Genomic DNA, 246834 nt, shown 5'->3' on the forward strand with positions numbered 1-246834 from the left:
ACACCACATAATTTGATTTTTATATTCTTTAGTTTTCTGAAGCTTCAACTCAATAAGTAAAGCATTTTTAATCTTTGATGCCTTAGTTTAATGTTCTTACAGAGCCCAAATCTTTACTGTCCGGCTGTTTTCACATAGGCATTGACTGAAGTTTTGATCACAAAAATAATCACCCTTGCACTAGTACAATTTGTGCAGGAAAAACAACCTCATCATCAAGTACCATTGAGAAAGCTTCACAGTTTTGTATTTCTTAACATGAGGTGTGTCAAATATTCAATAACGACAACGCCCATAATGTTATTTCAGGAAGGCCGGATTTGCAATACCTGGCTCACTGCGTACATATGTAACAATTACTTAAACACATATGGTTTTTACCATTAACACTTTGTCAACATCAACACGCAACACCTGACGAAACACAAATAAACACCCTGGACTCACGTAATAATTAGCGCATGCGCGAACGAGCATTGTCATGCTTACACAACGAGACAACGAAACGAACTCACAACAAACACATGTCTTACGTCGTCATTTGTGGTAATATGTCTTTTTTCACAACATTGTGATATTACGCGTAACACAACATGGCTTTTACTTCGAGTCTAGTACAACGCGGTTTCGGGCACCGGGAATCACTCGTGACCAATCGCGCAGCACTCAGTATCTCGCGACCAGTACGTCGCCATTCACCAAACCTCGACGTGCGAATCTCAAACTCGGGAACAAAGTGAGGTAGACGTCATCTGTATCCTCCCCAGAAGAATCTAAATTTATGTCTATTTGTGTCCATCCATCCGTAAGGTGTGCGGTGCCGCTGAAAATCAACTGGAACCATGGGAACAACACCTTACAATTGTCGTTTATTTTCACTGTCAGGTAAATGAACGTGGGGCCTAATTTAATTTCCACTACGTCATCTGATATCGACGTTATACGCCATTAAGGGTTCACTAAGGCTTGGGTTCACACGGCATGAACACCTAAGGTCCAGGAGCCATCACAGCTTTAATCTTAAGCCATACTTCGCTCGTACTAATAATTTCAAACACGGTTTTTTTTTTTATTTCCTCGGACAGTTGAACATTGCAACTTAATTCCTGGCATAACGCGGTCTCTTCCGTTACTCATTTTTAGCAGCTATCGATGCCACATGATGTTTTCTTGTGTTGTGGTCATTGTGTATCGCTTCAATTCATTAGTTACAGCGTCTAGCACATTGTTCGCGTTATATATGCGAACATGTTAGATTAATTTTTGTGTGTGTGTTGTGCTTTGTCGTTTTTTGTATCAATTTTTAACCCCACACTTGATATAGACCCAACAGGAGCTGTAGTAGGTATAAACAAATAAAAATAAATCACTGTTTTTTATGTTCTTCTGGTTGCACTTTTTCTGTCATCAGAAAGTACTTAATGATCTCACACTGCTTAGTGTTAGCATCCAGCACTGTCTGCTGGGTCGCAAAAAGTACTTCTAATAAATTTAATCATAGTGCCCTTTACAAGCATGAAGCCCATCTCAAAATTGGTCGCTGGCCTTTCAAAAAGGAACAAACGTCAGTATAGGCCGAGTTACTTTCCAAGCTTCGAAACGCCGCGTACGGGACGACTGGAGATGCGAGTGATTTCAGGAACCCAGAAACTGCGCACCGTACAACGTTTCAAGCACAAAAGCAAACATGCAAAAAACGTGTGGCACTATAGTAAGTTTCACAGACCGGTTAAAGCGTGTACACTGACACCACCAATACTGCTGAAACAGGCAATAGCAACAGAGCTCTATGAGAAGACTCCGAGTCATGGTCGACAACTGCAGGACTCCCACCACTCCGACTGTACACAACACCCAGCGCAGTTCTCTTGGGGCCGAGACGTCGACAGGGTCACACCAACGTCGCGTCAACGTGTGGTCCAGTTTTCGAAGTAGTATACGTGGGGAGTACGTCAATGTAGTTAACATTCCAAGTATGGAAGACGCATCTAAAGCACTGGTTCTGACCACGGTGATGTCACGAAACGTTGCTCTTGCGATCACGCACTATAACACGCCAGTTAACTCCCTCGGAGCTTTGATTTAGACAAAGAATAAAACCAGTAATTGGGATTTGTGCCAAGACGGGCAAGTATAACTGCACGATCAGTTACAGTCTGCAGCTAGAGAACCACGAAATCAGAATTGAGGCTAGAAAGATCTTTGAAGATAAACTTCGGTCTTTTCACTTGTAAAAAAAAGAGTTAAAAGACTCAACATACAGCTGTGGCAAAAGTTCCAAACTCTAGCTTGTGTTTTTTTTTTGCAACAGGATTCTTACGGAGCAGAGATGTTTTAGGCGACTATAACTCCGTGTACAATTATTCACGGCTATTTATAACACACGGTGGATTTAGATTATGTTTTCTACTGATCAGCCATACAACCGTGGCAACGTTTTGTGACATCAGCGTCAGTCTTCAGTGACCGGAGCCTGCATCTGTTGCCTCGGTACACACTAGCCTCTGGTTAGTACACGCGCAAGACGTGATGTCCGTCCTTGTTGGCACTCTCTACGAAGCAGAACAAACCGCTCGAGGGGCTGGTAAGTCTACCACACGCATGGCTACTCCATTCCTCCCTACTCTGAAATCGTCAGCATTGACCAAGGTGCGTCATGCGAAAAGTGATCCGGAAACGCCGTGGGTTCTGTCTCGTTTGAGAGCGAGAATGCAGCCTTTGTTGACGCTGGGGAGTTGCCCTTTCTCAAAACCTACGTCAGTTAGCCGTAGACTGTTTGTTCACCTCTCATTTTTGTTTTCTGCACGAAAGTCACAAAGTTTGTGACTTCATTTACAAGCTAATAATGTGTCAGCAACTGGAAAGACGGGCTTTACAGCAAAGCCTTAATTTGGCCGGTTGCAAGGTATTTTTTGAATTCCGCCAAAGCACACTAATGTTTTCACGTGAGTGGAAGTCAGATGATGTTTCTTGAATTTCATTGAAAGGTTTTTTTTTTAAATGTGCTTAAGTACAGTACTTAATTTTCGGAAATTTCCGTTATGATAACCGATCACTTTGTAGACAGGGCATACTCCGTGAGCCATTTTCAAAAGGCAGCATTCTCTGAGACCCTGGCTTGTTTGCAGTGCGTCGAGTGTATGCATCTTTTTTTCTGTGTGAAAGGTGTGAGGTCGTCGACTAACGTAGCGTGCTCAGACGCCCTACCACTGGCCGAACACACAGAGTGCGTGCTTCTTCGAGTGCAGGTCTCACAGCTCGGCAGTCCGGACCAAGCGTGTGGTCCGCTTAAGTGAAGCGGAAGCCAAAATCTCTTACAGCTACGAACGACAGCGAGATAGAGAGAGATAATGTCGTGGTCTTTAACGCCAAGAGCGCGACAAGGTTTGCACGTAAGGTGCTCTAACGTACCGTCTCTGCTTGTTAAGCCCTAATGAAGACACAACTCGATGATAATTGTTTTTTTGTTAGATATCTGAGGTGCTGCTCGAAAACCGCGTGGGAAGCATGTCACTTTACGTGTCTTCGCTAGAGAACAGCGACTCCGAAGAAAAATGCTTCGATGGCAGCGCGGTATCGGAGGAGGAGACAAAGAGGGGTGAGAAACAACGCTGGAGGGTAAAAGTGGTGTAGCGTGTGGGTGCTCCTACAATGACCCGGAACCACATTGGAACTAGCGACAGTGTTCTTCCGCGATTGTGACACCAGGTAGGGCTATCTTATTGCCCTTTGTAGCGATATGAACTGACTGTTGTAGGTACCATTTTTCTGCAGCATACCTCATATCTAAGGCTTTACGTATTCAAGTTTTGCAGTGAGGCATGGTTATGGACACCAGAGAGCGTTTTTTCGTGCTCCTAAGTAGAATTCGCAGTGAAAGCAGACAATTTTGTAAGCCTATTTATCATTCGATACGCAGTTAAAATTGGCGTTTTTCAAGATGTTATTTCCAGTACTGTGTCACTGGCAAAGAAGGTAGGCACGGTCGCTCGAAAACGTGATTCCGAGTCGTATAATCTAAACAAATCTGAGTGCTACCCTAATAATACTCCGAGAACGTTGATCAGTATGCTTGCGAAGGATTTGCTTGGATATTAAAAGGATATCTAGATAAAACTGGCGAAGATGTTTTCTAATACTGGCTTCTAGATTCAACACCGTCTCGAGGCGACGAAAGTGAGGTTTAGCATTTACCTGTTCCAAGGAAACTGCCATGAGTAGCACAGCAGGAAAAGCGAGAAACGCCCCTGATAATATCTGGGTAAGCTAACAAAGATCCTTAAGCAGTTAGAAGTTCTTTGCCGCCGTCTCTTGAACGAGGCCAGTTTACCTCTCTGAACTCTAGCTTGAAATTGCAACTGCACTGCCGCCTTGCTCACAACTCGAATATTACCACACCTCCTCGCTTGAACTTTTTTAATACTGTTCAAGATGGACAGCTTGACAGGTCTTAGGGCTCCTGATATTTTTCTTTCCACTCGTTTCACGAACGCTTTTTGAAAATGTTTAAAGTCTTTCTATGACAACTTAATCTGACCAAAATCTTATGCGTCACGAATTGTTGCTTACGGCAGTCTTTCACGAAGCATCCGCACGGTGGGATGGAGTCTCACGGTATAAAATTGTCTTTAACCTGTTCTGCTGACCCTCCAGAGACGGCTTTGAAGAACTTCTAAGAGTGCGCATTTAGCCTTGATGGCTCCAGTGAACGCAGTGTATGGAAGAACGATAGTCAAAGGATCCGACGGCGAACAGTTCACCACGTCTGTGGCCGCAAGTGCAGAATCAAGCTTTGGCGGAAACGTGGTTGTGTTGCACGAAGTGAAACAAGGAACAATCAAAACAGTGCGATACGACACGCTTGCATGGTGCCTGACACCATTCGGGGTGCTCTTCTAGTTACCTGTTCCGTACACTGACAACGAAGATCTACGTCCGGAAACATCGATTTTAAGCGCGGGCATGCAGTATCCTTCTAATATGAAGTAAGCCTAAAGAGAGTCCAAAAATCTAGAAGAGCGGATACGTGGGGCAGAGCCGATCCCGAGATAGGAATTCTACGCGAGGTTTCTCATGGTTCTACAAGTTGTAATTCGTACTTGGCGAGTAACAACTTTTTTTTTTACTTATGCACTAAACCTAAGTTTTGTAAGATTCCAAGATGCTGAACGGACAGAACTGCGCCATTGAATTGAGAGAGTGTGCTCCAGGGATTATGCCTCTTCGGGATATGGCATAACTGCGGCTACTAGAGGAACTGATCTATAAGTATAACAACTATTTTTTTATTTTCCGGCTGAACACTACATAAGGTTGGCTTACGCATCTATTCCACAATGACAAATACTTCACTAAAAATTTGGGTGTTGGAGGAAGACAAGTACGAAAGATAAAATAAAACTAAGGTCACTATTCGGCAGCCCTGGTGAAAGGAACTGTGCCGGGTTCTAAATATTAAAATTTTTGCTTTTCCTACTGGAAAATTTTTCAACACAAACAGTGGAAGATTTTGACCTCAATTATTCATGATCATTTGAGAACCAGATTTGGTTTGGGCGTGTTGCCTTCGCGGTAAGTTCTGACAAAAGCTAACTATACTCATCGTTAATCACAAGGTGAATTTTTTGTTTTAGGGAGCGAGATCAGAGACTGTGAGGCACCTGGAAGTCGCAGGATTCCTTCAATGTAAATGGCGCAGTACTGCCCGCGCAGCTGTGTTCAGCAAAAGAAAACCGGGTCCCTCTTAGTTGTTATCTTATCAGCAGCAAGCTGTCATTCTCCGTGCTGAGGCCTTTCAAGTCATGACCGCTTCGCGGACCGGCGCCTTGGCTTCACTCACCCGTAGAACTACTAAACCGAACGTAATCACAGAACGGAAGCCCAAAATGTTCACCCTCTCAGCAGGTCTTGAAATGCTCTCTCTTTGATATACACTGCGCCCACGTTTCTTTCGACGCCAGACCATTTACCCTCGTCTAATGTTGCGCTTTGCGGTTTTTCTTTTGCTGAACACGACTTTATTCCCATTTTTTTCCCCTTTGGTACCATGCAGGCCGTTCTAACCAAGAGTATTGCCATGCGCAGGAATAAGCTTCTTTGTAATTATTTTTTAGCTAAACTAACTTGCACCGCCAATAATTGTAGCATCGACTATCGTAGCAGCTTCGTTTCTGAGATCAGAAGAACACTTTGCTGATAACAGTAGCGCGTCATCCTATCAGACTTGCCACCCGCTAAATGTTTACCTGCTTAACAGAAAATGTGGTTTCGAACTATGTTATTGCACACAACACAGAATACACCGAAGGTGTACTGTGAACAAAAAAAAAAAACAATATTTCTATTATTACTTGTTCGAGCCAGAGCTGTTTGGAAAAAAAGGCTTAAGAGTTTTTGCCACCGCTATAAACATTCATACTGTCCCCGTCACTGGTAAGCTTGCCAGTTATTTCTACCTTCTTAATGGGTGGCCAGGAATTAGAGTGTGTTTTGAGATAGCTACTTCGATCTTTACTTTTGCTGATGATGGCCAGTGGTTATGCATGTCAGAGGAGGTATTGTGTTTTGTTGTTGCATATAGCTCTCAAGGCGTTTCTTAAGAAGCAAAAATAAATGCTGAAGATTATTTTCACTTTCCCACTGCTTTGGGAACACTGGCCTGGAGCTTTACTTCGGCGAACGTTATGAAAAGACGAACCATAGCATCCACTTCAGACATGTCATCGCGCGTGCTTCAGCAAAGTGTTAATCTGAACATGCAGCCCATTCCTGCTGCAATATATGCATGACGCCTCTTGGTTGTTACTTTGCCCGCAGGTTCAATGAAAATGAAAACCAGTGAAAACTAGACAAAAGGCATTGTCAAAAAGACGCGTTCCAAATTCGTGCGCACGTCGTTCGCAGCGTACGTTACATCAAGCTATACGCCAGTCTTAAGTCAAGACTGGGCGATCTAATTTTGTGCCATACTTTGATTGAAACGTCTTAGCGGTCAGACGGAAAGTTGACGCATAAATAAACTTTTTCGAGAACAAATTGTTCCGCTTACTCGCTTTCTTCTCCGAACAAGTCAAGTGCGTCATTCGGAAGCGCAGTTACGAGTACCAAATTTACGCTCCAAATAAAAATCGGTAATATAAATTTATCGGCATCTAAATTCTTCTTGCGAAAAGTGGCAAGCATTCTAAGCGAAATTTTTCGAACCATTTCATTCTTTTTGGTTCTTCCTTAGTTGTGATAGCTCAGTTTGCCATTTATGTTGACCAACTTTGTATTTGTCGCTTGCCAGGTAGCTACGAAAAAGATGCTTCCCGAAAACAAAACAGTAGAAAGCCTGCACTCGTCAACGAGGACCGCATTAACCGCTAAGACGCAGTTTGTTCTTCTAGCTACTGTAGACTTCAAAGAGATGTAAATGCATTCTTTCCGTTTGAGATCTACGTGCCTACTCAAAAAAACTTTTAGCATAAAAGGACAGCAGCAAATTCTTTAAATAGAGAGGATGAAGAAAGAGAGCAGTGTAACTTTCAGCGGTTGAAATTTAATGTGGCAGCTGGAACGAGGATACGAAAGTATTAAGGCAGTACTTTAAAGCTCAGGAATGTCAGATGACTCATTAATGCAATTAATGTATTTTACCACAAATGTTTCTACTTTTAGTTCAGCTAATCACATTTGCTTGTTCTTTGCCTCCATTATGAAGGTCTTGCTATTACTGATTGCGATTTAGGCCCTTAATTATTTTTCACCAACATTTTTACGAGTAATACCCTGAAAACCTCTGTGTTAGCTATTTTGAAGATTTTCTACACTATTAAAGCACTTGATTAGATTTCAGCACTAAGTTGTACTTTGAACTGCCTGACTGTGCGAATATACACCCATGTTCTTTTAGGAAACAACATCCTGCAGAAATGGTCACGCTTTAACCGGTTACAAGTTATGCTTCCGGAGAAACGTGGTTGAAAGGTTCTCTTCACACAGTCCACAGTTCAGGTGCAACTGCTTTGGCGTGAATTCTCTTCGAAATCGCTCGTGAAAAACGAACTCTAAACGAGCCTAAACTTGTATAAATTTAACACAGTTGCCTATTTGTAATGACACAAAGAATTACACAAAGTAAAACTAGCTTGAAGGTGAAATCTTTGGGAATTGGCCACACGAAACTCATCAAAGTTTTCTATTTAGCGCAAGCAAGGTTTCAAAGTAATGCTGGCATCTGTGCTTTGTTGGGACCTCATGCACCTAGGTAAAACTTGAGAATGAGAGCTTTTTCCAAAGATCGTGGAAACGCTTGCTTAACTGGTACGTGGGTGGCAGAGCCCGTGGGTTTGGCTGCTGTAACTGTTAATGCATGCTACGTTCTGTTAAAGCAAAGGTTTTTGATCCGCTGAAGCAGGGCCCGAAGGCGGCATGTTGTTTCTGACCAATGATAACTTTGCAAGCTTGATGATGCAAGGTCGGAATGCTCGACCCACTCAAGCAAAGAAAAACGCTCAAGTATTCTCTCTACCCAGCATAGCAGTTGTAAGCCTGAGTTTATACTGCGCGGAAGAAATGATTTATAAAGCTTGGTTCGGCTACAAGGGCAGGGAAAGCAGAATGAGATTGTTGTTGAGGATCGATTATTTAAACTTTGGGTGGTTGGGCGATGAAGTTGATAAGTTCCGAAAGAGACATCGAAAAAAGAAAAAGCTAGTGGGGTAGTCTACGCTATACCGCAGAGTGACACTTCTTACGGGCGATTCCCACAACGCCCTCAGCGTAGAGCATTGTTTTCAATTGAAGCTTTAGAAGTGTAGCTTTTCCTCATTCTTTTCACCCGTATTTAGTTACATTTTCTCGCCTTCGCGCAGGACTTTCACGAAAAGCGCGATAACGTGCCAACCTTGTGCATGAAGGCATGTGTTAGCAAAGTTGTCTTCCTGTTATCAAAGGCCTTTTACAATTTGCACTTTTTGAAGTTTTAAAAGAGTGCTCACTAGACCGAATTTAAGACGTTTTGTATTTTATGATTATCTGACTTTATTTTGGACATCGTGTTTCCGGCATAGTTTATGACAGCATTCGAATTACGACTGCTTGTTTAGTTTTCTTAGCAAGAGTACTTTATTTTTTTAGCATGAGAGTTAAAAATTTACTGCTGTAGCGTTTTGTGACCTTTCGGTTAGCGGAAATTATTAAACCAGACGCAGGTTTGGAATAGTTTCTAGACACGTGAAAATTCGATACTATGGCCGTCGAAGATAGCGTCCTTTCATCAACTATCAACCTTTCGCCGAAATCGGGCGGATGCACGGATGATTTCAGTTGGTGTTGTCACTTCACCGCCGGAAACACATTAAAGATGAATCGAATTTGCCTTTTTATTTTTTAGTGTCGTGTTGTACTCAGTGTATTACATGTCGGTTGCCAGCGATCCGCGACTTTAGAAACCAAGGTCGTCAGAAGTTCACCAGCTTTCAGACTTCTCAACCTTTACATCGTTGAAGTCCTGCAGTGCTCTGGTACATCCTGAATACGAATGCGAGGCGGTCTCACATACGTCGCTTACAATTAGAACATAAGGACAGCTCACGTACGCACTTGTTACTGACGCACACATGTATGTATAGAAAACGACTACACAAATTGTTAGGCTTATATGATGCTTACATTTAACACGAGCCCCGAACACAGCTTGCACCCATAATGAGCATAGCTAAGCGTGAGTTCGAGTTAAACGACGTATTTTCGAAATTGCTTTTTTTTGTCCGTTGACTACGATACAGTTTGTGACCCCTTCCTTTAGCATTACTTCACCGTGCCGCGTGGTAGGTTGTCGTTGGCCGTTCGTTTGTGGACCGAGAGTGGTTCGTGACGTTCGTAGTGCAATATCAGTAATAGTTGGTGTCGCAAGCGTTGCTGTATGTTTCTGCTTTTGCGTATTGGTGTAAGGTCGCTTTTTCGGGTGCGAGCCTTGGGCCTGCAATATTGAAGCGCGATGTATTATTGCCCATAGCAGCCATGAGAAGCCGGAACGGTCGCGACTACAGCCAACAGCACCTGAAATTTTTTTCAACCGAAGGAAACGCCGAAATGTTGAGACAGTTTTTAGACGTTGCCTCCCTAGCATTTAAAAAAGAATGTTTCACCTCTGGGAACGTTTGCGGGTCTACAACCTTTTTTCGCATTAACTATTTCGGCGCTATAATCTCTATATAATGAGCCGTGTATGATCGTATAATTCAGAACACGATTATATGTCGGATGTGCATTTAGGGTAAGCAGTTTCGTGCACAAGGCAGGTGTGCGTTCATATCGTTGTTTGAGATTGGTAAACGTGCGAAAGACACATTCATTTAAAGGAAGTTTATTGCCCTCTGGATAGGTGCATAATTTTGAGCGTTGCAGATGTTCTCCTTGTAATTGTTACCCTTTCAAGCATATCTTGTTCATCTTCAAATCTTTATAACAGTTACATTTATTAGCTTTTGTGATTTGTCTCTCGATTTACATTTGTCGTTAGAAAAGCAGGAAGGCTTCGATGCTTCAAACTTCCGGTTATTAGAGTACACTTCTGAGCAAGGCGGCTTACTGTTGGCTGCGTTCTACCTCACCCTTTTCTCAGTGACCGATTGGACCGGCAATGTAGAGTACTTCTCCAACTATGATTGTGCGCTGCCCAAAGGTTGCTCGGGATTTCATGGCTGCTACGGTCGCTTCTTGATTGTAACGAGTGATAAGGTGAGCGTGGAACTTGCCTTAGTTTGGTGTCTAGAAGCTCAAGCCTTTGAATAAGTCGTGAAATGTGAGTGTGCGTTTTGAGATGACTTAAAAGCACACATTTTCCATCAGTGCTGCGCTTGTGTGGAATGTCAGAAGTATAGCTGGTGCTTTATGCGACTTTTCTCCTGTTATAGAGCCCCATGGGGTGGACAACCGCAGACGTATTTAATGGCAATAAATACGAAAGTTTCCCTGCCGATTGGCGTGAATTTTTCATTTCAGCATACATTTCGCATAATTCTCCTGTTTTATGCTTGCTATCCGGAGAATGTTTCAGAGTATTAAGTGCTATGTAATCTAAAGGTTTAAATGAACTCATTATCCTCTAACTTAAAACTCTTAGTACCTTGGATAAAGCATTGGTATTTGTTACAAATGCCCTTTCCTCAAGCACTTTAACATTTGCTGAGTTTTGATGCTGACATAGGCGTTTTGAATTCTGCTTTTCGGACATAAAATCCAAGAACGGTATCGTAGAATTTTCATGTTCTCAAAGGAACGTGACCGTTAAATTACTTTAAATTATTGCTTTTCCTTTAGACATTCTAAAACTATGTTTACAAATTTTTTACCACTTACCAGATAGGTACTCTTTATAGCGTTTTATTATTATCTAAACAAGGGCAAAGCTGATTCCGAACGGCAACTTTAATACCTAATTTCGATTCCGAATGAATACAGCATATTAGAGTTATTATTGATAGATATGAGTATCCTTAATTTAGCAACATTCGCATCACTGGGGCATGAAACCGATCAATTGGCTTAATGATTTCTCTTCAAAGACATTAGTTCTGGAGCCAGGTAAATGTATCACACTTGCAACAGCACTTCACGAGATAGATTTAAATTTTTTGGTGCAGTTTTCCAAGGCAGTTAACAATTTACGACTCTGTGTGGCTTAGTATTAGCTGACGTTAATTCTCAAACATCACGAGTTGGTGCTGTGATGTTCTTTTAAGGTGTCTTCTACTCCTTGTAGATGTAGGGAGGAAATATCGGTGTAGCCGCAGCCTTGGTATCTTTGTCTGCCGACTTTAACGTACACCGCCCACTCTGCTGCGTCAATGCTTACGAACTGGAGACATACTGAATTCATGCCGCCTGCGATCGCATATCTCGTGCCACCCTTTCTTTTTTTTCTCTCTTTCTTTCCTCTAAACTGCAGTTGTCCTTGACGACTCGTGACGTATGACAAATGAGACACACACACGTTGTTATAGTTAGAGCAGTTGCGGTACAACCACACATGCTGCAGCGTATTGTACGGAAACCTTGCCCGGCGTAAACGCAAGTCATGGGCTCGCTCTCGTGACATCGTCAACGTGTAACAAATAAACGCTTATAACGAACTCACGGCGCCGAGGAAACAGCCCGTGCACTACGTGACACAACAACGGCTACAAGCAGCCGATTGAGGCACGTGCTCTGGACACGCGTGTCCCTGCTGTCGCGGGCGACAGCGCCACCCTGCGTCGCATGCCTGTCTCAAAACTGCTGATGGCAGCGAGAGCGTAAAGGAGCAAGCTTGACCTCCTCACCATCTAGGCTTCGAACACCGGTCCAACAAGAGCGCCACTGTACGGAACTACTGGTGACATATGAGGTACAGTCGTGAACAATATGAATGGGAACAAACATTTTGTACTAAACTGCGAATTTTCTTGTTATTTTTCAATGAATTTAAGAGCTAATTTTCTCTAATATGCGACAGGACTGAAGCTCGGTCGAAAAGAGAGTAAAAGAAACTGGGCTTGGCGTATACACGTATGGAGTAATCGATAAATTAATGCTCAAACTTTGTTTCCTTTTACATTGCTCACGACTGTACCTTTTTTTCTAGTGTTTTTTGCGGTTGCAGATGTATTTTTGCGTGTGTGACGAACGTTTCTTTGGCTTTCGTGACTTAGGTGACATTTGAGGTCGGCAGGTGTTTGATACGATCCAAAGTGCACATATTGAGGCACTTCGACGGTCCGCAACAACGACAAATCAGAATTTCTATTTACTCTCTCATTATCACTTTATATCACAAACAGAAAAATGAAAGGGAAAATAGAACAGAAATTTTGGTTCTAAGTGCTGGAATTTTGAACTGAAGCGCAAACAATTTGCAGGAAGGTTCTGAACAGCGGCAGCGCGATACTCAACGAACAATGCCTCCAAATTCTAAACTTGACTACGCCAGCCAAAAAGAGCTGACACTCACGAAGCTGCTCGAACGAAGTATTGCCGAGCATCCATGAGCTCGGAAACCTTTAGAGGCTTGTGTGTTCGTAGATCAAATGGCAGCCTGAAAACGCCTCAGCTCTGTTTTAACACGTGTTACAAAAAAGAAAACTTTGCCCAAGCCAATAATTTCCCGCTGAGCAGTAAAGGACAAAAAAGATTGCCTGAGTTAATAACGAATGCAAGAAGTCCTCCAGTAAGTTTCAGTGTCATCCTTGTTGGACCAGCGGGGAACTCGAAGACTGTGAGAGGCAAGTCTTATTGTGTGGACACTGCTTAGGGGTGCAGGGTGCGCAAGAGTCGAAATCTGCGGATTGGTGTCGTGTTCACTTGAATTTCTTTGTGAATGTCGTTTTCTTTTCACATAAAGCGGTCGGTATTCTGTCTCTCTCTCTCTCTCTCTCTCTATCTCTCTCGCACTTTGTGTCCATTTTTCCTTCTCTCTTCGTTTTCCGGGTGATATTTTACAAGACAATGCAGCTCTCCACAAATAATATAGCAGGTGTACAGGGTTTCAAAAGATGTAAGCGCAAATAAAGGAACACACAGTCTATTTCCCAGTATCGCCGCCAGGCGGCAGCACCATGTCTTTCAACGAACGTGTTTTTTCCGCGAGGACGTCTTCTCCGTTAAAATGATTTGTCTTTCCGAGAACACACGCAAAGCTAGTCGCCGTTTAAAGTGACATTCCAGGCTGGCACCCCTTAAAATCACAGTTATGGGGCGAAGTTCCAGCGCGAACTGAGGGGGTGGGAGACCAATGAAATGGGAACTTGCTTTCAATTCAGGCACCCGGCGACAGGCGGCGCTATCGACCTGTCCTAGTTTGAAATTCGAAGTCAGAGCCCTCTTGCCTTGTCACCACCCTCTCCGCTTCGCCTCGAAGGAAACGCCCGGGCTTTTTTAGGGCGTGGTGATGGTAGTCGTCCTCTGTTTTTCTTTTGTGTGTAACATTCGCTGCATTTATTCCCTCGAGGTTATTTTGTCTCTGCCGTGATGGCGGCGTGTCAGAGCTTTTGAATAGCGGTTTAAACCCTTCGCAAACGTTGGAGCGGCGGCGATATTGAAGATGGCGGGGTAGGACACCTCGACGAATACCTTAATGTTCAGGGCACACACTTGCAAAAAAGGAAGGGCGGTTTCTTCTTCAGATTTCTCTTTTCCTCTCACCTGAATCTATAACGTTATAACGCTGAAATGAAATGACAGTCAGGCTTCCTTGCAGCACTGGAATTATTTTTAGATTTTATTTGTCTAATGGACTGAGTGAAAGAAACAGGGAAAATAAGAAAATCAACTCACAGCCACCCGTCAACTACCACGAAAAAGGGCATTGCCTGACTTGCTTTATCGTGCCAGACGCGAACAAAAAAAAAAAAACAGACTGAGAAATAGAAAAAAAAATCTGGCGTTTCGGGTTGTCTTGACAGCCGACGTAAAAGCAGGCAAGGGCTTCGGAACGTGCGGAGTTCTCTCGTTAAGTTAGTTTTACCGTTCAACGCAGTAACTCAAAAGTTATTCGCAGAGTTCTCAAGCAACGGGATCTCTTGGGCCTGACCTTTGCTGTAAAATAGGCAGTCTTCCTCGCTGCTCTTGTTTTTATTTATTTCTAGTCGAATATTTATTGAATTGCAGCAACAAGCCAGCTTTCTGAGTAGCACATTGCAATACAAGGTGGCTACAACTTGCGTTCCCTAGAAACTCATTATTAATGTTATGGCGCAAATATTTGCTAGTTGTATTTTAATATTAATTTTGTGGGGTTATAAAATATTAATTGAAGAGCTTCTTTCTTTCTAGCCTGAACGTTCTTTTAGTATCTGCAAAACATAAACCGTTCACGTCTAAAAGCTCAGAAGAGGGTCCGAACAATCTAAAAAGGCTACAGCAGAATTCGTGCACTGAAATATATCACTCGCTAATGCATTCAAATTAAGTCGCAACCTCCAAATAGGCTATACGTTTCATGGAAATGCAGCCGCCATTATGCCGCTTGCTGCTTCGCGGAAACTCATCTTCCGATTTCACGCCATCGTTATGTCGAATGTGGTTAGCCTTGTAGTTAAGTTGGAGGTCGTGCTAAACTCAGTATTCGCGTCATTTTTGTGAAGGCCTAACGGGAGAAACCGATTGCTCTTCGCATGAAATTATCTCCTGCTTTGTTTCTACATCTAACTATGCCCGGAAAGAAACGCGATAAGTACCATTGTGCCTGCCTATTGTGCGCGTTCTTTTCAACGATGTGCCCTGTCGGTGATCTTGACAGCGCCTGATACTTTCCCACGGGCACAAAGAAAGCATTCATCCGGCTTATTCAAAAGGAGCCTACGTCTACAGCCTCTTGAAAGCCGTGAAAAGAATCTGCTGCAATTTTGACCGGTTTAACTGAGAGTTAAAAGTCTTTAGTCTTGTTTTTTCTTTTCGGTAAGAGACTAAACTGAAAACCTCTGTATAGGAAAAAAAATCCCGTGTTCAACCAATAGGAGTGTTCTGAAATGCATACTTTTTAAGAGTGGATGCTAAACTTCTCAATTTAACTAAAGCATGGGATAGACTAATGAAAAAAGAATTTCTGATAAATATAAAATTTATGCGACACTCTCACGTCGGCGGTTCACAAGAAATGATCGGGCTTTTTTCGTTAGGACTCGGGAAGAAAACACATTTTTATCGTGGCACAAATTATTCACTGCGAGGGTGTACCCTTTATAAAATTTAAACCCGATTGTTTATAATTTTAATTCGCATGTCTTGGTTATGTCGATGTCGTGTAGTTTACGTATAAGTCAACCATAATAAGTTAAAACTTAATTTCTTTCACTTTGTTCCCCCGCGCTACTAAACATTGAACGGCTAGCTGTTCATTAAGAAACATTTTGCCATCGCGATATTTTCACTGGTCCTTGAAGATTTTCTATGATAGGAGAAGAAAGTACAGCTAGATATCAAATTTAGCCTAGAAAATATGGAAACGTTACTAAAACCCTGCATCAAACTTTAGTGCTAGAAATTTTATGCTCTTTTCAGAAAGACAGCCGACCGTGAAAGGGCGCAAAAGCCGTTGTGATAACAATGTCGTCACGGATTTTTACGCCGTAGCAGGCTGCGATGGAGACGGCTTAAATGGTTTCGCCGTTTTACGACGCCGCTTCGAGAGCAGTTCTAATCCCGAAGTGCGAGAGCGACGATAGAGAACGAGCTTCTAGAGAGTGAGATTGGGCCTAGGAAAGCGATTCTTCCTATATAAAAAAACAGAAAGCACAACAAGCAACACACCCCCTTTTTTTTCCCCTTCGATGCATTCGAGCTTTAGTGTGTCTCTCGAGCGTAAAGAAGAAATAAAATGAGATAAGAATGAAGTACCGATTTTATTACGATAGCCTCAACACTTTCTTATGTTAAGTGTGGCAGTAAACACTGTTTATCGCTAAAATAATGTGAGCGGCAAGGCTCAGTAAAGTGGCGCCCATATTAAAAATCTCTGTTACTCCTTTTCGCTGAAACCTTCTTTCTCGTTTGAGAAACAAGACCTAGCGCTTGGCTTCATTGCAAGGGGAAATGAAATTTTTGGACGCACAGTTTCCCAGAACTTTCAATGCGTTAAACGAGAAGCCTTCACGTGTGAAACAAGAAGAGGACAAAAATGATGTAAGTACGAGAGAATGAAACCCCACTAGCGGTACTCAGAAGTATGAGGTAAAAGACAGCTAGCCCTTATTTTTGAGCATTTCAATAAATATTACAACACCATCCTTTTGAGGGAACAGTATTTTCTGGTATCTGAAGGAACTTTCGGGGGACGATTTTGAGCTTTATCTACTCCCGTGGACCCGAGAGTTAGGTGGCGCAGTTATGCGACTATGACGAGTGCATTGTTGTAGCATTATCCTTCGGAATAAACAAAGAATTCACGTCTGATTTTGAGTTGTTCGAGATTTATTACTCAAGTTCTTCCGTGAATCTATGGCGATTAATTTGCGAGTGTGCGTTTCGACGCCACTATTTTTCGCCGGGCAAAATTGCTGCAGTTTTGCCAAATGTTGTACTACTCCAGCTGAAGTCCTTAATGTTTAGCAGCGAAAGTAAATCTGTTCACTCAACGAACAGCAAGACGGAGTTCGAACAGAGCAACTCGAGATGCGAGGACTCTAAGAGCGAAAGCCCGGCTAGCCGCCCGATTCTCTACGTCGCGCTTTAAGCGAGGCGAATCATAACTGTACAGAAACGCAAAGAAAAACCCCAGTCCGTCTCCACGCACCACTTCTTGGCGGGGTTTTCCTCATTTTTGTTTGTCCGATCTCGTTCGACTGCGACGACAATTGAGAAACCATTTCGAGGATCCCCCCTCCCACGCCCTTCAGTCATCGCCGCAAGAGAGCGCAGCGCTCGCTTTCCGAGACGCTGGAAATGTTGTCCCTAATGGTCCTCGAAGCTCGCAAAATTATCGCTTCTTCCGCGAGCTGAAATCGCCCTTCCTCGTTTTCCTCTTTCCTTCCCCCTCCCCCTCTCCCTTTTCCCTGTTTGCTGTCACTTCTTTCCCGCGCTGGGGCTCCTCACAATATGCGTGCAGTGCTGCGGGAGCTAGAGCTGCCTAGCGTCAACCAATCAGAGGGTACAGTGCGGCAGTGCGCCAGCCAATCAGGATAGCGGGTGCTATAAGATTCGAGGTGCCGACCAATCACAAAGTGTTCTCAGCCGGCCAGCCCGCTGGAGCATTTCGCTCGATGGATAGCTAGTCCAGATGCACAGGTTCCGCAACGCTGCATGGTTTTCAGTGAAAAGGAGTACAGATGAAAGTACGAAATTTATCTTTTTTTATATGTGTTTATATACGTTTTACTTCATGGCTGTCATAGTACCTTTCATTTTGGAGCTTCTCTTTTCTGGAAACGACCGGAACTTCGACGTTAGCAAGGAGATAAGAGTTTTAATTTCGCAGGAGAGAGAGATTAGCCCGACAGTACTTGGGACGATACCGGTGTAATTACCCATGAAGAAATCGTACCACACAGCCCTTATCACCGTCAAACTGCTGCTTGTCGCCTACCGCCGCACTTTCTGCTCAGGAACTGACTGATTAAAATTTATAAAGTTGTTTATTAGAGCCGTGTCGACACGATGAGAAAGTCTGCCCTTTGGACTGCCTTGCAAAAAAAAAAAAATGAAAATTGTAGCGGTAATAGAACTAAAAAGTCACGGGTAAATTTAAAAGCCAATGTGAGGCTCCCATACAGTGGCCGCAGTTTTCGCTGCTTACAAAGAGTGCTTCTTTTTACAAACTTATGCATGTGCAGAGGCGAGAAGAGACCCAGTTGACACCTATGTTCAAAATTTGCTACGTAGAGACTAGTAACATTTTATTCCTGTACCGCTATGATCATTAACTGACAGGATGCATTGACACGGAGGCTTGGGCGCTCCTCTAACGAGATCGAGGTCGGGGTTCGATATCTGGCTGTGTCAGCTGCATTTCGCAGGAGGGCAAAAGGAATAGCAGCAACAGGCATCTCGTGCGAGGGGAAAGTAGAAGGCGGTGCGAATAAAATTGACCTCCAGCCTTCGTACTCCGCGAAGGTTTATTTTTCTCAAATAGAAAAGAGAAGAGAGAGAGAGAGACTGACATCGGTTTGTCGTGCGAGATCTTAAACTTTGCTTCGACGCTTGCGCACTCCGAGGTTTCCTTCTCAACGCTCCTTCTTTTAGGCAGGCCCATCACCTCGACGAAGGGCGAAATACTCTGCGGTTACAATTGCATTTTAAAATACCTAAAACCTTGCCGACAGACTAGAGTTCCGTGAGACGCCGTGTGTATAGCTTGCTTGGTTGCTCTGCGTGTGTTTGCGTGCGAGTATAAAATGGCGACGCCCGGAACTATCGGATCACCTCTGGCGCCGTCCTCTGCTGTGAGTGTGAGTGTGCTTGTCGCGAAATGCGGTCCTTTCGGTTTATGCTGAAGCAGCGAAACCTCGCCGTGCAAAGCAAATAAAATCAGAGATGCCTTCGTTAAAGCCGTCATTTCGTTATAAACGCAATAACGTTCTTAGTCGCGTCAAGCTTGAGAAACTTTGAATATTAAGCCCTCAGGAACTGTATGCCTAGTTTCAGTGCCATCATTAGTGTCAGTTAGAACACTATTGAATTCTAGTTGATTCTTCTTTTTTTTTTTTTTGGAAACAAGTAGACCTGTATAATAACGTTTTTTTTTTGGCTGGTTTTTTTTGCAGTAAGGTTTCGCTGCATCAGGAACTGACGCACCACTATAGACTAAAACAATGGCAAATGCTCATTCGGAAGCTTCATACTAGCTTCCAGCACAGGCAGCTGAGTAAAACTTGCAAAAATTTCAATAGGCAGTCCACAGAAGGTCTGAAGCCTGTCTATTGAACCTGAATAAGCGGAGGTATTCATGAGCGACAATAAAAAAAACTTAGTAAGTTTACTTTTCACTAAAGTGTAGCATACGGTGCAACCCCCGAGTGTCTGTCTCGAGTGTAACTATTATTCTCCTCAGAGAAACAATTATCGAGAAACAGTCACGAGCATAAGTAGATATCAAAACGACTTGCGTAAGATTTTCTGGGACTCGAAGTGAGTCCCAGGAAATCGACTGAATAGTTAAGCTCATTGAAGGCAACTGTGCGTTGGCCACATCGTAGGAGTCGTAGTAACGCGGGAATTAATTAGCGAGTAACTGTTATTTATTTTAAATTCGGCTGCTAGGGGTCGACAATTAACAGCGTCCATGTTTTGTTCACTTCCTTTTTCTAACCATTCTTCTTTAATATTACTCCAAGAATATGTAAACGCATGAACAATTTCCAAATGTCTATAAATCATCATTCTGCAGTTACGTATTCAATTTAAAAGCGCTTTTCCGTAATTTCAATGCATTTGCTTTTTTTTCGATCGTTCAAAGGCTAAAAGATATTTATGAGAAAAAGAAAACATTTTAACGTTTAAGAATTTGGACACAGCCAAAACAATTAAGATGGTTTGGTTCAATTTTTTTTTATATTCGCGACACGCAATAACTAACTAATAGTAACATTTTCGAGATCAAAAATACTAGATATATAATATGTTATGCTCAGAATAGGAAGCCTCCAGAAGCGTCAAAATTAGATGTTTCTTCAATTTCCGTTACACATACTGTAAGTCACATCACGACGATTACAAAACCTAGGGCAGCAAATCGGAAATTCCGAGTACGAGATGAACACAGGAGACGCGAATCATACAGCGCTGAATGATATTCGAGTAATCAAAAGCAGCGATTTCCACACACTGCGCATATCTCTCAGCGATCCTGTTCTAAACATTTCATATTTTTTTCGGCATTATTGCAATTTTATAAAGCTGTATTAACTTTCGCTCGAACTTTCATTAAATCAGAGAAGGGAATTATTCTTTAACTCTCGGAATGTCAGTCGCACCTTCTATTGGCATTGCTGGCACTGGCCTAACATATCATTTGCGTGCCGCCAATACATTACACGCGTATTGTTATTATTTTAGACTACCCTCATTTAAAACAGGCCGTATTGTAACTGCCAAACCTGTGGAAAGTAATACATACAAATGAGGTGCACATTCCTAGCCACTCCTTTCAGCGAGGCGGACGTCGGATGTATGCTTGTGTAGAGTAACGTCTACTTGTGTCATCGTACGAGGCGATTTAGCGGTTGCCAACATTATTTTCACTCCGGTTAATGTCCAAAACCGAGATACAAAAAAAAATTCACCGACAGTGACATATGTGACCTTGTGTGTTACCGTAGGACGGACGCAGTGATATCCGACAGTTCAACGGCCTATAATATAGGCACCCCTCCACCCCCGTCACAAGCTCTGATCATGGCCCCTGCATTATTAAAAACCACAAGCACTTCCCACTCCGTGCGTGTCTCCGTGATAACGTTTCTGCGGAGAGCCGGTCGTGAAGGAAGACCAATGGACAGGGATTCGCTCTATCGCCTTTTGGTGACTTTGCCGTTGATGTAGTCGCTGACGTCGTCGTCGTCTTCGCAGAAGACAATATGTCGTCCTCACGCGGACCATGCCGGTGTGGGGCGCCACGCTGTTGGCTGGCACCAGGCGGACCGATGACGTCACTTGGCAGCGGCCTCTCCGGTTGGACAACTGGAGGCCCGGCACGGCTGGTGAGCCAATCAGGGCGCCCGTTCCAATGGCCTCGCCCTGCGAGGTCGAGAGCATCACGTCACCATTAATAACTAGTGAATTACCACTTCGCGTGATTTCCACACTGCCCCTTTTATTGAGAATCATAGGCTATCAGACACAATGCGCTCTAGCAAACGATGTTCACGGGATCTCGAGAGTTTATGCAGGCTTCACAGAAGTCACAATTGGGAGGGGTTCGGGTTGATTACCCAGCGACTGTAAGCTCCCGGCTTGTTCCACAAAAGCAGTTTGTCGTTAGTTGGTGGCTTCAAGTAACGATGACGCCTTTGTAAAAACACTTCGCATAGGCCACAGGTTCATTTTCTAAATTTTAAATATTGGCAAATATATTTATAGCTGAGATTTCGGATTGGACTCACGACTTCAACTTCATCAACAACTTCAACTTCAAGCCATTCGTTCAACTTAGTATGCATAGTACCGGTCAGTAATTGGCCGGTGCCTTCGCTATCATATAATTGGCTACTGTGATTAGCCACTGGCCAGGACACGCCATGTACCCACGAGAACACGGAGCTTTGTGAATCAGCTCAGATGCCTAATGATCGATGCTTTTAGAACTCAGGACCGGTTTTTGATCAGTATCTTTACTGTCTTCTGAATCATCGCTGTATTTAAGAGGCAATATCAGAAGCAATGCAGAGCCCACCAATAAGAGGCTATACATAGAAAGTAAGTGCCTTGTGAGCCCAATCAACTTACGACCTCATGTGGGTTCCTATCTACACGGTTCCACAACGCTAACAATTCTGACCCTCCCAGCGCATAACACCGAAACAGCGAGGCCGAACGGCGCACACAACAACACGACGAAAATGAAATCAAATCATTTTATAACGTATCCTTTCTTCAAACTGTTCGAGTATTGCTCTCCAAAGACAGAGATATCCATGAAAACAACGCGCGTACAAGTCTATCGCGAAATAATCAGGGTACTGACCTCCGGACTAGCCATGCATCCCACAACGGCTCCTTGTTTCAACAGATATATGCGGCCGTCGCCACAATTTTGCCAGGGAAATGATTTCTTGCGTTTCCACCACCCGACAGAACCTTCTGCGCCGAGGCCTCGGTCGTAAACGAAGTTCACAGCATAAGGGATCGCAATTTAATAATGGACTCGGCCCTTGAACTTCATTGATGGTACCCATCTTTTCCCTAGCGCGATATTCACTCTCGGGCCACTGCACTAAGGCTCGTGTTTAGTCGAGGAGACTTACATAATAAAGGCAGTGTCTACGGCTTTCATCAGTTTCTTCGTAGAGTGTAAGCTATGCGAGTATGATAACCCCACGGCAGTTCAAGCCGCCCCGGCTTCATTCTTTACGATCGGAAAGCGTTGCCCAGTGCGGCCGTAATAACGCAAGTCTGAGCTCGGCAGTCTGAGGCCTCTCAAAGCAGCAGCGTACACGAGTTACACCCCATAGAAAGCATGACTTGTTCAAAACGATGTGTTTCAGGCATTTTTCAGTAAGGTCACTGCTTCGTTTATCGCGTTAGACGTAGCGTGTGAACCGCAGTATTCTTCATAATGGCGTAAAACTACCACAACAAAAGCCACTTCTGAAGGTGATTGCCCGACACACCCGATGAGGTTTAACAGAGCAGTATGCAATCATTCTTTTAATTTACAAAGAGGGTTGGGAAAGACGCTTGCTGTGAGGCGAAGAAGCGTTTGATGCCTCTACTGACGGATTTCACGACTGGTATACTCTGCCTCTAGCGGAGCGCTTAAGCAAACTTGGATACCTGACTTTTATTACCTGACATTGCAATGAGAAATTAAGCCGTTCTCAATGAGTTTTCTATGCAACCTGCTGGTTCAGGCTTATGTCGCGCAAGTCATCCTGCAGTATTGGAGACTGTGGAATAGATCTCCGTTCAACAACATTTACTTGTTAGCATCTACCTAAGCGCAGCCATACGGCTACGATGAAAGCAGTGTAAAGTTGCCGCTTCAATTCGTTGATGAATCTGACCACGCCTTGCCGCATATTGGTCGTCCTGGTCAGATGGGCGGAACAGCTAGTGCACTAGACACGCTTGGTCCTGGATTCTATCCCCGGACCAAATCTAATTTTTCTTCAACGAAGAGGTTCCTTAACTGCGTAATTTTCACGCGTAGCCATTCGGCTGCACGAGGATGAATGCTAATGAGAAGGTCATTCCAAATGGAACGCTATACTAAACGTTCATTGGTCGCTTGGATAAGCCAAAGCGATACTTTGTACCTCTCAGGCCCACGTGTACGACCTACCTGTGAGGCATTAGTGTTCAAACCTCGAACTCACACACCCCGCTGTCACGGACACGAGCGAAGCAGTCCAAACAACCAGCCTTGCTGCAACAGTGTGTACCCGATAATGCGAGAAGTGATTACCGGATAATTACGAGGGCGACGAACGGCCTTCCTCTCGGTGCAGTTACGAGTGTTTTAACAACACTGAAAATGCGCAGCGTTGTGAACTTCACGAAGAACGAGATGCGACTGTCTCTAAGTACCAGCTGCAGCAAACGCAACCTCGTGCCGCATTAAAAAAGTCCCAGCTTAGCGCTCGCAGCCAGTATGCGACTTGTTAGACGTAAGGTGGAATGCTGACTGTATGGGGCCCGCCATAGGTTGAGATTGTCTTTTTTCCAGCGTGTTTTGTCGAGATAACTTAACCTACAGAATATGTCCATGGTAGTCTTTCTTGCGCAAGACACGTTTGTTTGCTTGACTCGTTATTTATTTATTTAACAAATACTGCAGTCCCTAAGTGGGCCCTAACAGGAGGGCCGAAAAGAATACAGCATTGTGAATATGAGTTCATCACGCGAAACATATGTTAGCAAAATACAATGAGACATGTTCAACTCTTTAAAAAAAACAGACATAAATGCAAAACACGAATATGAGGTAGACGCCAACAATTTGTTTATAGAGTCAATAGACATGATGGCATTAGAAGACAGCTTGTTCCATTCCTCAATTGTACGTGGATAAAATGAATATTTAAAGGCATTAATTTTAGCTTGATATGAAGTTAAAGAATGGTCGTGATGATGTCTTGTGGGACGAGTTGTAAGCGGCGCAAGGTTAAGTTCGGAACTCATGGCGAGTTTGTTGTTTTTCAGTAGAAATAAAAATTTTAGTCTGTGGATTTTCCTACGTATATTCAGTTGCGTGATGGCATTTTCTTTCATTAAAATGGAATGAGAGTCAGGTGTGCGATATTTTGAAAAGGTGAAGCGCACGGCTTTCCGCTGTACAGCCTCTAATGCCTCAATATTCTTCCTGGTATAAGGGTCCCAGACTGTGCAAGCATACTCTAGTTTGGGTCTTATGAGGCTTTAGTATGCTAAGTAGTTTATCCGGGAAGGAACATTTTTAAGTTTGTAGCAAAGTCCAAGTATCTTGGGTTAGGGTGGTGCAGTGGAATCAGGGAGGAGGATAGTCTAGCAGAGGACAGCTAAGGGCCAGGTAGTTAGCTGAGGTTAAGGAGCTTGTGTAGATAAGCTTGCCACAGCTAGTGGAGGATTAAGTGAAGAGATATGGGAGCGGTTTTTGTTCGCAGTGGGCGCAAACGGACTGACTGATGGTGGTGCGTATAATGATAATTATGAAGATCAAATGTATAAAATTACCACGTTGTTTAGAGTCGCTCCTCTACAAGGCTATCTGACATGTGCGTTTAGAGTAAGCAGGACATGAGTGCCCTTAAACCTTTAGGGAAGACTACCCCTTTCGAGATAATTAACAGCCCTCTTGAAAACCTGTTCGGGCCTGTTTTATAAGAATAAGGATAACGGTGCCATGGCTTTAGCAGGGCTTGTAACGACAGACGAACGCTCTGTAATCCCGGAACTGTCTGCGATCACGGAGTCGGCTTCAAACGCCCGGTTTCAGGCTGACCCGCACTAATTTGGATGCAGCGCTAGTCAAACCTTCTCTAGTACCGTACAGCATAGGAGCAGTTACAGCTGAGATTATCTGAATCAGTGAATAAATTCGCATAGGAGTTCCCACGTGAGAATAATTGATACGTGGTTGGTAACTGCAAGTGGCCGTGCAATCGCTGGTGCGCTGTCATCTCGCAAAGCGTCAATTCAGCCACTCATTAGCTGGCGAAGGCTTTGGGAACGCTGCACGCTTTTACTGGGGCAAGACGGCTCCGCGGCTCGACCCGGGACCTCCACATTTCATGAGATGTCGCTGCCCACCGATGCATATTGCACGCGCTGTTTGCTTTGTCGAGAGCCTCGGGCTGATTGCCCCGCGCCGAATGGGCGGGTGTGTCAGACACGGCGACCAGTGCCACCAGCCGGTCATCCAGTGAGGTCTGATAGCAATGCTGCCTGCATATAGCATCGGCACCGGGGATCGAATGCAGCTTATGGGGTGTGGGTGAAAACGCGGCGCGTGGAAGACATCGATTTATCAAAGTATGTCAGATATATGCGCATAAGAAAGCAAAATCGGCAGCGTCCACTGTAAGTGTCTGGCGCAATCTGCTGACAGATTAAGCTGGAAGGTGGTGGAAGAATAGCAAATAGAAGCAGGGTGTGCATAGAATGCATAGAGGTGTAGACGCCATTTCCAGTCAGGTTGGTTGAGGCAGGCAGGCTGTGAGCGACATACGGCTAAGTCAAGCAATGCGTACGGCCTGGGAGGTATTTTTGCATACCCAAGAATTCTGGACAAAAGCATTTTTGATCGAGGAATAGTTTATGAACGCAATTTTTCCATATATTGTAAGATTTCCCTATAATGGTCAATATATCCACAGATCTCCCGTCGGCAGCTCGCATTTTTGAGCTATTAACATTTTTGCTGTCGTCAAAAGCGTTCACCATTAGTTTTCTATGGCAGACTTAACTACTCGATGAGAGTGATGGAAAAATTTTGAAAGGAAGATTTTGCTACATATCGAAAACAATGGATCATTATCTTCAATATTTCCATATCAGTACATCAGAGTTTTCTAATATTCACAATTTTTGTGCAAGAACGTTGGGCGTGCAGCAGCATTCAGCCCCGTGCATGATTTTGTCAACGCGAGATATGCTTACGAACCGCTAAAGACGCCCCTGGAGTACGAACGACGTGTGCTGTACCGGGTGTTCCACCTGAGTTCTTCTGCAATTTTTTTAAAATGGGGTTTTTGAGTTATAGAGCTCTTTTTTTTGGTATAGGATTTTCAGTGGTGTAGCGCTCCAGAACACAGCTGAAACGTGCTAACTAGAACTATTAGTGTTAGTTTTCTTAGTTACTGAGACGCGTTGCTTGTTAGTTACTATAGATATTTTAAACTTGAAAAGTGCAGTAACAGTCGGCGCTCTGTCCTAAGAAAATCTGTCTACATCGGGCCAAAAGACATGCGCTTTCGAAAAGCTTGCAGGCAAAGCAACCTTTTCAGTGCAGGTAACTCATCGAAGTGGCCAAAATTTGCCAAGCCTTAGCGCCGAGAGTAACCGAGTTTCCGAAATTATAAATACTGATATGTGCAGGGTGTTCAAAATTAGTCTTTATTTGTTAAAAAAAATGCCAAGAGAAGTACACAAAAGTTGGAATTATGAATGGGTTACGTGGCCAGGCGGACACCAACTGTAAGAAAATTTCCTCGTAACCCGAGTTTTGCCTAAAATTCGTTATTATTATTTTTGTATTCTCTGCAGTTAGCGTGCACTAATATATTAGAAACTTAGAGGCAGTGGCATTAAACGACTGTTCTACTTTGTACAATATTAGCAACGCGCCTGTGTCCTGATATATGCACGTCTGAAATTTTAGCCGATGCCGTGTAACATACGCAAGCATGCTCACGGCGCCAGCATGATGCTGCTCCATGATGTGACTCAGCTGTTGAGTATGGCGCTTCGTCTGACAAGGAAGTTGATTTACATGCGAAGGGATAAATTTTAGCTCTCGGCCAGCAGTGCTCTATAGCTGCGCTTGACAGCATGCGAACTCTAAAGCGACACCACCTCTTATCACCCACTCTCATAACAATCGCTTATAGGAGGGAGGCTTGCCCCACGCAGCCGGCACAGTGGTTCTCCAGTTTCGCTGGCTACGAACAAAAAGTTATTACCGTCGCCTGCAACTCCGCATTCTTCTGAGGCGTAATACACAACAGCAGCGTCGCATCAGGAAGGAACCGCATGCTGAGTGCGGTGGTCTCGCATACGTAATCAAACGGTTTGGTTGAAATTTTAGACGTGCATATCTCAGCACAGAGGCGCGTTCCTTAAATTGCACAAAATGGAATAGCATTTGAATGCCACTGCCTCTGTGTTTTCAATATAAACATTCGTGCTAACTGCAAGAAGAAAAGGTCAGTGAATAAATATTAGTAAATTACTCAGGTTTCGATGATGATTCTTCTCACTCTTTGCGTTTGCCTGACCGCATAACCCATTTACAATATTGACTTCTTGTGTACTGCTCTTGATATTTTTCTTAATTCGTTAAGCGTAATGTTGAACACCGTGTGTGATTACATGCGGCTGGCTCCATGCCTCTCAATACAAAAGGAGACTAACAGTAATAGTTAAAACGCTTAGTATTCAATATTAGTCAGCCAGCCTACCAGGTAGAACTTCTTAGCTGTATTCTAATTGTTGCACAGTAGACAATACTATGCCGAAAAAAAAGGGCTGTTGTAACTCAAGAAGGATATTTAAAAAAATTGTTGAACATTTTAGGTCAAACAGCCGGCACGAGAATTTGCGCTGTATTATGATCGGTTGCCGAAATTCTAGATTTGGTAGTGCCAAAAATGTCAAAGCATTATATCAATGCTGACATAAAGAGCAAAGGCGGAGACAATTCAAGGTATGCGTTGTTTGACTCCGCCTGAGACAGCCACAGCGTTCAGAAGCACAGATGCATGGCACCAAGGCGGACACAGCGCCATATGAATCTCGTCCTGGGAGATCCGTGCGGATTCAGCAGAACGGAAACGCTGATCTCTCGACATCTGCGCCCGTCGTTTGTACGCTCACAAAGCACCCGTCGCTGCCGGTTACTCTTCACCCTTCCCTCTGTGTTTGCTCTCCTCGAACGACTACGTTGAGATCGTTCTTAACACAACTCTCAACTCGTAGAGGTTCCCTCTGTACAGTGACATATGCCGACTAAAGCATGTAGGAGGTCCTGTAAAGTTTCTGTTGTACTTCGGCATTTTATAACGCATTAGCTATAGCCTCCGAAAGAGCCACATACCGATTATAGCCTGTAAAATGTCCTACGCACGGGTTACAATTGTAAAGGAGCTACTGCCTGTAAAATGACCACGTACAGGCTATCGCCTGCATCAAGCAAGTATTTGGGCTAGTTGGTACTTCGGAAATTTATAACGCATTAGCTATAGCCTCCGACAGAGCCACATACCGATTATAGCCTGTAAAATGCCGTACGCACGGGTTACAATTGTAAAGGGGCTACTGCAGGCTATAGCCTGTAAAATGACCACATACAGGCTGCTATCGCCTGCATCAAGCAAATATTTGGGCTAGTTGGTGGATATACATGGCGAAAAAAAAAACAGCGCAGTCTAGACAGGGCAAACTAGAGAAGGAAGACACCGCACAAACTTATTGTGAAAGAAAGAAATTAACTCTATCAGAGCAGATATTTGAGCTGCTTGGTGCGTATTCTTGGTGAATGTTCACCATCGCAGGGTTAACACCTCTTTTTGCGCTAGTTGGTGCATACTTGAATTGGAGAAAAAATAGCGCGAAACCATGCAAACCACAAGAAAGAACGAATACGAGACACATGCGTTAGCACACAGAGACACAAGACACACGAGACACATTGTAGCGCCTCTCGTATTCGTTCTTTCTTGTGGTTTGCATGATTTGGCGCTATTTTTTTCACCGATCACAGGGTAAATTGGAGGGATTGGGAGAGGCCTTTCTCTTCCAGCGGGCGTTGTCAGACTAATGATGATTATGACGATGATATTCACCATGAGCATATGATGAATATTCGATATTCACCAGAGCATATGGTGTCGTTTTTTTTTTTTGTGTTTCCCGTCCGGTTCGCGCTCTTTATTTTTTCTTCACCGTGAATATCGCCTGTAAGCGGGACCGTAGATGCTCTGTGCAGTTCTGCCCACAGTTCCGCGTCTGTTTTTTTGTTTTTTATCATCTCGGAGCCCCAATCGATTCCCATCGAGCACTTGCGCGCTGATGCCGGAAGCGCTGTGCCTTGAAAAGGGCGCGCCTGACGGATAGGCCGCAGCGGCATAAGTGATTGAATCGGAAATATGGAGAAGAAAAGAAAGGGCAGGCCGCTAGCACCGCATTCAACGCGCCCATTGGTCGATCTGGGACGGTGCAAGGGAGAACGCTGAATTACGGAACGCGCGCCCACTCTGTCACTCTTACGTCGGAGTTCTCGAGCATGTTTTATTCACCATAGAACGCTTACGCGATAGCCAGGGCCCCTCGTTTCACGCGTCCATCCGAGGATGTTTATGGCTTCCCAGAAAGTTCAGATCACTGGCTTTAGTCTTTTCAGTCTTTATAAGGTGAAGCCTCTTGGTTTAGTTGCTCGTCCGTTTTTCCTCGCGAGTCTTTGTCGGATAACGAAAACAGGGCGATGAATTGCGGATTTTCACATTGGAGAGAGTGATGCGGAGATGAAGGCACGAAGATTCCACCAGCTATGAATCCAGTTAAACGGAGAAACAGCGGAGCATAAATTCGAAAGGCAGCAGAGGGTTGATGTGTTGATATTCTGGGGAAAGGTTTTGGAGGGAGGTAGCACAGAAGTTTTGAAGGTGATCAATTTTATCAGCACGGTGATTTCTCTCTTCAGCTATTGCGGAGACTAAACAAGAAATGCTTTAATCTGGACTTTTGATGGTAAGGACAAATTACCGTCAACAAAGGCATGACTTGAAGGTTTAAGAACGTGTTTGTGCGTGTGGAGGAGTGAGACGGGGGGGGGGGGGGGGTCTATAGAATGAGAAAGAACCCACTACTTTTCATGAAACCGTGAGATGAGAGAAGGCGGACGCGGGGATAAACAAGTGAAAAAAAGGAGAAGTAATTGCTAAAAACGCTGACTTATGCTTTGCTGACACATTAAAAGATATTACCCTGTAATATTATGCACAGTCCTACTTGAGTCGCAACAACACGCGTTTCATGAGACAGTCGGCCTCTTCAGTGGAAGCGTATTTATGACTCAAAACGAAGTTGCGAATTTACACTGCACTGGAAGGGAGCATAAAAATTGGGTAAAATCTCCCTTTGAGAACAAACTGGTCGAAGTGCAACAGAAGCTATCAGCTGAAATTAGTACTATGAGAAATGGAGCTGGACTGACACCGTTTTTCGCATACGTCCTTGCATACCAGATCAGCTAGTGGCGAAATTCGCACGTAGCTCCCCCAATCGCGCTTTTATATAGGAGAGGGGGGGGGGGGGGGGGCGAATTATAACGAGGGAAAATGGCTTCTACTCGGGCTAATTGTTACCTCATGTTCAGCTAGAGGCGCTGCAAAGTTAGCCGGGGAGCATAAGATGCCCAAAGACACAGGATAAGCCTTTCAGACAAGCATTATGTTCTACTATCGAGAAAAACCTGAAACTTTTCTGTGCGTTTACTTGGGATCCCTTTTACCGCACCAATAACCATCAATAGCTCAACAACCACGAGTATTCACGCACGGAGCACAGTTCCATGCTAACGGACTTGCAACCCAATTAAAAAAAAAATACACATTTATGCCAAATTAATTATTTTCTTTAACATCCGAAGCTGTTTGCGCAACGAAAATCGAGCTGCAGCATGATTTACTAAAACATTTACTGAAACACACCACTGCATGAGAGAAGCATAACACTTTCTAGGAACCCCGTAGGCCTTCGTGACGTCCATCTTTGTTTCATGTTTTCGAAAAGTGGTCATTAGTTCTTGGCATGAAATGGCCCTGCCCTTCTGTCCATCACAGATTTAAATGGTATCCAGCATCACTAGCCTCATGAAAACAGCTTTAGACGCTTGGAAAAAAAGTTTGCAAAGTCGCATCCACAAATATGACGCGCGTTCCTCAAGGAAATGAACGTTGCGGCTTGTGTCCATCTGTCTCGGTGTTTTCCCGCAACATTGTAGCACCTGCTTCTGAACATCTCGACGCGTTCTCAGGTGCCAACCGCTTCTATCTCTCAAACTGCCACATTGCGCAAACCACTAGTGCAGTTGATGTTTTCTGTGCAAAAGCTGTTCGAGAGAATGGCTTCCTTCAAGTGTCCACGTGCCGAAGCACTCAAAACGCTGTGTCGATCTGCCCCTAGCGTGGACAAAGTTAATAAACAAGGCGCCCAGTCGACCAAACAGCGGTGGTCAAAAGTACAAGGTATTTTTTTTTTTGTGCTGGGCGCCGCTGCAGGACTTCAGATGACGCTGGTTATATTGCGAGACAACGGCGTTGGGAGAGCTGTGTAATACCTATTGCAAACCTGTGCTCTGCTCCTGCACAATATCCGGTGTGGCAACCCTGCATGGTTACGTAACTAGAGGACCACATCGACATTGTGACGCCATTGATATGTCACTCTCTTAAAAATCGATGAAAACGTTCCCATTTTAGCGCACACCACAAAATGCCCGTTTCCTGTTCTTTAACGCACATTAATGGCCATTGATATTCGAAATGTCGTCATCATAATCGTCACAGCATCTGAGTTGGGTCAATTGGCGGAAAAATGCCTTGCAAAGTGATTCAAAAGGGAGTCAGTAGTGTTTCTTTGAAAATGGCATGCAAAAAAAGAAAAAAGAACCTTATTGTGGAGTTCACAGTGATGCTGAATTGACTACACAAACGAGCATCTGACTATTATTTATTACTTGAATAACGCTATGCCACGGTTAACCAACATGACGTGGAGCATCCCGTAAACATACAATATAAAAGAGGGCCGTCCACTTGGTAGCATGCGCGAAAGATGGATACTGTGCGAATATTTGTTTTTGAGTAAACGATGGTGAACATCTATTAAAGTGTACCGATGAATGAAGAAGTATGCGGTTTTCTGTCTTTCATTTACAGCAGTTTAAAAGGTGCACAGAAATGTGAAAAGTGGAGTTGCGACATTAGTTGAAGATGCGCACGGAAGATGAGATGAGAAGAGCGGTACACAAGTCGCAGCAATAGCAGCAGGGTAAGTCTAATTAATTTTTTTTTCTCCAGAATCCAAGCAATACTGAGAACCCTCAAGGAACTTCGTTGGGGGTGCAGTGGAATGCGTTGAAAAAATGGTAATATAGCCTTCTCTTTCCCCCTTTTTTTTTGGAAATCAAAACATTTACGCAACTTCTTGATCGCTTGCTTCATAAAGTTCACCGTCATAATCGCCATACTTTTCGATTGCCGCTTGCAGATTTTTGCGCGTATTATTACTACCTTCAAACTCGTTGACGTGCGCTCGGAGTCAGCATATTTGCACCGGCACGCAGACTAGCCCCCCCGCCCAAAAAAAAGCCAAGTTCTCTGCAGGCACATCTGGAGCCGTAGCGATAAAACGAGTAGCACACCCTCCACGAATGTCTTCCCCGGTGTCTCCTTCGTTACGGCCGCTATATTACGCGCCGGTTTTCTTTTCATTTCACTTCTGGGAGCCGTACAGCAGCTCTCAAATGCAATCCTGCTCCTCCCTCAACCCAGTCATTCGATGCACACTCGCACTCGTTTACGGCATCCGTGAAGTACAGAACCGCACTCAGAAATGAAAATGCGGAGGTGGAATGAGCGGCATTAGCACGCGAATCGCCCCCAGCAGTGTAGTGAAGGGACTGCCATCTTGCCAGCTCCGGCACGCAGTTGCTCCTGCACTCAGTACGAACTCGAGCCACGGCCCGCTCGTTCTGACTCGGCTCTTTTCCAACCTCGCATTCCAAGAAATGTTAATAAGATCGTAACGTTGCCTCTTTCTGCCAAGAAGAGAAAATAAATCAGAAGGAAAGTCATAACTGCAAGATGAAAGCTATACCACGATGCGCCCAGCTAGGACTATCATGTTCTCTCTCTGTATTGGTAAAAAGAGTGCAGTGCGATGGAAGCTGCTTTTTCGTATAGCTTACCAGAAACCCACCAGCACAGATTTTCTCCTGCGCACAGCGCATATATACCGTACAAACCACACAGGGCGCTTGCGAAAGAGAAGCTTTCTAGGTTCTACCAAATAAAGAAATAGAAATCGCGAAATTAAACCTGACCGTGGTAGCTTAAGGGATACGGCTCGTACTGTTGCTGGGCTCCTCTAACTCGCGAGTTCGATTCCCGCCCGCGGCGCCGGTCGCGTTTCAACGCTGACGAAACCGATACACGGCTGTGCATGTGCTGAGATTTCAGTGAGCATTAGGGTCTCCGAACGGTTCGAGATTATGCCGGAGCCCATCACTGCGAAGAGTGCTTCAGAGCATGGGTTTAGGCTGAGCCCGCATAAATCTCATAGTTATTTTCATTTACATTTGCATTCAGTGTATTGTTCTACCGAAATATTGGTTCGTGAATGGCCGCAGCCATGGTGTGCCTTTGTTGACTCTTCCAGCTGTTTAATGAACGCGTGCCGCTTAGACATGAGTTCGGAGGATAGATAGCCAAGACACTAATCAGCCACTTCCTGGGACGTCATTTTCCAACGATTCATTTTTCTACTTCTCCGCTTGTCTCATCAGCTTTCGCAGCTATCGACTTTGACGTCGGGCTTGACACCCTGCCACCGGTGTCATTCCGTGTTCATTATGTAAGGCTGACCAATAAAAACAAGAAAAAAAAATGAGATACATTTTAGCGCGGTTAGGTCAAATGTGAATTTGGTGTGCTATCTCTTCGGCTTCGGTTCGAGGCTCGGTTTTCAAGGTTAAGCATGTATCAGAAAAACATCAGCGAAATTAGATTTAAGCTCCGCCTTAAGTGTATGACGCGGTAGAGTTAACGAGTTAATGCCCATATATGCGCAATTGGTCAATTTCAGGTCTATTTTACAATCATAGATTGTTCGGACTGATAGTACCACTCCTGGCACAGCGCTGCAGCGGTTAAGAGATGCGTCACTGCCCTGTGATGGGTAAGGTGGGTAAGGAGGGCCTTGTTACGGCCAGGTTGCTCTCCCTGAGCAACCTTTCGCAGCCAATCTTTCACTGAACTGCAACCTGCCACGGTGGGCACGGCGGGACCGGACAGGCTCACAACGGCAAAATCAGCGAGGAGGGGCTCTCGAACCTGGCCTGGTGACGTCACTGCTTGGTTCGTGATGTCACGTCCTTCCTGCCAATGAGAATTTTATGGTTTATGGTTTATGAGGGTTTAAAGTCCCAAAGCAACTCAGGCTATGAGGGACGCCGTAGTGAAGGGCTCCGGAAATTTCAACCCCCCGGGCTTTTTTAACGTGCACTGACATTGCACAGTATATACGGACCTCTAGAATTTCTGCCCCGTCGAAATTCGACCGGCGCGGCCGGGATCGAACCCGCGTCTTTCAGGTCAGCAGCCGAGCGCCATAACCACTGAGCCACCGCGGCGGCCCCAATGAAAATTTAAGCTTTGGTGACGTCTGTGATGACACCACTACCCACCACTCTAGTGAAGTTAGTGATGACGTCATTGTCTGGCAGAAAATCGTGATTTTTCTGGACGACGGGGGAAGGTGCCAGGGTTGTCGCCCCGGTGAGTGTCCTCTACAACGCATAAAAAGAACAGGCTTGGAATGGAAGCATTTCAAACCATGGTTCAAACCTTGCGTGGAACAGTTCTGCGAACCTAATGAATACAGAAGGAAGACACAGTTCCTAGGAATCATGAGTTCTGAGAAAATGGCCCCGGACTCCGTCTCACCAGCTTTAGTTACCACAAACGCTGCATGGGTTCAGCCAAGAACTGTATTCACTACGCAGTGATTCTAGCTAATGAACATCGAAAAAAAAACAAACAAAGAATCAAAGATATGCAGTTCACCGACTTCAAATGGATCTCAAAAACGAAGCTAGCAAATATAGCGCTGTTTTTATTTTTCGGTTGCCATAACGGCTGTAAAATTAACTTAGCCGTCGGAAAATCGCGCTTCCTCTTGAGCACGTGTAATGGTTTTTTTTTCTCACCATATTCTTTGTTTTTTTTTGTGTGTGTTTGCAAGAGTTGGCGATGCAGATTGCGAGTTTCCTAAACGGCACCTTTGAATGGGTCTCTCGCCGGAGGAGCTCGCCTAAGCATTTTTACAGTAACGGGTTTGCCTCGCTTGAAAGCATAGCTATGCATTCTTGCTCTCGTTCTCATTTAGTTCTTTGATTTTTTTCGTCCATTTAAGAGAGCTGCCCAGTTGAAGTTAGGCTACTGCTCACCACAGTAGGTATTAATTTTTGCTGGCTTCATGTCCCAAAGTTTGTTTTGTTTTTCCTGTATCAACGTGTTCCTCGTATGGCAGGGGATAACAGACACTGGTAACTTATCCAGCGTCCCGCTTATGCAGTTTCCCAACAAAACGTTTTCACCATGACTGAACAAACATTGCGCAGTTTGACTTGCTGTAATACGGACTTTTTAGTATCAACAGTAGAAGTCACTATCGAATTCTAACACCCGTAGCCATTATTAGTGACTGTTGCTTTAAATACAACGTTTGTATCCTTCGAGAGTTATGGTAAAGAAAAACACTTCACCTAACTCTGCTCATGACATTTTATATTGCGTTGAGTTTCTAGCGTACACTTCCGAAAAAATTCCGCATTATTGAATCCTGTTTGTGTTCATGTAGAATCGATCTATTATTGGCCAACTATGACCGACAACAAGGTGACATTGCACTTACTGCGCCCAGCGAGAAAGGCATAACACTGACACGAAGAGCCGTTACGTAACAAAAAGCAGTGTGAACTGAACTTTAAGTTTCGTAATGAATCGTGCTTAGAGAGTACCTTTTGCGATGAATGGCATGCCTCTCGACGGTATCTTTTCTTTGAAGTTTTATCTTTTTTTTTTGTTCCGAAGCGATAACTACTTTGACTAGAACCTATTTCTTGTTGTTTTTGTCGCCTGCGATTTGCTGCCATCAAATTAATTGGTTTGTCCCTTTTTGTTTCATTTCTGCGTTTGGTTTCTTTCACCTGACCACAAAAGTAACTGCCTACTCATCAAGCCTAAGTACAAAAATGCCAACGAAAATTAGAATGTTGAGCATTGGCGGAAAAAGTTTTTGAGGTTAAAATTCAGCAGTTCGCCAGAGCATATCCGAGGTAGAATAAAGCGGGAAAGCCCGTCGGTTTTATAAAGCAGGCTAAAAAAAGGTTATACAGTTCGGAGAACACTTCGTTGCTAGGCGCGGATAATTTAGCTCGGATGCAAGCAACCTTGCAAGAAGATAAACCGATTACACTAATCTGCATCGTTCATTTCAACGCGCGGCATTTTGATTAGCGCGGCGTCCCTGCTCGATCTGGAGAAAGGGTCGTGTATGAAGCGAAGCGCAGGAACCTCAGGAGCCTAGGAATAAAATTACGCGAAAAGAACAGGGCAACAACAACAACAAAAAAAATATATGCTGACGCAACCGGACGCGTTCTCGTATCGAGGCGAGTTATGCGGAAAGGGTTCCTTGTAACGAGATTAATCTTGCGCGTCGACAGGCAGCCTTTCGCTTGCCAGCCCGCGGGGATTACGGCCTTGCGACAACTGAATTTCTCCGGGAATAAATAGGATCACCCGAGCACGGGTCGGTCTGGGAAGATCCGGAGGCAGGCGTAACTGAAGAAATCCCTTTGCGTCCTGTCATCCGGAATTGCGTAAGGATGCGTGAAGAATCCGACGCTTTAGTTACACCTGAGTGAATCAAATCTATAAGTGAAGCACGAAATTATTGATCGATTGGTCGAATCATCGATTCATTGAGTGCTTGATTGATTTAATGATTGACGTATGGATTTACGGATTTATTAATTGATTCGTCGCCTGGTTGATTTATTTATTTATTCATTAATTAATTAATTCATTCATTCGGGGCCGCGGACCCTATCAAGCCCATATTGAGGCTCTTTGTCTGCGATCCCTCAACACCGTTGATGTTGAAAATAAACTGATTGATTGATTGATTGATTGACTGACTGATTGACCTGATTGGTTGATTGATTGATTGACTGACTGACTGACCGATTGATTGATTGATTGGTTGATTGATTGATTCGTTCATTCATTCATTGCAGTTGGAGTAATTTCTAAGGAAATCAGGATCAGAAATAATGAAGTCATATTGCGGCATGAGAATTCGTTACTCTTGAACGTTCTTGAACTTAACTGGCTGGCTTGTGCATGCGGTTTTTGGTGGATGCAGGCCTTCCAAAAAAGGGTGCAAAAAACAAGTGGATAAAACAAGTCAGCGGTTTCAAAAACCCATAGGCGAACAAAAGATAATAAACTCTCGCAGAGCGCACTTATAGCTGCATAGAAGAATATCATCTCGTTTGCTGAGACTTTGTATTTGACATTTTATTCATACCTCAGGCTTTCCTTACAGGCTTATGTGCTGATCTGGGGGGAGAAACGTTCCACTTTGGTAGACTTGATTTACTGCAAGACATCATGATAGGAATTCTTTCGTAATATCTATGCAAGTGAATACTAGCCAATTTCATGTACAGCCGACAGTACAGCCACACTAAGCTTTATGCTACAGCTTCAAGCTATCGGCGGAAACTGTCATGACTTCTTCAAAAAGCGATGTCAGCATCAGCGATGGCCAATAGAAAGTAGCGAAAATATTCCTTCGTTGTGACTGATACTCGCAATGCGACTGTTGCGACTGTAATCTGAATGTGTTCTTACGTAAAAAAAGTTATGTAATTCTCTATATTTAAGAAAGTCCCTGCTTGCGATATTGCCCTTGACAGAAACGCTTCGAGCAAGAAGGCTTTATGTAAGACAGGCATAAAAAGAAAATTTTCTGCTCTGGTGGTTATACTCCACGCTTTAAACAGCCCACAGTTTCTCCTTCATTTCGCGCGCATACTGAAAAATTGCCAGGCGTTACGCAACTGACTCTTCTATCTCGTTGCGGAGATTGAGCCTCTGTGGGCTATTTCTGAAACAGCGCTCCACTTTTTTCTTTTTATTTCGGCCTACAGCGGGAAGGGATTTGCAACGAAACTCGTCGCGACTTCTATCGACTAAAAAACAAAGATTGAAGTGGGCAGGAAAGCGGAATACCAATCAGATGTTAGGCCACAGAGAGAGATTGCTACTTGCGCAGTGGAGGTTTGCAACGCGTTTGCATAATAACGACTGCGCTTCGAAACGATCCTGTGCTTTATCTTAAGCTGTACTGCATGGTTTGGTTTAGCGTACGCAACAGGAATTAGTTACTGGCAATGTGAGCAAATAATCGTCTATAATCTCCCACAAGCCGTGGTGCTGAAGATAAGATGACAAGTGTGTTCCCTCTTCACCGCTACCTCCTCTCACTGCTTCTGCCTGTATTTACTGCAGAGGCTTGTAATACAGGGAACAAAGATTTTAAGACCTAAATTCAGCAGCGAGGGAATCCACCTCGAGCTGTGGGTATCGGATAGTCCTAATTTATGTACTGGAACCCGCTGCATGTGAAGTGATTCTGCAACTGACACTGTGACAAGGCTCAAAGGCAAAGCTTTTCGCTGAACAGAATGGTGATTCTAATTTGCATATCGGACCTTATTATGTCATGAGAATTTCAAAGAAAATATCTGACGTATGACTACAACTAGATTAGTGCACAAAAATATATTGCTTTTAACTCTTTAGAGAAAGCTACTTCACGAACATTCTGCTCATTGTGGTGTATTTCAGCGGCGGTCAAAGCACTCTTCCTCAGTCGGTTTATCAACTGCTAAATTAGATATGTTAAAACGCAGAATATTTTGCCATTGCTGTGTTGTAGAATTCTTCCTCGATACAAATCTTTTGAGACGACTATCCTAACTGAAACAGTCCCTGCGGATTTTGCTCTAACCAAAATACTTACCTATTCCTCCTCTTTCCGAAAGTGATCAAAAGCAGATATCCCGGACGAGTTAAATTTTTCAACGGGAAGTTGCTTATGCACTAAATTTTTCGCATATCATAATATTGCATCCTAACCATCTATATATGCACCGATCTTTCCTCCAGACGCTTAGAGTGTTTTGCTATTTATTGTCAAACACGCACGCATTTGGTTGTCTATATAAATCTTAAGCACTCTGAGCGGGGGACAAACTTCGAAAGCAAGATTTTTCCAGGCATCGGAAGGTTAGTCCATTCCAATAATTATGTTCGTGGCAATATCTCACAATATCTCACACCTGCATCACAATTATAATAACAAATGAACCACATTGGTCTTCTGTGGCAGTCTTAACTACAAGATGCGAACGCAGGGCCAACTTCAAAGCAAGATTTTGCTATGTATCAGAAGATTAGTGCATTCCTGTATCGACGTGTTCATAACAGTATCATACAATTCTCCGCAATCGCCTCACAATGAAAAGCGATGTCCAAGAAACATGGCCTTGGAGGAAAATTTGTTTTCTAAAGGCAAGTTAAAATTGAACGACGAAAAATACAAAGTAGAGCCTTTTCCTTCTAATTTTTAAACGGGTTGTCTACAAAGCCGAAGATAGTTGCGCGGGAAGAAAGGAAGGAAGGAAATTAGTGAAGAAAAAAAGTTAATAGGCTTTGTCGTCTTATATTGGAGGCCCGGGATTTGCAGTGCTGCACAATATACTACGACATGGTAAAACAGCGCGCAAAAAACACGAGAACCGAACAAACACGACAACACGAGCGCTGTGTTGTCGTATAACCAACTCGCCCACCTTTCTGTACTTCTAAATACTGCGACAGCCAACTGTAGTTTCTAGCCCACAAGTGGCGGTAAAGACCGAGTTAAACCTCCCGGAGCAAAAAAACAAAAACAAAATCATTACGTAAGATGTTCTCTTGCGGCCTCCTAATATCCGTTCGCTTTACCGGCGTTGTGTTTAAAAGTAACAAATTGGATTCCTTGGAAAGACGCGCGAAAGTGGGCATGTCAGGGATCGTATTATATAAGGATCCATTTGAAAGGAATATTCATTCTCTATTTCATTTGAATTGACGTCCGCGTGACGGCAGCATCAGACGAAAATAGCAAGTGGTCAATCGCGCTGAATCCTACGTCGACGATATCCTTCTCCACTCGTACCACGCACCTTCCCACCAAAACGAAAATGAAAGTTGGTTTTGAAGAAAGGAAATGGCGCAGTAACTGTCTCACATATCTGGGTGGACACCCGAACCGCGCCGTAAGGGAAGGGAGGAAGGTGGGAGTGAAAGAAGAAAGAGAGAAAGAGGTGCCGTAGTGGAGGTCTCCGGAATAATTTCGACCACCTGGGGATTTTTACGTGCACTGACATCGCACAGCACTCGGGCGCCTCTTGCGTTTCGCCTCCATCGAAACGCGGCCGCCGCGGTCGGGTTCGAAACTGAATGTAATATGCAGCCAATGAAGACATCTGGTCGCCAAAGAGCCAATGGTCTGGTTAATTCCCAAGGCCGCTTGAAAGACGCTGATACGTCACCGAACAACAGTGACAAATGCCAGAGGACCAAGTAGATCCGAACTGAAAAATGGATAAGGCATCCTTGTAGAATACGGGCTGTGGTTAGGAAACTTAACGGGGAAGGCGTACTGTGCAGTAGCCGCAAGGCTTCTTCTCTTAAGTAGCCAGCAATCCCCTCAGCCTCAACTGCAGGTAGCAGGGGTTCACTAGACACCTGTAACGACCGGCTTTTGTGCTTCTGATGAAGTAATGTGACAGATGATGATGACGTCAGTGATGCAGGAGATGATAATAAAATCAATTCGTGACCGGCTGGCTCCAGTGTGGTGGACAAACATTAAAGTTACACTTCAAGAAATAAGGCACTACAAACCACACCAGACGAGACAGAACGACGATACGGGTGCCGTGGCGTCTTGTGTGTTTTGTAGCGCCTTATTTCTTGCAGTGTAACATGCATACCCAACTAGCTCAGCAACAGACGTTACTGAACCATTATAGTTATTCGCACATAAAAAAACTGCAAACTGTTTTTGAACTAAGCCTATTCTTTCATACTCTACTAACCACCATCTTGAAAATTAGAGAGCCTACAAGAGGGAGCACGTCACATCATTAAAGATCTTGTTGATCAGTGTCGGACTGTTTGTTGTTTGTTATTGTATTGCATTCAGTTGTCAAGCTTATGTTTCGTACGCGCAGCGAAGCAGCCACCTTCTCAAATCACAAGTAGTTTTTAAGCTTCTCAGGATACACTTTATACTTAAACTAAAAGCAAGCACTTTTCCTCCTAAACATCCGGGCCTCAAGAAGGTCATTTATTTCATTTTCCAACGCAAAACATCGATAGTCAAGTTTTTACGGTCATGCACAAAAATTCGTGCAAAGTCTCCCATAAGTTGAAAACTAACATTGAAATGCCAAAAAAATCGTATAAACAGCCAGGAGAATGAGGAATCACTTTCTATTGCAAAGCCACAGGCGACTCTAACAATTCAGAAAGAAAAAGTTGACAGTATTGCGGCAGGCAAAATTTATGTGCGTGTAAACTGTCGTTGGGTGTGCTATCAACTCACTGTTTTGTGCATTATTATTGACTGTGGCTGCTAGTTAGCGTATAAAACCGACGTATATGTGGCCTGTAGGACACTAAATTCGCTCGAAATAAACTAATCACTGCTAGTTACAATACAGTACAAATACATATTTATTTTCCAGACAGAACTAGACGGTCTCTTGAGCTAAAAGCTACATAAAAAGCTTGACGAGGCGCAAGAGACCATTTACATGACCGCATCATAATGGAAGCAGTGGAAATCGCTCTTCTAAGCAATATTAAATACAAATACATGACAATAAACGTTAAAGATTAGAAATTTTGTTAATTCACATAATGTAACCAGTAATCAACTAAAAGAAGCTCTATGTAGAACAATGAAAATCGTATCAGATTCAAGAAGAAATGAGATACATACATCATAGATACATAAAATGAGAATGTAATTGCTTTTTGTTCATGCCATCTCTATATCCGCGTTTGTTTAGTGTTTTTGGTACGTTATGGGTTAGTGACTGGTATTTATGAAACGTACGGAAACGAGAAAGAGCCCAAGCATCAGTATATCTTCTTTCCAGGTTAATATTTTGTCGTTCTAAAGATGCCAAAGATGTTAACAGCTTTATAACTTCTCCGGACGAAAACAGACTGATTGTAATAAACGAAATTCGTACAGTTTTTCTACGCTTATTATACAGTAGCATCATGCTCCCAGAAAACGTAGCGTATTCGCTTTGTACACAGTTGAGTACAGTGCGTGTTAAAGGGTTCAGCACAATACAAGCAGCTTCGCACGTTTGATCCCCGATTTCTTCACGGCGTCCCTAGACTCCCCAACGCTGCACAGTATAGGCGAGGCGCAGTACAGGTCTAAGAACGCGAGTCAGCAGTGCGTCGCTCGCATGCTAACCTATAACGGCAGTCGGCCGCTAACTGCGGAGCGGCAGAGGTTTCGAGTTAGGGATGTGATACGGCGCGGTGCTCTGGCGCGGGCGATGAGGTGAAACGGGTCGAGCCCGGGGGCTACGCCCATGGGCTCCGGGGAGTTTGACCTCGTTCGCGAAAGGGACGATCGGTTCGCCGGAGAGTTGTTCGTGACTCGGAATGATCGAGCGGATGGCACGGAGAGACGACAGGCGTATTCCGCGATATGGGCTGCGCCGGCGGCAGTCGACAGAATGGCTGGAACGGCGATAAAGTGCCGACACATGTGTGATGGAGGTATAGCAAGGTAAAGGAAAAGATGGATAGAGAGAGAAAAGTTTTTCACTTAAATGAAGCGGGCTGGAGGTTATATGCGGAGAAATAGAATGATAGAATGAATGGGTTGCGCTGCGGTGGAGTCGCTGACCATCTTGGACGAAGATAAATGCGAGCCTTCTGGTGGTAATGTGTTGGTATTTTTTTGTGGAGCAAAGGAAGCTGCAGCCAAAAAGCCTCACAAACAATGGTTGCGGTCTGTACAAGTCTATAAAATGTGTAATGTGGTCAAATTATCTAACTGAAAAGGGCCGAAGTGTATAGGGCTTACGAAATGTCGAGTATGATACATGCAATGCTTCACGAGTGTTAACAGTGCTACATAAATTAAAGAAAAAAAACGAATGTTCTATGTACGAGCAACTGCACATTGAGTTGCGAAGGCTGAGCGGAGAATAAGCGATTCCACACTAGTCTAAAACGTGCACTGTCCCCTGATGACCACAATGAATTGAAATGGGTAGCATTGCAGCTGATTCGGTACTAGTCCTACAGTGAGTGCTTTCGCCAGTAGCGGCATGACACATACGCCACGTCTACGGCGTTCTTTGGTTCTTCCTCCGAGCTATGGTTCATGGCTTTCTTGATTTATAACTTGACCATTCGTTACTGAACGTGTGTTGGCAATGCTCTGGAGGAAAATGGGAGGAATATTTGAAAGCTGCTCCTAAATGCAGTTGGTTCTACTTACTTCTCTATTTTCCTTTAAAATGAAAACTGTAGTCCCATTGAAATTTAAAAAAGATTGATTAGGCTTAGTCACAGGTCTCGACAAAGCACAGCCGGTTCATTTCCGAGTGGAAACAGAGCTCGGTGTCATTAAAACGGAGTGCAGAGAGGCAAAAAAAAAAGGAGTTTGGTGCAGCACCGCTGTAGGAAATAAAAACTACAGACTAGAAGAAAAGAATGAAAAGAGCTGCTGATTCTAGTTTGAGACCGAAGAGAAAGGCTATTCAAACAGAGCGTCTAGGCGAGAGTGCAAATAATGACCAGGGTGGGAAATTGAAACTAGCGGTTTAGCCTCGAGTACTTCACCGTGCTGCTTTCGAATTTTGCGCTTCGGAGTTTCAGAGGAACCCAGATGCATGGTTTTAATTTCCGGTTTCCTTTAAGGCGAAATGAGATGCGACAGAAAATTAAAACGGACACACTAAACTATAACGAGATAAAGCAAATTGTACCAAACCGAGAAAATAAAATAAATAAACGAATTTTATTTCTTTCATCTGCGACAGCCTATCAGGGTAGCACTTGGCGGAGAAAAAAAAATAACCATAGTCACATGAACGTTAGATTAGGGGGGGGGGGGGGGACTTAGGTTTAGTTCTGAGAACTCATTTATTATCAGCCGTAAATACTCACACATCTCACATATGTGTCCATGCGTAAGAAGAACCTATTGGATCCCTATTAGCAGAAAGGAGTCGGGCAATGTTGAATCCAAGCTCTCAATTTGTGACGTGCTCAGTGGGATTCATCAAATTCTGTTTGCGCACGGAAATCGATAAGATTGTATTAATCTAATCAATTATTGCTGAATGCTAGCGCGTGTCCCGCCTTTTCTCTCTTTCTTTCTGTTCAGTATGCGCTTCCTCTCGTTTTCCTAATTCATTAAGCAACAAGCTCCCTAAAATCTTGTGATCTTGTAACACACTTTGTAGTAGTTTATGAAATTTGCCTGGAGAAGACCTGTTTAATATTTTTTTTTTTCGTTTCCTGCAAAGGTCATACAGAAAAGGTAGCCACAAAACTGCATTGGGAGTCATTCTGTGTGCCCACTTTCCTGTGAAACATAATACAAGATGCGAAAAATAATCTTCATAATATCGAATGACGTAATGGCCAATAAAAAAAAACCTGCTTCATTCCTCTGGATATCGTGTTTAGAATATGAATTCATTTTAAAATAAAAACACGCGAAACTAAAATCCGAACGAGTGCACTGAACTGAGTACTACTAAAAAACTACAAAATGTGTAGGAAAAAAGGTCCTTAGTCAAGAAACAAATCGAAATGGTTTACTCCGATTAATTGCTCTAACAGATAAGGCCCATGATAATGCTTGTAGATCAGCTACTACAAGCAAATATGTCGCACAGAAACTACAAGTGCTAAAACCAACGCCTGTTTAAAATAAATGCTGCCTGCATAATTTAGCACGGGGTTAAAAAACTCCTTACAAACAGGGAGCGATCAATACTTTTCGCCTTGAACGCCCAGAATTGAAAGAGTTAAGCATCGTTAACGTCAGACAAAGCGTGTTTCGCAAAAACACCCTCGGGCTTATTATCTTGAACGCTAGTTACCCAAGAACTTTCTCTTACCAACACTCGTTATGTAACAACCTGTTTAACAGTGCTTGCACAATATGGCCTTTAATTTATCGTGTCTCTCGTTCGCATCTGTAGTTCTTACTCTCTTCGCGGCAAAGGTAAACGTGCTTCTCATTCAAAACAAAGACGCCGACGTTATATTTATTTTTTACGCTACCATTACTACATGAATGCATGCTCTTAAGACTAAGCTCCATGTACGCGAAAAAGTAAGCGACGGGACGAGGCGGCGTGGTGACGACGGCTGGCTGTCGCTCCGTCGCCCACCGGCCAAGCTCCATGCGTTGCGACAACGCGAACGCGAAATGGAGAGGACGATCAGTGTTGCTGGCATAATACACCGCAACGCTGTTTGCGCCTATAACAAGAGTCACATTATTTGCAAGGATTAAAATTTTGGGCAGAAAAATGCCAACTAAAATGTGTTTACAGCTTTGTCATTGCATGTCATTACATTTTATTGTCATGGGCGCCGCCATGTTGCCTGAAAGTGGGGCGCACAGCTGTTTGAACCTCGCGCGCTTTCTGACGTCAAACGACGCATACTCGCTAAGCCTAGCAGCGCTGTAAACACAGAAGCAATCAGAAAATCTCGGGTGTTTTATCGCTAAAATTTTGTGGTTGAGGCAAGTTCAGACAAAGCGAAAGCTTCGTGCGCATTTAATTTGCCGTGAACGCGGGGCACAGCACAGCGACAACAACGAATCGGTGGTGAAGCAAGAGGCCCGGCCAGAGCCGGCAAGAGGCCCGGAAGTGACGTACGCTGCCGTATTAGCTGCTATTGGATAATCGCGTTAGCAACTTCCGGGTGACGAGCGAAATTTTCTGTGTGCGCAGATCCGAGCGCACGACAAGCGACACGAGCATTTCGCTTCGCGCGACGGCCCCGCTCGTCGCTTGCCGCCGTCGCGTTCGCGTGAGTTTTCGCGTACATGGAGTTCAGCCTTTTTGGGTTCAGACGAGCTGACCGGATCGCACACGATCAGCACGGACCCCCTTCCAAGTGACGCAAACTTCACTTGGAGAAGTTACTTTGCGTCACTTGGAAGGTGGTTCGCGCGGATCGTCCGCAAGCCGGTCCGCCCTTCTGAACCAGCTTAAGAAATATTTTTGCCTGACTTTTTTGCGCATCGCTTCGCATTGTTGCCGCGTCATTCCTTTCTTTCTGTGGTGAAAAATGCGCTGGGGGCAATAACTGCGTCAAATACACGAAAAATTGATTCACCTTCATTGCACTATTCATTCCTGATTTAAATACAAGTAAACTTTGAAAACTAATTCAGTAAAAAACTCCCAATATAACACGAATTGAGAGAGATTTGAGTTATTGATGTTTTCTTTTATTTTCCTTACCTTACCTTACTCACTTAAATTTAGGGCTAACACCACCTCTTTGTAAAAATCTGTCATCCCTAGAACAAGAAAGCAAGAGATGCCCGTACTCTATGTGCATTAACTTGGGCCATAATTACCACATCGTCCTCATATACGTACGTTCAATGTCACCGCCGACGATTCTCCGAGACAAATGCATTGTATTTCATTTTTTTCTGAATGCACTTAAACTCTTACGATAGGCAGGAAAAGAGAGTCATTTTATCCACCGCGTGCCCGCTTTTCAACAAATGTTACAAACTTTTATGGCTTTCCTCGGCTGTTTCGTGCTACATATGGTCCTCACGGTAGCCGCATTCTTGCACTTTGTAAAAAAAAAAGTTTTTTCCAACACCGCGCGCTCCTTGTACGCCTGTGTTCTTATTAAAGTAGAGAACCACTCTTGAAAGTAGCATTTGCCCCTGTTCACTCGCCAGTAATAATGTCTGACGCAGGTTTTCCCCCTTCTATTTATACAGAACCTTCCCTTTCCCTCCGTACAGGGTGTGACACTGGTAGCTTTTCCTGGTCAACCTTTTCCTGAAACGCAAAAAGGCGCTCGTTTGCTGTGCGAAGTCAGTGCACATTAAAGCTCCCCAGGTGGTCGACATTACTCCAGAGACCTCCATGCCGCACCTCTTTCTTCCTATCTTCTTTCGCTCCCTCCTTTATGCCTTCCTTAAAGGGCAACTCCGGCGATTTTTCAGCCATTTTAAGTTAATGGCTGTTTTGTGTTCCTAAGAACCTCCTGTAATGTGTACGATACAAGGTTTTCAACAGCAACCGTAAAATAATTTTTAAACAGCAAAAAACGCAAAACTCGAAACCGAAACCGCAAAACCGAAACCGGGGTGGTGCCTTCGTGCGGTATTGACTGTGACGTCACGAGCGGGTTCGCCGCGCTGCGAAGTCCCCGAAGATATCACAACTACCCTGAGCCGCGCTGCCAACATGACTGAAAGCGCGGAGGACAGCTTTTCCGAGACCAGCGAGTCTTTAGAAGACGACTCATTCGACGATTTTGGACTGGACGAGTCGCCTTTCAGGTATGATCCACAGCCGCGCGAGCCAGCCGAGTCGCACAACAGGCCGCGTCACCTGCAGCACGGAGACGGTCTGAACTCGGAGAAGTGATTACTTGAGTCATTTCTCGTGCATGCATTTGTGACAGAGTCGTCAGAACAAAAGTTAATGATATGCTCCCGCCGATAGCTGTTCGTGTGGCCAGTGCCGGCCGACCCAGCCTCTGCTGCCGGAACGTTGCGGCAGTGCACAACGTCCTTACAGGGACATGCATCACCAACAGTCCTCTCTGCGAAGCTTTATCTCGACGGCGAGCTTTTGGAAGTGAATTCACGCCAGCTACATTTCTACAATCCAACATACCGCTTCTTCTTTACGGCCGCGCTTCGTTCAGCTGGCCGCTGCGATAGACGGTTGTACTCGAATAACGTTGGCACAGAATATGCCTTCAAGCGCCAGTTGAACAAAGCCTTAGCGAGTCCAAAGCTCTCTTTGAAGTACACGCTGTCTTCATAGCAATCTGGCGCGAAATGTTCCGAGCACAAGCGGGAATGCTTCCTCGGAGACCAGTTTACACGGCGGACTGCTCCCACCAACTTGTCGCGAAGGTTCTTATCGCTAGGAAACCTACACTAGATCACGCCCGTTGTCACAGATCAAGAATTTGTGCACCCCACAGCACAACAGAAGTTGCCGTGACCTATCACTCTGGCGTACACATCACATGAGGCACGTTGAGATGGCGCGAAATTGCACATGCGGTCGAAATAATTCCCGAGAGCTCCACTACGGACCTCTTTCTTCTTTCACTCCACCCTTATGTCGCGGTTCGGGTGTCCATTACTGCGTCATTTACTTTCCTCAAAACCAATTTTCAGTTTTCCCCTGCACTGCCAGCGCCAGCGCGCGCCCAACCAGCTTGACACGCCGCCCCGCCAGTGACGTCACAGAACAGGGTGGCCTGTAGAAGTTGCTCGATCAGTGGGTGCCGCTCGCGTCGAGGAGCGCTTGTCTTTAAAATTCGCTTGCGGAAAAACGACGCCGGTTTCAGGTGCGAAATTTTACATGAGGCATCAGACTATCATAAAGAATACAGACTTAAAATTTCATTTCAATCCATGCACATCGAAAAATCGCCGGAGTTGCCCTTTAAGGCGTGGCTCGGGTGCCCACCGAGATACGTGAGAGAGCTAGTGCTCCGATTCCTCTCCTCAAAGCCGGTTTTTTTCCCCTTTTCCTTCTCTCCCTTTTCCTCTCTATTCCTTCTCTCTGAACGCTGCAGCTGAGACGCAGGAAATGCTGCGACGGCAAGATTTTATTATCGTTCTTTTCCCCTTTTGTAAATGCTAACTTGTCGCAGCATTGCTCTATTACGACGTCACCTCGACTGAGCAGTCGTTGCAGCGCGCATTAAGAATCAAGCACAATATAAGAAAAAAAAGTATTAGCGTTATACTGGCCATGAGTTTATCAAACTGAAAGTTGCATTCAGAAAGCTATTCGTAATTCCTTATCAGTCGCTGCTTGAGAGGTGACCCAGACTCACCAGCCAACGACGCGAGAGCCGAAGCTGAGGGCATTGATGAGGCCAACCACCTAGCGAGCAGCTCGGTGAACTATGGACCAGTCCACCCGATGGACAACGTTGAATGGCTTTGAAATCATCGCCATCATCGTCACCGCCAATGGCACCAATACGAATCATCATCATATCTATTAGCCTAGTTGAGACCACTCCAGGGCAAATCAAGTCCCTTCAATTGACTCTTTGTTTTTCCGGCTGCGGTCTCGTTATTGCAGCTGACATCTTAAGCTCATCACTTGATTAGGTCGTCCTTGCTTTTTCTTCGTACACACACTGAAACTGCAAAAGGACACATGCTGTCACTTCTGCGCATTACATATCCTATGCGAAGGTTTATTTTTTTTTTAAATTTCAGGCAATATATACTCATGTTTCATGCTGCTTTCTTCCTGTCTCTGAACGCCACACCTGCCATTTTTCTTTCCATTACATGCTGCGCTCTTAACATTTACAAAGTTCAACCGCGGCATTCCTATCTAGAGAGATATATATAGCCACCTCCTTTTTACACACTGACGTGGTGAGTGCCTCGGGAAGCGGAGCTGTCGTTCGCCAATGCGTAGGCGTGCTTCGGCCATGATGGCCGCGATCACGGCACAAAGCCGCCTCTCTGTCGCCCGTAGTCGCGCTGAATAGGGACGAACACTCCCCCTGGTGCAAGAAAGAGGCATCCGTTACCAGCGCCACGTTGCGAGACAAAAAAAAAAAAATGCTGCCAAAGAGGAGGACCACGCCCAGCTATTGAAGCGAGGCGCCTTTCTCACCCCGCACCACCTCTTGTCCTCGTCTTTACTCGGGTGGCGCTGTCTTCCTACGCAGCGTTTCTTTTAGCCTCCCTTCACCATCCTCGCAAACACTTCTGGCAGCCTTTAATAAAAGGAGCTCCCGGTGTGTCCAACGGAACGGGAATCCTTTTTTTGGCGTGGCTCTCGTAAGACGCCATTGGCTGGTGCTGACGTCACGTCCTTTTTTTTTTACCACGTACTCGCGAGTCTAAATTGAAACCGTCACCCGCGCATGGCATTGTGTACTAGTAGATGCGTATGTGAATTCCCCCACGCCCTAGTGTTTGCGCGGGGAGGTCGGTTGACTCCACGCGGCAGAGTTGACAGTCGAGATTAATGGCCGAGTCTATCGAGCTGAGAGGTTCCTAGCTCCCTCTGAGCGGTCGTGGAGGCTTCTTTGTTTGCACTACGAGCTTTTTAAACTGCCGAGCGCGGGGGCGAAGCGACAGTCAAGGTTTACTCCATGGAGGAGAAGGGACAGGAAAAACATGCCTGCGCGTACACTCTTCTGTGTGTGTGGGAGGGCATCAATAACAATAAAAAATTAAAAAAGCTGGGGTTACGTTACGCAATAGTGGGGAGGGCGACGGTGGCAAGATTCATAAAGGAGTGAAACTTCCCATCAAGTGTGTCCAAACAGAATCACGAAAGAACAATCGCATCTCAGCAGCTCTTGGACAGCCTCACACTACACAGTGGCCTCCCACACTCTACACCGCACGACTTTTATTCGTACAGCCTGAGTCTCGGCCCTTATAATATTACTACTCTTCATTGAGAACACCCAGGCGGCTCCAAATGCACCGCAAACGCTCTAAGAGTGCTCAGTAGGTAGGCAATAACTGCCAACTATGGCACGGCACCAAGGTGACTACTGCATAGAGAGGCGTTACGCGTCACAAATGTCAGCAGACGCAATGCACATCATACGGTCGCATTTTTTCTGTTTATACACACGAAACGCCTACGCGTTCAGGCACCTCCACCAAAGGGCTGGTATCGGCCAGTGACGTAAGATTTCTAGTACTACGTCATTCCTGGCAATCTTGTTGGCTTTCAATCTAAGACACAACTTACACCCTTATACGCCATTCTTTAAAAACGACTTGAACAGAGTTGCGTAAAGCGTTGTAGTAGTAGTAGTATCGGGAAGACATAGAACTTCTCCACATTCTAATGCCGAAAGCGTTTGCTTCAAAGCGCAAGATTTTTTTTGACGTTACTAAAAATTATGCATAGAAATAGCAATAAAATTTCAATCCAAGTTTGTTATTACTAAAGGTGATGAGCCACCCTCTCGGCAGTGTAACTATGACACGCTACTGGCCAGCGTCTTTCACATTAGGCGATGATTACTCGACAGCGTTTTTACAGTGGGTAATAAAGAAGCAGGGCCACATAATAAGCAAAAAGTGACATCTTGTGCGATCATTTGTATCAATACCGCCCCAGCCTCGTAACTATTGCTCACTTACAGGGGACACGAACCTTGCGAAATGTGTGGCATCTTCTACGTGCTATTGTGTGTATAAGAACACCGCAACACAAGAATGTTTTGCTTTTTCGTACTTCAACGACAGCTTTCTATTAGCCACGACTGTCGAAAGTATACGTATGGGCTTCATGGTGAGCTGTAAAAACACGCGTCTAACTCTCAAAGCATTAGAGGTTGCGAGCATAGCACAATGGAAGCTCTTGAGGAAAGACCTGCGAGGCAGTGAAAGAAGGGTGGCCGTTTCTTCGCAGTCTTTACAGCCACTCTTTCGACACTGCTGTAGACGTTTACTACCACGGCTCTTTCAAGAAAATTTACGACTCTATCAGCGCAACCATTAAACGGTTGCAGGCATTGTGCACTGTCCGAAGGTATCCTCTATATTTATGACGATCCCTGAGTCAAATCAAGCCGCGCATTTCAATACGCGCAAAGGGTCAAAGTGAGAAATGCTTAAAGCATGCAGGTTTGCCCCATGACAGCGCCCTTAGTAATGTACGATAAAACGCAAAATAACTACTTCATACGTGCAAATGCTCTTGCTATGCAGCATGACTTCCAGGAGAGCATGGTTTCTTAGCTTCACTTCGCTGAGATACTACGTCATAATCGTTTTTTTTTTAGAACTGAACTATTTCTCTCTGCATTGAAAAAATGGGTCAAAGTGTGTGATAGGTCCAGAAACTACGAGCATCATATTAGCGCATAAGATTATTCGCTTCGAAAGAAGACTACGGTAAGTTCACAAACATAAGCGTTTTCATTATGCCGAGTAGATTGTTAGATATTTTGGCGCTGAAGTTACAGCGAACTGGAATAGAAGAGACAAACACCATCTATTAGTTCTTTGTATGTTTCGCTATCTCTTTATTGTAACAAATTGCTCCAGTATTTAATGTTTTTTTATTTATTGACAATACTCGCGAGCTACATGAGTATGCAATTGAGCGAAGGGGCCGAAACAGTAGGCGGTAACGTGGAAACGGGCCAAGTATTGACTTAAAGCCCTACAATAGGGGCGTCAGTTCGGGCGTCAGGGTAAATGCATGAGAGCATAAATATCAATAATAACACATTTTATAAGCTTTTCAGTAATTCTAGGTAAAAATGGCATAAATTGCTCAAATAATACGGCAATAATTTTTGATATATGAATACGTTACCTCTTATAAAGCCTCTAAGAAAACTTTTTAAACGAATGAAAACAGCGGTACCTTTTATAGATCGTGAAAGGCGATTCCAAGCTTTTAAAATTTCAGGGGAAAAACTACGTCGTCAAGCTTGTTAGTGCTATACATTAAGGAATGCTGACCTTCAAGGGATTACTAGAACGAGTGGAGCCAAATCGCGCCCGGAGAATCCACATGAAATGTAACGGTTTATTATTATTGTATACCTTATGAAAGAGAGAAAGGTGTGTTAGTGCATATACCAGTAAAACGACTGCAGACAGTAAATCGACAATTTTTCTGGGCAACGCCCGTTGCGAGTTCGTAGAGACACGTGCAAACACCGAGGATTTTGGGCTCACATGCAAAAGATATATGTTTGCTTAGTTTGCTGCAAATCTATCACTCTACTGCGAGGGTATAAGATTCTTTGATTTTTTTTAGATTTAGTGTCGATGATGTCCATTTGCACTTCAATAGAATTTACCCCTGACGTTCCCATAAAGTTAACAGAAGTCTACACACTCTCCTCTCAAATGTGGTTTTAGTGTGGAGTCCGCTTGTTGGAAAGCTGTTAATTGGGGAGCAGCGGAGTGAAACAGAGCTCATGCTCGTGCAGAAGAGTTCCCGCTGGTGAAGCTGGGGGGGCCAGCGTTTCCAGACTAACGTGGATGGTAGGGCTATGGAACTATCCGACGCAAGGAGTGAAGTTAAGGCGTTGTTCAGTACATTCATATCCACATTTCCCGCATTATCTGCTGCACAGGTATGTGAATATTTCTATGCAATGCAAACTTTTTCCTCCTCCACTCGAAGGCCCTTCCGCCAAGAACAGGAGACACCTAATCATGCTTCTTCTTGTCCCTTCTAAGGAACATTTGTATCTACGCCTTTCAGTGGTACTTAGGAAAGGTATAAGTGAGACTGTGCACAGATGGCCTCTATACTGTGTACACTAGTGCTCAGTAGAGTGTGCAGTCGGTGCGCTCCGTGGTAAAAGATCATCCGTATATCGTATTCAAAAACTGAAGCAACGCTAAGCATTAAGAGATATTAATATACTAAGGAGACAATGCTAGCCAAATTATTATTGACCAAAAGAGGAAAACTCTAAACATCAATTCAGTTCACTGTCCATTTCAAGCTTAATTGACGCATTACGCCTACCTCTTGCAGGTAATTCCTGGAGCTAGACTAATTAGCATATCCGGCATGCTTACAACGCAGTGCTTTTCCTGAGCAGCAACACCACTACCTTTCAACACCGAAAGTAAGACATCTATAACCTTTCGTGCACCTTGCATGGCTCGCAGAGAATGGCCTCCATGATCGCATTCTGAGCCAGAGAAGAATAAAAGTGACAGCATTTCCAGAACCATTGGTTCCTAAACTATGAGCAGTTACTTCTCAGAGACATCCTCGGAAAGAAAATCGACTACAGTTACTCTCCCTCTCGACCTCGCCATTCGTCGTCGGGGTGAAGTTATAGAGTCAGGCCTGTATAAAACCTCCATTTTAGCGCTGTTGGACTTAAACTCACATGACGAGTGCACATTAAAGACGTAATCGCTGTTTGCGCAATCATGCTGGCGGTCTTAATCGACCGGGAGGTGTAAAATAAAGCTGTGGTAAGGCTATATTCTGCACTAAACATTTATAAGACGATTCAGGGATGTTTAGTCACGTGACACACACGCACCTGGCAAAAGCTGTTTAGAGTGTTCTCTGTTCGAGGCCCAACCAAGGAGCAATTCCATTCCTCCCTTCTTCGTTCTTCGGCACAGCCTGAAAGGGAAAATATGGCGCGTGACAGTAAAAAGACCGAGTGGGAGTGGACAAGATGATAACAGATTATACACGGCGAACTACGCACACGGTGCCCTTTATGCTGCACGCAGACAAAAACACACGCGTGCAAGCAACGAGACAGTGCGTGCCTGCTGTACAGCGTTTCCGCGCATGTCGCATGCGGGGCAAATTGTTTCGTGCTCGGCGACCGTCGGGCGGCATCTAAAAGGCAAAGAGCATACGCGCGTGGACAGCAGCAGCAGCAGCGCCACTACGGACCCCGGCAAGAACCGCGCCCTTTTCGGCCCCGATTCCGGGACTTCCGTGCGGGGTTCGTCGCTCCCTCTCTCTCCCTTTACAGCTTCTTCCCTAGACTCGTGTTATTTTTTCTTTTTTTCTCACTGGCAGCCAGCGCCTGTACGGCGCCCGACCGACGGTCCGCGCTTTTCTTCGTCCCTTTCGTTCATGCGCCCGGTCCCGTATTCACGACGTCCCGCCGTCGCCCTTGATCGACGAGCGGCAACGTCAGCGCCGCCGCCCTATTGCGGTGGGGAGCAATAGGGCACCCTACGTGGAATTGAGGCACCCTGTGAGGTGGGGCATAATAGGTAGCCCTATGCAGGATACAGCCGCCACATTTTTGTTGGAGGCAATAGGGCACCCTATGCGGAATTTAGGCACCCTGAGTGGTGGGGCATAATAGGCAGCCCTATGCAGGATACAGCCGCCCCATTTTTGTGGGAGGCAATAGGGAACCCTATGCGGGATTGAGGCACCCTGAGTGGTGGGGCATAATAGATAGCCCTATGCAGGATACAGCCGCCCCATTTTTGTGGGAGGCAATAGGGCACCCTATGCGGGATTGAGGCACCCTGAGTGGTGGGGCATAATAGATAGCCCTATGCAGGATACAGCCGCCCCATTTTTGTGGGAGGCAATAGGGAACCCTATGCGGGATTGAGGCACCCTGAGTGGTGGGGCATAATAGGTAGCCCTATGCAGACTACAGCCGCCCTTCTGCGGTGGGACCCAATTGGTACCCCAAGCGGAATAGGAGCTACACTATTGTGGTGGGGTGCAATAGGAGCCCCGATACGAAATAGGGCACCTTGTTGTGTTGGGGTATAATAGGTAACCCTTCGCAGAAAAGAGTCACCACATTGCAGTGGGGCGCAATAGGCTTGCGTATGCACAATATAGTCACCCTATTTTTTTGGAGAAATAAGGTGGCCGCGTCTGGCATAAGGCAGGATTGATTAGAGAGATATAAGAGAGGCCTTTGTCCTGTAGACGGGGTAGTCATACTGATGATGATGATGATTGCTTTAGGGCGCACAATGGGATCCTTCTGAATAATATAGCGCTGACAGTTTCGTACAGTTCGCTACATAGCATGGCAGATACTTAAAAAGGGGAAGGCTAATTAGCGGAAAGCCGCCGACGTATTGCGGTCGACCGCTGCTGCAGTCGACGCACCGTTGGAGACATGTCCGGTATGCATGGGGGCCGCGAACAGCAGCACCATAATCACCAGTTCCGGCCTCCCAGCCAGCCATTCGAAACGGCGAGCGATGCATAGAAAGCAGTTAGTTGCTCGTGCGGCCCGTGCCGATGACCCCCAGTGGCCACACCCAGCTTCCGAATATAGAACTGGCTTTGATTCCTGATAGAGCAACCTTTTGGTTAGGGATAAACTCGAGCTTATGGCATCCAGAAAATTCCGGACCCCAAAAACATTCTCAGTGTACTTTCGGGGCTCCATTTTAAATTAAACCTGGTGAATTTTGAAGAAAATTTGATATTGTTAATGTATAGATGCACACACTGTTTATTAAGAAGTGAAAACTGCCAAAGCTTGAACAATGCAAAACTTGTGATACAGACTTCATGCTTTTTAGCAGGCCCAAAACTAGTGTAATGTCATAAATGACATGTGTAAATTAGCAACTGATAGTAACTTTGAAATGAAAAAAGAAACGTGCGTATTGAATCGCACAGTTCCTCAGGTTATGACATTGGTGACGTAAACTGTGAAGGGGAGTTTCTAAAAGAAAAAGAAAGATACAACCCAGAATTAAATTTAAGCCGAATTCACACATAACCAAAAACTTTCTCTCAGGTACATCCAACACTCAAGACGTAAAATAAAAGAAAAAGAGCGTCATCGCAGTATATCGCAAGGCCCAAACCAAATCATGCTTACCGAAAAGAAAAGAAACATTCTATAAAAACATGTCGCTTTAAAAACAAGTGAGAGAGCCTTTCTGTATGTGCCATTCGGCGCCACTTTATTGGTCAAATGGCCTGTGAACTGCCTTACAGTTAAAATTATTTATTCTGATTTTACTACGAAAAAACCACTACATAGTAGTCAGGATAATGCACGCACAAAGATAACTCAAACGAAAGTATGCAACGCTGAAAACGTATGATGAAAAGGAAGACAGTATTCTTTGGGAGCCTAGCCACCAGGTATCGTATTACCTGTAACCCTGAAAACAAAAATAATCTCAGTGCTGCCAGGATATGCATACAATAAGCATTCTAAATAAGCAATTTCGATGCGAAGAAGGCTGTAGTTGGCGATTTTCTTTTCTTTTTGGCGGGAAGACAGAAAAATGCCCTTAGAGAACGATGACCTGGAAAAAGAAAACATAACTGCAACACGGTCGCTTTGAAAACGGCATTGTATAAATAGCCAGACATGGAAGTCCACTTTTTACTATATTTTCTCAACGCTGAAGACCTGGTGTCCTGCTTTCTCAGCAATGTTTGTGCGGCGATTGTTTTCCGTCCTGTAAATACTGACTTTTGGAGAGAATTTCTCTTTTTCATCTGTGATTTCCTTGTTGCACGCTTTAGCTTGTTTCCCTTTGGTTGGGTCCTTTCCTGAAGGACTCTTTTGAGCCTCTCCCTCGCTTCAGTTTCCTTTTGTTTCCTCCTCTCCTTTCTTCCTTCCTTCTTGACGCTGCCCTGAGGGAAGTTCCTTTTTGAGCGGAAGTGCATCCCGTTCGTTCAGACAGGGATGGCGCAACGCAGAGTTTAATTTTATTTCACGGCGAACATAATTATATTTAACCTGCGTAATAAGCCGCTTGCTTCCTGATGCGATAAAGAGCCGTCATTGTGTAGGAATAAATCAAACTAATAAAAATACAGGCGGATTACGTGAAGGCAGCGCGCATCTTCTCCTCAAAACGTAGTAAGTACTACGTCTAGTTAAAGAACGCTTTTTAAAAGGCCCCTAAATAGTTTTCTTATCTTATTCTTATATTTGTTTCTATACCCCTCCATCCTGAACAGCTTATCTTGCGTCACGACGGCATACTCTGCGACACGGTAGATTCTAATGCTGTCCAGGTCTCCTTGTACTTGAGACGGATAGGCTCGCGACAGTAGCTTTAAATCGAGGATAAAAAACTCGAAGGGCACTGACAAATGATGGGGTTAAGATGGCGGGCGTTGACCGTGCCTCTAAGCGGCTGTCCTTGAGGCATCCTTCACACTATGTAGCAATATTCTTTGAAGTGGGAAAGCTTCTGAGATGAAAAAAATAAATAAAATACAGCTTCAACAAAAAAGGTCTCCGGACCTGTTCCAAGTCTGAAGAAATGAAGTTACGAAAGACAGAAGAAAAAAGAAAAAACGTGGAGGCGACACATTCGTCTAAACGCTACGAACAATTGCTTTGCTCGCCTGTTAAAGCAGCAGTGCAATATCTGTTTCTATGCGAATATTGTGCGAACGCTTAGGGCGCCCTGTATCGCTGAAAAAACGCTATATAAATCACCCGAGGGTCGCGCTGCTATGTGTGGATGTCCTTTACACCTCTTTCTTGTGGCTCGTGAAGCATTTGCGATTGTGGTGTGTTCGTAGATGTAAGAATTTATCGTTGCCTAAAGGGAATAGAAAGACAGAGCGAAACTCGTGTACAGGCGGTAGTTTCAACGTAAGGCAATTTCGTCCCGCGTTCAAAGGTCGACAACCTACCTATTACTCTGTGGCACTGACTATAGAAACGTGCGAAACTGAGAAACAAGAACAGGTATCGGTTTCTCTTTAAAGAAAGCTCAGTGGTTGGTCGGCGCTGTCAAAACGCTGCAGCCAGTTATACGACTTCTTTTCCGCTGACTCCTCACGAGCGCAATATTGCGCGCGGCCAGCTTTGCACCTAAAGCCTTCATGAGCTGACGTCATATGCGGCTTTCCTTAATGGTGCACAGTTTAGCAAGGCAGAGCAAAGTAGTCCCCCTCCGCAGTTTTGTAGAATACACCGTGTAGACCCCGACCTCTGGTGGTAGCGTTCGCGTAACCGCCATACTAGGCGCTGAGCTTCGGATTTTCTTTCCGGTCTCTGTGTCCGCGTGTACCAAACAATAAAAAAAGAAGGAAAAATGAAAGAAAACTAGAACCGCAGACAAGCCAAGTGCAAATTTACACACACTGGCCCGCCCTTTATCGTTCCTTAGCCAGGCATATACACTCCGTCGTTTTCTTTGTGCTGTAGGGCAAGGGTAGATTTTACGGTCGCGGCTACGGCTCCATCAACCCGCGGACAGCTCCATCTATCCGCGGCGTAGCGCGACGCTGGCCGTTCCGCAGTAGCCCTTGTTTTACGCACATGAGCAAGGGAAGGAAAGAAAGAAATACAAAAGGGCAAAAGGCTGTAAAATAGCCGACGGGCTATATTCCCTGCCGAGGCAGCAGCCCTAATAACCCTGCCGGCTTTGCGACGCTTATAGGGAGGGACGCGACTCGCCTAATAATCGCAGAGGTAAAAAAAAAGGGGGGGGGGGGGGGGGAGGTGATGTCAAAGGCGACACGAAGCAGACAGAAAAGTAGCGCTGAGGTTCGGCAAAGGGGAGATGGGTTGACGGCGGTCATTACACCAGCGCTCGTGGAAAGAAAACCGCCGACATGTTACTTAGGGTAGAAGGGGCTGCTGCATATCGTGGTTGCGTAAACGCTTGGGCCCTGCTTTTTTTTTTTTTTTTTGGGGGGGGGGGGGGGGCATATATTTTCCATCAGCCCTTTACTTTATAGTGCTTGATTTCGGAGAACATTTTATAGCTTTCCCAGACGAAACTGTCGTCGCCCCAAATCGCTGCCGGAAATGCTGCGTTCGATAAAAAAGGTGTGATCAAAAAGAACACTTCTTTGTAGCTGAGTAATAACTCACTCACTCACTCACTCACTCACTCACTCACTCACTCACTCACTCACTCACTCACTCACTCACTCACTCACTCACTCACTCACTCACTCACTCACTCACTCACTCCATCACTCACTCACTCACTCACTCACTCACTCACTCACTCACTCACACACTCACTCACTCACTCACTCACTCACTCACTCACTCACTCACTCACTCACTCACTCACTCACTCACTCACTCACTCACTCAGTCACTCACTCAGTCACTCACTCACTCACTCACTCACTCACTCACTCACTCACTCACTCACTCACTCACTCACTCACTCACTCACTCACTCACTCACTCACTCACTCACTCACTCACTCACTCACTCACTCACTCGAAAATGCCAGTTTGTGCGGTCTAAACGCTACTTGCTTCAGACTCAAAACAGTTTAAAAGCCCCGTTCATAAAGGTTCATCCCTGGCCAAGACCAGGGCGTTGTCAAGGCCGACCAATAGAAGGTGGGTTTTGAGACGGTTTTGAGGCTGTTCAGATTGAGAGCGTTCAGCGATTCGACCACAGGACTCTTTCATCGCACGAGTTGCTGAAATCCCAGTAAGAGGTGGCGAAAAACTTTTATTTGTAGTGAGTGTGGCTATGAGACCAGTCACCCTCAGTCCACCCAGTCGGTCCAGGACTCTGACGATAGGTTATGATAGATAAATCCCGCTGGCCTGCGCTTTCAGCTGTTGATGATAGCGCGCGGGAGGGGGTGTGACGCTCCCACATGGAGTGCTGTAGCTTGGAGTGGACGCTGTTGCATGACAGGCCCATGTACAGAAATCGAGCAGACATTGGGACAAGATGCCGAGGTTTGCTAACTGTCGCGACGCCTGTTGACAGTAAATTAAACTGTACGCTCCAAGCTCAACCACACCGTCACCTGGCAACAAAATCGGGGAGACACATGCAGCAATAAGTATACACAGATTAACACCGCGATAAAAGCGGGTATATCAGGAAGCAGTACAAAGGGAGTGATATTTGCTCTTCTGAAGAAGCTTCTATTTCTTGCTTAAAGGTGGCCCTGCAATCTGCTAACCTCCGGACTATTCAATTTTCGGAAAAGAAATTACCCAACCGGTACATTTTTTAACTTCTTAGGACCGCACAAAGGCGCAGTTGGCATGATGAAAAGGGTCTGCACGCTACCCAGGTGACCTTGGAAGAAGATGAAGTGCTACATAGAAGAATCTTTACTTCCTCTTCTACTAGACTAGATGTACTAGATGTTCTAGTACTAGATCTATAAGAATGAATGGGTATGTGCCATGCTTACTGTGGGAAGAAGAAGAAGAAGAAGAAAACAGTCTGCGAAAAACTCATGGGCTTCTCATGGAGGGCAATAAGAAAAATTCGAACGCGCGATCACTCGGAATGCATTTCTGCAGCGGCTGCACTCTGCGCTTCGCAGGAATATCTGCAAATTGCTTAAAACACTTTGTGCGCAACGGCAGTGCCTCCGATCTCAGTTGATGCTCATTGGTGGATCTCTGTGCCGTGACCCACAAATGGTTGCCGATGGCCTCGCCTTTCTCGCGGTTCAGAAATCCAGGCCAGCCGCTCCATCAATCTGTTCGCGTCAGCGATAACCGTGTCGTTAAAGGGCTCGCCTTGGGCTACACAGACCGCCAATGGAATCCTGGCTCTGACACCCTTTGAATTTATTCAGTGCCGGATCCCTGCTGCATGCATTTGGAGACGAGGAAAACCATCAATCTGCTTTCGTCACTTTTGGCGGTGTCAGCAAAGTTCTTGCTTCACGGCACAAGGGCTTGGGATTGAATCGGGGCACAGGCTATGGCCTGCGTTGTGAAAGCGATGTTACAATGTACGAAGGAAGGTGTGACAGTGTTTTATGACCTATGCATACGAAAGAAATCGATGTTGCTTTTTAATTTTTATGGTAGTGATAATGATTACAAGATGAACCTACCCGCGTAACAACTTTAGATGTGAAGTAACTCAGGGAGGAAACGGAGAAAAGTCACAGACATGCCGCTGATAGTATCTGAACTTACGACCTGTGTTTTTTCTACCTTCGTAAGCATCTGTATTCTGTGTAGCCACACCTTCACAGCACTCAAATCTGGGTAGTGTTCCTTCTGGTACAATTTTTTAAATCCCACCATACACAGAAATTCTCGACAAGCGCAGTTTTTAACGAAAAAATAGTTTATGAAAGCAATTTTTTTCGTATGTCAAAGGATTTTACTATACCAATCACTAGATCAAAAGATCTCCTCTCGGCAGGCTTGCATTGTTTTGCTATTGACATTTTCGCTATCGTCAAAAACGTTATCAATTGATTTTCTATGGCAGTCTTAACTACTCGATGAGAGCCACTGACGAACTTTAACCGAAAGATTTTGCTACGCCTCGGAAGAACGGATCATTAGCTTCGATATTTCTATAACTGTACGTTACAGTATCCCACAGTTGCCTCACATAACAATCATAGACTAGTTTTTTGATATGGAGATTCGTACTTTATGCGTGGGCCTGCCCGTACACAAAATCTGTGCGTCGTAACTAAAGCAAAGCACAATTCGATAGCGGTAGACACCTTTGCGCGAAACTTTCAAAAACATGCGTGGTTACTCCAAGAGTGCATACTCTCTAAAACAGCTAGGCAAGCAAAAGCAAATAGTTGTTGGTCGTTCTTTTCCTGCCCCTTTTTTCTTTCCGACACTCCCAATGCATTCTTCTTGGCTCCACTGTGCGCGCACTGGTAAAGCACATTTCTCGCGCGCAGAGCAGAAAACATGTTCGCGCCATTCCACAGCGAAACGCGTTCCGTGTCTCGGCATGCACTCCACACCTGAAAGAGCTTGAAGAAGCAAGGTATGCGCGACTCCCCTGACGAGAGAGCACGTCTGTGCCACATTTCGCCGCCTCTCATTTCACGCATCATCGGAGACGGTGTTGAAAATAAAAAGAAAAGGAAAGAACTGCGCACGCACAAAATAGTAATAGTACTGCAAAAGGGTTTGGGGGGGGGGGGGGGGGGGCACAGCGAGGCGTTCGTTTACCGCGTACCCTATATTTCCTGTTTCATTCCTTGTCTCTTCAAAACCGTGCAGCGTTTGGCGAAGCTCGTTCCGACATTCCCTAATAGGGACCCAAATACGCCAAGCCTCTCGCGCTTGACACGGTTTCTGATAGGCTGGCGCCTAGGCATTTGACGTATGTGATTGGTTAGCGGGAAGGCGCCCCGGCAGACCACCCCTAACAATCCTCACACCTGCGAGTAGCGGCAGTACTTTTATCTTCCCCAGCGCTGCACTGTTTTAGGGAGACAGAGTGTTAGCCTTCGAGCACATCGTTACGGTTACCCGGCTCGCTTCATCCTCGGCGGAGACTGCTTCTGCGCGCATGATGGCATCGCTCCCCGACAGCCCCACCAGAATGCATGCGTCGTCAGCCGCTTCTATTCTTTTCTTGCCTTCTTTTGCTTACGCAGAATCCACATCTCCTTCCACCTCCTTATCCGTCCCTGTTTCCTCTTTTCTCCATGCACCTTCTGCTAGACGAGGAGCCTTCGTTTTTGCCGCTCTCGGCTTTTATCACGCTTTTTTTTCCCTTCCCGTAACTCCTCTTCGCGTTCCGTGTCCTAAACCTTTCTTCCTGATCCCTCTTTTCCCTATGCATCTCCGTCTGGGGAGAGGTATAGGAACGAAGGGAAACGCCAGACGAAACTTTGCCACGAAGACGCTAAATGGGCAGAGTCCACCGCTCCTGGCAGCTGCGCGGGGCCGTCGGCAGACAAGAGAGATTGATTTTTATGCATGCAACGCCAGCGTCGTCGTCGTCTCGCCCGCGCTCCCTTTTATGCCGAGCCCTTTCTTTCCCCAGCTTCCCGTCCATCCTTTACGGGGGATGACCGGCTCCGCGACGTTAATGTATACGCCGCTGCTGCCGTACCCGGCGCTGGTTCGGTGCAAGAGGGAAATAAAGGAAGGAAAGGAAGGCGAGAGAGGCAGGATCTGCCAGTGGTGCTCGATACGGTGTCGTCTAGCGTCGTCTTGTCGGCGTCGATAAGCGCTTCCGAGCGTAAAACCGGCGCAGCGCTCCTCCCTCTGTTGTGCACTGCGCGCTTGGGCGTCCCGATCTCCCCAACCTCTCACCCTGATTCTCCTCGCCCTTCCCCATTCTCTCCCGATTCTTTTCCCCCATTTCGTAGCTTGCCTTCCGCTCGATTCCCTGGCACGGCGAGGGAGCGAGGAATTCGAGAAGCGCTGCGCACGGGATGAGTGCTCGCACGCTTGCTTGGCTCCCGTGTGCGCGCATCGCTGGGTTTTGTCGATGAAGGTGCGCGTTTTCGGCCGATACGGAATGTAGTCTAGCGGTGCTTCCCGGAGTCATCTTACAGTTTGATTTCCTCATTTATGGCTCATGGCCACATTAAGGTTGAGAATTTTTGCTGCCGCATCTGTCGCTGTCTGAGATGACACAAAAAACTAATTGAGTTTAGTTCATCTTCTTAAATTACATGAATGTAGCGATACTTATCAGAATTCATGATGCCAGTTCTGAATAGCCGGCCTTTAATCACGATTGTGAAAGATAGCGCCCGAGTGTATTGTACTTGAAATATAAACGAAGCTTGATGCTCATCCACGGAGCCAGGCGTCTACATAGGATCATGGTAGGGGAGGCAGACGATGGAGTTCTCGTGTAAAGCCCATTAGGTCGGCAACAGTAACAATAGGAGCACAGATCTCAGTTGTAATCGTACGCAGTTTTTTACTCACAGATCTTTTGAAACCGGCCATGGTGGTGCCATATTCACAACACTTCCCTTGCGTAGGTGCAAAGAGTCCCCGTGGTGGCTCAGTGGTTATGGCGGTTGGCTGCTGACTCGAAAGATGCGTGTTCGATCCCTGCCACGACGGCCGAATTTCCATGGAAGTGAAATGCTAGAGGCCCATGTACTATGCGATGTCAGGGCACGTTAACTCCAGGTGGTTGAAATGAAACCTCCCTAGCCCTTCACTACGGCGTCCCCACAGCCTCAGTCACTTTGGGACGATGAACCCCCATAAACCAAACCAACATACAGTTTAAAAAAAGGAAAAAAAAATGCCAGTGCACAGAGTTTTCCTTGTGTATTGAAAAACCCCACTTCGTCGAAATTAATCCGGAGTCCTCTACTACGGCGTCTCTGACGTAGCTCGGAGAGTTTATTCGGCAAGCAGGAACTGGAGAAAATTCTAAGCCTACTATGCAATTTGTTTTCACTGCCACATTTTACAGCCTGACTCCAGTCGAATGTCAAGGTCGCATGGGTCATGACCTAATGACCCGTTGGCCATATGACTAATTTTTACTTTCCTATCTTCTTCCTTCCTTACTACTGCTGACGCGAACAATGCTCACGACACATAGGCTTAACCGCTTTGTGCCGATCCGATTCGTTGATGAGGAATTCCAGGCATAACGCCGCGTCCGGCGTCGATCGCGCTGATGACTGATGAGGAAACGAGTGCTACAACGTGCTCCGTTCCTCGCGTAACACTTACGCCGTCGGGACAAGAGCGGTATTCGCATACCACCCCTCGGCCTCCTCCTTGCCCCCTCTCTCTCGCGTAATAGCGTTTCCCTCGCCCAAGCAGTCTCCATCGCTCTGCCACTCTGGCGCAGTACGCGGAAACGATGCCATCAACACCGTGGCAAAACACAGCCAGTGGCCTCCTTTATCTCCAGGCTTCCGCCACCACCTCTACCCAATTACGAGGCCGCTAGTTACGGCGGGCCAATTAGGCATTTCGCTTCCGACAGCCGTTCCGGGCATGGTCCTGTTCTTCCTTCCTTTCCACGCTCTCTCTTTTATTCGCGCCGTTGGTCCCGCGTAAGCGAGATTGCGAAACCCTGTATTTTCGGGTTGCTCGGGCGTGTAGTGACTACGAGATTGTGAATCGATGTCGGCGTGTTGTTTGCACTTGCGTTCTCGTGAAAGCTGCTGGTCGCGAATGGAGCAACCATGCTTTCAGAATCTTACACGTGGAGGTGCGTTTTGCTGCCGCCGTGTCGAACTTTTAGTAGATGGCTTGCGTGAGTTTAACTGTCAGATAAAGTTTTCTTGACTGGCTTTATAGGAGGTGTTAAGTACGCTTGCTTGGCCGGAAAGATTTATAGGCGTCCTCTGCGGAGGCCTTTCAATGCTCCTAATTCCAAAAATTTTAAGTGAACGTTAAACAAACTGGTCTCTTCAAGGCTTAACCTAATGCTTCCTATTCATTCCGCATTTATAATTCATATCTAGATACTAGTAGTATGCGCAGAGTGTGGAATTTGATTCCCTAAAGCTCCAAATTGGTAATATGACGGACACCGTAGCAGAGCAGACATTTGGGCTAGTTGGTGTGAAGTCATGGTGGAACAACGGCGCAACTTAGAGAACACAGAACAAGAGGGAGACGCTTGTAGTGTCTCCCCTCTTGTTCTGTATTCTCTGTCTAAGTTGCGCTGTTGCTCCACCGTGAAAAGAAACCGTTGTGGTGGGTTCCGGATTAATTTTGACCAGCTGAGGTTATCTCGCGAGTACTGACATCGCACAGCACATGAGCGTTATTGATCTTCCCCTTCGGTGAAATGCGGTCGCCGTGGCCGGGGTTCCATCCCGCAAACTTGAGGTCTGCAACCGAACACCACAGCTACTTCCACCAAATTATCTTAACGATAACACTGAGCAACATAGGAGTTGTGCTTCAAAATGAACTTTTTAAACTTGGCTTGTATGTAGCACAACGAAAACAATTGGCTTTTTAAGTACTTTATGCTTTCAATGCCTTTATTGTGAGGATGCAGATCGCGGAAAAGCTTTGTTTTCCTGTGAAATCTATGAGCGCTATGCCAAAACTGTTTCCACCTTGAGCGCACGATAGTTTTTGTATTCACTAAACTAATTTCAGCGGCAGCCTTCTAGCTACTGCTAGGGAACAAGAAATGAAAGCTAAAATTAAGATAATCGTTTCATTTAGGAAGTAATGATTAAATATTATGAACCGAAACTGGTTTATAATATCTGCACGGCTGCCTAGTCGCTTCAGCACCCGATTCGTATGCGGAGATGCTGGGTTCGATCCCCAAGGGCGCCGGGTACCCACCGGCACAAGCTTTCCTTTTTCCTGCTGCTCAGCTAATCGAGGCAGAAATGATTAGAAAGTACAGCCCAGTTTTAATATACCACAGAACCGGTCTAAAAACGTGACAAAAAAATTTTCCGTCCTGGTGTTACGATAGATTTTTTCCTAGTATTGCGAAGAAGTCTGCTGTCACGACAGAACTGGCTCTGTCGTTACGACAACGGACTGCACAATATGAGAAAAATCCTGTTGTCACCACAAGAATTCATGTTGTCAGGTCCTAAAGTATTGTGACGAAGACGAAGCTGGCAGTGGCGCGGGACGGAGCGCCCGCGCTAGGCCAGCGGCCATTAAATCATCTCATAGCCATCGTTCACCACGCCTCATTCTTCGGCTGGCCGCCGCGTTACATTTGGTGTGAGGTGCTGGGGTCCCTTCATCGCCATCCTGGTCACGGAGCTTCGGCGTCCTGAGCCTGCCGTGGACGTCGGCCGTGAGTACCTGGTAAGCGCCGCACGGCCGTGCCCCAGCCCGCCCGACCTGAACCGACCTCGCCGCTCACCCCAGCCCGTCCCCCGCCCGGACCACACGCCACGACGACCCAAGACCCGACGGACCCAAGACCCCACCGACCCAAGACCCCACTGACCCAAGACCCCACTGACCCAAGACCCCACTGACCCAAGACCCCACTGACCGAAGACCCAAACGTGAAGACACCGCAACCCTGCCCCGCCGTTCGGTGCGTCCAGAGACCTCGGCCGTCAGCTCCTGACACCCTACGGCGCGGATGCTTTGTGGACCGGGACTCATTCTCTCATCTTTCTCATCGTGGCGGCCAGCACTGCACCATCGTCTACATATTGTTCGATCCTTCACTCAAGACCATCGCCATTTCGCCGTCTGTTCGTCACCGATTGGGACGATCGCTCGGAGGCCCCGGGTAGTGTGACGAAGACGAAGCTGGCAGTGGCGCGGGACGGAGCGCCCGCGCTAGGCCAGCGGCCATTAAATCATCTCATAGCCATCGTTCACCACGCCTCATTCTTCGGCTGGCCGCCGCGTTACAATACTGCAGGAAAATGTGTTGTGTTTTTCGATCGGGTAGGACTTCAACACCCCAATGAGCTCACCAGAATAACGTGCCATGGGGCTGTTTGACCAAAGCTGTCCATGCACCAATAAAAAACAAAACAAATCATCATCAAAATGGCTCGTTCTATGTAGCAAACGATATACGCAGGAACATGTATGAATGCAAAAGGAGAAACTTTTTATACATTTCACCAGTCGAACTCATTCTAAGAGCGTAATGCAAACAATCGGATCGATACGGAACGTCTGAAATCAGGAAAAGCAAAACAAAACGTTTGACACCGCGTGGGTATCACGCAACAATAAAAGATTACTAATAATTTTGGTTTTGTGCAAAAGATACGTAATCGCCATGTGGCATTGATAAACGCGACATTGTAGTGTGTCGTGCTGCAGCGTTAATAACTGCGCACTTTTAGTGAGGCTAAGGAGAAGAAGCAATGCCAGAAATGCGCGATTAACTGAAAAGAAAATTAAAGTGCGAGGGCTGCTGCTGCCTAATGCGAATTCTCGTTGCAGTTTTTGTTTCTTTTCTCTATCGGGCCTGTGTTGCTCATGGAGCACGCAGTTAATTAGTACATACGTAGCTAATGAATCACCAGCTGGCTCAGCAAAGCCCAGCCCCGCGTCACCTCTCTTGTTTTCTTTGCTCGTCTTTGCATTTCCTTAGAAAACAAATGCAAATGATACATCGGGTTGCCTTAGTGCCTCGGGTTTGTGTTCGAATGAATCATAACTTAAAGGAACTGTCAAGAAATTAATGCAGCCGTTTAAATCTTCATTTTCCCCGTCTGGGTTGGCTGTACTGAAAACTTGCGATCATTTGATATCAGGTAACACCGAACTTCTTGCCTTAGTTGCAATAATTTAAACTCCCCTCTCCCTTGGTCAGATGTTTAGGGGAATCCAGCTAGGGGGAGTAGGTTTGTAATAACGAAGTAATTACTGATCGGTATCCAAGCAAGCGCAGCATTAAGGGTACAAAGGCCAATAAATAATTGCTTCCTTATTTGCCCTCCCTACACCGCAAACAAAATCGCATGGGAGCCTAATTTCATTATATGTGGGCAATTCAAAAGCATTATCAGCTTTTGATGCCTTTACCTAAAGAGAAAGATCAAACTTTAATAATATAAAGTAATTACGTGGGTGGTTCTCCCATGTTCGGGAAACAATTGGCGAATACTGCCCTGCAGGCCTCACCGATCAGTTGACATTGAACGGGGAGCTCTGTGCAAGCCAGCATCGCCTCCCATTTCTCATGGCTGAGTCCCTGCAACAACGTCTTGTGCACTACAATCACTGCGGTCCTAACAAGATTATTACAAAGCTTGACCTGAGTTCTCTGCACTGCAGAGACTATCTCCGAGTGCATGAAAGGTGGTTGTAAGAAGTTATCCCCCTCAACTTAGACAACCACCTGAGAATAGCGTAGACAGCTGCCATTGCCCACGCCATACGCAACGCAGAGCAATTCCGCATTTCTCAGAGTGTTACAAGTGCGAGTGCGATATCGATGTGGCATTTTTTTGAGCCCCTAAACGCAAAACGAAAGGTACTGTTAGTCGTGAAAAGCAACCACCTGCTTCGCTTTTCCCAAAGTAAAATGGATCACCATTCACTTCGGCTCGGTATTTTCTACTCAGCACATGGTACTGAAAGACTGAAAGATCTTGCGGAGGGTGTTGCTACAGGAGAAGTGAACTTGGTTTAAGTGAAGATGTCACAAAATCTTGTAACTGTTGAAAAGTCTGCAGAGTTTTGTAACGTCTTGCAGAGCCTTGCCTCAATACTGTTTGGCAAAGGCAAACAAAAAGCATACAAAAATAAAACACAAAGGAAAACAGGATAGAAACACGCTGACCTATCCGTGGCTTGGTCGGCCTGTGCCGCATGAGTGGGCAGAAGGACGTCCGTGGCAAAACTATTTGATTACCTTTGGTGGGAAAAATTTTCAATATTATCTTCTTCTTCAGCTAATTGTAGGTATCACAAGGAGACCACTCTCGCGCTTAAAAGAAGCTGCCTGGGAGCAACATTTGCCTTAGATTCCGCTAAATACGCGCTGTACACCAACCAACTTGTGGACGAGAAAAACCGCTATCTCCCCACTCTGCAAACAGAATCTGCTCATTTGTAAATTCCGACAATCCTATACGTATCCTATACGTATCGTGAGCTAATTTTTTTTTCTAACCTCCTTTTTAATGTCGACCACAACTCCACTCGCGTTTTAGTGTCTGTGTTGCAGTAGTTCCTAGCAACTAAGTGTTGTTTTTAGAATCTGCCCTATAGGTCAACCAATTTAGCATCATTGCGTTAAGGTGCCTGTGCTGCAGCAGTAGCTAGCAACTAAAGGTTATTTTCTCATTTATCCCGCCTCCCTTAAAATATATTCTTTCATCTTTTCATGTATTCCCACCCTGCTAAAATCCCTCCACGGAATAGCAGTATGCATAAATAAATAAAAAAAACGTTCGAGGGCACTCCAGAAACCACACTGGAGTAATGCGAAAGCATTGACGCCTCTTCGGCACTCGTCGCCTCTCTGCACCTAATTCCCTCTCTTTGCTCATAATTTCCCCTCTTTGCTAATAAATACCTCTTTTAATATCACACACACAACTGTCCATTTAAGTGGCTTATCGATAACATATCGATCACATATCAGTTGCTTATCGATCAGTTATCAGTTACTTATCGATCATTTATCGGTTACTCACCGATCACTTATCCTTCGTTATTATCACTTATCGATTACTTATCGGTCAGTCATCGATCACTAATCAATCAAGTATCGATCACGTATCGATCTCTCATCGATTGCGTAATCATCTGACTGAGGGAATCTGTGCAATTCGTCCAGTTCCACCGCGCTTCATTCAAATTTCGCGCCGTGAGTTGGCTCCGCTCACGTTTCCGGTCACGTGGGCCAATCGCGTGGTGCGTCACGTGGTACCGCACTTCCGGCGATTCAAATCTTGCGCCACTGCCTGCCCGACGTACCACGCCCATTTTTGGCCACTTTTTTTGGCTCTAATTAATTAACTAATGATCCGATGGGCACCAAAATTTTTGCGCCACGTCCTCACATCATCCTCCTTTGATGGTAGCCACCTTTGAGACGATATCTGTTTATAGTTTCCCACAATCGCTGCGGACACGGTTTTGATAACAGAAAGCCGCCGACGTAGCCTAGTAATGCTTGCGCATTAATAAAAATAAATAATAATCATCTATACATGGTCAACCAATTTAAGCATCATTCACACTTCCACAAACCATCCTTCATGAACAGAGATGTCCTAATAAAACTCGCGACAACAAACTTACCATTAAGCACAACGGTAGACATTCGGGCTAGTTGGTGGGGGTTTACCTTACAAAAAAAAAAAAAAAAAAACAGCATTAACCCTTGACAAAGCGTGCCCACCTACGCTCGTCTGAGCCGGGCCGAGGAAATATTATACCGAGGCAGTGACAAATTTGCACCGCCAAAAAGCAACGCGGAAAATCTTATGCCCTGGAAGGTGTATTCCCGCAGAGATTCTTCATCTTCGCTGCGAAACAGTGACAGCCGAAGCGAGAAAAGAACCGTTCCGTTTTCGTCAGCACTGCCTGGTGTGCCTCTTCTCTTTTCACGGCATTTTGCCCAGCCTCCTCTTCATCCGTGGCCGGTATGGCGGCTGGCGTCTGTCTTTCTGCATTCCCTGTCAGCTGCGGCTAGCTGCCGTCGGCCGCAAGGGGGCAGGATCTCTCCGGGGTGCGCTTTATTTTGTTCCTCCGCCGGTGAGAGCCCACACCCGTCGTGAACTTCGTCCCTACAAAAGCGTGCAGCCTGGCAGAGAGTGTTGTATCACCGTAACCGGGAAACCGGAGAAGGTCTGGAAGCTATTCTTATTGCATTCCCGGGAAAGTCATTGGCGCTATAAGGCCGTTTGAATAAATTAATTTCCTTGAATGACGAAACCCCTGCGAGAGTACTTTACGGCGACAGCACTAAAGGTTATTAGGTTTTCCTTCTGCGTAGTTTATGGAGGAGGAAAGAGACTTTAATGCGTAGTTTATGGTGTCGCCATTTAGGGAATAGGGATCACAGAATTATAAGCTAGAGTCAATAATGATTTGCCATATTTTGTTATGTGATCCACCTCCGAGAGGGCCACTTCGCGAAAGCGTGTGGGAGAGGAGGGGAGGCCTTTGCGTGTTGTTTTAGCATTACAATGAGCTTTTAACATTAGATCAAAAGATAGTTTTAATAGCGGTTCTATTGAACGCCTCTTGTCTTTAGCATCTTTAAATGTAGTCCCGGGATGCGTCGAACGTAATAAAGTGTACGTGGCTGACTCTCTGCTTCAGCGCATTTCTGTTCTAGAAGTTGGGCTTCTGAAGCGAAACTACACCAGAGGTCGTATTTTGCTACCGTTTATTTCCCAGTTCATTACTTGTCCTTGTTGATGTCAGTAAAAGATCCAGATGGGGCAATGGGAGAGAGCAAAAATATTTAAGCCAGCAAAAAAAGCAGTACAAACTACGAGCCCATCATATATACTGTTTCGAAAGGGCGAGGTGCAGGCAATTGTAGTTTAGAGATTCTGCATTCGCCTCTTACGCAACTCGCTAAACTTATACTGGGCATTGGGCTTTCATAACGAAAAGATGGCGGGCATTCTGCGAATGAAAATAGTACACAGAACCTTGCCACGATCTCACTGACGTGATGAAAGCGCAGATGTCACAGTCTGGTAAATTCAGTTCAGCTTAAGTGCAAACAAACAGCAGCCAACTGATCAGAAGCTGATATAAGTAAGCTGGCAGTGAAAAAAAAAAAAAACGAATCCATCGTTTTATCCTTCCGGCACTGCGAATTTCAGCGGCAACTTTAGTGGTGCAAGATCTCAATGTCAACTGAAGTAATGTTTAGTGACTCCGTTCATTAAACTCTCACGGTCATGCATGGTTGCTTATCCGTCCATCTATGTCCGTCCATAACCATTCACAGTGACGTCACGAGCGATGCCATTGTGTTCGGACCAATCAGTGATCAGAATCCTCATCATTAGGCGGGGTGCGTTGTCGTTATGTTATGCGTTACGCCTCTCCATTCTGACCAATCAGCGAGATGCGTTGCCCCTGGTGTGTCACTCCAAGGGCACCTATGCCGCGTAAGCAGGACACGTGGCGTTAAACGCTGTCACTGTAAAACCCTTTGCAACGAACTGTCGTTATCGGATATGGTAGGAAACAAGGCACAAGTTAATCTTGAAACCTTCTCGTACTGCGGACTGCCTGGTGAATCTGGACCCTGGCTATCTGGACCCTGGCTATCTGGACCTTGGCTACCTGGGGCGCCGCTGGTACCTTCAACACCACTGCATGGTATTAGGGCGACAGAGGGTCTACGGTAGAGAAACGCTGCAGTAGCGAAGTGCTACGAAGGAAGGAATCGAAGGAAACGAACCAAGAGAATCGGCCTGGCTGGCAGTTTCGCTGACAAATGGATCATCGCTGACTTGCGAAGACGGAGCGCACAAGAGCGGAGGAAAAACTGCAGAAGAGAAGAAAAACGCTCCCAAGGAAAAAAAAACCGCTGTTCGCTCTCCTCTTTGATATTTACACTTTGTGTTAATCTTTTTTCTCGAGGCAGGAAAATACCAGAGATGTGAATGAAACTACAGGGCGCAAAAATGAAATGATTTGGAGGGCGTCTTTTTGATGTGCAAAACGAATCCGCGCAACGCGGGGGCGCAAATTTAGGAAAAGAAGCATGCGGCAAGCGAGGGGATGTGTACATTCACGAGGTACTTTTTTTACTCGAACAAAGGCGTACCGCTTAAAATATTTTTTAGATTCCGAAATAGGAGCTGTCACGTGTCTTTCCGGAAAATAAAACATGCGCTTGCGTAACGAGTATATTCATAGCCCCTATGGACTCAGCCAAAAAGAAAAAGATACCGAGAGGGACGTTCTTGGAAATGTAAAGAAAAACAAAGGAAGTATTTTTTCTATTCTTTGCTGATTTCATGCCGGCAAATCGATTGAACGCGATGAGAGATAGAGTAAAGGCGCCTATACAAAATCATACAAAGGCCTGCCCTCATTAGATAATAATAAATAAAGTTATGAATGAATAAATTTAGGGCCACCTGGCAATTTTACAAAATCTGTGATACTAAAGCAAAATACATGTGTTAATGCGGAGCACAGCCAGCGCACATACATTGATGAAATGTACGTAATAAAATGCCACCTAATACTCTTTAGTTGTCGGTTATCTGCATGCGTTATAGGCTAGAGTAGAGATGCCCTCGCCTAAAGCCAAATCAGCTATTTTATCCTATGAACATATGTGGCTGCACGACGAAGAATATCTCTTTGTATGAATTCCAAACACGCATATCACTGAGGCCACGGAGTCTACCCATGTGTAGGAGTTCCATGCGACATTTCGGCCGGCTGTATTATAAAAAAACACACATAGCTATCCTAACTAGAAAACCAAGTCAAATTGTGGCCGACGAGAAATCAATGCCTGGCGGTCATTCGTCACTCTAAAGTATGATGGCGATTTGGAGGTCACAAGATCAAAAAGCTCGTCACCTGGATCGGGAATCATGATTAAAAACAAAAATGCTCGAAAGTGAACCTTGATTGCATTCGGAACCAAGATCAGTCCGGTAACCTCAGGAAAAGACCAGTGAGCGGCGCAACTCGACGTCCATTTTTTCAGCCGCATTCTTTCATCCGTCATTGTCTCATTGGTAACTCGTTATCGCCTAAACGTTCAAAGTGTCATTTCTGCCTCCAGTACCAGCCGCGGGTCACAGTCTAAGAATGAACAAAGCACCTCTTAGCAGACTGTCTTGCGGGTGCAGCACCATTGTTTCGATATTACCGGATACGAAAGGACAAGCGCCCTTGCTTCGATAAAACTCGCTTCATGCGCCATTCGTCAAGGTCAAGCCGGAATTATTTCCTACGGGACAAAGAGCAGTGCTTCATCGATTGTTCCTTCTCGCTATCGAACTACTAAGTGTTCAGGGCTTTTTAAATGCAGGCAGTGAGCTCGATGTTGCAGTGCATGTTTTTGTACATGGACCTAATGGCTCTCTTGCATAAAAAGTGCAGCACGAATGCTCAAGATATATTAAGCGAAAAATAAACGAACGACAGGGAGATGTTTGGCAGCGAATACAGCTTAAAGTTGAACTAGACCCCATTATAACCTTTTCTCGCACAGAAACATTATTTTTAAATGCTACATTTTTGCACTTAGCTTTTGCAAAACAGGCACAGAGAAGCCTTTAAAAATGATCTAACAATGATTGTGTGCTTAACTTTCGTAACATCCGAAAGGACACAATAAAACGGAGTGAAAAGCGCGAGGTGCGAGGCTGTCATAAAACGGAAAACTTTAAAGAAGCCGAACACATCTAAAGAATTAGAACAGTAGCCCGAAAAACGTAAGAGACAACCGTTAAAATAAAAAAATGAAGCGTTTGTTATACATGACAACGGGAACGAGGGAGGCAGCCAACCATTATCAGCATCAGCGACGAGAAGAAGCGATACCTACACACCACCCTCAAACCCCACCACCCTTAGTCCCCGCAGCGGGTCATCATCTCCCAGATTAACTTTTTTCCTTTCTTTTTTCTATGCTACTTTTCTACGCCTTTAAATATGTACACATCCCCCGAAGTTTTCAGTCATTAGTACAACTTCGTGTTTGTGTTTTCATTTGCGAGTTATCCTGCCTTTCTGGCTGTCTGAAAAATTATTTAAAATGTACCAACTAGCTCAGTTTAAGCGCTTTGTTAACTGTTACCTTATTTTGGTTGGCAACTCACGCCTTTCGTGCACATCAGCCCCTGTCATTTCCTTCTAGACACTGAACATCTTTGCTAGACTGGTCATCATAAGAGATTCTGACATGTGACATCCGACACGGTTATCTGCACGCAATCACTATGGGGCAAAACGTTCATGGGAGAACTTGTACATACATTGTCTTTATCGCCGACTAGGGACGTTCTGAGGGCATTAAACACCGATAACAACCGCGGACATTGCACAGACTGCCACGTGTGATCCTACCCTATCGTTCCGCGCTGGAGGCGATAAAAAAAAGCAATGACAAATAAACATAACAAAAAAAGTTTGCCGTAATGTTAGGTACTAAAATTAGTAAGACACCAAGAAAAATACACGTTTCATCAGAAAGCACAAAATGAGCCAAGAAGTTGGATGCATTTCCGAGATTTTTATCTGTCCTATGCTAACTAAGGTTATGCTCGATCCCAGAGCTTTTTACGACGGAGATGGCGTTTACTGCACTCGGAAGGCTTGCTATAATTCTCTCACTCCATATTGCATAATATTAATTGACTTACGCTTCCGCTTCTTCAAACACGTGCTTTGATTCCCCATACACGGCCGCCAACCGCAACCAGTGCCGCGCTGAAAAATGCTTCTCCCGAGGGCATGTTCGAGAAGTGGCATATAATAAGAAAGGTATTAGAAAAAAAGACCTAAACGAATGGTGAAGCCACCCCTCAAAGGAACGAAACTTAAAGGAAACCCGCCGATGGGAGGAAGTCTGGGTATCCACGAATCATGTAGAGGCCCATACCTCCCGAAAGCTTTCCGATTCCTATTTCGCTTCGCGACGCGCAAAGCTCCGGGAAACTGAACAGTGCAAAAGGGAAAGGAGCTAAAAAGCTGGTAATGAAGAATCTACAAGTCACAGAAGAAAGAACCGGCGCAAAAAGTGAGCACTTGCAATCAGGGTGGACGGTCCAGGGATGAAAATTGTTTCAAGCAAATAGGGAGAAAGGAATGGCAGTTCCGGCTTGCAAGAAGTCAGCAAAAATGAGAAATGTGATATAGATTGATAAAAAAAACGTAGAAAACACCGAAGGGCTGCAACAGAGCGATGACAAGCTTGGCTGCCCGTCCAAAATCTGCGCGCCGTACGTGCTCAGCATGATACCGCGAGCAGATACGGAAAAATAAATAAAGAATGTCATCGACCTCTCCAGCTGTGTGGACGGCGGTTTCCGTTTTTAGTTCTTTCTCCCCGCACTCATCGAGCGGCGGCGCTGCAGCAGCTTGCGGCGTTCGTGTGGTATATGTCGATTTTAGTACACCTAGTAAGAGGCAAAACTTCAATATTTTGTACGATTTGCCTTGTTTGCACCTCAGAGAAGTATTTTCTTCCGTGTCGGAGTATATTTAAGACACTAATACGATTTTAGCTCGAGCACCCGTCGTTAGTATGGGATCCTGGCCACGCCAACCTAATCAATCCTCTAATTCCTGTTCAAATTATTTCGACTACCTTCATTCTTTTTAATTACAAAGTTCAGAGCGTGTATCAGCCGGGAAAAGTAGCCTTCCGTTTCCGGCATTATCACTTCGCCATAAAATTTATCTCTTAACTTCATTTATAAACTTTCCTTCATTATGCACTCCCCAGCGAACTAATTATTGAACCATTGTACCGTTTCCATCGCATTGATCACATTCGCAGAGCTGGTATCACTTGTTGTAACACAAAAACTTCCTTTCTGTCATTTGTTCCTCTTGAATCTCGTGAATGAAACCACCTTCCCGCTGAAACTGTGTCGATCGATGATAACCAAGTTTTTCGTAATTCTTTAACTAACGCTGTGTAACTAGGAGTGAATTGTGTGTATAATGTTTTGCTGTATTTCAATTCGCCTTGTTTCACATTGTGACTTCTTCCCTCTGTTATGCCTCCGGACCTGATGGTGAATGCATAAATATATCCGCTATGAACGAAGAAACAGGATCGTCCGGTTTCCTCAGGTCTTCGTCATGTAATATATTACTCCGAGCTTCTCTTGCTTCGAACGGTGCCAAGCCCATGTCTCCCTGAATTGTCTCGCTGTGTTTTTGCTGTGGGCACTCAGTGCAAGCCTTTCTACAGCTCTCGGATTTATTTCTAGCCTAGACTGAACTTCTGCCCTTAAGCACAAAACAACATGCCAAAAAGTAGGCCCTGACACCATTATTTCTTTCCAAACACCTGTCAGTACTGCATACTTGATGGACCCCCCTAATTCGCTATGTTTCATTATCCTGGCATCTTTTCGCCCTTTTGCCCGAGCAGACTCTTCGTGATATTCCGTGCATATCTGTAGTTCGTTTACCCACACCCTGAGAGGTTTGTGTTATGCCGTCTCGATATCTCATGACATTGTACTCTAAGCGCCCCATCAGTGGAATAGTTCAGTACCATGAGACCTAACTTAACTGCCCCAGAAGTGAAGCCTAGAGGGTCTCCTTCGTCGCCATAGCGCCACCGTATGAAACATGAGCTTACAAGAGGGAGCATGTGGTATTGCACTGCTGTCGATGTTCTTTGGACGGCAATTATTGTGAGGGCGGCCGCATACCACGCGTAGGCTGTGCGCACCTGCGGGAAGCTCCATCGGTCTGCCGCTGCCCAGTGTTTCAACAGTCCCCATTGTGATGGCGTGTGTCTCTTCTGCCTTTACAACTTCGTTACTGTAGTTCATAACTTAAACCTTGCTTCGTTCGCGCAGCTTAAATCGCCGATAATGTGAACTAATGCTGATAAGAAACAGGCAACTAGAATTTTTCAACGTCTTAAGCAGCACCTAGGGCATGCAGGTCCGAGAGGATGGCAGGGACAGACACAGGACGGGCGAAATTTGCGGAGAATCAGAGTTTAACATGCAGCCGTTAAATGCATTCCTGCATTCGAAACTTGATCAGAGCCCTTGTGAACGTTAGTGTAATCATTTTATTTACGTCAGCTAGGGAGTGAGCGTTTCTGTAAAGAGCGCGATACATTCACCGCAGCAGGAAATTGTTATACGTCTCCAGCTTTCTCAATCCATCATCACAAACTCCTATCACACAAGGCAAAACCTTTCCCTGCTCGCTCTTATGCGTATATTCTTTATGCATTCTACTGATTCCCTGTACAAACTGCACCTGCAAACGTAGCGTTCGATAATCCAACTGTACTGCAAACGAAAAGCTCGATAAACATTAATCGCGGGATGTAATAGAAAAAGTAACTGGCGGAAAGGGGCGATCGATAATTTGTATTCCCCAGCTGCACCTGACGACGACTGCTCCTCGCCCATGTATATAATGAGCTCCACACGAACTCGGGCAGCGAACGGAGCATGTGTTTCTAGAGAGAAATACAAAAAATGCAAACGCCTTCTATTTCAACTGTGTCTGCATTGTCAGTCTCTCTTTCGATTACTCGATAAGTAAACGCGGGATGCTCAAAAGAGTAACTGTGCAAACGTAGCAAATATTTCATTCGAAGCAGAAATCGCTCGCCCGCTGTCCACGTTTATTACGTATCGTTCAAACTGTTTTTTTTTATATTTCTTCTTTCTTGCTAGTCACAATCGAGAGCGAAGAACCCCTCGAAGCTCTTAGAAACTGTGTGAATGCAAATCGTGTATCTAAAATGCAAAGTGCAAATTGAACCGCGTCAGCGGTTCTTTTATCTAGGCTTTATCTGACTTTTTTTCTGAAGAATTCTCGAGAACCAGAGGGGCCAGCTGCGTCGGGTGAATTAAAAGAATCGCGAATCCAGCAAAAGAGCAGTGAAAAGAAATGCTGACATCTGGGCGTACGCATCTGTTTGTTCGTTCTTTATCTGATATGTATGTTTTGCGCTGAAAAAAAGGAAAGTGCTTAGCATTTTGCGATTTGATCGGCGTCAGAGTGAGATGAGGTAATCAGCGCCAGTGAACTGCTCAAGCGACTGCCCGCTCTTCACGGTTCCATTTCGTCTTTATTTCTTGGGCGTCGTTTTACTGAACAAGCTGAATTCTAGAATTTTAAGGTTGCCGCGTTTATGTTGATGGCGCTTTCCTAGCTTCTTTAGAATGCGTTTTTTTGTGACATTACGACATGCCATTATAACATCGTGCAAAGTGACTTTTTTTTGCGATCCTGCATTAACACCTGAAGCGGCTTAGATGTCCTAGTTTCACTTCTCGCACTGAGTCTTTAATATTACTTGTTCCTTCTAAGGAGTTGTAGTAGAAGGAGCAGCGGTAAACGTCGTGTACTCTAGACTTTATGCGTATTTACGAGGAGGAAAGAGATGCAATGTATACTCGCAAAAACTTTAAGCAAACCATCCTTTTTTTTCACACTCTAAGCGCGTAAAAGTAAAGGTATCCAATTTTTTAGGGCAATAGCGTATATAGTATACCGCCGTCTTCTAAGCTGTCGCAATCGTCTCAGATATCTTGCGTTTGTGGAAAACGTTTGGTTTGGTTTATGGGGTTTAACGTCCCAAAGTGACTCAGGCTGTGAGAGACGCCGTAGTGAAGGGCTCCGGAAATTTCGACCACCTGGGGTTTTTTACCGTGCACTGACATCGCACAGTACACGGGCCTCTAGAATTTCGCCTCCATCGAAATTCGACCGCCGCGGCCGGGATCGAACCCGCGTCTTTTGCGTCAGCAGCCGAGCACCATAACCACTGAGCCACCGTGGCGGACGTCTGTGGAAAACGTAACAGAATGCAGAGAATACAGTTGCAAACAGGGCGGGAGACGGCTGCCTAAGAGGACAGGCAGCAGGCTTATAAAAGATTACGAAAACAAATGTGGAAAGCAGGATTGCTTGAATTAGAGCTCGTTCGATGACGCGTTCTTGGGGCCAGCGTGACCAACTTAAACCCAGTCATGACAGTAGCGAAATGAAGGGAAAACGCAGGAAGAAAAATGCACCACACCGATGCCGTGTAAAGTGAAATCGTTTCAAGCTTGGAGCGCATGGTAGCACAACTGAGACTCTCAATGAAAGCAGCTGGCAACCAAGCCATGTTTTGCCAGTATTTTCGTCTTTATTTCGTTACTTTTCGTCACGAGAATACACAAGCTGGCAAGGTCCGACAACGTGGAGAAGATTAACAATGAGGAGGAGAGGAAAAGCGAAGGGATGATTTTGAAGTGTCTTGTTTACGCATCTCATTCGGTACGCGTGAGCGCAGGATTTGCATGAAATGGCAACTTCATTAAAACAAGCACAGTGACTGAGGCCTGTGGCTTTCAGAGACGAGACTTAGGTTAGAAAAGCCAATACAATGGAGCGGCGCGTAGCCGGAGAATTTATCTCATGCGAAATTAATGTCATGCGGTTCAAAATTTCACAACGCTGTAACATCATTTATTCAACACTTACTCATTGTTATACAATACATTTCTCGTTTCATAAGTGGGACACCGTATATGTTATATATGCTATGGAGCTTCTTTACCTTTGCAGTATTACTGTCAATCGTTCCTTTCAGATTATAGAGAAAGCTGCCACAATTAGAGGTTAGTGTTTATGTCTGCCTATAATGAATGCTTGATGTAGGTAGCCGAATACTATATGGCACTCAGAGGTCGCAACCACGAAGGTGCAGCGGATCTTTACCAGCGATTCCGGCTGGTCAATACCTCCTTGAGTAAGGACGCGTTTCTGCCAGTCACATATGCCGCTGATACTAGTATCTACATCCTCGTTCGCGGTAAATGGACCAATCAGTTTCGACCAACCAGTTTAGACCAATCGGACAAATCAGTTTGGCACAACAGTCATTTCGTACAACAGATTGGGCCTTTATTCCCTCTTGCACTCGTACACCGCTCTCTTCACTGGTAAGCCACGAAAACGTGTACAAAGCTACGCGTGCCCTCTGCTTCAGCCACAACACAACGCGAGTGGCAGCGGCATCTGAAATCATATGCAATTGCGAGAACGACTTTCGTTTGAACGCGTCGCGAACACAGGGAAACGACGCGTGGTAAATAAAAGGGCGACGTCGAATGGGGCGAAGAGAAAGGTGCGCGCAAAAAAAATATATATAAGAGCAGTGAAAGAAAGCGCCTCGAGTTTGGAGGCACGAGTATCCACTCTCGGCGCCTCCATCTCCAGAGCCACGCACGCGCGCGGTCCTTCGTTCCCCCAAGAGCAGCTCTCTCCGGCGACATGAAATATTACCGCCGGAAATTTTTGCGGCCGATAAGAAAAACGCCACGGGCGGAGGTCGGCGTCCCCACGCTTCGCCGTCTAAACAGTAGAGTGCAGCACTACCGAACGTAGAAATGGCACAAAGCAATCAAACAGCGGGGATCCGTTTTCACGATGCTAGATCCCCGAGCGATACGTCGATTCGGGACTGTCCAGTGATCGGCCAGTCAAGATAGCCAATCACGGGACAGTCGAGGTGTCGGCCAAACATCCAAGCTTCTTTCACCCAAAGTGTGCTACACAGCCAAATGAAGAACTGGCGCAAAGTACTGAAACAGCAGGAACCCGTTTCCACGATGTTTGATCAATGAGCGGTAAGTTGATTCGGGACTGTCCAGTAATCGGCCTGTCAAGATAGCCAATCACGTGACAGTCGAGGTGTCGGCCAAACACACACGGTTCCTTCGCCGTCTAGCCAATAATGTGCAGCACAGCAGAAGGTATAACTGGCGCAAACTAATCAAACAGCAGGATCCTGTTTTCGCGATGCACGATCCCCTAGCGATACGCCGATACGGGACTGGTCAGTGATTGGCCAGCTATGTGAGAGGTGCCCGCCAAACATCCAGGCTTCTTATGTATGAAAACCTAGAGATAAAGTTGCACTGGAAAGCTCGTTGCCTTCTAATGAACTTGTGAAAAACTTGGACGAAGCTTTAACTACCCTCAAGAATAGAATGTAATGAAACGGCACACATATCGCTTTCGGTTGTAGAATGCACATAGGCTGTGTTTAATAGCTGACGATAACTGGTGACCACAATTCACTAAGTGTTGCGTATTCTGCAGTATTCGGTGGTTGTACAAGGCATCTAAACTATCGCACTGAACGAACGCTCTTAGAGGTGCAGAGGTAGAGATGCCGATTCGCTACCTAAAGGGCAGCTGTTCCATTCCTGATCGACCACTCTATTTTCTTCGACGAAAGTTCTTACACAACGTCACAGCCCTCACGGCCAGTGGAAATTTGCTGACGACGCCGGGTTTCTTCGAAAACGGGACCTCTTACGCTATCGCAATAATATGCAGCTTTAAATGGCTATGGAGTGTGAGCGGTGACCGGCCAAAACGATACGGTGCGATATGATAGCCAAGGCTCTGCACGTTCTCTAACATTCACCACGCGCGTACAATTTTAGTTATTTAAATTATGACTGCCTGATGTCATCTCGCGCTTCCGTAACCGTGCACGGTTTTAGGGGAGCAGCAGTACACCAGACACGCGGAAAAGAGGCCACGTGGGAAGAGGGAAGAAGAGGGGAAAAGGGGAAAAACGGGGGGGGGGGGGGGGGCATGCGATGGGGAAAGAAAAGGAACGAAGGGAACAGCGGGAAAGAGGAAGGTGTGCAGAAAAGGGGACAAAAAGAAAGAACCATCGGAGTTTCCTGACTTCTGCCTCGAGATCAAAAGAGGCGGCGAGAGCTCTTGGCCTTCTTCTGGCGGCGCCGTTTTTGTCTTTCTTTGGGTGTTTGTTTTCTTGGCACGAGGGCTTTCGGAACCGGGTCGAAATCGTGGAGGGCAACTGAGAGAAATACGCGGCCGCCGGTCTGGGGGAGATAGGGAATCGCAGTTGCCCTCGCTGGACTGCTGCCGCCCACCGGAAACCGTGTGCCTTTCGCAGTGGGGCACGTGAAAGCGCATGCCCTCTTTCCGCGCAAGACGAAACGCCGGAAGCTTTTCGTTTCTGGCCTGCATTTGCTACGTGTGGCACAGGGGACGACAGACTAGGCAAGAAAAAATAAAAAAAAAAGCTGATGGAGTTGCGAAACTAATCTTTCAGAAAAATTTTGAAATGTTTCGGAAAAGGCTCATTTTCGTGCTTCTGACCACAGAAATTCTTTACAACATGAAAACCGAGTAATTACTGATTAGCATCTATCCAAGCGCCACCATACGGCTACTAAAAAAAATTCCAGACTTAGCTTGGTTAAGCCAAGAATGCATTGCATATTGCGCGGTCTTTTCGCGCGAGGTATTGCTTGGCGGCACTCGATTTTCTCAGCAGCTTTTCCTCCGTGACGTATGGATGGATGGATGGATGGATGGATGGATGGATGGATGGATAGGACCGCCCCTTTGAAACGGGGCGGTGGCAACCGCCACCATGCTCAGACGTCCTTTTCTTATTACTTTTTTTTGTTTCTTATTCATTTCTCCTTTTTTTATTTTCTTTTTTGTTTTTTTTGTCCTTCTTTTTTGTTTTTTTTTCAGGTGGTTTGGTGACGTCACGTCACGTGGTTTGGTGGCTGCCCGGCCGCGCCCAAGGGCTGAACTGAGTAATTGCAATATGCTACGCATAAAAAGTTACACAGCTTTCACAAGAACTGCGCAGTTAAGAGAACTTGTCCTGGGCCGGCAATCAAACCGGCGACCAGCGCCTGTCCGGGATAGGCAGTATACCAACCAAGCTCCCCAGGATGGCTAGCAGATAGTAGGGAGAGACCTAAATGATCAACAGCTCGGAACGGGGATTGTGTTACTCCAGGCAAGCACTACTAACATGAAACTGTTCGGGCCCTGTATGTGAAGCCTCTGACCGTGACTTCAATTTTCTGTTACTCTCCTTTCTCTTTCTTTTTTTTTTATCCCCTCACCCCCTTCCCCCCGTGTAGGGTAGCAAACCGATTATTATTTCGGTTAACCTCCCTGCCTTTCGTCTTCTATATCCTCCTCCTCCTCCTCCTCTGACCGTGAACTTAGTGATGTTTTAGTGTGTGTAGTTTGTTGCATGTGTACGTATGTCTACTAAGAACTAAGGAATTTCTTCTGTTTTCGGCGGGTCATTTGTTTTCCTCTCTATTCATTACGGCGTGCAGCACTGCATTAAGGCTTTAGCTGTTGGTGCGCACCTCAAAATATATAATTAAGTCCGGTGCAAGATATACAGCGCACAGCTATACATACGCCTGGAATGCAATGGTGATCTCAGGTTTTGTCTACATGAAAACGAAACTTGGCTCTTGCCTTAGGCACTCGGAACAAGATGACGTCGTCCAAATATTTCAAGAGGAAAGAAAGTCCTCGCGCAAAGATTGTGTCTCGTTCTGCAAAGCCGGGCCGCTCTTGCATTTGTGAGAATTGAAGAGAAAGTATGAAGTGAATAAGTTCCTGCGTGCACAAACTACACGTACGAGTGAAGCATATCTGAATGTGGCGTTTGTGGTCGCTATATTTTTTACTGCTACCTATTATTCGAGACTACGGGGCGGACTGGGGGAAAGGGCGGGGTGGGGGGGGGGGGGGGGGGGTCATTTTTGAGCTTAGAGGCGCGAAGCCTGCCTATCGACATCCTTCTCACACAGACGGAAAAACTGACGGTGCGATAAACTTCCGCGGTTCCGCACGCCTGGAATGTCGGCGAGCTGCGAGTGGTCTGTCGTTCAATGTTCCGCTTTTACGGAAGATTCCGTCGGTGACGGCGGTGTCCCGAATTCCTTCCTCGGCAGCAGCGTTCGGCGAAGCGAAAGCGGTCGATGTTGAGCCAAGCCGAATCTTTCACGTCTCCGGAAGAGTGAAAGACGGCAGAAGGATGGAAGATCGGAAGCTAAAAAAATGTTTTGCTACACGAAGAGAGAAGAAGGGGCTTCGAGCAGCGACCAGAAAAGGACGTCCCTATGGTCGGCTGGTATTTCGAGGATTCTTCCTGTCTGTTTCCCTCTTTCTGTCTCCCTCTCCTTCCTCCAACTCCGTTCCCCGTCTGGGTCAGGCCTACACCTTGTACCACTAAAACAGTGCAGTGCTGCGGATGTTGTAGCAACCAACAGCCAGTCCCCGACCGGGCTCACAAAACTGCTTTTCCTTCACAACGGTCCATGATTAGTTCTTCCCTTCGCAGTAGTATCTTCGATCATCGCGTTTGGCTAAGACACAAAGGCTACTGCATATTGTAAACAGTCCTTAACTACTAGCCGCTTTCTGAAGTCGTTCCAGTTAAGCGGCGGTCAGCTCTATCTTGCATTCAAAACGCTGAAGCGTACTATGGGTTCTGAGCATAGTGTGCACAGAGGACACGTTTTCATTCCTGACGTGGTAGGTAGTATGTAGCGTAAGCCTCCCTTTCTTCCCATTCGTTTTTTATTTTCTTTTTCTTTCTTTCCTCTATTCTTGCGCGATCTCAGTGAAGAATGCTCCCTGATACAGGCGCAGCGTTGGCTGCCAACTGCGATTTTGTACTTAGTGCTTTATCGTCGTCTTGCAGGCCCTCTTCGATTCGTCGAAGACGTCCTCTACCTGGCAATCTTTCCTGTTTTCCCTCGTTCTTTATTCTGCTCTGCGCTATTCGTTGTTTCCATATATGTCAATGCGGAAAATGGAGAAGAATTCAAGCCGCTGATGCGAATCGAAAGTAAGCAGGGAAGAATACATATCGCGGGATTCTTAATTCTCTCTCTTTTCCTATAAGTTGGCTTGCGTCGACATTTTACCTGTTTGTTTGCATCCCTACTCTGTCGGCGCGCTATACAGCATCCCTCTAAAGAGATGTTTATTTAGTCGGTCACAGTTCTTCTCGTGTCTTTTCTGACATTTTAGGTTATTAATTGTGTAGAGAGCTATAAAACATTCCAAGAACTCCGGTTTTGTGAATTCAATTGCTGTTTATTTTTTGCGTGCAAGCATGTTCTTTACCACTTCGTCAAGATAGGCATACTTATAGCTGCAAGGTGTTGCTGGATGAAGGAAACTTTGCAACGAGTAAACTTCCATGGCCGGCCCTTTTAGCGGCTTTAAAGCCCGTGACGCACGGCCGGCTAAACTAGTCACTTCAATATAGCATTAGTTTTAATTAAGTAGAGGCATGAAGATAATTATCAGTGGGGAAAATCCGGCAGGTGCACAGGAAGATATCTAAGCAGGGAGTGGCGACAGCAGATAAGAGCACGCGATCTTTAATCAATAGTTTCGAGCTTGAATACTAATGAGGAAGAACACTCGATGTTCGTCAGCCCCACGGGAACGTAACAGTGCAATGGTGTTTTTATCACTTCATACTGTCAAAATAAGCATAAAGATGCTTATTAGAACCCTTATATCCTTCAGAGACAAGCGCGAAACTCTCGCCAAATAAAGTGGACAGGACAAAATACGAACGAAAAAGCCACCGAATTCGCGCAATGTCACCGTCTCCTTATTCTTCCCTTGTCGGTTTTTTTCATGGCCTAGCTTCTGCGGCCTGAGCTTGTCGCTGTTGCCGGTCCGATCTCCCGCGTCTCCAGGTACCGAACGGCTCGGCGCCAGCGATAAGCCTAATGGGGTGTGCGCCGGTTGTTTCCCAACCCGTAATGCACATGGCCGGCTCGCAGCTTGGTGATTCGGACCGCCTTGCTCCTCCGCGGGTGATTCGACCATCCTTTTCGCCAGTATTGATTCCAGGGCTTAACGGTCGGTTGCCCTCGTCTCCTAATAGAAGAGTTAGTAGCTCCCGCCGCCTAACTTCCAGTAGATTGTAAGGTGCCGTACTCTGTGAAGGCATCCTCTATTTTCGGGCCACTCAGGAGTTTGGGTACACCTGGGACAGGGGGGGGGGGGGGGGGGGGGGGGAGGGGGATCGCGCTGCTGCTAACGCTGATAACGCGACAGGCTGGGGCTCTTATAGGAGCACTCCGGTGCAGGTCTGTAGGAGATCGGGTAATACGAAGTGACGGCTGAGGCAACTAGACCTTTAGCTCGCTGGTCGAAATTATATCGCTATATCATCAATTATGTGAAAGATATATGATGGAGATTAGTTTTGCATATCAAACAGAGGCTGTCGTACGCATTCATCTCTTTCTCCTGCTTTTTTGTTCACAAGTCGGTCAGATAATCTGCATGAAAGGTGTGACAAAAGAATTGAAGGATGAGCGATGAGAACATACAATGCAGATAGTGCGGACCGAGCAACTTGGTTTTAAGGTGTAATAACACTTTTCATCATTAAAAACAGGCCCAGGTGTAAAAAATTCAGTTACTGCAATAACCACAGTTATTACATTATACTGCAGAAGCCATTCAATGCATTTACGGCAACATTATTTAGGGTATTCTCTCAAAGTGAAGTAGAGGACAGTGGGGACCAGCTCTATATGGGATAAAATGTGACATTTTCGTACTTAGCGTCCTTAACTTCTAAACCTGCTAACAAATTTGCAAGAAATTTATCTGACGCTATCAGTCTGGTGTCCAGTACGACTCAGCTTAAGGCTGACGAAATTGTTTCTTTTTTCTTTCCAGGCAGAGCAAAAAAATTGCGAAGGAGGTCAAAAAGGCGCGAATGTTTCGAACTTCACCTTTCTCCAAGAGTTCTCTGGGACCTGTAGAGCAATGTTTCGAACATAATGATGCATTAAACAAATCACGGTATCACTCAGAGAAGTTAAATGGAAGTTTAGAAAAGTAATACGTGTCAAAATATTCTTTGTTGCATTCATGTCAAATAAAAAGGACGCGGAGGAGAATATAAATTGGCCTCTAGCAACCGATTACCGAATTCTATTTACAATGAGCCTACTTTAACTGAAAACGTAGCTCTTCTGCGATGGGAAAGAAAAAATGATAGGCAGTTGCAGCAACCAGCAGCCGTTTGTGCATGTGAGCTAGGGTGTCGTTGGAAGGTTTCATTTTTTTTTTTTTCCGGCACAGGTCTCCGAGGGCACGCTAAAGCGCCTCTGGCATTTAGACGTTGATCACGGAGTCCTTTTCGCTCCTAACTACGCGAGTTCGAATTATGTGGCGGGAAATAGAATGTTCCGTATGTGAATAAAATTTCATCAGCAATAAATACGTCTTTTAATGCCGGGCAAACATCAACTTAGCTAGAAAGAGCTATTCAATCGGTTTTTCTAAAACAACAAGACTTGTATAACATTGTGCCTAATGTTCCTTATATCGCCGGTTTGACAACAACGACCTCCCTCCCTGTCAATCAAAACGTAATGCTATAGCCGGTGAAGCGAAGGTTTAAATTTCTGCGGCTGCGTCCTGCCACAGTTAAGATCACATAATCTTGGTTTTGATTTTTCTCTATCGCAACTATTATACAAGAAAGAAGAAAACAAACAGAAGAAAAACAAGAGGGCTTTGCGAGTTCCAAGAAAGAAAAAAATAAACATATATTTTCGTTCAGAGACCCAAGGAACGAAGCCTCGAATGGGCGTTTCTGCAATCAGCCAGTTCTCCGAAATCAAACCTGCTTCCAGCGGTAACGTACCGGCGAGCACCCAAACTACGGAGTCATCTAACAAGAAGTTGTGCGGCAAAAAGTTTGCTGCTGGACAAAAGTGAAAGAGGAGACCAAAAAGAAAAAAGCGAGCGAATGAACAATACAAAGATGCAAAAAAAAAGTGTCACCTCAGGCGACAACAAAGCCAAGACGGAGCTAGAAGCGAGACTTTCTTCTCGCTAATTGAATCGATTTGCAAATTGGGCAGCGGTACAAAGGAGAAGGACGCGCAGCATGGGGTCTCTCTTGAGAGTCGGCATGAGTGTCGCAGAAGGGGCTCACACTGTCCCTAGAGGGCAGCACGGAACGGGATTATTCAGGCAAAGTTCCCAGCAGTCACCTCTTGCGACAAAGCTCGTCTTGTTCTCTTCGAGTTCTGCGAACCTACTTTACATTCGCGTCGTCTTTCACTGCCCCGGCTCTTGATGAAGTAAGTTGCAACACAAGATGAAATATGCTAAACTTACAACCCTCCGACCCCAGCCTACTCCTTTCGTTTCGAAGTCTTACTGGGCAGGTGCGATATTACAAAGGCGTTTGCTGTGCACACAGGACGTGTGGGGAGATTGACGACGTGACTTGTACACCACCCAAGCGCAGTCCTCGGTCTTCTAAGTGAACGACCGTACAAAGGCGCACTGAATGAGTCGGGCTGGTGTTGAAACGAAACTCGCCAGATTTTGAAGTGTTGCTGCAGTCGAAATGGCACTGCCCGTAAGGTTGAGCCCCGGCATCCTTTGACTTAGTCTCATGAAAGTTTATCGCCCTCTTCAGGTGAACGTTGCGCAATATCAAACACGAGTGTCAAACGAGTTAGGGGCGTATTTGTGGCAGCTGGAGAAAGAAAGTAATATGTGTGGAAGGAGCTACATGTGTTGGGCAGATGAAAGAGTCCATAGATCTCTCTATAGTCGGATACAAGTCAAGAAAACAGCTGATTTTCCTCGTCAAATGACCCTCTTATCATGCAAATGGCGTCGGCCGATTCTCATGAACCTGCTAGCATGAGTAGCGTGATAATGCAAGAACGTAACTATACCCGACAATGCAGGGAGGCGTCTGTTCCCTTCCATCTGCAACTCTTTGCATTGTTACGTTAGCAGGTTCATGGTGATTGGCCGACGCCATTGTCTGGGAGGGGTCCTTTGACGGTGAAAAGCCACCTTTTTCTCTTGACTTGTATTCGACTATAGAGATATCTATAGCCTCTTTTATGTGCCCAACCCATGTAACTCCTTCCACACAGATCGCTTTCTTTCTACAGCTCCCATAAATATGCCCCTAACTTGTTTCACACTCGTGCTTGTAACTGTGCAACGTTCGCACGAAGAGGGCGAGACACTTTAGTGAAACTAAGTCAAAGGATGCCAGGACTTAGCCTTAAGGGCAGTGCTGTTGCGGTTACAACAGCACTTCAAAATAGAGGGGTATTCGCTTTGTGTGATAGACACGGGTTTCATCTGTAGCTCTAATGCCGGTAGGGTTCTTCAAAGAGCTTAATGCGTTCAGCAGATGACATGATTCATTTGGTCATGTGACCGGTGACAAAAGATCACGTGGGGTCGCTAGATAACGACGTCATTTCATGCCGACGATGGTCGTACGATCTCCGGGACGGGGCCTAACTAGAGGAGCTGACACAGTCAGGAAATTAACCCATGCGTCCTAAACAAGCAGCAGCTGTCGCTTAGTTTTCCCAATCCCCGAGGTCACAGAAGCCTGTACGCTGGCTTCGAAACTTGAGCAACTCAGCGGATCCAACGCTGCCTGGAGTTTGGTGATGGACTTAAGCGCGAACGACAGCGCTGTCACTGGCAGTTAGTCATTCTTCTTGGAAGAAGGAAAAATGGCTCAAGGCGATGAAGAGGCCGCTGTCGAGCCGGCAGCTAAGTGCTCTTTTGCTTTTCATGTACGCACCCTAGCAGGAGACTTGCTCCGCGGCGCTTCGGGCTGGCGACACAAGCATCGATTGGACGCCGAAAATAAGCCAATCGGGAGAAGATGGCCGAGAAGATAAACAACGAATGAAACAACGCATGCATCGATTGTTTTCGAGGAAGGAAGAAACACGCAAGTGAACGCCACGGATGCTCGAAATGTGACGTTATATTCGAGCGAGGTAATTATTCGTCGTTAGTGTTTTGTTGATCTTAGTACTTCGTAACTGTCAGGATAGAGTACCGGTGGAGCTTTGCCGGTGACACTTGGCAGTGGTCCAAGGAAACTCAAGAAATGGTGCGGTGTTAGCTTGCCATACTGTTGTGACACTGGCGTGTCAAACATTCACTAGCTGTGCTTCGCTCGGAGGGCCACCACGCAAGAGCAATAAACGCTTGTCCCGTGTGCTATTGTAAGAGGCTATTCGCGTAATCGGCAGATGACTCAAAAAACTGCAATCGGAGGTTGCTACACTGTAACCTCGAACCCAGGATCAGCAGGTTAAATCCGCCCTTCAACTCCTTCCGTGTGGTCTTCCTTTCTCTACCCTTTTCACCACTTTAGGTCATCTGAGGAACAGCGACTCAGCCATCCACTCTGAGCAATACCGCTGTGCTACAGGCAGTCTTAGTCTTAATGTCCAGTGAGTCATTTAACGTCGAACTCAATGGGACTCGACCATCACGAACGACCGTTGGAATCTCAAGGGCCCTTAGGAACGACCTCGCAATCAGACGTTAAAAAAACATTATATATATACATATATATATATATATATATATATATATATATATATATATATATATATATACTATTTTATTGCTCCTCTGTGGCTGTCTGTGGATTGTGGTGAACAACGATTTATTTGAATAAGTCTTCAAGAGCAACTTTCTACTAAAGATAGGTCCTGTTTCAATGTTTCAATATTTGATTAATGGTTTGCAGCTCTATTTGGTATATATATATAGACTTGAAACAATTAAACAAAATAACTAATAACGTTGATTTAATATTCAGATTGCACAGAGCTACCGTGTTTCTAACTATCAACACAATCAAGACGGCTTGGACGGTCACTGATCGGTGGCAGTTTTGTGAGCGAAAACTGAACGCTTCTGAAAGGAAGTGCACGTCGCCGCCCATCGTTGCTCCTCTGTGGCTGTCTGTGGATTGTGGTGAACTACGATTTATTTGAATAGATCTTCAAGAGCAACTTTCTACTAAAGATAGGTCCTGTTTCAATATTTGATTAATAGTTTGCAGCTCTATTTGGTGTTTTTACTACTTAGAGAGATAGATACCATCGACGTACCCATTGAAATGGGGTCGTGGCAAGTGCCACTTTGCCTAATCAGTTAAAGCGGCTGTTTCATTTATTTTGTAATTTCCTACATGTTGCTGCACCTAGCGCCATATGTCGGACCACATGCTCACTAATCTAAGATAACTGAAATTTATCTAAATCGACCACGGATGGACCTCGAAAGTTTCGTTCACCATTCACTCCATGGCAGTTGAGATTTCTCCTGTAACAGGGTTCTGATACTCTTATCAGCGGCTATCGCTTATCGCGGCCTCTTTGCTCACATCATTTTCGCATTTCATTTTCCAAAGTGCACAGATGCAATGGAGTGAAGTTTGAGGCAGGGCACCATTTCTGGCTGTTCAGGTGGTGCGACTGTCGTCACGTCTAATTTTTCTTCATCTGTTTTTAAACTTCCTCTTAAGTAGGTTACTTCATATTCGCGAACCACTGTCATTTTTTCTCCTATAATTATTTCGTCAACAACTTTCGCTGTAACGTGTGTGCACTTTTCTCAACTTGTTAACATGTTAATATGCGCCGTTTTCAAATACCTTATTCTGCAATTTTCAGTTTCAGTTTAAATTTCAACATGAGAACAATGCACACAGCACCACCCTGCTTGCGGAAGCCAATAAAATTTTTAAAGTCTTTTAACCGGTTGAAGAGAAGACAGCAGGCAAAGAGTCGATGTGACATTATTTGATAAAGACCCAAAACAATAATGAATGTAAATTCAGTGATTAATTCACGGACTTATACTATAGATACTGTTTGCGTAAGGTGCAGCACGAAACCCAGTTGTGTAGAACAATGGACAGAATAGAGTCCGTATGCATTTCTACTAGTTTTCTCAAGAAGGCTTTGTTTTCATTAAATTCAAAATGGAGACACATCATATAGGTTGTTGTAGTTTGCAATCTCGCGTGTTCGATTATACGCGATCCTTGCCGTAAAACTTAGTCCTCTTGTTCACTCAATCCATCTTTATCACTTACGTACCTAACGTAGGTGCTATGTACATTTTGTAGCAGTTGAAAGAGGACCGGATTGCAGGCTAGTTGGTTCACAACAAAACAAGAAGTTTCTTTTTGCCTACCGTTGAAGAGTGGCGAGCGACATTTTGAAGTTGTAGCACCTGCTTGCCGGCACATTGGGGTTATAAACAAGACTCATCTTGGCTTTCCCACGACACAGCTACTAAAATTCCTCATTTACTTCTTTCCGTGTCCGTACGCAGCACTATGCCGTATTACCTTTCCCTAAGCGATAACATGGAACCCGGGTTGGTGGTATCAAAAATCTTCGTGCATCTTTCTTGGCTTCTCTTTTCCCTTTTGATTCAACTTGAACACGATCTTTCTCTTTTTCATTCGTCCGTCTCTCCCTTCTTTATGCTTCTTCGCTCTGGGTCGGGACCTTCAATTCAAGGAGCCGAGTGCTTCGACAGCGAGAGAGGGGATAAGGCAAGGGAAGACAAATTGCCCGCGAGCTGGGCTAAGTGTATCCAGGTCACCGAGAAAGAATGGCACAAAGAAGGGGAGAACTGGCGAACGAAACGGTGCAGAACGTCGACTTGTGGCCAAATGAGCCAGAGGAAAAGGGGGAGAAAGTAGAGAAACATGCCCGCCAATGCAGAAGAACAGAGAGTAAAGAAAGATGGGGGAGGGCAGTGGGTGGAGGGAGTGCTCAGCAGAGGCAGTGGGCGAAATTGAAGGAGTCTTGGCTTGTGGAGAAAGCAGGCATCGTACGTCCTTATGTGAGCGAAGTTGGACTCGAGGGCTCGGGGCAAAAACGACAACAACAGAGTGGACGAACGACGGTTGGGATGATCTGGCGGGTTGCTTTTGCCTTTACGTGGTCAATCTCTGACGACGCTTGGTCCCCTTTCCTTTTCGTGCGGAGTAAGCAAAAAAAAAAGCAATAAAATCTTCGTTGTCCTTTATAATAAGTGAACGGTCGGCGACGGGCGGTCGCCTCACGATCTCGGCGCAGGAATCATCGTCCCAGCCGCCACCGACGCCGCAGCTACGGTGAAGGGGGGCCAGGGAGGGTGGAAGGTCCTTATCTTTTTTCATCGGAAATGCCCCCTTTTTCTTTCGTATTTGTTAGCTGGGAAAACAAAGTTTCTTTTCCTTCAGCGTACGCTTAGGAGGACGACGCCCTGAATCAAAAAGCGGGCTCAATTTGCCGAGTGAAGTGCTCTACTCCCAAACATTACGGAGCGGCAGCCGGCAAGAAAAAGGGGAAAAGAGGGAATGGGAAAGAGCTGGACAGGGAATGCGAATCGTCCGTGAGCAGGATGCTCCCCTTTCAAGCTAGACGGCGCCTGTAGTAGTTGTTCCTTATTTACGTTTTGAGAAGGTTCTCGGCAGATTTATCAGTTTATACAGAGTCTGTGCCGGATAAAGAAGCCTGCACTTGAACTCGGAGCACTGGAGTCGAGTTCTTTTTCGGCGTTAAAAGCGGCCGTGATGAAGGTCAGAAGAGCGCAAGGAAGCCTTCTCATCTGCGGGAATACTTGGTCTTTTTTTTCTCTCTCTCCGGTCTTATAAAGTGGGAGAACAGGCGGGTTGTTGGGTGGAGTCAAGTCTGCTTTCACTGTCCGTACAGTAGAACGGTTTTTGATGGCTGTTGCTTTTAAAGGACGGCCAGGTCGGAGCATCGGGAAATGCAATTATCAGAGGTTGCAGCTCAGCCTTGTATTGCGCAGCTCATTAAAACATCAGACAAGAGCCCTGAGTTTCGAGCATTTCATTGTTACTGGGTGCTACATTTCTGTAATGTACAAATCTAGTACTTTAATTACCGAGAACATATATTCTGTAGAAATGAAATTAGCAAATTAGAGCACTAAGTCTCATAAAACATCCCTTCACGTACTCATGTAGAAAAACGACGATTGAAATTAATGTGCTTCCGTAGGCAGGCTTAGATTTTGGCTGGCAGCGTTCTTCCAACTCGCCTTTTTAACCGTGGCAGATGAAACAGTGGCTTTGTTTTCGTAAATATGTTGGAAAATATGGTCTGCGAAATACCCTGAGGATTTAGTAAAGTTTTGCCGATCGAAACGAAAAGTAATGGGATTCCTCATACCTGTACGTTACGTGTAACGACATGTATTGCAGTGTTAATGCTGAAGTACGACATTTGTTAAAGCTACCCGGAACACAGCAGTCTCTGCTTAGTCGTGCTTGCATGGAAAAATTACGACACCCTTACAGCTTTAAATCCTGGGATGGTGAGCCAACTCGTCTTCTTCAATCCAGCGGAGCTCTAAACCTTAACTGATGCTGAAGTATGTTACTGCTCAGCTGAGCAGCAGACCCTATGAGCTGAACAGTTTGAACAAAAAGTGGGCTTGGCACATGTATAGTGAGTAGAGCTTCATATTTTGCCGTAGGCTTTGATGTCCTTGCATCATTTCTCCGCCACCGCATCCGCCTCACAAGCAGGGAATGCGGTGTTCGATCCCCATTGCCACCGGGTACCTACCGGCGATAAAATGGGAACAAGCCTTTCCCTGAACTGGTACTCAGCTTCTTTAGGGTGAAATGCTTGGGAAATGGGTCGTTGACTTCACCTTGAGTAAACGAAAAACACCTTGTGCCATGCGCTCTTTGGCCGCAGATGCGATAAAAAAAAAATCAAATTCGGAATTTCAGAACGTGAAACAGCAACTGCATCAGTTCGCAGTATGCAAAGAGCTATAATGAGACTCTTTTTCTTGTTGCCATTTCATAAAGGGTGATTTTTTAAACATTTATACATTATTAAAAACTGTGAAAGATACGCCGGTGCGATCTCTGCAGGTGGGCTGTACAGCGAAGCAGACATTACGTGTCAATCATTCAACAATTTCTTAGCTACAGTGAACTAATCAACATTTTATTTCTGATTTTCCAGTACAAGATTATATCAAGAAATTGATGACAGCAAGCATCGAAGGTGAGCGCCGTTTTAAATTTTTTAAATCTGCAATGTGGTTCGAAACATCGACTGTCCAAAATACCTATTTCAAAGCTTGCTGAGTTGGCTTTCCTATGTCGCTCACATTATCATGCAAAAAATGTGAACGCCGTCTCTGCATTTGATGACGTAGGAGACGGTGACTTAATTTTGGTGACAATACCAAACACAGCGGCTTTATTTTATCAGTATGCAGTGCGGGAAAGATGTGTCTGCGAGCTTTCAAATGCGTATTTTTGACGTGAACTTTACCACATCACACAGGCGATTAAGAAAATTGAAAAATTGGGCTCTCCATTGGTGTTTCCGGACTTCAATTTCGCATTATATTATTGTTCGCTAACATATAAAGTAAAAAGGTGATTACTTAATTTTCCTTATTAATCGTCTAATCATTGAGCTCTGTCACATATATAACGTCCGTTTTGCTGTACAATCTACCTGCGCAGACTGCACCAACTTATCTCTCCCAGTTTTTAAAATAAAATCCGCAAACTTTAAAAAAATCACCCAGTACAGAGCCAAAATTAAATGAATGCGTACGTCTTTTGAAATGATAAAGGTCCTTCCTGGTCTTCTTGGGATCTACAAGGGGGATCTGCATTACTTTTTGCTGGGCTAGTTGGTCCATCCTGACATAAGTGAAACAGCGCGAAAGAAGAAGCCCGAAGGCGAAACTAAAAAGGGAGAAGAAAGAGCGCTGAAAGCTGTAGGGCCTGTAGGGCGCTCTTTCCTGGCCCTTCTTCTTTTTGCCTTCGGGATTCTTCTTTCGCGCTATTTTCCCTTATGTCGGGATTTACATTCACAAAAATTTGTTTCTTACAAAAATTCGCAGCTCATGGCGGCTAGAAGATCAAAATATATAATGAGGTAAAAGCGCTTCTAGCCCAATTTAGGAGGTAAATGTCTCTTCTGCGCAGCCTCTTATGTTCTATCGCATCCTGTTAAAGTTTGTCTCATTCCGCCTTATCTCTACAGTTTCCTCGTAATTTTTGGGTAGACTTTTCTCGGAGGAATTCTTATCTCAGATATTGTACATTTAATTGTATGCTCGATTGTATGGGGACCACAACAATGTTTAATTAAGTTGTGCCATGTTATTTCATTTTACCAGACCTCTCCTTGCTCAGAGCGACTGTAGGTTTGAACAGCTAGTGATTTCATTCGTAGTTTCTAATTAAAAAGAAACCACCAAAACTGTCATGCAAATTGCCTCGAATCTTTAGAGAAATAATATGCAAAAGAGGAGAACGGGCCAGTGATTGAGTTTCCTCGGAAGCAAACCAGTCTTACAGAGCAGGCACACTTGATTGTTTTGAACGGAACGCACAGAGGATCCTGAAAGCCTGCTAACGCGGCCGAACCAGCAACCATGACCCGCATTGCATTCAGGGAGCTGTCCTTTGGTCGCTTCGCATGTTTCGGAAGTCCATTAGCAAATACCGTTAAATACACCGAATGTCTGGTACCTTAAACGCACAGCGAGACAATGTGCCTACGCTCAGGAGCTTGATGAATCCATTGTTCTTGTTCCCGGAATATTGGTTCGGAATTTCTTGTTTAACTTTGTGCCTCTAAACGTAATACAATGAAGCAGGGTTCACTACTAATAAAAGTAAATTAAAACGTAGAAGTTGAGGAAGAAGAGAAAATGCCAGAAGTGAAGTGCTCGCTAATGGAACTTCAAAGTAACGGTTCCGGAGGCAGCGCCTAATGGAGTGCAGCCTCTCAAGGAATCACTTCAGCGTCGAAAGAACGCTGGACACACATCCCAGAGGCACGAATAGCTTCTTTCTCGACTGCTTCGAGTTATGACAGCGCTTCCTACGCATTCGATAGGCCCACTGCTGTAGACACGCAGCATAGATTCTGATACATCAGGTGCCCATTGGAAGAGCGAAGGTGTTGGTAACGTCTTTCATATCAAGCTGGTTGACATCCGTAATAAGAGATTCGGCACACAAGATAAACATGCGAAGAAAAGGTTATCATTTATTCACTTACAATTTTGGCATTCTAGGGACCTCAGCATTACCTGCATTACGTATTATATTATTATATTCTGCGCTAGAATTATATTTTGCCATTTCTTCCTTCTGGGAGATAAGAGTATGACAAAGGCTTTGAAACAGTGAGTGATATCACATGTAACATACAGGCACCATGTCTATTCAGTCGACTTTTATGGGTTTGCCAAAAGCTTTGCCTAAATCTCCTGTATAAGAGATCGTCCATTTTGACCATACACTGTAGTTCTCTGCAGTGGCGCTCTTGCTACTGGGAAAAGCATTCGGAGGCTTCTGTTTCCTGAAATATATCAGAGCACACCGACGACACCGACTGACTGGCGCACACGAAATGGGCGAAAAATTTGCCGCTCTTTATATTTGCAGAAACAGTCTTCTTGACGCCTTAGGAAGAAGATTATCGAACAATGGGACACACTAGCTTAGTACAGGGGGTGCAGAAACTAATGATCCGCTCCTACGGAGTGGTTGTTCGCATTTGCGCACGGATCGGTCGAAAGCAAGCAGCAGCTATCACAGCAAGTCATTTTCTTTAATGTCTGGCGCGTACTGGCAGCATATCTACTGCATTGATAAGCAGCACTTGCATGGAAATTTCTTTCGAAATGAATCATTTTCGGAATGCGGCCGAATAAAAATACTGGCCAGATGGAACATCTGAAGTTGGTTGGTTGGTTGGTTTATGGGGTTTAACGTCCCAAAACGACTAAGGCTATGAGAGACGCCGTAGTGGAGGGCTCCGGAAATTTCGACCACCTGGGGTTCTTTAACGTGCACTGGTGTTACGTGTTACTGGTGAGCCAATGATCGGGCTTTCGAGCTAGAAGCTGTGTGGAAGAGAAGATGGGTGCATGTGAAGTTTTTACTTCTTCAAACTTGGGGAGAGAGGAGGACCTCAATTTTCTTTTACCGTGTCAGCTCTTAAAGCAATGCTTTCAGAGATTACGTCATTCGCACACGATGACGTCATGATTACGTACCCAGCGCCGAAACTGCGACGGTGGTGGAGCCCTGTCGACCTTGACGCCCGCCAACCATTGTGAATTACAATCGCAATCGATAGAAAAACGGCGACTACCGTCCAGTTGGAACAATGCGCACGTCAAAAGATGTGGGCGCGGCTTGAACTTAATTTTTGATAGCAGGGATGAACTTAAGAGGCAGGCGCTGACTGCTGCAGACGAGACGAATACACCGTAATTAGAGCACAAAGAGCAGCCCAGACCGCCGACAGCGAAAGGGGGGAAGGGGGGGGGGGGGGTTACAGCGACACGCGTACTTTCTTCCCTCCTTTGTACAACATTCCTAGAGAACTTTTCTGTTTTGTATTTACTTTCCCACACTCATCGCCCCCTTTTGGAAGTCGGCGCCGGCAGCCGTTCTCCCTAATGAGGTTCCTTTTACCCGAAAACACAATGGCCAGGCCTAACCGGAAGTGGCTGGCGCAAAAAGCCCCTCCTATCCACCGCCGAGCCCTGAAAAGCCGCAATTACTTCTGCAAGCCCGCGATGTGAATGCCTGTGGACAGCGCAGACTAGGCGGTGGCAGCGCTGTGAAAACACGGCGGTGAGAGGGATGTCATTTCTAAGCTGACAGGCCGACTTAGTGATGCCCTTCCTTGTTGGCTAATTTTATTGGGTGGGACGCATTATACGTACAGTCAGGCCGGAATGAGACGCGAGCAGCGTCTCTTAAGAAAGAAAAATACTATATCCATGCACTTTCAGGTGCAGTGTAAACCTAGCCTGATTCATGTTACTGGTAAAAGTGTCTACCGAAGTGTGTGTTCATAAACCAATGGGAAAGAAGTATCGCGCTGCAAAGTAAAAAAGTTCCGCAGATGCGTGTTCATGTTTGATTAAGACCTGGCTGTACGTTAACTGAGGAAATGCCTGGCGAATACATTTTTCTGGCTGGCAGTCGGGATTCAGAAGTTGGCGTTTGTAGGCCGAATAACGGCTAAAAAAGCCAAAAGAAATAGAAAGAGGAAATGACCTTATACCAGCAGGGAGAAAAAAAAAAAGAAACAACGCGAACGCCAGAGCCTCCGCGCTTTAAGAGCAGAATGGAAGCCGGAAACGGTGCGAATAAAAATCGCAAGCAAGACCCGTGAAGGTGATGAGAAGCATGCAGAAATACTTTTTATTCACACGCATCGAAGCGAACCAAAGGCAAAGTATTTTCTGTTTTAACGATGTTCTGAAAAAATAGAATGTTTGCAATTACTGCGAATATTTTGCTGTCTTTACTGAGAGGCAGAGAAGAGCGACTGATTAACTTCGTTATTAGAGGAAACTAGCTGGATCTGTGGTAGCCTTGACTGTCTGGGCACAAGGTTGAAAGTCGATGGCTCATTACTGTGGCACTGCAAGCCGAAGTATTTCAGGTTACCCGTGTTTGTTCTTTTCTATGCTTTCGACGAACATGGTGCTCCAAAGATCATCAGCAAAACAGGGCTGCGGTAGGGCATTGTGGCTCAAGTTATCATGATTGCCTTTTCTTTGGAATCCAAAGAGACCATTGTTATCGGAGTCCCTTTCAATGCCTCCCCATTACGAAACTCAAGCTCGGCGAATCCACTATATTACAACAAAAAATATGCGCATCAGTGCCTTTAATTAGTTGAATAAGAGCGCGAATGTGCTGATTATAACATTTCAGCCCTACAGAACAGGGTTCCTGTTTCTCTTTCGTTTTCCTGCACTTGGTGTGTTGGATTTATTTCCCTAATACTATTACTAAACATTCTACTATTACTAAAGACGATTACTATTTTTATTACTAAGAAGTCAGCCGTAGTGCAGAGAAGGATTCAAAGAACACAGATTATCATACCGCATAGGGAATGGCGAGTCTTTCAATATCTTCTTTCGGTCTAGGTTCAGCGCTTTACTATAGGTTCGTCGCTCCTTCCTACAACTTGTTCCTAGTCTTACATCTACACTAGTCTTGTTCGTCAAGTTATGAGGTTGCACTTTTCCCCCGCTGTTCAATCTCGAGGCGCTGCGATCGCTCCCTGGTCCAGATCGATCCTGAAAGCGTACGCCGGAGTGCATCCTTATGCCAACCGCTTCTCTCTACGCAGGAACCTCTCTCCTCTTCCCCTCCCCCATCAGCCTCCCGCGTTTTACCCCGTACAGCTAAAACTGTTCAGTGTTGTGGAAGCCACTGCCGATACCAATTCAGGAAGACAAAGTCACTGAGCGACTCACAAAGAATTAGCGCTGGCCAGTCTTAACAGCCAACTCTGGCATAGCCAAAGAGTAGCCCGGACTGTCGTGAACATCTTTTATATGCGGACTAGTCGCATTCGGGGCCACCGGCTAGTTGATTCCAGCTCTAGTTCCCGCAACGCTGCGCAGCTCGTAGAAATCACTTGCCACAGTGCACTTCTATACTGTCCTCTTCCATTCAGACTGGACGAGCCTTCTATGAACGCCGCGTGGCAGTCGTCCAAACCTACCCGCAATTCTCTTCCACGCTGAAGCTCGCTATGTGCAAACCGAGGCGCCTCCTCTCCAGCTGTAGACTGCCCCCCTTTCAGACTCCGCTCTCACTCAGCCCATTCGAGAAGGTCCTGAGTGCACCCGTAATTGAGCCGTTTCCTCTGCACCCCTACTGCTGCTGGTCCCTATGGTCATGCTTGTATGTGTGTGTGTGTCTGTGCGCGCGCGAGTAAGCCTTAAAAGCGCCCTTCTTGAACGCATCTAAAACCACGAGTGCGTGCATTGCGTGTGGGAATGTGTGTTTGCGTATGAGGGCTTGATCCTCTAGGCGTGTGCCTGTGCATGAGGACTGCGGTCATTGTGAACGGAGCGCCGCTTTTAATTGGAACCGCCTTAGAGGTTCCCCCTCGTCGGCGTCGCCTCCCTTAGTTCTGAAGAGTAAAGCCGGATCAGTGGTTTGCGAGGGAAGGAGTGGTAAGCCCAACTGGGACAATTCCTTCCTCCCTTCACGCAATACACCCCAGCCTCCGTTTTTGTTAGCTCCATTTAGCGAATTAGGTGCAGTGCTACCAAAGTTATCGTGCAACAACACTGGTAATTATTAGTGCGACGAGGTGAACGCACCGTCAGAAAGCCTCATTGCGGTGACCTTTAAGATCTGTTCTAACTGAACGCGATGTAAGTGGAAAACGCATTCCCGCGAAACCACTGCTAGAAGGCAAATGTTTCTAGACTCACAAGAAAAAAAAAACATTGTTAAGAATTGAACCATTAAAAATGGCACTGCGAGTAAAGACTGCCTCTTTCAAGAGATATTGGACGAGCTATGCCTCAAGTGTTGGTAACGCTGCACGCAATTAAATCCCGGCGTGGTTTAACCACGGTGCTTCCATTAGCAAACTTTCTTCGCTCACGTCTACGGAGTGGGCCGTCGAGTTCCTTAGAAGCCGGACAAAGGGCCTTCTTGCTCAAAGGACCTCTCTTTTTCTTCATCGTTTCACTTATCCTTGCGGCTCTCGAATCCGAGCAAATTTTTGCCGTAGTCTCTGAGAGTTTTGGGAACTTACGTTAAATACTTCTGGGAATTTGGAATAAAAAACAAGACCTCGCAGAAATTAATAGGTGCAGCATCTTAACCGCCGCTTTTAGGCAAGCGGTATTGCGTCCGAAAGTTCCAGAAGTGAGGATGTCGCAATAGGTTGACAGTGCAGGCCTTCGGAGAAACTGCTTGAGAAAAAGATTGCTGGCCGTTATGGTCGTTAAAACGCTAGCCACAGAGTTATCTAAATAAATCTGAATGCAAGCTGCAGAACAACTGGCTTGTACAAAAATTTAGCAGAGCCTGTGAAAGCATGAAAAGAGGTCGCGATGATTGTCTGTTTGAAAGCTACCAGTGATGATTAATGAGCTTTTGTGTACTTGAACTGATCCGATATTGACCGGTTACTTATGTACCTTCTTGTTGGGCATCGTTAATGGCCAGTGTCAATCACCAAACAATCACGTGACAACAATGCGTATGCACTCATGCCAGCCTTTTTTTTTTTTAATCTGACCTCAGATGCCATTCTTGAATCCGTCTACCGCAAGGGAGCGTTCAACAAACTATCGTTGAAATCGAGAGGTTGGCTCGAACTCATAAACACAATGAATATATTGCGAATTTTTCGAATAAAAATTTTAATGGTGTTTCTCATTGGATCCGCGGTGGCGTCACGCAAAACCTAGGATATGCAGTTGCCATGGTAACACTCCGTGACTTTCGCTATAGATTGTTCTTCACTGACACCATTTGCCAGAGGCTGCTTACTTAAAACATTTGCCTGTTTCCAAACCTAAAAAGCCCCTTCCTAAATGGAAGGGGTTTTATGGCAACAATGATATAATCAGAGCAACGGAGGAGTTCTCTGGTTTCCAACCAGAATTGTGTTTTTGTCCACAGAAGTGAAAGAAATTCAATACAGCTAGAACAGATGTGCTCCCTGTGAGAATACTTCTTTTTAATCATATGGCATTCACAAAACCTGCACGACATCTGCTTTCTTTGTAAAGTCTTTGTAAGTCGTAACGCGCCTTTCAAAAAGGTACCCGTTCCATTAACGCCAAAGATGATAGAAGGCCGTGCATGCATACGTTGGAAGCACACTTATTTCTTCCCCTACGAGATGGAAAAAGGCTGTTTTTGGATAGAAAAGAACAGAGAATAATGGTACATTGCTGCGGTCCTGCATTGTGCCGAGGAAACGAATAGCCCGCGGCGAAATTCGCCTCCTATTCTTCAATGTCCGTGCAATGACGTCTCTGGATGGAATGTGGAATGACGTGCACAGCTCCGAAGGAATGTGGATAGTGGAAATAAACCTTTCGGTTTGCCTTCGTTTCACGGCTGGTGCTGAGATCTTCGAGGCGTAACTTCAGTTTTGCACCGTCAAATCCTGCGCCTTTTAGTGCTTGTTATTCCTTACAAAAGAAGTGGATTTTCAAAAAAGAAACGACGGATTGAAGTGTTTTCGTTCAAAAACTTTGTCTAGCAGAAAGTTTTTGCCTCTCACTTTGAAAAAGTAGAGAAAAAGTCAAGACCGTATTCTTGGCTTCAGTGCCTGTCAAGACGACCGCATGTTTGCGTACAAGCAATGAAAATTTGCTCACGTAGACAGACCTAGCTGTACGCTTCTAGAGACTGAAAAGTAAAATTTTATTCCCCCGAGTGGTTGAAATCACTTGACGCGTGTTAATGTGCCTCTTGAAAAAACAACTTTCTTAGTGCACAAACCGGCATAAAAGTTTTGTTTTTTAAATGTGTTTATTTTTATTATATGTCGGCTGGACAGCGAACGCTTCAAATTTTATTGATGTACTGTTTACAAAATTCAACAATGTGGGGAGTAAATGCGCGTCTGTGGCAACTGTCTTGGCCGGAGATTTTGCATGAAATCAATGATTATTAACTTCATACCATCTGAGCTTATTCATCAGACTTAAAATTTTCTTGGCTTCCTTGTCTTCTACGCATGAAACACGATCTTAACACACTAGACTTCCTGCCGTCCGTAGATTGGTTCTTTCACCCGTCATTGTTATTGTAACCTAGAATGCCCTACTGTTCCTTAAACTTTATTGTATGTAAAAGGGCAGAAAGTTGGGCAAGTTAGTTATACTTCATGGTTAAAAAAACTGCATAAAAGGACAAACGGAAGATGAAAGAACACAAGAACATGCAGTAGTACTCGTGTTCTTTTTTCGTCCATTAGTCTTTTTCCCTTCTTTTCAACCATGCATTATTGCACTGAGATATCCCCATTTCCCTTATCTACACTCCGCGGCCTCTTTAAAAGTCACCCACGGAATGCGGACCAGCCAAAACAGCACTAGTCGCACGCTTCCTAAGCCTGTTTTCATCCCAAGTTAGTACAACAGATTATCGGTCCTCTTTCTTTACTTGCGAGCCAGAATGGGGCGAAGCATTGAAGCAGAGTGTGTTCTAGTAAAGCACAGAAAGACATAATCCTTAATCGTGGAAAAGATGAAAAAAGGTTGATGTTAAGGGTGTTAAGCTTTCTTCATGTGCTTTCTTCACCGTACTGCAAGGTGGCGTGCAAAGCCCCGGCTAATCTGCGCGCGGTGTCGGAATCTGACGTGTGTTCGGACGGGCGCAAACAAGATTATCCGTTAGCGGCGACGCCTCATCTGTCCGCTAGCTCTGGCTACGGTTGGCCTTCAGATTATCGCCAGATTCCTCTAACGACATCTCGCTACAGCAGCCGTGGTTTCTTGCTCTAACGCTCGGAAATTCTTCCAGAGGAAGCGTATTGTACTCACGCGCAGACTTCGGTGTGCGAAGTGCAATGGAAGTAATAGATCCAAGAAATCGAATGTCATTAGTTCCAGATACCAGAACATAAGGAACCAGTTTCAGTTTCAGTATTATTTCCAGACAAAATTCTGGTGGGACACATGGGCCAAAAGCTGCTTTTGTCAGCTTGACGAGGCCCAGGCCGAGCGTATTACAAGGCAGGGCAAGTCATACAGATATTGAAAACAGCAAAATAAAGGAACATAAAAATATAAATACCTAAACACACAGCACAGATAGACGTGTAAAATGTGGTTACAAGTAGAACGTGTATAGAGTTTTGAAGTAATGTAAAACTGAAAAAAAAAAACATGCATATGAATGATTTAAACACATTCAAAATCAAAATAAATAACATCAGTCCAACACAAGAGAGAGAAAAACAGTGCACAAGAAAATAACAAACAGTTTATATAATGTGGTTACAATGGTTGTGTGATGAGGAAAAAATATAAAGAAAAATATTTGGGACAATGGAAAACAGTTAGTCACCAGAACATCTATACGGATACAAAGTACTGTCGCAACTGGTTAAGGCAGGGTTTGGTAAATTGCGAGTGTTTATTTAAAATTAACGGGAGGTTGTGCTTAAGGGACTGTAGTTTGTAACTGGTGCGGAAACCAAAGTTTGTTAGCACTACTTTGAGCATTTTTTTAAGCGTAAAAATGCTAGTAACTGTGGATTAACCTGCCAAAAAAACCAGAAGGTAAATACTCCTAAAAAGATTTAACTCAGACACACACCACGAGGAAGACAACACGTACTATGGGGAACGAAATTCTCCAGGTCGTGCGACCAGCGATTTTGGCTAATAGCTTGCATGTTTTACATCAAAATACGCCAGTTCGATTTTCACCTCGACGAAAATGGTCTCCAGACTGCGGCTACCACAGAGATAACAGCTTCAGATAAAAGTTCGTGATGACGCACTCTGGAAGCTTTTGTCCCCGGAAGTACACACAAGCGCTTGTGTGCGTGTCGTCTTCCTCAAGGTGTGTGTATGTTCGCGCTAAAACTTTTTGCAAGATCGATATGCATCAACTCGCCCAAAAAGAAGCTCTAATGAGGTAAATCTTTCCTCAAAACGACATAGAAATGACTTGCGTCACATTGCTAGTTGCGCAATAAGGAGGCTATCTTCTTTCCGGAGAAATATTTCGAATATTTTAATTATTGTTTTCATGTGCGCCGTTGAGCCATGAATGCCTGTTTAAGCTTAACTTTGTGAAAGAAGAGACCCAGGAGAACATTTTTTTGTAAGCAGTTCGTTTCGTCTTTTTTTTTTTTTAGCCAAAGACGACATTTGAATTTGTTATATATTTCAGGTTTTCTTCAACTATTCAGTGCGAAAGTTAATATTTAGCCCATACTGACAGTGTAATGGCCAACAAGCTATTTTTGAGTTAAAATGAAATTTTCTTTGCCTATCGCAACGTAAATCTCGGTTCCCATTACGGAGCGACTTGAGATTGCATATCGCTGCCTTAATTCATACTTTCAGTTGGATATATTTTCCGGGAAACTAACGAAAATGTTAAGAGACACCAATGCCCCCCGTGCCATGCGATTCTTTTCTGCGTGTTTGTCTTCGTTTGATGTAAATTATGTCGAACTACACGAACCGCCGGACGCCTTCGCTAAATTGCACAGACCCAATTAGGTCTGGCAGCGATGACCAGCCTGAGTTATCGCGCACCGCAATTATTCGATTCGAACTCCGTCGCAAACTTAACGTGCTCATGATATCTAACGCGTATCCGTTCGTAACATGGCGTTGATTTTGTATCCGAATGTAACGCAGAAGGCGTGTCAAAGTTCGATTTTCGTGAAAAAAAGTGTGCTTTAGAATCGGGTAAGCAAGGTAATTTAATCGCAACCCATGAACGCCACTTCATGCGTCCTAATTAGCTTAAGCTTACCAAGCCAGGACTCCTTTACACACCCCTTGTAACCGGCTAATGTGGCCATCTGGATTGTGCCGTGTCTGCTGAAGCAAGACAGAGAAAATTATTTGTGTTATTCCCAATTATTATTACCCTACGAATGCACTTGCGATGATTTCTCTGATGGTGTGCTTTCTTCCTCAAGTCTACAATCCTAACCTAAGCTCGTTACACTAACGCGTACAGCGCGAGGTATGGCTCATTTGACATCGGACAGAAAAAAAACACGAACGGCTACTAAGACATACTTAGGCATCATTTTAACAGCTTCACGGAGCTACACGCTAGAGTAACTAAACAATAATTAGACTGGGACCCTCAGCACAATAGACGACAAAAATTATGCCTAAATTTATTTCTTACTGTCTCCCACTCGTTGGTTCCGATAGAAAAAGATTACGTCACGCAGCTTTAAGATGTCTCAAAACGTGTGGGTCGTCATTGAGAATTGCGCGAAATTTCTTGTCATACCAAACAATTTAAGATTTCATTTTTTCCAAAATAATATTAGAGTGGAACCATTTGCCTCGCAATGTTTTTGCTGTTTTATCCAGTGATGCCTTATTTTCAAAGCTGAGTTACGTGTTTAATGTGGATCTCTGTGTGCTTTCTCTCTTTGTGTTGTTCATTGTTTTGATTACGAGTATTTTGTGTATAATGGGCATTTTATTGCCATGTCGCTGGAGTTCCTCCGTTTTAAACCCGTGATGTAAGCATTCCTTGTTATCCTCCTTCCTCCCAGTGCAATGTCTCCAAGCGCTGTGGGTTTTGAATAAATAAATAAATACAGATGCACAATCTTAAGCGGGCGAGTCCTAAAGAGCGCTGACTAAACAATCTTGTGTCCACTCATGGCTAATTTATTGGAACGTACTTTATTTTGAAAGTAGCATCATGGCACGTTAAAATGAGCCTAAGGGAACGCACTGTTTTTCTGGCGTCTAGCACCTCAATAAGCAAAGGCTGCCACCAATGGCAATTAAATTAAGAGGGAAAGAGTGATGCCCCATTTTGAAGCTTTTGCAAAACAAGAAAAAAAAAGCAAAACGCTGAGGCAGCGTTAGAGTATCGAGTGTTAGCTATCTCGAACGAATGTTGCGTCATTAGGTATCTTCGCTATATCAGGTACAAAGTTTTCGTTATATCCGGATATCTGCTTTTTTATGCCAACGTATACAACGCAAAAAGGCAAATCGTTTGACACCACTTCTAATGTCCTACGTCAATTGGTTTGGGCGCAATGGACGTTTGAAGTTTCAAGAAGTCACGGTTTGGGGAACAAAAGGTCGTCGGTGCGAATCCTTATAATACGCAAAACTTTAATTCGACCAGTAAGCTTATAGACAGTAGCACGCTGAATCGTGTGATACCACTGCGAACATTCTACGCCGAACTTTCTGCGCCAATTGTACCACTCACTGGTGCCACTGTAATCACCTTGTGTTTCGTACTAACGCGACCTTGAGTAATGCGAGTATTAGAGCTAAAGCTCTAAAACAAGATAAACTCTAAATATGCAAAGCGAACCTTTTTTTTTTTTTTTCAGAAGCGCATGAATCAAGCTCGCAAGTAATAAAGGAACAATGGCGTGGAATGTCAGAGACACTCCACTGAATGAAACGAAGCGTAAGATGTTCTGTTCAGCACGAGGAATTGCGATATGGTCGTGCCGAATGGAGTGAAGCGTAAGCAACAAGTGAATAAATGGCCTCAAGCGAACGGTAATAACGCGAAAGAAAACCAACAAATTCAGATAAATATCGGCCAGCGACGAAGAATTTTGCGCTCCACTAGGTTCAAGAAAGAAATGGCGGCTCGAGAAATTCGTGGAGCTCCTCATGAGTGCTGCGTGAAAAAAGAGAGGAAGTCAAATTTCTGGCCGGATATTCTAGCTTTGCGTACGCGAAAACTAGGTCACTTTCGAATGGACTCACCATTAGGGAAACTTAACCGATCGTTTATGTGTTGGGCTACGTCTCTTGCAGGTCCATTCTGTGGGGTTTTAAGGCGAGTTAACTTTAAACTAGTCTGTGGACTGCGATCGGTAAGTTCTTCGCGGAGCGCTCGAAATGAGACCACCTTCCGCGAGCGAGTCACTGCAAAAAAAAAAAGGCGTGGAGAGAAAACAGAAAGGTAATTAGCGAGCGAGTGAGTGAATGAGAGTTGAAAAGAATAGGCTAAGTTAATTAGCAAGTCAGTGAGTGAATGCGCGAGTGACGGATTGAGCGACTGAGGAAATGGTTAAATGAAAATGCCAAAGAGTAGGCTGAGTTAGCGAGTGGCTTACTGAGTGAATGTTAGCAAATGTGCGTATGAGTGAGGAGCCACTGATTGAAGGAATGATTGAATGAGGCACGAAGGTTGTAGGGAAACGAAACAGTTTGAGAGTTAGAAAAGGAGTGAGTGAGTGAGTGAGTGAGTGAGTGAGTGAGTGAGTGAGTGAGTGAGTGAGTGAGTGAGAGTGAGTGAGTGAGTGAGTGTACGCGAATAAGTGAGTTAGAGAGTGAGTGAGAGAGCAAAAGAGTGAATGAGTGAGAGAGAGATAGTGTGTGAGTTAGAGAGTGAGTGAGAAAGAGAGTGAGTGAGTGACGGAGAGTGAAAGAGTACGCGAACGAATGAGTAAGTGAGTGAGTGTAAGCGAGTGAGTGAGTGAGTATGAGTGAGTGAGGGAGTGAGTGAGTGAGTGAGTGAGTTAGTGTACGGGAATAAGTGAGTTAGAGAGTGAGTGAGTGAGAGAGAGATAGTGTGTGAGTTAGAGAGTGAGTGAGAAAGAGAGTGAGTGAGTGACGGAGAGTGAAAGAGTACGCGAACGAATGAGTAAGTGTGTGTGTGTAAGTGAGTGAGTGAGTGAGTGAGAGTGAGTGAGTGAGTGTACGCGAATAAGTGAGTTAGAGAGTGAGTGAGTGAGAGAGCAAAAGAGTGAATGAGTGAGAGAGAGATAGTGTGTGAGTTAGAGAGTGAGTGAGAAAGAGAGTGAGTGTGTGACGGAGAGTGAAAGAGTACGCGAACGAATGAGTAAGTGAGTGAGTGTAAGCGAGTGAGTGAGTGAGTGAGTATGAGTGAGTGAGTGAGTGAGTGTACGCGAATAAGTGAGTTAGAGAGTGAGTGAGTGAGAGAGATAGTGTGTGAGTTAGAGAGTGAGTGAGAAAGAGAGTGAGTGAGTGACGGAGAGTGAAAGAGTACGCGAACGAATGAGTAAGTGAGTGAGTGTAAGTGAGTGAGTGAGTGAGTGAGTGAGTGTACGCGAATAAGTGAGTTAGAGAGTGAGTGAGTGAGAGAGCAAAAGAGTGAATGAGTGAGAGAGAGATAGTGTGTGAGTTAGAGAGTGAGTGAGAAAGAGAGTGAGTGAGTGACGGAGAGTGAAAGAGTACGCGAAGGAATGAGTAAGTGAGTGAGTGTAAGCGAGTGAGTGCAGTGGCGAATGGGTTGTGTAAGTCAGTGACTTAGAGAGTGAGCGAGGGAGCAAGCTAACCAGTGAAAAAGTAAGAGAGCAAGATAACGAGTGAACGAGGAGAGCTGCCTGAATAAGTGAATGACTAAATGGGGCGAGCCAGCGAAACGACCTTGGGCAACTACACACTGACAGGGCAACATTTCCTGCCCTAGTTCCTGCGTAAACGAAAAATCACTACTGCAGCGTGTCGCCCTCGAATGCTAATCCTGGTAACAAGGAAAACAAAAAGTTGCGAAACTAACAAGCCGAGTTAGCTCGGTAAGCAAACTCCCGGGCGCCTTTCTCAGCTTATCTTTCTTGTCCCAGTTTCCTCGCGCGTGAACCAAGGGCTGAGATAGAGAGAGAAGGAGAAAGAAAGAAAGAGAAAAGAATAACAAGGGCCTCCTAGAGTGCAGCTCTACCTCACAGCTCGGGGGCCATGTTGTGTGCTCTTTGCTCTGCTTCCTTCAGTCCGTATATCTTTAAGAGCTAATAAAACCGGAGACGCGAGCAGCACAGGGAGCACCCGAGAAGAGGCCAAGGAAACAAACGGGGCGCAAAAGAAACAGGCAAATCCAAAGGCGAGACACACACAGTGGACGTGCGAGCCTCGGCAGAGGGGGCAGCGAGCGCGCCGGGTTTCACGGATCGCTTGGCCGCCGCGGATTGGTGGCAGGAAAGCTCGCGTTAAGTGAACCAGGCGCCCCGAGCTGGGCCCGGCCGATCAATGCTGGCCCCCGTGAAGCTGGGCTACGGGAAGGAGGAGAGTTGTCTTTCCCTCTCCCGCCTCTCCCACTCTCCTCCCAGTTTCGCGCCCCGTGTTTCGCCTCCTACGCTCTCTGGCGTGCCATGCGCCAGCGTACGCAAGAGTGGCTACAGCCAGAATGCAGAGGATATTACTTTTCTCACTAAATACCTGCTGGGTGCCTGCGTGCTTTTCATAGGACCTACCGTGTTGCCTGTGGGCGCGAATTGTATTTTCTTCTAAACCTCTCAGTAGCCTGATTACTAAGGCTCGAGTCATGGCAGTGTGTAGTTGCTGCATATTGAGTAAGAGATATTAATGAACTTTAAAAAAAAAAACTGTGTCAAAGAAATTTGTTATTTAGATATGGAACTAAAACTCTACCGAACGAAAGGAAAACTATTAAAGCAATTCAAGATGCGAGAAGTTTAAGTTGAACTTCTTCCTTTATCTATATCTCAGCAAGAATTCTTGTATACCTGTTCTCTTTGGTTAGTCTGGTTAGTCTGCGCTTTATTTCACGATGATACACATAAATGCACTTACTTTTATTCCTCATACACAGTAGTAGACTGAAGTTCTTTATTATAGGAACTGCCTGAAGCGTTCAGGTTATGCTGTAGGCTCTTTTTAGTGTTTTGACTCATTACGTTAAGTCGATACCTCTAATTTTATGCGCTTTGATATCATCTCTGATCGGACACTGAGCACGTAGTATCTTGTGACTAAATAAATAAAATCAGCGCACCGTTCCTCCTCAGGCACCGGTCTGGATTCACTTTAAAAGGAGCCTGCGTGTTACGACATTCGTAAGTTTCAAAGGAAAGACATAGGTATAGGTTACATGCGCAAAAAAAAAAGAAAGAACCTTTGACAGTATGCTCTAGTCTCGTTCAGTCCAAAACTCGGAGTGCTTATCAAGCTGAGCCATATGCCTTGCAACTTGTAATTACTGCTACGAGATCACGTCTACTGGTGTCAACAGTCAGGGCTAAGCAACACAAAATCGCGGAGGGAATTGGATGGAGATTTTTTCACACGACGACTGTATGTACAAAATCTTACTTTAGCGTTTGCACTACGCCATGAAAAGCTGACACGGAATTGCACTTTTGCAGGAATTTCAAGAAACGTCTTAAATATGTCATTTAGTTTATGAATAACATTTCGATATTAATGGAATAACATTCATGTGGCGGCAGGCCAATCGTGCATGCCATTCTACCATGTCGACCGGGATTAAACACGAAATTAGTGTTAAATCCCCCACAAGTACAGCCACACGTCCTAAAATTGTACAGGACAATAAAAAATAACTCACACTGATCAGCAACAATGTTTCAGACGCGTGATTTAGAAGATAAAGCGAATGCTTTTTATTCCACCAAACCAGAAAAGGTATGTCTGTTAACTATTTAAGAGGTATCTGGATAGCGACCCAAGCCAGAGCAGGCGATTCCAGTGGGCATTCAATAAGCCGTCGAAACGGATGACTTACGGAGCGGATGAGCCATTAGCCAAAACTTTTATACAATGGGAGACAGTCCCAACACTTTCAAAATCTGATGCAGTGACACGTATTTTTAAGGCTGATAATAAATCGATAATAAACACTCTGAATACCCTCAGTTCAAAATTGATTCTGGTGTTCTCTGTCTGCAGGATGATCTAAGATAGCATTACCAATAGTATCCGCTAAAATGGGAACAGTATTGTTGTTGTCTCTTTCTAAGCATTCCCAAACCGTTTCATCCTTTCTATATTTATAAATCCTAATGGTTTAGAGTAAATCACTTTTCGCTGTGCTTAAGCAGTATTTACGGATAGTTAATAAATTTGGAGAGCGATATCAACTGTTATAAGTTATCGCCTTCTATAGGTGCGTTTCTGCCATTGTTTTGGACGCCATGATTTAAATGCAGTACCAGTGCCACTTGCTGAAAATACCGGCGTCGTCTGTGTGAGGCCTCGGCTAGTGAAGCCTGCATTCTTCAAAAGCACTAGCGCCTTGATACTCCAACTCCACCCAACACAAGCCCTCCGCCCACTATACACATAGCAGCGCAACGAAGAAGTGACGGTGAAATCTGATTTAAAGACGTGATACGAAAACCGGCTGAACCATAGAAGCCTTACCCTCCAGCCATCCCAAGATAACTGGGTGCCCACCCACTCCACTTCCACCCATCTCCGCCCACCATCGCCCTCCAAAAAATTCACTCGCCTGTGTGAAGCCTGGGCTTAGAGTAAAAGCATTCATTTGGGAAAAACGTCAGAAGTAACTATCTGGGGCAAATCGAACTGCTACTGTAGTTTTCTCGCATCAGCTCTCAAGAACATCCTGTCAATTTTTTTTAACCACTCCCTGCTAGTTAGGGCCTAATACATCACGATATTCGCATTATGAAGGAGTATCACTTTCATAGTATGACCAAAGCTGTCGAAAGAAAATTACCTTTAAACAAACGCTTGGGCGGCTGCAGTCACTTACGCTGCAAACTCACCTGGCAACATCCTCAATGTAGTACGTTCTAGAAGTAGAGTAGGTTTACCAAGCTGAACAGCATTCCATCTCCACTCACCTGCAATGAAGGAAGAAACAGTGTGAGTAATGAAAGTGACGTAACACGACAGGAATATCACACAACCAAGGCCAGAAAACCCTGACGAGGACTTCTAATTTAAGGGGCTGTCACCTCGGGCTGCATAGCGCTTAAATCAAACATTACCTCGGCAAATTTGAATTTCTGGTACAGCCAATTGATTTCCTGCGGCCATGAAAACCAGTTGGCTCTGCATGTGCAGGAAGCCTTCTACAAGCAATCTGCAGCTCGAAAAGAGCGTAGGCCATCAATATCAACATCTCCGCTCGCTATCTCACAGCACATTGTAATTTTAATGCAATTACAAACTAAAATATTTCATTTAGTTATCCTACATTCGCTGCTGGCGACCGATAGATGGCGCTAACTGGTGATGTATATCATTATTACCAGGAAAGCTAGGCTTGGTAATGAAGTTTCAATAAGCTTCAGCTGAACTCTAATAAGTAGTCTGTGTATGGGAGCGAAGTTGTTTGTTAAAATAAAGTCTGTTTCTAAAAAATCCCCGAGACATGTTCGAGGCCTGTCTGATTTTCAAAGGTAGTGCTACCTTCAATTAAAAACAAGAGAAAAAAATTTGCCTGTCATCTGTAGAAGCACCTTCAGTACGCTTGCACAAAGACAAGAGGTTTTTTTCACAAGCATCACGCTGTAGTATGCAGCTGAAAACGGCAGCAACTAACTGAAAAAAAGATGTAAACAAATTTTCTTGTTTCGATAAAACTCAGATAAAAGCAGATCGCAGAAGAAGAGAGGAAAGAAAACGCAAGAAAAATTTGTATTTCCAACTACTACTAAAGATAGCGGCGTTACACAATTAGCGTCGTAGATTACCTACGCAAAAATATCGTTATCATCATGCAGACCGAGCTCACGACGCATTTCCTGATTTTACATAAGAGCTAATACCTTAGTACGTGCGCCCATCGAGTCGTCTCTATCGCCAGTCGCTATTCAATGGTGCGTATAAGCCGAGGTAGAATGAGACCAAGGCTAAAACGAAAAATATATATAATAAAGAGGAAATAAGTACACATTCAGTAACACGTACTAGAAAAACTCCTTTCCCTGTGGAACACTAAAAAAAGGAACGTGTTCCGAACGACTCAGTTTGTCACGGTAATCACATTCCGCACAGTTAGTTTTCGGAGCACTGTACACGAGACTCAGTTTTCTTTTAAAATACAGTCCGGTCCCTCTCCACTTATTACTACTTCCTATCGTTTGAAGCTCATGTGCGCACTCGCTCTAACTTTTCTTACTGCAGGCATAACGGTCGAGATTTGCAAGAATTCACTTACGTAAATGCGGTCAGTGAGGTCCAGAGCCTTTCTTGACGTTAATCAAGACTGGCAATCACTCCAGCATCGGCTGCTACCGTACATCCTAAACACGATTTAGCATGTATAGGAATAAAAAGAGAGCAAGCTGTCCCCTAGCGCACTTACTTCTACGAGCAGGGTATTCTGACCATGCAATGGGGTAGATTTCCGTGACTGGAAATACGAAACATTTTTCGTTGGCAAGAGAAACGCATTTCCTCTTCAAAACATGCGTAGTTCTAGCAGCTACGAACATGTTAATAGAGATTTCGACCTCCTCAATTTCCTACCTTCAAGCTCTCCGGTGCCGCGTTTAAAAATCTCCTGCAATTGCTAGCTACTTCAAGTTATTATGCTTTGTAGTGGAAACGTGCCTCCGCTGCCAAGAGTAAACATTCAGTATATTTAGTGATCGAAATCTACTCTGGGACGCAGAACTCTCACGAATGGATTTATTACAATGCCATCACTCTTCGAGTTCATTCGCCGTTGTGTGAATTCCCGTTGTACTTTTCATTACAGGTGTCAAGGGAAAGTTTCCCGGTTCTGTGGTGTCAGCATTGCCGTAACACCCGTGCACGCTAATTGTTTAGAATGAAAGGATGTCACGCATGACTTCACGCGCACTACACCGGAGAAGAAAGCAAATAATAATAAACAAACAGTTTTAGGTCCACCGTCACCAACAGCTGACTGTGAATATCGGGTTGCGCAGTGATGATCAACCTACGAGTTTTTCTTTCCATGGTAAGATCAATGCGCACGACTAATGCGACACAGTAAAAGGCGCAGACGACGGCGGTATGCATATCGGGTACCGTGATTAGAGTAAATAATGCTTCAAACGCCACTAACTATTTCGGGCCCAGTCCTGCTTCCTGCTGCATGATAAACTGCACTGCATTAAGCTCGTCTTAACTCTGACGTCAAATGCGCAGGGCCTCCGTGAAATCTGACTCGAGCGACTTTCCCCTAAGCCCAAGCGAATCGGGGAAATTTTGCAGGCGGGTTTAGAGTTTCAAGAAACTTCCAATCGAGCGCATGTGCTCTGGTGTGCAAGTGTGCGTAGGCGGGACAAGTTGAGATTCTAGGTTTTATATCCCTGCCAACACAAAGGACGCACTTGTTTTCTGAGCATGTCAGAATATAAAGCAACTTCATAGCGTTTGCAGAAGACAGGATTAATCGGAGAGATATGGGAGAGGCCTTAGTCCTGCAGTGAGCGTAGTTAGGTTGTTGATGATGATAGCGTTACGGGGGATTGTTTAATTTTCTGTTTTTTTCCACCTCTGTTTTTCGCATTATTTTGTTTTCCTTCATCTACAGGCGGGGACAAAAGTTTGTGGACTGCACTCTCCGTAAACGACGGCAATAGCTTTATTATTAGCCGCCTGCTGGCGACCACACTTGTGGAAGTGAAGGAACAGGATTTCGACAGGATTTCAAATAGAAGTATCGGCTTCGTTTGTCGAGCCCGTGGTCCAGAGACTTTTGCTCGCGACTGTATTTTCAACAATATGCGTAAACAATATGTATTGTCCCTCCTTCCCTGCCTTGTTTTGGGGTGGGCATGTCACTAATGAGTGAATGAATCAAATTTTCATTAAGTCCAGTGCAGTGAATAAATAAATGATCATTTATAGTAGCTCTTGAGCATATTGCTGTTCGACTGCTGACACGAACAAACGATTGCGGCACCTAGTCTGATAAGTATGCGATCGCGAACAGTGCGGCCCTAAGGGGTCGAAGTCCGCCTATAGTCGGATACAACTTAAGTCTGCAGTGAAGCTCCGCCCACATTCAGCCTCCGCGCACAGAATTCCTCCACGACAAAAACGTAGTCCGCTGCTTAAACGTTTCTTGTTACCTAAACAAGGAGCTTATCACGAGGAAAAAATTATCAGCTCTAGAATTTTGATACGTGGTTTGTGTGGTATAGTCAAACATTAAAAAGGTGATTTCGTTTACTGTTGCGATTGGCCAGCGGAGTAATACAGGACGCCGCGGACCGTGGCCCAGTGTTAGCAACTGCTGTTTTTTTTTTTTTTAGTTGTATTCTGCTGTAGACGCTGCTTCTTAGGACTTCGTGCCCAAGGACATCAGCTTGACACCTAACATTTCGACGCACCTTCTTAAGCCGCCAATTAGCCGTGACAGGCGCGAGTGAAAGTTGTACCCAGAGAAAAATGAAACACTACCTAATTTGACGTCATATCCCCTAATCTCGACAGCGATGCATCGGAGCGCCTTGCTAACCCGCTTTCGAGCCTCGGGTGTTAAAGACGTCACCCAAGATGAAGCCAGGGTTGGAGGCTAGCAACACTGGGCCTAATGGCAACTGTCACGAGAGCCCATTAGCCTCGCTTCCTTGCCGGCAAAACGTGGTGCTGTCTGACGCTACAGCGCTGCGATATGTCTAGAAACTTTGTCGTTCCCCTTCAGATTAATATTAATATAAAAAAAGAAAGAAAACGGGGGGGGGGGGGGGGGGGTACTTCTCACGCCTTGAAATGAAACGCCAAGCTGTGCCGTTTTAAAGTTTCTAGCGAATAACACGGGTCTGATACGCTTAATGTGTATGTTGAATGTGTGTACGTGTACGCGAGAGTCTTGTGCTTCCCGTCTTTTTTCACTCTTATCTAACACAGCTTGCCGGGTAGATAGCCAGAGGAAACTGAAAGAATGCCTTCTCCTTCCCTCATAAGAAGAAAAAGCCCAGGAGAAAGATACATTAATACCTCACCACTAGCAAAAGCAATCGTTGGGGACGAATCAGCGCGGCACTGTATAGGACCCGTTATTTCATGTGTATATCTGTGTTTTTTTTTTGTTTCTTTAAGCGAAAGCTTCACTACGGGACCTCGTGCTTCGATCGCCGGGTGCGTAGTTTTGACCTTCAGCTGAGTTAGAGGTCGAACTATAGAAAAGAAAACAAGCAATTGAATCAATATCCATGACTACGAGTTGAAACCGCGGCTGCGCGAACAGATCTCCTGTAAAAGCCGCTCAGAGAGCCCCCCCCCCCCTCCCCACACACACACACACACACACACACAAAGAGACCACTAGGCTATTGCCGTAGCCAACACGCCTCGCGTTAAACTGAACCACACTACCGCGCTGTGCATTGGAGAGCGTCGTCTTCATCACCTTCCATCTGCTCCGTCCCGCGGCACTGCCTGCTCACCGTCGTCTTCTACGTAGCACTAATCCGTGCTTTTGCTCCGATTCGAATGCAGTAAACATCCTCTCTAGTTTTTTACAGTTTTATTTTCATAAAATTGAAAGTCACACATGCAAGTGATGCCTTAAATCACGATGACCCGCCTTCTGCCTTGTATTGCTGAAGAGAAAGTAGTGTAGCGATACCTGATGAATTCGTTCCCCAGACAACTGCTTCCAAGGTTGCGAAAAACTCTGCTCCTTTTAAGTCCGCCCGTCACCTATTGGCTCCTTGATCTGCTCGCATCACGTCCTCGACCTTTAAACGAATCCGGAGCGCCAGAGCTCGCCCTGTGCAGCGAACGACAACAGAAGCCAAAAACAAAGAAAAAAGTGCGAAGCGAGATTACCATGAAAGAGAGTGGTGGTGGAATTCTATTAGCCTCTCATTTCCTAAAGCTTGCGTCACTCTATCGAACAATCTCTCCCCATGCTCCGTTTGCTCAGGGCTCCTGAAACTGCCTGTAGCTTTTCAGTGCCAGCGGTGTTTGTTTGCATGTGTGTGTGTGTGTGTATCTTTGTTTGTGTGTGTTCCAGATAAAAGGGACATTACAGCCGGGAAGAAAGTCTGTTTCAACGCCATGTGTCGAAACCAGGGTCAAACGCTTCGTTTTCTGCATTTTTTTGAACTTTTATCCTTTTCTTTCGCCTCTAGTTTTGGTTCCTTCCTGTCGAGAGCGGATAAGGCAGAACTGCAGCCCTGTAACTTAAACAGCCTCGGCAATTATAGAGCTTTTTTTCATTGAGTGTGCTGGTCAAAACCTGTTAGCTTGATTGAAGAGGTCTGAAGAGTGACGCTATTCACTTTTCCTTTCCCGCCGACCTCTTATCAGCGGGTCTTATCAGCGCGTTGGGAAAGGCTTTCTGCACTGGCTATCCCAAGAAAAATGGTGGTTGCTTCATCAATTTCATTCTCTCGCAGTATCGATGAGAGAGGTAACAGAACACTCTGTATCATTTAGCCTGACCTGCGCGCCCCAGTGTGGCGAACACTATCATGCGTCGATATGGTCTCTCCTATTTTTGTTTTGTTTTGTTTTATTTGCGCAGGTTTATGTGTCTGCCCAGTATTTGACCTCGTGCCCTAGACTTTTAGAGGAACTCACGTTATTGGGACACGTTTTCAACAAACCAGTCAAAACAATCATCATTCAATTGAACACAAGGAGATGGCTATAAAACAGAGATGTACTACCTACTGTTGTCTCTGCCATTTTTTTATCCTGACTTAAGTCTTCGCCACGTCGGGTGTTTCGGTCAGATGTGAATGATGGCATTGATTTCCCTTGATGTTGTATTTGTATTCGTCCTATTTCTGACATGTAGCTTTCAATCTGTTAAGCTTATGTGGTAGCGTGACCCCCAGGACCAGTAGTTCTTCAGCTTATTTAAACAGCAGCGAAGCCATGGCGCTCAAATAGATAGTAATTACATTTATACCCTAGTTCTAAGAAGCAGGCTATAATGGACGAGTTGGTTGATGTTCATTCCCTACGTCCAGCGCGAAATTGGACAGGGGACAGAAACAAAAGACAACACGTATGCTGACTAACAACTAAAAAATTATTGGAAAGGAAAGAGAATGTAGACAGAAAAACATAATCTGCAAGACAAAAAAAAAAGAACACATCATTGAACAAAGCTATCGGAGACACTCATCCAAACCCGATAAATCATTATCTATCAGGGTGACCGAAGGTTTCGTCACACGTTTGTCCTGACTGCTGGCGATGGCATAAGCTTCAAAAATTTACCTGGAAATTTTACTGTTCTTACTTTAAGTTATTGAGGTATTGCAAAGGTCTGCGAGGCAAGGGCGCTTGGTTCGCTTCTTGCAATCACGGCAGTGAAGTACGAGATTTGACTAAGTTTTTTTTTTTTCTCGTCCAAAGAATTAAGCTGCTCTTTAAGCCTCACATTTAAGCATTTTCTCTTCTGCCGACAGTAAAACCTTCCGCAACGAAGACATTGTATACTACGTCAAGTAAAGAAGCCGTGGCAGAATTCATTTTCAGTATGACACGAAAAAAAAAAAGGCAAACCAATGTCGGCTCCGCAGTAACGGTGTAACCCTGGGCAATAGGCATGGAGACACAGCTTGAGGACAAATCCTTTTTTTTTCCGGACGTGGAAATGATTGCAGCTGTTAAGGTTTCATCTGAAGGAGGTACCTACAGACATCTTCAGATTTAGTGTTGGTATAGTTTTAGTTTCATGGGGGTTTAACGTCCCAAAACGACTGAGGCTATGAGGGACGCCGTAGTGGAGGGCTCCGTAAATTTCGACCACCCGGGTTCCTTTAAGGAATACCGAAATCGTTCCAATTCCTTCGCAGGGATATGTGCAGGCAAACTCTTCGAAACCTGTTCCTTCCCACGAATCTCGAGATTCTCTATGCAAACCCGGCGCTTCATGGGTGGCAAAATATTTGAGGAACAAGCCTACGTCGTCGAGCGGCCCCGTGCAAGCATGCCTCATCTACAGGCTCAGCCAGCTCAGCAAACTAATACACGGATTCCGCGAACCGTGTCGTCCAAAGAGCTTAGAGGAGTATTCGAATATAGGAAAAAAAAATGTTGTTTTTCTAGCTCGGTGCCTTGTTGTGCAAGCTTCCAGAACCTTGTCTTCCGCAGCCGGTACCCCGTTATGTAAGGATTCCGGGTGTCGATTCCCTTCTTTCCTTTTCATTCTCCGATTTTTTTTTTTTTGCTAGAAGCTGGCAAGAAGCGAAAACGCGTAAGATAAAAGCACGTTTTATCCTTGGATCCTTGGCATTTGCATGCGCCCTCGTTTCTTCCGCTGAATAAAATTCTCTCGGTTTTTCTTTACGTCTATGGCGGTGGCCGCCCCGAATTTTAAGTAGCTTTCGTTCTCGGGGTTTGGAGCACGTTTCGATTCTGTTAGCGATGGTCCTCGCTGAACGCTTCCCTGTCGTGAACACAGCCGACAGGCGCGGGTGCGCAGGCCGTCCTCAACCTCATTTGTTGCGGCCCGTGTTTCGACGACCGGACAGGTCTAAGTGACGAGAACTGCTTTCGAGCGAAAACCCGATTGTTAAGACGATGGTCTCAGCAGCCATTTCAATAAAGCAGCCCTTACTCTGTGGCATTCAACGAAAGAACCCTCCCCCCCCCCCCCGCCCCTTTTTCTTTTTACTGTAAAACCCTTTGTGATTTGTGGCAGTTCCATGGTGGGAAGTTTTTTGACCAACGAAATCTTTTATGAACGCCAACGAAGCCACGGTAAAGCTGGTTCCGAATGAAAATTAGCGGGTCATTTAAGGAACTTCTCTTCGGGCAATGTGAAAGCATTGCATTTCTATTCTTGATCTATTCTACTTTTATTCTATTTATTTGTATTTGGGTCCATTGTAGTACCAGTACTGACTATTACTGGTGAACATTTCTTGATTTCGCCGCTTTTGATGACGTCATACCGTTTCGAAACAATCACGAGTTTTGTAACACCACCCTTTTTGCCGTCTAAAGGCTTTCGTGTCGATGAGTCACCTAATTCTTTCGCATTAATATGACTCCTTACTTAGTCACACCACAGAGTTGTCGCTGTGCTGTAGTCTACAAACGCAAGCCAACGGATTGCTTCCAGATTGCTTCCAGACAGCATACTTGTGGAATCCATCTCTTCATATTCGCCTAACTTCTTTAGCAGTGTCAACGCTCCCGTTTTGTTTGTCCCTGCTCCTTGTTATTTATGACGGATCTTTGGAACTTGTTTGTAATACTAACGTGACACTGTCGCAGTAGGGTTACTAAGCCTAGTTTTAAAGAGAAATTTCCTGTTTTCCTGCATATTTATGGGCAGCAGGTCTTAATGCTAGATTTTAATACCAAATCGGCTGTTGTGCCGAAGGTCGGGAACCGAATCCCAGCTCCTGCGGCCACTTTTTGATCGAGGCGAAATGCAAAAGGACCTTTTTGTTGCATTGAAAAATCCCCACATGAGTGAAATCATTTCAGAGCCGTATCCGCAGCATGCCTCGTTGAAAACATCGCTTTAGCACGAAAAACTTAATTATTGAAATAATCAATCGTTTGTATAAATGCATGTATCGATTTACCGATATTCAAGGCATCACAGGTGCGTTTAATGAAAGAACCACTCTGCGCCGGTAAGAACGATTGGGGCCAAGATGAGGGGACATACTAGTATTTTGCTCACAAGATTTGTCTACCCGTCTTGTTGAACCCAAAATCACAATTTATACCATGAAGACTTCAGTAAAATTCAAAATAAGCACAATATATATTTCGCGCCCCCGCAGAAGCCTTTCGGTATCGCACTTCAGTATTCAAAACAAGTAGGTCTCCTAAGCTGCGCAGACACCCAAGTAAATCGCTTCGCTATTCTACGACACAAAAAGTCGAGCAAGACAGGCTGTCGCCGCTTAACCCGAGAAGCAACAGTGCGCTTTCTCGTATTGAGTAAAGACGCAAAGAAACAAAAGCACAGCGCTATTTCAACCCAGGTAGCTCAGCCCGTGTAACTAGTAGGAAACCGAAAGTTTTCCACCCACGCACGCTGTCACAAGGCGACTGCGTTCTCCCGACATTCGTAGAACCCTTCTCAGGCCCGACGTCAGCCTTTCGCAAGAGGTGAACAAAGAAAGCCGAGAGCGATATCGAATCGGTGCGCAAAGCAGTCGAGCTCCTGACATCCAGGATTGCTCGCGCCCTTCGTTCGACCTCGGCTGACGCAACCACCTTCGAAAAAGAGAGCTCTGCCAATCCCCGCTGGGTTTGAAACACACCGATCGCCGACAACGCCGGGAGTCGATTACATTGAAGGAAAGAAAATTCCTCCGTCTTTCGTTCGTCTAGCAAGGGTCAATTTCTTTTCCACGTGCCTGTTTTACTGTCGAACTTTCTTTGTTTTTGTTTTGTGTGTGTATTTGTGTGAGCGAAGGTCCCCGAGGGAGACAGACCGAGAGGCACGTCTCGGTTTTCGCCACTTCCGACTGTTCTCTGACTACATCTGGAGATCTTTACGAAGCACATGCGCTCGATCGACGTTTAGTAAGGAGAACTTCCAGGAGCGCTGTTGCAGCTCGCGACATAAAACAGGTTCGGACGATTTCGACTGTTCGCACAGATGGTGCTTGTTTCCACGGGTCGAACACATAAGGGGGGGATGAGAAAGGCGGCGGCAATATTAGAAGCCAGGCCAGCAGGAAGGGAAGACAGTTGGTGCTGACGCACGGACTGCACAAGGATTTAGTTCAAGCGTGTTTGTCTGTTTGTTCAGAAAGAAATCTCTACGCGAAAATCTTTTCTTCGAAGGGCAACCTTAGGAGAATTGAGACACAGTTTGCCAATATCGACTCCAAAGCGACAAAAATAGAACACAGAGCTGTTCCGGGAGTTCGTTTTAAGTTTTGTTAAATATTTTCACAATTGAAAATATTGAGAGGTCTCAATGGATGCTGTGAGACATTGGTACTTTTGACTATGGCTCCATTTTTTTTAAAGGCATATATAAGTAATCCCGCGTGCTTCGTTAAAAATGCATATCCATATTCGCATTTATATCCATACCAATTGGTCATTCATTCTGCGTAGGCGTGTATTGAACACAAAATAATGAGATGAGGGAGACGAAAAACATTCAAAGCGGCTCTGCTTCAGCGCGTAAAAGATTACCGAGGGGGGGGGGGGGGGGGGGGGGGGGGCTTAATTGTCATCATGCGATGACAATGCGTTAGCATAGGCCTTCTCCTTGCTTGAAGAGTTAAGGTTGCCCGCTTGAGTATTAATCAGAGAAACCTGATTGGCACTGACTGGCCGTTCACCTTCCATGGTAACAACCGCACCAGGTTGTTTCCGTTGCAGCCACCCTCATGTTGCGCATTCCTCCGCGCGCGTCAAAACCTCGTCCTTCCATGATAGCCACCCTCTGTGTTCCTCACAATGCAGCCACCTTCCAGCCTCTTCCTCCTCTCTCCTATAAGTGAGCAGGGAGATTTTGGCGCCTTTCTTTCATTTTTGTTTCACCGCAATTACTTTACATTCTTTATATGTATAACGCTATGACTTGCCTGAAGGGTCCTCTTAAAATTTGTCACCTGTAAAGCGTGCTCTTTTGCACTAAACGTAACTATGCGGGTAAGATGCTTTTACAATGAATGGAAAATTAAATTTTATTGCATGAAGGAAGAAATAATCTGATAAAAAAAAAGAACAAGAATAACTGGGAGCGCCAGCAGACAACTAAGGAAAAAAGTTTGAAAGTGATGGTAGCAAAACTAAAAATGCAGCTTGATGACATCGGGAATCGCTGATATCGGGAAGTCGATACCAGAAGCACATGTATTTGCACCGAGTAATCCTTAATATTAAGTTTGTTTATCTTTGGCTCAATCTCAGAGCAGCGGTGTTGCCAGTCATTTGAATCAGCTCACAGCGCTATTGAACATCTGCCGCAATATCATATTCTGTTCCCGTGCAGTTGCTGCGAGGCATTCTTGTAATGCCTGAAGGCATTTGACGAATAGTAGGTTCGGTACTTGTACATGTAGGAGCGTTGCATGAAGAACTCGCGATTTCAGTGTTCCTGCAATATCGTATATCCTCAGTATGTAGTCTGTTTTATATATTGTTTTGAAATTACGCATAAGTCCCCACATGTTTCATTAGCTGTATTTAATTATGGGTTCCGAATAGAGACGCTGGTTCCTGAACCTCCTCATGTACGATGTGCTGCACAGAACAACTTCATATGTAACTGAAAATTGATTCTGATTCCGATTCTGAAAAGCCGAACGAAACTTCTAGCCAACTTTAGATCTTGATTCTACGTTCTATATTGCATGTGGGGGTGCAATATTTAGCTAATATGTTTAAGGCAAGAAGTTTTAATGACTGCGCGAACTGATTTATGGCGTTCAAAAAGTGTTGGAGGGCCCGTTTAAATAATATCCGCTTTTATCAAAATGATTATATCAGGCGTTTACATTTTCTCGTTGGCAACATGACTTTTTAGAGCTTCCTATAAAAATTAACACTTTGCTTTAGTAAGCGCTGCCGCTTGTCTCTTTTTGGTATGCTACCTTGCACTGCTTTTAAAATTTCAAACTGTTCGAGATATGGGCCGAACCTACTGAAAGAAGGCCTCCGTTAAGGTGCAGCAACTATTACGGGCCCAACTAAAAACGGTCGGAAAAGTTGAAGAGACGACGAAATGAAATTAATGTAAAAATAAAGCCCGACACAAAGTTTACGAAGCAAAGGGTACTTTAGAACTAGCAACTTCCAGGCTGCAACAGTTTCCTATACAACTATAGTTGCGAAGGAGGAAACCTTTCGAAAAATTCATTGAATCTACGCACGGTTAGTAATAACTCCTAACTTTCGAAATCACGGTTGCAATATCACATTCTTTGCAGGGAACGCAATTCTCCCTTTTGATTACCTTTACAGGGACGCGCTCGTGCCAATACATTTTCTACTGAACTGATAGCTCCCCGTAAAGAACGCTGCTTTGCAATTTCTGCATTAGAAAACAAAACCCGCGATGAAATAACGTGCACATCCAAGAAAAACAATCTAGCTGAATTTGAATCCGTAGTGTTTCTTGACGAATCGACTGCGCCACAGGTTCAATTGCAAGCGGGAAATTAAATAAATGCGCCTAGCCGTCACGTCTCCACTGCTACCAGATTACAATTCTAGGATCAACCGAACGACGCACAGGTAGGACCACGGCTTCAAAATAAAAGCTCAACCATGCAAAGAACAAAACTCGTATCTCACTATTCTCGACGCAGGAAAGAGAAAGAGAGCGCTTGCTGGAATTGCTAGAAAATTGGCATGGATGCGAAAACACTTTTATTTTTCGCTGATACAGAATATCAATCACGTTTTCAATTTCAACCCGCGGTTTCCAAAGGACCGCGCTAAGGGGCCCCCGCACACGCGTTTTATTCTCCGACGAGGTGAAACGGCGGTGTAGTGGAGACGACGACGACGCTATATACCACTTTTTGGGAAGTGTTTCCCCCGCCGAAATCACAATATATTCCGGGCGAGGTGTACGTACCCCATCAGAGTACGGCAGCCTAGTCTCACTTTATTCGCATACCCCGTATAAGCAAAGCGAAGTCGAGTAAGTGAGTGCTTTTACTGCTTTGTTTTTTTTTTTTCTCGATACCTCCGCTCACTTTCACATCACCGTCGCTCGGAGGAATATAAGCTTCTTTCCTATTTTAGCCCCGAGCTCACGCACGTTCTACGAGCCCGACGACGCCCATCTTTACGCCACAACTGCAGCGCCGCTTCAGAAACGAGCTGCCGAGGCAAAAATTGAGTTACCCTGAATCGTGTTCGGCCGGCATCCGTCTTGCGTTGGAAATGTATGCGAGCACTTCTCTCTCTCTCATCTCACTTTCTCTGCCCCGTTCTTTCCGCGTACGAAAGGTTGCGGAGACGTCTCTCCCTCTTTCACTGTTTTTCCTGATGTGCGGGCTTGTGGCTCGCGAAAGAAATATGCGAGCTCTATTCATTTTTCACGCTCGGCACCGCGTTGTTGGCGCCGTCTTCTAGTCGTTGCCTTGTTGTTATTGTGCCGTAGGTGGTGCGAAGGCCCGAGAGATGTGCCGAGTTTTTTGCTTCGCAACCCTACCGCCTCGTCGCCGGGTTTCCTCGAATCTCGGGGTTCTCGCATCATTTTCTCTAGCAGGCTTCTCCGCCTATGTTTTCCTTCGTGCACTGCGCCCCCCCACCCCCTCCACTTGCGCCGTTCGAGTCGAGCAAAGCACTTCACTTTCTAGCAATCAGTGTGCAGTGCATCGAATGGAGAAAATAGGGCAGAAAAAAAAAAAGGCCAGCAGGAGATGCGTTGAGGAAGAGATTACCTCCTTTTTGTTATTGGATATATATGGGATCTGTTTTGTTGGGTTCTAATCGGACGAAGCGGTGGCATAAAATGGTGGAAAAATATTTCGAATCAAGCACATATAAACAAGGAAGACTAAAGCCAGCACAAAGAGAGAAAATAGAAAGAAAGACCGGAAGGTTATTCAGATGAGCGTCCGGTGTGCTTCTTTATGCTGGAGTAACTGCAAGAGGTGAACCAAGAGAAAGGCATTATGGGTGCATTCGGCGCCGAAACAACTATTGCGATGGCGTTCGAAGAGGTAGAGGTTGTCTAGGAAGTGAAGGATTTGTGTCCTGCAGCCTTACAACGCTTCGGCAAGAGCCAGAAAGAAGTTCACAAAATAATCATAATTTATATTGTCACGTTGTAGTGACGGCAGTCCAGCGGTCAGGAAGACACCAGAAATACTTGCAAACGAAGCTATTTATTTGGGCTGAATTGCGCCCGCAAAAGAACTGAATCACTCGGCGGCGGCGTAAGCAACAGGCGTGCTCGGCGGTCGTCGAACTACGAATGTCCGCCGCTCGCGGCATCGCTCAATTTAAAGGCGGCAAGGAAACTTCCAGATAACAGGACAAGATCATCTACAGTAATCTAGAAAAACCTAGATGCAGCCTTTCATGGCTGCGAACAATCGAGATTAGTCTGGTCGCTTCTCGCGCCACGAACAAAAGTGATAACGACCCTTTCCTGCTGCCTTGAGCGTGAACGAACAAACGTTGCAATGATACGTGGCATTACCCCCCTTCCAAAGAAGCATCGTCTCGATGCTTTGAAATGAAAATAAACACGGAGAATGAAACTTCGAGTCCTTCAGCGTTCATAATATGGCTTCAGGCGTACGACATGTACGACTTCCGGGCGTGGGCGGCGTCGCTGAGATGCTGTCGTGCCGTCGGGGATGACTTCATAGTCGAGGTCACCGATGCGACGGAGAACCCTGTACGGGCCAAAGTAGCGTCGCAGCAACTTTTCGCTCAATCCGCGGCGGCGAACTGGCGTCCATATCCAAACCCGATCACCTGGCTTGTAATGCGTGTCTCGTCGGCGCAGATTGTAGCGTCGGGCGTCGGTGTGCTGCTGGTCTTGAATGCGAAGCCGTGCAAGTCTTCGGGCTTCCTCGGCGCGATGAAGGTAGGCGGCGACGTCGAGGTTGTCTTCGTCGGAAACGTGCGGGAGCATTGCGTCGAGTGTTGTTGTGGGCTTCCTGCCGTATACCAGCTGGAATGGAGTAAACCTGGTTGTCTCCTGGGTGGCAGTATTATAGGCGAAGATCACGTAGGGCAGAATAGAGTCCCACGTCTTGTGTTCGGCGTCGATGAACATGGAGAGCATGTCTGCGATGGTCTTGTTCAGACGCTCTGTGAGTCCGTTGGTTTGCGGATGATAGGCAGTTGTCCTCCGATGACTTGTCTGGCTGTACTTTAAAATGGCTTGCGTCAGTTCCGCTGTAAATGCTGTTCATCTGTCTGTGATGAGTACTTCGGGTGCGCCGTGTCGGAGGAGAATTTGTTCGACAAAAAATTTTGCAACTTCTGTTGCGGTACCACTAGGCAACGCTTTTGCTTCGGCGTAGCGGGTCATGTAGTCGGTGGCCACGATGATCCACTTGTTACCTGATGATGAAGTAGGAAAGGGGCCGAGTAGGTCCATGCCGATTTGCTGAAAGGGCTTAGCTGGCGGTGGTATGGGGTTCAGGAGTCCGGCTGGTCTAGTCGGAGGCGTTTTGCGTCGTTGACACTCACGGCACGTTTTCACGTAATGCGAAACGTCGGTAGCTAGCCGCGGCCAATAGTACTTCTCCTGGATGCGGTGCAACGTGCGAGCAATCCCGAGATGCCCTGCAGTCGGCTCATCATGACATGCCTGCATAATTTCTTGCCTGAGATTTTTGGGCACGACAAGAAGATGCACTGTCCTGTTGGGCGCCAAGTTCTTCTTCAGAAGGACATTATTGTGAAGGACGAAGGACGACAGTTGGCGCTTGAACCCTCGGGGAGGCGATGCGGTCTTGCCTTGCAGATAATCAACCAGGCTTTGCAGCTCAGGATCCGAGCGCTGCTGCTGCGCGAAACTGCTCGCGCTTACCGGTCCTAAGAAAGCGTCGTCGTCTTCCTCTTCCGGTGCTGTGTCGACGGGGGCTCGCGACAAGCAGTCTGCGTCGGAATGCTTGCGGCCAGATTTGTAGACTACAGTTATGTCGAATTCTTGAAGGCGCAGGCTCCAACGAGCAAGCCGGCCGGAGGGATCTTTCAAATTGGCTAGCCAGCACAGAGCATGGTGATCGCTCACAACCTTGAATGGTCGTCCGTATAGGTAGGGGCGAAATTTGGACGTGGCCCAAATAATGGCGAGAGATTCTTTCTCTGTCGTGGAATAGTTGGCTTCGGCTCTCGACAGTGAACGGCTAGCGTACGCGATAACTTTCTCCTGTCTGCCATTTTTCTGAACGAGGACCGCTCCTAAGCCCACCCCGCTTGCATCGGTATGAACTTCGGTTTCGGCGTTTTCATCAAAGTGCCCGAGCACAGGAGGGGACTGTAAGCGACGCTTCAGCTCGTTGAAAGCTTCCTCTTGCGGCCTTTCCCATTTAAAAGGCACGTCAGCCTTGGTAAGTTGAGTCAAAGGTTCAGCGATGCGCGAAAAGTTCTTGACGAATCGTCGGTAATAAGCGCACAATCCAAGGAATCTGCGTATAGCCTTCTTGTCATTAGGCTGTGGAAACTCTGCGATCGCAGCCGTCTTCTGGGGGTCTGGGCGAACTCCATCCTTGCTTACGACGTGACCAAGGAACAGCAGCTCCTCGTAGGCGAAGTGGCACTTCTCCGGTTTCAGTGTCAGGCCTGAAGACTTGATCGTTTCCAGCACTATCCGAAGCCTTCTGAGGTGGTCTTCAAAGCTTGAGGAGAAGACAACAACGTCATCTAAGTAGACTAGGCAAATCTGCCACTTCAAGCCTGCGAGCACCGTATCCATTACTCGCTGGAACGTCGCTGGGGCAGAGCAGAGGCCGAATGGCATCACCTTGAACTCGAAGAGTCCGTCTGGCGTGATGAACGCAGTCTTCTCGCGATCTCTTTCGTCGACTTCAATTTTCCAGTAGCCGCTCTTCAGGTCCATCGATGAGAAGTACTTAGCGTTGCACAGCCGGTCAAGTGTATCGTCGATGCGGGGGAGGGGGTAGACATCCTTCTTCGTAATGTTGTTCAGGCGGCGGTAATCGACGCAAAAGCGAAGGGTGCCGTCTTTCTTTTTCACTAGGACGACCGGTGCTTCCCAGGGGCTCCTCGATGGCTGTATGACGTCGTCACGAAGCATTTCCTCAACTTGCTTGCGGATAGCTTGGCGTTCTAGCGGCGATACGCGGTAGGGGCTCTGTCGGAGTGGTCGTGCGTGTTCGTCTGTGATAATGCGGTGCTTGGCAAGCCGGGTTCGTCGCACATTCGATGCTGATGAGAAGCAATCGGTGTACCTTTGAAGAAGACTGCGTATTTGGTCTTGTCTGCTCCGGGGTAATGCCGGGTTGATGTCGAACGTGGGTTGGTGGCCTTGGTCAGATGGTTCTGCTGGTTGGTCGGGTAGGGCAAATACGTCTCTGATGTCTGCCAACTCGTCGAGGAAAGCGATCGTCGTACCTTTGTTTAGATGCCGGTATTCTTCCGTGAAGTTGGTTAGCAACACCTGGGCTTGGCCATTTCGGATTTCGGCGACTCCCCTCGCGACGCCGCAGGACCTGAGTCCAGTCCACCGCGCAAGCCGACGCCTCCAAGGGGACGCACCTGAGTTCGGGACCCTGCCGGACCCTACCCGGAAGCGAAAGCAAGTACCAACGTCCATCATGATCTTGCCCCAGACGACCACTCCAATCATTCTGCAGCAGCCCCGGGTGCCACCAACCTTCGACGCTTCGCCTGTCGCCGACCCCGAGGAATGGCTGGAGCAGTTCGACCGTGTGGCTGTCTTCAACAACTGGGACGACGCCATGAAATTTAGGTACGTCTTCTTCGCCCTGGAGGGACCAGCAAGAGTCTGGTTCGAGAATGAGGAAGCCAGCCTTGCCAACTGGGAAATCTTCAAGGAACAGCTTCTGAAGACCTTCACAAACGTCGTGCGAAAGGAGAGAGCCCAGCAGCTGCTACAGTCTCGCATACAACACCCAAACGAGACCGTTGCAGTGTATACTGAGGAGATGAAGCGTCTCTTCCGGCGTGCTGACATGAACTTGAAGGAAGAAGAGAAGGTGAAGTTGCTTATGCGAGGAGTTAAAGAGCAACTATTTGCCGGCCTCGTTCGCAACCCACCGAAAACCGTCGCTGAATTCGTAGAAGAGGCATCCACAATGGAGAAAACTCTCGACGCCCGAGCCCGCCAGTATGACCGCCAGCAGCGCTTTTTGTCAGCAAGCTGCATGGACACCGCTAACAATGATAACCTGCGGGAGGTTATACGTGAAGTTGTGCGAGAGGAGCTCCGACAGTTGCTGCCAACGGGAACGCAGCCGCAACTTTCATCGCTCACTGACGTCATCCGGGACGAGGTTCAACAGGCCTTAGGTGTGACGCCGACACCCACGCAGCCTCTGCAGCCCCCAGCCATGACTTACGCCGCCCCCAGCCATGACTTACGCCATGACTTACGTCGCCGGGTTTCCACGAATCTGGGGGTTCTCGCATCATTTTCTCTAGCAGGCTTCTCCGCCTATGTTTTCCTTCGTGCACTGCGCCCCCCCCCCCCACCCCCTCCACTTGCGCCGTTCGAGTCGAGCAAAGCACTTCACTTTCTAGCAATCAGTGTGCAGTGCATCGAATGGAGAAAATAGGGCAGAAAAAAAAAAAAGGCCAGCAGGAGATGCGTTGAGGAAGAGATTACCTCCTTTTTGTTATTGGATATATATGGGATCTGTTTTGTTGGGTTCTAATCGGACGAAGCGGCGGCATAAAATGGTGGAAAAATATTTCGAATCAAGCACATATAAACAAGGAAGACTAAAGCCCGCACAAAGAGAGAAAATAGAAAGAAAGACCGGAAGGTTATTCAGATGAGCGTCCGGTGTGCTTCTTTATGCTGGAGTAACTGCACGAGGTGAACCAAGAGAAAGGCATTATGGGTGCATTCGGCGCCGAAACAACTATTGCGATGGTGTTCGAAGAGGTAGAGGTTGTCTAGGAAGTGAAGGATTTGTGTCCTGCAGCCTTACAACGCTTCGGCAAGAGCCAGAAAGAAGTTCACAAAATAATCATAATTTATATGATCCCTGCGAGTTCTTCAGCTGACGCGACCAGAAATGCTTCACATGTCTCTTTGCTTCGAAATGCAAAACTTGCGTAATTGCTAAAGGCTGCATCCTCGAGCAGTGGAACCGTCTAAAGTGTGCAAAGTACAGGGCAGATAATATAGCTCAATGTTTTGTCGTCCCTGATGATGTCACGTATCTTAGTGTGCACATTGTTCTGTGAGCATAGCGCAATCAATAACAACAAAAATGGGCGTTTTAATGGACAGTACAAAACTTTTATCCAACACTCGTTCGCTGAAAAAACACCTATACTTCTCTGTCAACCGTATTAACTTCCAAACTTATTTGAAGGAAGGAGTGTTCATCGTGCTGGATATTATCAAACGATACCAGCTACACGTCAGAGTAAACTCGGTGCTTGAAAATTTAGATTTGTCACCAACATTTTAACACACTGATGCCCACTTCCAGCTCGCTGAAACGAATTTATAGGCTTAGTATTAAGCTATTGCATTCACTTTATAGCCAAAGCCATCGCTCCCGATTACTAATTCAGTCTCTGAGCGCGCCTACGAGTGCACTGTCGATAATTTGTGTGACGTCAGAGCTTCATAACGCCGGGTAGTGCCCCTGGCCACACAACAGGTGTACGGTTTCGGCTCGCCCGCTTTGCTGCATTAAAAATCGTGTCATAATGCATTTTGAAACCTATATGTTGCGAAAGAGAGTGGGTCTGCAGGTAATATAAAGCAATCATCGATTCAAAATGTCAAGAAATTCTCAGCGTCGCCCTTAATATACACACTGTGAACAAATAGATGTCGACTTTTATAGACAGACTACGGAATTCTAATTCCAAGCCAACCACTCTCACTGAAAACAACTCTTACGTAAGCTTAAGAAGACCAAACAACGAAATACCTGTGTCGCTATCACTGGCCTAATTCGCCAGTGAAATGTGTGCGCTGACTTTTTTAACCGCGGATCTCTGAAGCTACACTCCACCGCCATTGGCTTCAAAGCAGTGGTACCCGTCACGTACTTTTTAGCAAGTATATCACAAGTTTCAATCAGCCAGCGAGAAGATTTTATTTCCAATTTTGTCGCCTTTGAAAGCGTCTTTTTCTGCTGTGCGAACGTCATCATAGCCAGAAAGATCCAGAGAATCAATTTGTACTGAGAGCCATAACTATAAGGAGTAGCCCTCAGTGTCGTTTTAATGCGCATCAAATGTTGCGCAATTCCTCACATAATATTCTGTTTTTTTTTGTGTGTGTCGTTTTTCTCTGTTTGTTTGGCAAAGAGTAACCAATGGCAACAAGTGACACCGAGCTCATCCCGTATATTCATGTCAATGAAAATATTGGACGGGGCACTTAAGGTCCGCCTTATAGGTATAACACGATAGCGTAATATATGCGGAATGGCTAATTCTCGACTTTACATTCATAGATCTCCCCGCAGGGAGGCGTCTGCAGCATGCAGACGTTGGTGAGTGGCGACACCACGGGGTTAACCCGAGCATCCGCAGGGACATCCCCGCAGGGGGATGATGGTGAACAATGCGTCACCACGGACCCGAGCATCCGCGCTTAGCCGTGCGTGGCATCGCCGTGTCCGGGGAAAAGGGGATCCTGGTGGTTGAGCCGATGCCGAGCGTTTGGACCCTTAAGGCCCCTCGGCGGAGGCAACACACCACTTTGGCCCCAGCTTCCTGTAGACGGCACCTCCGGCCTGACCCGACCGGGGGAAATCGGCAGTCGCCTTTTCCTGTTCTCCTCTCCATCTTTCACTTTCCTATCTCCTTTCTTACAACTCTCCTGTATCCTCCTCTTTTCTTCGTTTTTTCCTCTTTTTCCTGGCGGCGAGGGTTAACCGTGTGTGACCAACTACCCTGAGTTGAGTCATATTAGGTTATAGTTAAGGTGTACAGCTGGCGTGGGCAGGACTTTCTTTCAAGTTCCTGTCGCGTCCCCTTGTTGGGCTCCATGGTGGGTGGCTGGCACCATGACCGAAAAACATCAATTTTTTATGGCTCCCCCCCTTTCCAAACCTGATCGCTCTCTTAAAAGAGTGCGGAACGAAGCAGAGTACATTTTTTCCAAAAAGAAACCAACATTCGCCAAATTCCATGTCGTCCACAGTGAAGTGCAAGATAAACAGGCCAGAATTCTATCCCCCTTCATCGTATCGAAATGCTTAACAGAAGCTTTGGGCCCCGGCTACAAAGTATCAAAAATGGCCAGCGGCGATCTATTGCTGGAACTCCGAGATAATGTTCAAACTTCCAAACTCGCAAACATAGTGTGTATGGGGGAGACACCTGTCTCCATCACAGCACACCGATCCCTCAACACTGTCCGTGGCGTCATCTCCGAAAATGATTTTCTACATCTCACAGAAAAAGAAATGCTGGAAGGCCTTTCCGATCAAAACGTCATTGATGTGTACCGAATCAAAATCCGCAAGGACAATAAAGATGTAGATACCAAACACCTGGTCCTGACTTTCAACACATGCACATTGCCAGAAACCATCGACGTTGGATACCTCAAAGTAAATGTTAGACACTATATCCCTAACCCCCGAAGGTGCTTTAATTGTCAATGGTTTGGACACGGATCACAGAGTTGCCGAGGCCGCAAAACTTGCGCGAAATGCGCGTCAAAGGACCACCATTCTGAGGAATGTGACGCAGCTCTACGCTGCGCTAACTGTGAAGGCGACCATGCTGCGTACTCCAGGGCATGTCCGTCCTGGAAGAAGGAAAAGGAAATAATCACCATAAAAACAAAGGAGAATATATCATTTCGAGAAGCAAGAAAGCGATTCGCAGTCACGAACACTTTCTCTTTCACAGCGAAACCAAACTTCGCTGATGTGGTGCGCAGGGGCGTAGCACCACACAGCACTCCTGCACCTGCCGCGGCCACTTCCACCGCGCCTGTGGCAGTGCCACCCACGCCCCAGGCAGAGACAGCGAAAGCTGCTCTGCCAACCCCAAAGCAGGGAATGCCGGCCCATGGGCCAGCATCCCGCAGGACTTCCCCCCGTCGGGGGAGGCCTGAACCCCACACGCCCGCGGCTTCACCGCGGTCTTCCAGCACCTCTGACGAGGTGATGGATCTAACCCCCAGCCCGCCTGCTTTACAGCGGCGGAACAGCTCTCTTGAGCGGAAGAAGGACAGGGCCCTCATAACGGGCCCAGAAAATAAGTAAACACTTTATTGTCCCTACCCCAAACATAAACATGGCTTTTCTAGTTCAGTGGAACTGTAGAGGATTGTTGAGAAATTACGATGAGATAAAAAACATTTTAGGGTCAATGTCACCCGTAGCCTTATGTCTCCAGGAAACCAATCTAGGTCCACAACATATGAACATCCTGAAGCATTATAAAACTTTTAGACGAGATCGTGAGCAGGCAAATAGACTCTCGGGAGGCGTCGCGATTGTCGTACAAAGCGGCGTCCCTGCTCAATAGATCAGACTCACAACAAAACTGGAGGCAGTTGCGGTCAGCATTGTCAGCTACAAAACTATAACTATCTGTTCTGTATATCTTCCTCCACATATAACATTAACAGTCCGTGACCTACAGGAACTCATCAATGAACTGCCAGAACCATATCTAGTAGCCGGGGATTTTAACGCTCACTCCCCTTTTTGGGGAAGTGAGCGCTATGACTCTAGGGGTCAAATAATCGAAGATTTTATCCTCACAAATAGTGTATGCCTTTTAAATACAGAAAAAGCCACATACTGCTCCCCTGCCTCAGGTAAAATGACTTGTCTAGATTTGTCTTTTAGTTCACCTTCTGTTTTTAACGATTTTAGCTGGGACGTTATTGACAACCCTTATGGCAGTGATCACCTCCCTGTACTAATCACTTTAACATCCACACCGGAAATAATCCCCACAAGGCCACGGCGCTGGAAGCTTCACCTCGCCGACTGGTCGCTTTTTAGAGCAAATGCAAATTTAGAAAATATACTTTTAGATAATCTCTCCATCGACCAGATAAACGAAAGTTCACTAACTGTATCATAACTGCCGCACTCACAGCTATTCCTCAGTCGTCAGGAGTAGCGCGACAAAACCATAAAGTATGGTGGACAAAGGAATGTAAAGAAGCAAAAAAACAGCAAAATAGAGCGTGGGGTAAATTCCGCAGATATCCGACACATGAAAATCTCTTGAATTTTAAAAAGGCAAAAGCTAAAGCTCGGTACGTCCGTCGCAGTGCCGAGAAAGCTTCATGGCAAAATTATGTTTCATCTATCAACAGTCAGATCCCATCTAAAAAAATGTGGGAGCAGGTTCGAAAATTAAATGGCACCTTTTCACCATTCACAATTCCTTTTTTAACAACACCCGGCACACAAACAAGCATAGAGGAACAGGCAGATATATTAGGGGAACATTTTGCTGCAGTCTCAAGTTCATCGCACTATACACAGTCTTTCTTAAAATACAAAAACACAGCCGAAAAACAAAGACTTCCAACTAGTGGAGGGGCAAACCAAAAATATAACAGTGTGATTACCCTCCAAGAAATACAGTACTGTCTGCTGGAAAAAAAAACGCTCCAGGACCCGACCAAATCCACTACGAAATGCTGGCCCATCTCTCTCAACCTGCCGTAGAAGCACTTTTAAGCTTCTTTAACACAGTTTGGATATCGGGAAAAATACCTGAAGCCTGGAAAAAAGCTATTATTGTGCCGCTTCTTAAACCTAGTAAACCCCCAACCTCTCCTAGCAGTTATAGACCCATAGCCCTGACCAGTTGCCTCGCCAAATCCTTCGAAAGTGTTCTAAATATACGACTAACCTTTGTTCTTCAATCCTGTGAACTTCTTGATATCCACCAGTGTGGTTTTAAAAAGGGATGCTCAACTACAGATCACCTAGTCCGTCTCGAAAATACAGTCAGAGAAGCTTTTATACACAAACAACACTGTCTTGCAGTCTTTTTTTATTTAGAAAAAGCATATGATACAACCTGGAGGTTCGGGATCCTCCAGGACTTAGCTGAACTTGGCATCCGTGGCAGAATGCTGAACTCCATTAAAGACTTTTTATCTAACCGTTCATTTAATGTCCGTCTAGGCTCAACCCTTTCGAGGGATTTTATTCAGGAAAATGGAGTGCCTCAAGGATGTATTTTAAGCACAACTCTTTTTATTGTAAAAATGAATTCTCTTAACAAAATAACACCAAAGTCTGTTATGTATTCACTTTATGTGGACGACCTCCAGATAGCTTACACATCCTCCAACATATCAACATGTGAAAGACAAATACAGCTGACAATAAATAAACTGACAACATGGGCAGACAAAAACGGTTTCCGATTTTCACCACAGAAAACAGTGGCCATTCCGTTTTCACTCAAACGAGGCTTACAGGCAGACCCCACCCTACACCTGAACGAAATAGATTTACCCGTAAAAAATGAACATAAATTTCTAGGCATAACATTTGACAGAAAACTCACTTTCCTGCCTCATATTAACGCGTTAAAAAAGAAAACTTCCCGATCACTAAACATACTCAAAGTCCTTTCGCATAAACACTGGGGTTCTGACAGAGCAAGCCTTCTAAAAATTTATCGTTCCGTGGTACGATCCTCATTAGACTATGGTAGTATAATATATGGTTCAGCAAGACCCTCGTACTTGAAGCGACTTGACCCAGTGCACAATTTAGGTTTACGTCTTTCAACTGGTGCTTATAGGACGTCGCCTATAACCAGTCTTTATGTTGAATGTAATGAACCATCACTTACAGACAGACAAATCATGCTCACATGCTCATACATTCTAAAAATCCGTTCCCTACCGAAACATATCTGTTACGAAATAGTCACAAAGTGTCCATCCAGAACACTTTTTAATAACAAACCACAAACTACCAGGCCACTCCTCCTGCGTTTTGAAGAGATGTGCGAGAGTCTCGGGGTACTAAACACGTTGCCTAACATTGCGCTCAGAGGAGAGCCACTACCTCCATGGTACAACTTTCCTCCAATATGCGACTTCACTCTTACACAGTTTCACAAAACGCAAACCCCACAACAACATATAGTACAAGAATTTCTCGCACTCGAGGTAAAATACAATGGTTTTACGGACTTTTATACGGACGGTTCAAAAACAGATGCCTACGTAGGAAGTGCAGTAGTACGGGGTCATGAGAAAGAAATAATCAGACTTCCACAGTGTGCATCAATTTTCACAGCCGAATGTTATGCTGTAGGCTTAGCCGTAAAAAAAGTATTAAATGAAAACCTCAGAAACAGTATAATTTACACAGACTCTCTTAGTTTACTTACAGCTCTCCATTCTAGAAATGCAATTACTCCGATCCTCGGTGACATCATACACAACATAGCAAAAGCCATAGCTCAAGGAAAAAACATAAAACTTTGTTGGGTGCCGAGTCACGTCGGAATTAAAGGCAACGAGAGAGCAGACCTCTGCGCTGCGCAGGCTCGTAGTAAGCAAATAATGAAAGTAGATATTCCCTTTAAAGATTGCATGAACTCGGTACTTTGTGAAATAAAGAAAAAATGGCAGTCTGCCTGGGACAATGAAGCCAACAACAAACTACACTTCATAAAACCAGTTTTAAGAGAATGGAAATCCTGCACCCACCAAGAACGCTTCAAAGAAGTCATTCTTTGTCGTCTTCGCATAGGACACACTCACCTGACACACAATTTCCTACCGACACAAAAAGATCAACCTATTTGCGAGGAATGCGGAGTTGAAGTTACGATTAACCACATTTTATTCTCTTGTACGAAATTGGAAAAAATAAGGAAAAAGTACTTTACTCAATTTTATAACGAATACATCCCTTTTCACCCTAAACTGCTTTTAGGAGATAATGCAATTGTTGATATATCACATGTTTTTAGCTTTCTTAAAGAATCAGGATTTCTTAAGTGTCTCTAAATGTGTTTTACCCACTGGTCTGTTTTAATTCTAATCTACCTCGGCCACTTTCTCACTCCCGAGAAGACGGCTGAGGTCCCTATTCCATTGGTTGGGGACCTCGAGATCCTTGCACAGCCAAGGATGGCTGCTGAGGTGTCCAACCCTCTTTAAAGCTTTGACCATAAGTCACTACTAAACTTTTGTCTTGCGTTTATACTAGGTTGCATGAATTAACTTTTTAGGCCCTTTACACCACCGTTCATTTAGTCTTTTGTATAACATCCTATATAAAACAATTTTCTTTACCCCGAGCTTGGCGCATGATAGCCTTAGTTGCTTATGCGCCATTAAACACAACACAACACAACACAACACATTCGTAGATCCCTGGGATTCCTCATACCACTCCTGGCGCAGTGGTGCAGCGGTTAAGCGATGCGCCACGCCACCGCCCTGCGATGGTAGGTGCTGCCACCGGTGGGGCTTGTGCGATCCCGGTTGCTCTTCCCGAACAACCCCTCACGGCCAATCATTAATTTAACCACCACCTGCTACGGTGGGCAGTTTGCTCACTGTCCGATGGGCAGGTTGTGATGACGTCGCAAGGTCACGTGACCTAGGTGGCCTATCTAGGTTGTTTCTGCGGGGATTGCCGGGGAGGGGGGCACCTCTCTCTCTTCTTTCTCACGACTCCATATTCCATCTGCCTGCTCCGCCCGCTCCGGCTGCAAATCTTCCAAAGGCCGCCGACGCGGGACAATTTTTTTCCGGCATGGGGGTACTAACACGCTCGCGTTAAAATGTCTCCATAGTTTTATCATTGCATACACCAATAAGTTTAAAGTCGTCCGCAGACCTGTCTGTAGAGCGCTCGAACTCCGTGCCGTCTGCGCTCCGCAGCGAACAGAGCGACGTCTAGCGGCAGGTTCTGGTTCGAGATAGCGCATCTCTGATTATGGTCTGAGCATCAGACATGCTCTGTCTCGAACGAAACGCGACCGCTAGATGTCGCTTCGCGCTGTGGAGCGCAGACGGCGCGGAGTTCGAGCGCTCTATAGACAAGTCTGCGGACGACTGTACATACACGGGACGCGAAGGCTGTAAGATACCATTCACCAGAACGACGAGCTTCAGTGAAACTTGGCTAGATGAAAAAAAAAAAGCAGAAGTAATATCATGGTCAACCTATAACCACGAATACTTCGAACTTCAGATGTGAACCGCCAATGGCCTGAGTGCGTGCAGACACCATAAGTGCTTACGTGTTTGTCGGCACTCGTAGAACTCGTACCACAGCAAAAGCGGTGCAAACGCGAGACAGTCCGCTTCGAGCGGCGCGGTGAAAAATGGATGAATATGATCCCAGGGCACGCGAAGTCGTTCCCGAAGCCGCGCACGGGGTCTGTACCACCGCTCGATCAAATAAATAATGGGAACGTTGAGAGAAAAAGAGGTTAACAAGCGCGTTATCTCTCATGGCCAAATGCGCTTCCTTTGGAAGTTAGTGCTAGCAGAGTTTCAACAGCGGGTAATCGGTCGTACATTCTGCAGGGAACAAGGCGCGTCATATACAAGTGTCACTAAGCAGGACAGATTTAAAGAGATACAGAAAGGAAACTTTTTTTTTTACATGAACACGAAGGGAGAGGTCGGTGCCGCATAGCGACTCCGGCTACTCCTTTTCACCAATTTATAGAAACCAATTAGTCTGACGATATATAGTTCAACATAACAGAACAAACAAAAACAGTACAAACACACATAAAACAAATTACAAGCGTCAGGAGAAGTAACAGTAATGAGCGAACATACACGCTGTGAATGCTATCAGAACAGTACACAATACAATATACATAAAGAGATATGAATACACATGGACATAAAAACCAAAAACAAGCTTATTTGCAGTATACACGGAAAAATAAATAACGCTATTGGAGGACTCACTCAGAAAAAAAATAAGCCTGTTTTCAGCAAACACAGGAAAAGCAAACAACAAAGGCATTGAAACACTCATTCACAGAATGCTAAGAGCTCTAGCATGGACTAATTCAATTCCTTTAAACTAGTATATCCCAAGGAACTTGTCACTTTGCCCATATGTCTACCAGCACGAACCTTGTACTTACTGCTCTATGCAATCGCCACTGATTAGAGCCTTAGGCTTAGACTCTTAGGCTTAGAGGCTTAGGCCTAAAGCTTTTTGCGCTGGAATGCCAAATACAAGGTGGCGAATCCGTTTCAAGCCGCGGCGGTCGCATTTATTTATTTATTTATTTATTTATTTGTTTGTTTGTTTGTTTGTTTGTTTGTTTGTTTGTTTGTTTACTTCAAAATACTGCAGGCCAATAGATTGGCCCATGCAGGAGGGGCTATGCAAGGCATTTAAAATGACAAATACTAAGAAAATACATGGGGTTACGAACAATAAGCAGAAAAACGAAATACAACGCTCATTGACTCGAGAAAATGCTTCTCAAGAGCTTTACTAAAATTTGAGGAGTGGAAAATGGCCTCGGGAAGAGAGTTCCAGTCGTAAACAGTCCGTGGAAAAAAACTGTGCTTAAATGAGTCAGTCTTTGCAAAAATGGGTTCCAGCAAATGAATTCGTGAATGGTGTGTTCGGCGCGACAATTGTTTGAGAATAACAGGGCGGGGTATGTTTAGTTTATGTGTTAAAAGGTTATGCATAAACAACAGACGGGAAATTTTTCTGCCTACTTCAAGTAATGGAATATGGTTGGTTTTCATTAGTGTTGTAGGTGAGTCTAACCTCCTGTATTTGTTATAAATAAACCTAACCGCTTTCCTTTGCACCATCTCTGTCTTGTATATGTCTTTCTTTATAATGTCTTTCTTTGTATATGTCTTTCTTTATTTGGATGGAGGCGATGTGCGCCTCTTTATTTGTGGTTTCGGCGGCCCTTTAATAAATCACGGTGGGTCAGAATTCACACGGGACCTGTAATTACGACTTGACGCATGACCTATCTCCACATATGGTACCCATGAAATAATTTGATTTCCACATTAGTTTGCAAGCCGAGTACCCAACTGACGCAACTCAATGGGAAGAACATGCACACGCTGTGCGGTAGCCGTAGGTATAGTCTGTGTCCTCCTGCTTTTATGGAGCACTTCTCAATTCAGTGTAACAAAAAATTGTATTTGCGAAGATTGGGTCTTCGCAAATACAATTGTGCTGTACTGTTTTTGGCTTACATGCTCGCTGGTGTCTTCGCTTTATGAACAAATGTTTCATATATCCATATTTTTCGGAGCCTATGAGCGGTCGCCTACAGCTTATACTTCTACCTAGTTGAAGCGTGCATGCAAGACACTGTTTTGTTTAATATAACCAACCAGCAAGTCTACCGAATGTTCATCCAGGTCAGTAAATACCGTATACTGGAGTACTGGATCTTGCTTCCTTTAGGCTATATCATATTATAAATAGATACCATTTTGGTAAATTTGCGCAGTTTTGTGCTTCAAAACAGCTTGAAAGACGAAGCGCATGATGTAGAAATACACAAAACAAGAGATGCCAGGATTCAAACAGACTTAAGCAATCGAAATGTTTTATCTTTTCTTCTGGCATTTGGTTAAATAACAACAATCACAGCGTTTAAAAATAAATAGCACAGCACATGTACTGTTAGGCTTCAGCGCAAAAAGAAAACGACAAAATATTAGGAAAAACACTCTCTACGGGCGTCAGCAGCCGAGCCACACTTCGCGGCAGCGCGAACCCAAAGCAGAGACGATCGACTGGACAGCAGGCCGAGAGAGCGGGGGCTAAGTGACTCATGCAGTCGTAATGCGGGGACCGCTGACTTATGCATAGCCTGCGAAAGCCATTAGCCCCGTACCGTCGTTTTGAAGCTGCCGCGTCTGTATCGCAGGAGGCCTACTTCTCGTTAGCCTCGCAGCAAAGGAGGGGCATTGGTCAGACCTCTTTTCGACGTTGGTGGAGGTCTTTGACTTCAGCGTAGCGTAACGCCCGGTTTCTTCCGTTTCGTAAGCGTGGAAACGTAAAGCCATTTCGAGCGATTACTTTGTTTCAGCCAAACGTGTCTCACTTCAAACGAGAGAACTTGATAAGAATAAAAACCACGCGCTGCGACAGTGCAATAGCCGACTAATGAACCCACTTAAAAGCCCCCCCCCCCCCCACACACACACACCCCCACCCCTCCATCGTCCCTACCTACTCTAACCAGTAAGCGAAGCATTAGTGCACTAGCTAACTCACGTAAATACACAGATAACACATTCCCCAATATCGGTGAAATACGAACACAGATGCGGTTATCTTGTTGGTGTCTCATTTTTTATATTGCACTGAACTGTCTTTAGTCATAAATTACTACTTTCTCCTTGCGACTTTACTACTTACTAATTACTGCTTTACTGCTTACTAAATTACTCTTTCGGCCGTCTTTTGTGCCTTTCTTGCACCAACATAATCGAATGCTTCTCAAACCTAAAATTTTAAGATAATGAGCACAAAGGACCCAGCCAAGATAAAAAGCAACCCTCCCAGCTAGAAAAGCATATTTTCGAACACATGCTCATGGAAAAGCACTGTATGATAGATCGTCGCACGAGAAGCGAAAATGTGAATCTCAAACAAACAGCATAAAGGAATGGTCAGAACACACGTGGCACACAAAAAAAAACTACCCCCAGCTGTCCTCCTTAACTTAACGTTAGAGCAAGTCATATAAGTTGGTTGAATTAGGAAGCACGGATATGTTACATGAAAAATATGAGCCGAGGTATGTTTATAACGAACTTATTATTTCCCTTTACTTCTCTCTTTCCTCTTTAATTCCCCTCATCCCCTTCCCCTGTGCAGGGTAGCCAACCGGAATCCTTTCTGGTTAACATCCCTGCCTTTCCCTCTCTCTCTCTCTCTCTCTCTTCTTAAACGCCAGTTGCCGTTTTTTATTAAGAATTCTTGCAGCCGTCCCAGTACACTATATACTTTCTGACTACCCACAAACTTAACTTTGTCGCACTTTAGAACCCAATACAGGGGCTCTTTATGTCTATCTAAAGAGACAGGTCAATCAGAAGGCAGGTCATTCAACCCCTTAAAGAAGACATCTCGTTGCCATTGATTACAGACATGTTAACCCTGACAACGGCTCTAATTTCCGCTTATCTTTAAAACATTGGGTGTGAGAGTTCACTAAACCATAAAGGCTCTAAATTTCTTAGTCTATTGGCTGGCCTGACCGGGTGTGATCGAGGCTTTGCCTTAGGGGTTTTTTTTTTTTAGTTAGGCAATTCCAGACGACGAAGCGAGCCTACGACAAGGATTGACAGCGCGGCGGGACTCATGAGTAAAGGACGGGGCATTCGTTTAGGAGACAATTTTCGCTGCGCGTGTGGTGCTTAGAGACTGATAAGAATCGATTACGAAGGCGACGACTTTTTGGCGCCCGGTGTCAGGTTGAATTTAGCCGACAGCAAAGAGATGTCAGCCGCCACAAAGCGACAGCTATTAACGCCGAATACGCCAGACACTGTCTCGACGTTTCACTTCTTGTCAGCAATAAATAAAACAGTTTTATTTATTTCAAGATGTCGAGGCGCGGAGTTTTAAGACATAAAAAAAAAATAGTGTTGGGTCGTTGAACTCCTAGAAATGATTGCAGCGCCTAAGCTGACACGAATATGCGAACGATAAAATAAATAATAGAATCACCAGCTTGAGTCAGGCTTCCATTCCTTCACACGAGTTGTCGTTACTCCAGGGTTTTCATCTGCAATGATTTCGCGTTAAAATGTGCCGCAGGGGTTGCTGCTTTTCGTATAGAACACTCTCCATCTGTCAAACTGGGTTGACTCGGAAAAATCATCTCAATATTTTGTTAGCACCGTCCCCTTCACGCAATATATGTCGCCGAGAATGTGAGGAATGTCCTACAAATATTCAAAGTGTTTCATCTAAAACTTACCCCAATTTTTTAAAATAGGCTTTCTGACTTAGAATAGCACTTTTTTGGCGAAGCACTGTCAGGGGTGTAGTATATCAGAATACTGCTAAGAAGTGCTAACTAGCTGGCTGGTTAACTAATATTAGAAAATGGCTGTGGCTTAGCTGGGTTAAGCCCGGTAATTGCGAAAGCAATATCCGTAGCTACGCCATGGTTCAGCTGGTAGTGTAGGTGGTGGTGGTGCTTGTGGTTACACTTGTGGTGATGCATCGGTTATACAATCCAACCCCATCCCATCAAATCCAATCCAATCACATCCAATCCAATCCAATCATATCCCATCCAATCCAATATGCTAATTTGGTAGCTACCGGCCTCGCTACGCGACGGGCTGAAAGTGCAACTAGTATTGCTTTCGCCATAATAGTAAAATTTTTAGCTATTACGGTTAGGCTCCTTAATTACTAGATCTATAGCCCACCGTAATATTCATCTTAGTTTTTAGAATTTCGAAAACGCGGTTACCCTCCCAAGCCTGCAAACAAGACAAGGGCCACGCGTTTCTAACGCAAGCGGACATTCTTCGCAAGAGCTTGCGCCAAGTGTTCGTATGAAGTATAGCGTCCATTCACAAGTCTCGTAACTTCACTGCAGAGCGCCTTCAGAAAAAGAGAACAAAACGACCTGTCTCGCACGGTACAGACGTTGAGCCAGCGTCCGGAAATTGCATCTTGTTCTGCAGCGACATAATCGTGGTCCTTGAACGGTTCTGTGAGATGAACCATCAAGATGAATAATCGCCATCGACAAATATCATGATGTGCTGCATTCGCCATCAGAGGCGCAGCACGGTAAAGATATGGTCCAAAACAACACGAAGTGAATGGACCAAGACTCGATTCACGCCATATGGATAACGCAATGATGCCAGAGAACCCATAAGGCGTGCGTTGCAGAAATCTCGGGGTTTGCGCAATGGAACCGGCACCGACAGACCAGAGATTAGAGTGGAGTAGGGTGAGAAAGAAAGAAGGAAAAAAATACATTTTTAATGATAGAAGAGGTGCTCACCCGAATGATACGATTATTTCGCACTATGTAATACCGCAGACGTGATCATAAGGCAGTGACCCCCCACATCCCCAACGACTATGGACTTCGGTGTGAAGCTATGAAATATTTTTCCTAACGAAAAGTTCAGATGAAGACGCAGGCACTGATTGCATCATTAGAAGTGTCGAGGCAACATTTTTTTTCTCTTAACTAGATGAACATGGAGACGGGTACTTTTTTTGCCAGCTACGATGTTAAGCAAATTGGTGCAGAAGAAAGTGTTCCTTTTTTTCACACGAATTTCGCAAAGTAGTTACTGGCTTCTTGCACTGAAGCTCATCATCATTTTAGCCTGTTCTGCTTTCTGTCACTCCGACGTGCAAATGTGCTTTTTCGGGCCCAAATAAATGCAGCGATATCCGCAGACTAATCGATTAAGGAACAGAGAATAGCCTTCAGTTAAGGCTTCTTGTTAGGGTTCATTATACTCTGCAGCCATCCCTTACTGACAAAGGCAGTTCTGAGAGGACTTACTGTTCAATCCTTTTAGTTCAACACTTACGTGTGTATGTGTAAAAAAAAAAGATGCTTCCTTTGCGCATGGAGGCGACAACTACTATCTGTAAATTTCTCAAGGACAGAAGCTCGCTTTAGAAGGTACTCACTCGCTAATAATCACCTATGCATATTCGCAAGACATTTATACAAGGCAGATGTTTAATTTACCTCTGCACAAGTTCTGTCACATCACGTGACCAACATGCGCATGTCAGTGAAAAGGAAAGAATGAAGTCTAACAGAAGAATGGAGAGAGAGAAAGAGCTGACACGCCGAGGTAGCGCATGCTAGCCAGGCCCCGAAAACCACCGAGCAGGTGCTGACTAAGACATCGAAAATGCAGGTGTTCGCCGGACAACTCAAAGTGCTTCCCGGTGCCTTGATGTGCTGTGCTAGTTCAGCGCTTTCATTGATTCGGCTGGAGACAGCATCTGCGTGCTCGTACGGGGGATACGTCTGCGGCGTGGGCTGTACGCACTAAGCTGCGGTCAGGGGAAGGGCAGACTTCCTTGGATAGCGACACGCTGCTTAAAACAGCACGACCTGCAAAGATTTCAGGTAGTGCCGCCGACGCACATTCGCTTAAGCTTAGAGAGACGCAATTGCTTATATTTAGGAATGCGCTTATGGCAGGTTTGGTGTTCGGAAGGAAAACAGTTCTTCTTGTGCGTCTTGCTTGCTATAAAATGACGCCTGAGCAGAAAAGCAGTTAGAACTATCTTCTTCGCACAGTGTTAAAATGACTGAACTTAAGAACTAACTAGCCCAACCTCCTCAATAATAATTCCTCAATAACTTTGACGTCATTCACATTTACATCGCTTTGATGCAAAATTTTTCTGAGAGGTTTTGGGTTGCTAGCTTTAGGGGAGGCATTTCTGTCGATGAGATGGTTATGTACGCTGATGCTACGCACCCCGTTAAGGCTCTTATGAAAATGCTAGAAGCATTTTCTGGCAAATGTAACAGGTGTTATAAAACGCAAAAGTAACATCGTAAGTCCTTTTCATGCGAATCCAGTTCTCGCTTTGCCTAAACGGGAGTCACCTTGATTCACTTGCATTTTTCGCAATTCACATCGAAGCATTCGCTCTTTGCATTGTATACATGATTCGTTTTCTTACCTGCTGCAGCTCCGAAAAACGGCGTCACTACTTCATTTACTGAGCCTTTCCTATCTGTAGTTTTTGTGGTGAGTATATCGTACGTCCGTGCTAGTGAACGCGTGCTCTTGCATGCAAAACGTGGACAGAATACTCTGAACTCAGGCACGACGATATAAAAAAAGGTGTTCCTAAAACTTGGCCGCCCAGGCAAGCCAAGACAGCGACCCATAAAGAAAATACGGGCATCCCAAGGACCTGTCGGATGTGCATAGGCAATCCGTCTTCCTCAAAAATTGGGACGCTACCGGGAATTATGGAGTAGCCAAGGAATGCCGCTATCCGCCAAAGCTGCAGAGGGAAGAAATAAACACAAAAAAAAGTTAGGAAGGAATCGATGGGGGCACAGAGTAGGAGCAAAAGCTGGGCTCCATGCAAGGGGTAGAGGCCATGAAGATCAACAAGGCAGAAGCCATGCATGAAGTTGTAGACATCAAAGCGATAGCCTTCCTACGGTGCTTCGGCTAGTGGACTATATGCACTACGTCTAAAAAACCACGCAGTTGTGAAAAAATTGCTGGAAACCCCAATGAAAATTAATACTCGAGTGGTAAGCAATCGATCATTACAGCCACCCCGGGCTTATAAGACACGGTAAAAGCGATAAAACATGGTACGGTACGCTATGATACGATGGAGTGGGATCACGTTCTTCTCTCAGACCGTTTTCTTCAACCTCTTTATTATTTTGTCCCTTATAATTTTATCGTAAGTTCTGGTGATTTCTTCCCTTATAAAAACCAGTTGCCAGCGCCGCCGTCAGCCGTCAACCTCTCTTTTCATGACCATGTAAACAATGCTTCTAAAAATTACCTTTTCTTTTTCACTCCTTTTTTCTTTTTCACGTTTAACTTTTTGCCTACTTGATAATGGTCTCATTGTTTGCTGCCTATCAACCTCTTATGTCATAGGACGCAGATGTCAGAAATGCAGGAGAAGGAGTCAGGAAATGAGTCGGGGCGAACCACGACCTCCTGGTCGTGTATTTTTTACCAGTAATAAAAACTTTGTCAGGGTCTGGTCTTCATGCTTTTCCTTTGTTCTTTAGTGTTCTGTATTGACTCACTCCCCTGCATTGCCAAAAAGTTCTGAATGGAAAATGAATAAACAAATGAATACGAAGTTGTAGTATGGCGGCCTTATAGAATACTATGTCATGGCTCCGGCAATTCACAAACCATTCAGCAAAGCCAGCAGTTTGCCTAGCTTTTAATGGTGATGGTGGTGATGATTTTACTTTAATTTCAACCATTCCAACCATTGCAAAAGCGCACAATGGATCACTTGTTCTTGGCCTGCGCGAGGTAGGGAGAAAGACACATTTCTCCCATGCACTTCACTTCAAACACGCCAAGCACTTGAATATAGGGAAATAGTGTATCCATTAGAAAAGCGATGGGTACCCTGTGGCACTGTAAATATAGCCCCGCTTTGTCTCGACGACTAGGAAATATTTGTGCAACCTCAATATCAGCCTCTATGTTTCGACTTCTACGCCACCGCTGGGATCCTCGTAAGTGTTTACGATCACTGCACGTTAGGTATGCGCGTTCCACAGCTTTGCACCATTTTAGTGCCGAAGGGTGCATCGGATCACTAAACAGGAAAAAAAGAAACGAATGACAGCGGTCTGTAGCGCAAGGCGAGGCATACGTGCTGCGTTCCCACGACGAAAGCGCACCATCCGGGCCTCGCCCAGCGACCTCCTCTCCCCGCGTGTCTCCTCAAACGGCTATCGATCAGCGTTTGGCGTGACTTGGACGCATCGGCGAGCGGACTGGCGCTCGCACACACATATCCCAGCACGGCGGCGTCGTCTAGCGGCGCCTGCAGTGCTGTACTGCTTCCCTGTCGGGGTCGCGGCTGTGGAAGGACGATCAAATTGGACGCCGGCGGTTCTTCCCGCTGGGCTACTGCGTGTCTTCATTGGATAGAGACGGGTTTATTCCTTTCTCTCTCTCTCTCTCTCACTCCCACTCTCTCATTCTTCTCTCTGAATTGACTTCGGGCGCGTCAGGGACACAGATGGACCCCGCTGAGCCGGTGTAATCCACGAGAAACAAGATTTCATTTTTTTTATTTATTTATCTGATGTGCCCCCTAACAGCCATAGGCATTTGAAAGTATTGCACTTGGAGCAGCGAAATAGAAAACAATGAAAAGAAAAGAATAGCAAAAAGGCAATGAAAACTATGCAGAGGATGACAACGACAATGAATGATAGAAACATTTAACATAGAAAAGGGGTGCCTAGTGAGCACAGCAAATGTGGTGTCATGGTGTTATACGTACACATTCTTCGCACAGTAGCGCTTATTTTTAACGGTGACGCTTCAAACACACGACTTTGTCGCACGGACCGCCCAGTCATCTGAAGCTTGATCAAAGATGCTAGGTGCATGCAGTCATTGTGTCCATGTAAACGCTTGAAGACCAAGACAAGGTACCGTGACTGCTGTCTAGTCTTCCAGTCGGTTAGTCCCAGAGCGAGCAGGGCAACCCTGTAATCGTCTCGGGGAGCGGATAAGCACACTGCGTGACCGACAGCATTCCTCACAAAACGTTTCTGTACATTTTCGACTGTTTGCGAAGAAATGCGACAGATTCAATTTCATACAACAGAAGCATACTTGTCTTGTGAAGGTATATGTTGCGCAATCAAAGGAATGCTAGTGCGCTTGTGTGTGTGTCTGTGTCTTTCTTCGTGGTTCGTCCTTTGATTGCGCAACCTATACCTTCACAACATCATGTACCAACTAGGCCCAACTCAAGTTTTATTGAACATACTTGTCTCGACAGGACCGGGCTCCGGTACATTGCAGTATGGCATGCAGTACTGCGTAGTACCTTGCATATATACGCCTCACCATGCCAAGAATGCGCAGTCTTATGCTCTTGACGTCCAGAATGCGAGACGATAAACGAAGCTTATCATCTAAGTGGATCACCTAATTCGCGGTATCATGACAACCTTATTTGCGCTCAAGTTCACCTTTTTTGTCAGACAACGCCTGTACAGCGAGTTCATATCCTCTTGGATTAAGCGGCAGTCATGAGAGGAGCGGATTATGTGAAATACTTTTAGGGTCGCAAGCGTAGTGCGACATTTGAGAGTGGGCAACGACTTCGTGAGGGTCATTGAAAAAGAGACTGAATAGCAGAGGCCTCAAGTTAGGTTCTTGGGACACCCCACTAAGGGAAGAAACTTTTTTCCACCGTAGCTACACGCGGCTTTGTCTACCTGGTAGGTAGCTCGAAAACCAGCTGCAATGGCGCTTACAAAGAGCATAGTTCGGCAGTTTTCCAAGAAAGACGCAGTGGCCTACTACATAAAAGGTCTTGCTGCAATCAAAATTAACAGCGCCGACCTGCTCACGTCAGGAGATTAGGAGCTACAATTGTAAAAAAAAAAAAACTGAGCTACACTACAAGGTTAGTTTCACGAGAACGACTTGTTCAAAAGCCACGCTGATAGTCGTGTAGGTGGCTTCTGAAAACAAATTACAGTTTTGATTGAATGGCTGTCTCAAACACCTTAGCAAAGGAAGGCAGTGGGGAGATAGGCCTATAGTTACGGGAGAAGAGCGCGTTCCGGCCTTAGGAAATGGTACTACTAGAGCTTCTTTCGAGACCTCGGTAAAAATTGACGTGCTAAGATAAGACCTAAATGTTTCCAGTGTGAATGGCGCCAAGACGTCGCAACCGCCCATAATGATGAAAGGATGAATGTCATCAGCGCCACACGGTGTTTTTGATGGTAGATGTCGGATAGCGCCAGTAACATCGTCTAGACTAACTCTAGTTTGCATTACAGAGTACACGCCGTCGCTTTCCAGAGCAGGAGCGCCAGTGCTATTTCCTGTAAACTCATATTAGATGTACAACGCAAACATCTCGCAAATATCTGGTGCGCCACTAACATATCCCCCGTTCTAAATCAGGGTTATGCGGGGAGTGGGATGCTTGGCTCTTGCGCTAGCAAAGTGCCAGGAATCCTGCGGGTGTGGCGTGAGGCTCTTCTAGGCGGAATCGAGACAAATATGTTTGTCGTGTCTGAAAAGACTTCTAGTTTCGGCTCTGCAGGCTTAGAATTCAGCTATTAAGCCTTTGTTGGTATTCTTTACAAGCCTATGTAAGTAAAGCTTTCTGTCCACAGAATGTCTCAGTTCTGCAGAAAACCAGAAAAGGTGTTTTGACATTCTATGCTTCTTTCGAGGAACAAGCTGTGTCCATGCACGTCTTTCAAACATGTTGCTTCCTTTAGCTGGCATTGTTCTCATCGCACATCCTGTAAAGTTTGGTTTATTATGGTTTAACGTCCCGAAGCAGCTCAGGCTATGAGGGATGCCGTAGTGAAGGGCTCCGGATAATTTCGACCACCTGGGGTTCTTTGACGTGCACTGACATCGCACAGCACACGGGCCTTAGTGCATCCATAGCTTCCATAGCTCGGTTGTCGTTGCACAGCAAAGCATATAAGCTTGTCTTTTATTTTTCTTTTACCTTCTGCAGTGCAGGTCCGGGAAGAAACTTTAAAGCCACTGAGGCTTTGAAGAGGTTGAGCAGTGTTGCTGTCGCCATTTATACTACTGCGTTTTACTTAGCCAGGAAGATTTCTACCGACCATGTTTACTTTCAGAAACGCTTTCATGCATCATGCGCACGCGCTTCGAAATAGGGCGAGCAGGGTACTTTGTTGAGCTATGGTCTCGGTCATGGTCTCTGACATCGCATTACGGGGCCTCCTCGCTCTTTTCTCTGACTTTCTCTTATGAGTTACTTGTTTTTGAGAAATTTGCCTCAAGCTTCTTTCTCTACACCCCCCCCCCCCCCCCCCCCTGAACCTCTTTTTTTTTTTAATTAGGACAACTCCTCCCTCCCCCTCTTTCTCACACCACCTTGCGACCTCGTTTCTTCCCTTTTCTGTAAGAAAGTTCATTCGCAGAGATGATGAAGTAGCTCTGGTTCTTGAAAAGTGAAATTTCTCTCTCAGTTTTCTAACTTAAATTTTCTGAGTTTTCCCTAGCAGTGTTCTGAATTTCTAACATAATGGGATATGAACCCCGTCTACCTTTGTTTTTTCAATCCGCCTGTTATGTCGTTTGGCATGCCTCGTACATGACCTCAAAGAGACACGTCTTAACAAGGTCTGTCGCAAGTCAGTACTTGCAACAGCACCACTGGAAGCACAAGTAAGCTCCGAGTCAGCCATCAACCTCTCAACTCCCAGCTCCGAACTGCACCACAAGCACGTCGACACCAGCTTGCCGTCGGGGGTATTAATGGCACCGATGGAGAGCGCGGCCCATCTCAAGGGGAAACGAAAGAAATACAAAGCCCTTAAGTTAACGCTCAAGGTGTACGACAGCGACATCTGGGGGGCGTTGCGCGATCGTCGCAGAAATTATCGCCACGTCAGCGCCACCCGCGTTCAAGTGGCAGCGGATGCCCGCAGAGGGCGCTGCATTTCTCGAGCGTCTGAAGGTGGCAGCGAGGACGCTTACGCTCGCACTACTTCGATGGACTTGTAATGAGCCGATACGAAGATGAAGACGAGCGACAAATAGTGGATCAAGAAAAAAAAGATGACCTCTCCAGAATACGGGGGCTTCAACGGGCGACTGGAGGAGATGTATTTATGCAGCAGTCTCCAGCATGCTGTTTTTGTACGGCGATATTTCAACCAGTCTTGCTGTGGGCCCTCCGTCGGCTACCGGCGTGACGGAGGCGACGGAGCAAGGGAAAAACCGGCTTAACGTCATCATCGTCGTCCCGTCCGCACGCCCCATTTCAGAGTAAAAAAAAAGTTAGACAGCTACATACATATGTACAAAGGTGCCGGCTCGGGGCACAACTATTCTTCTTCAGCGTCTGCCCTCCGGCGAAGGCCAGGTTGGGAAACCGAATTGGAACCGGAGCCTCTAACTCGGGCCCTGACACCGAATACAGTTTCACTGAGTTACGAATCCTCCCTATCATTGATATGCTACTAGTCGTGTTTGCCCCCCCCCCCCCCCCCCCCCGCAGTGTCTCAGTGGCTTTCGCATTCGGCTGCTGATTCCAAGGTCGTGGATTCCAACCCGACCACGGCCGCCGTATTTAGATGGCGGCAAAAAATACAAAAACGTCCGTCTTCGGTGCGACGTTGGCGCTTTAATAGCCCCAGGTTGTCTAAATTAATCCGGATCCTTTCACTTTGGCCTCTCTCATAAGCCATACGTGGCTTCAAGATCTTAAAACCCTCATTTTACAATTTACTATTAACGTTTGTTCAGATGAGGCGGCAGTCACGCGTGGCAACGTGATTTTGTTAACCATTTTGGGAGCTGGCTAGCGCTATACCACTAAGCGCGCACTGATGGTAAGGGGCTGAATTTTAGTGCAGTCGTTCTACTAGGCGCCTTTTTTTTTTCAATGCAGGACTTACGTATGCGAAGAGTGCACCTGATTTAAGGCCTTCACGGTAAATCCTACAGTGTGAAGGACTTTAGATCAAAAGTCCTTATGGTAAAGGTGTTTAGGTCAAAGACCTTCAAGGTAACGGCCTTATGATAAATGATTCTAGGGTGAAGACCTTCATAGCAAATGTCATCCAGGTCAGGCCTTTATGCCAAAGGCATTTATGGTAAAGACATTTAGGTCAAATTTTCTTAGCACATAAGGACCTTAAGTGTCTACCGTAAGTAGTGCTACTGCACGCTATTCCGCATTTAGACATGCTAAACCGTCTGCTATTTTTTGTAATCAGTGCGCTTGCTCTAAACACCTAACTCTGAAGCAACAGACGACTGCTCACAAAGAGAAATGAGGGGTGTGAATAAAAGCGTACATAATGCTACGTTCTATGTCAGTGTGGTTTACATTCACTAGTCTTTTCGCAGTGTACCAACTGGTCTCTCCCGTCAAGCCTGCCCGTTTTTTTCTCAGTGCCTTAACTCTGTAAAGCGATCTGGTTTTGGGGCTCTGGGTGTTTCCATATAGTGACAAGGGTGCCGCGAGAGGATTTCGACGGCGCACCACTTCCCCCGCCTTGTTGACCGTGGTTGGCACAAGCTTTCCTCAAACACCACGACATCCCGGGACGCGAGCTCCTTGGGAGACGTCAGCGACCGCGTATTAAAGCCGCGTGTTTGCACACTCCGAGTATAGGGCGTGTCTTTGTCAACGGTCGCCCGGACAGCCTCTGTTGTTCAAGAAGACCGCAAGTGTTTTCAGAGAAGCTTTTTCGCATGGCTTATTTCTATGGGGCTTGATATGGGGATATGCTGTCTGAATATATCAGTGCACATGATATTCTCGAGCGCAGTTCATCATTATAAAGATGCGTACACAGCTTACACAGCGCGTATGCTTCATTTAACCTCTTTGCTTTTTTCTTTTCATTACTTGTGCTTTAATTTCATGTCATCCTGCTTTACCGCTATAAAGTCGCCTCTTTTTATGGAGTACCCGCCGCGGTGGCTCAAAGGTTACGGCACTCGGCTGCTGGCCCGAAAGACGCGGGTTCGATCCCAGCCACGGCGGCCGAATTGCGATGGAGGCGAAATTCTAGAGGCCCGTGTGCTGTGCGATCTCAGTGCACGTTAAAGAACCCCAAGTGGTCGAAATTTCCGGAGACCTTCACTACTGCGTCCCTCATAGCCTGAGTTGCTTTGGGACGTTAGACTCCAATAAACCAGACCAAACCAATCATTTTATGAAGTTGTAAACGTCTTGAAGTGTATTTTCTTATACTGATACTAACTTTTATTTCCTTTCTCAGATAAGATGGGAACACAGGCATCGTGGATTTGAACTTTACCATGGTAAGCCGAAGCTCTCAATTAATATGGCGCTAAGGCTTTAGTTGCTTCATGCTATAAATATTTTCATAATTACATGTCGCCTTTCTTTGTTAAGGCTACCTCCAGGTTTATTTCATACTACTAATGCTACTTGTTTACAGTGCCAGTACAAGAATGAAGACTGCAGATACTGTAGACGAGCAATAGTATTTTTTTAGTCTTCTTCACATGGACGTGAAACTAGCTCTGAGGTGTCACCTGTGTTCTAATGTTGTTTCTTTCCACATCCCTCCTTCTCCCAAGCAAAAATGCCCGTAAAGGCACTGCAGATATCTGAATAAGTAAATGCATCTGGTGCTTTCCGGCATCGAACAGAAGTGCATCGTAGAGCCGTACTGATTACATTTTTGCTAAGTTTTTACTCGTTCAAAAATATCCCATGCTACGACCGAACAAGTGCCACTGATTTGCACTGAAAAGAAAGAAGCTCTATAATGTAATGCATTTTTTGTTTTTGTGTGTGTATGGCACTAAACTACAGCCTTCCACAGTTCTCAGTCATTTATATTCAGAAGCAGTATTCATCGTTTAATCTCAAGTGAAAATGAAAAAAAAACCTGCCACGTGAATGCTTATATGATTATGTCGTCAGTACGGGAATATTACATTTTTTGTATCTTATTTGAAAATCTTAGCTAATGACCTTACCTTACCATCTTTAATACACCTCTCCGCAACATATACCTCTGCTTAAACAAAATTCGCCATTTAATTATAATGTGCCTACGGTAAATCTTTACGAGAGTAACATCTTTGAACTAGTATGAATTCAGGTTATTATTTAATAAATATTATTGGTTCCCTAACTTTGGAGTTTCTAAGTTCCGTCAACCAACCAGAGAATAACAAGCAAATGATTTCGTAAGGCACACACTAAACACTGCAAACTCACTAACTATGAGGCAGTTGAACGAGAATGAAAAGAAGTAGCCTAGAACGTCACGTCACGAAAACCGTAAAGACCCTTCTTCCATGATATCTACAGAAAAAGAACAGATCATTGCTCTTGACAACACTCGAGAGTTTATAGGGATAGCCAAACGCTCCGATACGCTTTTGTAAGTGAATATTAATGAAGTCGACATGCGCAACTTCAGTTCTCCTCTGAAGAAGAGTGCAGGTCTAGCAAAAAAAAAAAAATGAACACAGAAAACGTCGTCTGTCAAAGCGTCTTTAAAGGCAATTGGATTTCAACACAACTTACGCATTCGATAAATGGAGTAGGAGCAGCGAATGGGAGACCGATGCGCCACCTACTTGCAGAAGACATCTTACGAAAGACGCTGCTAAGCTTTGTACTGGACGTCGTACGTAATCGCTGTTGGAAAGTGTGCTCGAGGTTTTTCTCGGTAGGGAATATACAGAATAAAAAGGCAGCATTAACGCTAGAACCAAACTGCAAACAACTGGCACATAAGTAAAGTTACAAACGGTGAAAGAACTCTGAAATTGGACGAATAAATCATAAAGTTGAAGCCGCGTCAGGGTCTGGTTGACGCACGTGGCTATGATTTAAACTGCTACATCGAACATAACCCGGGTATAGCGCGTCTATCAACGTGACGCCAATAATGGTAGGGCGTTCAGACGCAGAAGCATGAAAAAAAAAATTTGCTAGATAGCAGAGGGCTTTGAAGTCTACGGCCACATAATGAGCAAGAAGCGGGCAATATTCATTTAAAAGTGTCTCTGTAGTCAGTGGAAGGGAAAGAAAAATTTAAATAAATAAAATTCAACTCACCCCTTCCCTCAGGCTGTTGCCCGAATCCACTTTCGCAACAGTTACCCTGTCGGGGCTCTATTCATTCTTTTTTTAGGTCCTTCGATACGAATACAAAAAAAGGGGGATAGTTCAGAGGCCTCGCTTAACGCTTCGTTGAGCAGCCGACAATCACGTCGAGTCATTGCTAAGCACCTGTCTTGTGCGCAGCGAAAGGAGCACGTTCCTCCTCCTCCTTCCCTCTCCTCCTCTAGAAGCCCTTTCCGAAACGTAGACTACGCGAAAAAAAATGGCGCTAGAGAAAGAATGAAGAAGCCATCGCAGCAACGCAACCCTCCAAAAAGTGAGGGCAATCACGTCTGCGCCGACATGCCGGAACGGGCGTCAAGCCCAGGGTTGGGACGCGCACGTGGCACTGCACTGTCGTGCTTTTCTGGGACCATAGGCTTAGCCGTGCTGCACGAGGGTCCAATAAAGGCCTAGCTGCAGTCAGTCCTCCCCCTCCGTTCAAGCGGGTGGGGCGAATGGCAATTACTTGGAACACCGACAATTGCCGCACTACCGCTACGACGCGAACTATACGGGAGACCGGTGGCGGCGGTGGTGGTGTCGTCCCCAAAACGTGCCATTTACGTCGACGGCTGGATGTCATGGCACGGCGGGCTTGAAAAAGGACGAGTCGCAGTCTAGTCGAGCCAGGCAAGCAGGGGGGCTCCGTCACGCTTCACCCCCGCGTGGCGGCAAACGCCTCGCGCAGACTCCGGTGGGACGGGAAAGCGTTGGGAGCTGGCACTCAAAGGGCACGCTAAATCTGTTGTCTCCAGCACCGGCGTGGCGTGTTTTAGGTTGCGCACGTGTGACGTACTCGTCCCAAACACGCGCTTCCGTGTCAACACGTGCGGTCTTTTCCCTCTGTGAACCCGTTCTGGCTACGCTCTGTCTGTATACGCGCTTGTTGAGAGTAGTCCCAGAGGCAGGTCGGCGCGTTTTGGCACGCTGGATGCGTGACTATTCTCGACTTGGCCGCGTGACAGACTCATTCGTGTTTCCGCGCCTACGTGTTCGTAAACAACGTCGTATGTCAGGTGTCAGATTCGGGTAAGCTGCATTAGCGGTGAACTATAAGTATCCATTCTACGTCTAGGATCGAGGCGTACTGAAAGCGCGGAGTGCCTTTGGTGATTATACGCAGTCTAACCTGATGAAGAAATGCTGAAGCGAGTCTGAGGGGCACTGCGTTACAGATACGTAGAGCTTCCTGGGTGTTTTTGTTTGCTTATCGGTAACTCGCTTCCTTTGCTGTTACTCATCGTGAACATGCATGATGCATTATGGGTCTGCTAAAGGTGCGAATCTCAGTTGGAGAACGACTTGGTGAGGCCGCCACAATGCGGGCTATTTGGTGAGAAAGGGAGATGACAAAGGAAGAAAAGAGCTGTCAAGTTGAATATCAGTGGATGCTGTCAAGCCTTGTTTGGCGGCTTTATTTACCGTTTCTTTTAGCATCATCGTCTGTGCAAGTTGCCGTTTAAAACAACAATAGAACTCATTTGAAATCGCTCCGCACTCTTAAGCATTTCCTTCTCCAATACGAGCTTGAATGAACGTGACATGCTTACTTTCGTGTGGCTTAAACGCATCCTCTGGACTGCTTCGTCGCGTTAGTCATGACGGCGAAAATTAGATCCTTAAGATGCGTGTCATATTTGACCTCTTTCTTCCATATATAAGCCACTGTCGTTCCATGCAGCGCTCTATGTGATCAAGGGGAAGAATTTGTTGGCGAGTGTATGTTTGTTATTTCCACTATTTACTGCCTTTCTGCCGCACCCTCAGAATGTTTAAATGGGAGCAGTTAGGTTTGGGCCAAATAATTTTCCTTTTGATCGCATCCATACGCACATGCGCACGCACGCACGAACACGCAGCTCCATGTTGCGTGAGAAAGTGGGCCTGGAGAGGAGAGAAGAAGAACGATAGATAAGATAAAAGAGATAGCACAGCTATCTCTCCATTCTCAGGGCTACTATTCTGGTTCTTATGTTTCGCATATACACAGCTTAAAACCGAGTCGCAGAGAACCCGCTCATATTTTCGTTAGTTTTTAACTTAGATTTTTGAAACAGGAAGTTTACCTGGGAGAAGAAAGAACGCACTATGCTAAGGTACAATTGACAAGAACGGCAGGAATTCGTACGTCTGCGCACTTTCCGTATAACCGTTATTTTTGCGGGTCTCGTGGGTGTTCCAGTAGGAGTTACTGATATTAATACAACTATAAGTAGCGCTACAAGCGTCACAAAATTGCCACAAGCCGACTGCCACGCACTGGCGCATTGGGCTTATTGAAAGAAATGCTGGCAGCGCCGTTATTCTAACACGAAGCTGAAGAGAAATAAACAAAATTTTGCTTTTATATTCTGGGAAATGTCGTGCGCTTATATTACACGGTTACCGATATTATCGACCGCAATAAGCGAATCTGAAAAATGTACACTCCACTATTCCTCTCAACGCTCCTAAGAACGCTCATAGTAACGCGTAATCAAGAAAAACTGGGGTTAGATATTTGGAGCACAAGGCAGACATCAGAGCAACGAGGCTTAAAAATTAATACGCGACAGCGGAAAAACCGCCGTAGTTATTGGTGTGGGCGTAGGCAAGTCAAGAAAATCCCGATTAGTCGAGAGTGTCCTGACACCCCTGATTAAGCTGTGGAATCAATATTAAATTGGGTAAATTGTGGTTATGAATTTACAGTATTGCTCTAGTGTCGTTATGACATGTAAGGATGCAAAGTAAATTCATTGCAGTGAAAACAAAATTCGGATAATTAGTTTCGAATCGAACCCAAGGCCCTTGGGTATCGAGTCAGGCACGTTCGTTTGACTTTGTTGAAGGAAAGGGAGACCTTGTGTGTCTTGTGATGCATCGCGTGATTTAGTTTATTTAGTTCGGCTATTGGTGTATGCTCATGAGTGTTTGTAATTAGAAAGAGATAGTTAAGAAAAAAAGTGGCAGATAACCAATAACGCTGCCGCGTTAATGGTTATGGCGAAGCTTAAGTCCCCGTCGCCTCCCCCCCCCCCCCCCCCCCTCCTTAATTTTCATCCTCTGGTACCACTTGGGATTAGGCTTACACTCCACGGCCTGCACACAGCACCAGGTTTGATTTTGAAAAATGTTTATGAAGTAAATACCACACGCTTCTTAACTTCTGCTCAAGGCAAATTTCTTGCTCTGTGCAAACAAGTTCGCACTTTTAAACATATCTTTTGCTGTTATTGAAGAAAAAAGTAGACATAAAGAAAAATTAAAATTGCACCAAGCTGCAATGCAAGTAAGTTTTAGTTGTTGCTCCAAATGTACTTATTCGAAAAAAGATTTGGCAGCCTTTTATTTCGAGCACCAAAAAATTATTGTTACAGCATTAATGTGCTTTCCTTTCATTTTTGTGTGAATTATTCATTTTGCGCCTGGTACTTTGGGATTCGCATGCCACCTTTTCCTCCTTTTTTTACCTGCACGTGACGGTAAATTCTTGGTGATATGAGGAAACGCGCTATAATGCGTTACATATGAAGTGCGCAGGCTTACTACGACTCCTTTTGCCGGCTTGCGATCGGCAGAATATTCCAAGGATCATAAAATTGGAAGCAATAAAATGTGTCAGATGCATGCTATTCTGTTTCGACTTGCTATTTTGCTGGTGCCCAGCGAAATGTTTACTGTTTCGGTGATTAGCCGAGTCCTTAACTGTAGTCTTTTAAAACAGATCTTTCAGCGAGGGGTATTTTTACTTTTGATACTCTTGCTTTCAGCTTTTCCTTATCTCTTAAACGTAGACTACCGTTGTTCTCTCTGTTTGCGCTCTCCCATGGCATCCCATAAAAAATAAAATTTTAAATGGTTAAAAATAAAATTTGCCGGTTTGTGCAGTTGCAACTTCCCCACATACTTACCCTAATTGCAAAAGAGCACCCTTTACAGGAGACCAGGTTTTGTGCGTGTTGCGGGCGGTCGACGCTCGTTGAACTTCAACTAAATATTGGTATTAGTATATTGCCAGTAATAGAAATAGTGCTGTTACAAGGATTCCCAGCAATACCAGTAATGTAACTACTAGTATTATAACTGAAATCACTATTTGGTGGTAGCTGTGGTTTAGTGTAGCTCTGGAGAATGAGGACATGAGCCAAACGCAGTTAACTCTCGCGTACGAACACCATAGCACTGCAACTGAAATATATCGCTGTGACGTTAGGCAGAAGAAAAGAAACTTTAACTAGATCCTCAGTACGAGAAAAAGGAAATGGTGTGTGCGTTGTTTTCTACAAAAAGTTTGTAAACTGAAAATAGTGGCACAATAAGGTCTTCTTTTTTTTTTGCGAGGAGAAAAGAATTCGGCCCATTTTAGGGAGGAAAAAGACCGCAAAAAAAGATGTTCACTTTTTTTTTCTCCTCACACAGCCATTTCTATGTTTCTGCCGTCAACATCGCATCGCTCCCGAATAGAAGTCAGCGCAGACACACACCAAAACCTATATAGTTTTGCCGCCACGTTGTCGAAAAGGGGTCCTGACACACGCTTCACGCTCACTGTTACAGCGTCTCTAAAGACATTCCCCTCCAATCTTGGCGTTGCTAACTTTTTGGAATCTGAGAGGCATGTGTGGCATAGGCTGAACAGCGCCCGTAATCACATCCACATTGAGCGTTCTTTTTTTTTTTTTTTTGGGGGGGGGGGGGGGGGGGGGGGGGGGGAGGGGGTCGTTTTCTTCAAGGCAAGCTCGTCAACTTCTTTCCACTTCTTCGCGTGCGTTATTGTATCGAACGTAGTACCTCTGAAGACCCGAAGTTGTTCTTGCGCACAGGAACTACCCAAAGGCATCAACTTGTTTTTTTGATGGCGCAAAAGAAGTATACCGGAAAAACTTAAATTAAGCAGCAAAGCGAACAGATTTGCTGCGTAGTTTGAAATTGCAAAGCGAACAATCAGATGGAACTAAGATATTAGACTGAAAGCTGGTTTCACGGACGGCTTACGAAACGGCGCAGGGCAAATCCTTCGGGAACAAAATTCTTCTTCGGGAAAGTAGGCGTATTACGAAGTACTAAGAAAAGGTAAGAGAATGAGCAAAATCACGAATTCTGTTGATGAAATAGATTCGTGCGTGCATTTTTTTTTATTACACTAAACACCAGTCTACAATGAAGATAATGTTCGTGGAACAGCTTAAGTTTCGTAATGAAATCTGATAATAACAGATACATATTGCGCACTCGGGACTCTCACGCTTCGTTGCTTGCTCTTCTATTTGGCATTTGAGGCCGCTATTGGTTCTTGCTGCTCAAACGCAAGAAAAGGAATACGTTGGAAGGCCTTCTTACGGCCGCATGAACAACTCATTTTGGAGCGAAAGCTCCACTTCTCCCGTACAAACCTTGGCGGTCGTGTTACGGCGGCAAGGCCATTGTCTTGAGGCCTTGAAGCGGCCTCAATACAATGGTGGTGTAGGTCGGAATCAAACCCGGACGTCCGGCATGCGAGATGGGGGCTCTTCCACTCCGCCAGGACTGTTCTTTTTTTTTTCATTATTGCATGGAAGGACTTTTGGAAGTGAATGATGGCGCATCTACTCAATTCACAGATGTCTAAGAAGCCTATCGTCGAGATGTGTACTGAGGCGTGGATGAATAATTTGATTAAGAGCGTGTAAACTAGAGATATCCCAATTAAGCGAGTAGCGAAGTACGTTTCCGGTGAATTTCTTCGTGCATGGCGTGCAGTTGCAGCGCCATCATGCGGCACCCACTGAAAACTCAACAACAATGCACTGTGCTGGTCCAGCAGAAGGCGGGCGTCTAGTAAATGCACAGATGTCTTAGAAACGTATCTTCGAGTTTACTGAGGTATTCGTGAGTTATTTAATTACGAGCGTGTAAATTACAGATGTTCCAATTAAGCAAGTAGCGAAGTTGTTCGGAACGCACTCAGCATTACAGACGCCAAACCCCGTCTAGTCGCCCGATACACCACAGCTTTCACTCTCTAACCAGGTTCAACAGTAGTTACACCACAGCTATTTTTTTCAACTAAAAGCATCTCTCGTCTTTGTTGGTGTTGGTTGAAAGAAGCTGACCCTAATTTTTATCCCCTAAACGCGAATAAAATATGTCCCTGTCACATCGCCACTGTTGCGGTAGCGTATATCAGGACCACGCGGAAGGTGTGGCCTGGTGCGCCTTGATGTATGAGTGAAATGGACCGCTACAGTGGTGACAGGCATGGTTCAGTTACCATCCGACGCACAAGAGAGTCACGCACGACGTAGGAATAAGAAGCGACGAGACGACGTGAGAATGTGAGCGGTGTCGACATGCCTGCTCTCAAGGCCCGGCCGCCGCCGTCGAGCGTAGGATTGTCATTTGGCACGCAGTCTGGGCCTACAGAATAATTCGATAACGTCCCCAAGCACCCTTGGCGACCAGAACACGTGCGCATGGGAGAACGTAGACGGAAGCAGCGAGGGAGGAAGAGTGTGTATGAGTAGAGACGACGCGTATTGGGTCCCAGCCAGTCCGGGGGTCGTAAGTTTTCATTTGCTGCGCCTGTAGCAGCGACGAACCCAGGAAGAAAAGGAAACACCAACAAGTGAAAAGCAACACGGGGCTCAGGGAGTTGGAGCAACTATCCTGGTTTACAAAGAGCGAACTTGTCTCCCATGACTAGTGAGACCATCCTTAGTTGCTCGTGAGCGCGCACACAGAGCAAAGTATAAATTAAGAAAATAGCGACCATGCGTGTCTTGAGCATTGCGGCTCTGTTTTTCTTTCGGCTGTCACTTTGTGTTTATCTTTTTATTCTTCAGCTTTTCCTCGTCAAGGCAGGCAGTAGTTACCCACTTAAACGTTACTTTGCAGCTTTAACGTTACCATCTAAGAATTTGTTTTGCTCCCTCTTCGAAGTTTCTTTTCTTTTTGTCATTTTTTCTTGACTACGTTTTGGCTCCACTGACCGGTAGCATCTGTACTAAAAACTGTCTTAAGGTCCATGCTATCTGAAGGCTAAAAAAATAGCCAGTATTTTAGGTTAGCAAAACATTTCAAAACAAGTCTGGTGGTAAATGACTGCCATATCTCCTACAGTCTTTGTTCAGGCGCTCAAACTTCATTAATCAAGTTTTAAACTTTTCTGTTCGTATTTAGAGTAATATGCACCATACTGCAGGTTTTTGTGTGAAGTCATGATATTGTTTACTTTTGGAGAGATAATAGGGGGAGCAGGGGGGGGGGGGGGGGGTTGCGGAGGAATAAACGTGTATATGGACGATTACATCAAGTAATCAGGGCATAACTGACAAGCCTCTTTCTGTGTAAGAAAAGGACTTGCAGAAGTCAACCCCTTGTATCGCATCTTTGGTTATATTGACTTTGCACTGTGCAGTTTTGAGCTTGTGGTTCACTCTTCCAAAACGCAAAAATCTACGTGTCTTCCACTCCCGGTATGATGTTGCCCGCTCTGGCTTCCTCTGCGTTCGCACAGTTCCACTGAGCCAGACAGTGCAAGTGCTCTCGCTTGTACAATGGCTGTAATAAAAACACTAGAACACACAACACATTGGCCGGCATTTTGATTGCAGCCACGGTCGTTAAACATCAAGTGTTTTCACACACCCGCAGACAGGACGCAGGCGAGCTGAACGCAAGCATACTGACACCCAGCAAGCTTCCGCGTCATAACAAAGAGCTATGATCGCTCCAATTATGTCTGCCAGCGCCTCGGCTGTCGCGCATAGCAACGTCGGCGCTTCGTTCGCCAACGGCGCTCATTTGTGGCACGCGCGTCATCTAATTAGGCACGCTCTCCCTCGCCCGTTCTTTCCACCTCCTTCTATATCTCGAAAGCGGAAAGGATTCGAGGCGCGCAGCCAAGAAAGAGAGTGTCTCTCTTTCCCCCCCTCCACCCTTTCATTCGGCGATGCGCTGACACTTGTTCCGTCCCGGGAAATGGCCCCTCTGTCGCCTGGTGGGACAAGAGCCGCCCACACACTTTGGAAACGCATATTCATATTCCTTCGCCTGGTTTCATTGGTGGGGGATAGAACAAGGGAAACAACACAGAGCTTTCATTTAACTGTCCTAGCACGGGACCTAGATGAGAGTAGGAGGCTTAGCGTGGCGCATAGGATGGGCATAGTAGATCCCCGCCCCGATGTAGTGCTGTATTTTATTCTATTGTAGTAAGTGTTATTTTGTAGTACTATGTGTGTAGTGTTGTGCTGTATTGTATTGTATTGTATTGTATTGTATTGTATTGTATTGTATTGTATTGTATTGTATTGTATTGTATTGTATTGTATTGTAATGTACTGCACGGAATTATGTTGTGATGTGAGTGATGTGATGTGATGTGATGTGATGTGATGTGATGTGATGTGATGTGATGTGATGTGATGTGATGTGATGTGATGTGGTGTGGTGTGGTGTGGTGTGGTGTGGTGTGGTGTGTTGCGTTGCGTTGCGTTGCGTTGCGTTGCGTTGTGTTGTGTTGTGTTGTGTTGTGTTGTGTTGTGTTGTGTTGTGTTGTGTTGTGTTATGTTGTGTTGTGTTGTCGTCTGTTGTTTTGTTTTCTGTTGTGTTGCCTAGGGTAGTGTAGTACTGTAGTAGTGTAGTACTGTACTGCACTGCACTATACTGCATAAGCTACCGTGAGCACCTCAATGGTCCTCAATAGCAGTACACTGGCATATGGCAGCACATGTACATTTTTGAACATACCATGCTGTAAAATAAATACATCAGGTAATAAACACTCGTAATAACACCAAAATCTTGCGCATGAAAAGCTGAAATTGCACATATATTAAAACGCATTGTCATCAGTACTTCTGGAGATAGAAACTTATCAAGATACGATGAAAAATCCTTACAGAAGAACATTTCCTAACTGCCCGCTCTCCCTCGACGCGAAAAAGGTGAATCTCACAGAGGTCAAGAAATTCACAGAATTTTAAATTCTCGTAGTTCCCGTGATTCACAGAATCTTTCCTCCAGATGCATATAAAAAAAAAAAGAAAAGAAGAAACGCGGTTGGCAGTGAACCTCAGCTTGCCACGACGGGCAAAACTTGTGACCTTTCTGTTTTATACAAGAAACACACATAAACAGGAATGAAGTTCTCCTTCCCCCGTCATTTTTTATTTCGATATAAAATGTCATTCCCGTAGGGTTTCATACATTCTGCGTTGAGTCGACGTCCGTGACTTCGGCATGGCCGCTGTGTAGGCCCTTCCAGACTCTTCTGATGCCATGGAAACTTTTCTTACGCAAAGGCGCAGCCATTTGACTACACCGCGTCTAGGTACTGACCCTCAAACGATAAACAGCAGCCAAGTGTCGCTGGAAGCAACTTTATGGAAATATGGCGCGTAAGAAGCAAATTCATCTCTCTTTACACGAATGTTGAAAAATGCCACCCGTCGAATTGAAGCGCTGTGATGATGGAATACGACGGCTGCATCCTTCTGGACTCTTCTCTCTTCTTTTATTCGTTTTTATTCCAAGCGGAAAAAGAGTTGCCGCTGTTCCTGACAGCGGTGGCGTCACCCTGACCAACGGCCTCCCGTTCCGGTGGGAAAGTGGATGAGTTCTGCATATTGAAGACCCAGTGTAGAGAACGAAAAATTTAAGGAACAATAAAATGGCGCGATTCGTCATCTTGCATCACAGCAACGGAGCGGAACGACTTATCTTCAATATTTCTTCCACTAAGAAGAGTCTGTAACGATTCCTATACTCTCCGTTGCAAAGAGTTCTATTCGAGCGTTTTTTGCTTGCCCTAAAATATGTCAGAGCCCTTCTATAGCAAAATCTCGTGATTTCGCTCTGAGGTTGCATTATAAATGTGCCAGTAATCTCAAAATTAATTTTTAAAAAATGTTGCCGTGATGTTTTGTGCTTTTCATTTTTTATTTTATCTGGGCGCTTTCATTTTTATGCCCGGAGGATTCCGACAAATATATGCACAAAAGATAATGTAAATAAAACATCAAAAATATGTTACATGAGAGCGGGGCTAAAATTTATCATGAATGATAGGAGATTTATACTTTATCCCAAATATCTCAAATGAAATATATGAGCTTTGTCTTGTAGCTTGAGTATTATGCTCTACATTGCGCCCTCACACTGTTCTATTAATGACGCAACGTCTCAATGAAAATTTTCTCGATGTATTGCCTTTCCCGTGCCGTGTAAAAATCTCTTCATCGCTACAATGAAATGTTACATTCTGCTTTTGTAAAATTGAAATATTTAGTTTTTGCCGCTCGTGTCAAGCTTTGGACTGCCACGTCATGTCGGGAACCTCCTCTTCACGAGTATTTATGACTGTGGACAAAGTAATTGCTACCAATTGAGGGGTTTCAATAGTAACGAGAACACTTGATGTTTTTTTTTTTTCAGCTTCCACGCTTTGAGGTTTTCCTGATTGAGCTAAGACTGTGATGTACCGGTTATCATTGAAATTAGTCGAACTTGTTTGGAAGCGTTTTGATAGGGATTAGTACTAAAACTGTGATATACAAGTCATCAGTGATATTACCTTAACTCTTTTGCAAAGTCTTGGTACTGACCAGTCAGACTCTGACGTACAAAGGAGCAGTGAGGTAAGCCGAACATTTTGAAACGGTTTGGTAGTAACCACTACTTTTTAATTTCCTACAAAATTACGCGGAAGCAACGGCACTTAAACACATGCATGACACTTGCATTCCACCTGTACCTTGTGGGCGGTCTCTCGCAAGGGATGCCGGGAGAAGTGCGCGTCACTTGAATATGCTGGGCGCGTGGCTTACTACTTCCAAGCTCGAGGTCGATTCCGAAAGAGCAAAAATAAACACGAAAATGTATATTGGTTTTCTTAACAGTTATGCGTCGTTAACGAAGTATTTTCTTTCGAGCGAAATATTGTTAGTATTAGTCTTCGCGCCCTTCGCAAAGGGAGCATTACCCGAGGAACCTACTACGTGATCATGCGAAACATCTACAAGAAAAAAAAAAACGAAGTAACGCTTTTATTTTAACTTTTTTTTCCTCACTATGGCAGTTGTTCGCTGCCTATCGCTCCAAGTAAAACACTGCTTCCTATCATCTGCCTAACTTCTTTCGCTTTATATTTTGTGACTCCTCCTTAATGCCGCTAGCGTGACCCGTTGGCCTTTGTTACTAAGGCTTCGCAAACTCACAGCTGCTGGAGTCATTGTCGAGGGGAACAAAGAACATTCACCGAACATGCTCCAAACTTCTTCTGGCAAAAAGAAAATGCTGCGACCTCCAGCGTTCACCCTTCTGTCCCAGGCGCAAAGAACAAAACGAAATGAATGAAAACGTTTTTCCTCACTAATACTATGCAGCGTTATGGAGGCTAGGAATGGAGTCCGTGAATCGGCTGCCGAATTTGCACAATGTTTGCCGATAAGAGCAAATCGCGAATGGACAGCGCACGGCTGTCGACCAATGACAAAGCGTGTTTGGGTTTGAACACCTCTGTGAACACGGCCCCATTATTAGCCGATGCTCCCTTCCGTACTCACCACACTGCACATTATTAAGGATCCGGGAACAGGGAAGCAAGAGCTTGTGTTTCGACGCAAGTAAAAGAGCTAGAAATAAAGAAGCAAATACAAATCAAACATTCACCGCCGTGAGACCAGGAATGTAATTTTCTTTCTTTTCTTTCCCGTTGGGACGCCTTCTATTCTCTGTTCTATTTGTCTATTGTTCTATTTGTTCTGTACTATTTGTCTGTTCGGTGAGGAGGAAACGCGCGTTCGGCACGGAAAGCTGGAACCAGCTGCTAGGAAGCGAAGCCGTAACAGCCTGCCAAACCATTCGGTGAATGTGTCACCAATCAAACGTTGCTCTTTGCTGCCAACTTTTGGAATGGCTTTCGAGCAATGTGCGCTACAGTGAGCGAAAGAGGCAGGCTGTGGAAGTAAGAATACAAAGGAAGCTGAGATTGTTTACCGCGAACCCCAAATCTCTCGCCTCTGTAAAGCCATGCGGTTTTATGGGTAGGCTATGCAGCGGAAACGAGTATTCTGTTTTCTCAGGCACTCTAAGTCTGTGCTTTCCTATTCTTAGAAATTAAAATGTAGCTCTAGAAGATGGTTAAGACAAAATCAACAAAGAAAAGGTGCTTTGCAATTTAGGACTTCGAAGCTAGTTTTGTAAACAGTCTACTCTACACAAAGTGTTTTAAATTTGGCTCACTGTCCGGCTAAACCATGATCGGACGCCACAGCATTGGATGCTTTGTGTCTGGATGATTTAGAGACCTCGCATTGCGGTCGTTCCGAAATACTGCGGTAATCGTTGCGTCTTTATGTGCACTTCTGAGTGAAGAGCATTGTTCCATACATTTTTTTTTTTCTGCCACCTGCAATATTTTGAGAGGCGAATACTTGTCGCAAGATAGTGGCTAGGAAGGCTGTTACTTTAAAACATTATATGCAAGTGAGACCTGCAACCCAACACTTTTTTCAGACGGCGAGGAGGGGTGAGGAGAGAATACCATACTGAAACAGTGTTTTGTTGTCAACCGTGATGACTGTCATTCTGAATCAATGTCTTCGTTTGAAGGGGGGCTTAGAGTGAGAGAAATAATCAAAGGAGCATGCAAAAACAGGAAGCTCCTCCCCCATCTTCAAACAGCAATACCGAAGAGATTTCTCAGCATTTAGCAACATAGATCGTTTTCATTATCAAAACAACCGACGTGTCACTGACGCACTTTTATCGCTTCCGTGCTTATGAATGAACGACGCCTCAAAAAGCTTTCTTACTAGCTGCCCCTTAGCGCGCGTCCGGTATCCGTCTCATGTCTTTGTTCTCAAGCTAAGGCGCCCTCCAAATCATGGCTTATCAACTAGTCCAAACATCCACTTTGCTGAATCAGCCTTTTGTATTAATGCAACAATAAGGACGTGGTTTGCAACATAACCCTTGCTGATCAAGAAGGCTAGAATAGCATCGACACGACTGCCTTTCCATTTCTCTATGCTCTTTATTACGTTTTATCTGAGTCCACGCAATATCACGACATCCATCACTACATGAGCAGATTTGACAGAACCCGTCAATAACTTCAACTACGCATGCGCTGCGCGTCACCAAACGCAAACGTTCCTCGACGCGCCACTATTTCAGCAAACCAAGAGCAAATTTTGTGTGCGTATCAATAAACACTTAATGAAAAAGAAGGCGACGTTATTGCAGCAAGCCTCCGTTCCGACCGCCTAGCGCGGCAATAACTTGATAGCCCATTAATCTCCACAGACGTCTCGAGAAACGCGCGACCTGTGAGTGATGGTTCGCTCAGGTTTCCAAGTCGAGACCGAGGAGCGACGCTGCCCGCCTACACAACCGCCTGCTCCTGCAGCCTCAGTCGCCTTGCTTTCCCTTTCTCTCTCTCTCTCTCACTCACTCTCTCTTTGGCGCCCGGCTACTTTAAGCACCGAGGACCAGCAGGAGACGGCATGGCGCCACCGTCTTACACGCTGAACAAGCTCCCTGCTGCGTCGCTCAAAGCACAGCACTTTTATGTCGCTTCGCTCGCTTGCACACATGCACACGCTCGCACACACACACACGCACGCACGAACGCAGGCACCTTGTTCGACGGCGCGCATGAGACAGAACGCACTCGGAGCCCTCAGCTATGCCACTCTTACGGATGATGGTAACCTGGCAGGCATTTCGCCACCGTTCCTGCCTGTTACTCTCAGAGTTTGAGATGTGCTGCTTTTACTTTTATACATCGAACACAGACTGCTCGCTTCTGGTTTGATTAATTTCGCGTTTCTCCTGCATTAATGGCACCGTATTTTGATTTTGCTTTGCAGTATTGGATGGGAGGATGAACAAAACAAGCAGCAGGGAAGAACTGACACGTGCACGGAACAAGGGCTTACGTCTGTTGCGTAACTGCTTCGGTGAGGGAGTTCAACCGGCTCCTCTTTAGTGCACGCAGGACTTGGTTTTATTGAGATGAGTTGAGTGAGTAAGCTGAATGTTCCGACTAGTTTATGTAACGCGACTATACTAAAGCAGGTTTGACGAAAAACAGCAAAGAAAATTGACTGACTTTAGCAGAAATTTTCAGAAAATATGCAGGAATCGACAACTAAACAAGCATTATCCCCTCCCTTTCCTTCAAGTCAAGCGTCGCGTACAACTGTACTCTTTCTGCGCGATCGCTCATTCCTTTTCTCTTCCAGAATACTGCGTTCAAATGACGTCGTTTTCACGGCGTTATCACTTTTGAGACGGAACGGCTTCTGTTCTGTTCTGTTTTTTTTTTCTTTCCCTCAATGACAGGTAACAAACAGTCCTTCCAAATGGTTTTCACAGCAGTCGGAACTCTGAAAAAAAAATGTTTCGTCCTCCTTGTTAGCATTTAAAAATGCGACCTCTTCTTCACACAGAACGCCGCCGCTCGGACGAAAGAGCGTGTTTATATTCAAAATACTGCAGTGACCCGCCCCAGAAGTGAAAAGCAAACGAAAAAAAAAATTCAGATCTCACGCGGACTCTCGTCTGTCAAAGTCTTCCGAGTCAAATGGCACGCCTTTATACTGAACAATAAATAGGGCGCCCTGAATCATGCAGACGAGCGAGGCAGGTGTATCACTGTATTCGACGAACGAATCAATGCGCTTTGTAGAGGGAGAATTACACACGCAAGTCAATTCAGAAAAAAAAAGAGGGCAAAGGGGGGAGGTTCGCGTGTGACAGACACACACACAAGCATCCAAGGTGGCCACGCCTTCTTTGTTTGCGATGGTACACGCGACGCACGTACGACTCCCACCACCACTTTTTGGTTCGGGATCGATAATGCACGTACGCCTCGAAAGATTTGTTTTTCTTGCCCCCCCCCCCCCCCCCTTCCACACACGACCTGTACTTTTCCCCGCGTACTCATCGATTGGTAACGCCGGTCGTCGAACGCCAAGCGAGCGAGAGCCTGGACGGCGCAGATACACACGCTCTCATTATGGCTCCCAGTTAGCCGTGCCTTGCACCTGTTTGGCATTTCCCCCTCCGTACTACGGGCGCTTATTTTTCGTTTTTTCTTCTTCTTATCTGCCTGCGCCTTCTAATCAGGGGGACATAAACAGGGACGTTCCGAATACCCGTGCCCTGGATCGCGAAGCTTAAATCAGTTCTTCTGGAAAAGCTTGGGCCGTTGCCGTATGCATTTATACAGGGCTCCTCTGTCAATGTTTGGAGCATGGGCGGCGTCTCCTAACAATAACAGTGGAGTCGCCTTATGGGCACTGCAGATATTAGAGCCTGAACAGTAGTGTTTTGCTTATATTATGCGTGTTGTTGCACTGTTATTTTTGTTGCGTGTTCTAAGAATAATAAATACCTCCCCTGAAAGTTTATATTATACTGTTTTTATAAGCTAAGTTTGTTAGCGCAATCAGCATTTCCCAAAGGCGTACAATATACCTCCGTGACCCGAGCACAGAGGCAAGAATTTATGTAGGTCGCAAAAAAGCAATAACGTAAACGGTCACGTTTTATTTTGTACTCAGTTTTTCTCTATCTTTGGAACTACTACTGAAGCTGCAGTCTAGACCTTCATGAGATGTAAGCAGCGTTGTCGGGGTTTGTGGATTTTCGTTGTCTTTTTTCTATAAGCATAACAGTGAATATGCATTGGCCTCTCTAGAGTACAGTCGTCTGTGAAGGAAGGTAAGCTTTCATAGCGTACGTAATTTGGTACGAAAAATAATATAAGACTACGTGAAATAAAAACAGTACTGAAAGCGACAACAACAACATGCATCAATGGGCAGAACGCTTGCTCTCTAATTTACTGATGCGCCCACTTACCTAATAATATTAAGTGTAACTTGGACGATAACTTGAATTTGTTTGCGATTGTATTTGAACCTGGAGAGTGCTGGCGCAAGCTTTTGACTGCTTCTAGGAGCAACCTTCTGCAAATTCCTCTCCGCGACGCGCAGAGCAATATAAACAAAATGAACATAAACGTGTAAACAACGCACATATAATATACTACATTTAAGCAGCAATTATAACAGAAACAAAAGCAAGTGTTCAAGATAGCATCAAAATCACTGTCTTTATATGGTTTAACCAGTCATGTCGTGAGCGTAGAGTATTACCGTAACTGTAGCTAGGTTCAGACTCTTGTTATTGAGCTTCAGGCTCTGAAACAACCTCACTATGCTGTACAGTATGCAGATATTTTGTGCTTACAATGTAAGCATAGGACTCTATTTATGGGTGCACTTGCTGAGAATTCGTGTTGCTTCCAAGTGTGGCTGCGGTGTGACGAAAAGAGAAGTGGAATGTTTTCAGAAAAAAAAAATAGGCATTTTAATTGCCATATAGACAACAATTCGTTACTAAACAGACATTTATGCGGTATTCTGACATGACCAACTGTTCCAAAAATAGATAACTTAGAAAAAAAAGAGGAAGACTAAAATAAATGTTTCCGTATTCATCGAGAATCAGCGACTCGCGACAAGCTTGGCACGCTATTAAGCCGTGAACAACCATATGCACAAGTAGCACCTCTGCTGAAGGAGGACAGAGAGAGATAAATTAAAACCTCCAAGCAACAATACAAGTTAAGATCAAAGAACTGAACTTAAAACTGTATAAAATGCTGGACAGAGTGTGAGACAAACGAAGGGTGGCCCTTAAAGAACGATCACAGCAGCAAGCACCTAACGCCAACACTTCGTACACTGTGCTCATATAGATTCCTCATTATTAACGTGAACTGCTAGTGACGGTCGGTGCACATTCGGATCAAGGAAAATATGGGGCTGGATGAGAAGAATTGTTTGTTTACAGCTTGCAAGCAAATGCTAGTGGTTAACGATATCACGACTGTACTGTTCGTAACACTTCAGAGGCAGATACTTTGGCCGCCAGGAAATGACCATTTGCTTAACAGTTCAAGGCTGTGGGGTACATGTTCTCCCTGCTACGCATATCAAGCTATTTAAAGGTGGAAAGGGTTACGTGGGTGCACCACCCGTGTTAGAGATGTAGAAACGAGCTGTGGCGCTCAATTCTTTTTGTTCTCTATCCAGAATTCGCAGCTGGGCTAGTTGGCCTAAATGGCCAGTTCGTACTAGCCCATCATCATCATCATCATCATCAGCCTGACTATACGCCCCCTGCTGGGCAAAGGCCTGTCCAGCTGCCCTTAAGTGAACACCATGGCGAAGAAAAAAATATATAATCCTGGAGGTATCTAACCAGCAAATTTTAAAAGCTGGCAGCACTCGCTTTGATTACAATATATTGATGAATTCATGAAACAGTGAGAAGTGGAACATCGGCTGGTCATAGTGATACGTGTTCAGGCTATTAAGACTAAGCACCACTGGTTTCTAAACAGGTTTTTTGGCATTCTTCAATATATTGTAATCAAAGCGAGTGCTGCCAGCTTTCAAACTTTGCTGGTTAGATACCTCCTGGATTATCTTTTTTTTCTCCGCCATGGTGTTCACTTAAGGGCAGCTGGAGAGGCCTTTGCCCAGCAGTGGGCGTAGTCAGGCTGATGATGATGATGATGATGATGATGGTGATGATGGTGATTATGATGATGATGATGATGATGATGATGATGATGATGATGATGATGATGATGGGTTAGTACAAACTGGCCATTTAGGCCAACTAGCCCAGCAGCGAATTCTGCACAGAGAACAAAAAGAATTGAGTGCCACAGCTCATTTCTACATCTCTACCGCGGGTGGGGCACCTACGTAACCAAAAAACCTGTATAGAAACCAGTGGTGGTTAGTCTAATAGCCTAAACACGTATCACTATGGCCAGTCGATGTTCCACTTCTCACTGTTTCATGAATTCTTTAGTACTAGAGCAGCAGTAACGTTCATAGTCCCCTGAATAGTTGATCATGAAGCTACTGTCAGGCCTTGAGCCTGAAAATTTTGACCCATGGAAATAATTATGTGCTACGTTCCCTAGGTTCGCCATTTCTGCGTTCCGTCAAAGGAATAATACAAAAGGGGTAGCAGTTATTCGCATTGAACCCAGGGTCGAATATTTCTTTTTTGTATAATGCCCCTACACTTGTCGGCTATTTAAAAGCAGTCCTTCAAAGTTTACATGTTCACTTTGCCAATCAAATGATCACCATCGTGAATTTTTCTTGCAAATGTGGCTAACGAAACGACCGAACTAGCGTGCAAGTTAATATATGCTTATACAGGGTGTTTCACCTAAGACTTTCTGCAATTTTTAAAAATAAGCTATTTGAATTTGATGCGCGCTTTTTCTGGCATTGCATTCTCAGTGGTGTAGTACATCATAATGCAGCTAAGACGTGCTAACTAGCAGGCTTGTTAACCAATATTTAATAGTTAACTTTTAAACTATTACCGTTGGGCTCCTTAATTATTGAGAGGCATGTAGGCCATCGTAAGTAATGTCCATATCCGTTTTTAGATTTTCGAGAACGCGATTATCCTCGGCGCTGTGGCCCAACAAATTTTGGCTATTTCGACGAGTTACGTGCACTGGAGAGGTTGCTTTGCCTGCAAGCTTCTCAAACCGCATGTATTTTGGCGCGATGTAGGCGAAATTTGTTGGGCCACAGTGCCTAGGATAATCCCGTTCTCGAAATTCTGAAAACGAATATGGACATTACTTACGGTGGGCTGCATGCCTCTCAATAATTAAGGAGCCCAACAGTAATAATTTAAAAGTTAACTATTAAATATTGGTTAACAAGCCTGCTAGTTAGCACGTCTTAGCTGTATTATGATGTACTACACCACTGACAATGCTATGCCAGAAAAAGCGCGCATCTAATTCAAATAGCTTATTTTTTAAAATTACAGAAAGTCTTAGGTGAAACACCCTGTATAGCTGGCTCTTAGGCCTAAAAGGAAACGGACGAACTAGTAAAACAATCTGCTGGCCAAGTTTTACTTCTTCTCCACGTTCTTGCTTCTTCTTCTTCCAAGCTGCAGACCAGTGGCCGCTTGTCGACTTATGAAGTGACATCTACGCTCTAAACACAATTAAGCCTTTATGGAAGTAAGAAAGGTGTAGGATGTCCTCTACCACGCTCCATTTTAAGGAAAGGGTATTCTACTCAAGCCCTGGGGTAGCTCTCCATCACTAAAAATGCAGAATACGAATGGTTGGCAAAGCAAACAAACTACCTCTTGTTCATGCGAAGTTCTGGCAGTTACGGAGATTTTAACCGAGCCAGAGAAAAATTTTCCCGTAACTTTTGATATTATCTAAGAATATCTTGTTGCCTTATTATAGGATGACAATATCATGCGATCCAAGAAATTTCTTTTTCTTGCACTGGATAAAGCATATGGAGAGTTTGAGCTGCACACTAAAGATAAATTAGCTGATATGGAAACAAAAAGAGCAAGCAGTCCTCTAGCGCTCTCCTTCCATTTAAGGACAGGGTGTGCTGCCCAAGTCCCTGGGCGAATTTCGATCACTAAATATACGAATGCTTACTCTTGGTGAAGGAGGCACATTCTCACCACAAAGCTTGGTAAATTGATGCAGTAACTCACCGCAAAGCTTAGTAACTTGATGGCAGGAGGCTTTGAAAGGTGGTACCGGAGGTCTTGAGGTTAGCAAATAGGGGAGATAGAAAGATTCGTTTGTGGCGCAGTACGCAAAAACAATAGAAGGGGTGATTGGTTCACTAATTCAGTCACCCGCTAGCTGCCTTGAGTGACTGACTGATTTCTACGTGATCGAACAATGCTGGATACTGATGCATTTTGTAATGGAGGACTCCGCACTAACTTCTTGCATCTGGGTTTCTTTAATATGCGCAGCAATCTTAGCACACGACTGTTAGCGCGTTTCGAAATATTAAAAGTGCGGCCGGCAGCAGAGACCGGAATCGAACCCGAGACCCTAGGCTCAGAAGCCGAACGTCATAGCCACTCAGCCACTACAGCACTGCGGCGAGTTCAAAGCAGAAGCATAACAGCAAAGTTATGTAAGACAGTGAGCTACAGTTTGTCAAAATTGTCAGATTACGAAAGATCTATGAAGTTCCAGTGAGAAACATGAGGCCAGCTGAGAGAAATGTGCGCACTTACGCACCATTTAACAAGTTCAATGCCTGCACCAAGGCTCGCGGAGCCGTGGCGTTTACGGTTGACTCGACACATAATTTGGAGCGATTTTACGCATCAGTGGTATTACCAGGGGACATTGATCGAGCTGCTAGGGACATATAGCTTTAGACGCACATAGCGTATAGCCCTTGCAAAAGCTCGCAAGCGGCAAATACCAAGAGCTCAAGCTCTTGATACCAACTTAATGAAAACCTCTAACCTGGAGCGTTACGTGACAAGACGTGCGAGATTATTAACGATAGCTCAAAGCCCCGAAGACGAAAACGAGCAAGGGCACAAAAAAAGGGTCGAACCAGTGACGCAAGAGGACAGGGACATCCTCTAATGGCGCGAGAACGCCTGGGCTTATGCAACGCCTGGGACCGGGCGCCGTTCAGCGGTGCCTGAAAAACCCTCCCGCGCAGATCCTCCTCCGGCGGCGCGTCGCTAGCCGCTGCTAGGGGCGGGAAAGGGCACAAGCAATTAACCTCCCGTCGCCGCGGCAACATTCCAAGAAACTCCCTAGCATTAACCGCCGGAGCCGGCGCAGGAATGCGTCCTCACGTTGCTCATTATCGAGCACGTGTGCGGCATACGTGCTCCCGCTGTGATGGCGATGGCAAAGGGCGCGGTGTCCTTCGCTCTATTTTCGTTTTGTAATTTCTTTTTATTTTGTTCGAACTTTAACGTCCCGTTCTGTATCATTAGACGCACCTGGTGTCGCGCTACGGTGTCTTCGGTTCTACCCTAACGGGAGTTGGTGCTGCTTTGATTGGAGGCGTACGGGGAAATAGCAAAACCTTACTCGCTGGCGTAATGTTCCTTGAATAGAAGATGAGCGCTGAAAACGCTTGGAAATTTTTAAATTTTTATCTTCAGTGCGGCCGAATGGGTTCTGTGAATTACTACTGCACCTCACCTTGATGTGTCTATTCATAATTGCTTTTCTGAAAAGCATGAAGACAGTATCATACGCGTAACAGCGCTCCTTGCATGCCCTCCCCACGCCCTATTTACTACGCACAAAATGTAAGCTGAATCTTCTAGGAGGTACCGAGAGCGATCGATTTTTGAGTGCAGTTCAGCATCCTTGGTGCAGGAAACCTGAACTATCGCTGGTACGTTGCTCCTGTCGCTTTCTCCAGCTAGAAAGAACCCAGAGAATGCGTGATTTTTATTCATAATTCAAATTTTCCCCCTTTCAGGACCACACAGCAAAAGTGTGGAAAGCAAAATTACTACTTCTGCCGCTATAAAATCCTCGACCCTAGTTAGACAAGAGTAACACGGGTTTTTGACATGTTCCTGTATCTTCCAGTCAGCCAGACTGTTACGCACTGCCTGAGGAAAGCAGGAAATGAGATGAGGGGTAACAACAGTACAAAGGATGCCAGAACACTTTATGATGAGGTGACAGCTTTATCTGAACCGAGCCCTTTGTAGATGTCAAATTTGAATAAAATGCTCCTCCGTTTCATTTTTTTTTTAGCTTTTGTTAGCCCCTACATACCAATATTTATCACACAAGGAACACTAGTTCCCGTTTTTTAGGCCGTATAAAAAAAAGGCCCCAAACAGACCCAAAGCTCTTACCACCAGTGTATTCGCATAGACAGCTACACGGGCTACTGTAGCATTCCAGCTTTCAAACTCACGGCCGACAGCAACACAACAGCCCACATACAACAATTCCAGGGCCCGCCTTCGATAAAGCATCCGTTGCCGACGTTCCATCTTCTCTCGATCTCTAAGTCCGTCCGTCTCGATCGGTCCTTCTTTATCCGACGAAGTAACGACCAGGGCTCCTTCTGCGCATGCTTGTGACACAGTTTATGCTCGAGAACTTGAGTCACGAGGTGCTCTCCTCAGCGTTTCTCTTCTATCGCTCTCTTGTTATCCTCCCGGTGACCGTGTCTCCTCTCTAGTTCCTTTACCCATTTCTTCTTTCTTCCTTCTTCGCTCTTCGCAACGTTGCCCTATTTTGTCCTGTTTTTATTCGATTCGCTTCGCACGCGTCCTCGCTGACCGTCCTGCTTCCCTAAGACTCTTCTCTGCTCCGTCCCCTGCCGTTGCCTGCGCCCTCTTCGAGACGGTCTGCTACCGATTCTCCGGCCACTTATGCCCCGAATCCAAGCGCGCAGAACTTCCTCCTGCCCTTGCACGCTTCCCGCTTTTTACGTCCCACTACTCTCCTCTTTCTTTCCTCTTCCCTTTTTTTTTCTTTCTTCCGTTCAGGGAGGAAAACGTTGCAGCCAACAACTAAGAAGATGCAGTGAATCTGGAAGCGGCTGCGCGTGTCAGGAGCTCTTCCCCCTATGCTTTCCCATTCCTTCATCTTCTTCTTTTAGCTCCCTCTACGCTTTTGTTGTACGCGGTACTAAGCAGAGAGAAGTGAAAAGCGCCAACACAAACAAGAAAGAACGCGTTCGCCGGGCTTATGGCGCAATAAAAAAAGGCGAAACAAAACGTATGAGTTCAGGAAAGTAGATGCGCTTCTTATTGACTGGGTGTTAGCGCAAACGCAATAAAAATAAATGACAAGGCCGCGTGAAGGAGATGGCTTACTGAGCTCTCTCTCTCATACATCTTTTATCTTTTTCTTTTGGAGCGAGGGGGGTTGCAGATTTGGTTTATTGGTTACCACGGAAACGCGAGCTAGCTGGCCCGTCGAGGGGGGAGGGTGTGGGGGTGGACTGCTGGAGGGCGAGACTTGACGGCCGAAGCTGTCTCGATGACCGCGCCTATATAACGCCGTAGCCTAGCAGAGCCAAGAGGGGGAAGGGGTGGGCTCGGCATGTGCGCGTGATGCACTGGCCAATGAATTTGTCTTCAAGCCGCCTGCCCGGGAGACGCGAGGATCTTCCGTGCCGTCTCGACGGTCGCGCACACTGTTGCCATGCCGACGCGGAACAAATTTGCCTGATCTCTTTCCGCCCTCTCTCTCTCTTTCTCGTTCACTTTCTCTCATTGCGACGCCGGATACTTCGCGACGACGTGTTCCCGTACGCAGCCCAAGAAGCGCTCGAGAAGCAGCCGAACAGGCGTGACTTTTGCCGCTGAAACAGATACACTGGCAGTGAAGGCCTTGCAGGAGGACGGTGAAGGCTTTAAGGACGTGAAGGTTGTGAATGCTCCGCGGATGAGTGTGTGAAGAAGGCCATGAAGGATGGTGCTGAAGGCTATGAAAGAAGATGGTGATTGCTTTGATATGGTGACGGCTGTGAAGGTTCTGTGGAGGGCGCTGAAGGCTATGAAGGGTGGTGGTGAAGGCAATGATGAAGGACGGCGAAGGATATGATCAAGTTAATGATGGTAAGGCTCTGGGAAATGCGCCGATGGCTACGACGGATAATAGTGAAGGCTGTGAAGAAGAATGGTGAAGGCTCCGATCTAATGAAGATTGGGAAGGCTTTTTAGAGGACGCTGAAGGATACAACGGACGAAGGCGATGGTTGTGAAGAAGGACGGGGAATGCTCTGAGAAGATGAAGACACAAGAACCTCTGTGGTGGATGCGAAGGTTATGAAGGATAATGCCGAAGGTTGTAAATGAGTATTGTGCAGGGCACTGAGTAGTTGAGGGTGTGAAGGCTTGGTGAATAACGGCGAAGGAATTATTTAGCGCGACTATGTACAGTCGTCCACATACCTGACTAGAGCGCCCGAAGTGCCTCGCTTTGTTTTTCATTTGTAACAATAGCTGCTGATTGGCAGGCCAGATGCAGCCTTTAAATGCATGATGAGTTAAACAAGATCCATGGGAATGTGCACGCCCCATATGTACAGGTTTCGAGCTCTATGTCACTGGAAGATGACACAATTGTACTCCCGCTCTAGACAGGCGTGTGGACGACTGAAGGAGCGAAAATACTATTCCTTTGCTTCTGGTGGTGGCTGAAATCTCTTCGCTATGATGAGACAGTAAGTGGCAGTGTTGACATCCGGCACTGTTAAGGCGCCTTGTATTATCAGCGTGAAAGAAAAAGCTTACGCAAGGTTACTGAAAGTTTCTGTTTTGCTCCGGTTTGCATTTAATGCATCGCAGGCAAGTGAGAGGGCTGCGATTTACCCACTGAACTCAAGAATCGCTGATAGTAGTGTCTATGCGCATTTCCGTTTACTGGAAAAGAAGACTTGCGTATAACTGAAAGAGTGCAATGAAAGCTACCCCAAGATAGTACTACAACTAATTCCAGCTCTTTATATCTGCAAATTTCAATGTAAGTTTTAAAACCCTCGAAACAGACTTCTTCTGCTCGAAAGTAGCCTACGCAGCAAGCGTGTTAAACTCCCACCTCCTTGAATTTCCAGCTCTGGGCACCCCTGTCTACGCGCGCTTGCGCTGGCCTGCCCAACCTTCTACACTCCGCAAAAGCAATGCACGTTCGCGCTCCTCTCTTGAAGAAGAGCATACAACGAGCCGCGACATCGAATGCCTCGCGTTTCCCGTCGCCTACTTTTGCATGCGGAAGTGTTTTCCCAATCGCCCGAGGCGCACAACTAACGCTAGGCAAACCGGAGCGCCCAGAAACTGCTTGCAAATGCGGGAAGAAAAAAGAAAGATAAATTTAGAAAGAGAAAAAAAATATACGCGGTCCTACACCCGAACCGGCCGCGAGAAGCACGGTGTCAGCCGCAATTGTTTCTGATGCAGGAAAGCCCGCAGTACGAAAGACAGCGCGAGCGAGCGTTTTCGCTTCGCCGTCGCGTCTGACTTGGAAGCGAAAGGTTCTTCCAGTCTCTCCTGGTCGTTTTCTTCTCTTCTGTTTTCTTTTATCCTCTCTTTTCATCCTTTCGTTTCATTCCTCGCTTCCAGCTTTCGGCGTTCTGGTCGTTACGATGCATCCGGCGTGTATTGTTTTCCGTCAACTGATTGGATCCGTTCTCTCCTTTTATTTTTGTGGTTATCGGTTTTTTTTTTTTTTGTTGCTGCTGCTTCGCTCGTGTTTCGGGACCGCCTTCGCTTCTAATGCGTGCCCCGTTTAAGCAAGCGCTTAAACGGGATGCGAAAGGCGGCTCCACTTTTCTTTGAGTTTTTCGTGGTCGTCATTTCTTTGTTTTTAAGGAGTCCAACGTCGGTTGAAACGCTGTCGGCAACTGAAACAGGACCACGCCAGGCGTCGTTCAGAATGGGTTATTTTGTGTTTTGTGTCATTTTAATTAACAAACTCTTAACGTGAACATATTTCCTATACCTTGTGTTTGGCGCATGATGGCCTTAGATGCCTATGTGCCATTAAACCCAACCCAACATAACACAACACAACACCTTAACGTGAACAGCAAGGAAAAAAGGGCAATGTAAAAAAAAAACCTTTAGAAGAAAGAAGTCATCACCTAGCACGCTTATTTTGTAATCTGTCCAATTCAGATACCACCCTGCTTCCCTAAAAATAGGAAAAAGTTTCCTGAAGGTAACTCTAAAGCTATACAAGCCGAAGGGCCACTGAATACGTAGTCTATTCCTATAACAGGCACGAAGTTATGTTCAAAATCTTTAGCTCTGCTGCACCTACAGGGCTGAGCTACGAAAATGTTGCAAATATGTTCTGCCACTGTTTTCTTCTATGAACAAAGAAAAAAAGTATCAGCCAGCATAAGGCAGTTGACAAATCAACTAATTTTATCACAGAAGACGCCGGACGCAGAGGAGTTTTTCCCCGATGAAGCTTTTAATGCTGTTGCATTAATCGGTCGCCCGATTTAGCCTCAAGAACTTAACAAGAAAACCGGCAAAAAAACGGAAATGTCGTTATCTTCTTCGTTACAGAGCCGTTTTACCGGATCTGTTCGTACCAGTTGTATAAACCTGCTTAAAACTCAGTTATTTCGTGTGGCCACTTCGCGAATGTTAACAACTGAGGGCCTCACCTATGAACTGGCGTGCCAGCTATCAGTGATGCCATGCAACTTTTAATGCTTTCCTACGTTGGTGTTTTGAGAAACGCTCAGCCGCACATGTGTGAAAGGCTGATAACCTCTATATTTCGTCGAATCGGGTCTCCGGATGCGATTCTATCTGCTTTATGTGGAGTTGCTCTAGTCGTATTATCAAAGATCGCTGGTCACTATTACGTGAACCGTGGCGCCATCTGTCGTGGCTCTTGGTGGCACCACAACCCGCAGTACATACCAACATAAGCCGCAAGTGATGGAGGGAGAGCACGTTGAGCTGCTTTCGCTCTCTCATACATTTTAGGCAACCGCAAGCGAGAGCAAAGCACGCATACCGGATTCGTCAACTGTCACCCTGCGTATGCAAAAAAAAAGAAAAAAGAAAACAGCCACCTACACCCGTTGCTCGCCAAGAATTGCAGCTCTCGAGGATGACAAAAATGCTGAAACCGCAAAGTTTTTGCAACATCCTGGTGTCCTCGCATTGCTCAAAGGGTGACCGCATAGCTTTCCTGCCACGAATTCTAAACCGTAGAGTATGTTTCCAGAACGCATGTTCATTTTATTTTTTTTCTTGTCAGGAAACTTTCCAAAGCTCCGCTGCAAGCATATCAGGAAGGAAGAAGTGTTGCTAAATACATGCATACAAGAAAACTAAAGTATTTTAAGTATGTTGAAAAAAAGGATGGCAAAAGTTTCAGGAATGAAGAATCGACCGGCCGAAGCGAATCCTCAAGCCGCGGCTTCGGAGAGCTCTCAGGTCAAGAGACGCTTCACCAAGACGTACGGCCAACTCGACGCAAAAGGCGGGTAGGAATAACGATAAGAAACAAAGCCCCGAAAAGAAGCCCGAGACGCCAGAAAATATGGGCGCCCCATAAATCCTGCGGTTGCGTCAGACGACGAAAAGTCTCCCCGCTCCCCCCTCTCACTTCTTTCTTCCTTCCTTCCTCATATCATTTATCTTTCTTTTTCCTTTTGTGCCTGTTTTTTTACGAAGAACAAACTCCGAAGTCAATCAGGCGTTCTATTTCTTTCCTTGGCCTTTTCTTTCCGGATTCGCATGATCGATTTTGAGGCAATGTAACTCACTTCGGGAGTGCGTTTCTAGACGTAATATTGAATAGCGAGAAAAGGGGAGGAAAAGCGCACCGTTTTTCTATTCTTTCGTCTGCTTGCAACTTATTAGGCTTGCCTTTATTTGTGAAATAAATCTCACAAAGTGTTACAAATTTTTTACAATGATACTAACGCTAAGTTGCCGTAAAACGAAGAATAAAATATGGCGCTGACATACATTCAAGATTTTTTTCGCATACTTCATCTTTTACACTCTGTGAACAGTTGCTCTTGTTTCATTTCTCTCGTGATCGAAACCTTTGCTTTTCTTTCGTAAATTATGTTTCCACTTTTTTTGCCACGATCTCAACAATAATTTCCCACACGGCTAAGCGCGACTAATGTTTTCCGGTTCCATTTTGGAAATGGTGCCATATTATAGGAGTACCAACAAGCAAAACGTAAAAATCAAATAATAAAAGTGCGCCACGTAAAGAGAATACAGACGACTTATGCCGGTCAGAACTTCCATTATCGGTCGGCTTTAATCTGGGACTTGAACCCTAGTTGAAGTACAAGTATGCGCCCAGAATGCTCAGTCCTTGTGTCTTCGTGCATTTTATCCCAGTTTCTTTTTTATTTATCTAAGAACCTGTGGGCTCAGCGCACTTCAGCACTGGAGCAAAACTCCAAAGGCGTCAACATTGATTGACGCATGTCACCTAGTGCGCCCACATCCAACTCACAATCAATGCTTTGGAGCGGTCGTGCGGTTTCCAGAAATGTTCCACACTCTCAAACATTGAGAAGGACAACATTAAATGTTTTGAGGAGTTTGTCTAAATGCCATATTTTTCACCCAGCGGCGAGAGATTATCTAGCTGCCTGTGCCCCGCTCTCGCAAAAGCTTACCTATCAAACGTCGTCATGCTCAGGCTTAAGTTCCCTATCCTTGAGGCGAATTGAAAATTTCCTGCAATCGTATAAAGGTACTATGATTAACAACTGTTTGAAAAAAACGATGATGCAACGTAGTTTACTATTGACATAATTGTAAATCTTTACCTAACTGCAACGATCCCGCCATATTGGTCAATACCCTTAGAGCCTGGGAAGCCTACTGTAATTCCACGTAGGAGACAAAATGTTTTAATTCGTGAACAAAGCGGTGAGAAAGAAGGCAAAAAAAAAAGGTGACAGCACTGCCAGCAGTTCTAGGTCTTAGAAAAAAAAACTGAAAATTTCCATCCTGTACAGCGAAGACGGATGCATTAGATTGTGTACGATTGTTTAGTTTGTCGACTCCAAGCAGAAAGAAATATTCTGGGGAGTCGATGGTACTCGAACAAAAGGTCAAATAAAAAGTTTGTTTCTGTTCTGTAAGAGGTGGGAAGTCGGGCGTGAAAGAAGCTCTTATTGTTTTCGTAAAGAATTCTCTTAACTCCAATAGGCAACAGTGGCTATGCTTCTGCACAAGCCATAACAAAAACGGCCGAGAGCCTGACAGTTGGTATGCAGGGCATTTCGGAAAAAAATAAACCTTACACGTGCCCGACGTGTATTCTTGAAATGAACCCGTATGCGCAGCATTTTTTCTTTTATAATTTATCGTAGAGTATTAAATGTTTCTTTCGCGTTTTCTAGCGAAAAACTTCTGCATAGAAAAAAGGCACAGTAGCTCAGTACCCCAGGTTTCCTTTGAATAAAATAAAAGTTTTCTAAGCAGATAAAAGCGCGATCACAATTCCCTGCGATCGCGGCGTTATATCGCAAACAAACGACGATTTTTTCAGGGCATGCCTTTCACGCATATTCTCCTTAATCATTCATGTTCAATAACTTACTATGGTATTTCAAATTCCCGCGAAACTTAAAAGAGAGATACTTTTCAAAGACTTGAAAACCTGCCCTTATAGCATTCCAACATGCCCTGCTGAACTTTCACGTCCGCAAAACCATGCTCGTATTTTTTTTTCTTCTTTTCCTAGATCTCTCCTGACCCGCAGTAAAACTCTGGCAAAACTAGAACGCGTCATTTAGTTTTAGTCGCCAGGGAAGCAGAGCCGCTGTTCGGAATTTAACTTTGGGCCTTCGAAATGAAAGAACAGCGCCCGTCCAATTTCTTCCTGTTGATATCAGTCGAAGCCATATAGAAACGTGGCACTTACTGTGAATTGCTGTATCTAAAAAAAAATTTGTCGTTTCAGTTAATGCCATGCTGTTCGACGCGTAGTGACGTCTACTTCTGAATTATATAACTAGTATGTCCAATATAAAACTTTCTGCTAATCATTTGTGCAAACAGAGAGTCTTAAGGGGTGCCCGACAACGCTTTTTTTCTCTCGGGTATAAGGCTTGCCTGACTTTATTGCGCCATTGCGTTAGGAAAGGAAATTGCCTGTGCTCCGTGTAGTTAAAATACAGGATGAGTGCGAAGATGGGATACGGGGTTTGTTTCGTTATCAAGATCGAATGCGGGGAAAAACACTTCATGATGGTATTAATCTGATAAAAAAAAAGAGAAAAACAAAACTATAGCGAATGCTCGCTTGGAACTCTACGAAGCTAAAGAAAGAAATGAACGCATGAGACGTTAGTATCTGCGGTAGCTATCTGCGTTAATCAAGTTTTCGTGCACAACTACACTTCCTCTCCTGATTATTGTGCAGAATGTTGAAAAAAAAAGTGTATAAATCCATATCTTTGGTTAAGTAAAGAAGAATGACAGATGTGCCCTCCGCAAAACTCTACTACCGTAATCAAGCTTGTTATTCTCGATCCCTAGTGTGGCGGAAAAGAATTTCTCAGATACTGCTTTCCCGGTGAACCTGAGAACGAAGAGAAAGCTTATGAGAATGCTTTTGGTAACGCGACGGAGTAGATGCAGCTTCTTGGTTTTCTCCTCCCGAAAGTCCAGCTCTGGCCGCCATTCCTTCAGTGCAACGCTGGACGTGAGAAATGATCTTAGCCGCAACGAGTGAACACCGAGTTTCCATCTAGTCGTGGTTATCCAAAAGCGGGATTCCTCTTTACTACGTCCCAAACATAAATCATCCAGCGAGACGTGCGCCGCGACAAAACTTCCTCGCATTCCTTCACGGAATATTATCCTGGTGCGCATGTTCGCCCCGCACAAGTCTCGGAAGCTAGCAGCCATTTCTGAGCGTGTTGGTTCAGAGCTTAGCTTCTTGTGATCAACAGCGGAAGAGGGGGTTGAAGCTCGTTACAATTCTTGCAATTCTCATTATGAAAATATCGGATAACGTCGCCCAGTTAGTTTAGTAGGAGGCGATAGAAGGAGTGTCCAGGATCTTGATTTGACTTTAACTCTATTTTTTCTCTCCTTCTCACCTTGCTGAAGAATATTACCGGTGCCCATCGTAGCTTAAATGTCTTCTCTTCTCGAAGGTAACTAGACTGAGGGGGTGGATGTGCTTGATGAAAAATTGAAGAAACCTTAACGTAATATGATATGAAGCTTAGTATTGAAGAAGCGTAGCTTGTTGGGCCAGTTGGTGCATGGTAAGTAGAAAACCAGCACAAAGGACGCGTTCACAAGGAGGAGAAGTACACACGACAACGCTGGAAACACAGCTGAAAATTCTTTACTTGGTGAATCGCCAACATCAGAACAGGGCGCACATGCGCGAGAGCAACCTCAAACGATAACAACGTTAACAGCAAACGTTAACAAAAACAACAAACACGAAATAGATTAGGCAATCAAAGAAAGCGTGTGGCAACCTATGTCCCATTCATGAAACTGTACTCTTTTGCCGTGAACCTAACAGAGCGGTCGCTGACGCATTCAGTTCCTAACTTCTTGATTTTGAAGCCTTCTAAAACTTCTAAGGCCTACATAGGTCAAACAGGTCAATGAGTCAACGAGCGTATGAGGCAGCACCGCCCTTCGCTGCAGACAGGCAACACAGCAAATCTGCAAAGACATTGCAATCACTGCAAAAACTGCACTCCTCTGTTCGGTAATGTCAGAATCATCGGCCGCGGCAAAACGCAGATAGAACGAGAAATCTTAGAAGCCTTCAAAATCAAGCAGTTAGGAATTTAATGCGTCAGCGACCGCTCTGTTAGGTTCACGGCAAAAGAGTATAGTTTCATGAATGGGACATAGGTTGCCACACGCTTTCTTCGATTGCTTAATCTATTTCGTGTTTGTTGTTTTTGTTAACGTTTGTTGTTAACGTTTTATTTATTTATTTATTTATTTATTTATTTATTTATTTATTTATTTATTTATTTATTTATTTATTTATTTATTTATTTATTTATTTATTTATTTATTTATTTATTTATTTATTTATTTATTTATTTATTTATTTATTTATTTATTTATTTATTTATTTATTTATTTATTTATTTATTTATTTATTTATTTATTTATTTATTTATTTATTATCAATACCTCAAATGCCCCAGAAATGGGGTATTACATGAGGGATGGGCTGAATGTTTCACTAATGAGAGATTGGATGGCAGCCTTGAAGTGCAGTGGATCGGAGTGGTGCACGGAGTCGATTGGCAGGCTGTTCCAGTCTCGAGCAGTTTGCACGAAGAATGAGCGAAGATGAGCTGTAGTCTGTGCTGGGGGAGGGTAGACTGCTTCGGGATGGTTGGTACGGCTTGATAAGCGATGAGCTGGCAGGATAGCTGAAGCATCAAGTTGGCTGTGATAAAATTTATGAAAGAGGCAGAGCCTAAAGATGCAACGTCTAGACTCGAGATTAGTAAGATTAGCCTCAGATTTAAGTGCAGTGACGCTGGTGTGATACGAGCAGTCGGAAAAAATAAATCTAGCTGCGTGATTCTGAACTTATTCGAGATTGTACTAAAGGTTAGATTGATGAGGGTCCCAGACTGAGCATGCGTACTCCAACTTCGGCCGGACAAATGTGAGGTATGTTAATGTTTTAATTGAAGCAGAAGCGAGTCGCAAGCTCCTACGGAGGTAGCCAAGAGTGCGATTGGCTTTGTTTGTTATGTTTGTTATGTGTGCTGACCAATTAAGTGTGTTAGAAAATGTGATGCCGAGATAATTATATGATTGAACAGATGCTATTTCAGAGGCACTTATTTCATAGTTTTGGCGCCGATGGAAAGAAAGCAATGACGTTTTATTAGTGTTTAAGGACATTAACCAACGTTAACGTTTATGGTTGCTCTCGTGCATGTGCGCCCTGTCCTGATGTTGGCGATTCATCAAGTAAAGAATTTTCAGTTGTGTTTCCAGCGTTGTCCTGTGTACTTTTCCTCCTTGTGAACGCGTCCTTTTCGCTGGTTTCCTTCTTAATATGAAGCTTAGCATCAGTGGCTTGTGTGAAGTCAAGGTGATATGAGAGACTTTACAGAAAAATGTCAAGGGCAGGCTTGGGTCATGGAGGGGGCTGAAAACGTTGCAGCTGTAAAAAGTGATGTTGGAGCGAAAATTCACGACAGCTGCCGAAAAATTAAAACCCGAAAATTGTTTCATCTACACGTTCTCTTGATGTGACAGATCGTGACGTCAGTATGTCTGATGACAACGGCGCAGAAGCGAATCATCACCAGCTACAAGCTACAAAATGAAGTCACTGTGAGTGCCTCGTACCTTCAGCTGACCTCGCCACAATCACCGTCACGTTCAAGCGCCTTTCGCATGAATTCTTACGCTGTCTACGGTGTTCATTTATTCTCCATTTGAACAATTTCTCATATCGACTTCTAACCGCTCTCACAATCAGTCAACCGAAAGCCATCAATCTTCAAAAGAGACTCTGTCAGCCACCGCCGGTGGCTCTAGAGTACCCACCTCAGACAAACGTTTAAGGTATCCGAAGAAAAAAAGAAACAACTCTTTCTTGTGCCTTTGTATTCCAAGCAAACGTCGCTCCCTTGTTATCAATATCCAGTATCGACTTTCTTTTTGTACGCCATGGGAAGACAAATGGATAGCGCTTGCATGTCTTGAAGCCGAGTCACGCCTTTGAGGATGAGAAATTGAGTTTGAAAGTGGAATACGCGTACATTGGAAGGTAAGAGCGCCGATGTAACACGAGACATTTTTCTGCGGAACTGAATTTCGACACTAGGACTCGTACTGTCCACAACTGTCTGAACATGTGTGCAGACGCGTGCGTGTCGAGATCAATTCATGCCCCCGAGCATCTACAGTCGTGGTCAGTATCATAGGGAACAAAGTTTGAGCATTCATTTACTGTTTACTCCTTAAAAATATAGGACAAGCACAAGCACACTTTCTTTTCTGTGTGTTTTCTAAGTAATTTTCATTTTCGCTTATAACATCCAAAAGTAATTTCCAGTTTTAGCAGAGAAATAACCACGATATTCGCATTTTTGGGCAAAAAGCTTGTTCTCTCGACTGTTCATTAGATGGGAAGACGAATGCATGTTTTGTGTGCCGTGTATGAGTGAAGAAGAAATAATAATAAAAAATAATAGCCCTTTCGCAATCAAGAATTAACAATGTCTTTGCACAATTATGCATAAGCACACTCAACTGAAATGGCATTCTTGCGAAAGCTAGTGTCACAAGGACAATGCTCGATAAAGCCAGCTTGCGCGCAAGCTAGAAATATGGCCGCGGCAGGCCAATAACCAGGGGACGCCGAACAAGCGCCGGACATTCTCGCGCAGGTGTCGCCCGTCATGGGGGAGTCCTCCTCCTCCTCATTCCGAGCAACCCGGCACCGAAGTGCTCTCCTCTGTTATGTCGCCCCCAAACAGGCCCGTTTCGCAAGCAGCGTCGGCTTCGCGCAGTCGCTCCCTTAATGGCCGCAGGAAGTCGTGCTCCTCCTAATCCCTGGCAGAGCTTTTGCTCTGGCAAGCTTGCCACGTGCGTTCTACTGCCGTCCTGACGTGAAAAACAAAGAAAGAAAGAAGGGCGTGAAACAGAGCCCCCAACACCACACCTGCCACCGACACGTACACAGAGAGAGAGAGAGAGAAGAAATGTGCTATTGCTAGTAGCGGTGCAACAGACAAACAAAATAAATACGAACCACTTCTCTTCCTTTAGTTTGTTTTGTTTTATTTGTATCTTCCTGATCACGAAGAAACAAGAGGCTCATCTGTTCCCATTCTTGCTTGGAAATGAACGAAAAGAAAATGTCGTGATACGTACACGACCTATGTTCAAGACCGTGCACTGCTGGTAGAATATAGGGCTTCCGTTAGATACTCGTAACCAGAGACCAAACCTGCAAAGTTTTCCCGCACGCGAGGGCCATCAGCAGGGGCTTATGCAGTTGGGTGTAAGGAAAGGTGAGCCATGCCTTTTCCCTCTCCACATACTTTTATGGCCTCGCTACGAATGCAATAAAGACAAGCGTTGAATGAGGAGGATGGAAGTCCCAACAAGTGTCCTCTAGCCAATCACGACCGAAGACCTTGCCATTGCCGAGACGTCGGCCAATCGCGAGTCGCTGTTGCGCGCGCACGTTTGTGAGCGCGTCCTCTGATTGGTCCGCTGGTAGTCTGTTTCACAACAGCACTCAGTTGTTCAGTGAGACACGCCACAGGTGCTGCGCAGGCGCCTACAAAGGCTCAATTTTTTTTTCTCTAATTATTTTTGCTTTTCTTGGTGTTACTCGTTCGTATTTTCGTTCCTTTTCTTTGCTTTCTTCCATTCTTTTTGTTTGTTTCTTTTTCTCTTTCTTCCTCTCTTTCTTTTCCTTTCTTTCTTTCCTTCTTCCTTTCTTTCTTTCTTCCTTTCTTTCTTTCTTTCTTTCTTTCTTCCTCTTTCTTTATTTCTTTCCTTCTTTCTCTCTTCAAGATTTGTCATACTCTTTGGATTGTCTAGCTTCCTTTGCTTGATACGTGCTTCTGGAGAGCCCGTCACCCGTCTCTAACCCCGTTCACCCCGCCGTTGCGTTCCTTGAGAAATACGACCAGCAACGCGAGAAGCACCCCTGCGCACCAAGATTACAGGCAGAAATAATTGCCAGAAGCAAACGTGTACGGCACCGGAGAGAGTCAGAAATTATGAAGGGCACCTGCCGTTTCTTTCACAGTGTTTTTTTTTGTCCGCTTTCTGTACGCCACACGTACCGCGCAGAACGCCCACCCTGCATTCGCGAGCAATGTTTCAAAGTTAAATACGGCCCTCTGACAGAAAGCGGTCGACGCGGAAAGGATGCGGCGAAAGTTTTATGGGGCGAAACTGTTTGTTTGGCCTGTTTTCGCGCCGTTTCGTGCCGGCTGTACAGTGTCTGCTTCCCCACAGAGCGCTCAGAAGACAACGTGTGAACACGGGGCAGGCGTGGCTTGTATTGTTATATGTCTATGTGTTCTTTTGAAAGATAAAAATGCTGCTTATTTCGTGCACTAAGAAGTTGAAATGGCACGCAGCAATGTTTCCTTGTGCCAAAAAGAAGTAAAAAAGAAAACAATCACTACAAAAATTCGCAGCAGTGCAGAAGGCAGACATTCTGCGTTGATATAGGTTTCAAAGTTCAGCCTCTGATCCGTCTCGCCATAAAATCGGGCATTGTAGTTGTAGTTATACTTGTCGTCTGCTAACCAGAACCCGGATGCGCAAAGGTGCTTGCCCATAGCAGTTTCTTTTTTTTTCCCACACGTCGCTGCCAAAGCTGGCGGTACACAGCTAGACGACAACAACTTGTAAGCCCACTTAAATATCGTTTCTTTTTTAAGCCCCGATTTCTCTCGGCCATCTGCTCGCTTTTTGTGAGGTTAAATTTTTGGGAAAAGTTTCTTGGACAAAATCACTGTGTTTGCGGGTGAGAGGTTTGCGTCGCCGTCGAAGAACTTAAATACGCTTCTTTCGGTAAAAGCCCACTTCTGACCCCAAACCAGGAAGTAGTCCCTACTTGTAGAAAATCATCCTTGTTTGCTAATTCCTAACAAATAACTGTCTCGATTAAACGAGTCTCCCTGTAGTTATTGAAAAGAAGAGCGATTGCTAAGGGCTAGGAATATGACTGCCCGATTAGAACTGAACGCTCGCCCACAAGCATCAGGCTGCTCACGAACTATTTATTTATGGAACGCAATAGACCATAATGCATTGAAACTTGTACTAATTTATGTCACCTTTTCCTGGATTGTTATACGCAATAATGCACGAACAGACCAAAGATAAAAACATCTCCTGCGGATGTGGGGTGGGGGAGCCTCGGTTTCGTAACTGATTCTTGTTCTGTTGTTTTCGTCTCCCTGGACAATCAATTGCACCTCAAATTTTCGAAGACTGCTGCGCGAACGTTGATATAAACACAAAAAAGGGGTAACCCACAGAACACCGTAAGAGCTTTCGTGTGCATGGACAACGCTGTACTATCGCGATCAAAAGTTTACGGGACGCGAGTATGTGGAAAAAAATTTTTTTCGGCGTAGTCACGTAATTCAGTGGCCTGAAATGTGTCAAAGTATGCGGAGACATGCATGCTCTATCCACTGGTAGCAATACCACTCGACTTGGTTGCGAAGTTGAGCTGGAATTAACTTTTTCCTAAGAATCCGCGTCCCGTAATATTTTGATCGCGATAGTACATTAAACCAATGTATTAACGGGGACAAAACTGGTATACTCCACGTGGCGGGAGCCAGAGCAAGAGAAAACTGCGCTGCAACGCCATCTACACGCGGCGTCTTGGATCGAGACAGCCAATGCGTGACCTTTATTATCAGCAGGCATGTCGCTTGGCTCGTTTCAATGTTTCGTGCATTAGCTCACCAAAATGACGCAGTTTTTCGTTGCTCCGGCTCCCGCCGCGTGGAGTATACCACTTTTGTCCCCGATAGTACGTTGCCTATAGTCTTCCAAGTTCCCGGGGCTTGACTACACCCTAGCTAACACTTAGAGACCCCTCCTACGCCCAGCCCCTTCAAAAGCAAAGTGCCGAATATTTACTCTTGCGCGAGCGTCCGCGCAGAGAACGCGGGCGGGCCCCCGAGGAGGCATCAGTAGCCGGATGACGCCGTACGACGCTCACGTTGGCTCGACGCTACGCCGGCGTGACAAATTGCCTAGGGCCATTCAGGCGCGGACTACTGGGCGCTGCGCCGGAGGCCATCAATTAGGCCCCGGCGCATTGTCCGAGGAACGCCAGCTGTGCTCCTCTGCTTCTACCAAAGCGTCGGCTCTCCGTGTTCCCTTATCTTCGCTTTTCGTTCGTTTGTGGCTTCAGTACATCTCGGAGCCTCATTTCACGCGACTGGCCTCCTCGCCTGACGCCTCGTCAAAGCTTGCGCACCGTGTAAGACCTAAAGAAATCATCTTTGACGCTTTTGCATTTCGTGATTTTCGAGGATCGGTACGCGAGTTCTCCGGTCGATGGAAGTTTTACATTGGCTGCAAAACAAAGCTGGGAGAAATTATTGAAAATTCATTAGGTGGGCGGTGACAGTGCACAGGCGTTACTGTGACAACGTGTTAATTAGCTGGAAAGGTTATTAATGACACATTCAGCAGCTCTGTGGAAGCAGAGACGCTGATAATTTAGTAGTGTAGCTAGCCCCCTTCGAGGGTTTGGCGGACAACCCGAGATTGTTGTTGTTGTTTCCGTCAAGAAAAAAAAATGAGTGTGTGTCCGGGTAACACCTCTGTGTTTTATTTTTTTCTTCTTATCCCACTATACTCATTCACGCAGGATATCTACAAAGTGTAAGTGGAGCAGTGCGTGTGGCGATTTAATACCTGAAGCGCGAGTTCTGTGAAATAAATTTCAAGGTATTAGGTATTTAACCCTTCTTTTACGTTTCATGTGCAGTAGTGAATGCGTTACCTGTTATATTTGCAATTCCATAGGCGGTGTGGGCTGGATAAATATACTTTTAGTTTTTCTTTGGGCCGCACAACTAAACGATTAATTTTTATTGATGTCTTCTGTAGTATATCAGGCCTAAAAGTTTTATTTCAAAAGCCTGTGCGTACCTAGGTGAGTAGTCAGAATATTCAAGTTTTTACTTCCGATACTTCAGGAGTGACGACACACGGCTGGCGCCTATTCGACGAGGAAAAATACGGCTCGGCCACTCTTAAAGGAACAGAGACACTAAATCTTCCGTAGTGCGTTCTTGCTTTTCAAATATGCCGAACACACTAGTACGTCAAAATCAGCATGTCAAATTCGTCTCTGGTCGTTAAATCATTTATAAATATTTTTTTTTCCTTTGTAGTATCTGTTTTGGCATTTCAGCAGATGATCGCTGGTTGGGATATCAGAAATACGCGATCATGTGAGGCGCACAAAAATTAAAATGCAAACGCTTTTTGCTCTCTTGCTAACACTCCGGCCTCTGCAAAGGTTAGCGTAATAGTTAGAGCGAATTAAATAGCCAAGCAGCAGCTATATTGAAGTTCTGCACGCTTGGTGTGATCCCATACCTAAGAGTGAAGGCGCAACCACCGTTCGGCATCTAAAACTGAAATTGGAACTACATCAACTTAAATCTGTCATGCAATAGGAAACTCAATTATATATATATATATATATATATATATATATATATATATATATATATATATATATATATATATATATATATATATATATATATATATATATATATATATATATATATTCTGACTGTCCGCAGGCAAACCCAAAGTGGTGCCCACTGTTTACAAATGACTTACTCATCCTTTCACAGTAAAAATTCCCATCGCCAAAAATTTCCCGTCCTCAATTCATTAAACGTTGCTCACTCTTTGATTGCCCTCTAGATGGAGCTGGCCATACCGCCAGTTTTTGCCTTCAGGAGCGACATATTTGAGGGCAGCGTCAACCGCTATTAAGATAGCGTAACAATTCTATCTCTATTCCATCCTATTCGGATTCTGCTCTCTCCAGGCCATCCGTCCAGGTAAAGCCACGCCTGAACTGTCACCTATATCCGTCGCTGAATGAGACTGTAGATTAGAAAACAAACAATGTGAAGAGAGCAATGGTTTTATCATAGACCACAAAGGAAGCCTTGAGGTTTTACCATACGCTCATATGTTAAAGGTGTGGGGCTCTTTTCCCATTGGCACCTGTTGCCCCCCCCCCCTTTCTGCTTTTCTTACGGGCACAAGCTTTCCCCGGGCCTGCGGCTCTGGTTTTCCAGAGCGCCATTCTCCTGTAAGCTAGAGTCTTTAACCTCAGCACATGTAGACCAAAAAAAATTGGAGGCTTATCAAGGTTAAGCCCAGTGGATGCGAAGCATGTCCTTAGCGTTTGGAGGCATCTTGACCGCATACACGCCCGGCGCAAAGACGCTGGCGCGGTTGCGGGCACAGAGACTGACGCGACGGCGGGCGCGCGCCGCCTCATCCCTGGCGTGACGTCACATATCACGTGATGCAGCGATGGTGGCGCCGCCGCCGCGTCGCGCGCGACGGCGCGAACCGAAGCGTGGAGGCACGGCCGCTAGATACAAAGCGCAAAGCGAGGTGCGGCCCGCCACGTCGCACAGAAACGGCGTCTTGGGCCTAGTTCTCCGTGCGCCCGCCGCGGCGCCACTGATCGGGGACAACTCCTCGCAGGGAAACGCCGCGACAGCTGCGTCGGTGAGCCCGTTGCTCACTCCTTGAGGCGTAAACAGTGCGCTTTCTGGTTGCTTATTAAATACTGCATTTTTAAGTAGTCATTGAAAACGCCGATTATGTCACAATCACCACAGCAGGTAGGAAGTGTATGCCTGAACGCTGTCCATAACGGCCGCCTATACGGTGCACGACCGGGCGAGCGGCTGTACCTCAGGATGTTGCATTAATGCGCCTGAAGCTTTCGATCTACTTTTAAGGCGTAAGCCTTTTATGGCTCATGACTCGCCAGCGTGTCCGTCCGTCCATGCGTCCGCGGCAGCTGTCATTAATGGTTACTTGAAAAGTCAGTAATGATAGTTAATGGTGTAGTAGTAGATGTACGAACAGTAATGATGATTAGTTAATGATACCCACTAAACGCGCACACTGCGCATGCGCAGTGCCCCATGCGCAATCCTCAGGTGGTTTAACAGCGGCGCATGTACACAGACGTCAAAAGTTTGCACAATGGTCGTATCACCCAGAGCTCTCTCAGGTGCTCTCTGAACGTTGATCGAGGAAGGATGCAGCCCGCGCAAGCTCCAATGTCGCCCGCTACGAAACGCGCTCGCGATGCCGTACGGAAGCGTTCAAGAGTCGCCAAACGATCTTTAACAGTCGCCAAGCAGAGGGCACCCACAGAGGCGGTTAAAGGCTTTCGCCTCTTCGCACTTTAGATCGTCAAAGAGCTCCCTGATTTTTATTCACTCCTCGCTACCCCATGTAGACGGTGAATGAGACGGACACGCACAGCTGGTCACACGCAGTAAATTTCCGCTTCGTGTCACGCCGAATTTTGGCTCTTATATACACAAGTTATTGCAATTTATAAAAAAAGAAAAAAAAACGATAATTATAGATGAAGTTGTGGAACTTCATAAGCCCACCTGCAGCCGAGAAAACCACAAAGTACTTGACACTTTTATTGCATGGTCATACAAGAAAGCAAGGAACCATTCACTGACGAAGAACCTTCCTTGACCTTACTTTTTGTAGTAATTCTCTGTAAAATGCAAGGAACATGGCAGAGACCTGTCGCTTGGCGCCCGCTTGTTCCTTTCCCTGACAGTCCTTGGCGAGCGATATTTTCAGCCACGCTTCTCGACGCTGTAGTTCAGAGGGAAACTCATGATATCTCACAGTTGACTGTTTTCTGGAGTTTGTGACGGACAGTGGCACACAGCAGATGCGCGGCATCGCGCCCCATACACGTCCCTGACCTGACCTCCACACACGCATGCACGAAAAGCCCAAAGAGTGCACGGCAGACACGAGGCAAACATTTATTCATGCGCACACGAAAAGTCCAAATCCAGCACCGCAGACGCGAGGCAAACGTGCTCACTCACGCGCACAGCAGAAAATCCAAAGAAAGCACTGCAGACATGAGGAACGTGAGTAGTAGTAGTAGTAGTGGTTTTTATTTTGCATTGAATATGGAAGGCAAACGCGGTTTTACACGACGCAAACGCGGTTTTACACGAGGCAAACGCGCTCGAACACGACGGAGCAAGGAGCGCTTCGGGAGTCCACTCCCGGGACCTGTCCCCGAACAGTGGCGCCCCCACCGAAAACAGCGGCCGCGACTGTAAACTCCGCCAGGACATGCTCGCCCATTGTCGGCGGCGCGACGTGGCTGGCCGCACCTCGCTTTGCGCTTTGCATCAAGCGGCCGTGGTGGAGGCCTCCGCCGGGCGACGTCCGAAGGCGCGATATGAGGCCCCATCTGCAGCCGGTGTGACGTCATCACGTGACGTCACATCATGTGATCTCACTTCAAGGTCAATGGTGGCCACCGCCGGGAGGCGACCGACGGCGCGATATAGTACACTGTAGCGATATGAGGCCCCATCTGCAGCCGGTGTGACGTCATCACGTGACGTCATGTCACGTGACCTACTTGAAGGTCAATGGTGGCCACCGCCGGGCGTCGCGCGAAGGCCTGAAACCTACGTTAATATGCTTCGCATAAAACCTTTTGCCGTGGTATTCTTTGGCAAAGCTGCTGTGTCTGCATTAAAGACGAAATCATCTTCATCAGCTGGTTTATTCTAGTGGAGTATGTTTCCGCCAGCTCCTTACGGGGAAGTCTTCCCATAAGAAGCCTGGCACAGGTCATCCACAAATTATTGATCCACAGGCAGACCTCTGGCCTTTCGATTTCTTGTCCGACACTCTACGGGCTCGGCCTAGGTTTCGCGTTCTATCTTCATCATTACTTAGCAAAGTTACAGTTGTTCGGCCCACTTGAGACTGTGCGGCCTCTACACAATTAGTGGACAGCACTGCGATACTGTCACAAACTTCCAACTGAGTGGAAAGTGTGTACGCTCATCAAGACTCAGAGAGCTCCGTGCAGGAGATGCGACCTTTCTGAAAGCTGCCTTTCCCCGCATACACGCTACTCAACAACCCACGCCACTCTCGATAAAGAAGCTTAGCCTTCCGCGATGACTTAGCAATACCATCTATCATACTGGCTGTCTAGACGCTGCACTGCCCAATTAACATGATAAGGTCATCCGGTTCCCGAAACTTTTCTCCGATATAAGAACGTATTGACATTCGGTGTAGTGTCGGTGTCATTGTTTAGAGTCCACTCGAGAACGTCCCTGTATAGCGGATCATCACGACGCAAAAACAAAGACGTGAACAATGGTTTCGGGTTGATTACACAAGCGGTAGTCCGAGAACCCTGACGCACAAACATCCTTTTAACGCACATCCATGACGTAACGGCTAACAGCGGTTGGATGTTGGATGCGAGCTTGTTGGTGTGACATTTGAAGCTTGGAGACCTTACGCAACTCCAGGCACAGAGGGCGTTGGGCATGGACAAAGGAACAAGTACGGGGAGAAAACATTTGGGAGCAACTAGTGATGGGAATCTCTAAACTGCTTGCAACAGCACTGCTTGCGACACTCTACTCTCCAACCCGCAAACTGACAGTATGTCATGGCATCCTGCTTCGCGAAAACGAATCTTGTATAAACACCACTTAGAGTTTTATTCCATCCCTGTTGTTTTAGCACATCTCTATCAGAAAGAAAAACAAAGCATAAAATTTTCTGTAGCTGCAGCAGATTTTTGTGCGGCATTACAGAGCCTGGATTTGTATTAGGAAGAGAAATTCTTAGTAGTAACAACAGAATCATCTTTAAGATTTCGCAGTCGCTTGCTGCAGCAACCCAGCCAGTTCTGGCTTGAGAACAGACAACTTCGCGGTACTACAGAAAAACTTGTTGTTATGGCAGACCGACAAAAAAGTTTGTCTTATTTTGTGACCTTCTCTGTCCTATTTTTTTTTTATTTATCCAAGCGCCATCGTGCCCCCGCTGTCACCGCGTAGGTTAACCAACAAGGGTAATGATTAGAATGCAATTAAACTGTAGAAAAATAAAATGTTTTTCGCTGTCCATGCACTTCATCACTGCCTATCGACACACCAATCTCTTCCTGAAGTCGGCGCTAAGACGCCAGCTATGCATAATGCCTCCCGTGGGGGCATTATCGACGGCGACATACGCATACGAAAAACCTCGTTAAAGACCGGAAAAAAGATTACCTGCGAAAAGTATCCCGCTTGATTTATGAAGCGTGAACTGTTCTTTTCTTCAGTTTGGGTAACGAAATAAATCAGTGCTGGCAAGTGGTGAAAAAACCGGAAAAAACCGTATCCCGGTGCTAAAAGTTGGGGCGTTCGGAATCCCCGTTAGTGCCTAGTCTTAGCGCGTTGTGGCCATGGGTCTAATGATTGGATAACGGTATTAGCATACCTAGACTATTGACAAGATAATGACAAAATAAGGCCAGGGAATATACGCCATTCGTGGTTCTATGGCCGATAAAAATAAGGGCTTTGCGTGAGAGACCCTTGCAGCACTCATTCAATATTTATGTTCGTTCTTTGACGTATAAACCTGGTATCCGAATAAGTTATCCCAGGAGACGGGTCTCGCTTGATATCCCCTTTTCTGTGCTCTTTATACGGCCCTACATTACTCCCTTTCCTTGAGCCAAACAGGAAGAAAGAAAATACTCTCGAGGCCATTCTCCGGACGTATATTATAGCTCCGTCCTTGGCTTGGCTTGGTTTGGCTTGGCTTTGGTGTCGTCTTTCCTCTGAAGCTTATGCTCCCCAGGAGAGATGGGGGCAAACAAAATGAAAAAGAGCAGCGCCATCTAGACGCCAGCGTCGGGTGGCTATCAATCGATCCAGCCCTTTCGTACAAATTGTGCATCGAACTCGGACACGTGGTTTATTTCTTTCCTCTATATTTGTTTTTCTTTGACCTCACATCTTCCCCTATAATTGCTCTTCGGGATCGTTCATTGTGCCTTGCCACTGTAATATACATTTTATATTCTTTCCTAATAAACAAAAACAAAATGAAAATTAGGTGGTATACAAAAACATTACTTTGTGTAAAGGCTTTTTATGTTGTGCTTGATTTTAACGGTTGTTTTCTGTACCTATCCTTCGTTATAATGATGCTACTGAAAAGAAAACGAGCTAAAGATGACGTCATAGAAGGTTGATAGGTTGATCGGATTATGACTTAGTGGACTAGGATGCAGCTTACTGCGGGAAAATAAGCCAAAGTCGAAAATCAAATCCCATGCTTTGCTCTCCTGCTAGGAGCGTTTCACCTTTGGGCAGCCCTAATGAACGCACCAGTTTATGCTTTTATTTCCAAAACTGCGCGCCAAAATGTTCGTAGAATTCGCAGCAGATAAAAAACACGCTCAAATCCATACCTTTCTATTGGATGTGTTTTCAGCAGGTAGCAGTCAACGTCGTCATTTAAAATTCATGAACTCGCAAGCAAAACTTTGTTTCCTCTATTTCTCTGTTCGCCGCTCTGAGTCTCAGAAAAAAAAACAAAAAAAACAGTTAGAGGCCATAGTAAACAATAACAGTATGATCCTGCCGCCTGTACAAACAAGCTCAAGCATCGAATCTAAGACGATATTTCCCGTTTCCCTACTGCCTTCGTCTTTTCTGGCGCCCTAGATTCTTGAGCCGGAAAAGGGAGTTCAATTCCTCTTCGATAGGAAGTCGCGTAGGACTTAGACAGAGCGCGCAGAAGACGCCTTGAAGCGGACGTTCTTTCCGCGTCGTATGCTCTTTGTTTCCGGACAAACAACATCGTTTCTCGGACACTCGCGTTCGACTGCAGTCAAGGAAGTTTATACCAGGCTTTCCAACTTTACGGACAACGGCTAAGAATACGCGCCCTACATTCACAAAACCGGTTCTGTTAGATGTCGGGCCAGTTTTGATAGTAAATACTCTATGACCGAAAGCTACGATCTGGGCCCGTGTTTTTTATGGGGTTATTTCCTATCTCATCATTCTGCGTATTTGTCACCCTCCCCTTTTATGCCAGAACCAGCAAACGGGATTGCTTGCTCTCTATTCAGATTGACGACACAGGCGCTGGCTGTTAGTAATGATGGCAGTGAAGTGAATCGTCACAAACTATGATTCCAGTGTTTGTTTATATGTGGGCGATGTTTATATCGAAGCATCGACACCACAGACTTATACTCAATCTCGTCACTTACTTGAAGCATTGTTGAAGCTATAGAAATCGTCACCCAATCAGGAGAGCGCGCAAGTGTGGAGCATGTTTCTGCCCGCTTCGTCGTTTTCTTGTCGTCTGCTCCCAGCGTACGCTGAGAGGATCGGGAAAATAGATGCAGCAACGCTGTTTTAACTGATTATGAAGCATTCGAACAGCCGGAAAGTAGCGGTTTTCTACACAGACGATCGACGAGCATTCAGCGACGCGGAGATCAGGCGTTACAATTGATAGGGTAGGCTTGCGAGAACAGCGATCACATACGGCATCCGGAATAATATGGTCACGCTTTTTGCTTTACGCCGGGGTTGTCCTCCTTGCTTCAAAAGAAAGAAGCGAAGAGTACTACTGGCGTATTGAAGCTGCCGACTAAAATAGTCCGCTGTGATTGTATACAACAAAAACCATTTTAGTGAAAGTCACTGCCTTGATCCTCCTGCATCCTCCACTAGATTACGGTTAAGTTTTGTTCATTCTGGCTCAAACGTGCGCGAAAATTCATTTTAGTCGTTAATCCCGGCAGAACAATCACAGGAAAACGTTTATGAAAGTTCCAATTTATAATCTTATTTATCAAGACATGCATGAAAAAGTCATGACATAAAGAAGTAACAACATTTTGCAACGCTACTCCTCTCGAAAAAAAAACTAAGATTCCTAATATCCAGGTAAGATCACTAAAATATATCGTTTTATTTCAGCAGGCAGAAGCGTACACAAGTACCTCTAAAATGCCAGTTGAGCATATCGTTATGCTGTAATCAAGATAAAAAAATTTATATTGGCATTACATTCCGCAGTGCAAGGACGTTTTATTTGCACGTTTCACAGCCTTGGTAGTGCTGCAAGAAACTACTAAGACGGAGCATAGAAGCTGTCCAGGAAATAGTTTCGGAGTGAGAAAGGAATGTGAAATCGCGGTACAGAGCCTGGCAAAGATTCTTGCAGACACTTGCGTTAACTCAGCTGTATTTCGTTCCTAGTAAATCAAATGCTAAAAACAGCTTTCAAACAGACCTTACACGATTGCTGGCGATCTTTGCACTCAAAGTTCTGCCGTGGCTGCTTAGGAACCGTGACAAAATTTCTGTCCCTTAATTTAAAGTCCATGAAATCACGCTTTATTTTTTTCTAGGCGTGCACCAAGACAAGCAGAGTGATTCTTTTTTAGCACAGAAATATATAAATGTCAATATTGAGAACAATGACAAAACTTTTAAAATGAAATCAGAATTTTGATAAAGTCTCGCAAAGACGAAAAATCGCTTGCGTGATAAAACAGTTGCGTTACGGCGGCCCGTAAACCCTGCGCCGTCTTATGAAACTCCTCCCTTTACGAAATATGCATAACACAATAGTGGCCTGAACTCATTTCTAGTTTCAGCATAAGCGAACAAAATATATCTAGCACGAGTTCTTGGGGGAATGCGCGAACAATCAATCACAGTAATTTGATTCCTCGGCCCAAGGCGAAGTTTCTTTATCCCCGCACGTTCCGTTGTGAAACGAGATTGCCTATTTACGAAATATATGCTTGATCCCTTCTCCTGATGAGGATCGAATTCCTCGCCTTAACGTCCTGGTCCTCATGCTCGTCGCGTCCACCATCTCACAACAGATTGTCTACGTATCATGTTTCAAATCGTTCTTAGGCCTTGCTCGCAATCTGCCTCTGGCCGGATTTCAATCTCCCATCAGATATCGCATTTCTTATGTCTGTCTGCGCATGCAGGGATGTAGGATTCATTCAAGCGAGACTACAGCCTATCACAGACCGGGAATCTTCGTCGGAGGTCCGACTGGCTGTCTTCCACTAGAAATAAATTGCTGGACATTACTACTGCTCAGCCCTGCAGCACACGCCTGCCTTCAAAACGTCCAGCGGGAGACGCGATAAACGAGCCCTTACACTATCTACCACTCTTGAAAGATTCAAGCCTTCGGGGTACTAAAAATGCAGCACGTACAATCTCGCACAGTCGCTTCTAAAGCGCATGACGGACATCGGAGGCTCTTCTTTTGAACATTGCTTCGCCCGGCTTGCGTAACTTTCGTTCCGATAATTTTCTTCAACTTTCAGAGAGCATGCAATGCTGCTTCTTTTTTTTTTTCACTATATATATGCGAAGCCCCTACTCTACGCATGCAGCGGGTCGTGGAGCTCGTAAGAAGATGAATAAACCTTTTTTTGGTGTTTGGTGTTATGAGAAATCCTACGTCCTTTAAAGCATTCGTCGTAAAGCTTTTAGTCGGGGTGTAGTAGTAAAGCTTGTTTCATGAATTTGACTTAAACTACGTGCTCTGCTGTAGTTGTCGCTAGCGTCAGCGGCGCATGTACTCAGGCAGGGAACGAATGCCTCTGTCCGACTTCAGTAATTAGTGTTTTTTTTTTCACTCTGAACAATCGCAAACATTTATATCAGCATGAGGGCAGCTAATTTCGCGGCTCTCAGAATTCTGAAGTATTCATTGTTCTGCATCCAAGAAGCACTACTTATGAAATGCAGGGTTTCTCTATATTTTATCAGATGGTCCTGCATCCATGTGGTACATCCATCATGATTTCATGCGGCAATCACTTTATCGCCTCGTGATCTCGGAGTAATCGGCTGCGAGGTTCAAAAGGATTTGATTGTACTTGTCATCCAATAATGAGCTTCACGTGCGTAATAGTAAGAATATTATCTACCTCATATAAAAAATTCAGCTGCGAAACAAAAAATCTGACGAAGGCACTGCTATACATTAAGACGGCACTATTAGAGGGCGCACCATCATTCGAAGGAAACATCGATCGATGAACCAGATTGATTTATTGATGGCAGCAACATCAACCACAAATAGCTCCGGGATTTCACTGCGGCCTCCTTTGAAGCAGCGTCTTCGTGATGGATATCTCTTCCTTCGTCAGATTTAAAATCATGTCTGCATTTAGAACAGAAAAAAAAAAGGCGACCGGAGAGCGTTTTCCATCACCCCTTGGGCAGTTTCGCAATGGCCTGACACAGAACTACACTGAATTTCCGAGGCATTGCGTAAAAGAGGATTGTATTTTGGAAAACGCAACATGTTACTGCGGTGGTTTTACCTCAGTGTCATTTTTTTTGCTGCCAGTTTGGGTTTTTTGCTTTTTTCGTAACAGAGAGTTAGGTAGGTGGACTACAGCTGATTTTCCACTGAGCGGTCTATAAGCCAATAGCAAAGCCCTGGGATTACACAGGGCTCATAAAGCACGTGCAAAAAATGTACAAGACATTATTGCGACGTCTTTTAGAGCGCACTTCCGGTAAACAACGACGATAAATAATGTGTAACAATCATAACCCAACAAACGCACGGGCACCTAGCAGAGACAACAACAGTACACATGCGTAAGTCTTTGTCAAAAGTAACCAGGATGCACTTTTTTCTTCTCAGCCGTATATTAAAGCTATTATGCCAGCCCTCAAGCTCTAAATTTCTGTATGGTACGAAGAACCCCTGTTCTCACCTTCAAAGGACTTTTTTATCTTTATGGAAGCCGTGAGGGCTCTGTCATACGAATGAGAAGCAAACCATGGAGCCTGGTTACTTTTGACAAAGACTGTACGTCTCCTACGTCCCCGCGTATTTGTTGCGCTATGAGTGTTAAAACTGACCACCCACTAGCCCAAGCCCTGACGCTTCTGTCGATTTTTACTTACTTTGGAAGCAGCCTAGCCCTACCCCCCATTGCTGCAGCATTTTACGTGAAGATTGATTTAGCCCCGTCAGTGTCTTATCTTAGCACCAGCCAGAACAATACGAGGCCTGTTCCTTATCACACGCCGCCGCAGTGTACGCCTAAAATCATTACTCCAGGATTTAATGCGTGGCTCATCGATCTCTGAGAGCAATGTGCATTTTTTTTTTTCGAAGGCCAGCCCGCAGTTGATCACAAGGCCTGGTCTCTTCGGATGATGGCTGCCCTCCGGCAAAGCCGTTTGAATTCGAACTGCACGCGGCCTTATTGATAATCAATGAGGACGTAGAAATAGGAGAAAACAAGAAAATCAAAGACCTCATGATAAGTTCGTCTGGTATTTTATTTTTTGTGCGTGTGTGTATTGGGGATCTGGCGAGGAGAGGGGACTTCGGGTGAATCCGTGCTCGTTCAAGCAGCCACTTCGCACTTTTCAAGACATTCGCGCAGGACAATCGACTTCAGATAGCGCAACGCCGTCACTAAACAGTGTGACCCGGCGAGCTGTAAGGTGTTTGCTTCAGGTGCTATCCTCTCGGACGGTGGAAATCGGTCAATACGTCCCAGAGATATAGAGGGCGAATAAGGCTTAAGTGCGGCACCTTTTTTTTTTTATTGCTTCCTTTTGTTCTTTTCTTTACTCTTCTTTTCATTCTTTCCTTTCCACACCCCTTGCCTTTCTTAATCTTTTCATGATTGCGATAAGTGTTGGATCATCTTCTGCGTCCTCTCCAACTGGGCAGCGACGCAAACCACACATCTGAGGCTTCTCTATCTGTCCCTCTATCTCCTCGTTTATTTATTTATTTGTTACTTTCTCTCCCTCTCTTTCTTCTTTCTCTACCTCTTTCAGTCTTTCTTTCTTGCCTCCTCTCTAAGCTCTTCCTTTCTTTGTTTCCTTCCTTCTCTCCCTCCCTTTCTTTCTCCATCTTCTTTCTTTTCTTGCTTGCATGCTAGCTTTTTCTTTCTTCCTTTTATTCTTTCTTTGTTCATCTTTTCCTTCTTTCTTGCTTTCTTGCTACCTCTTCATTTCTTTCTTTCTTCCTTTTTTTCTCTTTCTCTTTCTTTCTTTCTTTCTCCATCATCTTTCCTTGCTAGCTCTTCCTTTCATTCCTCTTTTCTTTCCTTCTTTCTCTTCCTCCCGCTTTCTTGCTTTTCTTTCTCCAACTTATTTCCTTGCTTGCTACCTCTTCCTTTTTTACTTTCACTTCTCCTTTCTTTGCTTAGTTCTCTCTCCATTTCTCATTCTTTCTTTCTTTCTTTCTTTCTTTCTTTCTTTCTTTCTTTCTTTCTTTCTTTTCTTCTTTCTTTCTTTCTTTCTTTCTTTCCTTCTTTCTTTCTTTCTTTCCTTCTTTCTTTCTTTCTCCATCTTTTTTTTTGCTTGTTTCCAAGCTCTTCCTTTGCTTCTTTCATTCCTCTTTTCTTTCCTTCTTTCTCTCCCTCTCTCTTTCTATCTACATCTCCATTCCTTTCTTTCTTGCTTGCTAGCTTGTTAGCTCTTCCTTTCGTTCCTTCGTCCTCTTTTTTTTTTTTCTTTCTCGGAAAAGGGGAGGGGTGGGGCAGGAGGTTCGCAGCGCGAAAAACGATGCGGCTGAAGTGAGGCTCACCACAACCGTCTGTCCACGCTGTTTACGCAGTCCGTCGTCAATCATGAAAGCAAAGCTCCCGCCCAAGCTTCCACGCTAATGAACGCCGGCTTCCGTTACGGAACCTAGCACCAGCGAGAAGCGACTGTCGACCGCGCAACATGCTTTCTGCAAACACGGAAGGGTGCTGCCAAGGTCGCATTCGTATTGCCTCCACCAAACCCGTGTGGTTTCTGTTTCCGATCATGAACCAAACCTGTACACTTGCTAACCTTAGACCAAAAGCTGAAGGGAAAGATTTTATTGGTCGTACGAGCGTTAGAAAACGCAAATTTTGCAAATGTCTTTTTTAAGGAAAGGACAGGTGCAGCAACTGGCGCATTCTCTGTGGATACATCAACGCTGCCGTTGGAGGTGACATGAAGGAGATAATGAAAGGAAGTAGAAAGAAAGACGCGTCGTAGTGTTGGGCTCCAGGTTGATTTTCTGCCATCTGGGGTTATTTACCGTTCACTAACATCACACGGCACACAGGCAGGCTCTGAATGCCTCCTCCATCAAAAAGTGGCCACGGCGGCCGGGATTTGATCTTTCGACCTTGTGCTCAGCAGCCGAACGCTACCGGCGTGAAGCCACCTCAGTCGGTCATTAATAGTAATCAACCCCAGGAAATCTGTACAAACGGATCTAGTTTCTAAGGCGGAAGCCTTTAATGCCTCATCGTTGTCGACAGAAGGTTGTAAGCAAAAGTTCGTCAGCAGAGATGTCACGCTTTTTCTAGTCAGACTAGAAAAAAAATCTTTGCGCACGATGGGATTGGAAACACCATACTTCCGCTCCGCAGCCGTGCGTGCTTATGGCTACGCTACTTCCTGCCAACGCATGTGTAGTTCTCCTTGTCTAGGCCGCTGGAGAGTGTTTGCAGAAAGGCGTCGAATCGGACGGATGCCTCCCAAACGCCCTCCACTGTCTCCAGCCTTTAAGATTCACAAACAATTCTGTACTTAATTAACATCTCAACCACACATCAGTGACACAAGCAGCAACACCGCGCTAAAGTTTTTCGCCTCTCCGCACTTTAGGTCAACAAAGTGCCCCCCGAATTTTTTTACGGCCACCACTGTATGGCGCGTGGTGCTGAATAGTCGAAATAACAGCGGAAATTTCGAATGTTTGGTATATCCGATAGATTTCCTACAGCCGTCGGAAATGGTTCCTGCGAGCGCGTCACATTTTTCAGCGAGGATGAAGAGGCATAATCGTCGATTACAGTCACCTTCTTTGCGATGAATCAGTATAGACTGCTTAAGTTTCTCAAAATTACAAGTTTAAAATTACCTAATGAATAACGCTGCGTTGACTACTCGCGGCGCACAGGTGACACTAGTTGGTGATTTCCAAGAAAGCTGGACATATTGGTTTCAGAGTTTTTTCATGTGTTGCACAGCATAAAACATATTTGTTTTTAAAAGCCATTTCCCAGTTGTACTGTTCCTAATTGTGCAACTGGAGCATCAATTACTCACAGCAGAAAAACCGAAAACAAAGCGAAATTTTCTTTAAAAAGCAAACATACCCAGCCCCAACGTCTATACCGGCGGTGATGACAGGCGATCAAAACCAAACGAACGAAGCTCTGCGCTCACACCTCTTAAAGCTAGCGCCTCAACGTTATTAGCTACACTGTACAGGAGGCGTCGCCACGATTCCGGGTTTCCCGAGTTGCACCAAACTCCGACCTTTCCTTACAGCGGACCAGCTGCCCTGTTTCCAGGGACCGATTGATTAGCTATGCAAAAGCGATCTTTCGAAACTCGAGACAACACCTGCTCTCTTAGGAGAACTGGGTCGTAAAACGGCACACGTAGTACTCAGATCAAGAGTGCGCGCAGCACGGATGAATCGAGGGCAGCGCAACCGTTTCGTTTGCCGAATTCCCTCATCAATGCCTCCCCATTATGGGTAATGAGGCTAAAAATGCTCAGTATAGCCTAGTGGTAAAAGAAAAAACCGCTAAAGGAGTCATGCACACAAACGAGACAAAGCCGGGACGGCGCAGGACTTACAACTGATTTATGAAGTCAATGGCAAGTCCAGTATTATCCTCCTACGTCTCTTCTTCTATGTACCTTTTTTTGTGTACCTGTTTCGTTTCAATACCCTTTTTGGTAATTATCAACCTGTGAGTCATTTTATTTTAGGTATATTTACTTCTGTTTTTTAAAGTGCCCGTCCAGTATTGATGTTTTTTATTGTACAACGCACATGCATTTTCTCTGCGGCCCTTTTCCTGTTCTCGCAGTTTTGAGCATCCGTCTAGTATTATTCGTTTGTGCTTGCAGAGTGACCATGTTTTCATTGATAGATGTTGAGTGTGAAGTCATCTCCACTGAATGTCCCTGATTTTTCGAGTCTCATTTTTCTATGAGCGTCCATGCTGTTTCAAAATAACCTCGATGTGTTGATTTTGTCTCTGGAAAGAAAAATTGGCGCTGAAGATGATATATTTTTCACTCTATGATTGACCTTTAGGACCCATTAGGGTGACCTCTGCAGTCGTCTTTAGTCCTCTGCAGATGTGATTGCCTGGAGCTATGAAATATATGTTGTACCTATTGTAACCTGAACAACTAACATGTCCAAAAATATACTTCTTTACAGAACAGGTCGAATATTAAGTTAAACATACAATAAGTATTTGCCGAGTTACTGTTGTACGCCTAATGCTGTCTTACAGTCACTTGTATGTGCGCAAATTGTGGTCTCTCTGTTGAATAGTTACCTTTCTGGGGCCATTCTTGTGTGGTCGCAGGGGTAACAAAGACAGTTTGTATAATGTGGCGACTCCTGTGGCAGCTCCACACTCCCCCTGGCATGTCGCAGTTCTCAGTTCTCTAATAGATGGACTCAAGTCATTTAGGTTTATACATGCATTTTCAGGACTCATGCAATTGTTGTAGATTCCGACATTTTCCATCTATAACTTGTTTTGAGGTACATACAGCCTTTGTCAAAAGTCTGGAGCCCAGGGGGTTTGCTTCTGAAGCACACTGTCTGGTTCGTAATGCATCTCCATCGCTCCAAATCATCGGAAGGTAAGACGATTTCTGGTCCTGCTTCCTCCAATAGGTTGGACTACCACGAATATTACAGGGGTCCCACTGCGAGGCTTAGAAACAGACCCCCTGGGCTCTAAAATTTTGACATAGACTGTATATGTAGCTAATGCCGTTGGCATTCTTGATGGCGGGTCACAAGCATACCATGTCTCTTCGGCTTCTATGTTTCTGATTTTCGTTTTGTCCAAAAATTTGTTTTCTATCTTCTTCACTTCCTGTTAGCTAAGCGCATCCGTAGAATGTCTCTAGAACACCCAACGGCAACTTATAATTTCTCGCTTTTAACTTTTGGAATCTGCTTACCCGCATCAAGGGTCTTGTTGCAAAGAAGCACGCTTTACAGAAAGCAAAGTTGTCCAAAAGATGCAAAGGCCATCTGTTCTACGCTTCTGGGCTAAGAAATTAGCCCAGATAATATATGTTTTGTTCCAGTTCTATTCCTAATCGCTCTTCGAAGCACGTTCGCACCCGTAGCTGCCATGAACGGCCACATGGTGGGGCGGTCCTTAAAGGCGAGCTGGAGAGGTTCTAAAATTCGACCAGCTTTGAGGGGTCGAACGCATGTAACTTGCAGACAAAGCATTCTAAATCTTTTGGTGCTAGCATTTCAAGTGGTGACGTAATCACCGAATAAAGCGGTGTCTGCGTTTAGGCTTCTCCGTGCATAGCTTCGAGTATAGGCGGGGACGATGACGTCAAGTGTGGCGGCGCTGCGTTTCCAGCAAAGAAAAGGGAAGAAACAAAGTTTCTACCACTTCATTTGCACACTGAACAGACCATGAAAACCTCCGAAAGGCAGTTTTTGGAGTTAAAAATGGCTATTTGACATCATACAGCTTGCATCGTTTCACAAATTATTCAGCGATAATGGAATATTTTTGTTTGCGTCACAATTAATTTTATCTCAGCCTAACTGAAAAGGGCAATAACTACTAGTTGACCTCTCCCTTCCAGGTCTTTAAAAATGTTCATTAGACTCAAGTCATAATACTGTTTACAAGACATATTTAACTGCACAAACTTCAGGATTTCAAAGACGACAAATGTGGTGACTGCTGTGACGACGCCAAGTTGCGTGAGAGTTAACAAATTATGTCAGATTTAGATACTTTCATATTCTGTTTTTTCCTCTCATCACTTCCATTGCAATCCAATACGAAGCTTCTGCTGGATTCAAATCTTTCTTTTCCGTACCACTTGCTTACTCCATCAAATGCTATGCGCCGAAGGCATACAACTGGCATTTACATTCACGTTTCCTCTGTTCTCTTTCCCTCTAAGCACCGTTTCAGTGACTTCTACAGATTGTTCGCAGCGCGACACCAAAAGCGGTTGATTTCAGCATTCTCAACATAACTATCTTCGAAATGTGCCGGGCTAGTTTAAAAAGAAGTACCTCAGCTTAGCGAGTTTTTGCTTTATTCTAGCCAGCCAAACGTTTCGCGGCATCGCAAGATGTGAGTTTCAGCGGTGACTTCTAGCTTTCCTGTAAGTAAACATTCACTTGCCTTCCTTGCATACAAAAAATTGATGATGGTAACTGGAAACAAATTATCGCTTAGAAGCGGCAAAGCAAGGATCGTGAAGTATCGCGTTCTCTGACGTACGAGGCGCACCATGTATTCTCCTAGATGGAGCCACCAACGTGACATCGAGCATCACGATTTGAGCGCGTGGCAGGCACTCCAGTAAATGGAAGCCTCGCTCCAGCCCTTCATTTTTTGTTTGTTTGCGAGCCAGGGTCTCCATTTCCCGTCCCGATGCCCCGAAGGCAGGCCGGCTTTTCCGCGCCAAACTTGGCCGACCGTCGCGGCAATCAATAGTCCCCAAATCAACCGAGCGCCTCGGGCGTCGATACGGAAAGGCTAGGAGCGTCAGGGCGAAAAAAGAAATGCAGGAACGAAGAAGCAAAGTAAGACGCGAAAGAAAGACAAGTGGGGTGCGGGTAGAAGACGGAGAAATTCGGGTCACTGAAGACGTTAGATGGGAACAACAAGGGCGAAAGAGAGGAAAATTTTCAGGCCATTTTATTGGGCCCGAAGCTGCGGGCAATAGATTCAGGTGTGCATCTTCAGTTTTTTTTTATAGGCCTTAATTCCCAGAAAATAAAATGCTATCTAGAGTGACTGTTCGTTGATTGCATTTGATCAATAACTTTCACATCGGCTCCACGCTATCATCAATGTGTATATAAGTGCATAAACGGATATATGATTAGGGCAAAGTTGTTTTGCTGTCGCTGTCTTGCATTTAAATGTACATGAACCTGTGGTCCTGCGATAACGTTTAAAATGAACTGCTATAGAAAAAATGACGAAATGATGTGAGGAGTCCCTCAGTTCAAGACAAGGTTTTCCTGTGATTTCGTCTAAAAGTACTTAAAAATATCGTATAAAAAGTGAAGAAAATCAATCATGATGACACCAAAAGTCTCGGCGTTGCATGAAAATGTGCAACATAGTGGCAGGTACGATAACCGGCGAATGGTGGTCCCGCCAACTGGATCCATAGTGAGAAGTACACAGAAGTAAGACAATAGGGGTGCATGGAAACGTACCGACAGCGGTTTTCAGTTAGAAAGCGACCTGATAGTTCGCAAGTTCCACGGCTTGCGTTCATGCCTTGCGCAGTTTCATCTCCTTCGAAAGTGCCAATTTCTACGTGTTTATTTCTAGAACGGCTCCCCCGTGTCCCATATATTGAAACGATCACTTTTCTTGAAACGCGTATGGTCGTTTCCGTAACCAGCAAAGCTGGCTGGCCGCTATGTTTCAGTCTTTTGTGGGCACTGGATCGTTCCGGTACCAAAGATGATATTCGTCTCTATCGCTCACTCAATGTATAGACACTTTTTTTTTTCAGTGTTACTGCCTGCTTTATCATTGCATCTAATAATTCTAGCTAATATTTTGCTCTTACGGGAAAGCATAGTCACGGCACCGTATGTGTAAACTTATATTCATAACAGGAAAAACTCAATGTAAACTTCTTACAAACTTCAAATCGAAAAAAGTTAGAGGCTTATCAAGGTTAAGCCCCGTGGATGCGATGGAGCCTTCGTTTTGCATTCTTATTATTAACGTCCTTAGCGTTGGAGGCAACTTGACCGCATACACGCCCGGCGCAAAGACGCTGGCGCGGTTGCGAGCACAGAGACTGACGCGACGGCGGGCGCGCGCCGCTTCATCCCTGGCGTAACGTCACATATCACGTGATGGAGCGATGGTGGCGCCGCAGCCGCGTCGCGCGCGACGGCGCGAACCGAAGCGTGGAGGCCTCCGCCGGGCGACGTCCGACGGCGCGATATGAGGCCCCATCTGCAGCCGGTGTGACGTCATCACGTGACGTCACATCATGTGATCTCACCTCAAGGTCAATGGTGGACACCGCCGGGCGTCGCGCGAAGGCCCGAAACCTACGCTAATATGCTTCGCATAAAAAAGATCTGAATGAAGCTTTCTTGAGGCACTATAACACATCCTCAACAGAACAAACGAGAACCTTAACTTTGTGTCATGCTTTTTGTCATTTTGAACAACAGTAATTGTATTGTACTAATTTTGCATTTAGATTTTTGCACCACCGAAAGTAGAGAGAACGACTTTCAGCAAATGCTCTTTAATTGCATTCTTCGCTCGTTGATAAAGACTTAAATCAAGCTTTCTTGATGATATTTATATCCTTCCCGCTGATACTATATCCTCCTCTGATTGTGACAAGACAATGAGCAACGAACAAGTAAAAGAACATGGCAACGTGTTATGAGAGGCACGTGCCTAGAAGGGGCAAGCATTCATTGCCACAGATCAGTCCAGCTAATGGTATAAAGAACTTGCGAACGACATCAAACCCGTGATTTCTATCCGCTGTCGAACTAAATAAAGAACGCTACAGTCACCACCTTCAGGCTTTTTCTGTCGCTTCATTTAATTTTTATCATAAAACAGGAGAGCTCTGAGAAGACCCAATCATCGTTTCGGCGATATCTAGGTTAGAGTGCATACCCACTCTCTCCAGCAATAACGCTTTAAAGCACTTGGCTTTTTCAAATCTATCCACTTCTTTATCACTTACTTTATGCAACTTAAATTTCCCTCTTAACATCCCAAATCCCTTGTAAACGGAAACCGCTAAAACCTTTCAACTTCCGAGGAGCGAGGTTCCGGTTCATGTGCTTGCAGTGAATCTTGCCTCGGCGTCTAGACTGGCCAGTGCACCATTTCCTTTGGGGTTTAGGGAACGTATAAACGGTCGCGATGATAACTCCGTATGATTTTTAGCAATATTTAGCTTTGCCTGCTAGAATATAGACGTTTGACAACGAAAGCCAGGCTAGAAGAGAAGTGGGTATGCAAAGCACAGCTATTGGTTTGCCTCCATTCAACATACAGCTGACGAAAAAAATGGGTCCTAAAAACAAGACTAAATTGCTAATTGGCTACGTGGTATTTTTATCAAAGCAAAAAAAAAATCTCATCAAGCGTCTCAGGGCAAATGTCACATAGTGGTCTCTGTCTTCCATGAGGATTACTTTTGCAAAGCACACAGGACACATTTTTTCATGCTGTCATTTTCGTTGTTATCATCAGCTTTCCTCTTTACTGACCATGACTAACGGGTTGGATGGTGTGAAGGAGTAGCCCCTAGTCTACATCGTGAGTTACATCTATTCTCAGTCACTAATACGTAATGACTCTCCTCGATTGTTTGTTTGTTTGTTTGTTTGTTTGTTTGTTTTTATGGTGAGCGCCTTTTTACGGAGCTCCGTGGGTAGGGCTTCCGCGTAATCCGACGACACAGCTGGTTCAACGGCGGAGCCATCCCACCTTTACTTGATGCGAGGCTGTAATATGTAACAGTAAATGAATAAACTAAGAGGAACAGATGGTGGGAGCCCGACTCAGCGTGACTCCAACACTCTCGAGCGGTCTGACGCTAGAGCTACAGCGCAGCCTGAAGTAAGACCGCGAGTTAGGGATGTCTCTTCAACGCTTGCGCAAAGTGCAACAGTATCCAACTAGATTCAATCGAATTGCATTATATAACAAAAAATTATGAAATCTAAGCTGTGATTTTTCCAGCACGTACAACTCGATTCACTCATACGGTCAGTAACTTGGCGCTGATTGTGTCACGCTGTGTACTAGATGGGGACGAGCAGAAAGTCATACCCGCACGAAATGAACAGACCACATTGTTTGTTTCAGCTGGCAAGCTGTGCTCCCGTTAAATATTCCTAGACTTGCAACACACCTATGTGAGCAGCGAAATGAAAAAGCGAGAGAGAGTAACATCTTACGCGCTATTCCTGACTTCAGGCTGCTCAGCAGTTGCACCGAAAAGACGTCTCTTTTCAGTTTTCCAAGGAAATAGAGCTGGTTCATCACAGAGGCAACACCTGCTGGCATCAGCAGCTTAATTCCTAAGTGCGGTCGAGGTTTCTTCGGAAATTCGAAGAAACATTTCGGCGGCACGATACTCCTTCGCAAAACTGCTCCTCTCAGGAATCGTTTCTCGCACGATCAATTGCCGCGCGGGGTTGGTCGATACTGATGACTTCGGTAACCGCCGCAGCAATCTAAAGGCTCTGTTGATGTATGGGCAAAGTGGCCGCACTAGAGATGCGTTCAGCTAATTCCAAACTGCCTAATATTTTACCAGCATTTAAATGTAGCTGGAATTTCGCACAGTGCGAAGCATTTCGGCTTCGCATCGTCGACGAAGGCAACCTAGAAGCTCTTTCTTCGAATAAAGAGAGAGGGAGTAATGGAAGAAGAAAACGTAGGTCCATAAGGACATTAATAACGGTGCACTATTAACGGGAACGCTTTTCTAGATAAGCCCCGCATATATATGCTTGCGGCCAGTCTTGCCAATCTGTCATTGCTTTGGGTACTGCACAGTACAGATTTACTAATACTACCGCCAGATGCCTCATTTGAATCCCTGGTATTCATCGAGAACGCAGCCACCTACTTTCTACGCATCATCGCTGACTTATTCTCCAGGCGAGCCGTTTGTTTGTTGCGGCTTGTAGCAACCCAGAAAGCAGTACGCTTCTGTTGAAACATGTAATAGAAGGTGAAACGACAAGTAAAGGTTCAACATCCAAATAATAACAGTAAAATATCCCTCGTTCCAAGTCTGCAAGGAAGCCGAAGCATTCTACACTTAGGGCAGCGATAGTGTCTCGCGCTCTTTCACGTGCTCAGAATAAACTACGGAGCAAGCTGCCCACTTTGGCTGTCGTTCTCCAATCCTAGTGTTATCTATGGCTTGTTCGCCTCTATACATCTATCTGCCGTGCGTAAGTCGAAGTCGAAGCATTCATTCTCAGTGGCATGGCGTGTGATTGATTACACCCCCTTTCAAAGAGGCCCTATTTCGGAACCATGCAGATTTTTATTGTTTCTTATCAGTGCAGTAGGTTCAGCGCTCTCCTTATGGTCTAAAAGAAATTTAAGGTCAAAACTCTTACAAAAATTTTACCGAAGAACTTCACTTTTTATGAAATCAACCAAGTACTTTACTGGTCATTAAAGTGGCTATGACGTCTGTAACGTTAAATGTAATGCTCTAAAGATTCACAGCTCATTTGCACAGCCGATAATGAGAACTTTTTTGGAAAAGCGCCGGAAATTACCGTTCCAAGCTCTCTTAAAAACAAGAAACACTGACAAATCGGCAAGAAAAGACACAAAGGTGTGGACCGCTCGATGCGAACAACTCAAAAAACATTTCTCGGCTCACGCAAGACTTCTACGCACTTCGCGTAAATAGAAAGCAAAGAAAAGGGAAGGGGAGAGGAGACTGTCGCACTTAGTATGGATCTGTCCAGCCGCGACCGTGTCGTGAAGAGTTTTCCTTTCGTGGTCCGTGAGCTCTGTCGTGACAAAGACCTGTCGACGGCCTTCCGTACACCGCCTGCGCGACGAACAAACACCAGAGGTCGTCAAGACCCGCCCACGGGCGCTCGTCGGTGTTTATCGGGCGTACACGGGACCGGAGGCTCAGGCGTCGCGTGTTTTTTTTCCGTTTCGCTGACCGCGACGAGCGCCATGTGCGTGACGTGGATGCGAAGTTGTGAGAGTACCGCCCGCCTACGCGCCGCGTTGTGTACGGAAAGCGGAGGGTACGGGGGTAGAGGAGGGACGGAACAGCATTGGGAAGGAATATACATGCATAGACATACAGAGATATAAATCCTCCTGCCAAAACATTGGCAACGTTAGAGTTTGCGTCTCTACTGTTTCCTTTTTTATTATTTACATGTATTTATTTTCAGGAAGTACGAGGGGGTACCCAAAAGAAACCGGTCTAAATTTTTTGGTCGGCAAAGCTTCTGTGGTACCGCGTTTTGCCACTAGGAGCGCATAGAACGAACATTTCAGAGTCAGTAAGCCGAGTGCCGTCGTTGAAGGAGGTCAGACTAGTTTAGGCAGAGTTTTAGAGTGACGACTGTTTTGTGTGAATGTCGTTTTTGCAATGGCTGATTTTCGTGAACAGCGTGCGCCGGTGAAATTTTGATTTTTGCTCGGAAAAAGTTGAATGGAAACTCTTGAAATATTCAGAAAGATGTACAAGGACGATGCTATAGGGACAACTCAAGTGTTCCTGAATCGAATCCTGAATCAAAGCAACAATCATGCCAATGGAAAACTTCAAATTCACCTCGCCTCAAGAAAGCTCGTCAGGTGAAACCAAACCTCAAAACAATGCTGATTTGTTTTTTCGACATGAGAGGAGTCGTCCGTTGAGAATTTGTTCCGCCGGGTCAGGCAGTTAGCCAGGCTTTCTACTTGGATGTTTTGAAAAGATTGGGCAACAGTGTGCGGTGGAAGCGGCCAGATTTGTGGCGGTCGGGTGACTGGTTTTTCCATCATGGCAATGCCCCTGCTCACACAGCCCTGTCTCTACGACAATTTTGGACCAAAAATGGCATGACCCTTATTCCTCAACCCTCATACTCTCCCGACCTTGCCCCGTGTTATTTGCTTTGTTTCCTAGAATGAAAAAATAGGTGAATGGAAAGCGTTTCGCTGATGTTGCTGAGGTGAAGAAAAAAACGACGGAGGCACTGTCAAGCATCACAAAAGATGAATTTAAACAATGTTTTGAAAACTGTAATGAAAGATTCGTCAAGCATATCATTGCAAGTGGAGAATACTTTGAAGGAGATTGAAGGTCTGTGCTTGAAATGTGAACAAATAAGTCAAACAAAAATAAGTCCGGTTTCTTTTGGGTACCCCCTCGTATACAAAAGCGTTCAAATGCAAGATTCTCAGCCTCTTCATTTCATTTTCAGAAATATCGCTTTCTTTTTTTATGATCAACAATTTATACGGTCGCTTTCAACCCCTGTGCTCAATGTCCTCTTTCCGAACAGAGCATTTACTGCTCTTTTAAAGTCTCTCAGACATTCAGGTATTCGAGTTTACCCTAACATAACCTTGTGGGCTCGATTATTATTCACGTATTCAGGGCCTTCTCAAGAAGCAACCTAACCCTGGACGCTAGCACGCTTCCCGAGTAGATTCTCCGCTTCTGGCATTCAAGCTTAGAGACGGTTGATAGTATTTTATTCAAGTTCACCTGTGGTACTCGGCTGCTAACCCGAAAGACGCGAGTTCGATCCTGGCCGTGGCGGTCGCATTTCGATGAAGGCGAAATGCTAGAGGACCGTATATTGTGCGATCTCAGTGCATGTTAAAGAATCCCAGGTGGTCGAAATTATCCGTAGCCATTTACAACGGCGTCCCTCGTAGCCTGAGTCATTTTGAGATGTTAAACCTTATAAATCAAACCAGTAAAGTTCACCTCAAAACAAGAAAACTAGAAGTGCGCATTTCTTCAGTTGTCCTCCTCAGGAGAAGCAATTTGAGACGTATTAAGAACCGTACGAAGTCCGATTCAAATCGCATGGGGGCGTCGTTGTCATTTTGTTTCTTTTGTTTTTCTCCTACTGACTGCAATCGCACACGGCAGCAGCTCCCGCTAAGTTCAGCATTCAGCGCTAAGACCAAGAACGACTGCAACACCCAACGGTCTCCTGAAATAGAGGGACCGATCACTATTTTTTTTTTGGTCCAATTGAAAATGTTTCCATCATCCTCAACTCGCTCTAATTATTTTCGTTTTTTCACAAAGGTATTAGAGGTTTGCTACAAATTAAAGAACCGAATTTACTCTTTGCCACAGCTCAACAGAGAACGCAAAACGCGGCCATGACGTCGGAAGTGACGTTTGCGTGCTCAGTAAAGTATAACAGGGAGGTACCTCCCGGTACAAAACGTAGGTAATAAAGTAAGTTCGCATGCCGGAAGACTAAAGAGGGCGCTGATGTCACTGGCGGACAGCCGCTGCAATGCGAATACAGGAAACATAAAACAGGAAACACAGGAAATACAGGAAAAAAATGACACGCGAGGACACTCGTTGCGATAAAACATATCCGCATTTCATTTCGAGCAAATGTCATTTCATAAATCATTTTGACTTGCATCTTTGCTGCATTCACAAGTGTCTTTTGGAAGGCGGACTTGAAAACACTTTCGCAGCGACAACCTTCCGTGCTGACGCAAGGGGTGCCCTAAGGCGTGTGCAATACGTCCATGCAGTTTTCTTTTATTTTACCTTTGCTAAACCGAAAAAAAAGCTTAAAGAAAAGTGCAATGCCAAACAGGTTTTGCACGCTGCCACAAAAGGGAAGAAAGAAGCAGTTGACTACAACGCGCAGCAACTCAGGCCACGCATTATCGACACACGAGGCCCGCCAACATATTGCATTTCCGCGCCACTATTTCTCCTTCCTCGTGAGTGCCATCTTGGCGGCCTCATCAGCCCCGTGCGCAAACAGCGCGAAAAGGTTGCTACGTTCTGTTTGCCTTTTGCTCCCGCTCCCATCCTCCCCCTTTTTTTCTCTATTCTCCTTTTCCCTATTTTCTTTCTTCCTTCTTCTTCCATCCGCGCTGTTTGCCTGTTGGCTGAGGCTTACCCGACGGTGCTGCATCTCGCGCCTCTTTCCTGGCGACAGCAGGGGCTTCGGACAGAACCGAGATAGAAAAGGGAAAGGAAGATGAAAGAAAAAGATAGAGGGAAATAAGGGAGCCAGTTTCCCTACGGCAAGCAAACGGGAAGGCCCACGAACTCTGGCCCGGTAGAACCGTGCAGCGTCCTGGAACCTAAAGAGGTGTCGTCAGCCAATCAGATTCACCGAAACGCTGATGGCAGCGCAAAACGCTTCGCCATTGGTCAGTGTTAAGCGGAGCCCGTCCATTTCGGTAGCTAATCAAGGACCGTTAATAAGTGCCTGCGATTGGGGCAGCTGGATTGCAGCATCATAAGTATGTTGGTTCTCCGCATCTTCGAGCTGCAAGAAAGACGGACGCAGGTAAAGGGCAGGCAGGTAGACAGATGCGCTGCTTAAGTGTACTTGTCTGCCTGTCAGTCTGCCATTACCTGCGCCCGCTCTTTTTTGTAGTTCCGAGCAACGCCACAATAACATATACGAACGTCTGTCCCAGGCGGGCGGCGTGGTGAATCCAGTCCCCAGACACAGGACTTCCTTTCCGGGCGCTGCACGCTTTTACGCCAGACAGAGTATATGTTGCCTATGGTAGCACTTCTCCCACTCTTCCGCACCTCTCCCACTCGCATCCCTCTCTCACTTCTCCGCCCTCCGGTTCCCCATCCGTGGTCCACTTCTTGTTGATACCTCTCTTCTGTCCGCGGAGCGATGTCCGCTCTCTTAACTCTCTCGCTGTATCACCCGTGCGCCTGTTCGTGTTTCTGCAATACCTAAGCTAACCTAATCGAACCTTCTTGGAGAAACGAGCAGCCGAAGCTTTCGCGGAACACTAGTCGTGCGAGCGTGTGGTTACTCCGGGCAGCTGACACGCTACAGTGGCATCATCGGCCTAGATGCAATCCGGTACTAGAACACCTGCAGAGCAGCAGACGATACGCTGTCGCCACCGGTGTTGGTCATCTTCGTTTCCGATAGATATGAGCTAATACGTTGAATATGATGGTTTGTTTGTTGTCTGCTCGTAACGAAGTGGAGTTTGGTCTGCTTAGCGACAAATTTGCTTTAGTTAACATCTCAACTTGTAGTACCCATGTAGCGTACCCATAGCATGAGTAAAATTTTGAGAAAAGCTTTAAAAAGACGCTTTTTTCGTTGTTCTTGAAGCAAGCCTCAACAGGCAGAGCGCCAAGGATCATTTACAAAGATGATGGCATCGCGTTTAGATTCGGATTGCTTGTAAAAAAAAAATGGAGCAGATACTTATTCTCCCCCTCAAGAGTATGACGGGATCCGGTTAACAGGTCAATGCCATATATGTGGAATTGGTTATTCTCTAGTTTACAATCATAGAACTTTGGGAGCCCTCATGCCCATCCTGGACCAGTAGAGCAGCGCACTATAAAACACACGGACACCTAATTCCATTACGTGTTCGCAAAGCGACAGCATTCGAAGTTGTTGATGCCTTTGCCGGAAGTCACTGTTGGGGTTTGTGATACCCAGATTGCTTTTCGCGGGATCTTCCTACGCACCCCCTGCTGTGGTTGGTGGGTGCAGGATTCACACAGACGAACATGGCTTGGTGACATAACTCCCATTCTGCCAATGGGCACTGTCAGGTCTGGTGACGTCACGTCCTTCCAACCTATGCTATTTCTCCCCTCTGGTGACGTCACTGATGATATCGCTGCCCACCAGCCAGTCAGAATTTTTCTGAACAATGCCAAACGGCGCCGAGTTATTGCTCCGTTGAGGGTTCAGTGCTATCGCATGAAACTTAACCTCTTGTAGAAACGTATTGCTTTATAGTGGACACGTTACGCAACAGTCTCAACCTCTACTGTGAGTTGCAACACACGCTCAGCCCACCGCACTTTGTTAAAGCTGCCGGAAATTGTACTCGGTGCAAATGCTCTGATTCCGGAATAGGAATTGGCTGTCTCGCAACCTGTAAGAAGTGAGAAATACACACGCGAAGAATGCTTTGTCATTCAGTTAAACTTCGAGCGGCTGTGTACTGCACTCAAAGCGACCGTTTCAGGTGCTTTCTCTTTCCTCTCTACATGCATTCATCACGGGTGGCGCAATAGACGGAGTCAATCCCGCGCCCCTGGTTCCTGTCTCATCCTCCTCTCTTTATTTCTCTCCCCCCGCGCACACTTTCTATTCGTCGCACCAGTAGTCAGCGGGGGGCGGCCCCGCAATCTCATCACGAGACCAGTCAGGCCACCGTTAGGTCAGCGACGAGCATTCCAGTGGTGCTGCCACCCAACAAGGCCCCCTCGTCGTCGCTGTGGGCGCAATGAGGGACATTCCGGCGAGCGATGCGACCGCGTCCGTCGGATGCAATAATGACCGCGTGATCAACGGAAGGACGCGTCTCTCCTGACCAGATATTTCACCCCCCCCCCCTCACCCCTACATCCAATTCGCCCCCTTCCCTTTCATCCTCCGAGAGTCAAGCAGCAGGGGAGAGCCGGAAATGAATGCGCGATAGACGAGCTGGTTTGCTCCGGCTATGGAGGTGAGCGGACGAGAGTCAGCCAGAAGGGAAGCCCCGTGTTCCACTGGGATTCGCAATGAAGCCCCATTATAACGATCTCGAATGCAACGAATTGCGCCTTATAGCGAACATGCACAAAGAAACGAACGTTGGGTCATTGGGCAAAGATGCTGCTTACACAGGACTGGACGCTGAATACATCGACGCTGACGGGCCTATAATAACATATTTCTATTCGAACTCTAACCAATATTTGTTTTTTAAACTTGTGTCAGTGAACGAAAAGATGCCATGTGCCTGCTATTGCTGGAGTCTTATACCATTGCTACACGGGCGTTTCGAATGCCTTCAAACCGAAGGTCATTCGACCCGAGCGCCGAACTTACGCTGCTACACGAAGTTTTTCAACGGCGTTCTGTTCAGATGGCATTCGAGTCGACGGAGCTCCGCGGAGGCATTCCATATTTTGGAATGCCTTCGAAACGCGAACACAGCCCGAACCGACCAATAGCTGTCGCCGCCGCCATCACTTCGCCCCACCCACAGGACGCGCGACTGCTTTCGGCTCTGTGGCTGTTCATTTCGATACCCGCTGCTCGCTTTTTTCTGATGTTTGTTTAACTAATACCTCGTGTTATGTTTAAGTGAATGCTTGAACATAATAGCACATCAAAGAACATTTACCGCATGAGCATGAAATTTTCCCAGGAGGGCGCCGATGAGGACGACTGCACTCATACTGTTTGTTGTTTACATCGCTGTGTACGAAGAGCTAGTGCTCGTTTTCGTGGATGAAACGCAATCTACGCTTTAGTTCTATTGCATAACCTCTTTTCTTTTGTACTGGTTGTACTCGGGTTTGTTTACATAGTGCGACAATCTGTGGGAAGCGCCGATGCGATAACTCGCCTGAGAAACGCTTGACAGCAGGGTTGCTGACATCGCGTAAGACCGGCGCTTCTCGCTAATTGTGCCGGCTTCCTCCGACGTGACCAGTACTTTATTTTAAACTACTTTATCTACAAAACATGTTTGGTGACCATTCGCGTTGACTGAAACGGCCTAACTTGTTATCCACAAGCTAGCGACGGCGACGACTGCTGCTGGCCGTAAAGCACTGCTCGGCAGTTTGGTTCACACCGGCACTTCCCGTCCATCGTATGCGCGCCCTGCGATTTAAGCAATAGTTTATTTCAGGTCAGTGTTGTCAAAACTACACTCGTTGCCCATTTGCATCCTCTGAAACTTGTGAATTCGCTCTTCACAACTGCAGCAATCCCAGATCCAACCCTGCGGACTCGCGTATTCGGGTTTATAGGGATAGTGGTCATAAAACATACGACTGAGCAACTGAAGAACTGAACAGGTAAGAGGTAAAGGGACACTCACCATAAACAGGAGTTGGGTTGTACTGATAACCTAACGCGTTCTAAATACAAGGGGACCTCTCACACCCAAGACGGAGTTTTTAAAGCGAAAGCTTTACTACTTGCACTTTGAAGCCTTCGCCGTGCGACGGCGGTACACATGAAATGACCTTTCGCATGACCTCTGTGTGACGTCACGCCGAAGAGCTGGGCGACCATCTCGCGCCGTCTGTGAGTAGTGGCGGTGCCACCACCGGAGGCCTTAGATTAGATTGCATTAGATTACATTACATTAGATTAGATTGGATTGGATTGGATTACTTTGGATTGCATTGGATTACATTGGATTGGATTGAATTGGATTGGATTGGATTGGATTGGATTGGATTGGATTGGATTGGATTGGATTAGATTGTATCACCGATGCATCACCACAAGTCTAACCACAAGCACCACCACCAGCTACACTACCAGCTGAACCATGGCGTAGGTACGGATATTGCTTTCGCAATTACCGGGCTTAACCAAGCTAAGCCACAGCGATTTTTTATAATCTAGAAAATGCCAAAAATTGCAACGCGGGTGTAAAGTACTTGCGTCAACACATTTCTCACAGATCCCGGAGGCTATGATACACCTCCGTTCACTTCAAAACGTTAGTTATTTACTGAGAACAAAAAGCATAAAAAGGAAGTACCCCGTCCTCTAGCACACTCCCTTCTATGAAAGAGTACATCTTACTCCCTTTTTTTTTCCCATATAAGCATATTTGTGTTTAGAGTGTCGTTTAAGACGTCACGATGTCAATCGAACGTGGCGGTAAGCCTTGAATTTGTTTTCTCAGCACTGAGTGGGTATTTTGCTGCTGAACAGACATTAACATACACGCAAAGAGCCACAGAATGGACAAACAGTCCATTGTAAACTTTTCAAAGCGGATAAAAGGTTAAAACTAGTCCTAACCAGTTAACTAGTCCAAGCGTACACGTTGCTGATGTCGAAGGCATTTGTCCGTGGGTACACCGGTGCGAAAGAGAGAAAACTTGCACACAGCCCAATAACACATTGACAATGTTGTTTGGTGATGTAGGGTAGTTAACAAAAATTCTAAATTCACAACCATCGACTCTTTATGCTGTATTCGTGCAAAGCACCGAGCCAATTAACACTTGTCACGCATGAAGCAACCTGTCGGGAGAAAATCTTTCGGGACCTTCAAAACCTCTGACATGAAATAAACTGTATACAGCTAAAAAGGACGGCTTGCGTTTAAAGCCCTGTCGACCCGTTACAGAAGAACCAAACTTCTTTTTAATTGGAAGGTCGGCGCTAAGCACGTTTTCGCACGGATGTGCGTACACTGAAGAGGACACGAAAAATCTTGATAAATATTCAGGCTGTGCTATGGGAAAAAGATTCCGGAAAAGGACGTAGGGCGACACAAAGCCGAACAAAAAGCCTAAATACTTTTTTATCTCAAGAAACAGCTCGTTTCGTCTTTAAGACGGAGCGGTGCCTCTATATGCTCCCCTGTCCACTTTCCTTGACGCGACCCTTATGGACGGATTCTTAAGGAAAGGCGCGATACTTAGGAAAGATCCACTTAAAAGAAACATGCAAAAAGAAAGGCGTTACTGCTCTCAAATGGGATCAATGAAAACTGCGCGCAGCAAAGACCCACTTTCGCCGTGGGGAAGGGGCTTTAATCAGTTTAATCATGATCGAACATGAGACGCTGCAGAAGGCGACGAAAAAAAAAATCAAACAATATTTTACGACTCACTGCCCGAGCTTGTTCCCACACATAAGCGAGTTAAACCAATTATTAAAAAAAATTAACATAGATGGGCTAGTAAAAAAAATGCGATAAAAAGCTAAGGACCTCTATCGTCGGCATTTTTAATCTCTTCGAGCGCAGTGTTTCGGAAACGGGAACTTTCTGTTCGCGAGTCGGGGCGCGTGCAGTGATTGAGGTTAATGAGGGATTCATGGCTGTTGCGAACATGGCTGCTGCTGCTGCTGCTACCGGGCAGCCGTTAGCATTGGGCCGTTAATGACGAGAGCCCTTCTACGTTGCCAACGGCATGACGTCAAGCGAGCGGTCCTCGGCTACGACATCCAACAATACACGGTGGTCCGTGTTCCAGCAACGGCGCATGTCTTAAAATTGGCCCTTGAACACCAGTTGGTGGTGTGTAGCCTTTCTCTTGTTTAATTTTGAAGGTGAACTGTAGGTTAACACCGGCGGGTTGCCAACATTGTGCGTCATAGAAGGTTCTCAGAAAAACCCCGAGGAAAGAAACCAGCCTGAAAAAACTCCGGATACTTTATTTTATATCTCCAAGTCGAAAAACTTCTGGCGCCACGTCATCGATTCGCATTCAGAAAAAAAAAAAAATATTAGAGGGACACTTAGGCCCCGCATTTAAGGGTACGACGCGATGACGTTAACGGACCCCGTCAGTGACTCCACTTCATCTCATTAGCATACTACCCGATCACGTGCTATACTAGTGTTACGATGTGACGTGACCCACGAATTTCACGTGAACCAAGCACGCAGTTGTTCGCGTACACTCACCCCTCACCGACATTAACCTTGCTACTAGCGTAATAATTTCTTCTTTAATTAATACTCCTCTAATCACTCGCATACCCTTTAGCATACAGTTATAAGATACCACCTAATGTCAGATCACGTGATATACATATGAATGAATGAATGAATGAATGAATGAATGAATGAATGAATGAATGAATGAATGAATGAATGAATGAATGAATGAATGAATGAATGAATGAATGAGCTGCTTATTTAGAAAGAGAGGCTCAAGGCCATTTGTTGGAGAATTGGGTTGTTAAGGAAGGAAAAAGTGGAGTCAAATATACTAAGATGAGTGTCCTTTGCAAAGCAGTGTAAAGCGTGGCTAGACCACCGATAAGGTCCTTTCATGTTTCAATAGACATACATATAAAATCTCGCTTCAACCAAGCCATACAAGCATGGTTGCGTGGCCTATAGGTTTGGGTGTCGGACTGGCAATCCAAGGGCCAGGGATACGACTCTCCACGACTTTTCTTGTAAGCGCAATTCATTTACTTTTCATTCTTACATGTCATACTTACGTTTGAGTCATGTTGAGACCTTTTAGCCGCAATCGAAGCAATCCTAAGTTAATGCCTTTTCAGTTTCGCCACTCCACGTGTGACGTCAAGACATTTCGACCAATCTGGAGTTCAGTGGCACAACAACGCCAGATGCCGACGGGACGACGCCGAGTTTTTCGCTTAACAGAAGCCTTAAAGCTGTCGCTTTAAAAACTGCTGCGGCATTTGGTTTCTTAATGCAAACTTCACGACATCACCTCTCTAGAGCGCCCTCCGTCGCTTCTCTTTGGTCAGCGATCAGTTATAACCAAAAATATAGGCAAGGAGCTGTTACTAGACAGTTCTCATTCCCTCCGACATGAGATGTTCTGTGCGCCAATTCTGTCGCCATACCAACGACTTAGTTTTTTTCAAATAATTCGAAATGACGTCCTTAGAAGTTGAGTCTTATTTGAGAATTGAAGAAAACCGAAACAATACGAAGCGGACAAATATAAACACCAGTTTTATAACATTCTACTTCTCACTATTAGTGCAGTTCCTTTAGTGCGGTCAACAAGTCGGACGGCCGTTGGAGACAACACCAAAGGGTGGAGCTAATCTGCAGATTACCATAATCTAGCGGGAAGTTTAGTACGAGTTTTATTTCTGTGAGAGCTTTGAAATTCAGAAAGCAAAGTTGATTTCTTTACCAATGTCCTTGACATAATATACCAAGCTACCATGAACAACAGAACGATGGTAAAATGAATTACAGGTATATTAATGTTACCAGGCCCTCGAAATCACGTGAAAATTTAAGTGCACATAACTTATATAAAATTCCTTGACCTTCCTAATGCAAGTTCGCTAACTTATCTCACAAAGGGCAATGCCCCAGCCTACTCAAATGACTTGTTGCCAGGCCTAACCGCGGCCACCGACCTTACCAGACCAGACGACTAATACGCATCTGGCAGTTCTGGGCAGGCTTTGGCAGTAAGGTCCATTGTCTTATGTAGTGGTAACCCTGCCCATGCTCACGGGGATCTCTTAGATGGCTGAAACAATTTCGTCCTAAGTGTATAGCAATAAAAGCCTTCTATATCCTGGCTAGCGGCCTCGCTCGGCTCAGAAACACCATCCGGTGGAACCTCGAAAAAAGCCTGCAGGCCTTCTACTGCGAATAGTTCAAATGGCTCTTAAAGCCGTGAGTTGTCTTCGCAGGCTGTGTCTCTCTTCACAATGGTGTCTCTTCCACAATCTCTCAAGGCGGTCAGTCACTTTCATGCATCGTTTCAAAGAAATTCCCCTCTAACCAGTGAATATTATACGTACTTAGTGTCAGTGTTTGTTTGGTTTTTTTTTTCATAGTCTTGTCCTATAGTATTGCTAGCGGCACAGCTTCAAGACAAACGATGTTGACTTGGATTCTGCAGTGTGGACTGCCTGAATCCCTCGTAAACCGTTTCAACTGACATTTTTTACCGGGGATACTGGGACCGTCAGAAAAGCTCAACAGCATTTTTTCGGCACCGAAGCGTGTTTGGACTCATGAAACGACCTATCCCAACTGCCATGTAGCTTTCTTCACAGACGGCAATAATGACTTGCTGCGTCTGCAAGAAAGTTCACTCTGTAGAGTTCACTAGTTACTGTTTTAATGAGGCGCCTCTGTTTTCTTAAGCCATAAAATGGTATCAAGCTGCGTCAACTACCTTTTCGTTAAGCACTGTCAAACCAATAAACGTCAGTAGAGTTCCGGCCAAAAACAATCCGCCTACATTCAACGGAAAACAAGGGCATTGAAAAATTTACACAAAGACCGCCTCTAATCATTACTTCAATCGAACCGTCACTCTCCACACTTTCTCATTGGTCAACGGTAGCAGCGCAATAAGTAATTCATTTCAGGCACGACTGAGGTGACTTTGAGCAGGACACGGGTGGTATGTTGCGGACATGGCTTCCTGCGGAAATAGTCATGGTTGATAGTAACAAAAATGACTCAGCCGTCGAAACGAGGTAAACCGCCTTCTTTTTTGAGCGTGACTTCCATTTTACTTTGCCATAAGAGCGTACGTGTTTGATAAAGCATGTGGTGAGGAAGATTAGGGAAAAATTGTTCTGAGGGAGTTACCGCATCCCTCTTTTCCAACACGTAAATAGAAGATAATAATGGCATGCAGCGTATAGTGAAAACAATTGAAAACCAGAAGCATAAAAGCAGAAAACAGAAGAATACGGTTTTAGTTACAAATAATTAGTTATATCATCTCATTATTAAGTATATATGTAATATATATTTCAACTCTAGACCCCAGATTCATAATTTTCAACAGTCGAAAATTTTCAAGCACAGATTGAATTAGGGCAATTTCATCTTCTTCCATTACTCCACTTGGTTTCGAGCTTTCTTCAGTTGATTGCTGTTTATTGAGTGTGCCTGAAAATAGAATTTCCCGAAACCGATTTGAGCTATGTTTGTCGTTTGTGAATCGTGCACGACGGAGAAATATTTTTATAACATCCAAGTGAACGCTGAAACTGGGCGTAGAATTTAAAGCGAATATGCAATCTATTTAATATATTTGGGATTTTTGATGACTGCAGCTATTAAGAACAATAAAACTATATAACATGCTGAACGCGTATTGGTAATTAAAATTTCTTCCATATTAAAGTCGGAAAGTTTCGGTTTGGTTTGGTTTGGTTTGGTTTATGGGGTTTAACGTCCCAAAGCGACTCAGGCTATGAGAGACGCCGTAGTGGATTGCTCCGGAAATTTTGACCACCCGGGGTTCTTTAACGTGCACTGACATCGCACAGTACACAGGCCTCTAGAATTTCTCCTCCAAAGAAAAGTTTACTTTTACAAAGTAATATCGGAGACCAAAGGCAACGAATGAAATTAATGGGTGCCACAGAAGTGTGGAGACTACAGTTCTTTTCAACGAAGGTCACCCGACATGCAGGTAAGAAAAAATAGTAAACAAATGAACGTTTCGTATTGTCTTTTAGTTTCACTCTGCGTTTCATTAAGACCTCTTCGCATCACAGCTCAGCAGCTTTGAGGGTAGCAAAAACAGAAAAACATAAGACGAGTTCTTCAAAAAATCGGGTGACGAGAAACACTATACGCTGCACACAAGGCTTTGCTATATACTAGAACTGAACGCTTTCATAACTTGCAAAATCAGTCAATGTCATCAATAGAGCAGAGAATTACAATGCCGATCTTATGAGCTTCACATCACGCAAGCTTCCTAGTTGTTAGCTTATAATTCGGCTAGTTAAAATGGGATGAAATTACATGCACACAAGAACCACGAGTTGTCTCCAAATAGCGGTGTCACTGCCTCTGAAGCGTCGTGAACCCTTGCCACAGAGCTACTTCATCTATTACCAGGTGCCAGAGCGTGAAGGCTTTTTTTTAGCTTAATTTTGCCAGTATACATGCAATACCCGCGCGGTACACGTGCACTCTGGGCTGGAAGAATACATGCGCGGGAATTTTCTTACGCGTAAGGCAGCGCTACTTTTGTATGATCACGTCAGCGCACACAAACAAGCTGGGAGGTTTGCTCCTTGTTTTTCACTCCTATGAGCGCTAGCTTTTAGATCCTGTTCCAAACACGGGCGCTGGTTAACGTCAAAGTCTCTCGCCTACTAAAACTGCAGTTGCAGGAATTCGCGAAAGCAATGCTCGCCTCCAGTGACTGAATTTCCTCCAAGTCAGCTCGAAAAAAATGCTTAAACTTTCTTGCTTTTACAAGAGCGATCGCTCACGCTTTGGAGTTTTTGCGATAAACAACTTAAAGGCTGTTCTTACCGTTGTTCGGCGTCTTCCTACTAATATATCAAGACTTTCCCTTTGTTCTGTGCTTCACACTGCTTTTTAAAACAGTAAAATAAACCACTCGCGCAGGATCTCGTAAATAAAAAAAGGAACATTTACTCTTATGAACCAACCAGAAAAAAAAAAAAACAACCACCACTGCTGTGGGCAGTATCTTGAGCGAAAATTCGAAAGCAAGCTGCAAATTCACTCCATGTAAAATGACAAGCGTGACTGCTATTGACGAAAATCTCGGCTAATTCTTCGTAGCGACGGTTAAGTTTTGCTGCTTGGTCGGGCACTTCTTTTCAGCGTAACTGTACTCATCATTATTATTTTCTTTTACTACAAACGCGCAAGCATGTGTTAGAGTACAGACATTGAATCTTTACAGCGTCCTCTAGTTGCCCGTACGTAAACGTCAGCGTTGCTATTTCCGTCTGCAGTGCTGGCATTAAAAAGGAAACAGACTGCTTTCGGTCGTCATAGCTAATGCTTATTTTCTCTTCACCGAGTTTGAATAAACTGCACTGATGCCTTTTAACGCTGATAAGTTCCCTGGCATCCGGGCTCACTAAAGGTTCATATGGCTTCATTCTTTCAAACAAAGCGAAACTATGACTCAGCTCTGCTCCCGCTTTTAACAATACACCTTCACGAGCGGCATCAACAATGATTAGGGACTCTTCGTCGCACGAGACAAAGCTTTGGAGACCAGACCCGAGCGTATTGTTGTGAAGTCTCACGCCAGCCAGTACGGGCGCTTAAGTTTCTACGAATAGACTGAGAAGGAGTCTGTGCGGAACACGGGGTGAGAGTAGAGACAACCTTCTGTCTCAGAACAAAGGAAGTGACCATTTTAGGTCAGAGTAGAGGAGACAATTAAAGGGGATAAAAAGAATATATGGGGAATCCAGAAGTTAAGTTTTGCACTGTGCGTGATGTGAAAGGGAGGGGGGAGGGGGGAGAGGGAGGAAGGAGAGGTGACCAGGAGTGAGGACTGCAAAGGACAGGGGCTGCTGGAGGTTGTTTGAAGAGCCCGACGCCGCCCACGCAAGGAATGCTGTTAAGAAAGCCGGGACTGCGTTGTGTTTGCGAAGGCGCGAAAATAGGGAGAAAACGGGAACGAAGTTCAGGAGCGCTGCCTAAACGGTGACCCGGAAGAGGGTATACAACGTTTTCTTTTGTTTTATTTGTGCGTGGGAATCCATACACTGACGTACACCGTGACAGCGGCAGAGGTGTGCTCAAGAGTAATTATTTCCACGCCTCTGAGCAAACGTTTGTTAGTTCGTTTTGTGTTCTTGCCTACCGCGCTCCCTCCTCATCCTATATGGCGATGGGAAATTCAGACGCTGTGTTCCTCGGAGGACCGGCCAAAGTTCGTTAGTCAGAAATTGTAGAGTTAGGAGTGTTTTTCTTTCCCTCTTAACAATTAGCGTTCTCTTCTTTCATTTTCTTTTTTTTCCATCTTGCTCGTGTTAACAGCCGTCCTCGTTCGGCAGCTTGAGGCGTTCACTCGTCACACTTTTTTTTTCTAGAAGTCTGAAGACGTGTCTCATTAATTTTACGCCGCCCACAGTCGCTCAGCAAGATTTCTAGGCTTTGCCATTGCCGAAAATAACAAGAAACAATGAAGTTTTTCTCGGCCACTTCCTAATTAATGTAGGGGCTTCAGTTCAGCTAACGTGTTTCCACATCACATCATGTTCATCAAAGTGAGTTTACTGCGTGCTTATGCGCCGAATATCACACATCGTGACAGGTCATTTTTCAAAACTGATGTGACTGTTTCATTACGTTGAAAAATGTGCGTGTCATTTTGAAGTTTTTATTCGAAGGTGTGTAGCAATGTATCGTACATTTTAAGTTGTTGTCGTACTACCACCAACAAAACTATTTTCTTGTCTCGTAGCGTTCCCATATTACTTTTGTTTTTATTTTTATAGTCTACTGCACTGTATTCAATCTAAAAGAATGGCTGATCAGGCATATGTCTCTGCGTTTCCTTCTCATGAAGCTTCTCAGTCTATTAGTGTTATTTCAAGGCATGATATTAGCCTCCATATTTTAGTCCGTGTTTGTTACTAGCAGGGTGCAGCAGTAGCAAACATTCTTTTAAGGTATATCGTACACCTTCACATTTGAAACCACGCAATGGACGGAGCAAGGTAAAAAGACACAACGCGTAGTCGTGTAGACACCACGAGTGGACACCACGAGTAGTGGTGTCTCCTTTTGAAAAGAGAAAAACAAACGAAAAGTTGTACGGTAACCAACAAGCCCCATTCACAACACTTGTGCGTCCACCTGCTGTTTATAAGTCGAGAGTGCCTGTCCAACGCACTTGAACCCATTCTTATTGTTCTGGTAACTTATTTCTCAAGCTACGTATTTGCTATATCTTATTGGTCTGGAGACTTGCTCCCTTGCATCGTCCTATGCGTCACTACTTCTCGTAAACTGCTGTTCCCTTCTTGTATCGTTGAGCGTTACTTTCTTAGAGAATGACTTTGAAGCCCGCTGGTGGCCCTCATTCGTGGATTCTTACCCTAAGGTACCTAGCAAGATAGCTTTATCAGCAAATCTGCGGTGATAATCACTGCCAACCTTGCTCCTAGTAATGGAACATCGTAAGCATTTCTGGCTCATCATGCAGTGAATAAAACGAAGCGGTGATGTCTCCGTTGCTGATCCCCTTTCTTATTGGCGTTTCTCTATCTCCCACTTAGGAGGACTCTAGCTCCCGAGCATTCGTTGCGAACATTTCTAGTACATTTCTCATACGTGAAAGGAATGGATTATGGGCATTCCACGTGTGCTCCGAACATGTCCATTTGCTTTTAAAGGAGCAATGAAAGTAAGCTTAGCTTTTTTTCTGACTTTTATTCTAGTTGAACGGAAGGTGTAATGTCATACATTCAGCACACTCTCAAAACATCGCGCGGAGCATCAGTTAAATATACCCGCAAAGCTATCACTTAAGCAAAACCGAATAAAGCAAACCGCCGGGCAATAAACTTGGCCTGAAATTATACCCGGCCTTTAATTCGAGCTCTTCTTTCCGAGATCATGAGGCTGCAGATGAGACTCCCATTTGGGTCTTAAGCTCTTCCAAGTCCTGAGAAGGCTTGCCTCTTTTTGTCTTTTATATTCTCACTTTTCTTTCTGCACATACGCAAGTAGGATGGTCGGCCAGAAAGCCGGCAAAAGCACGCCAGAGGCTGCATACGGAATGTCTTCTACCCCGCAGTCGCGCTGGGCAGTGAAGAAGCATTAACGGTTAATCCGGCCATTAGAAAGATTTCCTCCGTCCAGGCGAGGTGGGAAGGCGTCTGAGTCGAGCGTGCAGTCCGGCCACGCACTGAGGGCGCCGTGCGAGAACTCGAGAAGAGCCTACGGCGCAGAAAACTTGGGACGAAAAGTTAGAACACGCTGAGAGACAGCGGCACCAAGGCTAATCCTCTGAGATGCCGAGGCTGCGACGTGCAATATCTGCGAGATCCTGCTTTTGGCCGTGAAAACATTGACTGAATCAGGGGTGAAAGTAGGAGTGGAGAAAGGCATCGGCACATCACTTGTCGCTGCACTCGTTGCATGGGCGAAGGGATTCTACGGAACATGCACAAGTACCCATGCAAGGACGTTAGCAAAAGATAAATGTTCCACAAGGAGCAGAGTACCCCGTGTGCAAAAATAAACCAAAACTGTAAACATTCTTTCGATGGCAAATGAAATATGCAAATGGGCATGGTCTACAAGAAACACTACTTGTGTGAAAAGAGCATTGAAGAAATGCGCTCACTATTTCACAAGCCACTATCGTATGCATGAAAGTGCGCGATGTACGGTTAGTTGGCTTGTCAGCTCTAACTCTGAAACTGGGCAAATATAGGTCAAGAAAAAGCAATAACAGGGTGCTAGTGACGTATCGTGGAGCTGTACTGCAATAAAACTGTGCCCGAATTCTTAATAAACTAAACTCCTCCGCTTTGTTGTGTTCAAAATTCTAGACTACGCGACCTTCTAACCACGCTTACCCGGGATTTGTATTGCGCTGCAGAACACATCGTACAAAAGCGCTGTTGTTATGTCGCCCTAAAATTCATAAACTTTCTACACATATATAAAGGCATTCAAGTCAACGTTTTGGATTTTTTTTCCAGTACCGACAAAAAGTGCGCTTATATATAATGTAAGCAAAATTTTTATGTAGAAACATATCTTAAAAGCAGGCATTCATATAGGCTGTTGCGGCGTTCCAAAACGCCTGTGTCGCTCGGTTGTTGGATTGGTTCCGCTTGTATGAAATAAAATCCCGGAAGACACAGTACTGCTCAGAAAATGCAAACACTGCAGAAAAAAAATTTGTGGTCGTTATTCAGCGCCACCAACTACCACACGGAGGGTTTTTACGAAAATGGGGGGGGGGAAAATTCGTTTACGACTCAGCTAGTTTCAGTAAAGTCAGCTTTTAGGAAAGTTGGTTACTTCCATAGGACATACCTGCAGCGCGAAAAATCATGAACACATAAGAAAGAATCACCCACACACCTAGACAGTCACTGCACTCACGAGTGATTTATTGCACCAAGGCATCGTGAAATATAAAGGCTACATCGCGAATACGCGTGCAGCCCTGCATGTGAGAAAACAACTATTGCCTTATGATTCTGCACGTTGAAAAGTTATAAAAATGGGCATAGTGGTCTTGTGCCTGGAATCATCGCGCGAGAAATTTTGCAGACATGAAACTAAGGCGAGCTTTAATTACCAATTGCTAGGGATGTGGTTTCGGATTACCCTCAGTCGGTCGTGACTGCTGTTACTGAGGCCCTCCTGAAAAAAAGTGAAGAAGCGCACAGTAAGCCTGGACACGAGGGAAAGTGAAAGGACCTTGCGACTGAAACTTCCCCCCTACCTGCACAAAGTTTCGCATAACTTGAAGAAGGTTGCAAGTTGGTTTGTGAGTGCCGCTCGTTTTTTTCGGCTTCGTTAAAGCTCGCCCAGCTATGCCCTCGTATCTCCGGCAAGGAGATTACGAAAGGTGGATGGGGAAAAAAGCATACCAGGCCCTATGTGCAGTGCCAGTCAGGAGTGGTGTACGAGATACCATTGTCGTGCGGAAAAGGTTATGCCGGCCAAACTGGGAGATTCTTTAACGACCGGCTAAGAAATAGTGAACGAAATTTAAAGAGCAAACAAAAAGTGCGTTTGGTTGAGCATTGCAGCTCCTGCAAGAAGTGTTTACCGCATTTGGCAGTGCAAATGTACTAGGCACAACAGAATATCAAACCGCATGTGCACTTCAGGAAACGTATCGCATAAGGTAAAGGCGTAATAATTGCGCAAGCGATGCTTCGATTTCCTTGTATAGGAAGAATACGACCTTCTCTCTGCTACAAGGTAAGATGTGTCCGATCCAGGTTTACAGCTGTCGCTTGCCTTTCTTTCTTTCTGTATTCTGTGCGCGCATACGTGACGGTGGTCTTTATAATTCACTATTCATTTGTGCAATAAAAGAGTCGTAAGTGCAGCGATTGTCAGCTTTTCAGGGTGTTTCTTCCTTACTGCTTCATGATTTTCCTCTGCATTTATGTCCCAACTCAGGTAGATTCAGTTGAAGAACATAAAACCAATCATGTGAAAGGTTAAATGATCCCGAAATTGAGATCATTGCGACCTAATTTCAGTACGTGACAATGAAATAAGTTCGTGAAATAACTTTGGTGCTCTAGATTCTAATGGAAAAGGCGATTATTTTAACAGATCCGTGGTTACAGTAGGTAGCAGAGTTCAACGCTTGTTATTAGAGAGAGAGAGAAACTTTATTGTGCAACCTGTGTCCCGGTCGCTGTCCTAACTCTGTGAGTTGAGGATGCAACCTCGTACCCGTTGGTTGTTACCCAACACTAAATGCCCAGTAGTTATGTAATGCACGAATCAGTTTTACAGTATTTCCTGTTCGGTTCAACACAGAAATTTCTGAGCAGAATAAAACCAACAAATGTGGCACCATCGTTAGCAAGTCGTGCCAGACGAGCACACAGACTTCACATGTCCCAGACTTCAACTTCACCGGTTGTCCGCAACCGCCGGCACTCAACATGATGACAGGCTTGTTCATAAACTGCAGGCATTCGCTGTGGTTAGTTAAGCCACCGTTGTGAATTAATTTGGCGCGCTCTGTGTACTTTTGCCGAACACTCAGAGAGCCGGTTATTGTACATGCGGCGCAGACGGAAGTTCTGGCCGATCACTCGAGACAGTTGGCGGGGTGGCAGCATTCGCGAGCGACACACTCATTTCCCACTACACCGCTGTCTCTGGCTGCGTGAGCTACACTTTGTCCTTGAATGTCCCACCCCGCAAATAGGTTAACTGACAAGCGAAAGAAACAACAAAAAGTATGCATGTGCGAATACTGATGTTTAGGGTCGATGCTAATTTGAAATTAACTGTTCCACTCGACGAGTAATACAAAGGAGAAATGAACGCTGCAGCACAACGTGATAAGTTTATCCGTAATGACTAGTATAATAACTGCAATACTAGTCGCACTACAAATTACAACGGCTATTAATTCTAAGTTCTAACGGTGAGAATTACCAGCTCAAAAACAGCTGAGTTGGACAGCGTCCATGCTTTTCCCGGAAGCAAAGATTTAGCTAAGTTCTCACTTCCTATGGTGCAGCGAATCTCGTAGTCCCCTTGTTACCTGTGCTGCGTCTTACGCGCTCGACCGCTTGCCACCTCTTCAGTCAGGCTCCAGAGACGTTCGATTGGGTTTTTCAAGAATCAGTTGAATAAACGCATGAATTAATGGGTGAGTTTTCACTGCTGCACGCCTTCACCCGAAGTAGCGAAGTCTTTGACAAAGTCGAATTATTCGACACGGTCGAATCTTTGAGATCGAGCTGAAGCGAAAGTCGAATAAAGAATTGTTTGATTTGCATGTCGAATCGTTCGCATATTCGACCATCTCTGAGAAAGACGAAAAAGAAATAATTCAATTTTTCTCACTTATTTCCTGTCGGCCAGCTATGTGTAATCAAATTGTTTAGGAAAGCCACCAACCAAACTGTATGATTATCATGGTTCGGTTTGAGTCCTCAAAAAGTACTGCTCGCCCAGTTAAGGATATTTTCTGGCTGCGGCCATTCTTTAGGTCGAAGCTCGTTTCTCGATTCCTCTCGAAAGGTCGTTTAAAAGCTTTGCGCGCCTAAGGAAAGCTCTCATTTTTTATTCATTTCATTTACTAGCCCAGACATTTATTAATGAATCTCATATATTCCCCACATAAACCCCAAAGACCCCACTTAGAAATGGGAAAACCCTGTGGGGAAGAAACGTTCTGTGCATTGTAGGATCATTCACTGCCAAGTGAACGATATGAGACGTTCATAGCGTTCATAGCTCAAAGGGTGCCATTACTCGCAAAATTGGTCTAGTGCAGTTCATGCCTGAGTAATACCTTATATTGTCGTCCCTAAAACAGGATCGGTATAGTAATACAGATTTTTCCTTGTGCTCACTGATTCTCAGTCAGAGCAGATCGCCATGAGCAAGCCCATGGCCGTAAAAGCAGACAATTGTAGTTTTTATCTAAATTAGTTATTCGCCTGTATTTCACATAGTCCAGCAAAACTAACTCAGAATCAGAGTGAAATACTTACTTACGCAGTCAATAAGGAAGATCATCAATGTAGCATTAAAAACTATTTCAGCGTAATGAGGAACCAATTCTCGTTTGGTGACCGCAATGGGTCAGTAAAAATGTAATGTAGTCGATGTGACGGAGTTTCAGCTGTAGGTTCTTTCCACTAGAGAATAGTTTGACACAGTAAAGTTAGTTACAGAGTTAGTGGACGCGTAAAATATTGGTACGGTGGTTACAGAACGGATGTCACTATCCATCAAAGTAGTGATCATATGACAAGGAACATTTTTTGAGGCCACTTGACTTCTGCAGTCAGTTTAAGTGAAACTTTACTCAGCGATACCTTTCACTGAGATCTTTACTTCCTTGAGATCTTCGGCAGGATAGCAGCCTTCACGTGCGTAATCGGCTGTATCTTTCCCTTAATACTTTCAGAGCTCCAGTGGTCTCTATACACGGACACAAGGCAAACACTGGTTTCTCCTTACCGTCCAGAATTTTTTTAAGCTGCAAACTAATTCCCTCTCATGCAGTAACGCCCTCTAGAACAATACCTGTGATCTTATTAGCCCGTCTATTTTTTTTGGAGTCTCACATCATACCCAACTTCTCCTACTCTGCCCGAGCGACAAATCTCGTTTTACCTTCATACACATTGAAAGCAAACCTTTTAGGGGACGGCAACTGGGATGGTTTTTATGTTAATTCCGGCTACTTTCCTTTTCCGTCTATTTCTGTCTCTGAGACTATTAAGGCAGTGTACGGTTTTGTGCCGGAAACAAGCAAGTCAGACTTGAATTATGTGTTGTTACGCGACAGAGATATCCACTGTGGTGAGAAGTCTGAATCACGCTCTTGCGGAACACCAGTCCTCCGAACAACTGGTCGTGTTTGGATTTCGAAACTTCCTGTTAGTCGCGCGCGCCACATCATCGGATAATGAAAAGAAGAAACTCTCTCTGACGCAACCGTTGTCTAAATCTTCCTTACTCGTCATTCGAAGGAAGCCCCTCGACGCCGACATGGGCGCTTGGCAGCGCTGGTCAGCTGCGACAACCATGTTCTACATCAGTACCCCGTTGATAGAACTCCCCGGCGGCACTGACCTTTGAGCGTGCGTCCTCGGTGCGTGAAGGCGGGACATCCTTCGAGGAGACGGATCCACGGCGGAAACGAGAGACAAGCGCCGGAGTGCGGCTTGTGACCGGTCGAGAGACGGGCGGCGGAGGGGTACGGCTGAAAACACTCGGCGGCGCCCACGCGGGGCGGCCGAAGACCGGGTCAGCGTTACAAGCGCGCTCCTAGCTGGGCACCATCTCGTCGGCGGAAGCCCTGCCGTTGAGTCCGCGGCTGCAGCCGTCGGCGGCGTTGGACGCCGACTGGCGCAGAAGCGGGAACCTCTTGGAGCCGCCGGAGCGCGCCGACGGCGGCGGAGGCAGGTAGACCAAGTCCTGCGGGCTGCACCGTCCCAGCAACGGAACCACCTGGTCTTCGAAGGCCCCTGCGGGCGCGTAGGCGCCGGGCGTCGCCGCGTCGTCGTCGTCAGAGTCCGAGAGCCCGTCGCTCTCGACGGACGCGAAGAGGCGCGGGGACGCCATCCTCGTGTATCGCGCGTAGAGTTCGATGCTCACTGAGGAGAGCGACTCGTCGGCCGGCGTGTCGCAGCCGTCCGGGTCCTGGATCTGCAGGTCCGCGGGCGACGGCAGGAACTGTTCTTCGTAGCGCGGGCTCAGCAGGAACGTGGTGGTGGACGAGAGCGACGTGCGGGCCGTCTTCGTCCCACCTCCTCGCGTGGCGGCAGCGATGACCGAGCTGCTCCCGCTGCCGCTGCTGGCGCCGGCCAGGCTGCCCCTCTTGCCTCGCTTGGCGCCGCTCGTCGTTGCGCTGCTGCGCGACGACGTCGTCGTCGTCGTGTTGGAGCCCTTGGGCGGGGGAGGGAGCACGAGCGTCCGGGGCGGCTCCGAGGGCCCCGGGTCGCCTCCGGCCGTGGTCCAGACGGCCGGCACGGTGAGGTGAGTGCCTTGGGGCGTCTTGGCCAGCACCGGGATGAGTACCTCTGCGGCGGAGGGCCTCTTCTCGTCCACGGGCACGACGCGCTGGTGGTGGGGCCGCTCCTTGGCCTCGAAGGTGAGCACGCACGCGGCCACGATGAAGATGCCGCCCAGGCCCATGATGGCCGGCCCCGCGAACGACAGGTTGTGCAGGTGGTACTCGCGGGTTCGGTCCACCACAAGCGTCGTGGCCACCTCGCCGTCCGACGTGGTCGTACCGTCCGACGCGGCGGTGGCGTTGCCTTGGCGTGGCACGGGCGACGTGGCCAAATCTTCGGCGAAAAAGCCCACCACGCACATGGCCGTGCCCAGGGCCAAAAGAAAGATGCCCCCCGAGAGTGCCTTGCATGCCTCCCAGACGCAGCTCCAAGTCCACCGGGTGGCCGGAGACTCGTCCTTGTTCTCCTGAGACGCCGCCGCCCCCGCGGAGGCGGCGTGCGCCTGCTGCTGCTGCTGCTGCAGCTGCTGGGTCTGCGCCGGGATCAGGTTGCAGTGGGACGGGGCGCGAGCGCGCGCCGAGGCCGCCGTCAGCGACGAGGCCCCGGCCGCTCCCGCGCGCCCCGTGTTCTGTTGGCGTAGCTGGCGCCCGATGACCGCCGCGCTATTCATCCCGGCAGTCCGGCGCCGACGTCCGAGGACGGGGTCACGGCGGCCCTGCCGCCCGACCGCGCACTGGCACCGGGCCGGGCCCTGCGGGACGGCGCCGTTTTATACCCCGCCGCCGACGCCATGCGCCCCTGCTGTCGAGAGAAACGCTGCGCTGCGCACCCCTCCCCGGGTCTCCGGCGAGAACCCCGTCCGCCTCGCAACTCCCGCGCTGGTCGCCCCATCCTGTCATCGATCGGCGAGGCACTTCCTACCTTCACTAACCCGTGAAACTGCCGATTTTAGTGCGTTTTAAAATCAGCAGAGGGCGCCTTAGCAGCGGAGTGCCCAGTGTTTGGCCTAAAGAAGCACACTGTTTTGAGCCGAACGATCTGCGCTGAGAAAGGGCCTCGCTACTGGCTAGTTCGGAGACCGCGGCTGCCTCCTGGGCAGGGCCGCCGCCTTCTCCCTTCCTTCCTTGCTTCCTCCCGCACTTCCTTTTCGCCTTTGGGGCATTGAGCATGCGCACCGCTCGCCAGCCGGGATGCGAAGCCGCGGGCCGGCCGGATCCGCGGTCTCCTTCGCCAAAAAACGGTGCCGGCGCCTTGGGTGCATGATTGGGGCGCCTTGGTGCTGTTCTCTGCTTCCCTCCTCCGCGCGCTGTTCAGGCGGCCAGATTCGCGCTTCTTCCCTCCGACTCCTCTTTCCTACGAGAGCGGGCGCACTTTCGCAAACTGTTTGGCTCGTTCGCGTGAGTCGCCTAGCACGTGCTGCGTCCTCTTGTCAGGGCGCTGTGCCGTAAGGAAATGTTTTGACCGGAGTTAATAACACTTTGTAAGCGAGCGCTAGAAGACGGTAATGTCTAAGGGCAGCGTAGGTTGGATGAAAGTTTGAATAGCGATCCCACGTTCGTAGTTCGATCGAGGAGAAATCTTGTTTCGCCGCCCAAGTTTGCCTCAAGCGCGCGCTGAGTCAAACCGGGCAGAAGCTACGACAGTGATGTCCTCAAACCCCATTACTTTCAATACAGTACGAGCACCCTGAGCTGTTCCAGGTACAAGCATTACGAAGGTTACTCGGTCAGTCGAATTAATCGAGACATGTCCTCACCGTCGAGACATGTCCTCACTCCTGTCGCCACAAGCTTCCTGGCTCACAGCTTTTGTTACCTGCAGCCCAATGGCCAGTTGACTTCAGCACGGCCCCTGTCGGCTACAAAAGGTAGATTTTGCTCGTATAAAAAAAATGCATGCTAACCTGTGGTGCATCATTAGAGTGACGCAGGGCCATTCTCTTGTTTGCACCTCCCCTAGCTCAGGCGTTAATTAAGCTTTGAGCGAAAAGCCAGTGCGATGGTCTGGCGAAGACCCGTCACTAAGTGCACGTGGCAAAAATAGACAGAAACAATCGTTCTTAGATTAAGCACATTGGGAGCAGTAGGCTAGTCAGGTACTTGCACGAAAATAGAGTGCACAACTTTCTGTATTGCACAGCCAGCCTAAATTATGCCACATGGAAAGTGCTCCAATTAACAATATATATATTTCTCAATTTTTTTGCCTTCCTGTTTTTACACCTTCTTGTTTTGTGCCTGTATGATTAGGTAAACGTGTGCAAATGACTGTTTAAGTGACTTACTAGTGTTCCGTAATTTTCTATTACTCGTGATGTATGTGCATGTAAAGGCGGGAAAATATATGAATGTATATTTATATATTTTTGTGTATACCGTTCTTTGTACCTGTACGCCGCTCCTCTGCATGTAATCGAACGAGGATGTGAACTCGTCAAGCTCCTAAAGCTGCAGTTGTCTTTTGTCATTTTATGTTCATGGTGAAGATGAAACAAAGATTGCATTTGATTTGCACTACAGAACTTTGTGCAGGAGCAAACAAAGAGTCAGAAGTTCTACATCTGAAAACAGAGAAGCTAGCCGACATTGAAGCAGCACTGAGATGCCACTCTGCTCTGCGAAAAGGTTATGGAAGAGAAAAGTGAAAAGAGAAGGTTTCAGAAAGTAAAAAATAAATATAATAAGAATAAATATAAATTTGCCTCCATTGAATTGGGATCAACGCACCACAAAAGAGAATGCAGCAAAGTTTTAAAGTTAGCGAACAAGTCAAATGTCCTGTAGGCGGGCAGAGAAAAACTAAGTGCACGGCGAACACCTCAGAAACCAAACAAAAAGGTATTAAAGCTGGTCAATTAGTCCATTGTCTTCGAAACAGGGAAACAAAAAGTTCAATGCAAAAAGTTCGGTTGAGCATGCTGGGGGACTTTTGAAAAGCACCTTTAGTTGTTAGCGGTACTTGTGCGAGAGACTTCTCACGCCCCTGCGCACACAGAGCATTCTAACTGAATGTGCTTCACGATATCAACTGAGCTACAGTTGTCACAGTGCAAACTATTTGCTTCATCTCAGTGTTGTGCAAATGCAAACGTCTTCATACCTGACCGAACACCGCGAAGGAAGGAAATTGAACTCAAACCGGTTTTACCAGTCACGTGTTCTGTGCGCCCTTATATGTAGTTCGACCATGTCTGTCTTTGAGACCATATCTACCAATGCAGCGCCACCATATCTGGATATTAATGGTGACGCAAGTGGAAGCGGTACCAAAACGCAGGCCACTCTTTTTCCAGGCAAGCTTGGTTGTACAGTACTTTGACATGCCAGGAAAAGAAGTGCGCATGCCATACAGTACACACTTTGTAGCGTACCCGTTAATTCAATTATTAAATTTTCTCGATCGCGTTAAAGCGACACCAAGGACAATGGTTTGGTTTGGCTTGTATGAACGGGATGCCGTGTTTAAATAAAAAAAAAAATCGACCATTCCACCTAAAATGGAGCGGTAGCACGCCGGAATAACCGAGAAACGCAATACAAGCGCCACCATCAGTGCCTCCTTTCTCAAGTGCAATGCGTTCGTCGATGTCTTATTTTTAGCAGCTTTTACTTTTGGGGATATAGTTGGTTCATAATTACAGGCGGATATGCAGACTTTCCGTCCGTCCTTAGTTACGCTCCATTTCCATTCACTTCCAAACAGTGGCAACCCTTGTTTTTCGGTAATGACGCCACTTCGATGGCCGCTACAATGGCACGTATATAACGGATCAAAAGAATAGGTATCCACTGAGGCGCTGCGCACCCACTGTTGCTATGTAATATAGCATCGCCACGTGATTACTGTTTTGGTCGAGTTGACCTTCATTGCAGACAGACGCGTACTTGACACACGTAAGTAGTAAGAGCTAACGCTCTTAATAAATAAATTGAGTTGCTCGGTGTTTATTTAAGACGTCTCAGGTGGCATCTCTACGCCCTGTTGACGAAAACTGTTCGCGTCATCTGTAGCTTGAAAAAACTTCCTTGCGCCGAATTTAATGCGACACTGTGCATGAACGAGTAAATTGCTCCGAGAAGAATAACTATATTTTCTACCTCCTTATTTTTGCTTATTTTGTCTGGCTCTGTCGCCGAGACTAAGAGGCGTAAATCTCATCAGTCATTTGGAGAATGTTCTCGCTGTTGCTATGATGCCTGTCGTCCTCCCGTCCTCATTGCTTTGCTTAGGCTCGCGGCAGCCTTTTGAGACGAGAG

General features: G+C 45.4%; 1 protein-coding gene across 1 annotated transcript; it reads right to left on the reverse strand.

The window, feature by feature from the left end:
- Window positions 1-20081: 20081 nt before the first annotated feature.
- LOC149335096 (uncharacterized) lies at window positions 20082-243306 on the reverse strand. Its single transcript, XM_089553741.1, has 2 exons — window positions 241695-243306; window positions 20082-21192 (listed from the first exon to the last, which is right to left on the reverse strand). Exon 1 carries the CDS (start codon window positions 243246-243248, stop codon window positions 241890-241892), a length of 1359 nt encoding a protein of 452 aa, XP_089409867.1. The 5' UTR covers window positions 243249-243306; the 3' UTR covers window positions 20082-21192; window positions 241695-241889.
- Between the last annotated feature and the right edge of the window lie 3528 nt (window positions 243307-246834).

Source organism: Amblyomma mixtum, chromosome 7 (genome assembly GCF_055824585.1).
Source record: "Amblyomma mixtum isolate Tamu chromosome 7, ASM5582458v1, whole genome shotgun sequence".
NCBI lineage: Eukaryota > Metazoa > Arthropoda > Arachnida > Ixodida > Ixodidae > Amblyomma > Amblyomma mixtum.

Excerpts from the sequence above, each read along its gene's own strand:
- LOC149335096 (XM_089553741.1), bottom strand. The coding sequence starts at position 243,248 with ATGAATAGCGCGGCGGTCATCGGGCGCCAGCTACGCCAACAGAACACG.